This window comes from Salmo salar, chromosome ssa20 (genome assembly GCF_905237065.1).
Source record: "Salmo salar chromosome ssa20, Ssal_v3.1, whole genome shotgun sequence".
In the NCBI taxonomy this organism is placed as follows: domain Eukaryota; kingdom Metazoa; phylum Chordata; class Actinopteri; order Salmoniformes; family Salmonidae; genus Salmo; species Salmo salar.
The window spans coordinates 13380675-13669032 of record NC_059461.1 but is presented as its reverse complement, the minus strand read 5'-3'; the positions used below and the strand labels follow the sequence as shown (position 1 = coordinate 13669032).

The 288358-nt window shown below is 42.5% G+C and overlaps 4 protein-coding genes across 7 annotated transcripts in view; 1 reads left to right on the top strand and 3 right to left on the bottom strand.

The window, feature by feature from the left end:
* Positions 1–54423, bottom strand: part of LOC106580125 (mediator of RNA polymerase II transcription subunit 27) — a 103701-nt gene extending 49278 nt beyond the window's left edge. Inside the window, exons 1-3 of the mRNA XM_014160826.2 lie at positions 54189–54423; positions 41826–41970; positions 5501–5631 (exon numbers count right to left, since the gene is read on the bottom strand). Coding sequence (XP_014016301.1) covers positions 5501–5631; positions 41826–41970; positions 54189–54391 — 479 coding nt within the window. The 5' untranslated portion in view covers positions 54392–54423. The remainder of the gene's footprint in view (positions 1–5500; positions 5632–41825; positions 41971–54188) is intronic.
* A 993-nt stretch (positions 54424–55416) lies between these two features.
* Positions 55417–103103, top strand: LOC106580126 (netrin-G2). 2 transcript variants are annotated; one of them, XM_014160829.2, is made up of 8 exons: positions 55417–56048; positions 56814–57509; positions 63898–64541; positions 83369–83541; positions 84710–84733; positions 99729–99896; positions 101532–101666; positions 102044–103103. In XM_014160829.2, exons 2-8 carry the CDS (start codon positions 57273–57275, stop codon positions 102265–102267), a joined length of 1605 nt encoding a protein of 534 aa, XP_014016304.1. In that variant the 5' UTR covers positions 55417–56048; positions 56814–57272; the 3' UTR covers positions 102268–103103. The 2 variants fall into 2 exon arrangements, with proteins under 2 accessions (XP_014016304.1, XP_045558913.1); XM_045702957.1 differs by lacking the exons at positions 55417–56048; positions 56814–57509; positions 63898–64541; positions 83369–83541; positions 84710–84733 and adding exons at positions 91424–96478; positions 97076–97165; positions 98653–98724.
* Positions 103104–117150: 14047 nt separating this feature from the next.
* LOC106580127 (disabled homolog 2-interacting protein) lies at positions 117151–237738 on the bottom strand. 2 transcript variants are annotated; one of them, XM_014160830.2, is made up of 16 exons: positions 237450–237738; positions 170629–170732; positions 166570–166688; positions 137501–137654; positions 136672–136770; positions 136001–136555; positions 129268–129412; positions 128311–128455; positions 127853–128089; positions 127497–127698; positions 127040–127236; positions 125924–126842; positions 124482–124634; positions 121455–121657; positions 120369–120456; positions 117151–119903 (listed from the first exon to the last, which is right to left on the bottom strand). In XM_014160830.2, the coding sequence occupies exons 1-16, from the start codon at positions 237487–237489 to the stop codon at positions 119736–119738; spliced, it is 3528 nt and encodes a 1175-aa protein (XP_014016305.1). In that variant the 5' UTR covers positions 237490–237738; the 3' UTR covers positions 117151–119735. The 2 variants fall into 2 exon arrangements, with proteins under 2 accessions (XP_014016305.1, XP_014016306.1); XM_014160831.2 differs by lacking the exons at positions 166570–166688; positions 170629–170732; positions 237450–237738 and adding an exon at positions 151050–151786.
* Positions 237739–259394: 21656 nt separating this feature from the next.
* On the bottom strand, positions 259395–288044 carry LOC106580128 (PHD finger protein 19). 2 transcript variants are annotated; one of them, XM_014160834.2, is made up of 15 exons: positions 287811–288044; positions 286569–286786; positions 286221–286302; positions 285595–285690; positions 284241–284335; positions 283831–283979; positions 283550–283645; positions 280844–280912; positions 274661–274781; positions 274478–274545; positions 274050–274196; positions 273802–273868; positions 268334–268419; positions 267338–267433; positions 259395–261644 (listed from the first exon to the last, which is right to left on the bottom strand). In XM_014160834.2, the coding sequence occupies exons 2-15, from the start codon at positions 286749–286751 to the stop codon at positions 261302–261304; spliced, it is 1698 nt and encodes a 565-aa protein (XP_014016309.1). In that variant the 5' UTR covers positions 286752–286786; positions 287811–288044; the 3' UTR covers positions 259395–261301. The 2 variants fall into 2 exon arrangements, with proteins under 2 accessions (XP_014016309.1, XP_045558912.1); XM_045702956.1 differs by having other exon boundaries at positions 286569–286882; positions 287811–288038.
* Positions 288045–288358: the final 314 nt, after the last annotated feature.

Here is a 288358-nt window from a genome sequence, read left to right as displayed (position 1 = left end):
GGTGAAAACCGTCAAAAAGTCTTTGAAAAGTGATCTGCGAGTACCAAGACAAATCGGATCTAGCGCAGTTTCATGACGGCGAATTATAACTAAGAGAGATGACAAACAACAACTGATAGACTGGTATCAGCTTGCCAGAGTGTTTGGGGATGGAGCCTAACATTTCTCTTACACCTGCAAACGTTGCAGTTGATTATGAGGAGTGGTCAGATATTGCCTTGCTTGTGACTGCATGGCTCACTGAGATGAATACTGATAAATCAGAGCCGTCCGACTTGCTGTTCAGTCTAATCAGGGATCACTGATGACTGAAATTTCATCCCCTTCAACTCTGTGTCGCAATGCAGCACCGGAAACAGGATGCCCAGAGCCAAACCAGCGTCTGCATGCCAATGATTATGCCTAAATTGACCAATTCAAACATTTGTGAATTGTTATAGTATAATCTGCACGACAAATATATCGAAATATCACCTGCATTAAAAAAAGAAGTGGAAGGTGTCTGACCGAGTCTGTTATGGAGAATGGGAAAAGCTGCGAGAACCCAAGTTTCATCGTGGAGACAAACGCATTTGGTAGGCCTGGCAGGGTAACTGTTTAATAGAGTAACCAATGATTATGGATGAAGAAAGTCATGAAGATAAAATAAACTTCATTAACATACAAAACAAATAAACTTTTATTATTATTACCCCTTTTTCTCCCCAATTTCGTGGTGTCCAATTGGTAGCTACAGTCTTGTCCCATCGCTACAACGCCCGTACGGACTCAGGAGAGGCGAAGGTCGAGAGCCGTGCGTCCTCCAAAACACAACCCAGCCAAGCCGCACTGCTTCTTGATACAATGCCTGCTTAACCCAGAAGCCAGCTGCACCAATGTGTCGGAGGAAACACCGTACACCTGGCGACCGTGTCAGCCTGCATGTGCCTGGCCCGCCACAGGAGTCACTAGAGTGCGATGGGACAAGGACATCCCGGCCAGCCAAACCCTCCCGTAACCCGGACGACGCTGGACCAAATGTGCGCCGCCCCATGGGTCTCCCGGTCGCGGCCGGTTACGACAGAGCCTGGATTTGAACCAGGATCTCTAGTGGCACAGCTACCTTAGACTACTGCGCCACTAGGGGGGCCAAAAAGAAACCTTTTTAAATCAACTTCGACAAGCTTTACCTAAAAGCAGCAAAAAGTAAACCTGGTTTACATTTAACAGCCGATATAATAAAAGACGAGAGGAGGAAAAACTAGCGAGTTTTAGAATGTTGTGTTGTGGAACGAATAGCTGACTGAAGATGGGATGGCCCGGCATTAAAAAAGATGACAAGTGCGGTTGAGTAATTTTCCACAATAAAATGGACTCTTTACAACGTGATGAAACGTTCCCCATTCAATCCAACGTTTGCAGCAGAGGAGAAGAGACAATGGGGGGCTTTTTCCCCCTTTCTATTAAAAACTATTATAATGGTGACCGTGGTCATACGCCTGACAAATAACCGGAAATTCCATGATGGTCACAGCCCTACCATTTGGAAGTTATCACCCCAGTTACAACGGGATGTTACATTCAGAGACCAATGTGAAAAATGGCTTCTACATGTGTTTGGGAAATGTTCCACCTCCTATGTTAATACAGTGTTAATATGTGAGTGGGGCCTGTGTGTTTGTGTGATGCTTGTGACAGGGCCAGACCTAAGAGAGAAGTGCAGCGGGGATGGCTTTAATCAGGGCGCCAATTTCCCGGCGGCATCGACGGCCCCCCCTTCTGTGGCTGTAATGCCCCCTAAAAAAAGCAGTGCCTTGCGGCCAAAGTGGCCATTGTGCCCTTGGGCTGAATATAATAATCATAATTCACTTCTCCCAGTTGCCATTCGGCGTGCTCCGAAGCAGCTCTCACTCACACGGCTCTCTGAGTATTGAAATTCTTATTAACCAATGCCAGTCACGTGATTGGGTCGTTCTCACAGGCATTGCAGCTCGAAAGTACAAGTGAAGACCGGGCATATCGGGGATGCAAAAGCGCGCGTCCTTCTTATTGAATTCCGAGGCACACATTGAACTGTCCACATTTACTTTTCCTCAGCCGACAAGATGAGTAACAAGCAGTAAAATCACGAGCATATGTCAATCTAATATCTCCCATAGTACAAAAGTTGACCTATTCTATTGGTCAGCTTGTCGTTCTGTGTGAGAAATAAATATTCCTAACAGACTCTGGGACAGTTGTGGGCCGATAGATCCCAAATTCATACAACCACTGCACATATATATATATTTAAAAGCAATGAAGCTGATGCAACAAAATCAGAACGTTTAGCTTAAAATGCTAATAAACTATTATTTATTCACATTATAAGCGCAGTAACGTGCACACGGCAGTAGGCTATACGTGCAAATGTTCCAAAATGCAATTAGCGGGAAAACATCCTCGATTGCAAAAGCGCACTGCAAATGCGAGCGGTTTCATGGGACAGAGGAAAATGTCCTTTAGATATGTAGAAAGAGGGAAGATCTAAAGATGCAACAACTAGAATGGGTTGTTAATATGACTAAGATTGTGACTTTGGCTGCTGGACAACGAAAGAAAGTTGATTTGAAAACTAATACAACATGAGAGAAATACCTTTTTCAGTGGCATATGAGGAAGTGATTATAAAATAACTCAACATTCCTATGGTCGGGAATATGGCTAGGCTACTTTGAAACAAGGTAAGACATTCCTCATAAAATAAAAAAACATCCAGGTTTTAAACAATTATGTTGATGGTTAAATAGTTTAAAAATGATGACTGTGTCCGCTCAAATTGCAATGTGGGTGATGTTGCGGTGCGCAACAAGCACTGTCCTTTCTCTCTTATCGGAACGAACAGTGCCTCAAGTATGTTGACAGAATCAAGCATTTAGGAGCTAATATTAATTATACTACATTATATTTATCAAACATGACTGGCCTTTAGCCTATATACAGTATATGTAATTAAAAGTCTCATTAAACTTTGGCTATAATTTCTGGCGCCTCTCATGTCAGCATCGGTGTGGACATGAGATGATGTAGCCAATACGCATAGTCTATCACCTACACTTTGACATGTAGGCAAATTATTCATGTACATTTACATACGCATACGTTTTAAAATACATTTAATTGGTTATTTTGGTTTAATGGCCTTGGTGCCCTAGCAGATGGCCTTGGCTCTCTGGCAGATTGGGCACCTCTTGAAGGCCAAATGGCCTTGCCCCTAAAATCACAAATTCCAGGCTTGCTCCTAATAGATCTGCTTAGCCTCTCTGCTGATGGGAATGGGCAGGCCCAAGCTGACAACGCCACTTTGAATCGATGCTCCAAGGACAAAGGCCTGTGTCCCCGGAGTGACGAACTGATCATCGTTGGCCAACAGACGACACGCCCAGCATGAGTCACTCCAAAGTGACCTTGCACCGCGCAAAGTTTCCTGGTGACTTTCCAGAAGCACAGGCAATATCACCATATTATTAGTGGTACCCTCACAAAGCAAGAAGGAATTTTATATCAGTTAGTCGGATTAGCTATCAAACTTAGTGGTTAGTTCCACTTTCATCATCAATTTGTCTTGTCTTTGCTTTTAACAATAGAGAGCACAATTGCTCTAATTTAGTCACTGCATCTCTGGATAAACAGAGCAGCAGCTCAAAGAGATGTATGATTAACCTAAATGTATTAACCACTTTGGACAGTAATATTCCTGATATGGGGGCTAGCTGTCTAAGGGAGGTTGGTTTATGCATGACAGGAGTCAGTCAAAACGTGCCAGTTTAGCTGATTACATTCGGCATGACTCCATTTAGAGCAGGGGTCGTCAACCTTTTCTTGCCCAGGGTGAAGCTGGTTGAGAGAATGCCAAGAGTGTGCAAAGCTGTCATCAAGGCAAAGAGTGGCTACTTTGAAGAATCTATCTAAAATCTATTTCGATTTTTTGAACACTTTTTTGGTCACTACATGATTCCATATGTGTTATTTCATAGTTGTGATGTCTTCACTATTATTCGACAATGTAGAAAATGGTAAAGTTAGCAGTCCGATGTCTTCTATTATCTGTTAATCTCTTCAGCATCCAGTCTTAGATCATGACTCCTGCATAACAAACCCTTCCTGTGGCTAGTGTCGGACTAATAGGCTATCAGATTGTATAACCTGGTATCTCCATACCTATACCAAGATCGTTTTCAAGGCTGACAAAGCAGATTCGACTTGAACAATCAAATATGCCAATCTCTAATGGCCTGCCATTGATCTACTCTCCAACAGAAATGTGTCTACTCAGGACTTGACTACTTGGTAGCTAAAGTGTCTGCATAAACCCAATATCATATCATCTATATTCATTTCATACCACAACATTTATTTGTTATACCATAACACTGTGCACTTTCTGGGGCATTTCTGTACATATAGAAGAACGCAGGGTGAAAACAGCTGGCAATGCAGGAGGGTGGATGCAAAAAAAACTTAAAAGCCACCTCGCATGAAGGTTGTGCTGCATAATTCATGCGCTGGGTGCTCCTTTTAGAAACGGCAAATTCATCAGGACAATGACGTTTGACAGAGGAGCCGCTGGTTGGCTTCACCTTGCTCCGCTCTTCACCTCGCTCTCTTCCTGTGCTGTACGGAGCCATTAGAGTTCCCCAAAGCCCAGAGTCACCCCTCCTGCACAACGCAGGAAACCGACCAGTGAGAAGCTGCTCCGGGAAGATTTACAGTGACAGCCGTGCCTTCACTGTTCCCCACTATTGATATTTCCTTTTACATCCGGAGTGCAGACACTTTACTGAGTGACGACGGCCCTACTTCCCATGCCAAAAACGTCTAAAATGCCAGATGGGAAATATGGGGGAAAATGTCACCCAAACCCAGTGAATCTGACATTTTGTGAGGATCTTTCTTTGTAGACAAGGGGTGTGAGGGTGAACAGAAGAGTGCACCAGGTGCCTTTTCCACACATTCTACAAACCTCACCTACTCAAAGGATTTTAAATTATATAAAAGTCGCACAATAACTTGCACTGTAGTAACATTATGAAAAGAGTAGCCCATGTCTTTCAAAAGGCACACTGACAAACGTTTCTGAAAAAAGGTGGGACATTTCAAAGACCAGGGTACAATGCTCAAGGACTATCCATAAGAGCCCAACACACAATGGATTTCAGATTATGTAGCAGCCATGCCAGCTGGGGACCACACTCTTCTCTTTCCTACACCCACTCTTTCATCTTTCATTGGGGATGTCATCCCTCAATCCATCCATCCAGACTTTCTGCATGCCCTTCCCCCACTCTCCTATCGAAGCAAGAGGTCTACGGCCCAAGACAACAAAATAAGACGATGCACCGCTTTATTACCATTATGTGATCCCTCGGGACTGACACCACTAAACTGAAGAAAAACAATTGGAGTGGGATCATTCATCTTTCAGTCACTGCTTTCCCAACTATCAGGGAAATGCGCGAGCAGGAAGAGGAGCTGTACTCACTGTGGTGGCAGAACCAGGGTACTGGGCTGGACTTTGGGTCTTCTCTTGGCTGATGCCCCCATTTGGTTAGCGGAGCGCTTGAGTGACTGCTGGTTGAGAAGACTGGACGCCAAGCCAGCATGGTATTGTAACTAAATGGGGAGAGAAAAGAACAGAAAATTATTTCAAAAACATGCCATGTGTTAGTACAATAACTAGGCCTAAAAGGAAACATTAGGCATTAGTGAAGACAGTATCTCATTGGCTGGAATCAAGCCCACAACTCTGTGGTGTTGCAAGCCCCATGCTCTGACTCACAGAGCCAATTGGAACCACGTGGTAGGCTGTGTGTCTACCATGTGCAGCCTATTAGTGGTGAGAAGGACAGGCCATTTCAGACGACACTATCGCTATTACAGGGTGGAGATCATTCTGCGCCGGCCAGGCAGCTCTAAACCACATCACATCAAGCATACATGGAGAATAGCCAACAGCTGACCTAGTCCGGGTCTGTTTTCGTCACTAAACCTTGAGACACTTAAAACACAGCTCCAAGGCCAACTATGTGACAGTAATGTGACAGGCGTCAGACGAAAGTTAATAAAGGTAGAAATCTGACCTTGAGTTAACTGACACGTGACAACTTGAAAGCTGCACTACCAGTAACACCATATATTATAATTTGTCCTCTGTTCTAGCCTCAGGCAGCCCACACAAAATCGTAACATTCACAAGAAAACATTATTGGCAACAGAGTAGAGGAAAATAAGAAAAAATAAAAGTCTTCAAGTTTAATTGAGACATTGTAGCCGACTGTTTTCCCAAAGCTAAATCGCAAGCCTGACAACACTCTGCTCACTTAAAAGGAGAAAATATTTGGTTTTGTAGCCCAACTATATCCTCCGCTCCTGCCCACTCTACCTCCCCCTCTCCTCCTGTCGTTAGTTTGGGAGCGATGCATGGCAAGTAAAGCAGCTCTCACTTTGATGTGGAAGCGGCAGAAGCCTGTCGGCAGCTCTGCTCCCCGTCTGATGAAACGTTGTGAAAGAGACGGAAGCTATGCAGAAGACACAGGTGTTTCAATCAGCGTCAGTCATACAGCCCAATGACTGGTATCAAATGTGACAGAAAATCCTAAAGGGAATAGAAATCCCTCTATTTGATTTTCAAAATATAAAAACTCAAAAAGTAGCTGTAACATCTGGATTTATAAAACTACCGATATACAAGCCTGATAAGCACATTACTAATTTGATATGAATTTAGTATAATGTATTACCATAATGTTATAAGCATCTATAATAATATTTTATTAGTCAACGTATAAAAAGTTTGAAAATAGCAGATTTGATAAAGCCATACTTATGCTTATGACAAGTTTTAATGTGTCCTGCATCATTATGCAGTATACTGGTATTGCCATAAAGTGTTACCACAAAAGGAGAGTAAGAAACCAAATCAACAACTAGAGGACAACCTAGGACCATTCCCTAGGCTCTCCCCAGCCTGCAGTGCAAACCGGTGGCAGGTCTCATCTGGACTGATTCCGCCAGCCATCCGGTACTTCACTTCTTTGGGGATTCTTCATAGCGCTCATGCACAGACAGAGCACTTAAATTGGGGCTCACATAATCCCGCAGCTCATTAATTGCTATTAAAATATTCCTCCTCTTTAAATAATTAGTCAAGATGTGCGGCTACAGAGCGCCGTTCACTAGGCAAGAGGCAGACTACACAGCGCTCCCTTGCTAAATTTGGCTGACCAAAGCAGCTGTGCTAACAGGGATTTATTTTAATTGACCAAGCCTACTCTTCGTGGCTAATGAGGCTAGTTTGTAAGGCCTGGATCGTGAAGCAGCCCAGTAGTGCTGGACTGGTGCCTAGGGAAGCCCAACCTGAATGCTAAACACACTGGATAGAAATAAATAAACAAAACAACAAAGCTCCAGAGAAGATAGTGTTGCTTTAGGCCTTATGTCCGATGTAGCTGAGTGCTTCCCCTATGTGCATTTAGCAGCACAAACCTACCCATTCAAGGGTTTTTCTTTATTTGTACTATTTTCTACATTATAGAATAATAGTGAAGACATCAAAACTATGAAATAATATACATGGAATCATGTAGTAACCAGAAAAGTGTTAAAACAAATCAAAATATATTTTAGATTCTTCAAAGTAGCCACTCTTTGCCTTGATGACAGCTTTGCACACCCTTGGCATTCTCTCAACCAGCTTCACTTGCAATGCTTTTCCATCAGTCTTGAAAGATTTCCCACATATGCTGAGCACTTGTTGGCTGCTTTTCATTCACTCTGCGGTCCAACTCACCCCAAACCATCTCAATTGGGTTGAGGTCGGGTGATTGTGGAGGCCAGGTCATCTGATGCAGTACTCCATCACTCTCCTTCTTGGTCAAATAGCCCTTACACAGCCTGGAGGTGTGTTGCATCACTGCCCTGTTGAAAAACAAATGATAGTGGGACTAAGTGCAAACCAGATGGGATGGCGTATTGCTGCAGAATGCTGTGTTAGCCATGTTGGGTAAGTGTGCCTTGAATTCTAAATAAATCACAGACAGTGTCACCAGCAAAGCAACCCCACACCAACTCCTCCATGCTTCATGGTAGGAACCACACATGCAGAGATTATCCGCTCACCTACTCTGCGCCACACAAAGGCACGGCCGTCTCAAATTTGGACTCATCAGACCAAAGGACAGATTTCCACCAGTCTAATGTCCATTGCTCATGTTTCTTGGCCCAAGTAAGTCTCTTCCTCTGATTGGTGTCCTTTAGTAGTGGCTCTAACCAGAATAGAAAGAGGAGTGGGAGGCCCCGGTGCACAACTGAGCAAGAGGACAAGTACATTAGAGTGTCTAGTTTGAGAAACAGACGCCTCACAAGTCCTCAACTGGCAGCTTCATTAAATAGTACCCGCAAAACACCAGTCTAGATGTCAACAGTGAAGAGGCGACTCCGGGATGCTGGCTTTCTAGGCAGAGTTCCTCTGTCCAATGTCTGTGTTTGTTTGCCCATCTTCATCTTTTATTTTTATTGGCCAGTCTGAGATATGGCTTTTTCTTTGCAACTCTGCCTAGAAGGCTAGCAACCCGGAGTCGCCTCTTCACTGATGACGTTGAGACTGGTGTTATAGTTCATAAGGAATTCAGTCAATTGAAATACATTAATTAGGCCCTAATCTATGGATTTCACATCACTGGGAATACAGATATGCATTTGTTGGTCACAGATACCTCTACAAGAAAGGTAGGGGCGTGGATCAGAAAACCAGTCAGTACCTGGTGGGACCACCACTTGCCTCATGCAGCGCAACATTTCCTTTGTACAGAGTTTATCGGGCTGTTGATTGTGGCCCGTGGAATGTTGTTCCACTCCTCCTGAATGGCTGCGCAAAGTTTCTGGACATTGGCCGGAACTGGAACACGCTGTCGTACAGGTCGATCGAGAGCATCCCAAACATACTCAATGGGTGATGTATCTGGTGAGTATGCAGGCCATGGAAGAATTGGGACATTTGCAGCTTCCTGGAATTGTTTACAGATCCTTGTGACATGAGGCCGTGCATTATCATGCTGAAACATGAGGTGATGAATGGCATGACAATGGGCCTCAGGATCTCGTCACGGTATCTCTGTGCATTCAAATTGCAATTGTGTTTATTGTCCGTAGCTTATGCCTGCCCATACAATAACCCCACCACGGGGCAATCTGTTCACAACGTTGACATCAGCAAACCACTCGCCCACACAATGCCATACACACTGTCTGCCATCTGCCCGGTACAGTTGAAACTGGGATTCATTCGTGAAGAGCACACTTCTCCAGCGTGCCGTTGGCCATCGAAAGTGAGCATTTGACCACCGACGTTGGATTACGACGCCGAACTGTAGCCAGGTCAAGACCCTGGTGAGGACAACGAGCACACAGATGGTTTTCGACAGTTTGTGCAGACCCACAGTTTCATCAGCTGTCTGGGTGGCGCAGGTGAAGAAGCCGGATGTGGAAGTCCTGGGTTGGTGTGGTTGCATGTGGTCATCTGCCCAGTTGGACGTACTGCCAAATTCTTGCGCACCTGTGTAATGATCATGCTGTTTAATCAGCTTCTTGATATGCCACACCTGTCAAGTCGATGGATTATCTTGGCAAAGGAGAAATGCTCACTAACAGGGATGTAAACAAATTTGTGCACAACATTTCAACAAAATAAGCTTTTTGTGCGTACGGAAAGTTTCTGAGACCCTTTATTTCACCTGATGAAAAATGGGACCAATACATGACATGTTGCATCTATATTTTAAAACTGTAAAATGCTTTAAAACTGTAACATGTTCCATCTGCCCCATAGCTAAATGTGTAGAATTGCAGGAAATTAGTTTTAAAACAGCAAACGTTTGTCTCTGCGGCCAAGAGGGCCTCTAGAAACTACCCAAACCCCCCTCGGCAGCAACATACTGTAAGGCCTACGCAATATTCAATACTACTGGCTCTGATCCCACTTCACAACATTGTTTGGGAATTCTTTCACAGAGGCACAGAAGATAATACTGAATAAAACTGTGAGCATCTTCCAAAGGGGGCAAAAAAAACATGTATTTTTCTCACTGTTTGACAGCCTCTCTTCCCTTTTTTCAGTGAAGTTACATAACAATCCCAAAAGGCTCACGTGGAAGAGAGTGGGAACAGCAGGGGGGCGTGCGAACACAACCTGGCATTATCCCCATTCAGCTCTTACACAAGCTATTGTCTCCTGCTTCCCATTCCATTCAATAAGAGCCAGCTGTTTCCTTGCCTGCCCAGGTCCCCTACCTCCACAACTCCCCCCACACCCAGCATAATGCGACTGGACAGCCAAAGATTTTTAACTATAGGACTAGTGGGAGCATCAAAGTAAGTCTGGAACAAATGTTGATCATGTCAAAATACAAAAAAGAGGGAATTACAGAGGGGCTAGGGCTGGGCGATATGGACAAAATAAAATTTATTTTTATTTTTGGAGGAACGGCGGTATTTCATGGTATTTTATGTTTCGGAATAATATAAGTTCTTAATGTTTTATGAGTAGCACATGACCCTAGGATGGCAACAAATTAATTCTAAGTGGATTTAAATGGGAATTCTCCCTTTTGATTGTTTTGCACTCAACTGACAGTGAAGTAGTCCAATTTTAAGAACTTTTATTTAGCACTGTATCAAAATACCTTTATAGACGGTATTGTAAAAATCCACCATAAAATACAAATATATCTCCCAGCTCTAAGAGGGTTAATTCTGAAGACTGATTATTTATGTTGATTGTAAAACAGATGTTACATACAGCTAATCTGAAAATAGTTGACTTGAGTTAAACTTTTGACTGACAAAAACAGACAATGATAAATAGCTCATCCAATTTCATACATCTTCATGCGTCTCTGTGCAGTCGTAGCCTAGATGCCAGATTAAAGGCCCGATGAAAAACCTCCACCTCTACAATGAGGTCTTCTCACTGTAGTGGTTTACACAACTCATTATTACCTTTCACTTCATCACAGGACAGTGACGGAACAAGCAGAAGTATGATGATAGAGTATGAATACAGTCAGATAAATCAAGCAGGCTTCGTCTTTCATAAGGCTGACATTGGAAATGTCCTTGGTTGTTAGCTTCCAAGAGGCAGCGACAAGGGAGCAGTGAAGGAAGAGGAAATGCAGAAGACAACATGCACCGAGAGAGAGTTGTAGACAGGCAGTTGTACTGCTGTCATAGGTTTCATTCATCTTTAAATATCAGCCACAGGGTTTCAGGTTGAAGGCTTTTTTCTGGGACGTATTTCTCATAAATCAGGGTCATGCGAAACGCAAATAAGATCGGTCATATTCCTCCCAGGAAACTAATTTGGGTTTAAACAAGTTTCTACTGGCTGTGATTGAACAAGGAGACGCAGCGGTGTGACAGGCTCTTATTAAAACACGGCTGCACTAACTGCCAATGACCGCTGCCAGAATGGCTGTAAACACATTTTCCTTTTTAATTTTTTTTTATCATCAAAATGTTTTACTCATAAAAACTGAAATGGAGATTCGTACTTACAGCATAGAGAAATTTTAACAAAGGTAGCACTTGGTTCTCAGAAACAACAGGGCCGTGCAAATTGGTGAGGCAACAGGCATCGGCAAATGCAATTGACAAAGTGTGCTGTGAAAGATTTAAATATTCTTGCTAAAAGAAGATCGACTGAAAATCATCATGTCCACGAGTTCAACGCAACTTGTAGGCTAGTTGTAGGAGTAAAACACATTTAAAATAATAATAAATCCAAGATGAAAAGGTCCTTCTGAAAGCATCAGACATGAGCAGTTACAGATGAATGTGTGGTATTCAGTAAACAAATATTAGGAATCTGTTATCAAAGGTCCCCTGCCGTCCTAAACTTTTTTAATAAGGAATTAGCAGGCGAAAGCAAACACAGGCGACTTGTTCTCTAAGCTTTATAGTCCCTTGTCTGAGAACTAATAAGGGATCCAAGCCAGCAAAGTTCGAACATCAAACATCTTTTCTCTGAGCAGCATATTTTCAAAAGGTCGCTGCTTTTTAAAAGTTGATTCTCCCTCCCCCCTCGCAGTCCAGATCTTTCAAACTGACCAGCCTATTAGTTGGGCCTTTTGCAGCAATCTGCAGACATGTGCTCCATCATTACCGGCAGGGCAGAGCCGTGGTATGTGGAGGCGAGCTTTCTGCTCTCTGATCCTCACATGGGTAAGGGGCTGAGCCCCGCCATTCGTCTGACTTGACAGCCTTGTTCAACAAATGATTAAGACTTACAACCTGCTGATGGAATGTTGGGATTGTGCAGAGAACAAAACAATCAGACTAGTTCACAGAGAAAGATACTGGCATTAGTAATGACATTAGGAGAGAAATATGCTATACACAAGGCAAGTTATTACACAAGGTTTTTTACCACCAGCAAGTGAGGTTGTTAAAAAAAGGCATACTATTACTGCATTCTAGCATTGCTTTCTAATGCATAAAACGATATGTTGAATTGAATTTCAATCCAGCAGTACATAAAAGCAAGATGTGAACCTTTTCACTAATTTAATTAAATGCAAGTGAATGGAATAAAGTCTAGAGAGGGATTTTTTGAGATCGATAACATCAATGTGTAATTTGCTATCGGACCAATTTACAGAAAGGTAGGACTAAGAGGTCAGACACACCAAGAAATATGTCTGCCAGTAGGTACTTAGCACTGTAGGAGGCCAATCCTATGTACCTGCTGCGTACCGACCTGGTACAGATTAACCTTTCTACTTGTAGAATCATAATGCTTGGCAATGGCCAACAACTTGACTTTAAAACAATCAGAGAGCACGAATGTCCACATGGGGGACCTGAAAGGAGTGACAAAAAAAAGAAAAGGAGTACTTTTTCCCTTTTAATCACAATTGTTCTAACTAAAACAATAAAGCTCCATAACAATATTCCATAGCAATATTACATCTAGCTAAGGAGTTGTGCTTGGAAAATTTTTTTTTTGTTAGGCAGTCACACACACACTTCATATGAAACGAATGGGGTGGTAAGTGCAGCACAATGCACACAACACTAAATGCATTTACAAGCTATTTATCTAGCAAGATGAAGAAATAATGTAATTCACTCTCAATTAACCCATTCTGCCAAAGCCAGTTCTCTTGCTAGCTAAAGTTTGGATCACCATTTGCCAGTAGCACAACATAGCTAGCTAGCTCTTCCATTGACTATTGGCAGCTAGCAGGCAGCTGCTTCATAAAAAAATGAATCCATTGTGATTTAATTATAATGTTGCTAGCTACGCTAGTTATCACATAGGCTGTATCACATCCGGCCATGATTGGGAGTCCCATAGGGAGGCGCACAATTGGCCCAGCATCATCCGGGTTTGGCAGGGGTAAGCCGTTATTGTAAATAAGATTTTTTTCTTAACTGACTTGCCTAGTTAAATAAAGGTTAAAAAAAAAATGTGTTGTGGCCATCTGGCTAGTATTAACAAGGGCTTACCACATTCTAGCTAGCTAGCAGCAACATTAGCACAGCATACTAGCTAGTTAGCTAACATTAGCCATCAACAGCAGACACAAGCTAAACAAGCTACTGCCACCTTGTGGTCTGGAGTATTGTGACTGTTGGATCAGTGGTGGATATGTGCTATGTGAACAACAAAAGGTTAACTGCCGACACTCTGGGCAGAGGTGCTAAGTACCTCTCAGCAGTCAGTATCCTTGGTGTGTCTGAGCCCTAATTGTGGCTCCTTAATCTGTGAACTCATTAGCTGTATGGGTTTTTGCTTTTTAAGTGGGGAACGTAGGACTGCCGCTGGCAATGTGACCTTGTCGAGGAAAACAGGGCTGGGAGGGTTGAGGGGAAATGTAGCACTGCAGTCTGCAGGATACAGCTTAGCACTATACATCAGTAGCCTAGCCACATTTAGGATTTAAGCTATTTCAAACTCAGGATGAACAATAATAGTCATTTTACTCCTTCAACGGCAACCGGTTGAGGTACTCTTGGGTAACAGTTTTTTTTGTGCACAAATTAACATGTACGAATAGCGCAACAGATATTAAAAATGTAAAGAAATGTGATTGGGGTATTTAGACGCAAGTAAAGTTGGGCGATATTACGACAGCATTGTCAATCGACGATGATTGACAGCCATCGTCAATGGCGATGACATCATCGATGGTGACGACATCGTAATGTGACAGACGATGGTTTAGCCCAGTGAGCTTCAACCTTTTCTAGCATGAGAGCCATTTTTTTTTTTAATTAAACATATTGCGAGCTATGCATTTTTTTCAAGCTTTCAAATAGGAACATTTTTCTCTTTTCCGCTGCAAAACTTCCCTATGTCCTCAGTGTACAAGAGAAAGTAGTGCAATATGTCAATATTTCGACTCTGTCAATCACCACATTCTTATCGGCAGACTCAACAGCCTTGGTTTCTCAAATGACTGCCTCACCTGGTTCACCAACTACTTCCCAGACAGAGTTCAGTGTGTCAAATCGGAGGGCCTGTTGTCCGGACCTCTGGCAGTCTGTCTCTATGGGGGTGCCACAGGGTTCAATTCTCGGGCCGACTCTTTTCTCTGTATACATCAATGATGTCGCTCTTGCTGCTGGTGATTCTCTGATCCACCATTCTGTATACTTCTGGCCCTTCTTTGGACACTGTGTCAACTAACCCCCAGACGAGCTTCAATGCCATACAACTCTCCTTCCGTGGCCTCCAACTGCTCTTAAATGCAAGTAAAACGAAATGCATGTTCTTCAACCGATCGCTGCCCACACCTGCCCGCCCATCCAGCATCACTACTCTGGACGGTTCTGACTTAGAATATGTGGACAATTACAAATACCTAGGTGTATGGTTAGACTGTAAACTCTCCTTCCAGACTCACATTAAGCATCTCCAATACAAAATTAAATCTAGAATCGGCTTCTTATCTCGCAAACAAAGCATCCTTCACTCATGCTGCCAAACATACCCTCGTAAAACTGACTATGCTACCGACTTCGGCGATGTCATTTACAAAATAGCCTCCAACACTCTACTCAGCAAATTGGATGCAGTCTATCACAGTGCCATCCGTTTTGTCACCAAAGCCCCGTATACTACCCACCACTGCGACCTGTATGCTCTCGTTGGCTGGCCCTCGCTTCATACTCGTCGCCAAACCCACTGGTTCCAGGTCATCTATAAGTCTTTGCTAGGTAAAGCCCCGCCTTATCTCAGTTCACTGGTCACCATAGCAGCACCCACCCGTAGCACGTGCTCCAGCAGGTATATTTCACTGGTGACCCCCAAAGCCAATTCCTCCTTGACCGCCTTTCCTTCCAGGTCTCTCCTGCCAATGACTGGAACGAACTGCAAAAATCACTGAAGCTGGATACTCATTTCTCCCTCACTAACTTCAAGCACCAGCTGTCAGAGCAGCTCACAGATCACTGCACCTGTACATGGCCCATTTGTAAATAGCCCATCCAACTACCTGATCCCCATATTGTTATTTTTTTCCCCTCCTTTGCACCCCAGTATATCTACTTGCACATTCATCATCTGCACATCTATCACTCCAGTGTTTAATTGCTAAATTGTAATTACTTCGCCACTACAACCTATTTATTGCCTTACCTCCCTAATCTTACCTCATTTGCACACACTGTATATCGATTTTTTCCTATTGTGTTATTGACTACGTTTGTTTATTCCATGTGTAACTCTGTGTTGTTGTTTGTGTTGCACTACTTTGCTTTATCTTGGCCAGGTCGCAGTGGTAAATGAGAACTTGTTCTCAACTGGCCTACCTGGTTAAATAAAAGTGAAAAAAAAATATATATATATATTCCTGCTAAAATAATGGCTAATAAAAAAGTTTAAAAAGATTCTCCCAAATTCTATTTTTCTGGTTTTAGATTTTGGGGGTTTCTCACTCTCAAAATTACAATTGTTCATAGAGAAACAACGAAATTGGATGTTCTGAGTCAATGTCAAATGCTTAAATCAAATGTTGGGTGTCTGGAAGAAAAACAAATGTTGATTGTAATTCCTGTTTAATTTCGCTGCTGCTCATTTCATGAAAAAGTTTTCAAATAACAAATAATAAATACAAATGATATACTTAATAATGATATACTTCTGCCAGTTAAGACTACTTTGCAGTTGAAATTTATTTGAGAAAGTTTTAGGGAAAGTATTTCTGTCAACCCACAAGACTGTCATCACTGGCTACTTGTGATGGGCATTCCGAGCCTTTTCTGAGAGCCGGATTATTTGGCCCCGTTCACCTTAAAGAGACATTAATTTAGCTCCCAAACCGGCTCTTTTTTCAGTAATGCTTAAAAAATTGCCTTAAAACCATGAAATTTATATTTTAAACCCGAAAAAGTTATGTACCAATATGTCAGATTGTGAAATATGAGTTCAAATATGACCAAAATATTAGATGGCCTAAACAATGGGCGTGGACCAGAATGAGGCTCTCTCCTCACTATATTGTTCCTGCACTGAGGAATTACCATCTTCAGATAATGTTTTTATTATTTATCTGTCTAATGGTCTGATGGCTACTGGTAGCTCGTAGTCAACCTGTTGGAGACCCCTGGTTTTGCCTTTTTGAACTTGACTGGGGCCGTGCAGTAAAAAATGGGATTCACGCAGCATACAGCAGGGAAGCACAGAGCCCAGAAGTGACATTGAGTAATTTGCCTATTCCAAGTGTCTCCAACACGTCGATCACGAGCTACCAGTAGCTCGCAGCCCACCTATGAGTAGCTCGCCAAACAATTCTGAAAGTACATGCATTTTTCACGTGTTCCACTGCAAAATGTCATAAACAAATCTCACAAGTATCAGACACCGCAAGCTCCCAGGTACTATCTAATCAATGCAATATTGACATGATCCCACCCCTGGTTAGACACTATTGGCTTAAAAAGCCACACCTAAAACAATATCTGCCAATTAATTTCCTGCAATATTGCCCGTTTGTCTGTGTGGTGCGCACGTTTTCCTATCACTCCGTGTGTAGTCAGCTGATGTGATAACCGTCTTGTGAGTTGACAGAAATACCTTCCCCAAAACCTTATCAATGAAATGTTAACTGCAAAGTAGACTTACTGTATTATCATACTGTATTATCATCAGTAAGTACAGTGCATTCAGAAAGTATTCAGACCCCTTTACTTTTTCCACATTTTGTTATGTTTTACAGCATTATTCTAACATGGATTAAAAAAAAGTTCAATCTCAATCTACACACAATACCCCCAAAATGACAAACCAGAAACAGGTTTTTAGAAATGTTTGCAAATTTATAAATAAAAAATACCTTAGTTACATAAGTATTCAGAACCTTTGCTATGAGACTCTAAATTGAGCTCAGGTGCATCCTGTTTCCATTGATGTTTCTACAAATTGGAATCCACCAGTGGCCAATTCAATTGATTGGACATGATTTAGAAAGGCACAAACATATCTATATAAGGTCCCACAGTTGACAGTGCATGTCAGAGAAAAAACCAAGCCATCAGGTCAAAGGAATTGTCTGTAGAGCTCCAAGAAAGGATTGTTTTGAGGCAGAGACCTGAGGAAAGGTAGCAAACTATTTCCGTAGTATTGAAGGTACCCAAGAACATAGTGGCCTCCATTCTTAAATGGAAGAAGTTTGGGACCACCAAGACTCTTCCTAGAGCTGGCCGCCCGGCCAAACTGAGCAATCGGGGGAGAAGGGCCTTGGTCAGGGAGGTCACCAAGAACCCGATGGTGACTCTGACAGAGCTGCAGAGTTCCTCTGTGGAGATGGGAGAACCTTCCAGAAGGACAACCATCTCTGCAGCACTCCACCAATCAGGCCTTTATGGTAGATTGGTCAGACGGAAGCCACTCCTCAGTAAAAGGCACATGACAGGCCGCTTGGAGATTGAACTCTTTGGCCTGAATACCAAGCATGGTGGTGGCAGCATCATGCTGTGGGGAAGTTTTTCAGTGGCAGGGACTGAGAGACTAGTCAGGATCGAGGGAAAGATGAACGAAGCAAAGTACAGAGAGATCCTTGATGAAAACCTGCTCCAGAGCGCTCAGGACCTCAGACTGGGGGCGGTTCACCTTCCAACAGGACAATGATCTTAAGTACACTGCCAAGACAACGCAGGAGTGACAACGGGACAAGTCTCTAAATGTTCTTGAGGGGCCCAGCCAGAGCCCGGACTTAAACCCAATCAAACATCTCTGGAGAGACCTGAAAATAGCTGTGCAGCGACGCCCCCATCCAACCTGAAAGAGCTTGAGAGGATCTGCTGAGGAGAATGAGAGAAACTCCCCAAATACAGGTGTGCCAAGCTTGTAGCGCCATACCCAAGAAGACTCGAGGCTGTAATCGCTGCCAAAGGTGCTTCAAAGTACTGAGTAAAGGGTCTGAATACTTATGTAAATGTGATATTTCAGTTTTGTATTTTTTATACATTTGCAAAAGTTGATAAAAACCTGTTTTTGCTTCATCATTATGGGGTATTGTGTGTAGATTGATGAGGGAAATGTTTTTTATAACACAGCTGTAATATAACAAAATGTGGAAAAAGTCAAGGGGTTCTGAATACTTTCTGAATGTACTGTATATCATCAGTAAGTATATAATCTATTATTTGTTATTTGCAAACTTTGCCATGGAATGAGCAGCAGCAGTACAGACCCATAGGGGCGGCAGGAAGCCTAGTGGTTAGAGCGAAAGGTTGCAAGATCAAATCCCCGAGCTGACAAGGTAAAAATTAGTTGTTCTGCCCCTGAACAAGGCAGTTAACCCACTGTTCCTAGGCTGTCACTGAAAATAAGAATTTGTTCTTAACTGACTTGCCTAGTTAAATAAAGGTAGAAAAATATATATTAAAAAAAAACATCACTAGATGGCACATTCCTCACCTCACCCGAAGCGCAATTATTGGCCCAGATGCGCAATTAAAGGGAAATTACACCCAAAATCAAAATGATTGTTTTCTTCCAGACCTAAAATAATATGTGATTTAAGCATTGATCTGGACTCAGAACACGCAATTGCGTTAAATTACAATTGCTAATAGAGAAAACACGCAATTGCGTTACTTCTCTATAAGCAATTGTAATTTTGGGAGAGAAAAACAAAACCAATCTAAAACCAGGAAAAATGTAACTGACAAAACACAATTTGAGAAAATAAAAAAAACAAATTTTGGGGGAGAAAAAAAATCACAGATTTTATAGGGCCCCCCTTAGAGTTGTTTATTAACCATTATTTTATCAGTTATATTGACAGAAAACATAGTGCACTACTTTGTCTTGTACACAAAGGATCTGGGGAAGAGTTGCAGGGGTGAGGAGAAAAATATGCCTAATTGAAAGCTAGAAGAAAAATGAGTAGCTTGCAACGTTTCATTTTTTTAAAGTAGCTCTCATGCTAGAAAAGGTTGGAGACCCCTGGCCTATTCATATTTAATATGTTACATAGCCTACAGAAGGCAACAGAGGAAGGCCAGACAGAGTGGAGAATTCCACCAAAGCAAAATGTCCAGTCAGATTTTTTTTTCTCTTTCTCTCTGTCGGATGCCTAAACAATTAAAAATAAAATATATTATTTGAATAGGAGAAGGTCATGCATAAAATTATGAAGCGTAGCCTTCAGTCAAGTTCATAGCTTACGAATGGAGAGAGAGAAGTGAATATAAGCAAAAAAAAACTGTTCCTCATCAGACAGTCATTGCTCCATCATGTGCAGACACAGACACACCACATAAACCTGTTCAGCCCTTCCACCAGAAAGGAATATTAGAAAAGATTTTGCCTGCACAGGCTTTCAACCATGTCTTTCATCATGATTCATCCAATTGCATTCGATTCTGCGCTATAGCCAAACTGTCGTTTTAGCCACACACAATTATTTTTGGGGTGGCTTATAGGGGAAATAGCATCGTATATCACAATGTTTTATGTGTACATAATCACAATAGGAAAAAGGTTGACATCGACCCAACCCTATGCTTAAGTTTGTTTTCTGTAAATGTTGTCTGTAAGTTGGGCTAAGCAATTGGCTCATTAAAATATGAAAATGACAAAATCCTCTCAAGATTAAAAAAAGCATATAACAACGTTGCAAACCATCTGAGCTCTACATAATCAGTCTTCCTAAAGCTGTTGTACATAATCACTGGGAATTTAATTGTTGGCACTGATGACACAGCTGGTTAACAAAACCAAACAAACATATCAAGAAGTATGGAGAAAAAAAAACAAGCATCTATTGAGGAAAATCTGAGAAGGACAACAGATAGCTGGAGACCAAATGTTTTGCCATCTGTCTTTGTCTGATTAATACTGTATGCATAACCATGGGGGCGGACAGATGTTATCAGTGAGATTTTTATCCCATTGGATTCTGATGAAGTGAATTAAGAGTTATCCATTAGGAAATTCCCCCTCTGCCCGAAAGTTACATTTTCCTCAACATTCTCTAGCTACAGTATCTTAAATCTCAACTTGAATGCAAACTATGAGATTTGTGACCTAATCATCTTTTGTAGTTGATACTTTCCTGTATATTTTCCACTTTGGCAATGCTGATGGTGTATCGTTTTCCATATAGGGTCTTTACAGGGACAACCCTAATCTCTCGTGACAGACTTTTCATAAAAATGTTAACATTAGTCAGCAACACTTTCTGAATCTGATAGGGGAAAAGTATCTGGTGAAGAAGAGCACAGGGTCACTGATTATTTTGACACAAGATTGATTTACCCTGGTGCATGTCAAATTTCCCCAAAAATGATGTTTCACTGATTCTTCTGACAAATCAAGGTAGTGCTTGAAGTGGAGGGAGGTGGGAATATTAATCAGAATGTTGTAGTGGTTCTGTAGTGGGAATCTGCTGTTTCCGCTAGTTTAGCAGTCAATACTGATGTAGTTAACAAACCAATATAATTTTTTCCCCTGGCATGTAGCCTATGGTCCGGACACTAAAAAGTCTTAAGTCACAAGCATTTTGGATTTTTGTATATATTTTTTTATGATGCATCAGTGTAGGAAAGTGAGCATTTTCACACAGAGACACACTGAGGTCAGAGAAGTTGGCTAATATACAATTCACCTTGCTTAAGCCAAAAAATAACTTGACAAGGCAAAAAGGCTACCAAGTGAGTTACATCGTCACCTTTCATTAGAGCAATTTCAATATATATATTTACTTCTGCTAAACTAAACATAGGCCGCAGGACGAAGTGGACCTTGAGCTTTCTCAAACAGAACACATCTAAGGTTGGGCTATGGTGGTGAGTGACAAGCAGGAGCCGTGGGCTGAACATTTCCCTTAAATGAAATGTTTTACTCATTCTTGCATATATCCTGTCTCGAAATATGGTTGTATTTCAAAACCAAGCTGTATCATTTTATGAGACTTGCTTTACCACTAGCTTGGGTATAGCCTACCATTTGTGCACACATCGCAACTGTGCAAACGTTTGTACTGTGTAGGGTGCAAACTGAGAATAAAGTGGCTCGAATATCTGTATTTGTCTCATGCACTTGGTCTGAGCTTCCAGAACCTCTATTTGCGGAACTGGTAATACTTTCATCGATTGTGTTTACATTAACATAGAGACTGCAGGAAAGGGTCAGCGCTGCAGTCTTGGGCCAAGTGCACAGAGAGCGTCGATACTCCTGCACCAGAGCCCCGGCCCTTCTCTGGGCACCCTCTGTAGGCGTGGGGGAGACAGAGCTAATCCCCCTCTAACTCTGCTTCACCCCAGGGCTGTGGCCTGGGAGTGTGGGAAAACACAACAAGACTGGAGAGAGGGGGAGGTGGGGAAAAGAGAGAGAGAAAGACACCTCCCTCCCTTCATCAACCACTGTGCATCTCTCGCTCTTTTACACACATCATCTTACTTTATGGACCAAAAGACACATACAGTCCTGAATTAAAATGCAACATGAGCACTCACTCGTGGCTTTAAAGTGGCAATCTGCAGATGAAACAATAACATAGCGTTCTCCCTGCCATTGATTCTTTAAAAAGCTGAGGGATGGGGCTGGAGAAATGTAACCACTCAAATTCATAGACAGAACGGTGGATGCAAGGATTGACCATTAGGGATGTAATAATTCACAGATAAACATTTTTTATTTTATTTTTTATTTTTTTAAATCGGGGACCGACGTCTAAGATAGAAGTGCATCGGTACACAGACCCCAAACCGATCCAAATGTAGCGTGCATTGGTCTGAAAATCGATTTAAATGTTACGAATCAACAGTTCACTAACATATTACATTTTTCTAGCTTCCGAAAAGACCTAATCTTTTGTGACAATCGATGAGTCCTCTCCTTCAGCGTCGATCTGCATGTAACGGTGTCAACAGTCATTGATCTTCAAGTCATTTTGCGTGCCGAAAAACCCCAGGCAATCTTAGTAGCCTAGTCAAACCACGCGCTGTGCCCAGCTTTGCGCGCTGACTAACACGATGTAGGTGGCCCGTTCTTGATCTTGCACATCTGCAAGGCACCTTCAGCATTCAAATACTAAAATGGCTTGCGTGATATTAGGCTTCATTAATTGAGTGACATCCTATGTCATTTGCTGTCTTTGCACTGTTGAGAGACAACCTCTCATCTGGCTTATACCTAGATTTGATTTTGATTGTTCAGGTTCACCATCAGCAATAGTTTTGGTAGTTTTGCTTTTAACAATCAGTGTATATGGTCATTTTTAGATATGGGTCTTTCTATAAACTAGGGTACCAGTGAGGATTTCCTACACTGGACAACTTGCTACATCTGTTGATAAATCATTGATAATAAATCAGCCAATTTGTATCATGTAATCGCATTAAGGTATAACGGGGGAACATAGTTATATTCAACAAAATTCTAAAATGTATTTAAAACCTGTTTAACCCTTCGTTGGGGTCTTAATGGATTTGTCCAAAATCGTGACATTAAACATTACTTTTTCCATTTATGGCAGTGTAAGTTGTCATATATTAAGAATGAATCAGTTAAATAAGACATTGACCTTGAATCCTGTAAGAATCCTGTCTCTAGCTGTCGGACAGTGTTTTGGATAGAGATTAGGGCTGTCCCCGACTAAAGAAATCTTTGTCGACCGAAAGTAAGCTTTTCCTTTGACTAATCCATTGGTCGAAATGTTTAAATGTGCATTTTTCCCTATATAGATGCACCCTATGTGTTTTAATAAAATCAACTACAGTACATACATACATACATACATACATACATACAGAACTTGTCTGATGTTTTGTGCACGCTCTTTGATTAAATAATTAAACCACACAAATGACTCAAGTTGGAGCCAGAGATAATGAATCATTTTTTTTTTTTTTAACTGTTTCTGACCCTCCTCTGTCCGCTGCTACTGGCCTTAGCAGATTCTGCGGTTACGCTACCGAAGTTGCTGGTAATAGGCTACACCAAGAGTCGGCAACCTTTTCCATTTGGAGTGCTAATTTATCTTACCATTTCTACTGATCTGCGTACCAGTTATGATTTTCATATGCGCATTTTTGTGAAACAGTTTCATTTAAATTTATAATAATCTTTGTATCTCAAAATCATTGTCATGTGGTTCTAAATTCTAAATGATACAAATCGAAAAGTAATTTATATTGCCAACTATGTAAAAATTATTCTACATAAATCCAACACATAAAAACATTACAGCCTGCAGGTAGAAAACATCCTGATAAAAATAAATATCCTATAAATCACATTGGCTACGCATGGCCTGCCCGCAACGAACTTGAAACATTGTATCAACTATGCCAGCTCGAAGCTCACACTAGCAAAAGATTTCCTCCTGACGTGACGCTTGGCATTCAGGCCAAAGAGTTCAATCTTGGTTTCATTAGACCAGAGAATCTTGAAGGCGTAGGTGCCTTTTGGTCAACTCCAAGTGGCCTGTCATGCGCCTTTTATTGAGGAGTGGCTTCCGTCTGACCAATCTACCATAAAGGCCTGATTGGTGGAGTGCTGCAGAGATGGTTGTCCTTCTGGAAGGTTCTCCCATCTTCACAGAGGAACACTGAAGCTCCGTCAGAGTGACTATCGGGTTCTTGATCAACTCCCTCAACAAGGCCCTTTTCTTACAGGATTCAAGGTCAATTCTTATTTAACTGATTAATGCTTAATATATGATAATGTCAGCGCGAAGCTCGCGCCAGCAAACTTGCAACATTGTAAAAAATATTCTGGGCCCTTAGAGTTTCCTGCGGCAGTGAGTTTGAGCAAGGGATAAGACGTAATCAGGTATTTTATGACGTTTCCACTGGATCAGAGCATTACATTTTTCCCTTTCATGCAGAGTGGCTATCGAAAGGGAGAGGGCTGGAAATATTTTTCAACTACAACTATTGCCAATCTCAATGGATTCTAAAAACAGACTTTGTTTACTTTTTGATTGAGATGTAGAAAACATTACTTTGAAAAGCTCCACAGCTCATTAGTGGTGGTGAGTTAAGACAATCAGAAATACTACATCGGACATCCCCAAATGGGCACATTTATAGGTCTACAATCGCACGCAGGCCAGGTAGCCTAGCAGGCCAGGTAGCCTAGCAGGCCAGGTAGCCTAGCAGGCCAGGTAGCCTAGGCCAACTTCTATATATGTAAGCAGGTGCACATCCTTACTTAACATTGACAGGAGCACTCCAAACAAAATACAATTAATTAATTGACAAAACTCATTAATGGAATGAAATAAACCAAAACTTGTTTTTCTCACAAGTGTAGCATAGGTTGTGAGCACTGCAAACAACATGTCCAATCCGACAATGAGAATGGTAAACGACTGCAATACTAATATATTGAATGCATTAACAGAAATTACCGTAACCAAACAAACATTGTAGATTAGAAATTACGGGAATTAACGATAAATGTACTACTGGTGATACATGTAATGGGGAATTGATAGACACTAACAGTCAAAGGGCAAACAATTCACCCAATGAAGTTATGAAACAATAAATGTGCACGAAATGGTGGGAGACAGCGCATTCTGGAGAGAGAACCTTCAGCATCTTTGGCACACGCCCCTTCTTCTTGAACCGTGGCATCCCCACGGCCTCTTCAATGGATTAGTCCACCGAGATAGGTGCAAATCAGACGTGCCATGAAAAAAATATATATATTAACGCCTGCTAAGATTAATTCATGGATTTATTATGCGTGTCTGTGTCAGCCACAAAGGCAACAGAAAAATCGCCATGCATGCATAGAATTTATTGAGTCAGAAAAGTCCACATTATTCTCACATATTTTAGAATGCAATATCAATTTGAATATCAATGCATCGGAAAAGTAATTTTTTTTTGTATTATTCTTGAAGTGGTAATGGCATACTTTTTGCATGCTTTTATTGGGTGGGTGGGGGGGGGGGGGGTCTATATTAGGCCCTAAATGTACAATTATATAACATTGGAGGTCCTTAAAAATTACAATGAAGTGCTTGAAAACGTCCCAGAAAGTTCGTGGGCAGAACTGATAAAGCATGTGCGAGCAAGGAGGCCTACAAACCTGACTCGGTTACACCAGCTCTGTCAGGAGGAATGGGCCAAAATTCACCAACTTATTGTGGGAAGCTAGTGGAAGGCTACCCAAAACATTTGACCCAAGTTAAACAATTTAAAGGCAATGCTATCAAATTGAGTGTATGTAAACTTCTGACCCACTGGGAATGTGATGGAAGAAATAAAAACTGAAATGAATCATTCTCTCTGCTATTATTCTGACATTTCACATTCTTAAAATAAAGTGGTGATCCTAACTGACCCAAGACAGGGAATTTTTACTCTGATTAAATGAGTTTAAATGTATTTGGCTAAGGTGTATCTAAACTTCCGACTTCCTTTTTCCTCCAAACATAACGATGGTCATTATGGCCAAACAGTTCTATTTTTGTTTCATCAGACCAGAGGACATTTCTCAAAAAAGTACGATCTTTGTCCCCATGTGCAGTTGCAAACCATAGTCTGGCTTTTTTATGGCAGTTTGGAGCAGTGGCTTCTTCCTTGCTGAGCGGCCTTTCAGGTTATGTCGATATAGGACTCGTTTTACTGTGGATATAGATACTTTTGTACCTGTTTCCTCCAGCATCTTCACAAGGTCCTTTGCTGTTGTTCTGGGATTGATTTGCACTTTTCACACCAAAGAACGTTCATCTCTAGGAGACAGAACGCGTCTCCTTCCTGAGCGGTATGACGGCTGCGTGGTCCCATGGTGTTTATACTTGAGTACTATTATTTGTACAGATGTACGTGGTACCTTCAGGCGTTCGAAAATTGCTCTCAAGGATGAACCAGACTTGTGGAGGTCTTGACTGATTTCTTTTGATTTTCCCATGCAAAGAGGCACTGAGTTCGAAGGTAGTCCTTGAAATACATCCACAGATACACCTCCAATTGACTCAAATTATGTAAATTAGCCTATCAGAAGCTTCTAAAGCCATGACATCATTTTCTGGAATTTTCCAAGCTGTTTAAAAGGCACAGTCAACTTAGTGTATGTAAACTTCTGACCCACTGGATTTTGATACAGTTAAGTGAAATAATCTGTCTAAACAATTGTTGGAAAAATTACTTGTGTCATGCACACAGTAGATGTTCTAACCGACTTGCTAAAACTAGTTTAACAAGATATTCATGGAGTGGATGAAAAACAAGTTTTATTAATGACTCCAACCTAAGTGTACGTAAACTTCCGACATCAACTATATAATATATATATATACTGCTCAAAAAAAATAAAGGGAACACTTAAACAACACAATGTAACTCCAAGTCAATCACACTTCTGTGAAATCAAACTGTCCACTTAGGAAGCAACACTGATTGACAATAAATTTCACATGCTGTTGTGCAAATGGAATAGACAACAGGTGGAAATTATAGGCAATTAGCAAGACACCCCCAATAAAGGAGTGGTTCTGCAGGTGGCAACCACAGACCACTTCTCAGTTCCTATGCTTCCTGGCTGATGTTTTGGTCACTTTTGAATGCTGGCGGTGCTTTCACTCTAGTGGTAGCATGAGACGGACTCTACAACCCACACAACTGGCTCAGGTAGTGCAGCTCATCCAGGATGGCACATCAATGCGAGCTGTGGCAAGAAGGTTTGCTGTGTCTGTCAGCGTAGTGTCCAGAGCATGGAGGCGCTACCAGGACACAGGCCAGTACATCAGGAGACATGGAGGAGGCCGTAGGAGGGCAACAACCCAGCAGCAGGACCGCTACCTCCGCCTTTGTGCAAGGAGGAGCAGGAGGAGCACTGCCAGAGCCCTGCAAAATGACCTCCAGCATGCCACAAATGTGCATGTGTCTGCTCAAACGATCAGAAACAGACTCCATGAGGGTGGTATGAGGGCCCGATGTCCACAGGTGGGGGTTGTGCTTACAGCCCAACACCGTGCAGGACGTTTGGCATTTGCCAGAGAACACCAAGATTGGCAAATTCGCCACTGGCGCCCTGTGCTCTTCACAGATGAAAGCAGGTTCATACTGAGCACATGTGACAGACGTGACAGTCTGGAGACGCCGTGGAGAACCTTCTGCTGCCTGCAACATCCTCCAGCATGACCGGTTTGGCGGTGGGTCAGTCATGGTGTGGGGTGGCATTTCTTTGGGGGGCCGCACAGCCCTCCATGTGCTCGCCAGATGTAGCCTGACTGCCATTAGGTACCGAGATGAGATCCTCAGACCCCTTGTGAGACCATATGCTGGTGCGGTTGGCCCTGGGTTCCTCCTAATGCAAGACAATGCTAGACCTCATGTGGCTGGAGTGTGTCAGCAGTTCCTGCAAGAGGAAGGCATTGATGCTATGGACTGGCCCCCCGTTCCCCAGACCTGAATCCAATTGAGCACATCTGGGACATCATGTCTCGCTCCATCCACCAACGCCACGTTGCACCACAGACTGTCCAGGAGTTGGCGGATGCTTTAGTCCAGGTTTGGGAGGAGATCCCTCAGGAGACCATCCTCCACCTCATCAGGAGCATGCCCAGGCGTTGTAGGGAGGTCATACAGGCACGTGGAGGCCACAGACACTACTGAGCCTCATTTTGACTTGTTTTAAGGACATTACATCAAAGTTGGATCAGCCTGTAGTGTGGTTTTCCACTTTAATTTTGAGTGTGACTCCAAATCCAGACCTCCATGGGTTGATAAATTGGATTTCCATTGATTATTTTTGTGTGATTTTGTTGTCAGCACATTGAACTATGTAAAGAAAAAAGTATTTAATAAGATTATTTCATTCATTCAGATCTAGGATGTGTTATTTTAGTGTTCCCTTTATTTTTTGGAGCAGTGTATATATATATAGCCCTCACCCTCCGATCCAACAGGTGCCAGATGTGCTCAATGGGATTGAGATCCAGGCTCTTCGCTGGCCATGGCAGAACACTGACATTCCTGTCTTGCAGGAAATCACGCACAGAACGAGCAGTATGGCTGGCGGCATTGTCATGCTGGAGGGTCATGTCAGCATGAGCCTGCAGGAAGGGTACCACAGGAGGGAGGAGGATGTCTTCCCTGTAACGCACAGTGTTGAGATTGCCTGCAATGACAACAAGCTCAGTCCGATGATGCTGTGACACACTGCCCCAGACCATGACGGACCCTCCAAATCAACCCCGCTCCAGAGTACAGGCCTCGGTGTAATGCTCATTCCTTTGAAGATGAATCCGACCATAAACCGTGGTAAGACAAAACCGCGACTCGTCAGTGAAGAGCACTTCATGCCAGTCCTGTCTGGTCCAGCGATGGTGGGTTTGTGCCTATAGGCAACGTTGTTGCTGGTGATGTCTGGTGAGGACCTGCCTTACAACAGGCCTACAAGCCCTCAGTCCAGCCTCTCTCAGCCAATTGCGGACAGTCTGAGCACTGATGGAGGGATTGTGCGTTCCTGGTGTAACTCGGGCAGTTGTTGTTGCCATCCTGTACCTGTCCCACAGGTGTGATGTTCGGATGTACCGATCCTGTGCAGGTGTTGTTACACATGGTCTGCCACCGCGAGGACGATCAGCTGTCCGTCCTGTCTCCCTGTAGCGTTGTCTTAGGCGTCTCACAGTACGGACATTGCAATTTATTGCCCTGGCCACATCTGCAGTCCTTATGCCTCCTTCCAGCAGTCAGTAGAAAGGCCTCTTTAGTGTCCAAAGTTTTCAGAACTGTGACCTTAATTGCCTACCGTCTGTAAGCTGTTAGTGTCTTAATGAACATGCACTTGTGGAACGGTGGTTAATTATGGTTCATTGAACAAGCATGGGAAACAGTGTTTAAACCCTTTACAATGAAGATCTGTGAAGTTATTTAGATTTTTACTAATTATCTTTGAAAGACAGGGTCGTTTCTTTTTTTGCTGAGTTTATAAGTCAAAAAATGTACACAGCAAATGCTGATTGCCCCTTTAAAGCTGCTATATGTAACATTTTGGGCGATCTGGCCAAATTCATATAGAATGTCACTCTGAAAACAAGTCTAAGAAGCGGTAGATCTGTTCTATGTGTGCCATTTCTATGCTTCCTGTTCTTAAGTTTCGTTTTTGCTGTTTTGTACACCAGCTTCAGAGAGCTGAACATACAATATTTTGGGTTATTGAAAATATATTTTACAGTGGTTTAGATGGTACAATGTATATTTTGTTTTGTCACAAACTGAAATTAGGCCTATTATTAGAATTTTACCACACAGGAAATGGCAGAGCTATTTCTGCATATTGCACCTTTAACAAAGCAAAAAACAAACCATTTCAGTAGCCTAAACGCAGACCCAGAGGCATGACACAATCTAGAAGGAGTATTCAGAAAGTCAAATCCAAAGGAAAACACTAATAACTGACTGCATCTACATCCAAAAAGAAGTTCAACAACATTCGGAGTTCCACATGCACTGGTAACGACAGGAAAGTACTGGTGAAATGAGACAAACTCCCATAAGAAGTGAAACTTCAGAGTGGATTTGGGTGGGTGCCCTGCCCTCTTCCCATGACTGTGAGGGATCAATTTGGCGAGCAAGTCGGATATAGACAGGGTAAAAGACAGCAGAGGTATACAGCCTTAGCCGACTGATCAATAGCCGGAAAACTGGTATTGATCCACTGCTTTTATCCTCCCTTTGGCAAAGAAAGCAACACACTGAAAGGGAGACAGTATTGTGCCTTTTTGATTCATTTAGCAGACATTAACATCTAATCAAGATCGGGTTGTCACGGAACTAAAGAGGCAACAGTTCATTGAATGTGAGTTCAAAGGCTGTTTAACAACCAATAGGACTAGCTAGCAACAATTCTTCAGTATTTTCACAGATGAACACAACGTTTCTTGATAATATTAACAATGAGACTTTCTGGAATGGCATAGGCTACATTAAGCAAAACTTCATATTAGTGATCGCTCACTGCAGCACTGTAATTGCACTCATAGCCATATGCACTAAAATGTCTCAAATGAAAAATTCTTCATAGACACTGCATTAGAAATTTCTAAAATGGATTAAAAAAAAAAAAAAATCCCCTCAATCTACACGCACAATACCCCATAATGAAAAAGTAAATTTGTTGACCCCTACCCAGGTCAACTGCCCTGCACCCCCACAGCAACTCGCCCAAGCATCCCCATTACACCGTCACCCAAATCCAGATAGCTGATGTTCTGAAAGAGCTGCCAAATCTGGACACCTACAAATCAGCTGGGCTAGACAATCTGGACCCTCTCTTTCTAAAATTATCTGCCGAAATTGTGGCAACCCCTATTACTAGCCTGTTCAACCTCTTTCGTATCGTCTGAGATCCCCAAAGATTGGACAGCTGACGCGGTCATCCCCCTCTTCAAAGGGGGAGACACTCTAGACCCAAACTGCTACAAACCTAAATCTATCCAACCCTGCCTTTCTAAGGTCTTCAAAAGCCAAGTAAACAAACAGATCACCGACCATTTCGAATCTCACCGTACCATCTCCCCTATGCAATCTGGTTTCCGAGCTGGTCATAGGTGCACCTCAGCCACGCTCAAGGTCCTAAACAATATCAAAACCGCCATCAATTAGAGACAATACTGTGCAGCCGTATTCATCGACCTAGCCAAGGCTTTCGACTCTGTCAATCACTACATTCTAAATCGGCAGACTCAACAGCCTTGGTTTCTCAAATGACTGCTTTGCCTGGTTCACCAACTACTTCTCTGATAGAGTTCAGTGTATCAAATCGGAGGGCCTGTTGTCCGGACCTCTGGCAGTCTCGATGGGGGTGCCACAGGGTTCAATTCTCAGGCCGACTCTCTTCTCTGTATACATCAATGGATGTCCCTCTTGCTGCTTGTGATTTTCCGATCCACCTCTTAGCAGACGACACCATTCTGTATACTTCTGGCCCTTTTTTGTACACTGTGCTAACTAACCTCCAGACAAGCTTCAATGCCATACAACTCTCCTTCCGTGGCCTCCAACTGCTCTTAAATGTAAGTAAAACTAAATGCATGCTCTTCAACCGATCGCTGCACGTACCTGCCCGCCCATCCAGCATCACTACTCTGGACGGTTCTGACTTAGAATATGTGAACAACTACAAATACCTAGGTGTCTGGTTAGACTGTAAACTCCCCTTCCAGACCCACATTAAGCATCTCCAATCCAAAATGAAATCTAGAATCGGCTTTCTATTTCGCAACAAAGCATCTTTCACTCATGCTGCCAAACATACCCTCGTAAAACGGACTATCCTACCGATCCTCGACTTCGGCGATGTCATTTACAAAACAGCCTCCAACACTCTACTTAAAACCTGTTGGGGATAAGGGGCAGTATTTGCACGGCTGGATAAAAAAACGTACCCGATTTAATCTGGTTACTACTCCTGCCCAGTAACTAGAATATGCATATAATTAGTAGATTTGGATAGAAAACACTCTAAAGTTTCTAAAACTGTTTGAATGGTGTCTGTGAGTATAGCAGAACTCATATGGCAGGCCAAAACCTGAGAAGATTCCATGCAGGAAGTGGAAATCTGATTTGTGGAATCACCTTCAACACTTTGCCTATGAAACACACCGTGAGTTAGGATTCATTTAGCACTTCCTAAGGCTTCCACTTGATGTCAACAGTCTTTACAAAGTGGTTTGAGTCTATGGTAGAAACTGACCGAAAGAGAGGCTTGGAAAGTTGGTCATAGAGGGAGGGCCATTACTACTATGACGCGGGCGCCCATGGGTACCCTCTCATTCCGAAACGTTTAGTAAGACAATGCAATCGTCCGCCTTGAATATTATTGAAGCTCTGGTTGAAAAAGGCCCTAAAGATTTATGTTATACAACGTTTGAACGAACGTAAATATATATTTTTTGCACATTCGTGACGACAAGTCCCGCGCGCTTCAGTACATTATGAGTAGCCTTCGGAACGCGCTAACAAGGAGCTATTGGGACATAAATTAACTTTTTTGAACAAAACTACATTTGTTGTGGACCTGGGATTCCTGGAAGTGCCTTCTGATGAAGATAATCAAAGGTAAGGGAATATTTACAATAGTATATTTGATTTTAGATGGTTCCAAGATGGCGCTAACATGTATCGCCTAGCCTATTTTTCTGAGCATACCACCTCGTTTATTGCAAAGTGTGATTTCCCAGTAAAGTTATTTTTAAATCTGGCAATGCGGTTGCATTCACGAGATGTTAATCTATAATTCTTTGAATGACAATTCTTTGGCAGGGTACTCTCCTAACATAATCTAATGTTTTGCTTTTGCTGTAAAGCCTTTTTGAAATCAGACAACGTGGTTCGATTCAGGAGAGGTCTTTCTATAAAATGGTGTAAAATAGTCATATTTTTGAGAAATTGAAGTTATAGCATTTATGAGGTATTTGTATTTTGCGCGACGCGATTCCACTGGCTGTCGACTAGGGTGGGACACAAGCGTCCCAGGTTCCCAGACAGGTTAACAAATTGGATGCAATCTATCACAGTGCCATCCGTTTTGTCACCAAAGCCCCATATACTACCCACCAATGTGACCTGTACGCTCTCGTTGGCTGGCCCTCGCTTCATACTCGTCGCCAAACCCACAAGCTCCAGGTCATCTATAAGTCTCTGCTAGGTAAAGCCGCGCCTTATCTCAGTTCACTGGTCACAATAGCAGCACCGACCTGCAGCACGAGCTCCAGCAGGTATATTTCACTGGTGAACCCCAAAGCCAATTCCTCTTTGGCCGCCTTTCCTTCCAGTTCTCTGCTGCCAATGACTGGAACGAACTGCAAAAATCACTGAAGCTGAATACTAATTTCTCCCTCACTAACTTCAAGCACCAGCTGTCAGAGCAGCTCACAGATCATTGCACCTGTACATAGCCCACCTGTAAATAGCCCATCCAACTACCTCATCCCCATACCGTATTTATTCATTTTGCTCCTTGGCACCGCAGTATCTCAACTTGCACATTCATCTTCTGCACATCTATCACTCCAGTGTTTAATTGCTATATCGTAATTACCTCACCACTATGGCCTATTTATTGCCTTACCTCCCTTATCTTACCTCATTTGCACACACTGTATATAGACTTCTACTGTATTATTGACTGTATGTTTCTTTATTCCATGTGTAACTCTGTGTTGTTATATGTGTCGAACTGCTTTGCTTGATCTTGCCCAGGTCGCAGTTCTAAATGAGAACTTCTTCTCAACTAGCCTACCTGGTTAAATAAAGGTGAAATAAAAAAAAATCTGAAATGTAAAAAAAATTACAGATATTTATACTTTTTTGGTAAAAAAAAAAATATAATAACATTTACATAAGTATTCAGACCCTTTACTCAGTACTTTGTTGAAGCACCTTTGGCAGTGATTACAGCCTTGAGTCTTCTTCGGTATGACGCTACAAGCTTGGCACACCTGTATTTGGGGAGTTTCTCCCATTCTTGAGATAATCTCAAGCACTGTAAGGTTGGATGGGGAGCGTTCCTGCACAGCTATATTCAGGTCTCTCTAGAGATGTTCGATCGGTTCAAGTCCGGGTTGTGGCTGGGCCACTCAAGGACATTCAGAGACTTGTCCCGAAGCCACTCCTGTGTTGTCTTAGCTGTGTGCTTAGGGTCGTTGACCTGTTGGAAGGTGAACCTTCACCCCACTCTGAGGTCCTGAGTGCTCTGGAGCATTGCTCTCTACTTTGCTCTGTTCATCTTTCCCTTTATCCTGACTAACCTCCCAGTCCCTGCCGCTGAAAAACATCTCCACAGCATGATGCTGCAACCACGCTTCACCGTTGGATGGTGCCAGGTTTCCTCCAGAAGTGACGCTTGGCATTCAGGCCAAAGTTCAATCTTGGTTTTATCAGACCAGAGAATCCTGTTTCTCATGATATGAGAGTCCTTTAGGTGCCTTTTGGCAAACTCCAAGAGAGCTGTCATGTGCCTTTTACTGAGAAGTGGCTTCCGTCTGGCCACTCTACCATAAAGGCCTGATTGGTGGAGTGCTGCAGAGATGGTTGTCCTTCTGGAAGGTTCTCCCATCTCCACAGAATAACTCTGGAGCTCTGTCAGAGTGACCAACGGGTTCTTGGTCACCTCCCTGACCAAGGCCCTTCTACCCAGATTGCACAGCTTGGCAGGGCGGCCCGGTCTAAGAAGTCTTGGTGGTTCTAAACTTCTTCCATTTAAGAAAGATGGAGGTCACTGTTCTTGGTGACCATCAATGCTGCAGAAATGTTTTGGTACCCTTCCCCAGATCTGTTCCTCGACACAATCCTGTCTCAGTGCTCTACGGACAATTCCTTCAACCTCAGGGCTTGGTTTGTTCTCTGACATGAACTGTCAACTGTGGGACCTTATATAGACAAGTGTGTGCATTTCTAAATCATGTCCAATCAATTGAATTTACAACAGGAGGACTCAAATGAAGTTGTAGAAACAACATTTCGAGTCTCATCGCTGGGTCTGAATACTTATGTAGGTATTTCAGTTTGTATTTTTATATAAATAAGTATTGTGTGCAGATTAAATAAATAAAAAATCTATCCATTTTAGATTAAGGCTGTAACGTAACAAAATGTGGAAAAAGTGAAGGGGTCTGAATACATTCCGAATGCACTGTATGTGATTAAATCAATATTACTTTTGTATTTATTATTCATCTTCCTCAATGAAAACAAAAGGAATCACAGTAGCCTATCTATATAAGAGCAATCTCTATAAAAGCAGTAGGAGAATGTCTTGTGTGCAAGGGCAATAATGTTCACTTCGTCCTTTGAAAGACCCCTTCTGAAACCTAAGTGATCAAAGGAAGACAAGGTACCCCATGAAGACATTGAAAATGGGGACAAGATAGTAAAAGCATACATGTGAACCTTGAATAATTTTTATGAGAACCACTTCTAGGGTTGGGCGATGTCAACCTTCGTGCTATCGTGATTATGTACCCATAAAACATTTACGTGATAATGCCCGAGAAGCCGGTGTTTGGAGGATATATTGGCACTGGTGTTGTTAGGCTTGAGACGAAGTCGAGTGCCGGCAAACCGTACCAATATATCCTCCAAACACCAGCTTTGAGGGCATTATCACTTTTATACGATGGGTTACCAACATATTCAAATAATGAATGACATATTTTCATTAAAACACGTTATTTTGATTAATTTATTCATACTATTTCATCCTTCCACAAGATATAGTCCCGGCAAAAATCTAGGGTTGCTACCCAAGCCGGCTGGTGGTTCATTCTATCGGATCGGTTCGGTTGCTAGAGACACGACCCAGTTGTTAAGTCTTTGTTCTGTATCTATGGATGCGACCCAGTTGTTCGTTCTAAATGTTCCATTGGCCATACTGGCTAGCATCTTTCTTATCCCTTATTTGCTAGCTAGCCAACTACGGCTAACTTATAGTCACGTCAAAAAGTGCAGCCAGACTAACAGCAAAGTAGCCGCATTTGCATTTGTTTAAGTTGTTTTCTAGTAACATTTATTTGGATACATCCATAACAGAGCTAATGAGGCGTGATTTCGCCTGGCATAGAAAATGGGCTCACTCGTCAGGACACTGTTATTCAGAGGAACTAGTCAACAACACAGCTAACACAATCATTTCAACCTGAAGCTGGAAAGACTGCAAACTAGCTGCACTTTGTTTAGTTTTACCTTTTTTCAATTGACATTTCTTTGTATAAATCTATAAAAATGCCAGCTGATTCAAGATTTCGACTGGCTGAGAAACGCTGCCTGCCTGCCTGTCTCGTCCCGACACATTCATTAGTATGAGACAGCTGGAGATCGAATATTGAAACAATGTTGCAAATGTCTGTGAGACAGACAGCAATGTTTAAACAAATCTCTGTTGTTGAAAACTAAACATTAGTCTAAAAGAAATCTGAGATAATGTCTCGTTACTTTTTAGTGGAGATCAAGTTTATAAATTGCTTGGCTGGGCTGATGAGACAGTGGATTTCTCAGTCGGATGGAACAGAGCAAATAGGCATTTTAGCCGATGGTAACTTGTGGAATATACACAGTCTGGAATATGGTTTTAACCAAATCAACATTCAGGATTAGACCCACTCGTTGTTTAATGTGATATACGAGGGGGGTTGGCCCACATCTGACTTCATCACTCTTTTGTCACAGAGAATTTTGCTGCTACATCACGAAATTCAAATGAGCCTCCATGCGGGGGCAGTCGAGTCATTAGGACAGGGGTTCCTCCTATCATAATCATTTTCGCTCTCGCTCACTCAAAATGCTAGGTCTAGGTTCTATTACTGCAATTTTCAACTGTACACAAATGTACAATGCCTTCATAAAGTATTCACACCCCTTTACTTATTCCACATTTTGTTGTGTTGCAGCCTGAATTTCAAATTGATAAAATGTGGATTGTTTTGTCACTGGCCTACACACAATACTCCATAATGTCAAAGTGTAAATATGTTTAGGCATTTTTACAAATTAATTAAAAAGAAAAGCTGAAATGTCTCCCCCTTTCAACTCCTTTGTTATAGCAAGCCTAAATAAGTTCAGGAGTAAAAAATGTGCTTAACAAGTCACATAATAAATTGCATGGACTCACTCTGTGTGCTATAATAGTGTTTAACATGATTTTTGAATGACTACTTCATCTCTGTACCCTACACATACAGATAATTGTAAGGTCCACAGTTGAGCAGTGAATTTCAAACACAGATTCAACCACAAAGACCAGGGAAGTTTTTCCAATGCCTCACAATTGGTAGATGGGTAAAAAAAAAAGCAGACATTGAATATCACTTTGAGCATGGTGAAGTTATTATTTACACTTTGGGTGGTGTATCAATACACCTAGTCAGTAGAAAGATACAGCCGTCTTTCCTAACTCAGTTGCCGGAAAAGGAAACCGCTCAGAGATTTCACTATGAGGCCAATAGTGACTTTAAAAAAGTTTGAATTTAATGGCTGCGATAGGAGACTGAGGATGGATCAACAACATCATAGTTACACCGCAATACTAACTTAATTGACAGAGTGAAAATAAAAAAGCCTGTACAGAACAAAAATATTCCAAAACATACATCCTGTTTGCAACAAGGCACTAAAGTAATACTGCAAAAAATGTGGCAAAGCAATACATGTTTTGTGCTGAATACAAAGTATTGGATTTGCCCCAAGCATAACACATTACTGAGTACCACTCTCTATATTTTCAAGCATAGAGGTGGCTGCATCATGTTATGGGTATGCATGTGATTGTTAAGGACTGGGGAGTTTCAGGATAAAAAAAATTACAGAATTGAGCTAAGCACAGGTAAAATCCTAGAGGAAAACCTGGCTCAGTATGCTTTCCACCAGACACTGGGAGATTAATTCACCTTTCAGCAGGACAATAACCTAAAACACAAGGCCAAATATACACTGGAGTTGCTCACCAAGAAGACCGTGAATGTTCCTGAGAGGCCGAGTTACAGTTTTGACTGAAATATGCTTGAAAATATATGGTAAGACCTGAAAATGGTTGTCTAGCAATGATCAACAACCAATTTGACAGAGCCTGAATATTTTTTTTAAGAACAATGGGCAAATGTTGCACAATCCAGGTGTGGAAAGCTCTGAGACTTAACCAGAAAATACCTACAGCTGTAATCGCTGCCAAAGGTGATTCTAACATGTATTGACTCCGGGGGTTGAATACTTATCAAGATAGTTTTATTTTTAGATTTCTTTGACAAATAATTTTTATAATAAAAAAATGTGTGTAGATCGTTGATAGAAAAAATTAAACCCACTTCGTAACAAAATATGTAAAAAGTCATGGGGTGTGAATACTTTGAAGGCACTGTAATTATGGTTTTTGGTGGATTGAAAGCCTGTATTGTGTCACTTTATTATTTAAGCTCATAAAGCTGTCAAGATGTTTATGCATTTGAGCCTAAGATGATTTTGTTGAGCTGAGACACTTTTTTTATGTGTAAATTGTCCGATTACTCTTTTTACTTCTTGTAAAAATTTTAATAAATGCAATTAACTTGTGGGCCTAATGTAGACTCAGGCTGGTCACTAGTTCGCCCAGCAGTCATGATGCTCGGTGCTGGAGCGCGCTGCTTAGACCACTGCGCTCCGGCAGTTCACAATGCTCTAGCAAGCACTAAAAATAATGATGATGATTCATAGGTGTGCCGTTTTTAATTAATTTGTTTTAAGCCTTCCCCAAACCATAGCCCTTATGAATTCAGAATTAATTCCTAAACTTTGAGTTTTTTTCTGTTTTAACCCTGTAACCACATGGAATTAATAGTGCTGAGGGAAAAAAAAAATCTATAGTTACATATCGGGACATTATTTTTGATGATATATCGTATCGTTTTGAGATTATCACAATATAATTTTTGCACTAGTTGGCTGTATCTGTACCAAAACTTTTATTTTTCCTTCATAGCTTGTTCTCTCTTCTTTTTAAATAGGGAGTCCATTTATTTTCAGCAATTTTATTTCCTTGACTGATCAAAACTCGTTTTCTCATGGCTCTCTCGTACCTCTGCAGCAGACATAAGTAAGCAATATTTTTGGAACATCGAATCACAATAAAAATCACAGTATCGAATCGCAATACATATCGTATCGGCACCTAAGTATCGTGACAAGATCGTATCTTAAGGTCCCTGGCAATTCCCAGCCTACTGTTGCCAACCCTTAGTAAACTTTTGGAAAAAATGGTGTTTGACCAGATACAATGCTATTTTATAGTAAAAAAAAAATTCACAACAGAATTTCAGCAAGCTTATAGGGAAGGACATTCAACAAGCACAGCACTTACACAAATGACTGATGATTGGCTGAGAGAAATTGATGAAAAATAACGTGGATAAAGAGTTACCTGTCTAACACATGGAGTGTTCTTTAATGGAAGTCTCTCCAACAAAATCCAGGTAGAATCAGGAATTCCCAAGGGCAGCTGTCTAGGCCCCTTACTTTTTTTCAATCTTTACTGACGACATGCCACTGGCTTTGTGTAAAGCTAGTGTGTCTATGTATGTGGATGACTCAACACTTTACACGTCAGCTACCACAGCAACTGAAATGACTGCAACACTTAACAAAGAGCTGCAGTTAGTTTCAGGATGGGTGGCAAGGAATAAGTTAGTCCTCAATATTTCAAAAACTAAAAGCATTGCATTTGGGAAAAATAATTCAATAAACCTTATACCTCAACAAAATCTGTGGAAATTGAGAACGTTGAGGAGACTAAACTGCTTGGAGTAACCCTGGATTGTAAACTGTCATGGTCAAAACATATTGATACAACAGTAGCTAGGATGCGGAGAAGTCTGTCCATAATAAAGCGCTGCTCTGCATTCTTAACAGCACTATAAACAAGGCAGGTCCTACAGGCCCTAGTTTTGTTGCACCTGGACTACCGTTCAGTCGTTTGGTCAGGTGCCACAAAGAGGGACTTAGGAAAATTGCAATTGGCTCAGAACAGGGCAGCACGGCTGGTCCTTGGATGTACATAGAGAGCTAACATTAATAATATGCATGTCAATCTCTCCTGGCTCAAAGTGGAGGAAAGGTTGACTTCATCACTACTTGTATTTGTGAGAAGTATTGACATGTTGAATGTACCGAGCTCTCTGTTTGAACTACTGACACACAGCTCGGATACCCGTGCATAACCCACAAGACATGCCACCAGAGGTCTCTTCTTAGGCTAATTGAGGCTATTTTGCTGCGCTCAGCTTGCTCCTTGTCTCAACAACTCCAGTCATATGAAACGGCCTTCTCATTTAGGCAACTTAATTCCGTAACTGTAATTTCATTAGAAATCTCCCACTTCACTTGCTACACATGGAGCCTCGGACGGTGGTGCTGCTTTGATTAGAAGTATAATAGTCAAATGTACAGGGTTGCAGGTATAAATACAGGGTCCAGTGAAAATCTTAAGCTCTGAGCTCCAACAATGCAGATCAAAGTGAAATAAAAACAATACATGTAATAAAGAATATAAATAAAACATAAATAAAACATATACACACACTAACACGTTTTACACATGGTGCTCCTGTACCGCGTCTTAGTGATGGAAGCAGGGAGAACAGGCCATGGCTCGGGTGGCTTGGATCCCTGATTATCTTCTTGGCCTTCTTGCGACACCTGGTGTTGTAGGTGTCCTGGACAGCAGTCCGTGTGTACCTAATGGTGCGTTCGGCTGAGCGTGCCACCCTCTAGTGCCTTGCGGTCAGCGGCGGCAGAGTTGCCGTACCAGGCTGCGCTCAATGGTGCTCCTGTAGAACACCGTGAGGGCCCTCTAAGAAAATAGTACTATGACTACGGGCGGGTGAACCGGAGTGGAGAGCTTGAATTTTTTTTTCTCAGCTCCAACTTCAGACAGTTCAGTCAGAAAACACAATATGCCAATTAGAAGCCTATTTTGTGTATTTTAGGGTACTTTTTCATACTAGAATACTTTGACCTCAAATTGCGTGCATGGTACGCTAAATTTGTGCAGGTTGGCAAGTCTGTAAAAGTTTAGGCACAAGCGTGTCAGCTACAGGAGTGGGTGCCATCTGTGTAACAACAGCACAAACCGTCATTCTGTTACCAAACTTTGAATCTGCACTGTTCTTCAAGTAAATGTGTTTTTGTAAAATTTTCTGTGGAAATTGTTAAAAGTAGTCGTTGAGTATAGTGATGGTTTGTTTAACTTAAAATCATTGTTTTTTTGTTTGACATACATTTTTTAAAGTAACAAATCTGAGTCTCCGCATCACTCTGTTATCATGGAATTTCCAATATCCTATATGATGACCTTACAAACAATGGGAGGCGTGGCATCATAGCTTGATACATACAGTATAGGCTAATGTATGTTACCATATACCGTGCATCTGCATTTTATTTCAAATCAATCTTTACCTTACCTGTTATTTAAGACTTCCAGCATATGCTTTAGAAACTGAATCATTTCCATCAGCGCATTGTATTTAGAGAGTTGCGACAATGGGGTAGTCAGAGATGCTGCACTGGGGGCATATTGTTCACGTAACTAATGCAGCCTGTCATTGTAGGTTTTTAGCTGATACACTGGAAGCGTATCCCGGAAGAAACAGAAGCTAAACTTTATCATGTGTTTACCATGAGTCAATTTGGATCAAACAGATAATGTTAACGATGGGAGTGGCTTCACATTGAAATCCAAGGAAATTGTCCACAAGATTCCAATCTTTGACATATGAAACTGCATTGCAGAAAATCCACTATGCCCTAGAATTGAATTCTGCCCTTATAGTATTTTTTCCCTTGTAGCCCAGTAGAAAAGCTTGGCCTACCTTGTTAGACCACTTGTATGCCTGAAGGAGCTGACTGTACAGCGGGGTCTTGTCCTGAACTGGGTCCAGACTCAACAGGCCACTGTTGTGAAGGGGATGACTCTCTGAAGGTCTGCCAACCAGGGTACTGAGGCGTTCCAATTCACTACATAAGTACATAGAATAGCAGCTGTTAGAATAGGCATGTATTTCACTTCAACACAAGGATGGGCAATTTTGATTGGGCTGGGGGCCACAAAAAAATCTGAACTCATTATGGGGGGGCCGCAGTGGATCGCAGGTCTGGGTACCCACATCCATACCCACACATGCAGTCAGAGCCTAGCATTTAGCTACCCCCCATTTTTATTTTTACAGCTAATTTCCTGCTATTCTACACATTTTCCCTTTAGGTGGAGAGAAGTGTTTGCAGTTTATAATATATGTGATTGAGAGTGACTACCCCGTTCGGTATTTCGACCATGATCACTACAAATTTAGATATCCGGCCGTTAGACTTACTAACCAATCTCAGAAATGTGGGCTAATTGAGTGTGTGTGTGGGGTGAGGCTGTCATCCCTGCTTCAAAACATCCGATTTGTTTCTTATTTTGTATTTATCCTTGAACCAGAAAGGTCACATTGCAGATTTCTCTCTTTTACAAGTGAGCCCTGGCCAAGAAAGCAGCATATAGTAAACACAACATAAAACACAACATATTAAACATAACAATGAATGGAAGTTAACAGAGCAAAGCCCATAAGAGAGCTTAAAAGAGCAGGTTTAAAAACACATGCAATTTGTGGTCATCAGGCCTATAATTTGTCATTTAACATTATCAAATCGGATTCAATTAATCTAGTTTCCAAGATGTATTCCAAGACAATGGGGCAGCTGCCCTAAAATGGCCTTATAGACAAACATGTACTATAAGGATGGCAATCCTGCTAACTGATATAAGGTACAGTGATGTTTAAGAGGTCTTGTGTTTGTTACAAATCTAACTACAGCATGGTAGGTGTTTCTAGTGTGTGCAGGTAAAACCATGGGGCATTCATGTAAAGAATATCATCATAGTCCAGCAAAGGCTGCAACATTGTCTTTTCTAGCTTGAAATAAAACCTTACCTAAAGAAAAAGCCCAGATTAAGTTTAAACTTTTTTGTGGGGTTTAAAATACAGAGCTTCATCAAGGTGAAATCCCAAGTACTTGTACGAGGACACCACCTCTATTGGCTTGTTTGAGTGAGTATCTGAGGCAGAGTAGGGGGTTGCTTTGAACAGAAAAAGGTTGTTGGACAACAAACGCTTCCTACAATTTGAGAAATGCCTTAACTAGTGTGGGATCAGTCCTATAGATAGTGTCATCTGCATATACACTGAGTGTACAAAACATTAGGAACATCTGCTCTTTCCATGACATAGGCTGACCAGGTGAAAGCTATGATCCCTTATTGATGTCACTTGTCAAATCCACTTCAAATCAGTGTAGATGAAGTGGAGGAGACAGGTTAAAGAAGGATTTTTATGTCTTCAGAAAATTAAGACATGGACTGTGTATATGTTCCATTCAGAGGGTGAATGAGCAAGACAAAAGTTAAGTGCCTTTGAACGGGGTATGGTCGGTGCCAGGCACACCAGTTTGAGTGTGTCAAGAACTGAAACACTGCTGTGATTTTCACGCCAACAGTTTCCCGTGTGTATCAAGAATGGTCCACCATGCAAAGGGCATCCAGGCAACTTGACACAACTGTGGGAAGCATTGGCGTCAACATATGCCAGCATCCCTGTGGAACGCTTTCGACATTTGTAGATTCCCTACCCTGACGAATTGAGGCTGTTCTGATGGCAAAAGGGGTTGCAACTCAATATTAGGAAGGTGTTCCTAATGCTTGTACACTCAGTGTAGATGTACCTTCTCATTAGCTATTTTTTCACACCAGTCATAAATAATGAACAATAATGGCCCAAGAATAGAACCCTGCGGCACTCAAGTATTTAAAGAAAGCTTGTCAGAAGTCATGCCATCAACCTGTACACACTGTGATCTAACACTAACAAAATCATTAAACCAACAAAAAGCTTTACTTGAAAGGCCTATGTTTGACAAGCTCTGCGTCAATATCTCAGTCTACGGTGTCAAAAGCCTTAGACAAATCAATGAACAAAGCAACACAATGCTGTTTAGAATCAAGTGCTTCCAGTATTAGTGGTCGCCGTAGTAGTGCTGTGTGTTTTTCTAAATCCAGACAAACTTGTTCAGGACATTATTGGTGTATAAAAACTCCTTCAGCTACTCACCAACAAGTCAGGGCTCTGGACTGCAACCATTTAGTCACAATTTGTGACCCTTTGACTTGTCTGTGCGAGTAAAAAAAAATGTAATTGGTCGCATCAGTGCGAGCTGAACATTCATTACATGGTCACCTCACTCAAAAATTTCAAACATCACATTTTTTGCCGGCTAAAACCATGATTTGTTCAATCAGGAAAGTGCATTACCCTCATGATTCCTGTAATGAAAGTGTCTACCCTGACCCTGGGCCTGTTGATGTGATGAGCAAGCCACGCTCTCTCTCTGTCTCCTCAGATGTGCAGTGAGGGATAGAGAAAAAGGCTTCTGATTGTACATTTGCGGGAAATACACACCTTTAGAAGCAACTGATGTTGTTCTCAGCTTTCTGCGGGTAGAACTTGTATTTGTCATCTCTAAATATATTTGATATGGCTTTAAGATACGGAGCGAGCGAAATGTGCAATTGTGTGTCAGCCATTGCGAGTGCATAGGGTAGAAGTCTACAAGTGCAACGTTTTTTTAGGACATGACATTTACTGGTAGATTACGACTAGCATTGGGTATTATATTTTGTGTTAGTGATCTAGCTAATGTGTTCTGAGTTTCACTTCCTCATGTGGTGAAATAGACCAAAAATGTACTAGCATATAATAGTGCACATAAAGATGTAGGCAAATTCATATTTACTAAACAAAATTCAGAAGATTCTGGAGCCCTATTTTAACAGCAAAATATAACAACCTATTGTCAAACCACAATTCACGATAATCACTTGACTTTCTTGCAGTTCAAAATACAGTGCATTCTGAAAGTATTCAGACCCCCTGACTTTTTCCACATTTCTTATGTTATGTGCAGCCCAATTCTAAAAATGATTACATTGTCATTTATAGGGTGTTGAATGTAGATTGATGAGGAGAAAAAAACTTTGCAAAAACAGGTTTTTGTACATTTTGGCAAATGTATACAAATAAAAAAAATGAAATCTCACATTTACACAAGTATTCAGACCCTTTACTCAGTACTCTGTTGAAGCAACTTTGGCATCAATAATCAATAACAGCCTCAAGTCTTCATGGGTATGACGCTACAAGCTTGGCACACCTGTATTTGGGAAGTTTCTCCCATTCTTCTCTGCAAATCCTCTCAAACTCTGTCAGGTTGGATGGGGAGCGTCGCTGCACAGCTATTTTCAGGTCTCTCCAAAGATGTTCGAACGGGTTCAAGTCCGGGCTCTGGCTGGACCACTCAAGTACATTCAGAGACTTGTCCTGAAAGCCACTCCTGCGTTGTCTTGGCTATGTGCTTTGGGTCGTTGTCCTGTTGGAAGTTGAATCGTCGCAGCAGTCTGAGGTCCTGAGTGAACCGGAGCAGGTTTTCATCAAGGATCTCTCTGTACTTTGCTCCGTTCATCTTTCCCTCGATCCTGACTAGTTTCCCAATCCCTGCCGCTGAAAAACATCCCCACAGCATGCTGCCACCACCATGCTTCACCATAGGGAGGTGCCAGGTTTCCTCCAGATGTGACGCTTGGCATTCAGGCCAAAGAGCTCAAGCTTGGTTTCATCCGACCAGAGAATCTTGTTTCTCATGGTCTAAGAGTCTTTAGGTGCCTTCTGGCAAACTCCAAGCGGGCTGTCATGTGCCTTTTACTGAGGAGTGGCTTCCGTCTGGCCACTCTACCATAAAGGCCTGATTGGTGGAGTGCTGCAGAGATGGTTGTCCTTCTGGAAGGTTCTCCCATCTCCACAGAGAAACACTGGAGCTCTGTTAGAGTGACCATCGGGTTCTTGGTCACCTACCTGACCAAGGTGCTTCTCCCCTGACTGCACAGTTTGGCCGGGCGGCCAGCTCTAGGAATAGTCTTGGTGGGTCCAAACGTCTTCCATTTAAGAATGATGGTGGCCACTGTGTTCTTGGGGACCTTCAATGCTGCAGACCTTTTTTGGTACCCTTCCCCAGATCTGTGCCTCAACACAATCCTGTCTCTGAGCTCTACGGACAATTCCTTCGACCTCATGCCTTGGTTTTGCTCTGACATGCACTGTCAACTGTGGGACCTTATATAGACAGGCGTGCGCCTTTGCAAATCATGTCCAATCAATTGAATTTACCACAGGTGGACACCAATCAAATTGTAGAAACATTTCAAGGATGATCAATGGAAACAGGAAGCACCCGAGCTCAATTTCGAGAATCATAGCAAAGGGTCTGAATACTTACGTAAATAAGGTATCTGTTTTTAATACATATGCAAAAAAAATCAATAAAACTGTTTTGGCTATGTCATTCTGCAGTATTGTGTGTAAATTGATGAGGATTTTAGAATAAGGTTGTAACAAAATGTGGAAAAAGTCAAGGGGTCTGAATACTTTCCGAATGCACTGTATCTTCAATCATTCATTCCTGCTTAGACATGCTAGATGAAACATATTTATTGAATAGCCTACCATCTCAGTAGTCTGTTACACAGTCTAAAACACTGTGAATTACTTTATAAAAAGGAGATTCATCTTTTTTTTCTATTACGTGATGCCGTGGAAACAAATTGATGCAACCAAACCATGGGCTGGTGACACCAACTGAAGTGTTTCAAGGACTTTGGCAAGAACAGAAAGTTTGGAAAGGGGACAGTAGTTTAGACTAGAAGGATCCCCATCCTTTAACACTGAGATCTTAAATCATATAAGAACTACTAGACTATCCAAAGAAAATCGTGCACATGGCAAATGCATAATATTTTCAATGAAGAGCCCGTTTCTGCCTTTGTTAGGTAATAAATGATCCTGCATCAGCTACCAGGTTTATGTAACGTCGTTTTGGAGGCGCAAGGGTATGCATCTTTGTTAAGATTTGTGTATGACTAAAGGAATATTAACTGAACAAAAATAAAACGCAACATGCAACAATTTCAAATACTTTACTGAGTTACAGTTCATTAAAGTAAAATCAGTCAATTGAAATTAATTCATTAGGCCCTAATCTATATATGTCACACAATTCAGACATGCATTTGCTGGTCACAGATAGCTCTAAATGAAAGGTAGGGGCGTGGATCAGAAAACCAGTCAGTACCTGGTGGGACCACCATTTACCTCAAGCAGCGCGACATCTCCTTTGCACAGAGATGATCAGGGTGTTGATTGTGGCCTGTGGAATGTTGTCTCACTCCTCAATCGCTGTGCGAAGTTGCTGGATATTGGCGGGAACTGGAACACGCTGTCGTATACGTCGATCGAGAGCATCCCAAACATGCTCAATGGGTGACGTGTCTGAGTATGCAAGCCATGGAAGAACTGGGACATTTTCAGCTTTCAGGAATTGTGTACAGATCCTTGTGACATGGGGCAGTGCATCATCATGCGGAAACATGAGGTGATGGAGGCGAATGAATTGCACGACAATGGGCCTCAGGACCTCGTCACGGTGCATCCAAATTGCCATCAATAAAATGCTATTGTGTTTGTTGTCCATAGCTTATGCCTGCCCATACTATAACCCCACCGCCACCATGGGGGACTCTGTTCACAACGTTGACATAAGCAAACGGCTCGCCCACACGATGCCATACACGCTGTCTGTCATCTGCCGGGTACAGTTGCAACCGCGATTCATCCGTGAAGAGCACACTTCTTCAGCATGCCAATGGCAATCGAAGGTGAGCATTTGCCTACTGAAGTCAGTTACAATGCAAACTGCAGTCAGGTCAAAACCATGGTGAGGATGACGAGCATGCAGATGAGCTTCCCTGAGACGGTTTCTGACAGAATGCGCAGAAATTCTTTAGTTATACAAACCCACAGTTTCATCAACTGTCCGTGTGGCTGGTCTCAGATAATCCCAAAGGTGAAGAAACCGGATGTGGAGGTCCTGGGCTAGTGTGGTTGCACGTGGTCTGCGGTTGTGAGGCCAGTTGGATGTGCCAAATTCTCTAAAACAACGTTGGAGGTGGATTATGGTAGAGAAAATAACATTCAATTCTCTGACAACAGCAGTGGTGGACAGTTAGTATGCCAATTGCACGCTCCCTCAAAACTTGAGATATCTGTGGCATTGTGTTGTATGACAAAACTGCACATTTTAGAGTGGCCTTTTATTGTCCCCAGCACATGATGCACCTGTGTAGGGTTACAAAGGGTTAGAAACTTTCCAGATATTTTCCATGGGAAGTTAAGCCCTTGAATTTTTGTTTGTCCACCCGCCTCTTGAGGATTGACCACAAGCTCTCAATGGGATTAAGGTCTGGGGATTTTCCTGGCCATGGACCCAAAATATCGACGTTTTGTTCCCCGAGCCACTTAGTTATCACTTTTTCCTTATGGCAAGGTGCTCCATCATGCTGGAAAAGGCATTGTTCGTCACCAAACTGTTCCTGGATGGTTGGGAGAAGTTGCTCTCAGAGGATGTGTTGGTACCAATCTTTATTCATGGCTGTGTTCTTAGGCTAAATTGTGAATGAGCCCACTCCCTTGGCTGAGAAGCAACCCCGCACATGAATGGTCTCAGGATGCTTTACTGTTGGCATGACACAGGACTGATGGTAGTGCTCACCTTGTCTTCTCCGGACAAGCTTTTTTCGGGATGCCCCAAACAATCGGAAAGGGGATTCATCAGAGAAAATGACTTTACCCAGTCCTCAGCAGTCCAATCCCTGTACCTTTTGCAGAATATCAGTCTGTCCCTGATGTTTTTCCTGGAGAGAAGTGGCTTCTTTGCTGCCCTTCTTGACACCAGGCCATCCTCCAAAAGTCTTCGCCTCACTGTACGTGCAGATGCACTCACACCTGCCTGCTGCCATTCCTGAGCAAGCTCTGTACTGGTGGTGCCCCGATCCCGCAGCTGAATCAACTTCAGGAGACGGTCCTGGCGCTTGCTGGACTTTCTTGGGTGCCCTGAAGCCATCTTCACAACAATTGAACCGCTCTCCTTGAAGTTCTTGATGATCCGATAAATGGTTGATTTAAGTGCAATCTTACTGGCAGCAATATCCTTGCCTGTGAAGCCCTTTTTGTGCAAAGCAATGATGACGGCACATATTCCCTTGCAGGTAACCATGGTTGACAGAGGAAGAACAATGATTCCAAGCAGCACCCTCCTTTTGAAGCTTCCAGTCTGTTATTCAAACTCAATCAGCATGACAGAGTGATCTCCAGCCTTGTCCTCGTCAACACTCACACCTGTGTTAACGAGAGTATCACTGACATGATGTCAGCTGGTCCTTTTGTGGCAGGGCTGAAATGCAGTGGAAATGTTTTTGGGGGATTCAGTTCATTTGCATGGCAAAGAGGGACTTCGCAATTAATTGCAATTCATCTGATCACTCTTCATAACATTCTGGAGTATATGCAAATTGCCATCATACAAACTGAGGCAGCAGACTTTGTAAAAATGTATATTTGTGTCATTCTCAAAACTTTTGGCCATGATTGTAAAGCTGATTCTCAAGATCTTGCACACTAATGAGATGCTATTGAGCCCACACTACCACACTGTCTGAGCCAAGGACTACATGCTTTCTGGTAAGTTTTGATTACAATACTGGGTGGGGCGAATATATTTTATATGACATACATTTTCTTTGTGTTAACTAGTAAATAGCCTATAGTAAGTAGCCTACAGCAAAGTGTGTTTAAATCATTTCTAACAATTTGTGCTAGTTAGTTTTTGCTACCATGTGGGTTTTAGCTTGCTTGAACCTGCTAAATCAGGAGAGTTAATTCACCTGTTTCCATACATGTTTCATTTTAAAACATTTATCTTACAAAGGAGTTGTTTAATCTAACTGCTTAACTATTTCTCTGTACATGGAATTGTATTTGTTGTTTTTTTTACTCATTTTTTTCTAATCTTTACTGGAAAATACCACAGGCACTATCTGGATGTGTGATAACGTTTCACTGCAGCTAATGTAGAAGGAAAAGCTGTGTACATTTGCAAATACTGTGCCAAATCATGTGAAGAATGAAAACAAGATGCAGAATCATCTGGCCAAGTGCATAAAGTTCCCTCAGAACAAGCAACCTCTGACAAAAGTCCCTCTACTCCTATTCGAGGTGAAAATGATGAATCAGACACCTTATCGATAGCAACAGCTCATGGTCCTCCTGGAATCAGAAGTTTGTGACTCAATAAAGGAACATAGACCAATGCTGATGAATGTTTTTCTCGAGCTGTGTCTGCAACTGGTTCACCTCTGACGCTCACAGACAATGTGTACTGAGCTGAAGGCAGTCATCATTTATCTTGGACCACAGAAGAAATTTGCACTGGTGACAGACAATGCTGTGAACATGAAGGGTGCTTGGTCCAAAGTGGAGGAGTCCTACCCTCACATCACACCCATTGGCTATGCTGCTCATGCATTGAATCTGCTCCTCAAGGACATCATGGCACTGAAAACAATGGATACACTCTACAAGAGAGCCAAGGAAGTGGTTAGGTATGTGAAGGGTCATCAAGTTGTAGCAGCAATCTACCTCACCAAGCAAAGTGAGAAGAATAAGAGCACCACATTGAAGCTGCCCAGCAACACCCATTGGGGTGGTGTTGTCATCATGTTTGACAGTCTCCTGGAGGGAAAGGAGTCTCTCCAAGAAATGGCCATATCACAGTCTGCCGATATAGACAGCCCCATCAAGAGGATCCTCCTGGATGATGTATTTTGGGAGAGAGCGGTAAGCAGCCTGAAACTCCTGAAACCTATAGCAGTAGCCATTGCACGGATTGCGGGAGACAGTGCCATCCTGTCTGATGTTCAGACTCTGCTTGCAGATGTAAGAGAAGTAATCCGTACTGCCCTGCCCACTTCACTGTTGCTCCAAGCAGAGGAAACAGCAGTTCTGAAATACATCAAAAAGCGTGAAGACTTCTGCCTGAAGCCCATACACACCGCAGCGTACATTTTGGACCCCAAGTATGCTGGCAAGAGCATCCTGTCTGGTGCAGAGATCAACAAGGCCTATGGTGTCATCACGACCGTGTCTCGCCGCCTTGGCCTGGATGAGGGCAAAGTTCTTGGCAGTCTGGCGAAATACACTTCCAAGCAAGGGCTTTGGGATGGAAATGCAATATGGCAGTCGTGCCAACATATCTCATCAGCCACCTGGTGGAAGGGACTTAGTGGATCTGAGGCGCTTTCCCCTGTTGCCTCCATCATCCTCCAAATCCCACCAACATCAGCCGCCTCAGAGCGCAACTGGTCCTTGTTTGGGAACACACACACACCAAAGCATGCAACAGGCTGACCAATACAAGGGTTGAAAAATTGGTGGCCATCCGGGCAAATTTGAGGCTTTTTGAGCCTGACAATGAGCCATCCTCAACAACGTTGGAAAGTGACGGTAAAGATGAGGTCTCAGAGTCTGATGTTCAAGAGGTGGACATTGAGGGGGTTCAGGGAGAAGACATGGGAGCCTGAGAGGAAGACAACCAAAGCTTTATTTTGTAGACTAATTTTACAGATGTTGAAAATGTTTTTGGGAGATGCAATGGATCATTGGGGATCATTCAATATTCCCTTTCTTTTGTTGTCCAGTGAAATCATCCCATGTGAAGAGTCAACTCATTTAATTAAAGCTAAATTCGTAACTATATAGTATTTTTTATTTCTATTGGAAGGCTTTAATCATTTGCAATTATGTATACTCATTAAATGTAAAAGGTTTATGTTTCTGTCTCCATATGATATGGTAAATATAGCCAATGCAAAAAACATCTACATGTAAATGGTATTAATATTACATTTGCATATTTTTCTGTTAATTCCCATACATTCCAGTTAATTCCCACCTCTGAATATTCCCCAAAATCTGGAACCCTACACCTGTATAAGGATCATGCTCTTTAATCTGCTTCTTGATACAGTGCCTTGCAAAAGTATTCATCCCCCTTGACGTTTTTCCTATTTTATTGCATTATAACCTGTAATTTAAATTGATATTTATTTGAATTTCATGTAATGGACACACACAAAATTGTCCAAATTGGTGAAGTGAAATAAAAAAATAAAAAATGTTAACAATAATACTAAAAAAAAAAATGGGAAAAGTGGGGCATGCATACGTATTCACGCCCTTTGCTATGAAGCCCCTAAATAAGATCTGGTGCAACCAATTACCTTCAGAAGTCACATTATTTAATTAATTATGTCCACCTGTGTGCAATCTAGGTGTCTATGATCTCAGTATATTTACAGCTGTTCTGAAAGGCCCCAGAGTCTGCAACACCACTAAGCTAGCGGCACCACCAAGCTAGTGGCACCATGAAGACCAAGGAGCTCTCAAAACAGGTCAGCGACAAAGTTGTGGAGAAGTACACATAAGGGTTGGGTTCTAAATAAAATATCAGAAACGTTGAACATCCCACAGAGTACCATTGAATCCATTATTTTAAAAAATTTAAAGAATATGGCACCAAAACAAACCTGCCAAGAGAGGGCCACCCACCAAAACTCATGGACCAGACAAGGAGGGCATTTAATCAGAAGCAACAAAGAGACCAAAGATAACCCTGCAGGAGCTGCAAAGCTCCGCAGCAGAGATTGGAGTATCTGTCCATAGGACCACTTTAAGACATACACTCCACAGAGCTGGGCTTTATGGAAGACTGGCCAGGAAAAAGCCATTGCTTAAAGAAAAAAATAAGCAAACACATTTGGTGTTTGCCAAAAGGCATATGGGAGACTACCCAACCATATGGAAGAAGGTACTCCTGTCAGATGAGACTAAAATTGAGCTTTTTGGACATCAAGGAAAATGCTATGTCTGGCGCAAACCCAACACCTCATCCCCCTGAGAACACCATCCCCACAGTGAAGCATGGTGGTGGCAGCATCATGCTGTGGGGATGTTTTTCCATCGGCAGGGACTGGGAAACTGGTATGGGATGGATGGCGCTAAATACAGGGAAATTCTTGAGGGAAACCTGTTTCAGTCTTCTAGAGATTTGAGACTGGAACAGAGGTTCACCTTCCAGCAGGACAATGACCCTAGATATACTGCTAAAGCAACACCTGAGTGGTTTAAGGGGAAACATTTAAATGGCCTAGTCAAAGCCCAGACCTCAATACAATTGAGAATCTGTGGTATGACTTAAAGATTGCTGTACACCAGCGGAACCCATCAAACTTGAAGGAACTGCAGCAGTTTTGCCTTGAAGAATGGGCAAAAATCCCAGTGGCTAGATGTGCCAAGCTTATAGAGACATACCCCAAGAGACTTGCAGCTGTAATTGCTGCAAAATGTGGCTCTACAAAGTATTGCATTTTGGGGGGTGAATAGTTATGCACGCTCAAGTTCTGTTTTGTCATTTCTTGTTTGTTCCACAAAAAAATATTTTGCATTTCAAAGTGGTAAGCATGTTGTTTAACTCAAATGATACAAACCCCCCCCAAAAAATCTATTTTAATTCCAGCATGTAAGGAAAGAAAATAGGAAAAATGCCAAGGTGGGTGAATACTTAAGCAAGCCACTGTATGCCACACCTGTCAGGTGGATGAATTATCTTGAGAAATGCTAAATAACAGGGATGTAAACAAATTTGTATGCACAATTTGAGAGAAATAAGATTTTTGTGCATATGGAACATTTCTGGGATCTTTTATTTCAGCTCATGAAACATGGGACCAACACTTTTAACATGTTGCGTTTATATTTTTGTTCAGTGTAGAAAAAAACTATTTTGCATCATTGATGCACATTAGACCATTCCTTCTAGAAGTTTAACTTTTGCTTTCACATCAAAGTAATGTGAACTTAGCTAGCTACACGTTTCACCATGTGTAGGCCTAGACTTCAAAATTGAGGTGCCTACAAGAATGTCAGAGTACTGTTTTTTGCTAGCTAACGTTTAGTTGCTATGATATATTTCACTTGCGCGCGTACACATTTTATTTAGCTATGGTCTGTAAGCTAGGCTAACGTTGCACACACACCATTTACACTTCAGCCAAGTCATGGATACTAGCTAGTTGGAAGTAACTTTTTAGTTGGATAACATTCATTCCTCACGCCTATCTAGCACGCTAACTTCTGTGTTTACAGCAAAGATGTACCTAGCTAACGTTAGCACTTAACGTTACAGCTACTCACTTCAAGTCGCGATTCACAGACTGCAGGTTATCTTGAAACTCGGTAATAAAAACCTTTTCGCGTCCTTCGAGGGTTTCTTTGTTTTTCATCCCATCTTTCAGAGAGTCAAAAACCCTTGTTACACTTGAACGAAGTGCCTGAATAGCACTTATTGCTTGAGAAAATGCTTCTAAATTCACACCAACGTTCATTGCGTCCGCCATTTTTTCCACACACTGAGATTAACGTCGCATAAACACCGTCATCGAGATGCAGTGCGTAGCAAGGGAAATGTAGTTCTCTCTTTCCGTGCCTGCTGTCTTCTCATTTGCTTACTGCCAGTATTCATTTCCCATTCAACTACTTTTTAAATAATTTTTAACTACCTTTATATTGCTGTCTACAAACATTGTGCATTGTCCGTGTCTGTCTGTGACAATTTGGCCTCAGATGACCTGTAGAAATGTGTAGGCTGTCTGGCCACGCAGACCCATTGGTCTGCGTGGCCAGGCATCAGGACCATGGACAGCTCAACTTAGTGTTCTTCCATGAGAAGCCCCCATTTGATGCTGTTACTTCAATTACACCCATCCAGAAGTTGCAAATTAAGGGTTTTGGCTGCTTTTTTTTTTAAAATGTGTTTTTACTAATTGGGTATTAAGTAGGCTAATGCAATTGTCAACAATGTAAATGTAAATAGCATAAGTTATAGTTTGCTAAAATTATTCATATAAAAAAATATATAGCCAATTTTATAGGCAATTTATGTTTTGCTCAGAACTTGGGTGGTCAAATAAAATCAACCACGGCCAAATTTGGCCCGTGGTTGATTTTATTTGGCCACCCAGGTTTTCTGACATATATAAATCCTATAAATTAGCTATTTTTTTATATGTATAATTTTCACTGTAAAATCAGCTCAAAGGGATTTTAATTGAGGAAATCCGTTCCCAATTATTCCCACGCATCAATAGAGGCATATGCGATCGTATCCCAATGTAATCAAGGTTTGAAATGATTCTGTTTTTGTCAAATACTATCTGTTTGGGATTCTTGCAGTCAATTTGCAGTGTACAAATTATTTATAACTATGTTCTGGCCTCTGACCATCCGCTTATTAAGAGAAAACGTTACAAAATTGGGGACGCCTGCACTGTGTAGAAGATGAATACGCTATGCTTTAAGAGCCATATAGGAACTTCAAGTTTAACTGTTAAACAGTTTTGTGTTAGCCTATTGCTTAGCGGAAACTAGAGATCCTTATGCCTTGAGTGATTTTTGAGCTGCTCCTTTAAGCAGGACGGGTAGCCCGATCGGCTCATGGGGTGGTTATATTTCTGACCGGTAAAAGTTGCGTAGCTGCTTCACACACACGTAGTTTGCAAATCAGATACTGATAGCTAAATATGGAAACGAAAAGAGAGCAGGAGAACAATGGCAGGAGGGAATTTATGAAATAAGCGAGTGTGTTTATGCATAGGGGAAAGTGAGGTCGAGAGAGAGAGAGAGAGCGAGCGAGAGCGAGCTCTTTCCTTCTGCCCTTGAGCGCCTAGGACAAAACCGAAATCGCAAAAAGTAATGGAACATTAATTGAGGCAGTACCACTTCTGAAAAAGTATTGAAATATAATATATTTCGAACAAGAAGTCAACTATTGTGCGTACGGGATGTATAGGATACCATCCTAACAACGCACTGCTTTCCTCAAAAGTATAAAAACAGAAGGGAAACAAACAGAAGGGGAGAGCATCTCATCTAATCCTCTTACAGAAGGGAATACGGTAACGTTAAGCTTTATTTCAACGACGAACCAATGCTGAGGCTTTAGAATGCAAAGGATGCACCCATGACAGAATGATCATATTTTCCCGGAGCAATTTGGTAAGTGTTCGAGTTCCACCGTGAACATAGAGGATAGTAACTGTTGTAACAGTGCACCTTCAAAATTGTATAGTGAGAGCTTATAATCTTGCAACCAGTGACTTGCCACAGTTATTTCTTATAATCAACCATTATAGCCTACATTTGAAGGCAGCATTAGGCTACACACTTCAGACAATTTCAGAGGTTTGGAAAGAGCATCAACGTCGAGAACATCAGTTGTCCACATTTATAGGACAAGTCAAAACATGATCCAAGTTGATCAAATTTGTTATTTGTATTTGCCAATTGTAGACTACAGCCTAGGTCTGTCACCATCTGCCTGGGAGAAGTTATCGACAGTTATGTTACCTCTGGCAATAGTTGGCAAACCCAAGAGCGCAACAGACATCCGTCTCTGGGGACTAGGGCATATATTTTTTTACTTGCAGTTTTGTTTGGGAAATTCATTAATTAGGGTAGTCTTGTGAATATAGATTGGTTGTGAAAACAAACGTGAAAAGTTAAAATATTATTTATTTTTAAGCTACGGTATAGCCTACCGATATTAATTTTAACAGATTTCAAATGGGTTCAAGTTCCTCTAATGAAAGATATGTTTAACCTAATTGCTAGTTGTAAAACGAAATAAAATAGTCTGTATAGTAGCAGTAGCCTATTAGATATAGTTTTAGTTTGCCTTTTTTGTCTGGAAATGTGAGTGGCAATTTCCCCAAAAAAGTTAAATGTTTAATAAATTATTGTATTTTCTCCTTCTCAATATAGCCAACGATGGAGCATGTAAATACTTCCTTTGACTGACATTCTACACGACAAAATCTCATCTTGAGAGCTTCTGAGTGGACAGCGGGAATATTCTCAATGGTCTACTCATGGACATATCGACTGCTTTTAGCATGGCTTGCCTGGAGTGCCAAAGGGGGTCGATCTGAGAAAGATTAGCATTGTATACATTTCTAATAAAAGTTATTGTAACTATAATTTAAAGTAATACTTTAATTGAATTGTTTTTAACATAAGTTAACAAATACTTCAAAACAGAAGTACGTGTAACTTATTTAGGCAGGCATACATTTGTATACAAAACCAGCAGAGTTGTAAGGCTGTATCCTGCAAGCGTCAGGTGTCTCTCCCAACATGAAAACCAACCGGATTCCAAGCTGATCCTCTCCCTGTGTGGACCGACGGTGGCACCTCTTCCCTCCGGACTCTCGGTCTTGGACCATGGGTGTGGTCTCTACGAGTGCCATGCTCTCACAGGTGCTTTTTCTTTTGCACTTTGTTACTCTGACACTTGGCCAGTATGACATATGCAAGTCGCTGGTTAGTACGGACAATGGACCAACATGGGAGTTTTATGCGTGCCAGCCCAAACCAATGGCTATGAAGGAGTTCATGCAAATTAGGGTGGATCCCCCTGGCATCACTTGCGGCAACCCCCCGGAGAGGTTCTGTACCTTGGTAAGTTTAAGTTTGAATTCAGTTGATGTAACGCCAGCACTAGTTTTATACTTAGATTATTTTTATAGGCCTACACTTTGTTGAAGTTTTGTCTATCAAAGTGATGAAAAACTGACATGGAAGGTTTTCTAGAAATTAGGATATCGTTAGGGTATCTGATCCTAGATATGAGATGAGAAACTTTGATTTCGAACAAGATGGCAGGAATATGTACCTTTTTCTATGAGACAACTCAGGACATAAGAGTTGAAACCTACTTTCAGTAGGCTACTTGTTATTATAGTGAAAATGCAAACAAGACTTCAAGACACAATTACATTTATTTTGGAATCACTGCCCCAATAGATACACTACATGGCCAAAAGTATGTGGATACCTGATCGTCGAACATCTCATTCCAAAATTATAGCCATTAATATGGAGTTGGTCCCTTTGCTGCTGCAACAGCCTCCACTTTTCTGGAAAGGCTTTCCACCAACATTGCTGCGGGGAGTTGCTTCTATTCAGCCACAAGAGCCCCCCGACAGTGAATTGCGCACTGAGATGGCACAGAGCAAATAGGCTTTTCAACGCAATAGTTTTAGCTGGTGGTAATTTGTGGAATAGACATCAGCTAGAATGCGGTTTTATCCAATCAGCATCCAGGATTAGACCCAACCGTTGTATAAACCAACAGAATAGATTAGAACAGAATAGTGCTATAGAATAACTTAAATAATAAAATAAACATACTATTTATATTGTCTATAAATATTAAATATGACTAAATGAAAAAATATAGCAGCAGCAATATTCAATAAAACAAATCATTTTTGCTTAGACCTGCTGTTTTCAGAATGAAACACACTAGGTCCACACTACAGTATATCAGGTTATTTAACCAAGTTAATTTTGTTTGTCTCATAAATATCATTAGATTAGGTTTGTTATTATGTTTGTGCCTCCCTACAGGGACTCACACCTTGAGTGATACCCTTTATTTATAACACTGTTTAACACTCTAGCAATATGAGCGATGCAACACTATGAGCTCATATGAATAGTAACTTTAGGGCTTTAAATGTACATTTATATGTAGTATTTTGTATCCTGTAAAGCTGTTAGCTTGTGTGTCTGTATATATATGGTATGCTCCTGTTTTTTTGGGAGAGGGCTGACATGGGTGAGCTTAATTTCTAAAAGAGAGGCTGACAATGTTGCTGTGGGAATCCAGCCGAGGGCTTGATTGTAAAATAAGCAAATGTATGATTTGTCCAGCTGGGTTGTACATTTGGAACCCATGAAGAGAGGACGATCAAACCATGATCACAAAGCATACCATGTACAATTTTATAGTGTGTTATCTGAAACTCCTGGTTATCAATTGTTATATATCCTTAGACTTGTCAATCACTCACTCTGATTTGAGCATCTGTCTTTGTGGTAAGAGACAAGTCACTTTTAACATCCTAAATATCACCAATGGTAATTATGATCATCACATTGCAACTAAACATGCAGCAATATGTAGCATCTACCTGTGTAATGCCAACCGCAGCTTTTTTGTGCCAGATTACGAACCACACATTGGCTGTGGTAGTGGAGAGGTTAGCATGGATTTTGCCAAATTGAAGCTGGGGATAATTCATGAGAGCTATGATAGCATGAGCCAGGTTGGGACTTTAGCCAGGACATGGGTACCATCCTATCGCTTGCCATGAGTGATACGGGATCTTTGGAGACCACAGGATGTCCGGACAGACAGTCAGGGTTTAAGTCTCGTCTAATGAAAGGCACCCTTTGCAGGGTAGCGTCCTCATCACTTCCCCCCGGGGGAATTTGTTCCCCTTACAACCCTCAACTGGCTCTCCAACATCAATTCCAGCAGCAACTTGATTTTGCCATGCATTCTCCCATCCAAGCCCTGACCAGGTCCAACCCTGCTTAGCTTTAGACGGAAGCCAGGGATGCAGCAGGGTGGTGTGGTTGTTGGCATACTGGTAAGCCTACTACTTCAAGAAATGCTGATCAGCCACAATAGGATTCTTAATGACCATTGACCATTTTAAAGTGAAAGACTTGTTGGCCTCTCTTTGGCCCCAAAGTAGTCTAGTCATGAACATTTTATGAAATGTAAAGTGGCCTCCTGTTGACTGTGCTGTTGAAGAATGAAGACTCAGTGTCGACATGCTTCTATGGCAAGAAGCTCTTTGGTAAATTATCGTTCCTCCAGTGATCTGACCATTCATTTTATGGAAAGGTAAATGTGCCATGAGTGCCCATTACCAAAGCGCTACCCAATACAGCTAGACACAGTCACATATTTAGACTTGCCATAACTCTTACAGTGCAATATGATACAGTGTTCTGAAGCCTATTTTACATCAAATACATGCTTTGTACTTTAGATATTGAAGGAGTGCACTCAATTGACAACATTTTTCATGCTTTCCTTTCGGAAAGCAACATCATTGATTAGAATAAGCCATAACCAGATTGAGTATGCTGGCTTTCGTTGGAAAGCTTTGCGGCTCATGAATGATTTAGAGCACATTTCAGCCACTAGGCCCACAGGAGATGCCGTTGCATTTTTAGTCAGTGCTTTGACCCCCCCCCCGCCATGCATGATGTTAGCTGGTGCTGCGAGGGGAGTGCACTCTGTATGTAGCATCGCTTAATGAGCAGAGGAGGGAAGGAGGGAGGGAGCTAAGCAAAACGACAAATCTCGACCCACTACTGATGTAATTATACACACATTGAAAGACGAAGAGAGGAGCCAGACAGTGTCCATAACTGAAGTGAGGCATCACTGCCACTCTCCATCCTATGAGCTCAAATGATTAATTACAAGTACTCTTTTTCAACAGTAATGGTCGCAACATATTAGATATAATCCTGCCCCACATTGCATTTGCTCATTTTAAAATGCACAAACAGCCGGAACTAAAAACAGCAGTGCAGGTTACAGCACAGCAGGGGAGTGCGCTATAGTAAGGATTTCAATTTGGTACACTATTTGAAGTAGGTTAAAATAAATGTTTAGATTAGATCATGTGAGGATATGTCACCATATTTATCCTACCGGTGTAGAGCTAATGTATTGTCACTAACGTGCAGCTTTGGTCAGTTTTGTCCTGTGTCATTAATTTTACATGAGTCTTGGCAGCTTCAGCCCCCATCCTGTGCTCCCAAAGGGTAGCGATTTCATCCCGTTTCGCTATGCCCACATGCAATAATCTCCATTCGCCTGTTTTCATGTCACTGCAGGTCTTGGAGGATTCTTCAAATTAAGTTGTGCGTATGGTAATCCTCTGTCATCCTTTCAGGGAATTACAATATTTTTCAAAAAAGGTTTTTGATTGATTACATTCTAATTTATGCTGATCTGAACAGCTTTTTATAGTGCTATGAACATAATACAGTGTGAAATGGTGTGTGTGTGTGCGTGCGCGCGCGCGCAGATTAAAAACAGTAGCCAGTGGCCCATGCTGGGACAGGTGAGGGTCTTGTGCGGCCTGTTTTGTCTCTGGTATAATTAGGCTGCTGTTTTCCAGATATTGTATCAGGAGCTTCCTTCACATTAATTAAGTCAAGCGAGGAAACGCTTCTCACCAGTTGAGGGAATAGCAGCTCTAAACACTAGCTTCCTATACAGTACATGGCTCAATGCTCCCCATCTACACCAATGCAGTTGGGCATGTTTGTGGACTGAGGTACCGTTCAAATCTCTGGGCTCAACTGCCTTTCTAGTTTTATCATCCTGGTCCTCTCGTCTCGACTCGTCTCCTCTTACATGACCTCTCCTCTCCATTTTCGCAACACACACTTTCTGTCTCTTCCTCATCCTTACCATCTATTTCGGTCAGTGCAGGTCCACAGATGTCCTTCTGATTGGACTTAACAATGTCAACTGGACTCTGACTCAGTGAATAAACTGGCCAGGTCATCTTCAGGAGAGAGGTCAGTGATCCCCAGCCACTCACAGTCAGGGTGTCTGAACCTCATTGATGAAGCTGCCTTCCTAATGCCATCAAACCACAGCGTAAAGGGGAGATCAGTGGAGGGCTTCCACTCTAGCAGAGAGGAAAAACCCTCTGTCATTGAGGATAGAATGTTGGATTGTCTCATACACACAAGAAACCTATTGTCCAGTGAAAGGGGATCAAAGTTCGTGGTTCTCCTCCAGTGTGTGTGCGAGAGAGAGCGAGAGATCCATTCTGAATTCCCTGCGGCTGTCACTGAGAAGTGGGCAAACAGTCTGCTTAGCACTGGGTTGCTCTTTAACTGTGACAGGAATCCAGTGTGGATAATTGCTGGAGCGGTTTAGTGGTGAAAGCCACCTGGTGTAGCAGTTGAATTGGATTTGTGTGCTCTGCAGGTGGCGGCAAGGATTGTGGGCTAAAGGTAGAAGAAGCTGAGGCTCTGGCTTGAGCACCTGTTGTGTGTGGCTCTCATAACACCATTGACATAAAGGGGAAAGAATGTACAGTACATTACCAAAAGTATGTGGACACCAGTTCATCGAACATCTCATTCCAAAATCATGGGCATTAATATGGAGTTGGTCCCCCCTTTGCTGCTATAACAGCCTCCACTCTTCTGGGAAGGCTTTCCACTAGATGTTAGAACATTGCTGCAGGGACTTGCTTCCATTAAGCCACAAGAGCATTAGTGAGGTCGGGCACTGATGTTGGGCAATTAGGCCTGGCTCGCAGTAGGCGTTCCAATTCATCCCAAAGGTGTTTGATGGGGTTGAGGTCAGGGCTCTGAGCAGGCCAGTCAAGTTTTTCCACACTGATCTCGACAAACCATTTCTGTATGGACCTTGCTTTGTGCATGGGAGCATTGCTATGCTGAAACAAAAAAGGGTCTTCCCCTAACAAACTTGAAAGCACACAATCGTCTACAATGTCATTGTAATGCTGCAGTGTTAAGATTTCCCTCCACTGAAACTAAGGGGCCTAGCCTGAACCATGAAAAACAGCCCCAGACCATTATTCCTCCTCCACCAAACTTTACACCACTCCAGCCAGTGCTTGGCTGCTCAGCCATGTAAACCCATTTCATGAAGCTCCCAACGAACAATTCTTGTGCTAACGTTGCTTCCAGAGGCACTTTGGAACTCAGTAGTGAGTTTTGCAACTGCAGAAAATAAGATTTTTACTCGCTACGCGCTCCAGCACTCGGCGGTCCCGTTCTGTGAGCTTGTGTGGCCTACCACTTCACAGCTGAGCTGTTGCTCCGAGACGTTTCCACTTCACAATAGCAGCACTTACAGTTGACCGGGGCAGCTCTAGCAGGGGAGAAATTTGACGAACTGACTTGTTGGAAAGGTGGCATCCTATTAAGGTGCCACGTTGAAAGTCACTGAGCTCTTTAGTAAGGCCATTCTACTGCCAATAGCCTGCCTGGAGTGCCATTTTTGGAATGTTCTATTGGTTAAATTGCAACAGGCAAGCTCAATCAAGCACAGATACAGTATTTGAGAACATTTCAAATAGTATCTGAACCCAGGCCTGGAAACCGTGTGGGTGAGGATGACTGTTGATGACAAGACTTGGGACAGTTTGCACTTAGGCCGACCAATGTGACACTGGGATTTAGAGGTCAGGGATGACCACATGGTAGGCAACCCCCCATGTTAATCCATTCTGTGTGTAATCCATGTGTGTCAGTAGAGCAGTGTTACAGCTTAAGGGTAAAGTGAAACATCTACGACACTGTTGAAGCTATATAATGTCAGACTATTAGGTATGCAATGCATTTCAGTAGTCTCGCTGATCTTTTTTTGGAGTGATGATGTAATTTGATTCAGTGCAACACTGTAATTTATAATGTGCATTAAATTAGTGCCATTATAACCAGATTATGTGCAATTATTACCCTGTATGTAGGAATTCCCTGATGGCTATTCACCAAACAGAGCTCACAAACTGTTTAATGGGGACATATGGTGAGCATGTTAACATGTTGGGACAAGCACACAGACATGGTCTCAAGGGGACCTGAGGTTGACCAGATTGTTTTGGAAAATCTGTTTCCCGGTTGTTTCATGTTGCTTGGGTGTATTTTTTTGTTGGTGGGGCTAGTAGCCTATATAAGATAATGAGAATGTAACTTTCTTATTTTATCTGACTTGTTTCTCATTTGCAAAGACATGCAACGAACCAAGAAATACTATTAAAAACATCAGTTGTGTAGCCTAATTTGAGTATGTGGGAACCTTTTAGGGAGCCATTCTTATAATTCATATATTCTATGCTGAATATTAACCAAACTCATTCCGTATGAATTTAGAATGTTAACAGATGATGAGCTAGTAAATGTTTTCTATTTTGTAATGGGGAAGGGAGACGAACAGTGTTTTCCAACATTGACCAGTTTTCTTTCCCCCCTCTCCCTCTTTCAGGAGAACCCCTACCTGTGTAGTGACGAGTGTGATGCCTCCAACCCGGACCTGGCTCACCCTCCCCAGCTGATGCAGGATCGTGAGCGCAGCGGCCTCATCACCTACTGGCAGACGGTGACGTGGAGCCGCTACCCGGAGCCCCTGCTGGCCAACATCTCCCTGGCCTGGAACAAGAGCCTGGAGCTGACCGACGACATTCAGGTCACCTTCGAGTATGGCCGCCCCACCATGATGGTGCTGGACAAGTCCCTAGACAAAGGGCGCACCTGGCAGCCCTACCAGTTCTACGCCGACGACTGCATGGATGCCTTCGGCATGCCCGCGAAGCGGGTGCAGGACCTGTCGGCCACCAATGTAACGCGGGTCATCTGCACAGAGCAGTACTCTCGCTGGGTGGGCTCCAAGAACGAGAAGGTGCTGCGCTTCGAGGTGATGGCGCGCTTCACGATCTTCACGGGGCCCAAGCTGCTCAACATGGACAGTCTGTACACACGCATGGAGAGTATGAAGGGCCTGAGGGACTTCTTCACTTTCACCAACCTGAGACTGAGGCTGCTGAGGCCGGCCCTGGGGGGTACCTATGTCCAGAAAGACAACCTCCTCAAATACTTCTACGCCATTTCCAACATAGAGGTACCAGCCAGGTAAATACACATACCTACCTCTCTTTGCCTTATTGGACAATATCTCTTGCAAAGATATTTGAGTCACAGTCTATTTTGTGATCAATTGAGAAAATGCACAGTCCTAATGGTATACTGTACAGTATCTTACTCTGTACACCAGAGGAGGCTGGTGGGATGAGCAATAGGAGGACAGGCTCATTGTAATGGCTGGAATGGAACTAATGGAACAGTATCAAACACATGACTCCATTCCAGTTATTCCATTCCAGTCATCACAATGAGTTTGTCCTCCTATAGCTCCTCCCACCAGCCTCCTCTGCTCTATATTAGTTGGAAAAGAGTGGCCAATATCTTAGCTTCTGATAAGGAGCTGTGTAGGAAGTTGTCTGAAACACAAACTGGTTTGATTCTGTTAAAGGAACGGTCACTCTCTTCCTGCTGACAGTCAATTCTATAGCAATCCAATCTTAGTGCTTAATTCAGTAACCTTTGCAAATATAAATATTGATAAATTAATGAATTAGTCTCTCCTGGCAACATTGCATTGCCCAAACCTCCGGTAATACGAGCCGTCAATCAATAGTTATTCCTGTATGTCAAATAGCAAATTGTTTTTAAAGGGAGTTGGGGATGGGGTTTGGAGGACTTGAGTGGTCAAATGGACACATGGAGATAAGGTAAAGAGCCCATGACTGATGTTCACTGGTTTATAATGATCAGGGAATAGAGGAGAAATGTTAAGCTAATACCTACCGGAAAATTGTTGTTGGATATTTTATCCATCCCTCAGTATTGGGAAGCGCTTGCAGTGTTTGAATGATTGGGATGGGATGGCCTCCCTGATGGCCCGTGTGTGTCTGTGTGTGTCTCAATAAATGGACCGCAAACACCGGGAGAAATGGCCTAGGGCTCTGTAATGACATCAGGCCCATCAGCACAGAGACGGAGCTGCCGCCGTTGCCTCCTCCACCACCTCCCCTGCTCCTCCTCCCATTCCTCCTCCTCCCCCTTTTCTCTCTCCCCCTCCTCCGCCTCTCCACGGCTCATTTCCCCTTGACATGAGGAGCGCAGATAATCAACCGGTGATTAAACCTAATCGGGTAGAGCAACAAAAGCCAAGGCCCCCTAATTGAGTAAGATGCAATGCTACTTGTGAGAGGCAGGCTAAATTGTTTTATAATTTCCTATTTTGATTCAATCTGATTTGAGCCTTGTTTCAGGGATTTTGTTCTGAACTCTTCTGATAATGCTCGGACATTTAGATAATGCTTGTTCACAAAGGCTGCCGTGGTAATTGATATTTCCACTGGATAGCACTCTATTTATAGCCCTATATGGAAGGAATATAGAAAATTCAGAATCCCCAAGGAGGAAGGATGTCCCCAAGGAGGAGCTTGCATGTCCCTTCGCTTGCACAAACTTCTTTGAGAAACACCGGACTAGAGCAAACCAGATGTATCTCTTTGTCCCATTCTGTCCTTGCACCGTTTTTAAAAGGATAGAACAACAAAAACAAAATAAGGAAACCATCCTCAGACCTTCACTCTGGTCACTCTAAGCGTACATGGGATCTTTATTTTCCCATAGGCTGAAATGAATCTGTCAGCTCAAAAAACAAGTTCACCACAGGAGCTCAAGCCTGATGCGGCAGCATCTAAATAATCACTAGCTGGTTTGGATTAAGTTGAGTAGAAGTAGAACATTACAAGTAATGATGGCGTGAAGCCTGTTTGCGTCCAGGAGGCATTTGAAAACCCTCGGTTTGTATTATACAAACACATGTCAAAATGAATGATATTGTTACAATCAGGAAACAATTAAATAAGGGGTGAAAATAGGGTTCTGTCACTGATAGGTGGATTAGGGTGAGAGTGACCCCGGTGCCCATTCTCTTGTTTGGGGATGGAGCCATGTCAGATGTGACGGATGGCTCCAGTTGTTGGGTGTAATATATTGGCATAGCCATTATCCCTCTGACCTCCTCGCCCACCTTCCTCTACTACACAATGATAGGCGACATGTCAAGCTGTCAGGAGAGACCACAGTGTCAGACAGACAGAGGCCCCACTAATGCTGTATTCATTTGCCTGTGGTCCTGTCTCAGCACCCATCACAGTGGGGAAAAGGACCTTGACATGAACAACTGTTTATCACATTGAACCATTTTCCACTAAAGTTTAAGTTTCACTCACCTGTCTCAAGTTAGGGTTCCAGGGGCCAACTTTTTGCTGTTCAATTTCTTCAGAAACCATTGTGAAAATCCTTCCACACAATCTCACAGTCTAACTGAGTGGAACAGGTGATTTCCTTGGCTGGGACTAGGGAGACACGTGGTCAACCTGATTATACAAGTGTGGAGGAATACTTCTGCGTGCTAACATGATTTATTTTTCCACAACAAGGATCCTGTGGGCAGAGCTGACAGTGGCATTTTGGCCTCTCTCCCTTTAACCTCATTCCTATCTGTTTCCTGCCACCACCTCTCTCATTGGAAAACAGCTCCATGTAAAAAAAAAAGTCCAAATTGAATAAAAAAAATGTCAATACAGAAAGATAAGCTCTTACAGAGTAAATGGATTAGTGGGAGAGACAAATAGGACGGGCAGAAAAGTGCTATATTTTCCTCCCGATCTTCCGACATAGTACCACCCACCTTTACACTTGCACCAGCCCACAATGCCGGTTAATTAATAATGCAGTAATATACAAAACACAGACATGACTTTGTTAAATGTGTTCGCAGTAATATACAAAACACAGACATGACTTTGTTAAATGTGTTCGCAGTAATATACAAAACACAGACATGACTTTGTTAAATGTGTTCGCAGTAATATACAAAACACAGACATGACTTTGTTAAATGTGTTCGCCAGTCTTGGAAGAGAGCCTAACATTCAGATCCACACACAGTCCAGTCACCATTGTGTCCAGACAGTTGTCAAACGTTGTCCTCTAAGGCCCGTATACAGTATGGAACTCTGAGTGGCTTCACTCCATTGCTGCACTGTGACTGTGGAGGGATTTGAGTTGTAAAGGAGACTGGGTGGATCAGAGAATCCCAGAGAGCGTCTCCCCCCCTCCAGACGACAGTCTGTCACACCTGACAGTTGCAGCAGTGACCCTCTCAGCCTCAGGGGCCTGTCCAATCACAGATGTGAAAAGTATTATGGGATACATCCTTTCACTGTCATTATGACATGGGGCTGGTCTCTGACACTATCATTCTAACTGCCTATGCCCTTTTTTATTTATTTAACCTTTAATTAACTAGGCAAGTCAGTTAAGAACAAATTCTTATTTACAATGACGGCCTACCCCAGCCAAACCCTAACCCAGACAATGGTGGGCCAATTGTGCACCACCCTATGGGACTCCCAATCACAGCCAGTTGCAATACAGCCTGGAATCGAACCAGGGTCTGTAGTGATGCCTCTAGCACTGAGATGCAGTGCCTTAGACCACTGCGCCACTCGGGATTACCCTTGTAAGGTAATATTTTGAGTGGGTAAAAAGGACACGTGTATCCGGAACTGACTCAACTCACGGCACACTCTGAATAGATCTCTGTAAAGCAAAGAAGAGCAAATTAGATTTAAGATGATGCAATTTCAGTATAATCTCCGCACGACTCTATTGCCTTGGGTAAAGTAAGATTAGGGATGAAGTTAGTGCACTGCTGCTACTGTATATGTCTATACAGTTTTTCTGTAATTTTTTGCTTTGGTCTGCAATTGCTTGTGTATGATGCAGGCTTTGGCCTAGTTTTGGAACAGCTTGTGCTTCTAGAGCGGAGTCATGTGCTGTAGAACAGTAGTATGAGGAAACGCGTTATGAATGTAAGGGTTGCAGGGTGGGGGTAAAGGGCCACTTAAATAACTCACGAGAGTCTTGTGAGTTTGCTTCTAAGCCCTTAAACCATCCCCATCAGAGCTGTCCGTCAAATATCCAGCTATGGGCCTTGGCTATGGTGAGGGCAAGGTAACATGATCAGTGCCGCCTTGTCTGGAGGAAATGGATGCCTGCCCTTTTCTGGTCTTTCTCAAAGTGTTTCGTCAGTTAATGAGTGGATGAGTTCAGGGTTGGGAAGGTTACTTTCTAAATGTAAACCTTTACAGTTACTAGTTACCTGTCCAAAATTGCAATAAGTAACATAATTTTGGATTACCCAAACTCAGTAAAGTAATCTAATCGTACTTTTAGATTACTTTCCCCTTAAAAGGCATTAGAAGAAGACAAAAATGTATGTTACCAATTGAACGACATCTATTGCAGGATAAATCAATGTTAGTTCACAAAACTGGCCATAAATGGATGTTGCATTTTACTTTATGGGTTATGTACATAGCCGCTGGAAGTACAGTAGTTTGGGGGTGGGGATGCTGCGATTTTTGACTGAGGGTGGAAGGTGGGGGGGATGCAGGAAAAAATAATTGCACGCACTGAAGACGTCTATATCAGTCCGCTAATACAAGACTAGTAAAGGCTTTTGTGTTTAATTTTTTATTTTTTTTACTAAATATATTTTGGTATTTACCAGCATTTCTAACTTCAGTCTGATAATTATCTGTACAAAACAGCTCATCTAATAATACTTGTGGAATATAAAATGCTTGCTTGATATATGTTTTCTGTGGGAATCGAACCCACAGCCCTAGCATTGCAAGAGCCATGCTCAGCCAACTGAGCCACATCATCACAAACCACTTGATGTCTCAATGTACTTAATTACTGTATTGTGTGTCGTTTTTCATCATGGTGATGCAAAGTCTACAGGTACAAACCTGGATGACAATGCACTAATGTACGTTTACATTAAGTGGTTTGTAAGGATGGTAAATTAATACTGCACAAAAAGTGGTTGTTTTCCATGTTATTTGATCCAAAAATAATAATAATTTGATGTGGATGTTTTGTGTCTTTGCCCATAACTTTGCACATTGTGATGTAAGTGTTTGAAGACAGGGTTTTGTTCTTTCTGGATTCCATTAGAATGACAATCACAGAGAAAGGGACAGGGCAACAACTCTTACAATTCCAACTATTGAATCCTGCAAGATACTGTTCTTAATTATACACCTACCATGTGGAGATGCTGAAAAATGTTTTTGCCCACGATACGTATATCTATATCAGTCCTCTAATAGTAGTAAAGGACTAGTGCACTACTTTTGTGAAAAATATTTTCAACAAATAATAATAATATATATTTGTATTAATATGTGTCCGACCGCCTCAATTCGGTATTATGTAGCAACATTTGAAATTGTGTTTTTTTATCATTGAATAAAAGTAGAGACTCAGAGCTAGAAAATGGTATATCATACACTGCAGTTGAGGAATAATGGGAAAGTAATTCTGCTTTGAAAGATGGTAAATGTGTAAACCCCACTTTTGAGAAAATGGGCCTTGAATGTTTTGGTACACCTACTGGAGAGCTCTTTGTCTACTCCCATCTCTTTAAGCATTCACATGTGAGGCCATGTGGTAAACACATGCTATATCAAATAAAATCTAGGTTTATTTGTCACATGCATAGGATACATAAGGTGTAAATGGTACAGTGAAGTGGTTACATTATTAGATGACGCTTACTCGACACACTTGTCTAAATGAATGGGTCATGTGAAGGAAATGCTATAACCACCCCCCAGCCACATCTAGCTTAGTGGATGGGTCACTATTGTCCGGCCGAAGTGGAGTCTTTTGTTTAGACATGAAGCTAACTAGTTAAACAATGGACTGGAACAATCCCAACTCATACTACTACCAATACAAACATTGTCATAGCTGTAGTATGAATCTGCAGGTAGCTAAAGCTGACAAACTATGTTCAATGTTAGCTAGCTAACAATAGGCTATAACTAGCAATGTAAATGGATTTCTGATTAGAATAATATCACTACATAGATCATACACGTAACGTTATCGAGCCAGAAAGCTAGCATTTTCTATCTAACTAACAGTACGCTTTAACTTGAAATAAAAATGAGCAACTTTCTGACAAAATGAGTATCTCAAAATGTAGCTGGACTCTTACTCGTATACATGGATGAAAGGACTGTCAACACATACTGAACAGCTCACGTTATTGACAGAAGCATGCTACATGGCAGACCAATCCAAACTCATTTCCCGGCATGCCCAGCCCATTCATTATCTCAGCCAATCATGGCTCGCGGGAAGGTTCCAGTCTTTTTCCGTGGCTAAACCAACTAGGCTCGTAATTTAACAATTCTACACCTATTTATGGATAGAATACACGTTTGTTATTAAGACACATGAAAGTTCACATGTTCCAGAAGGTATTTCTGCCCAAAAATACATTTTGATTAAAAAAAACATGTTTACGTTCAAATGCCACTCTTGTAAAGTAGTGAGGTGTGACATACACCTTTGTCCTGAAACGAGTCACATATTTTTTTATTCACATTTTTCAAGGGGTGCTGCAGCACCCTCGGCACATTTACTTCCCACAACTATGGTTGTATAGGCTTCTAACCCATTTCTTTCCACTTCAATACAGATAAAATGATTAGGCTATATATAAAATAAAAATAAAATTAAGTCTGTCAGATTTCCAGTCATTCCAATTAATGAAATACCCCTTGATCTACAAGAATAGGACTTGGAAATATAGATTAGTCTAAATGTTTTCCCTGAACATAATCCAAAAACGTTGGAATGGCATGCTTTGAGCGCTACCGAAAAGTGCGCCAGGACAATTCACAGTTGAGCTCACTCAATTTAGCTCAACGCTGATTGGCTATTATTTTATACTTTTTTATCAAGGGAGGCCAAATGCTTGCTGGCTTCCTTCCCTTGCATTCAATACTATGGGCGGCAACAATGTCATACTTTTTTTGACCAGACAGCATCAGATCGATGGCCTACACATACAGAGACGAGGGGCGTTGTTTTGCTCCCTCAGATGCTTTCTCCGGTGAGATACGTTCAGCCTCTTGAGAATTGAAGGAAATTCTGAAAAACCGAGAGACAAAAGATACATTATTTTATGTTTCTCTTTTTTTCTTGGATTTCTTTTGGGGGGAAGCCTGGCTTCCCTTGCATCCATGAATACTTGCCACTGAAAATCCCTACTTGTGGTCTTCTTAAATTAAACTAGTTTTTTACATTGTGTGTGGAGCACAATACCACAGAGGAGTTTACAAAGGAGGAACTCCCTCAAACTTGTATTCCATGATTCACATAATTGCTGTGTAGATATCAATAACAGGCATAAGTGATATACATATCGCCAGTAGGCTACACCACTGCTGTCACCCTTATCTCCCAACCAGCTCCAAGCGTTTATTGAAGTTGGTCATATAATCTTCGATGCCGACAGCAGTCGCACCATTGGAAGATGTAGCTTGCGCTTTAGCCTACAAAAAACCTATTCCTGACCTTTTCCACAGTCCATCAAACTTATTTGGTGTGTCATAGTGGTCTCTGGCTTGTGGTCAGAATCTACGTTTTTTAATAATAGGACTAGATCAAATAAAATCAACCCTTAAATGCACTTGAAATAAAGTTTCATTTGATTTAGTCCTATTCTTTAACTTAAATATTTTGTTGAGATGGAGACTTGAATCCAACATATTAATTATTAACTTGAAGATTACATTTGAAATCAACCAAAGCTTGAATCCCTGAGGCCTATATGTATTGTCTATTTTAGTTGAACCTTGGGTTGAATTAAAACAATAGCTGTTGATGACTTTGCAAATGCTATATAGGCCAAATATTGATGATATATGACTTATAAAGAATGGTTACATTTTCATTTGCTCTCTTAAACGTACCCTTTGGAATGAGTTTGATAGCAACCGTGAATCTTTTTAGTTAATAATGATTTCTCAATAATCCTTCTCGCGATAGCATATTGGTAGTAGTCAGTGACAAATATGAAAACTAAGCAAGGCTGGGCTTGGTAAAAAACCTGGATGGGAGACCAAAGGGTAACTGTTGATAGGCCAATTCTCCAGTAGTAGGTGCTACCCAGCCTATTGTTTTGATAGTGGATATAACGTTGAATATCTGACATTGTTTCAAAGGAAAAAATTCAACCTATTATATTCAAGGTTTGTCTATGTTGAAAATTGGTTACCATGATGACATAGTCCTGTGGTTGAAATTTCACCCTCAAAACAACAGTTTACATGATAACATTTTTCAAATCCAATGTACAGTATTGTCCACGTAGATTCCACGTCACAGTACGTTGACAAAATACGTTGAAACAATGTTCATTCAACCAGTTTGTGCCAAGTGGGATCCCCTGCCAAACAATACCTGTATGTTGAAGGTGTCTTTTGAAAAGAGGGAAATTTAACAATGCGTCTTGAGGAAACTGCAAGGCATTACTTAGTTAGTACACATACAGTATGTTTGTGTGAGGGATACTGTCGATAGAGCCAAAACCTAGCTGGCATGATGACACCTGTGCACTAACACACACACACACACACACACACACACACACACACACACACACACACACACACACACACATTTGTACGGAGTGTAGTAACAGTTTGTGGAATTACGTTGACTCAGCACTTGATATTGCCAGTGAACTTTGTTGCTGGTCTTGGTCAGTATTATTTTCTTCATCAAGGCACATGCTCTTCTCATTGATATTTTCCTTAGTATTCTAAACAATGTAGCTATGTGAAATGTATTATGTGCATGTTTTATTATTTCTATGCATAACTTTCATTTTAAATCATTTTAAGGCTTGACTGTCTGGTCCCACTGAATGTATAGTACAGTATATCAGCATAGTAGATGCTGTATGTTCACAAATGCATCTACTTTTCCACCAGTTCTTTTCTCGCTGTGTTCCCCTGTAGGGGAGTAGCCTATTGTATGACTGATGATGCTCTGTCCAGGCTTAGGAGGATAACAGAGTTAACCCGTCCGTGCTTTCTGCGCTGTTGGTCTCAACTTTGCTTTGGGTTGCAGATGAATTATGAAAATAGAAAACCGCTGCTCGCGGTCTGGTACTCCAACACTTACAGGACAACCCTAATGCGGCTAATGAAATTAACATTTCAGGGGGCTGGAATATGAGTAACTATTGCTGTCATCTCAGGAAGTAAGCTCTGTATGAGTGGAGAACAGCACCCTCCCTCCCTCCTTCCTTCCCACCCTCGCTCACAACCTCTCTCCCTCCCTCGCTCCCTCTCCCCAGTCCCCCTGCTCTGCAGTGTTGTCTATTTCTGTAGGATCCTCATTACCCAATGAGATGAAACAGCCCTTTTAAACTGTAAGCTTCTAGTGTGTCAATTTATGAGAAAAATTGTGATCATTTGACTAGCTTTGCATTGTCACTCAGCAGGTTACTGCTAATTTTAGGTCTTTTATCGTTATAGTTTACCGTCAAACTCTGTCCTCCAGGTAGCTTAAGTAAGAGGCAACGCTAAGGGAGGATATCAGGATAAGCACAGTTTTTATTTGTAGGGGGAAATATTTATACATACATTTACAAGGGCCAAATTGAGGGAGTAAAACATAATTTGAAGTGAAGAGCAGTTTGTTTCCCCAATGATGCCAGTATCTTCAAAGTTTACTGGGCGGGCAATTTGTCTCTGAGGAAAGAGCTGGGATATCTGGGTTTTATGCAGCAACGCTTGCGGGGATGTGATATTTGAAAGGCTGCTGAGTGTGGGATCCTCCTTGTATGCTAACAGCACCTCAGGCGTAAATATTGTGGCAGCCTGCATGGATCCCATGCCTCCAGGGTCCCAAACAAAAATGGGGTGTCCTTGCCAGGCAAACAGAATATTTCAGCAGCACGATGTCCCTCATCAAATTTTCATCTGCCCATTTCAATGATGAGGCAGACTAATTTTGGTGCAGCTCCATCACAGTAGGAGAACTGTGGTCAGCTAACCTGTCCATCCATCCTTTAATGAACAAGAGCATATGGTTCATTATCATTACTATCACCCTTAATGCCAGGATGTACTGTATAGCTCAAAGCAGTGATAGGCCACATACTGGACTTTCCAGGGAAGTTATAGCATTGTCATGGAAGTTGTGACCCGGTAAAGCCATCAGCTTCTATCTCAAGGCCATCAGACTGTTAAATAGCCATCACTTGCCGGCTACCACCTGGTTACTCATCCCTGCACCTTAGAGGGTGCTGCCCTATATACATAGACATGGAATCACTGACCACTTTAATAATGGAACACTAGTCACTTTAATAATGTTTACATACTGCTTTACTCATCTCATATGTATATACTGTTTTCTATTCTACTGTATTTTAGGCAATGCCACTCCGACAATGCTCGTCCTAATATTTCTCTTTTTCTTAATTCCATTCTTTTACTTTTAGATTTGTGTGTATTGTTGTGAATTGTTAGATACTACTGCATTTCGCTACACCCTCAATAACATCTGCTGAATATGTGTATGTGACCAGTAAAATGTGGTTTGATTTGACATGCCTGACTCAGGCATAGAGATGTTTTGGGTGTGCTTGTGTCACATAGGCGGCAGGTAGCCTAGTGGTTAAGAGTGTTGAGCTCGTAAATGAAAGGTTGCCGGTTCGAATCTCTGAGCCAACTAGATGAGAAAACTGTTTGCTTAAGCAAGGTACTTAACCCTAATTGCTCCTGTCTGTCGCTCTGGATAAGAGTGTTTTCTAAATTACTTAAATGTAAAATGCGGAGGGGGTTCAGACACTGTGTCAAATCAGAATGATAATAATTCCTTTGTCATATTACTCTTCATTTACTGTAGATAGAAATGGTACAGATTCACATTGTGTTTTTATGGGAGTAGTGCAATGGATCCTGTCCCTAACGGTCCCTGCAGTGGACAGTTGCTCTGCAGGTGCTTTTACAACATTCTGGTCATAATTGGCAGAACCCCACAGAGCCTCAACCCACGGAGCCCACAAATTAATTATGCAAGGCGCCTTTTATATTCCCAGTGTCCTTTAACTATTTTGATGTGCTCAGAGAAATTTAAAGCCAACTCCCTTTCTACAGCTCCACTTTGTCTACACTTCTCACTTACACTAATGTGTCTATGTCTCTGCCTATCTGCATATCCCTTCGGGAAAAGGAGCTGCGCTTTGCATTTGACTTCCACCCTTGTTCGTTGGGAGTGCAGGAGAAGGTGTTTTTTTTCTTTCTTCAGCATCCTGTGTAAATAATTTACAGGAGCTGTCCATGCCAAAGCTTTCAAGGTCATTTGAAATTGGTAGTTAAAGAGCCAGCCGCGTGAAGGGCTGCTGCTCCCCTCATGGGGTAGTGCTCCCCGGGCCGTTCTGGTGCTCACCAACCCTTAAACTGCAAAATCCGGAAAATGTTGAGAAAAGGTCTCCTGTAGCTGTCTCCGAGTTGGTTGGGGATCCAGTGCTCTCGCGGGTATTGGAGGGAAACAGCAGGGTTTTATTTTCTCCTCATATCATAAGTTCCTCAGAGCACAGTGAAAGAGAAAAGAGAGAAATGGCAAAAAGCATGTGAAGCAATGAACTCTGTGACTGCATCTGCTGTCAAGGGGCTAGCAGCATTCTAGAGCTGCAGTACCTCAGAACCCCTATAGGAATGTATAGTAGATATAGGGGAAGGGGCTGTTAGTGAGGTGAAATGGTACCTCCATTGGAGAGCTGTTGTGAAAACCCTGAACAGCTTATCATTAGCAGAGGTCAGAACTCGTCTGGTCCCAGTAACGGATCAGGACCAAACAGAAAAGGATGTTTGAAGCCAATTATACATGTTTGGCTCTTCAAAGCCCATGGAGACAACCTGTACACCTGCAAACCAATATCAGGAGCCATACAATGTTGCTCCTAGACTACCAATACAGGCCTACAGAATGAAGTCATGTTATTTTTTGACCCTCTCAGATTCATTGATCATCCCAATAGTCAGGGAATCTCCACTCTATAACTGCATCATGGTGGTTATGAGCCTAGTTGTCCCAGCTGAGTAGTAGGTCAGAAACGGTAATTGTTTTCTTGGTTGAAAAAATCCTCTCTCTCCAAAGAAGAAGTGAGTCTTAACAGCTGTAATAATGACAGATGTGGCCCCCTCTGTGCAGGAGGGTACCTCGCAGTGCACCATTTGTCCCTGTCTCCTCTCCATCCATTCTTATTTGGGACTAAGCTAGTCATCATGAGTCACTGGCAGTGAGCGCCCGGCAAATGAAAATAAATAGTGGGGGATTCTCACGAGAGAAGTTGAGGAAATAAATAAAGCTCCCATTAGCGGCAGCTCCCAGCTGTAAGTGAGCAGAGCATGCCACTCTCCACCAGCCTTTTATCTGTCTATCCACATTTGTTTAGCGCTTGCTGTTATTTACTCACCTAAATGCTGCATTTCTCATCTCCAGCAGATGCAAGCTTTTTTTGTTTATATCGTCTTGAAAGGGGGGCTGGTGGCTCTGGCTCGCCAACGCTAATAAACATTCAGCTGTTTTATAGGCCGTGATTATGTCATTATATTCGGCGGATTACTTAATACTGACTTAACACGTAACGTCTTCTCCAGTCAACCTGTCCTGTGCGTGGTAATCGTAGTGTGGCCGAGCCATATGTAGAATGTACGGTACTGTTCCTTCTTCCACTCCAGATGGCCGGATGGGGGTTTGATGCTGGCCCAATAGCAGGGCTTGGCTGGCCTGTAACATGAGCTCATGAGCCCAGACAGTGGGGGGGGGGTTTGCCCTGCAGCAACCGGATATAGCTGCCCTGGTTCTGGGAAGGAAGGAGGGCATTTTCCTCCGAGAGCACAGAAGTGAGGCTCCATCCACACTCATAAGGGGGGTGCGGAAATTGACAACGGTGCAATTTCCGCACACTGATTTTTGCTCTTGAGAATCTAACATGGTCTCGGTAATGAATGACTCACTATGGATAGATGGTCTATGAGTGTGTGTGTGGGGGTGCACGTGTGTGTGTCTGACTTTGTGTGTGTCTGACACCCACTGCGTGAAGGCAGGATACTTCCTGAATGTAGAGCGCATTAATATACAGTATATTCTCTTTTCCGCAGCCACCCCCAGGCTGCAGTGACTTATAGGCTTTGAAGGCCTTAAAGGAAAAGAGGAAAACAGTGTTTTTTTTTAAAAGTCAAAGATAGAGCCGCCTTGTCCATACTCTCCTTTACAGTATAACAAATGATTCCTTGGCTCGCTCCCCTTTTTTAATCAAGGGGCTTTACTGTCCACTTTGCACTTTTTGTGAGGCATCAATAATTTAGAATATTCACTGTGATGCATACCAATCTGCCTACTAGCGTGTGTGTGCGCGCATTGCATAGTGTTTCACAGCCCATAACTAAGCACATTTAGAATATGCCAGCAAGCATTTATTCTGCCATCAGACAAGACAGGTCTCTTTTGCATCAGATTTCTTTTGTTTAGAGTGCCCTTTCTCCTGGAAGCGCTACAGTCAGGGATAGGGCTTGGGTAGGGTCTGTGTCATTAAATATGCAACAGTGGCTTTCTTACAGAAATGGGGGACCTGCCAGTGGATGCAAATATCTTGTACATTTAACATGTTCGATGTTCATGCATTATTTGTAAGCATAAATGGTGGAGGAGGATGGAAAATGTTCCTGTGAATGCCGGAAATAGCTCGGGAAGGACTCCTGTATTCGGTTCAGATATCTGTGGTAGCTTCAACATGAAATGTTTTGAGCTGTCTTTGCGAAATAGTTGGCAAGGAAGTTCTATGAGCACGTTAAAGGTCCAATGCAGCCGTTTTCATCTCATTATCAAATCATTTCTGCTTAACAATGCTAGCACAGATTGGAATATGTTCCGTGATTCATCCGATGGCATTGAGGAGTTAACCACATTAGTCACCAGCTTCATTAATAAGTGCATCAACGACATTGTCCGAACTGTGACCGTACGTATATATCCCAACCAGAAGTCATGGATTACAGGCAACATCCGCACTGAGCTAAGGCTAGAGCTGCCAATTTCAAGGAGCGGGACACTAATCCGGATGTTTATTTAAGAAATTGCGCTATGCCCTCCGACGAACCATCAAACAGGCAAAGTGTCAATACATGTCTAAGACCGAATCAAACTATACTGGCTCTGACGCTCGTCAAATGAGGTAGGGCCTGCAAACTATCACAGATTACAAAGGGAAACCCAACCACGAGCTGCCCAGTGAAGCACCAGCTGTTCCGGATGACTGTGTAATCAAGCTCTCCGTAGCCGATATGAGTAAGACCTTTTAAACAGGTTAACATTCACAAGGTCGCAGGGCCAGATGGATTACCAGGACGTGTACTCAGAGCATGCACTGACCAGCTGGCAAGTGTCTTCACTGACGTGTTCAACCTCTCCCTGACCCAGTCTGTAAAACCTACATGTTTCAAGCAGACCACCATAGTCCCTGTGCCCTAGAACGCCAAGGTAACCTGTCTAAATGACTATCGCCCCGTATCACTCACATCTGTAGCCATGAAGTGCTTTGAAAGGCTGGTCATGGCTCACATCAACATTATCATCCCAGACACACTAAACTCACTCCAATTCGCATACCACCCCAACAGATCCACAGATGACGCAATGTCTATTGCACTCCACACTGCCCTTTCCCACCTGGACAAAAGGAACACCTACGTGAGAATGCTGTTTATTGACTACAGCTCAGCGTTCAACACCATAGTGCCCTCAAAGCTCATCACACCACTAAGGAGACTGAACACCTCCTTCTGCAACTGGATCCTGGACTTCCTGACGGGCCACTCCCAGGTGGTGAGGGTAGTCAACAACACATTCACCATGCTAACCCTCAACACGAGGTGCGTGCTGAGTCCCCTCCTGTACTCCCTGTACACCCACGACTGCGTGGCCGCATACGGCTCCACGGTGGTAGGCCTGTTCACCAACAACGATGAGACAACCTATAGGAAGGAGATCATACATAAAACAACCTCTCCCCCAACGTCAGCAAGACAAAGGAGCTGATCGTGGACAACAGGAAACGGAGGGCTGAGCACACCCCCATTCAACGAGACAGGGCTGTAGTTGAGCGGGTTGAGAGCTTCAAGTTCCTTGGTGTCCACATCACTAAGGACCTATCATGGTCCAAACACACCAACACAGTCATGAAAAGGGCACGACAATGCCTCTTCCCCCTCAGGAGGCTGAAAAGATTTGGCGTGGGCCCTCAAATCCTCAAAAAGTTCTATAGTTACACCATTGAGAGCATCTTGACTGGCTGCATCACCGCTTGGTATGGCAACTTCTTGGCATCCGACTGTAAGGCACTACAGAGGGTACTGCATACGGCCCTGGGGCCAAGCTCCCTGCCATCCAGGACCTCTATACCAGGCTGTATCAGAGGAAGGCCCTAAAAATTGTCTAAGACTCCACTCACTCAAGTCATAGACTGCTCTCTCTGCTACCGCACGGCAAGCGGCACTGGAGCGCCATGTCTGGGTCCAGAAGACTCCTGAACAGCTTCTACCCCCAAGCCATAAAACTGCTGAACAGTTAATGGAATGGTTACCTGGACAAAAGGTTAACTTAAATGTTAAAAAAAAACACTATCCTGCACTGGCTCTATGCACACTCACTGGACTCTACCCACACACTCACACATACTACACTGTCACTCTAACACACACATACAGTACACACACACACACACACACACACACACACACACACACACACACACACACACACACACACACACACACACACACACACACACACACACACTTTCACACTCTTTCACACCCTTCACATATGCTGCTGCTACTATGTTTATTATCTATCCTGATTGCCACTTTTTACCCCTGCCTACAGTACATGTACATACAGTGCATTCGGAAAGTATTCAGACCACTTCACCTTTTCCACATTTTGTTACATAACAGCCATATTCTAAAATGGATTTTTCTCATCAATGTACACACAATAAGCCATAATGACAAAACAAAAAAAACATTTTTACAAATGTTTGCAAATGTATTAAAAATAAAAAACAGAAATGCTTTATTTACATAAGTATTCAGACCCTTTGCTATGAGACTTCGAAATTGAGCTCAGGTGCATCCTGTTCCCATTGATCATCCTTGAGATGTTTTTACAACTTGATTGAAGTCTTCCTGTGGTAAATTCAATTGATTGGACATGTTTTGGAAAGGCACTCACCTGTCTTCATAAGGCCCCACAGTTGACAGTATATGTCAGAGTAAAAACCAAGCCATGAGGTCGAAGGAATTGTCCGTAGAGCTCCAAGACCGTATTGTTTCAAGGCACAGATTTGGGGAAAGGTATCAAAAAATTTCTGCAGCATTGAAGGTCCCCATGAACTAAATGTCCTCCATCATTCTTAAATGGAAGGAGTTTGTAACCACCAAGACTCTTCCTAGAGCTGGACAACCATCTCTGCAGCACTCCACCATTCAGGCCTTTATGGTAGAGTGGCCAGATGGAAGCCACTCCTCAGTAAAAGGCACATGACAGCCCGCTTGGAGTATGCCAAAAGCACCTAAAGGACCATGAGAAACAAGATTCTGTGGTCTGATGAAACCAAGATTTTGGCCTGAATGGCAAGTATCTGGAGGAAACCAGGCACCACTCATCACCTGGCCAATACCATCCCTACGGTGAAGCATGGTGGTGGCAGCATCATGCTGTGGGGATGTTTATCAGCGGCAGGGACTTGGAGAATAGTCAGGATCGGGGAAAAGGTGAACGGAGCAAAGTACAGAGAGATCCTTGATAAAAAGCTGCTCCAGAGAGCTCAGGACCTCAGACTGGGGTGAAGGTTCACCTTTCAACAGGACAATGACCTTAAGCACACAGCCAAGTCTCTGAATTTCCTTGAGTGGCCCAGCCAGAGCCCGGACTTGAACCCGATCGAACATCTCTGAAAATAGCTGTGAAGCGACATCCATCCTGACAGAGCTTGAGAGGATCTGCAGAGAACAATGGGAGAAACTCCCCAAATACAGGTGTGCCAAGCTTGTAGCATCATACCCAAGAAGACTCGAGGCTGTAATCGCTGCCAAAGGTGCTTCAACAAAGTACTGCGTAAAGGGTCTGAATACATATGTACATTTCTGTTTTATTTATTTTTAATACATAAAAAAAAATATCTGAAAACGTGTGTGATTTGTCATTATGTGGTACTGTCTGTAGATTGAGGAACCTTTTTAAAAAATATATTTATTTTAGAATAAGGCTGTAACGTAACAAAATGTGGAAAAAGTGAAGGGGTCTTCACTGTATTACCTGAACTACCCTGTACCCCTGCACATTAACCCGGTACTCCTTGTGTATAGTTTTGTTATTTTATTGCGTTACTATTTCCTTATTTTTATTTAGCAATTCTTTCTGACTTTTTAACTCTGGGAAAGGGCTCATAAGTAAGCATTTCACAGTAAAGTCTACTCCTGCATGTGCCAAAATTTGATTTGATGAAGTACATTACTGTGATTGTTTTCAATTAAAAGGGTCACAAAGAAAATCTAGTTTTTGACTGCACTGGACCTTTAAGGAGTGAATAAAATGATATTTGTGCAAAGAGGTTTGGTGGGAGATGATTGCTAACTGCCCAAAGAGTACTGTAATTGATTAATAGTTGGGCTAAAGTGGAGGATCCAGTGATAAGCTGGAGTGCCGTGGGTTTTCCCAGAAGGCACTGAGACGAAGTGGGCCACTGATTAATTTGTCATGAAGAGGTGCTTGATGGGAGTTCTGTCTCCAGGAGCACTGGGATGAAAAAGCCCCGTGATTGTCGCCAAGTTTTTAATTATGGCTTAAAGGTCTTGAGCGGGTGGAAGAAACTCCAACTGTTTCCAAGGGGGCTTTTGAAAACAGACTTAATTAAAGTCAATGGGATTGGAATGAAACTGGGCTCTGTCTGTCAATTATCCTCCTCAGTGTGTTGGGTAGGAAATGAGAGAGCCACATCCTCATATTATCCCCTTTGTATCTATCTTTACCAGGATGAGCATATACCTAACCTTTAAAGTCAATATTGAAGTCAGTGTGATGAGATATTCACTGATTTTAAAACACACCTGAGAAAGTGATAGCCTACTGTACATCGTTATGGTATCAGAGTGTCACTATTTGGATAATTCCCCTTTGATTCAATTGAATTTTCCCTCATAATTGAGAGGATAGGCGAGAAGAAGAGGAGAGGAGACATCCTTTTGGAGATGTGGAGGTCCATTCCATGAATATTTCATGCAAATGTAGGGTGGGTGGCTCACCAGAGTGGAACACAGGGTATTGGAAGTCACTCCCTCATTTGATTAGGGAGATTGTTATTCAAATGTCACCATTTCCATGCTAACTTGCCTGCCACCTCTCTCGCCACCTCAATTCTACCCCCTTGAAAAAATAATTTACATGTACATGGCCAGGTAATTTCTTGAGATCGGGAAGTGTTGGTTGATCTGGGAGTTCACATTTTCTAAATCTATTTATTTGATTCTGTTTCCCTGAAAGATTTGTCTCTTGCCATTTCTAAAACATGCAAATATGTTCTGCAGCTTGTGAATCACGATCTTCAACATTTTATCGCTTGTGCTCGTACTCAGCTTTAACAATGTAATTTAAATCTTACTCTTTCATCTTACTACTGTATTTAAGACCCCTGTTTATCCAGGTAAGCAATTGATCAAATAATATCTTGATCGATAACTACCTGCTCATTTCTACTGTACATAGGGGGCATAAGCATTGATTGGCTTGTCTACAGTAATATCAATTCCCACAAGGTATACATGATCATGCATGATTAGCATAGCAGTTGTTCAAATTCAAGCGAGGCATAACAGTGACATGTTGTGGACTGACATTGATTATACCTCTCTCCCCCACCTAACTTGCCATAGGTGTAAGTGTAACCTCCATGCTGGCCAGTGCACCTTTCGGGAGGGCAGCCTGCAGTGTGACTGTGAACACAATACGACGGGCCAAGACTGCACTCGCTGTGAGAGGGGCTTCAAAGCCAGGTCATGGAAACCTGGATCGTACCTACCCACCCCCAACGGATCCCCCAATATCTGTACGTAACCTCAAATATAGCTACTAGGGATTAACATGGGTAACCGGAATCCCGGGACTGTCCCGTGAACACGCTTCCCATTTCCTGAAAAAAATTCAATGACAAGACCCGGGACATTACGTCTTCCCCCAGTACCGGCACTAATGCACAACATGCGCAGCATCAGATTAGCAAAAACCATTTATAGCACATTATCCAAACAGGTTGTCGCATGGAAGCCTTTAGCCTAGCGCATTTACTTCACACAAAGTCACCATAAATTCAAAGTGCACGCACAATTGACACACGCGACCCGAATGCAGTTAATTAACCCTACAGGAAACCCATACAGTAGGTTTAGTCTGTTAAAGAATGTGTGCCTTTTTTTATTATTATTGTGAATATTCTGACAGTCACAAATGTGATAGGCCTATGCACAATTCACTACATAGGCATCGCTGTCACTGACATTACGTTTGTTAACAATGCAGAGAGGCATGAGGGAAAATTCTATCTTCTCCTGTCCTAGAGCCTAGGCTATTTTCCTATCCAGTCCCAATCCCACTGAAAACCAAAATCCCGACTCCTTCATGCGCTGGGAATCTAAGATAATTACTCTATCATTAGGAAATTTCAGTGTAATTTGCTCTGAAATCTTTACATAGTGGCAAAGCAAAATTGTCACTTCAGATTTTTTTGCGATATTTCGAGGGATAGATATGAATTATTCCCGGTATTGAAACTTGGTAGATTTTCGGGGGAAATATTCATCCCTAATAGCTACTGTATAGACTTCCAACATGATACCATACTGTATCAACCATACTATACCAGGAACATACTAGATGGATTAAGTAATGGTTGAAGAATTTGGGTCATCTGCTCCACACAGCCACAGAGTGGAGCAGCTGAAACTGTCACATTTCAAAGGAAAGATGCCAGTTAGTTTGAGGAATCCTACAGATGTAAACGTATACATATGCAGAAGCACCCTATGCTATACCCACAAATTAAAAGAAGGAATGGGGGGCCTGATGCTTCCAACGGCAGATGTGGCGGCTGATGTGCTTGTATATTAAGCATTGAAAAACCTCCAGCTCTCTTTTTTTCAGATGTATACATAAAAACACTGTAATTCTCCAAAATAAATGAGTAAACCTCTCTCTTTCTCTCTCTCTCTCTCTCTCAGGTGATGCTGCTGGGACTCTTGGCAGTAAGTAAAGTCCTAATCAAACGGGGTAGAGCTTGTTATCACTTATTTTTTTAGTCTCTGTTCATATGCTATCATTCTTTTGTCTTACTTTATAGCACACTATCTAATATAATGTGTCCCTCCCCTCTGATGTTGTGGTGGGTCCCCTTCATTCTAATCACAATGATGCCACTCACAAATTACATTTTTCCACAGTTTTATATCCCTTACTGCTGGTCTATAACTCAAAAGGGGGGAGGGGATTTAAAGTGTGTAGATGAGGGCTAATCCAAGGACATGATGTGAGAGGGACTGTGAGTGTATATACTAGAGTCTCTCATAGGGATTCTTTGCAGATCTATAGGAGATACTGTACTGCTACAGCTGTGGTGAAAAACCATAATGTTTTGGGAGATGGCCGAAGGATGATTTCATGGTATATCCACGATCAGAATTTTCCCATGTTAGTGCATCTGATATCATTTTACTGTTTTTTTTCTCTACCTTCTTGGTGTGGTGCCCTCTCAGCACCCACAATAGTCCAGACCCCGCCAACAACCACACCTGCGATGGCGACCACAACCAAGCCAGCCACAGACCAACTGCCCACAATTACCACTATTATGGCAGGTGGGAAAGCAACTACGGTTGTAGTTTCTGACGGCCAGACAGAGTGCCTGTCTAAAAGGAACACAGGCTGTGTCTGAAATGGCAGCGTATTCCCTATATTCAGTATATTGCCTATATAGTGCACTACTACAGAGCTCTATGGGCCCTGGTCAAAAGTAGTGCACTACATGGAATAAAGTGCAAACGGACGCAGCCATAGTCTGAGGGCTCATCAACCTCCTGCTTCCTATTGACTTTTAAACCAGAATACACTTACTAAAGCAGCACATACAGTAGAATGTGTCCCCGGTGCATTCCTGATGACTAGGAAATGTGTTGTCCTGCACAGCTGAAAGGGAAGGCAATGCTATAATGTTGATGAAGCACAAAGGCAATGGAAGAGAGGAGTTGATGAATCTTTGTCTCTGTTAGCTTGGTCATTTGGCATGTAGTAAAGTGGCTGGTTGAGTATGTGTATTGTATACTGTAGCTCACATCATTTTTTACCAACCGCCTTACAGTTTGTGATGTATTGCATGTTAGAAAGAATATAACATATCTGCATTTGTGTTGTGTTATCAGATAAGTAGCAATATTGTTTTTTGTAGTAAACAGTTGCTTCATGTGTGTGTGTGTGCGTGTGCGTGTGCGTGTGTCTGTGATAGAGACTTTTTGGCAACTAGGTTGTACTTTCACTAGATATCCTTCACTTATTATACTTCCATGGTATCTCCCATAATGTCAGGCTGGACAGAGAGTCTCCCATGGCCCAGTGATTTCTGACCTGTGAGTGGAACCCCCTCATGTCTCTGTCTCTACTGCTGTGACATGACACACTCCTATAGGCTCTGTGAGTGTGTGTTCCCTGTTGGTAGGGACTTCAAAACCTCCATAGTAACAAATGTCATTTTCAAATGCAAATAAAGTGCCCTCAGAAAGTATCACATCCCTTGACATTTTGAACATTCTGTTGTGTTACAGCCTGAAATTGAAATGGATTAAATTGAGATTGTGTGTCACTGGTCTACACACAATACCCCATAATGTCAAAGTGGAATTATGTTTTTAGAATTATTATTATTATTTTTTTTTACAAATGAATTAAAAATGAAAAGCTGAAATGTCTTGAGTCAAATATTCAACCACTTTTATGACAAGCTGAAATAAGTTCAGGAGTAAAAATGTGCTTAACAAATATTAGTGTTCAACATTTTTGTATGACTACCTCATCTCTTATTTTTCAATTTTTTGTTGTAAATTTTACTTATGATCTTAAAAAAACGAAATATACACATGCAAATGACAACATACAGATGCACAGAAACATCCACAACATCACCCCTGCCCAGACCCACCTGCTCACACACCCATCTCCAGTGCCCGTATCATTCTCCACCACATGGCCTCAAACTGCACCCTTTTGTTTCTCTCTGTTGCCCACGCACGTTCAACATTTAGATAATAAAGCATTTGACCTTTCCATTGTGTTAACGATGGAGGATCGGTTGATTTATTGTTTATAAGTATACGTTTTTTCAATATGATTGGCGAGAAAAGTTTTGTCCAACCCATCGGGTATCTCACTGCACTCTCATATGCCATGTCTTTAAATATGAGACAGATGGATTAAAAAGTACATTTACATTGCAATACTTCTCACAGTGAACTTTCTAACTCTGCCCATGACTTTTGGACTTTATAGAATTCCCAGAAGGCATGGATTATTGAGTCATTGTTAGTTTTACACTTAAGACATGACTCTGCCGTTGTGCTGTAGAATTTGGGAATTCTGTCTCATGTAATAAATTCTATACATTAGTTTACAGTGCATTCGGAAAGCATTCAGACCCCTTGACCTTTTCCACATTTTGTTACTTTACAGCCTTATTCTGAAATTGATTAAATATATTTTTTCCTCATTAATCTACACACAATACACCATAATGATGAAGCAAAAACATGTTTTTAGAAATGTTTGCAAATGTATTTAAAAATAAGTCAACTGAAATATAACATTTACATAAGTATTCAGACGCTTTACTCAGTACTTTGTTGAAGCACCTTTGGCAGCGATTACAGCCTCGAGTCTTCTTGAGTATGACGCTACAAGCTTGGCACACCTGTTTTGGGGGATTTTCTCCCATTCTTCTCTGCAGATCCTCTCAAGCTCTGTCAGGTTGGATGGGGAGTGTCGCTGCACAGCTATTTTCAGGTCTCTCATAGATGTTAGATCGGGTTCAAATCCGGGCTCTGTCTGGGCCACTCAAGGACATTCAGAGACTTGTCCTGAAGCCACTCCTGCTTTGTCTTGGCTGTGTGCTTAGGGTTGTTGTCCGGTTGAAAGGTGAACCTTCACCCCAGTCTGAGGTCCTGAGCTCTGGAGCAAGTTTTCATCAAGGATCTCTCTGTACATTGCTCCGTTCATCTTTCCCCTCGATCCTCACTTGTCTCCCAGTCGCTGATGCTGTAAAACATCCCAACAGCATGATGCTGCCACCACCATGCTTCACCGTAGGGATGGTGCCAGGATTCCTCCAGACCTGATGCTTGGCATTCAGGCCAAAGATTATAATTTTTTTCGTCCAGTTGAGGCTCCTCAGAAGAGGAAGGGGAGGACCATCCTCAGTGAATTTCATAAAAAATGTAATTGTAAAAGATTAAAAAATGTATCCTTTTTAGGTAAAACTATACTAAATATATTCACGTCACCAAGTACCTTATTAAAACACTCTATTTTGCAAAGGTGGTCTACAGTAGCCTCAACATCACTCGGGAGGATAGCACCGTGGTGTAGCCGGAGGACAGCTAGCTTCCGTTCACCTCTGGGTACATTGACTTCAATACAAAACCTAGGAGGCTCATGGTTTCCACCCCCACAAATAGACTTACACAGTAATTATAAGAACTTCCGGAGGATGTCCTCCAGTCTATCAGGGCTCCTGCAGCATCAACTGACATGTTGTCCACCCAATCAAAGGATCAGATAATGAATCTAGTACTGAAAGCATAAGCTACAGCTAGAAAGCTCTGCAGTGTATAGAATGTGGTGAGTAGTTGACTCAAAGAGAGAAAGACAATAGTTAAACAGTTTTTAACAAATTAATTTCTTCCGAAATGAAGGCGACGCAAGAGAGAAATAGAAAGAGATTATCATTTTTTTCAGTTTCATCTACTTAGCTAGCAAAGCCTACTGAAACCCTGCTCAAACAGAGGGATGCTATGTTAGCTAACTGGCTATGACTTTTCAACACAACACTGGGTAATAGTAAGCTTTTGGTATCACACATTTGTTGCCACCGGGGCCCACTGGTGTAACTGCTTACTGACTGTACACAGTAACGTTACTGCTTGATTTTTGCGGGTTTACTAACGCGTTAGTTCTATTAGCTATATTGACTATGACGTTACTTTAGCTAATATGGTGACAACACTGTAGGCTGATTGGCTTGGAAAGTGTGTTTTTCGCATGGTCATATACGGCTGATGTGTTGTGCATTGAAGTCCACAAGCGAAGGGAAGAGGTGAGAGGAGGAGAGTGCATGGATGCGAGAAGGAATACAACATGGCTGCTATGAAAGTGAACTATGTTCACAAGTCATCAGGGGTGTATTCATTCCGCCGATTCTGTTGAAGAAAAAAAAAAGAAGTCTTAAACGGAACAAAACCGGGATAAACGTACTTGACCGCCACTGGTTTCATCAGACCAGAGAATCTTGTTTCTCAAGGTCTGAGAGTCCTTTGGAACTCCAAGCGGGCTGTCATGTGCCTTATACTGAGGAGTGGCTTCCGTCTGGCCACTCTGCCATAAAGGCCTGATTGGTGGAGTGCTGCAGAGATGGTTGTGCTTCAGAAAGGTTCTCCCATCTCCACAGAGTAACTCTAGAGCTCTGTCAGAGTGACCAACAAGTTCTTGGTCACGTCCCTGACCAAGGTGCTTCTCCCCCGATTGCTCAGTTTGGCCGGGCGGCCAGCTCTAGGAAGAGTCTGTACCTTGTCAGCTCTGGGATTCGATCTTGCAACCTTTCGGTTACTAGTCCAATGCTCTAACCACTAGACTAGGTATGTATTTATTTTGTTTAGTTTTTTTAATCTGTAAAAATGTCCAGAAACATGTTTTCACTTCGTCATTATGGGGTATTGTGTGTAGCTTGATAAGGAAAATGTTTAATTTAATCAATTTTAGAGGAATCTGGAAAAAGTCAACGGATCTGAATACTTTCCGAATGCACATAACTCTAACTGTTTAAGGCACCATTGGCGTCATGGTGAAATCTCTGAGCGATTTCCTTCCTCTCCAGCAAATTAGTTAGGACGGATGCCTGTATCTTTGTAGTGACTGGGTGTATTGATACACCATCCAAAGTGTGATTCAATAACTTCACCATGCTCAAAAGGATATTCAATGTCTGCTTTATTTATTTTTACCCATCTACCAATAGGTGCCTTTTTTTGCAAAGCATTGGAAAACCTCCCTGGTCTTTGTGGTTGAATCAGTGTTTGAAATTCACTGCTTGACTGAGGGACTTCTCAGATAATTGTATGTGTGGGGTACAGAGATTAGGTAGTCATGGAACTTTAAAAGTTTAATCAAGACATTTGTGATTTGAAATCTTTTGGACATCTGAGCAGTGTTGAAGGAATCCTATTTGAATCAGACAAGGATGTTCATATGATATGTAAGATATACAAAACCTTGCACTGCATAAAACATACATTTTTGTCAACTGTAATTTTGTTAGTTATGTTTCAACATTCCCTCCAACTTGTGCCAATATCAGTTCTCTTTAAGTCTTGTTTCCAAGTAGTTTATCTTTTTTTCTAAGAGATTTTCAGTTGGATAGGGTCTCTGCAAGGTTTTGTATATCTTACCTATCATATGAATATTTTTTTTCTTTCACTTTGTCATTATGGGGTATTGTGTGTAGATGGGTGTAAGGCTTGGGTGTCGTACTGGAGGAATCAAATGCAGGAAGCAGCGATACAGGGTAGTGGCTTTAATAAAGAAAGTGCACTTAAAGAAAGTGATACACTGTTGTCCACAGTGGAACACTACAGGGTCCGTTGTCCATTTCACTGAGATGGGTCTTTATAACGCCAAGGGCTCAGTTACCGTTTTAGTCGGAGATTACCTGGCCAATGCTTAAAATGTTCATGATAGCTTGAACTATTCTAAGCTCATGGGATGAAATTTGTATTTTTTTTTATTTCATCATTGGAAACCTATAGACGTGTCACTAGCCATTTGTCCTGATGAATTATGGAATACTCTCAATATCACTATGTAAGAGGAAAGGTCATGGTTCTTTATGAGCGCCTTCTTCTGATACCTTTCTCTGCGGTGTCACAAGTATCAGAGGGAGATTTGAAAACAGTCATCTACTGAGTACATAGTTATGAATGTGCTCAACATTGATGATAGCGGGTTCTAGGCAGCATCCACTTAATAAGGTGCTTTTCAGTAAAAATAAATAAAAGGTTACATATTTATTCAGCATGCTTGTTCTTTAGACAATTCTCACCTGCTTGTTTGTCAAAATGGCTGCCCAAAGTACCAAGGCAGCCTTTTCTCGACCTGGAGGGCTGATATTTTTATTTTACCAGGCAGGTCAATTAAGAACATATTCAGGAAAAGTTCAGACTTAGATTATAATGAATATGATTATGAACAGGCAATGATTATTAGCTGCCAATGTCCACCCCAAGGCTTCTCTTGGGTTGCATAGACACACACGCACACACACACGCACACACACACGCACACACACACACACACACACACACACACACACACACACACACACACACACACACACACACACACACACACACACACACACACACACACACACACACACACACACACACACACACACACACACACACACACACACCAGTGTAACTCCACCATCAAGAGGCTGAGAGTGCTCTCTGATCTAGATGAACAAGCTATCTCTCAGGGAACAGATCTTCTCTGGGAAACCTTCTCTAAATTGGTTGGCCATTGTGGCAGATGGTAAAGGGGGGGGGGGCATGTCCCAACCTCTGTAACTTCGTGTTACCCCACAGCTGCAGTACATTGTGACTTGCCTCAGTGCTCACCTCTGCTCCACATACGTACATGTGGGTCCAATGTAGCCCAGATAGTTAACCCAAGGTAAATCCACCTCCAGCACTCATAAGGTTTCAACATGGCTACTACCGCACCCTAACAAAGCCATGATGTTCCTTCGGGCACAAAACATTCAGATATGTAAATACAGATAATAAGAAAGCAGAACATGACCAACTTGAATTCCCCACATTGATGCCACAAAAATATGCCTCAGCAAGTGTCCCAAAGTACATGCATAAGCATTTCCTTAATGATATGAGATTGTGTATGTGTGGTACCCAGCGTGTAAAAACCTGTCCCGGCTGATAATTGGGTCTCTTTTTATGTAAAGATTGATTTGGGAGTTTGTCCCTTTGGCCATGCTCTAATGATCAACCACTGGGGAGGGATACAGTCTTAATAAAACATCAGCATGCCAGACAGCAGGAAAGCTCCCACTGTTCCAAGTGCGTCCCACTGAATCCCAATGCACCCATCTGCAGGAGGAGGCCGAGTCGCTCACTACAGGGAGACTCTACACTTAACGCTACACCTGAAGCACGTTGCCGCATAATATTAGTATGATTTAAATATTGGGCATACGGAAGAATGAAAACATGATTTGGTTATTTGGCAAGGGCAAAGACACCTGTATTGTGTGTGTGTGTGTGAGAGAGGTGTGTGTGTGTCGGTGTGTTTACTAGAGTACTTGCTTGTGTGTTTATTAGTGCGTGCATGTTTTTCTGTGTGCCTGTATTTCTGTCTCTCAGCCAATGTACCTTTTTTAGTTAGAAGCTTAGCATTCATTGTTAGAATACTTCAAAACGTCAGACCCTAATGAGATACTGTATGACCCTGATTTATCTTCTGTGCCAAACAGACATCACCACCTTCACTGACATAGTGACAGCTGTGGTGGGTCCCACATCCAGCACAAAGCTCGGTGACTCCCTAACTGACACACCAGGTTGGAAACTAGTGAGATGAATACTAGGCATTAGGCATTTGATAGTAGGTAACGTAGTAGTAGTAGTAGCTGGTATGTGTAAAGTCTGATCACCTCAAACTGTATATCAATGCAAACTCCTTTTATTAGTCTAGGTACTTTTAGTACCCACACTTAGATTAGTCTCAGTGGTTTTGTAGAAAAGACTGTATATACAGCATGTTTGTCTATGATGCTAGATAACATCTGGAGAGCATTGGTGTGTAAATGCAATAATCCTCTCAATTACCTAAATTACCTCATTGCTGGCTCAGTAAATGCTTTCCAACTGCTCCCTCAAGTGCTGCTTCTGGCAACAGATCAAACGTCTGTGCCAGCCACTATACCAGCCACTCTTCCAGCCAGTATGTCAGACACTGTGCCAATCTCTGCCAGTCCCGACCAGACAGACAGTCCATCCTTAACCACAGTGAACTTGCCCCCAATGGAGGTAAATCTCCCCACAACCACAGTGAGAGCGCAGCCGAAAGGTAAGTACCCTGAAACACCAGAGGAATCACTGACCTCTGACCTCTCACCCTTACACTACATGAGCTTTAACACCTCAAATAATACTTTTTTCTCTAAATGTCTTTTGATATGGTTTAGGGATCTAAACGTGTGAATATTGGTTAGACTGTTCTTGAAACACATCCACCTTGGACATATCGATGGTCACATGGATTTTCTGTGACTTAATCATTTAGTACATTTTACAAACGTTTGGGACTATAAGAATAGCAAAGCAAACCTGGGTTATGATACCATAAAACATCATAACTGACTAGCAATTTTACATTGATGTAATAATAGAAATGTTGATCGTTGTGCTTCATCCGTGTCAACTAATGAGAGCAACACAAGACGGGATAGAAATGATGAACTGAGCACAGTGGCGTAGTAGTGTTTGTGATCTTACTCCTACTAAAACACTTTATTTCACAATCTGTGTCTGTAAACCCTCTGTTTTAAACCGTCTTGCCTGTAAGCAAAACTGAGACCAGGGGTTAACAGCAGATTAAACTGTGGTTTAATGGGAACAGTCAAGTGGCGCACTGGGTCTTTGAAACAGACGTGTCAGAGAGACAGGCAGGAGAAACAAAACATCTTCATTGTTTGGCAGAGGAAACCCAAAGAAGCCTGTAGACTGTCATATTTACCCCTATTAACCTCTCCCAGTGTGAATCAGGACTGCCAGAGGCCATAGAGTGCCTTATTCTCCCCAGAGGTTGCACTGGGGTAAAGAGATTAAACATGATTACTGGGCTAAATTAGTCCTGAAGGCAAGGTATGGTATAAGGGCCATGATACTGACCTCTTAACATCTCCATGTGCTAGGCTACTTACACTTTAGGATTCCCTGTCTGGTGCCAGCTACTAGCTTACTAGTGTCCCTCAGTGCCAGGGGGAGTATTAGAACAGAGCCTTGCTGTTGTATTCACTGTACAAATGCTACATTTGTAACCCCCACCTAAAAAGAGACAGTGAACGTGGGAGTGCACAGGGGTGTTTGGAGAGTATGGAATGCATATTTTGAGAGGACCAATGATAAAAGGTTAAGTCATGATATCATTCCATGCTGTGTTTTGGTCTATTGACAGAAACATTTGGCAAAATACAGAAGGTGAGAAGTTGGCCAAGTGTTTTCTACTCTCTTGTTTGGAAGATAAAATACCCAGCAGGCTCACTATCCCTCAGGCTCTGGCAGCATGTTGAGTTCATCCCAGGGCTTTCCAGAACACAGATTAAACTGCCTACTTTGATTCCCTCAGGAATGTTTGATAGGAAAAGGAATGCAACAGAACATTTCATATCACCTGCAATAGAATGGCACCAAAGTGCTTTGTGGCATTTGACTTTTGAATCAAATGGTCATTCTGTTTGTTGCTCTCTTACCACCTTCCTTCTGCCTAGCAAGGGTCTGATGATATCCACTGTTCACAAGGAAAGTGCTGCCACTGGACACAATCAGCAGCCAGGAGCGATAAATCATTAAAAACGCTATCTTTGTGTAGCATCTTTTTCTGGAGCACAGCATCGAGCCAGCAATACTGTGCTGGGGGCCAAAGCTCAAGCCTTTTCTGATCTATTTCTGAATACCAATTGAATGAACAGCTGCTAAATATTTCACAAGCCGGGAGAAGACAGGTCGTGGTAAGGGAGAGCAAATCAGGCAAGTTACAGAGCCTGTGGAGATAGATACAGTAGATAGATACATGAAACCATAACAGGATGGAGGCACGGAGCCGTGTCCTTGAGGAGTAGCCACAGGGCAGATGCAGGGGAAGTGATGATATCTGGGCATGGAGTATCCCATTTCTACTGATACTGACAGAAATAGAGAGAAGTTGAATGCTGTAGATATCACACGACGATGCCAGCGAGCAAACATCAAAATATTATAAATATAACGGTGCAGTGGTTAGTATGCCATCTTAACAACTGATTGGTGTGATTTTTCTGTACACAATTGCAGTTACTCAATCATCTGATGCAGCTGATGCCACATCTGACTCAGTCACACCATCATCTGATGCAACCACTCCAACATCAGTTGGATTTACTCTCACACCTGACAGCACAACGACAACTTCTTACACAGCGACTTCTGTCACCAGTACCACAGCATCTGACACAAGTACTACAGCATCTGACACAAGTACTACTACATCTGAAACAAGTACAACAGCATCTGACACAAGTACTACTACATCTGACACAAGTACTACTACATCTGAAACAAGTACTACTACATCTGAAACAAGTACCACAGCATCTGAAACAAGTACCACAGCATCTGACACAAGTACCACAGCATCTGACACAAGTACTACTACATCTGACACAAGTACTACTACATCTGACACAAGTACTACTACATCTGAAACAAGTACCACAGAATCTGAAACAAGTACCACAGCATCTGACACAAGTACCACCGCATCTGACACAAGTACCACCGCATCTGACACAAGTACCACCGCATCTGACACAAGTACCACAGCATCTGACACAAGTACCACAGCATCTGACACAAGTACCACATTTGATACAAGCTCAAGAACAACTGAGAGAAGTACTACAATATTTGACATTAGTATTACACCTTCTGTCACTAGTACTAACACATTTGACATAAGTACCACAACATCTGACACAAGTACCACAACATCTGACACAACTACCGCAGTATCAGACACAAGTATCACAACATTTTACACAAGTACTACATTTCTAACAGGTACTACAACATCTTACACAAATATTTATTTTGACACAAGTTCTACAACAACTGACACAAGTACTGTATCTGACACAAGTACTACAATATTTGACACAATGACTTCAACATCTGACATATTTACCACAACTTCTGGCACTGTTACTTCAGCATTGGATGTATTCACTTCAGCATCTGGTGTGCCCTTTCTGGCATCGGACACAGTTACTCCAGCATCTGATGGATTTACCTCACCCCCTGATGATACATTTATTCCAGCATCTGAGGGAGAGACACCCGCCTCTGACGTGGCTACTTCAGTATCTGATGGACTGACCTCACGACCTGATGAAGCTCCTTCAACACCTCGAGCAGTTCCTCCACTTCCCGACACGGTTTCCTCAGCACCTGATCCTCTTTCCCCTACACCGGGTGGAGACACCACCCAAGCTCCAGACAAATCTACTCCAGCACCTGACACAGATACCTCAACATCTGATGCTGCTACCCTGGCACCTGATGTAGCTACTACAGCTCCAGGCTCATCTTCAGCAGCTCCTGATCCTGCTACCCCATCTCCTGACACAGGTGATCCAGCTTCTGATGCTGGACCAGCTCCTGATTCAGTTGATCCAGCTCCTAATGTAGGACCAGCTCTTGATTCAGTTGATCCAGCTCCTGATACAGTTGATCCAGCTCCTGATGATGCTGTTGATCCAGCCCCTGATGCAGGACCAGCTCTTGATTCAGTTGATTCAGCTCCTGATTCAGGACCAGCTCCTGATGCTGCCACTCCAATGCCTGATGCTGGGGGCAGTGAGAAAGTGGAAAATAAAGAAGAAAATGTTAAAGAGGAAAAAGGTACACTGTGATATAGCAACAATACCCTCCTATTTTTTTTCATTTACAAGTGTATGCATATTCCATCAGTAAACTATGGTAAAACTGCAATTATTGAAGGAACCATCCCACTGGGCACAGATGTAATTTCAATGTCTAGTTTTGATTTTAAATTTGGTTGAGTCAAATAATGTGAAATCAATAACACATTTCACCATGTCATTGGATTAGATTGAGAGTTGGGTGAAAAAAAGACAATTCCCCCACGTTGATGAGTTTTTGGAAAACCAATCAGTTTTCCATATTGATTCAACAACATGACAGAACATTTTTGGTAAAATTATGTGGAGCCAACGTTGAATTAACCAATTTTTGCCCAGTGGTATATTTAGAATGAACAATGTTATCCTCTAATGTACAGTTGTGTATGCAGTCTATATGCTGCTAATAGGCAGTTGTGTCAGTAAGGTTTTATGAGCTTCACACGAGGTGTTGCCTTATTGTCTCAACCATTTGACGAAGCCATTATCTAAAGGTTCCCTCAACATGAATAAAGAATGAGTAAAAAGTTTGAAGTTGCTTTTTTTCCTGATCTCTCAATCTCTCCGGTGTACACAGTTACCCCCATAACTGAAGCCAAAGGGGAAAGCAAAGAGGAAGAGAAAGAGAAAAAAAAAGATTTTGAAACGAAAGACAATGAGAAAAAAGGTATATTGATTAACAGTAGTCTAGTAGTATTTGTACTGTATGTTGTGTGTGCTACAAAAGATAGTTGTGTCAGATTGAAAAATATTTTAGCATGATCCAACAACTCAACTCTGTTATTGAAGCAGATGGGGATCTGTGAAACTCACTCCTCAGCCTGAAGTGTCTCCACTTGCGCTGCTGAACAGCTAGCTTTTTGATGGCGCGACTAGGTAGACACTTCAGAAGGGGGGGGTCCATGTGTGTTTGCGAGGCAGAGGTCCTGGGTTCAAGCCTTGATATGAGCTGAATTAGGAGGAAGTGGTAGTCGTTAAGCAAGCAGCGGTGCAAATTGACTCAGATCTGCAGTTGCACTCAGCTCAACGCTGGGGTCCCTGTGGAGGGAATTTGGGGGGTGAAGGTAGCAGATGGGGATCTGTGAAACTCCACTCGCGCCGCCGAACAGCTAGCTGGGTAAGACGCTTCAGGAGGGCGGCCATGTTTGTTTGCGAGGCAGAGGTCCCGGGTTCAAGCCTGAATCAGGAGGAAGCGGTACTCGCTAAGCAAGCAGCGTGACGTCCTTTACATTAGCATGTTAATTTGTAGTGGTGTCAGTAACCATTCATGTTGAATTCCCTGAACCAACTCAATGGGGTTGAAGTTGGAGTGTTAGTCACCTGGTTGCTATAGGAAAACATCCCCACTGGGGGTCAGAGTGCAAACAGATAATTGATGGACAAAATGGGAGCGGAAAAGCATTGAGCCATTTTTGGATGAGCCCATGTCCCAGTAGGATACCTGATCCATGGTTTCATGAGGCTATTGACTCAAAGCACCAGGCTGCTGACAAGCATTAGGAGTAGTCTGTGTGTTTGTCGAACCTAGAGAAGCTAATGTATTTTTGCTGTTGACAAGGATCATGTGGTACAGAATATGTCACATAGTATTGTGTGGGTGATTCTGTCACCACTCACACTCCACTCATCAGCTGTAGCTGAACCAGTAATGCAAACTAAACATCTTTGCTATGGACTATGATTCCGATCACTTCAGGGTTGTGTTGATTTGGCACTAAACGGGAGAAAACGGACTGAAGCTCATTTCGTTTTATGTTTAAATTTTAAAATAAAAGAATTGTTACGTTCCCTAATAAACACTACCCAGGTAGGCATTTTATTGCTGGTGAGATGGATTGTCTGATTGGGACTGAGATGTTGTTCTTGTAGAGGAATGAATATCTACACTTTGTGAATGACTAAACGCTGTGGTAATATACAATACAGTGTGTTAATGTGTAGATTTCAATGGTTTATGGAATGTATGAGGTCTTTATCTGTGAATCATGCAAGATGTCTGAGCAGTTGGCACCCTATTGTGTTTCAGGATTCCTTTGGCATCAATTGTATATTTTAATGGCCGTGATATTTCAGACACTGTGTAGTAGAGACTTGTACACATTGGCATGTTAGTATTATCTATAACACAGTTAAATAGATGCTTTATTTCCCAAGCGGTTGTAAAACTGTTGATTCCTGGTGGGTCCAAATACAGCCAGTCTAAGGTTGCATACGTCCAGTTTCAAGGTAAGACATGATTTACCACACTGAACCTTTGAATCTGTTTGGACTAGAGAACTGTGGAAAAATGACCAAAGTTTGTCCAGTCTTTGTCCTTCATTGATTTGTCTTTTTTTCCCCATGCTTTTTTATGTTGCACGTTTTGTTTTTGTTTGCTTCATCAGGTAAGCAACTTATTTCCCCTCCAGTTATAGTATTACTGTCGTTACCTTTTTATTGTGAACTTGTAATGAAATCTCAGAACCTATAGGGTCTGTGTCGCAACGGATTTTATAGTGTCATTTGTGTGGATGACTGTGTTAACTGTGGATTCATTTGTGAGATAGTGACCATTCTTTCAACAATCTGTAGGGTAAGAGGCCCATTCATATTTGATGATCTGTTTTTTCCCTCTGTCCCACTGCTTTACTCTGTGGTACAGCAGGTCTTCATATTGCACCAGCAGCATCTTTTTAAAACAGCGTGTCAATAATGAATCCCCTCTAAACAAAGAGATGTAACATGATGCCTGATTATATAACTAAACTATCAGCTAAATCGTATTGTACATTAGCATTAAAAACTATTTTATTCAGATTCTTGTTGTATGATGGAACAAACTCCTAAAGCATTATAAGCTCCATTATGATATATATGCAACCTTAATTCGGTGTAAATCAATGAATCAATTAAAAAAATATATATAATGCAAACTAAATTGACACTTTGGTATATTTGCTCTACCATTATTATGTTTTATATCCCTTGGTAAATCAATGTGCAGTATTCAGAGGCCTGATTGTTAGCTGGTTGAATACGGCAGATTTGAACTTATTGAGGTCAAGTGATTTCCCATTGGGCCACAAAGTCAGGAACTTGTTTCTGAACTCAGCATACTTCAGGTCTATGGAGCTTGCTATGTCTTGCCTATTTGGCTTTTGTATGATGAGTGAAACAGTTTTGGGGTATACCTAAATCTCTTTGAGTGCTTAGTACCTTGTACTAACCCTACTCTGCTCTTTCCCCGTCAGACTGCGAGTGCTATGGCCACTCGAACCGCTGCAGTTATATTGACTTTATCAACATCGTGACTTGTGTCAGCTGTAAACACAACACTAGGGGGCAGAACTGTCAGCACTGTCGACTGGGATTCTTCCGGAATGTCTCTGCCGAGCTGGACGATGAGAACGTTTGTATAGGTCAGTTAGGATCTCTCCTCACTGTCTCACCACGCAAACTCCACCCTAAACAACTATGAAGAGTTTAACCCGTTTGCCCATCACTGACATGTCCACACATACAGCATTTTACCACTGACTTTCTTCATGTACATTTAAACAATGATATGCACCGTGGGAAATGTTGATGAAGATGTTGATAAAGGCATAACAAGACGGCTTATAATTTTGTATTGCCTTCAATCCCTACTAATTACCTGCAAATCTCTGTGAAATGTCTCCTGTATGACCCGTTGTAGCTCAGTGGGGAGTGAAATAGGATGCATGGGCACCACCAAACACAACTGTAATACATATGACCATACTAACAGCTAAAGAGAATCATAATAGCTAGCTGATCATTTATTTAGAAATGGTTTGAAAACATAAACATTCATACCATAGCAGCCTTTATAAAATGCTAAGGAATTACAATTACACATGCAGGATCTAAATGAAATCAGTCTACAAAGTTTGTAAAGCAGCACATGGAACAATTTACATGAAGGTACCCTTTCTAAAGAGGTCAGTTGTAAGTGTACTTTTACATATCTTCTGCCATATGTATTAGAGTTGTGTTTGCTATTTCACTCCCCACTTATCATTGGGTAAGGTGAAAATAACTGTACACCTAAAGAATACAGCCAGTGCCAAAATTGTATTTAACAATCAACAATTTTAAACAACATGTAACGTTCGGGTGCATTTATAAACTATTTATTTGGACAGCAAGAAAATTACAATTTCAACCACTGAGTTTTAATGGTTTATTACTGATTTTTATATACATTTATAATAAATAGACTTCACTTTTTTAAAACCCATTATTATGTTTACCTTAAAGTAATATCAGAGCCATTCATCAGTGTAGTACCATTTCACTACACAAATACTACTACACATACTATTGCACTACCACAGCACAGTACTGAGCAGGAATGACACAATGGCATACTGACACCTACTGGAGGCTCACTCACACACAACTGGGTCATGTTCATTTGGACATGCAACAGACAATGTTTTGCAACAGAAACAAAAATGAACATTTCTTACTTGGAAAGTTATTATGTTTGGTGCCAAATGAACACAACCGACATACCGGTTTCCGCTTGGGCAAAGCAGATATTTTTCTCAATAATTAAACAATGTCGTCAGCTGAACTCTTAAAACACACATTTTATGACATTTGATCCAAATAAGTTTGTCACAGAATTCAGTGGCAGTGTTATAAGATACAGCTGTGAAGTGGGCCTAAAGTCTTCAGGCAGAAAACAAGACATGTACTAGAGAACATGGCTTGAAGCAGGTATTACAGAGAAATAGTAAAGCAATGCCTCAGGCTGTCATAGTTTCCTCAGGGTGAGAGAGATGCCTTAGGGAACAAGTAAAAACCGACAACGCCTACATTGTTCCTTTAGGTAAAGTGATTAAATGTTCATAGAGTCGTCAGTATCAAACCAATAGCCTACCACTGACCTGTTTATGTTTATGTAGGTACATGTGACCAGGGCTTGTGAAACTACTGTTTCAACTAGATTGATGAGCACTGATCTTAGATGTACTGTATTTCTACCCTCACTAAAGCAGCAATGTGTTGTTAATCCCTTTGTGCAGAGTGTAATTGTAATCAGCTGGGATCCTTCCATGCTCGCTGCAACGACACAGGGTTCTGCCAGTGTAGAGATGGCTCCATTGGGCCGAAGTGTGAGGACTGCCTGCCTGGATACAGCTGGAGACAAGGTTGCTCCCGTAAGTAGGGGTGTGCGTGGGTGTGTGAAGGTGAAGTTAAATGAAAGGTAAAGTTAAGACCAGTAGCCTAAAGTTGAGCAGTTTGCCAATTGAATGGTAATCAATGCACAGTGAGCTCTATGACTCCTTTCAAGGTCATGTAACAATCTGGCAAGCTTTACTGTATAATCAGTCATTCAACAGAAAATGTAAACCGTACAGGTAAGGTCAAAACAGGTGTCTTGTTAATGTATAGTACTCGTTGCAAAAAACCAGCAAACTTTTCTCAGGGTGTCCTGTAATGTTTCTAGGCTTGAGGCATTCAGTGGTCACACTGATCCTATTCACTTTGTTTCCTCCCTCCTTCTTCTCCATCTCCTCCCTGTCTCCTCTCATAGCCAACGTCTGCGATGATGAGTTCCTGCTGTGCCAGAATGGAGGCACCTGCTTCCAGAACCAGAAGTGTCTGTGTCTGCCAGAGTACAAGGGGGTGCTGTGTGAGCAGCTGCTCTGCGAGGGAGAGAGGGGCTGCAGCGGTGCCTCTGCCTCCTATGTCAGCCTGGCCGCCATGCTGAGCTGCCTTCTAGCCAACGCCCTGCTTAGAATAGTCACTGCTTGCTGAGCCACAACCAGGACAGCTGGAGCACACCTGGCTGTAGTATTGGGACCCTCCACCCGCCGCGCTAACCTCAGTCTCACGGTGCTGTTGCATTCTGAAACATTGTTTGCGGGTGCCAAGCCTCTCGTCGCCTCGCCACGATGAAACAAAGAGAGAGTTCCTCTCTGGCTCTCATTCTGAAAGCCAGTGCTGAAAGAACGTATACCAAAAAAACAAAATCACTATCTAAGAAAAGTTTAAAGAGTGAAGAGTATTCTTTATGAAACAGTTTTTTTTTTCTTGTCGTACATCTAAGTTTGTTCTCACTGAAATACTGCACTTAGCCAACTTGTTTTCTGAATGGAGATGGTTGTAATCACTGCTGAGGCCTACTAATGCCAAGTTTCTCTTACTCTCAAATTCACGTTTCCTTACTTTGCTGCATAGCCTATTTGTTTCCTGGCAACCATCATTGAACTGGAAAGAGTGGGGAAATATGAGTAAAACATGTTTTAATCAGAGTTGATGTTTCAGTGGCTTGTGGTGGAGAATCAATTGTTGCATGGAAATCATGAAGCAAAGAGAGGGAGTATGACCTATCCAAATTGAACAAATCTATGTATATTTCAAAGGAAATATATGACTATTGTATATTAACATTGTTTGAATATTTTTGGTAGAAATTGTTATTTTTGTTCTAAGTAAACGTTATCATTCTAAAGAAAATTACCCATGATGAGCTTTTTATTACTGTAAACCTTTCTGAGAATGTGACTGTTAGAAGATGAGGATGATGTTCCTGATTCCGTTGGATAAAGACAGTTGAAGGAATAAAGCGTGAAGGTTTGAAAGTTCAATAATTTGACTCCAGGGTTTTATCGCAACACACACTCTCGCTCTCTCTAACACGTGAATAGAATATTACCGGAAAAACACCTTTATCACTAATCCCTTATCAAACGTCTATAACAAAACATGTACAGTGCAAGAGCTGCATTGATATATTAGTTGATCGTTTTAGCTCACACAACATGAAACTGTGGCATTGATACTACACTATTATGATTTTATACGTATCCTTATACTGTGTATCACAAGCCTGGTATGTAAGTGAAATCAGATCTGGATGTTCGTCATGAAATTCTGTTTTGAAACTGCATATGGAATGTGAAAGCCCATATCCAAAATGAACATCATCCCAGCTCTGGATTTTAGCAGCCAATGATATTAGAGGACAGAGCTGTAGAGCACAATATAGGATTGATACACTACAAATCCTCAACGGAAGAAGAGCACCGCAGTTGGCATTATTTTGTGCTTGTGATTTTCTAAAAACCCATTTTGGTTCTATAAAATGTATATGATAGAGAGCCTACTAATTCAAATGTAAATGTTTTCTCATTAACAGAAACATGACATGTTAGGTCTCAGTTGTGTAAAGTACTTAAGTAAAAATTATTTAAACTGCTACCTAAGTAGTTTTTTTGGGGGGATATATGTAATTTACTTTACTATGACAACTTTTACTGTTACTTCATTACATTCCTAAAGAAAATAACGTACTTTTCCCTGACACCCAAAAGTACTTTTTACATTTTGAATACTTAGCAGAAAAGGAAAATGGCCCAATTCACACACTTATCAAGATAACATCCATGGTCATCCCTACTGCCTCTGATCTGGCAAACTCACTAAACACAAATGCTTCATTTGTAAATTATGTCTGAGTGTTGGAGTGTGCCCTTGGCTATCTGTATTTTTGTTTTATTTGTGTCATCTGTTATGCTTAATATAAGGAATTTAAAATTATTTCTACTTCTACTTTTGATACTTAAGTATATTTTAGCAATTGCATTTACTTTTGATACATAAGTATATTTAAAACCAAATACTTTAAGACTTTTACTTAATTAGTATTTTACTGGGTGACTTTCACTTTTACTTGAGCCATTTTCTATTAAGATATCTTTACTGTTATTCAAGTATGACAATCGGGTACTTTTTCCACCACTGTTAGGTCTTCCCGGTTAGCCATCAGGACTCCAGCTACATTAGTCTTGGGTAAGTGAGCACACTGATCTTGCACTTGAAGGAATAGTGGTCTACTGATACTGAATTATTAGTGGTGAGGGACAACGTTCATTTTAAATTGAATTAATTATGTTTGTTTGGTCGACTTTTAGGTATGGCTGTTAATATTCAGCATGAATAAAGAATTTTGAATTAGAAACACTAACTTCACTGTGTGGGTATGTGGCCAACTCTAAAACAGAGACTGTATCCTCCGCAGGTACAATACTACTCTCTCTTATGGCCTAACAGCATCACTCATCTGAAATCTCTTCAACTACTACAGGGTAAGTGTACACTCATAGTGGACATGCTATTACACCTGAGTGTGGAGTTCCCTTCTCAACTTTCTCTTCCACTAAATGATATGCTTAACATTCAAGCACTATGGCCATCGTTGACTTTTTTCAGAGTGAGGGATCAATCGGTCACTGGGCAAGGAAACAAAATTGATGTCCAAGAAACCTGGAGACAAAGAAAAGTAGAGGTCACGTCTCCTGATGGCTGAGTCATTAGTGGACTCTTATTTTCTGTAATACAACACCTTATTTACATTATTGGAATGCAATCAACCATTTTCTTTTTAGACATGTCTACACAAAGCCCACAATGATGAATCAAAGGTTTTCACTCTGTTTGCAAACATAAAATTATGAATTCCTTAAAACTAATAGAAAAAGAAAAGCAATATGCCAAATGTAAAAGACACTGTTTTCTATGATCATGAATCTCTGTATCTGACTTCCTTTTACAATGCAGGAGAGCAGATGTTCTGACAGTGATGCTGTGGTTGGCACCTATCATCTTGGAGGGCACCTTCAATCCAGACATTAATGACCACCGCTAAACCTCACTATAGCAACTACGGTTTTAGCTGTTGGAAAGTAAAGAGATTGATGAATTCAACAACAAATTATAATGCCTGCTTTTCTTAATGAAACTTCACTTACTGAACACCTCTGATTGGCAGGTACCTTCACTTCCTTGGTACATTTTTGGCAACAGCAGAGCAGAAGTATTTTGTTGGGCTCAGAGTCCACTATTATATCTTCACTGACCAACCCCAGGAGGTTCCACCCTTTGGAAGGTCCCTTACCGTCGTCCTGGTACCCAGGTTTAAGTCTCTCTCTAGAGGATGGAGAGTGTGCAAAGCTGTCATCAAGGCAAAAGGTGGCTACTTTAAAGAATCTAAAATATATTTTGATTTGTTTAACACTTTTTTGGAAAGTACACGATTCCATAGTTTTGATGTCTTCACTATTATTCTACAATGTAGGAAGTAGTTAAAATAAAGAAAAACACTTGAATGAGTAAGTGTGTCCAAACTTTTGACTGGTACTGTATGTATTTTCCGGACTCTGACATTACTCGTTCTATTTCTTAATTTCTTAATTATAAAAAAAAAAAATGTGGGGGGGGGCTTGGGGGTTGTGTGTATTGTTTTTGTATTTTTAGGAGCTAGAAACAAGCATTTCTCTGAACCTGCGATAACTTCTGCAAAATATGTGTACGAGACCCATACAATTTTATTTGAGTTGATTTTGATTGGCTCTTACTCCCTCATTTTTTTTGGTTCAAAGGCACAAAAGGTGACAGGCAGAAATGTAGCTGAATTAATTAATTATAGAATGTCTACATATACCTTTGCATTTTGTTCCACTAAATGTGTTTGTCACATTTTGTTGGTACAGTCAGTGCCATAAAAGTGTAGCTCAGGACTGTACCAGAGCCTACCAATACATCATTGGAGCATACTAGATTCTGTATTGCACTTTTGAGATGTAGCTTTTGTAATCATAAAATCCATGCACCCATTGACCATTCCTGTCACACCCTGATCTGTTTCACCTGTCCTTGTGATTGTCTCCACCCCCTCCAGGTGGCGCTTATTTTCCCCGGTGTATTTATCCCTGTGACATCCGCCAACTTCGGGGTCACCGAAACTCAGAATTACTATTAGAAAAATTGTATTACCTTTGCTGTTCTTCATCAGAATGCACTCCCAGGACTTCTACTTCATCCACAAATGTTGTTTTGGTTCAAAATAATCCATAGTTATGTTCAAATATCCTCTGTTTTGTTCTTGCGTTCAAGACACTATCCGAACGGTGACGCGCGGACGTGTATCGTGACAAAAAAATTCAAAATATTCAATTACCGTACTTCGAAGCATGTCAAACGCTGTTTAAAATCAATTTTTATGCGATTTTTCTCGTAAAATAGCGATAATATTCCGACCGGGAGACGTCTTTTTCGTTCAAAGACTGAAAATGTAAAATGGCCTCTTCATGTGCACGCGCACGCCCGTCTCATTGTTCTCAGATCGACCACTATCCAAATGCGCTACTGTTTTTCAGCCTGGGACTGCAAAGTCATCATTCAACGTTCTGGCGCCTTCTGAGAGCTCTCGCTCCCAATACTTATTTTCCACCATAATTTGCAAATAAATTCATTAAAAATCCTACAATGTGATTTTCTGGATTTTTTTTCTCATTTTGTCTGTCATAGTTGAAGTATACCTATGATGACAATTACAGGCCTCTCTCATCTTTTTAAGTGGGAGAACATGCACAATTGGTGGCTGACTAAATACATTTTTGCCCCACTGTATGTGGTTATCTATAGAATTTCCGGGGTTTTCCCCGCATTCCCAGCATAAGGCGCTAGTAGATTCAGGCGCAGCTGGGAACTTTATTGACCGTTCCTTGGCACATAGATTAGGGATTCCTATTGTTCCCGTTGATGTTCCCTTCCCTGTACATGCCCTAGATAGTCGTCCTTTGGGGTCGGGGCTAATTAGGGAGGTCACAGCTCCCATTGCTATGATAACGCGGGGGGTCATGAGGAGAGTATTAGTCTCTTTCTTATTGACTCTCCTGTGTTTCCTTTTGTGTTGGGTCTTCCCTGGTTGGCCTCTAATGATCCTACTATTTTGTGGCAACAGAGGGCTCTCAAGAGATGGTCCTGTCAGTGTTCAGGGAGGTGTGTAGGTGTTTCCTTAGGTGCCACTACGGTGGAAAGTCCAAACCAGGTTTCCACCATGCACATTCCCCCCGAATATGCCGATTTGGCACTCGCCTTCTGTAAAAGGGAGGCGACTCAATTACCACCCCATCGACCGGGGGATTGTGCGATAAATCTCCTGGTGGGCGCTGCACTTCCCAGGAGTCACGTGTATCCTCTGTCACAGGAGGAGACGGCGGCTATGGAAACATATGTCACCGAATCTCTGGGACAAGGATACATTCGGCCCTCCATTTCACCCGTCTCCTCGAGGTTCTTTTTTTCTGTCAAGAAGGATGGAGGTTTACGCCCGTGCATTGACTATCGAGGTTTGAACCAGATTACGGTAAAATACAGTTACCCGCTGCCTCTCATCGCCAGTATGACAGAGTCATTGCACGGGGCGCGCTTCTTCACAAAATTGGACCTCAGGAGCGCTTACAACCTGGTGCGTATCCGGGGAGGGGATGAGTGGAAGACGGCATTTAGCACCACTTCTGGGCACTATGAGTACCTCGTCATGCCGTATGGGTTAACCTGTTATGGATAGGGGGCAGTATTTTCACGTCCGGATAAAAAACGTACCCGATTTAATCTGATTATTACTCCTGCCCAGAAACTAGAATATGCATATAATTATTAGCTTTGGATAGAAAACACTCCAAAGTTTCTAAAACTGTTTGAATGGTGTCTGTGAGTATAACAGAACTCATTTGGCAGGCCAAAACCTGAGAAGATTCTGTACAGGAAGTACCCTGTCTGACCATTTCTTGGCCTTCTTGATCATCTCTATCCAAAACAGGGGATCTCTGCTGTTACGTGACACTTCCTACGGCTCCCATGGGCTCTCAGAAGGCGGGAAAAAGCTGAATGGTGGCTTTGCAGGCCCTGGCTGAAAAACATTAGCGCGTTTGGATAGTGGTCGGTCAGAGTACTATGAGACTGAGGCGCGTGCACGAGTCGACTCCATGTTTACTTTCTCTCTCTTTGAACGAAAACAACCACTCCCGGTCGGAATATTATCGCTTTTTTACGAGAAAAATGGCATAAAAATAGATTTTAAACAGCGGTTGACATGCTTCGAAGTACGGTAATGGAATATTTAGAATTTTTTTGTCACGAAACGCGTCGGGCGCGTAACCCTTCGTCACCCTTGGATAGTGTCTTGAACGCACGAACAAAACGGCACTTCCTGTACAGAATCTTCTCAGGTTTTGTAGATTATATGACACGTCATAAATACCTGGTAGAAAGTATTGAGGGAGAGAGAACAAAGAGAGACTTGGCCAAACTCCTAATCCCCAAAATGGAAGAATTAAACAATATTTCTACTTTTGAGAATGTGTGAATGGTCTATGGACACTTAAGCGACAGTTATGATTAGTGTGTTTCATTTGGTGATCTCGTGAAGGACAGGAAACACACATAACTGTACCTCTTACAGTGTACATTTCCCAGCTATCAGGTTTACATCTAAATATTGTGAAACGTATGTGATTAACCTCTCTAGGGTAGGGGGCAGTATTTTCACATCCGGATAAAAAACGTACCCGATTTAATCTGGTTACTACTCCTGCCCAGAAACTAGAATATGCATATAATTAGTAGATTTGGATAGAAAACACTCTAACGTTTCTAAAACTGTTTGAATGGTGTCTGTGAGTATAACAGAACTCATATGGCAGGCCAAAACCTGAGAAGATTCCATACAGGAAGTGCCCTGTCTGACAATTTGTTGTCCTTCTGTTGCATCTCTATCGACATTACAGCATCTGTGCTGTAACGTGACACTTTCTAAGGCTTCCTTTGGCTCTCTAAAGCTGCCAGAAAGTGGAATGAGGTGTCTGCTGTCTCTGGGCAAAGTACAGCAGCAGAGTTTGTAAGTGGTCAGCCTGGGGACAGTGAGACTGGAGATGCGTGGTCACGAGAACTCGCCATGTTTTTCTTTCAGTCTTTGAATGAATACAACGTTGCCCAGTTGGAATATTATCGCTATTTTACGAGAAAAATAGCATAAAAATTGATTTTAAACAGCATTTGACATGCTTCTAATATTTTGAATTTTTTTGTCACGAAATGCACTCGTGCGTCACCCTTCGGATAGTGACCTGAACGCACTAACAAAACGGAGGTATTTGGATATAACTATGGATTATTTGGAACCAAAACAACATTTGTGGTTGAAGTAGAAGTCCTGGGAGTGCATTCTGACAAAGAACAGCAAAGGTAATACAATTTTTCTAATAGTAATTCTGAGTTTCGGTGACCCCGAAGTTGGCGGATGTCAAAATAGCTAGCCGTGATGGCCAAGCTATGTACTCAGAATATTGCAAAATGTGCTTTCGCCGAAAAGCTATTTTAAAATCGGACATAGCGATTGCATAAAGGAGTTCTGTATCTATAATTCTTAAAATAATTGTTATGCTTTTTGTGAACGTTTATCGTGAGTAATTTAGTAAGTTCACCGGAAGTGTTCAGTGGGAATGCTAGTCACATGCTAGTCACATGCTAATGTAAAAAGCTGGTTTTTGATATAAATATGAACTTGATTGAACAAAACATGCATGTATTGTATAACATAATGTCCTAGGCGTGTCATCTGATGAAGATCATCAAAGGTTAGTGCTGCATTTAGCTGCGGTTTTGTTTTTTGTGACATTATATGCTAGCTTGAAAAATGGGTGTCTGATTATTTCTGGCTGGGTACTCTGCTGACATAATCTAATGTTTTGCTTTCGCTGTAAAGCCTTTTTGAAATCGGACAGTGTGGTTAGATATAGGAGAGTCTTGTCTTTAAAATGGTGTAAAATAGTCATATGTTTGAAAAATTGAAGTTTTTGTATTTTTGAGGAATTTGTAATTCGCGCCACGCCTATCATTGGATATTGGAGCAGGTGTTCCGCTAGCGGAACGTCTAGATGTAAGAGGTTAATGAATGCTCCATCCGTCTTCCAATCATTTGTGGATGAGATCTTCAGGGACCTGCACGGGCGGGGTGTAGTGGTGTATATAGATGACATTCTAATATACTCCACAGTCTGTCTCCTTCCTAGGGTACCGTTTTTCCGCGTCAGGGGTGGAGATGGAGAATGACCGCATTTCAGCCGTGCGTAATTGGCCAACTCCAACCACGGTAAAGGAGTTGCAGCGGTTTTTAGGGTTTGCCAACTACTACTGGAGGTTTATCCGGGGTTTGGGCAGGTGGCGGCTCCCATTATCTCCTTGCTGAAGGGGGAACCGGTACGACTGCAGTGGTCGGCTGAGGCGGACAGGGCTTTTGGTCACCTGAAGGCTCTGTTTACCACGGCTCCAGTGCTAGCGCATCCTGATCCCTCCTTAGCGTTCATAGTTGAGGTGGACACATCCGAGGCTGGAATAGGGGCTGTGCTATCTCAGCGCTCGGGTACGCCACCAAAACTCCGCCCCTGTACTTTTTTTCTGAAGAAACTCAGTCTGGCGGAGCGAAACTATGATGTGGAGGATAGGGAGTTGTTAGCTGTTGTCGGGGCCCTGAAGGCGTGGAGACATTGGCTTGAGGGGGCTAGACACCCTTTCCTCATTTGGACTGACCACCGAAATCTGGAGTACATTCGGGCAGCGAGGAGACTGAACCCTCGCCAGGCTAGGTGGGCCATGTTTTTCACCCGCTTTGTTTTCACCCTCTCCTACAAACCAGGTTCCCAGAACGTGAAGGCAGACGCACTGTCCCGGCTGTATGATACAGAGGAGCGGTCCACGGAGCCCACTCCCATAATTCCAGCTTCTTGCCTGGTGGCACCGGTGTTATGGGAGGTGGACGCGGACATTGAACGGGCGTCACGTGCAGAGCCCACTCCCCCACAGTGTCCAGTTGGGCGCTTGTACGTTCCGTTTGATGTCCGCGATCGTTTGATCTGTTGGGCTCACACGTCACCCTCCTCTGTCTTGCGGGGAAGTACTGGTGGCCCACGTTAGCTAAGGACGTGAGGGTTTATGTCTCCTCCTGTTCGGTATGCGCACAGTGCAAGGCACCTAGACATCTGCCCAGAGGGAAATTACAACCCCTTCCCGTTCCGCAACGACCGTGGTCACACCTATCGGTGGATTTCGTGACGGATCTTCCCCCGTCGCGGGGTAACACCACGATCCTGGTCGTTGTGGATCGGTTTTCTAAGTCCTGCCATCTCCTTCCTTTGCCCTGTCTCCCTACGGCTCTACAAACTGCGGAGGCCCTGTTCACCCATGTATTCCGGCACTACGGGGTGCCTGAGGACATAGTGTCTGATCGGGGTCCCCAATTTACGTCTAGAATCTGGAGGGCGTTTATGGAACGCCTGGGGGTCTCGGTCAGTCTTACCTCAGGTTTCCACCCCAAGAGCAACGGGCAGGTGGAAAGAGTCAACCAAGAGGTGGATAGGTTTCTGCAGTCCTATTGCCAGGACCGGCAGGGGGAGTGGGCGGCGTTTATCCCCTGGGCGGAGATGGCCCAAAACTCCCTCCGCCACTCTTCTACTAATCTAACCCCTTTTCAGTGTGTGCTGGGTTATCAGCTGGTCCTGGCACCATGGCATCAGAGCCAGATCGAGGCTCCTGCGGTGGATGAATGGTTTCGGCACTCGGAGGAGATATGGAACGCTGCCCATGTACGACTACAACGGGCTATCAGGCTGCAAAAGGCGAGTGCCAACAGCCACCGCAGTGAGGCCCTGGTTTATGCACCGGGGGATCGGGTCTGGCTCTCGACCCGAAACCTGCCCCTTCACCTGCCCTGCCGGAAGCTGGGTCCGCGGTTTGTGGGGCCATTTAAAGTCCTGAGGAGACTGAACAAGGTTTGTTATAGGTTACATGTGTCTCTCCTCAGGCCGGTAGTGGCTGGTCCGCTCCAGCAGTCTGAGGTGCGGGAGGTTCCTCCGCCCCCTCTGGACATCGAGGGGGCCCCAGCACACACAGTACGAGCCATTATGGACTCTAGATGTCGGGCGAGGGGCCTTCAGTACCTCGTAGAGTGGGAGGGGTACGGCCTGGAGGAGCGATGCTGGGTACCGGCGGAGGACATCCTAGACCTGTCGTTACTCCAGGAGTTTCACCGTTTCCGCCCGGATCGCCCTGCGCCCCGTCCCCCGGGTCGCCCCCGAGGCCGGTGTCGGCGCGCTGCTGGAGCCGCGCGTCAAGGGGGGGTACTGTCACGACTTCCGCCGAAGTCGGCCCCTCTCCTTGTTCGGGCGGCGTTCGGCGGTCGACGTCACCGGCTTTCTAGTCACCACCGATCCATGTTTCCCTTTTCGTTTTGTTTTGATTACACACACCTGGTTTCAATTCCCTTATTATGTTCCTTATTTAACCCTCTGGCTTACCTTTCTGTTTTGTCCGTGATTGTTCATTGTCAGTGGTTGTTGGAGGTGTTTCTCCTCACATTGTTGTTTTGCTGTTGGAGCTTTTGCTTGTATTTTTTGAGTAAACTAGACTGTTTTCACTCAAACCTGTGTCCTGCGCCTGACATCTCCAAATCAAAACCGTTACACATTGTAAATAAGAATTTGTTCTTAACTGACTTGCCTAGTTAAATATAAAATAAATAAAATAACTAATAATTTAGCTGACAACGTCTTAACTTTAGATAATTTGTAGTCATTATTATACGAAAACAAACTCACAAGATCATTTTGTACAAGTTAATGGCAATCCAATTACAGAAAATTGCTTACGGTTGTGTGTGACGAAAAAAAGCAGGGCACTGTTGAGAAAAAATTGTGTTTGACCAAATACAATGTTATTTCACTGTAAACAAATTAACAACAGACTTTGAGCATGCTTATAGAGAAGGGCACTCAACATATACTGCACTGACACATATGACTGAACATTGGTTGAAATAAATTGATAATAAGAAGATCGTGGGAGCTGTACTGTTATACACTGCTCAAAAAAATAAAGGGAACACTTAAACAACACAATGTAACTCCAAGTCAATCACACTTCTGTGAAATCAAACTGCCCACTTAGGAAGCAACACTGATTGACAATAAATTTCACATGCTGTTGTGCAAATGGAATAGACAACAGGTGGAAATTATAGGCAATTAGCAAGACACCCCCAATAAAGGAGTGGTTCTGCAGGTGGGGACCACAGACCACTTCTCAGTTCTTATGCTTCCTGGCTGATGTTCTGGTCACTTTTGAATGCTGGCGGTGCTTTCACTCTAGTGGTAGCATGAGACGGAGTCTACAACCCACACAAGTGGCTCAGGTAGTGCAGCTCATCCAGGATGGCACATCAATACGAGCTGTGGCAAGAAGGTTTGCTGTGTCTGTCAGCGTAGTGTCCAGAGCATGGAGGCGCTACCAGGAGACAGGCCAGTACATCAGGAGACGTGGAGGAGGCCGTAGGAGGGCAACAACCCAGCAGCAGGACCGCTACCTCCGCCTTTGAGCAAGGAGGAGCAGGAGAAGCACTGCCAGAGCCCTGCAAAATAACCTCCAGCAGGCCACAAATGTGCATGTGTCTGCTCAAACGGTCAGAAACAGACTCCATGAGGGTGGTATGAGGGCCCGACGTCCACAGGTGGGGGTTGTGCTTACAGCCCAACACCGTGCAGGACGTTTGGCATTTGCCAGAGAACACCAAGATTGGCAAATTCGCCACTGGCGCCCTGTGCTCTTCACAGATGAAAGCAGGTTCACACTGAGCACGTGACAGACGTGACAGAGTCTGGAGACGCCGTGGAGAACATTCTGCTGCCTGCAACATCCTCCAGCATGACTGGTTTGGTGGTGGGTCAGTCATGGTGTGGGGTGGCATTTCTTTGGGGGGGCCGCACAGCCCTCCATGTGCTCGCCAGAGTAGCTTGACTGCCATTAGGTACCGAGATGAGATACACAGACCCCTTGTGAGACCATATGCTGGTGCGGTTGGCCCTGGGTTCCTCCTAATGCAAGACAATGCTAGACCTCATGTGGCTGGAGTGTGTCAGCAGTTCCTGCAAGAGGAAGGCATTGATGCTATGGACTGGCCCGCCCGTTCCCCAGACCTGAATCCAATTGAGCACATCTGGGACATCATGTCTCGCTCCATCCACCAACGCCACGTTGCACCACAGACTGTCCAGGAGTTGGCGGATGCTTTAGTCCAGGTCTGGGAGGAGATCCCTCAGGAGACCATCCGCCACTTCATCAGGAGCATGCCCAGGCGTTGTAGGGAGGTCATACGGGCACGTGGAGGCCACACACACTACTGAGCCTCATTTTGACTTGTTTTAAGGACATTACATCAAAGTTGGATCAGCCTGTAGTGTGGTTTTCCACTTTAATTTTGAGTGTGACTCCAAATCCAGACCTCCATGGGTTGATAAATTGGATTTCCATTGATTATTTTTGTGTGATTTTGTTGTCAGCACATTCAACTATGTAAAGAAAAAAGTATTAAGATTATTTATTTCATTCAGATCTAGGATGTGTTGTTTAAGTGTTCCCTTTATTTTTTTGAGCAGTATATTTCAGTGCATCCTTTGATATTATTGACCATAACCTGTTGTTGAGAAAACTTATGTGTTATAGCTTTTCAACTTCTGCTATATAGTGGATTCAGAGCTGTCTTTGTAATAGAACTCAGAGGTTTATTTAATGGAAGCTTCTCTAATGTCAAACACGTAAAGTGTGGTGTTCCGCAGAGCAGCTCTCTAGGCCCTCTACACTTTTCTATTTTTACCAATCGACTGCCATTGGTATTAAGCAAAACATGTGTGTCCATATATGCATCAGCAACCACAGCTAATAAAGTCACTGAAACCCTTAACAAAGAGTTGCTGTCTGTTTTGGAATGGGTGGTCATTAATAAACTGGTCTTGAACATCTCTAAAATCTAAGAGCATTGTATTTGGTACAAATCATTCCCTGTTCTAGACCTCAGCTGAATCTGGTAATGAGTGGTGTGGCTGTTGAACACATTGAGGAGACTACATTACTTGGTGTTACCTTGTAAACTGTCATGGTCAAAATCTACAGATTCAATGGATGTAAAGATGGGGAGAGGTCTGTCCATAATAAAGAAATGCTCTGCTTTTTTGACACCACACTCCACAAAGCAAGTCCTGCAGGCTCTAGTTATATCTTATCTTGATTAATGTCCCGTCATATGGTCAAGTGCTGGAAAGAAAGACCTAATTAAGCTGCAGCTTGCCCAGAACAGAGCGTCACATGTTGTTCTTCATTGTAATCAGAGAGCTAATATTAACACTACATGTTAATGTTTTTAATGGGGCTCCAAATAATAAATCAAATCAAATCAAAATCAAATGCACGGCCTCATGTCGCAAGGATCTGTACACAACTCCTGGAAGTTTAAAATGTGCCAGTTCTTCCATGGCCTGCATACTCACCAGACAAATGTGGCAAAGAAATGTACTTTATGCCTGAATACATTATGTTTTGGGCAAATCCAACACAACACATCACTGAGTACCACTCTTCATATTTTCAAGCATGGTGGTGGCTACATCATTTTATGGGTATGCTTGTCATCGGCAAGGACTCTGGATTTTTTTTTCAGGAATATAAAAGTATAGAGCTAAGCACAGGCAAAACCCTAGAGGAAAACCTGGTTCAGTCTGCTTTCCAACAGACACTGGGAGACAAATTCACCTTTTAGCAGGACAATGACCTAAAACACAAGACTAAATACACACTGGAGTTGCTTACCGAGACAGCAATGAACAATGCATATATGGACACTGAGTGGCCTAGTTACAGTTTTCACTTAAATTGGCTTCAATATCTATGGCAAGACTTGAAAATGGCTGTTAAGCAATAATCAACAACCAACTCGACAGACTTGATCATTTTTTTAAAGAATAATGTGCAAATATTGTACAATCCAGATGTGCACAGTTCTTAGAGACTTGCCCATAAAGACTAACAGCGGCAATCGCTGCCAAAGGTGATTCTAACATGTATTGGCTCAGGGGTGTGAATACTTATGTAAATTAGATATTTTTGTTTTACTATTTCAATAATTTTGCAAACATTTCCCCCAAAAAATTCACTTTGTCATTATGGGGTATTATGTGCTTTTTTTAAATTTAATACATTTTGAATTCAGGCTGTAACACGACAAAATGTGTAATAAGTCAAGGGGTATGAATACTTTCTGAAGGCACTGTATGAATAGACATAATATATTTAGCCTCTTACCTTTATACAGTATATATTTTTTTTCCTTAGGGAAAATTAACTTCATAGCAAAATAAATCTTACAAGGCAGAAACAAAATATACAAGGCAGAAACACCTACATACTTAACTACAAACTCTCCATATAACACTGATCTTCTCTTAGCAACAATAACTGATGGAGTTATCATTGAAATCCTTGTCCTGAATGTTCAGACTCATTCATATTTTAGACCTTTAAAAGAAGAGTAGGAGCGTTACCAAAGTTGTTTGCTGAGTTACCATGGGGTCTGTGATGTGTACCTCACTTGGATGATGTATTGGTCAACAGCCCACATTCTAGATAGGGTTCAGAGGGTAATCTGTAGTCTACAATGTAAGGACAATAATAGCCACTAAGATGAGCATTTCTCTTTCAGTGTTGGGATATGTGTATTATTTATAGGTCCATCCCAGCGGAAAATAACTGGTTGAAAACACATCATTTGTTTAAATGACGTGATTAGTTTCTGGTTGTAATGACATCATGTCAACCAAGTTTGCCTGCTGCTTGTTTTGTGCATACTAATGATTGAATTACTGTACTTGCTTTGTGATACCACTGGCTGGCGATATTTCTAAAATATTGAATTAATCAATGACAGCATTTGCGATTGTGAGAACAAATACCACATATGAAAACACTACATGGTTAAAATAGCGAAATAAATCTTTAATAAGTCTAGTTGCATTTGTACATAAATTACATACACTTTAGTAGACCTATTCTTGTTACCATTTACACAAATAAAATTATTATTTTAACATTCATACAAAAGTTATGGGTTTGCAGTAACAACATGGCAAAATATTGTTCAGTATTTTATAGAGCAAGGAAAAGAGAATAGTTTTGGTAAGTCACTCTTCTTGCAAAATGGTTGAAAAACCTCCCTAAAAGAACTGGGAGACCATGAAGATGCACAATATTGTGAATTGATCTGTGGTTTCTGGTGCAGTATATACTATTTCCTTTCAATAAAATAACATCATAGCGGGATAGATGCACCTTTGGATTTGAAAGAGAAAATCAATTGAAACCCTCTAAAGACATGTTCTCTTGACTGAGCAGGTTGGGTGCAGTAAGACCACTTGAGGGAAATAGGAGCACATTTCTACCAGAATGCAGACTTTTTCTTTATACCGGCATCTTCAAAACAATCCATCATTCTCTGACAAATACTATTCAGCATGAGGGCATTTTATTCAATCAAAAACAATATAGAAATTCAATAAATAAGGAACTGATATAAACAAACATAATTCATAGCATACCGTACATACAAATTTACATCACTTTTAAAATTTGAAGAGCAGAACATACTTTAAAAATGATCATTCTGTTTAAGCTAAACATTTCCACAGACCAGACACACTGATTCATGTCACTAAGAACCGCTTGAGGTGCTTCTAACTTCATGAAAGCAGACAACTAGTGTTTTCAGAGGAGAATTTTCTTTAGTCAGAATTGAGAAATCAAGCCATTTGTTGAGACCACCTTTAATGGTTGCTAAAATTAGCTGCAACTTAAATAAGACTACACAAAAAGCCTTTGAGTCCACTCCATTTGTATAGCTTTAGTGTTCGATTAAACCTGAATCACGATAGTTCAGTGCTATAGCACAGTTGAAATGCAAAGGTAATTTCCGATTGGGCTGACGTTTGCATTCTTTACCAAGAATGCGGACTCCGTGAACGCTGGAACATTGCCTTTAAATTGAAATCGCGCTATAGCGCTGAACATCCGTGATTCGGATTGAATCGAGCCCTTAATCAACACAAGAGGGAATTGAAACGATCAATGAATCTGGTTTATACCTCAGTTACAGCCTAAAACCCCATATGGATGTTTTGTTCTTTGCTTTGGATAGAAGGTATTCTAAATTAAAGAGTGTTTCTGTTGGTTGAAAGTGCATATTGTAGCTAAGTTCCAGAAGTGCAAGGGTAGAGGAGTGGCCAGGTATTTGAGTTCAGTCTTATTCTGTTCAGCACTGACAAACTGCAAACAATGAAGGACTGGCCCACACACAACCATTTAAATACACAGTAAACTATGTTTATCAATATCATTCATTTAACAGCATCAATAAATTGTTCATTTTTAACAAAAAACACCCACGTATGAAAAGGGAATAATGGCTCAAATGATGTGTGAACTGTCTACACAAGTAGAACCAAAACACTATTAGAACAGCCGAGTTTAATACAAGGAACACTTACTGTACAAATACTATTCCAAACAATCAATAAAAATACCGTGAACATTTTATATACATCTGAGGCATTTAAACCTCTAAATAGACTAATATTTAAGCACATACAAAGTATGCAAAAAATGAAATAGTTGAGCTCTTTCCTTACTATTAGCAATTTAAAACAAAGCAAGCTTGTTGTGTTATCCTGATATGATACATGCAAAAAATTCATTTGAGGTAAGAAAAGTAGGGGATACCTAAAATATACAGGTAGAATACAGAAACACTTGCTATTGGGATGTGTTTTCAGCAAAGCTCTGTTTTTCAAAGCTGGTCAACAGAGGAGGCTTTCACTGATAGAGAGTTGTTCACTTGGCAACATATACTGGATGTATGCTATTGAAGTTTGAAACAAAAACAGTGGGGTAGAAAACAGCCATTGAGTAAAATTGAAGATGCTACAATGTACTATATATACACTTGTGTTGTACTATACTGTTGCCAGACGAAACGGGCTGAGTATGTTAGTACTGTATACTGTAGGTCAGAGGGACATGTAGGGTACAAGTGCGCTCTAAAAATGTGTCGGATCCATAAAGGAGCGTCCTCTTTTAGCAACCTGTGCTATTTCAACGCGGTAACTGAAAATGATACGCGTACATGAGAAATCTCAAACATTTTGAAACTCATAATGGTTCAAATCCCTTCAAAACAGGCTCTTTCCAAGATAACAGTGCAACCTATTCCCATCTTATTTGTTCCAATGTTGTTTAATGTACTGGGATAGAGAGTTTGGGATGTCATGCAGCCAGGTGTTGTTAGACGTTATAACTTTCTCTAAAGTCAATCTGATGAATTCCTTTATATTGTTCAGCAACAGCTTCATAGTCAGTCTACTCCTTATGTCATCATGACCTCATCCATTGAAAATAATGGATTTGTTCAGTATGAACACGTTTCTCCAGAGAGTGACCGGGTGTGGCCATATTCTCATCTCTCCCCTAGCCCAAGTGTTATTGAGTTGGGCGAGGCCCTCTCCCCATCCCTAGCAGTTGCTGCTGTTCCTGAACTCTCCGTTCTCAGTGATCTGGAGTTTGCTGGGGTTGGTGGGGGAGATGCCGTTGCGTGTCTGCATGCTGTAGCGCTCCTTCAGCTGGGTCAGAGCGCTCATCAGGCGGGCGTTGGCCGAGTCCAGAGAGGCGATGCGCTTCTCCTGCAGAGTGAGGAGGAAGGGGGAGGGAGGAAGGAGGACCGAGGGACGAAGAGGAGGGTTAGTATTGTCACACATCCTCAAACAATCCAATGAATCCTTCATCATATTGCTGATAAACTGTAGCTCCTCAGGAGACCAACAGGACCTACTCGAAACAAGTAGCCACTATTGTGAACTGAAAGGGAATGTTTCTCAAGAACAGAGACATATTGTCCACATACAGTCCATACTGTACTTGTTACAGTAATTCCAGTGACTGGTTTGTTTGCAGGGAGCTAGACTTTCATTTTCAATCTGAGGTCGTTGACATTTTCTTAACACCAGAGGGCGCTGTCCTCTTCAAGACCTTAGACTAACAGAGTAAAGCTGTGAATACAGTATTTCAGTAAATACAGTATATTCACAGTTGCGGAACTGTAATTGCTGACACAGCCAATACATCTCTCGTGTACACTAAGCGCTCACCTGGGCTTCAATGATCTTCTGTTTTGAGTCCACTATCGATTGCATATCCGAATGATCTTTCTTCAGTTCCTCCTCAACAGACATCAGCCTGAAACAGTAACAAAGATATGTTTGTACTGGTGGCTGGTGAAAGTTGGAGTTGTTGATTGATTGATCTTTTATTATAGTGATGTTAACATTTTTATATTTAACTTCGATGCATAGCACTGACAAAACAACAAATACGACATTAAAAATAGCTTGTACAAAGTGTACACAAAACCAGGACTAAATTACATAGTTCATAGTGTATTAGTGTAGGCAGAGAACAGTGGAGGCTGGTGAAGGGAGGACAGCTCATTGCAGTGGCTGGAAACGTTCCATTTCTTCCATTACAGCTAGAGCTGGCACAATTACTGTATAACCGTGTAACCACCGATGGTTATGGATGAAGACCATCCCCAAAATAAAATAACCGTCGACAAAAAACGTCTTGTCAATTACCGCCATCAGACTGTGTAGTAGTCACCACTAGCCGGCCGGTACCCTGAACTTTAGTCACTGTTACTAGCCGGCTACCACCTGGTACTCAACCCGGCACCTTAGAGACTACTGCCCTATGTAAATAGTCATTGAACACTAGTCACTTTAATAATGTAAGCATACTGTACTGTTTTACCCACTTCATATGTATATACTGTATTCTAGTCAAGGCCCATCCTATATAACTACAGCTGTACACAGCTTTTCTATTCATATACTTTCCATACTGTCTTTACGCACCATCATATACATATAGATTTATATTCCGGACACTGACATTGCATGTTGTAATATTTCTATATTTTTCAATTCCTTTGTTGATTTTTTCGGGGATTTGCGTATATTGTTTTGTACTGTTAGGTACTACTGCACTGTTGAAGCTAGGAACATAAGCATTTCGCTACACCCCAATCAAAATCAACAAAATATGTGGAAGCAACCAATACAATTTCATTCAAAAGTCCATTACCGTCACCCTAATTACAGCCATTACAACAAGTCAATAAACCCGTCCTCCGATTTGAAGTGACACCAGCCTCCAGTGGTCGGTAGAGGACTCCCCACCTGGTGATGATGCTCTTCATCTGGAGCTCCTTGTCGTCCTGCTGCCGGCGCAGGCGCTCCTCCGTGTCCTCCAGGCGTGCCTGGTACTCCAGCAGCATCGTCTGGGTCTGCTCGTCCTGGCCCTTCAGGTGACACTCATACTCCTCCAACTTCTTGGCTGACATACGCAGCTTGTCCTGCAGGATGGCGATCTCCTGCTGGTACTGGACACAGGACAGAGTCGGCCGTGGCGAGTCAGTACACACATTCGTGAAAGCGAACACACCTGTCAAGCTCAAAGCTGCACCCATTCAGTGGGCTTTGACCCAGTTTGTGGTTCTGTTCAGTATGCTCCTGTTTTTCTTGTAATATAAAATATAATATAAACTGGGTGGTTCGACCCCTGAATGCTGATTGGCTGACAGCAGTGGTATATCAGACCGTACACAACGGATATAGCACCAGATGTATTTTTACTGCTCTAATTTCATTGGTAACCACTTTATAATAGCAATAAGGCACCAAGGGGGTTTGTGATATATGGCCAATATACCACACGGCTTAAGGGCTGTGTCCAGGCACTCCGTGTTGCGTTATGCGTAAGAACAGCTCTTAGCCGTGGTATATTGGCCATATACCAAACTTCCTCGCACCTTATTGCTTAAATATATGCCAGAATATAATAAAAAAAGATGCCATTTAGCGACTTAAAAAAAATGAATGCACGCGTGACTTTATGTATGGGTGGTCCTGGGAATCGAACCCATTATCCTGCCGTTGCAAGCGCCATTCCCTACCTACTGAGCTACAGAGGGCCACTGTACTCAACTGCTGACAGAAGAGTGGTATTACCATCCACCCTTGTCTGTGGACTAACACGTGTAATGTACAGTGTATGCTAATGAAAGCCTGTGGATGACAATTCAGGTTCACAATCAGGTCACACTAAAAGCATTGTATTTGGGACAAATCATTCACTAAAACCTAAACCTCAACTAAATCTTGTAATAAATAATGTGGAAATCGAGAAAGTTGAGGAGACTAAACTGCTTGGAGTAACCCTGGATTGTAAACTGTCTTGGTCAAAACATATTGATACAACAGTAGCTAGGATGGGCAGAAGTCGCGCTGCTCTGCATTCTTAACAACACTATCAACAAGGCAGGTCCTACAGGCCCTAGTTTTGTCGCACCTGGACTACCGTTCAGCCGTGTGGTCAGGTACCACAAAGATGGACTTAGGAAAATTGCAATTGGCTCAGAACAGGGCAGCACGGCTGGCCTTTGGATGTACATAGAGAGCTAACATTAATAATATGCATGTCAATCTCTCCTGGCTCAAAGTGGAGGAGAGACTGACTTCATCACTACTTGTATTTGTGAGAGGTAGTGACATGTTGAATGCACCAAGCTGTCTGTTTGAACTACTGGCACACAGCTCGGACAACCATGCATACTCCACAAGACATGCCACCAGAGGTCTCTTCACAGTCCCCTAGTCCAGAACAGACTATGGGAGGCGCACAGTACTACGTAGAGCCATGACAACATTAAACTCTATTCCACGTCAAGTAACTGATGCCAGCAGTAAAAATGTATTTTTTAAAAAAAGAGAGAAATACACCTTATGGAACAGCGGGGACTGTGAAGCAACACAAACATAGACACATACATACACACACATATACACATAGGTTTTGTAGTAGAGGGCACAGACTTAATATGTTGTAAAATCTGTTATGAATGTATTGTAATGTATTTCAAATGTATAACTGCCTTAATTTTGCTGCCTTGGCAGCAGCTAATGGGGATCCATAATAAATACAAACACAGCTCCTAGTCATGCTGTGAAAAGCCGACTGGGTTCAAAAATGCAGGATCCTGCAAAGCTTTTAGGTACATTTCTGCTGTCTCTAGGAAGTTTTGCAAGCAAGTGAATCCAAAACAAATATAAAATAATACATCCCACAGCAGTAAACAAGCTGCACGATCAACCTCTTAAGTCAAATGGGGATTTAAAATGTAGGGATTTTACTTCAACTTTGAATGACATTCCAGACACTGCCCTTTGCTTAAGGTACTTGGCTACATAAAAACCATATACATTACACTGAACTTGGTCTAAAACCAGAATGACGCCCCATTTTTCAAATATTCTACTTTAGCATTTAGTACTACATTCTGTCTTTTTTTAATACAAACCTATTAAAGAGTACAACTAAGGATTTTATAAAGGGGATTTTATTGGTAGTAATTGACCAACATTTGATTAGTTTGATTCGTTAAGTATCACCACTATCGCTTTAAAAGGACAGTGATTGGTTCTCCCTTTGGCAGACCTAAAATCTTTGAAATAATCACTAAAAAACCCTTGAAAAGAAAAAAAGATGTCTATCTAGGAGTTGAAAAACCATTAATATGTGTATGTGTGTGATGGAAATGTGTCAAGTGTCTTTGGCTTATGAGTGTGCGTGAGTGCAATATGTTGCTGGTGTATAATTCATTGGAGTAGCTTGGAGAATTGGCAGAGGGATGGCACACTCTTGCCTTGTCACCACTGTGGTCTTTTGAGATATGGCCTCTCTTGAGCTGCAGTACGAGCAGTTCAGCCTAACCCCATCTGTCTGCCTACATTTAAACAACGTCAGAATAGAGGCTAATTGAACTCGTATACAAAACTATAAATACACTACCAGTATATATCATGGGGCATCTCTCCGCACACACAGAATCATTTTTCATACCACTTAAGCAGCATTTACCCAACAATATTCACATGAATTCAAATCATGGACAGGCCTGCTAGTAGGGAGAGACACAGTGCCTTTGTTATGCCTTTGCTTTTGGCTCCGCAACACATTCACTTCCTTGTTGGCAATCAATAACAACCCTAGAATCACGTATTAACTGCTCACGTTAATCTTTTAGGACTTTCTGCTCCTCCTCTGAAGTAATAAAGATGATGTCTGTAAGTGGCTGTGCTGAACAATATTGTGATGTGGTGCTGTAGCAGATGCTAGGTTTTTACAAGAGGCTAGACGTTAGTTACCTTTTCAGTTTGAGTGAGCTCCTCTTTGTTTTGAAGGTCTTCCCTGTGCTTGGTATCTGGGTCAACTCCCTCATGGTCTAAATACTGCACATTCATATTCAACAGCCAGGCAGCAGTGCGGTCCAGAGCATTGGGGTTCACAGGGGAGGGGGCCTGGTGGGACGAACACGCACACACATCACGCACACACAAAGCCCTTCTGGTAAGTCATGGAAAAGAAGCCCAGCAGGGTAAATGAATGCTGCACGATGACGATCACAAGCTACAATGAGAAGCCAGTGTCTACAGAGGAGTAGAGGAGAGCCAGTGTCTTCAGCTAGGAGGATTTAGAGGAACAACTGAAGCAAGTGGGAAGGCACAGGGGGGGGGGGATTATTTTGCATTGTCCATCTGGAATTGTCTGTGTCAAGATTATTACAGAATCATGAGAGCTTGGTCTCACGTCTCTAAAACCTTGATAAAGAAGATTTGAATCATTGATTTGTTTAAAAGCAAAATGGTTTCTTTAGTCTGTATGTTAAACCAGTCTTTTCACCTGCCCCCCCCGGTTCATTCTCTTATAACCCCTTCTACTCTGACTGGGACATGGAGACTGCCACACACGTCCACAGGGATCAAGCCCAAAATAGAGTAGGACACTTGTTTTGTTTTAAGCGTAAATATTACCAAGGGGGAGGGGGGGGGGCTGCAGTTGAGTTTAGATGGCAAATGCTTGTTCATTTTATAAGGAGGATTTATTCAGACCATGTACAAAAATGATTTAGTTGAGCGGAACAGGCATTTAATAACCACTCCGGTGTCCACAGTCACACAATTAATTCTGCTTGTCTAGTCTGTTAGCAGGCTCCAGCGCTGAGGCTTGTAGGGTAATGCCTGTGGCTCACTGCCCTGGGTGATTTGCTATTGGCTCAGCAAGGCTGAGTGTTATGATAGCTTATTGAGGCCAGTTGGGCTCTCCATACATACCCTCTCCACCCACCACTGTGACTGTGAGCTGGATACGTCCACTGAGGTCATATCCTGCCTGGCTCATCCCTCTAGGCCACAGATGAAGTTTGGCTGTGTGTATTATTCTGTAGTTCTGCCATTGGTTATTCCTCATCGGAATCTTAATATCTCTCTAGCCAGAGTTTGGATTTATACTCGCTGCAGGTAGGATGTACTCGTGCTGCAGGTCAGAAATAAGATTCTGATGAGGAATAACTCTCCATAACCAATGGATGAAGCCCAGAATAATACACACAGCCAAGCCCCATTAGCTTTGCTAGCCTAACTTCCGTACATGCAATCCAAACTCTGGCTCGATAGATATTAAGTAGTTAGTCAACTAAGAGCTTATCTCTAATAAAAATCAGCAGACACAACGGCTGTCCAGGATAATAGTGAGACCACACACAGCCCCCCCCCCCCACACACACATAGACGTGACATGCTCTACTCACTTTGTGCAGGGTGTGCTGCTTGGTCTCAGGACTGTCCCCTTTGGATGAGGACGACTGCTGTCTCAACCGGGTGCCGCCACTGGGCCCCCAGTCGGGAGATGATGACATCATGCTGCCGCTGGAGGGCCGCGGCCCAGGGTAGGCCGTCTGGAGCATGTTTGGCGGCGTCCTGCCCCTGGTGACGGGCGGAGGGGGCTGGTCTATCCTGCGCTGGGGACCGGAGCTGTTCTGCCGCGGGGGTTCCATGAGGGACAGCTGGCGGCGGGTCGTGAACTCCCCTGAGCGCCGCGCAAACTCCTCACTGCTGCTGCCGCCTCCCCCACTCCCGACTGCCACCCCTTGGGTGAGGAATACCCCCTGGTGCTTGGGGGCATCCTCTGTGTTGTTGCCCTGAGAGCTGTGAGAGCTGTGGCCCTCGGAGCCTGAATCGGCCAGGGGACCCCGTGGGGACATACTCATGGTCATGCCCGTGGCCATCTGGTAAACAGGGTTCTGGAATGAAAGCGGGGCCAGGAGCTGGGAGGGCCTCCCTGGACCCAGGGTGCTACTCTCTGTGCTAGGGTTGGTGGGGGTCTGAACCATTCTCCTGAGGGTGGGTCCGGGGCCGGGGATAATGCCCTGTGGGGTGCGGGCGGCCCAGCCCCCTGGCCCAGGGGCGACGGGGGACTGGCATTCATTGAGGAGCATGTCGCTGGGGGAGGCAGGGCGGGGGCCAGGGGTACTCTCTAGGCTGCGGCTATCTTGCAGGTCCACCATTGACAGACTCTTGCTGCCATTGGGGAGCTGCACCTCAGCCTCGTTGGCCTCCGAGTAACTGGAGCTTCTGGCTGGAGACTGCTGAATGCCAGAGTTCCTTGTCACAAAGAATAGGTCCTTGTTCTCTGGGGTTGGCGACGGTAGCCTCGTAAAATCAACCAACCTGCACCAAGACAACATTGAAAAATTAGATACATTTTGTTTTGACCAGAGACACTGTAAAGATAATGTCCTTGTGGTTCCCAAAAAACTGTTTAAAAAAAATTGCTGATTTGTAAAATCAACATCTATTAAAATAAAAATTGAAAAGCTGTAATCCTCAGATCTCTGCAGGTTGTGTGTCATACGAAGCACAAATACCCAGAAAGCTCGCTGTCCATGACCATCTTGTGGAGAGGCAGGCCGGTGGAGAGGCTGCAGCCTGCCAGGGGGAGGGGAAGGGGGGGAGAGCCCATACGCTCCGTGGGGGTAGACACCTGGACCCCAGACGGGTTGGTCAGTGCTGAGTTCACGTCCCGCAGGATACGTGCCAGTGGACCCAGCTTAGAGGCTGTGCTCTGCAGGGACACAAAATAATGTCAAGTATAGTTCTTTACAATTTCTCCCATGAAATTCCTATGAATTCATTATTTAGTAACATGTCTTTTCACATATAACATCTACATGGTGACAGACTTCTGTCCTAGCAAAATATGCATCTCTATGTCAAGCCCATTGAAAAGGACTGATTTCCGGTAGCTCTGTTCACGGAAAGTAGCAAGTATCGTGAGGTTGCCATTAGAGAGTAAATCAAAGTAGTACGGTGTAATCCTGGTACCTGGTCCAGCTGAGAGACTGCCTCGGCCAGCAGGGAGTGCAGGGTGGAGAGCTCGCGGCCCAGGTCGATGTAACCCTCGAACCCTGCCGTGTTGGAGATGGTCTCTGGGTTGGAGATCTCCAGCAGGAAGCGCTGCATGTTGGTCCACTCGTGCTCCAGGAAGTGGTTCATAAAGGACATGTACTCCTCCTTGTTACCAAACCTGGACAGACAAAGAAACAAAAACCAAAACAGGGGGGAAATGATGCTAATTTCATCAGATAAACACATATACATGTTTATTTTCATGGATGCGCACACGCACACACACTCGTACACACGCAATCGTAAACACACACACACACACACACACTTACTTGGTGAAGTTGGCGAGGTTCTGTGTGACCTTGGCGATGAGCGTGAGGGTTCGCGCAGTGCGGTCGTCTGGGTACTCCTGCATCAGGTTGAAAAGCGACGGGGACATGACGGCCGGACACAGGAAGCGCAGGAACAAGGAGGCGCTGATCAGACGCTCGCTGATGTCCGGCCGGCCCCGACTGCTGCACTCCTGCCTCCACGAGGCAAACACCTCCTTCAGCTCCCGCGGAAAAACACTGGTAGAGACGGAAATGTTACTGCTAAATAAAATACCTTCCTTCCATGAACGCAGTACCACCATGTTGTTTTTGACTTGACCTTTTGCACAATTCACGCTTTCATTATTGATTCGATAATTGTGAAAGCTCTGAAAGATGGACACTTGATAGTAGAATATGGACACTTGATAGTAGAATAGCTACTTGCATTGGCGGAGGGGAGGGGGGGGTGTATTTACCGGTAGGAGTCGATGATCTTGCAGAAGGCCAGCTCACAGCACATCTTCAGGTTGCTCTGGTGCTCAGGGAGGTCTCCTGAGGAACACTTCCCCGGGTCCACCTCACAGTTCTCGTCTGATTCGTACAGGGCTTTGATGAACTCGCCTAGAAGAGGGAGGGAGGGAGCACAGCACACAGGCCTGGGGTCAGCACTATGTCTAGGACTACAATCTACAGTACATATAGGCTTACAGTTATGGAGTGGTTTTAATGGTAAAATAAATTAAATTCCGATTCAATTTCTTTTGGCACTAAAACCCCTCCATATAGAGTACAGTACTGCTAGTTGGAACACACTAATGCCATGCACACTGATAGTAAACCCACTTATTGTACTAAGAAAACTGCTATTTGTTATGAACGTTCATGGACCACTGGATCATTATAATGTGGTGAGTTAAATATCCTGTGACCCATGACAAAACGTGCAAAAATGTTGTATTTGTACATGGCCATAGACATCAGATCAAAGATTTAAATCACGTTTCTTTCTTCTCGCCACCCCGCAGTTAGATTGAGGAATCGTTTTCTCTGCAGAAGTGATTGTCTTTCACCAACGTCTTAAGTTGTGTTAGACGACTAAAGAAAGAGCCCAGAGTTCTCTGACAGGCTTCTTCTATTCCTTTTTCATACATTCATACTTTCAAATCGGGCCAGTCAACCTTCAAGGACAGGCCGCCTTTCTGAATCATTCAACACGGCTTCAAACAAAGTCACTTTACAGAAAAAACGATGAATTATTGATCTGAATAGAATTGAAGATCTACTGTGTGTGGAGAGATACTAACCTGGACGTATGATTCTTAATGTACAACCCATAGGCCTATTCCATGTGTTCATGGCTCCTTCGCTCTCGACTAAAAGCATTTCTCGCTCTACTGTAATGACAGCACTCGCTTGTTTAGGGTGTTACTTACCTAGCGCGTCCTGCAGGTACTTCTGCCCCACCAGTTTAAGGTACTCCTCGATGGCTTTGGTGGCCAGCGTGTTCTCCCTGAAGATCAGGTGTTCGTTCTCCCCACAGCGATCCACTTCTGACATCATCAGGTCAGTCAGGAAGTCCTGAAAAGAAAAACGGAACAGTGAGGCAGTGTTCCAATACTTTGAAAATCCTTCCTTCCCTGTGATCTCACCCCATTGAATAGATGATAGCAATGGATCCACCACAAACAGTGGGGGAAAAAAGTATTTGATCCCCTGCTGATTTTGTACGTTTGCCCACTGACAAAGAAATTATCAGTCTATCATTTTAATGGTAGGTTTATTTGAACAGTGAGAGACAGAATAACAACAAAAGAATCCAGAAAAACACATGTAAAAAATGTTATAAAATGATTTGCATTTTAATGAGGGAAATAAGTATCTGACCCCCTCTCAATCAAAAAGATTTCTGGCTCCCAGGTGTCTTTTATACAGGTAACGAGCTAAGATTAGGAACACACTCTTAAAGGGAGTGCTCCTAACCGCAGCTTGTTACCTGTAAAAAATACACCTGTCCACAGAAACAATCAATCAATCAGATTCCAAACTCTCCACCATGGCCAAGACCAAAGAGCTCTACAATGATGTCAGGGACAAGATTGTAGACCTACACAAGGCTGGAATGGGCTACAAGACCATCGCCAAGCAGCTTGGTGAGAAGGTGACAACATTTGGTGCGATTATTCGCAAATGGAAGAAACACAAAAGAACTGTCAATATCCCTCGGCCTGGGGCTCCATGCAAGATCTCACCTCGTGGGGTTGCAATGATCATGAGAACGGTGAGGAATCAGCCCAGAACTACACGGGAGGATCTTGTCAATGATCTCAAGGCAGCTGGGACCATAGTCACCAAGAAAACAATTGGTAACACACTACGCCATGAAGGACTGAAATCCTGCAGCGCCCGCAAGGTCCCCCTGCTCAAGAATACATATACATGCCCGTCTAAAGTTTGCCAATGAACATCTGAATGATTCAGAGGACAACTGAGTGAAAGTGTTGTGGTCAGATGAGACCAAAATGGAGCTCTTTGGCATCAACTCAACTCGCCGTGTTTGGAGGAGGAAGAATGCTGCCTATGACCCCAAGAACACCATCTCCACCGTCAAACATGGAGGTGGAAACATTATGCTTTGGGGGTGTTTTTCTGCTAAGGGGACAGGACAACTTCACCACATCATTTTACGGGGCCATGTACTGTCAAATCTTAGGTGAGAGCCTCCTTCCCTCAGCCAGGGCATTGAAACTGGGTCGTGGATGGGTATTCCAGCATGACAATGACCCAAAACACACGGCCAAGGCAACAAAGGAGTGGCTCAAGAAGAAGCATATTAAGGTCCTGGAGTGGCCTAGCCAGTCTCCAGACCTTAATCCCATAGAAAATCTGTGGAGGGTGCTGAAGGTTCGAGTTGCCAAATGTCAGCCTCGAAACCTTAATGACTTGGAGAAGATCTGCAAAGAGGAGTGGGTCAAAATCCCTCCTGAGATGTGTGCAAACCTGGTGGCCAACTACAAGAAACGTCTGACCTCTGTGATTGCCAGGGGTTTTGCCACCAAGTACTAAGTCATGTTTTGCAGAGGGGGTCAAATACTTATTTCCCTCATTAAAATGCAAATCATTTTATAACATTTTTGACATGCGTTTTTCTGACTTTTTTTGTTGTTATTCTGTCTCTCACTGTTCAAATAATCCTACCATTAAATTTATAGACTGACCATTTCTTTGTAAGTGGGCAAACGTACAAAATCAGCAGGGGATCAAATACTTTTTTCCCCCACTGTAGCTTTCACAAATCCTATCATGTCACCATAACAATTTCTCCCAAGGAAGAGAGGAAGACAGTATGCATTTGGAAAAGCATTGGAACAGGGCACCGGGTGTCGCCTCGTCCCATGTTCACCTCCCAAGAACTTGCAGACACGACATTGACAACATGATGAGCAGTCAAAGGCTGATCAGCGCCGTATCATGGAACTAGGCAACCAGCACCACTGCTTTACCAAGGTGTGTTATGATCAAATCGTGTTTCTTACATGTGTCGAATACAACAGGTGTAGACCTTACAGTGAAATGCTTACTTAACCAACAATGCAGGTAAGTATTTACTAAAATAAACTGAAGTTAAAAAAAAATTTAATAAGAAAAATAACAAATGTGGTAGTGATCTCTGTAGACAAGTCCTGTGAAGAGACTTACTGTAGATTGGATCATTTGCTTGCAATACACGCTATCAACGTGATCTGAAATGCAGCACGTGTACAGTCTCTACATAAATAAATAACAGTGTACTACTATTGCTGCACAGCCCAGGCCTGATGGTGAGCCTGATATATACTGAAAGCAGTGGGTTTGGAGAGAGAGTCAGTCGCAGGCAGCTCAGACAAAGGTGATGACTCACTCTTCTTACTCTCTTATCGATTCTGGTCTAATGGATCAAGTGGTTCATCCCCCCCTCCCCCACACACACAGTCACTCTCAGGCTGCATCTTTCTTAGCCAGTCACACTCGCTCTCCATGAGCTCCTGTTATCTGCTCCAGCTCCGTCTGACTGCAGTTACTTCTATGGGAGGCCTGTGGGGGTAGGCTAGCGCTAGGCTATGCATGCTAATGAGGTGTCAAAGGGAACGTGCTATCGTCATCTTAAAGTCCGCACCAGAGAGAGGTAGCCATTTCAGCTACTGTATATGCACAGTATGTAGCTACTGTATCAGCCAAATGTAGGCTAGATACCCGAATGCTCCTTGTCAACATATCTGGTGTCCCCCCGCGCCAGATCATTCAACCATTACGCTCTCTGGAGGATGCAGAGGATTATGAATGTATGATGTGCTGTATATCCTGTGCAGGGCAGGCTGCATGGCAGGACAGGAGTCAGAGCACTACCTGCTTGTGTGTTGAATGAGGATTTAAGGGCTTAATACAGCACCCCTCTTAGCCCTCATCACTGATGATGACGCTCATCCGTGGTTAATGTGGATGAGCAGCAAGCCCAACTCGGCGCTGGCTCGGCTCGACTGACAGACAGACAGACAGTCACAGCATATCAGTCACACACACACATACACTATGCTATACCCGTCTCACACTACTGTGATGAGCCATGCCGACATGTGAAAAGGGTTTTGCTGTCCCTACTTATACAGTACCCTCAGACAGAACTGGAGAACGGCTAGGGAAGTCTTAACATGCACTGACTGCACAAACTAACACACCTTACACACTAACAGACTACATGAGGTGGGTTTGTAAATAGATCACATTGAGCAATATTGAGACATATTTTAGATCTCTGAGAAGTTAAGCTAATTGATTGCACCCAAATTGTCAATTTTAACTCATAGAATTCATATAATATTCAATGTAGTACCCAACTTCTTTCTACCAATGAGTGAGACATGAGGAATCCCCAAAAAATGTAAAAAGCCACCCACGACCCACCACCCCAAATCCCACCAAAGCAACCACTATACAGTATCAGTTCACTATGTCTAACAAGTAGTATGGAGTTGCGGCTTGGATTATTGCTTCTTCATACTATGTAATGTATTCCCAGTGAATTTGGTTCTGTTTTTTTTCCCCTGTTCCGAGAAATTAGCGATTGAAGTATGGTGGATGATGTAACAGGCTTTGGTTTTTCTATGTATATTTTGAGGTTGGACGTTAGCATGTGGGATGCACCGATTGGTGTCAACTCGTTAGTCAGTATGTGTTACACCTATGCTGGATTGTCATCTTGATAGTGGGAAGGTGTGTCACCTGTGCAGGCCCAGGTGATATTTAAGAATGGCTGGCCCAGTGCTCCAGTTGTCTTGAGAGATGTGGAGGGTTAACACTTTTAGTTGGCTCTCCCTATTTGAGTAAAAAAAAAAAAAAACACTCCTTTATCTGATCTTCCCTGTTTTCATTTTGCTCCCCTTTATGGTTTGCTTCCTGTCTTCAAGTTTGGTGTGGGTTTAAATTTTGTTTGCCTGTTCTTGACCAAATTTAGTGGGCACTCATGGAGGGTGTCTTTTATGTTCCAGTTGCTGTTGCTAGTCAACTTTCAGTGGACATCCACATGAGGGTCTGTAAAGAACTCCTCCTAAAACCCCACATGTTTAGCGACAATTTGAGCTACAATTTTTGGTTTTCTTGCTGGGGAACGTAACAAAATAAAGTTGCAGGAATGCTAACCTTATTTGCTTCTAACTACAGAAACGATTTCAGACCCAATCTGAGAAGGTGGGTGTCAATCCTCTTGCGCTTTTTGAGGTGGAACAACCCTTTTTTAAATTGAAGCCGACAGCCACAGGCATTTCAATAAAATTAAAGAGATCCATTTGGTGAGAGATCGCCTCTAGACTAGGAGAAACCTCATTGAAAGTGTAGATTCATGGACCTCTATCTATCCATCTATTGGATTAGGGCAGGCTAAACAGTGAAATGAAATGAGAGGGAGGGGGTGTGAGCCACTACGGGGGCAGTGGATAAATGCAAAACAAGGCAAAGTCCCAATTGTTTCTCAGAGCAGAAAGTAGGCTAACAGAGAAAGGTTGTTTAAAATGAAGCTCCATCGCCCTGTTGCTGTTTTTACTAAAACAAGCTGCTGTAGGGCATGGACATTCTCACAGTGTTATTACATAAGCAGGAGCAATGTTTGAGGGTCAAAGTCTAAAAAGACGTTTCTGTGCTGAAACAGCTATCCTCAATGACAACCGATGACCTTGTGCACCAGAACACACACTAGCGTTAGCGTTCTGTCTCACTGCGTGGTTTTACTGCAGGAACTGTGGGGTGGATGGGGCGAAGCAGGAATTAATGAGGACGACAAAGCTAATTATCACAGGGGGCTGACACCGCTTTCCTCCCTGGGAATGGTGAGCGAGAAGACAGCACAGTGGCCGTGTACCAGGTCACAACCACATTCATATGAGATACTGCTACTAGATCACGTTCATGTGGCTCCTACAGTAGTGGAAAAAATACCAAATTGTCATACTTGAGTAGAAGTAAAGATACCGTAACAGAAAATGACTAAAAGTGAAAGTCACCCAGTTAAACACTACTTGAGTAAAAGTCTAAAAGTATTTGATTTTAAATATACTTATGTATCAAAAGTAAAAGTACAAGTATAAATAATTTCAAATATCTTATATTAGGCAAACCAGATGGCACAATTTTCTAGTTAATTTTTATTTTGGATAGTCAGGGGCACACTCCAACACTCAGACAATTTACAAATGAAGCATTTGTGTTTAGTGAGTCTGCCAAATCAGAGGCAGTAGGGATGAGCAGGGATGTTCTCTTGATAAGTACGTATTGCACCATTTTCCTGTCCTGTTGAGCATTCCAAATCTAACTAGTACTTTTAGGTGTAAGGGAAAATGTATGGAGTAAAAAGTACATTATTTTCTTTAGGAATGTAGTGAAGTAAAAGTAGTCAAAATTATTAAGTACAGATACCCCAAAAAACTACTTAAGTAGTACTTTAAATATTTGTACTGAAGTACTTTACACCACTGCTGAGAAGTGAAACACTTCTCCAGGCGTGGTGAGATTTGATGGTCTGCACAGTGTGTAATAAAGATGGAATGTGGATAAAGACTGAATTTGAACATGACGACCTCTCTCTCTCTCTCTCTCTCTCTCTCTCTCTCTCTCTCTCTCTCTCTCTCTCTCTCTCTCTCTCTCTCTCTCTCTCTCTCTCTCTCTCTCTCTCTCTCTCTCTCTCAATCTCCCTTACTATATAGAGAGAGAGAGAGAGAGAGAGAGATATAGTAAGGGAGATTTTGTTGTGTGGAGTTTGGACAGATTTCTCAATTCAATACAGTAGATCAATGTTACTGCTTCAAAAACATCAAAACAATCCCTCAATGGGATATATTGATTCTCTGAATAAGAGAAGGACATTTTACCACATAGCCTAATGTATGGCAAGTGGTCAAAAAAAGGGACTGAATTGAAATGGTCTATGTGATTGTTTCAAATGCAACATTGTGAGGTATTAGCAACAGGTTTGCTTTTTCAGCCATGTCAGTCAGTGTACGCAAATCCTCTCTCAGCTAGTCCTCATTAGAAAGTACTAATACAATATCTTGTCCTCAGTCCCCCAATCACACACTCTAAGCAGGGGTAGTTTCAGTTATTTTTCCACAGCATGTGAAGGCTGGGTCACATTCATTAGGGAACACAATGGAAAACGTTCTAAAGCATTTTGCAATGGAAAACTAAAATGAGCCAGGTAGTCCGTTCCTGCTTCTGTTTGTTTTCTTCCGTTTGACTCCTCATGAACACGACCCTGCTGCCAACCCAAACAGGAAGCATTCACATTCCTCCAGGAGACTGCTTACGGTAAGCATGGGGAAGGAGGACTCCCAAAGACTAGGTTAAGTTACAAAGCCCCTGGTGAAAAAACGAGGCTCACTGGACCTTTAAACCCCTTTACCTTATACAGCTACTGTGTGCAATATGCAGCTGGGATTATGTTGATTGTTGCTTACTTGAGACAACGGTATCACTGATTGTGAGTAATCAAAGCCCTCACAGCTGTAATGATTACAATACGTTTTATTGTGAATATCAATTTGATCTAGGTCGTGTTTATTGTTGACAGTTGGCAATGTGACTATTTTGGACTATCATTTGAAAATGCGTAGAACACAGCCTCTGGAGAGTAGGGTGCCTTACCTTAGCCTTGCCGGTGCTTTGTAGGATGTGCACCAGGGCACTGGCCATCTCCTCCTTGTTCTTCACACTGAGGCCCGGCTCCATGATGGAGCACATCAGCATGTAGTTATTGGTAATGTACTCCGCAAACTCCTTATATGACTCCATAGGCAGGATGCTCATGCTCTGGTACCGCGACTTGAGCCGAATCATAGGTCCGGGAGTTTTCCCTTTGTTCGGGTTGGGCGTGCTCACAGAGTACCACTTCTCCACGAACTGGCGTCCCGTGACGGCGCCGGTGGGAATGTTGACCAGGCCCACATAGCTGTTCTTGTCCTTCTTTTTCTTTTTATCAGTCTCCTTGTACAGGTGGACGGTGACACTTTTGATGGCAGGTAAGTTGTTGAACTCAAAGTGCTCTCCCCAGAACACATTGTCTGTTTTGAGTTTGCAGGTAGTCCGTGCGTAAAGCGTGTCGTCCAGACACAACTCACAGAAGTACTTTTTCTTGGCTGGAAGGTCCTTTGCCTCAATAATCCACATTTTCAGCAGGTTCTCCACACGCCGACTGTTGTCCTGTGAAAAACATCAAACGTGCAACTTCAAACAACAACATTTTTATGGGTGCTCTGACATGTGTTCTACTGTTCTCTTTCCTTCCACAGAGGGCCCACTACTTGTATAGGGTTTACCTTGTTTGGATTTACAGCTCTCCTTAAGTTCTCCATCCATTTGTCCCTCTCGGCAGATGACCGACATGAAAAGCATTTTGTTCCAGTGGAAGTGGTTACCTGTGAAGTATGGCAGACAATTAAGCCCTTCCCTTTATGAAAAAGACCCATATGAAAGCAGGGTTGGGTATCACACACACACACACACACACACACACACACACACACACACACACACACACACACACACACACACACACACACACACACACACACACGCTTCAGCTGGGCTGCAGGGTCTGTGCACAGTGCACACTAAACACTGAGCCTGGACAGCCATTGAAATCCTCTTTCACTTGTCCACGAGAGAAACGCTTGTCCACTCGATCACAGAGCCATGGTCTGTCCAGCTGGCAGCGTGCTTTAGCATAATAGGCAGTAAATCCTTGTGAATTGGGCCCTCTCGGAGCTCACCTCTCTGAGCAAATCCAGAGAGCAGGAGCATGGAGTTGTCAACAGATGGGCCAGACAGACACACAGGCCACTACCAGGCAGGAAGAGGGGAAGGGAGACCCTCCTGGCAGTGGGGACGCTCCCTAGCAGATGTCCAGCCACACACTCACACTACCCAAAGGCACTGGCTGCTTGACAGACATTGAGGGACCGCCCACCTTTTATCACGCATGTTTTCAGACTAAGGTAATGGCGACGAAATAAAGAGATTAGACACAATGCATTATATACGGTGCTTCAGGATACTAAGAGACGCTATTAAAAAGAGTCCACACTTAGCGAGCCTTGAGCTGTGGCAGTCATGAGAGGCAGTGGTGGCGCTGGTGGGAGGGCTCACCTCGAAGCAGTAGTCCTGGCCCAGGATGCTGCTGTGCACCGGTTTGATCAACACCTCGTCCTCCATGCTGAGATCCAAAGCTTCTACTGCACTGCTGGGGCTGAACAACGACTCATGAGACCGTGATTCCTTCAGCCTAGGCATTAGATGGGATCTGGGGGAGAAGAGGAAGAGACGCAGTCAGTCATTCACACAAATACAATATCTCAACATAGGCAACAGTCAACTATGTCCCACACCAAGGGAAGAGGGCTGGGGAAGGCATGTGTTCCAAAAACAGACTGGTGTTATGGGTACGCCCTGTCAGATGCCACTGGCTCTGGCCCTACGGGGTTGGCATGACTGAGATCTCCATTATTTCCCAGCTGGTAGCTCTCCTGCTTGGATGGGCTTTTGATGGTCTGGCAGGTGGGGACACCGCTCCAATAATGCTTTATAGGGCCTCTGGCAAACAGCAGAGCGCAGCTGCAGAGACAAGGAGGTGGCAATCTGACTCGTCACTCAGTCACTAGGCAGGGAAGACTACCATCATGGCCATTAGAGGTCAACAGCAATAACAAAATTCAAGTGATATCAATCGATATCATTAAAGTGAAAGAAGACAAGAAACTAGTACTACCCACAGTAACATATGATAGCTGATACAGATATTCGTGCAACTGTAAGTAACTGTAAGGGTTCATTTTAGTGTTATTGGTTCAATATTTTAGCTGAATGTGAAAAACATGGCATCCGTAAAACAAGTATCACAACCTTCAATCCTCAACTTGATTTACTGACCGAAAAAGACAAAAATAAAATTTTAAGGGGAATGGAAACACTAGGCTTTAGAACGCCAGCTATCTGTAAATCGCCATATTGGCATTGTTGCATCACTGGCAAGTTGTCACAGATAATATAGACAGAAGAAATGTTTGCTCCTATAGTGTATGCTCTTCTTTCTGTTGTTCCATAAGTGGTGTTGGTTAACTCCTGCACATTATATTTCATTTCTAGGAGGGTAAGCAGGGCAATTAAGCACCTGCTGAGCGGCAAAAGGAGAGATAGGCGCTTACTCATCGCTCCCCTGGCTATTCATTGGCTGCATGAATTAAACATGGCTGTACTTCCTGCCTCGGGGATGAGTCGGGAAAAATCCTCGGGTGGGGAGTGAGTCGTCACATTCTCTAGCTCAGCTCATTAGTATGGTGGCGGGGACACAGTGAGGAGCAGTGAGAAATACAGAGAGATACCTGGCAGAGCTGAGAGGTCCAACTAAATTAAACCTTCCTCTCTGAGAAGCTAGATCTCTGGGGGAAAACATTTTGCATGTGGGTAACATTTTAAAATAGAGTCTCTGGGAAGCTCTGGGTGGATTTTGTTCTTGCTGACTGTTTAACAAAATGTGACAGTGTAAAATTGTTTACAATAAGCCTCAATGAAACAAATTGTACTACAGTAATGTACTACAATAATGTTATAATGGCCTTTAAATGAAAATGGGTTTGGTTCCATAATATTAGGGCAGAGTTTCCTAAATCCAGTCTTCGAGGACGTCCAACAGTACACATTTGTGTTGTATCCCCAGCCTCTACTTGTCAATGAATCATCAAGCCCTCAATGAGCTGAATCAGGTGAGTTTGTCCTGGGCTACAACTGAAAATGTGTGCTGTTGTTGCGGGTACTCGAGGACTGGAGTTGGGAACCACTGATATAGGGGATCAATGACGTAAAAGAAATCCTCATATTTCCAGTCAATGACAAACAAGTGTCATGATCACTAGACCAAACTCCAAGGCAGTAGGCTAGCTCGGTAACTCATGCTGCAGTCTGTTAACGCACTGTGCTGACAACTTTGCTGCTTTTTAATTCACTTCCTGAGAGATTCATGAGCGTCTATTGGCAGCTATTCAACTTGCAGTCTGTGGCTCAGCATTTACCCAATGATCTTGTCAATGCCATTGCAGGCCGTTGGGGGCCATGCACACAAACAGCCGATAACAGCCAATTAAATGAGGTCAGACTATCGTTTGTCTCTGCGACGGTGGTCTCTGAATCGAACTTAACATAAAACAAACACTTCTATCTCTTACAGCACAGAATGAAAATATATACGTACAGTAGCCTAAAAGGAGTAATTTATGAATAGAATACTGTATTCTAGTATTTCATGAGGTTATACGTATTGCTATCAACAACAAAAAAATTATTTCAAAAATGATATCCAACTCCACACTGATATTGTTAATGTTTACAAACCCTTAAATGTTTTTTCTGAAAAAACAAAAAAAACAATTGTAACTAATTGTGGACAACATTCAACAAAGGATTAAAGGAAAACTCCACCCAAAAACTATCTTTTTGTAGTTGTTTCATTAGTCCATTGTTGATATAGTCCGAAATGTTTTGCATATCAGCAATGAAGTTTAAGGTATACAGTATAACTTTCAAAATACAGAAATACAACTGGCTGAATTTCTGTATTTTGAAAGTTATACAGTACCAGTCAAAAGTTTGGACACCTGCTCATTCAAGGGTTTTTCTTTATTTTTACTATTTTCTACATTGTAGAATAACAGTGAAGACATAAACAGATATGGAATCATGTAGTAACCAAATAAGTGCTCTTCTGTCCAGTGTCTGTGTTCTTTTGCCCATCTTAATCTTTTCTTTTTATTGCCCAGTCTGAGATATGGCTTTTTCTTTGCAACTCTGCCTAGATGGCTAGCATCCCAGAGTCGCCTCTTCACTGTTGACATTTAGACTGGTGTTTTGCGGGTACTATTTAATGAAGCTGCCAGTTGAGGACTTGTGAGGCGTCTGTTTCTTAAACTATATTATATTTATATATTTTAGTCATTTAGCAGACACTCTTATCCAGAGCGACTTACAGTAGTGAATGCATACATTTCATACATTTTTTTCCCCCGTACTGGTCCCCCGTGGGAATCGAACCCACAACCCTGGCGTTGCAAACACCATGGTCTACCAACTGAGCCACACGGGACAAGTACACGAATGTACTTGTCCTCTTGCTCAGTTGTGCACCGGGGCCTCCCACTCCTCTTTCTATTCTGGTTAGAGCCAGTTTGCGCTGTTCTGTGAAGGGAGTAGTACACAACGTTGCACAAGATCTTTAGTTTCTTGCCAATTTCTCCCATGGAATAGCCTTAATTTCTCAAAACAAGAATAGACTGAAGAGTTTCAGAAGAAAGTGCTTTGTTTCTGGCCATTTTGAGCCTGTAACCAAACCCACAAAAGCTGATGCTCCAGATACTCAACTAGTCTAAAGGCCAGTTTTATTGCTTCTTTAAATCAGGACAACAGTTTTCAGCTGTGCTAACATAATTGCAAAAGGGTTTTCTAATGACCAATTAGCCTTTTAAAATGATAAACTTGGATTAGCTAAGACAACGTGGCATTGGAACACAGGAGTGATGGTTGCTGATAATAGGCCTCTGTACGCCTACAGTATGTAGATATTCCATTAAAAGAAATCAGATACAGTTTCCAGCTACAATAGTCGTTTACAACAATAATTATGTCTACACTGAATATTTGATCAATTTGATGTTATTTTAATGGACAAAGTAATGTGCTTTCAAAAACAAGGACATTTCTAAGTGACCCCAAACTTTTGAACGGTAACACACACACACACACACACACACACACACACACACACACACACACACACACACACACATATATATATATATATATATATATATATATATATATATATATATATAGTGAGTGAAAAAAGTATTTGATCCCCTGCTGATTTTGTACGTTTGCCCACTGACAAAGAAATGATCAGTCTATAATTTTAATGGTAGGTTTATTTCAACAGTGAGAGACAGAATAACAACAGAAATATCCAGAAAAACGCATGTCAAAAATGTTATAAATTGATTTGCATTTTAATGAGGGAAAGATTTCTGGCTCCCTGGTGTCTTTTATACAGGTAACGGGCTGAGATTAGGAGCACAATCTTAAAGGGGGTGCTCCTAACCGCAGCTTGTTACCTGTAAAAAAGACACCTGTCCACAGAAGTAATCAATCAATCAAACTCTCCACCATGGCCAAGACCAAAGAGCTCTCCAAGGATGTCAGGGACAAGATTGTAGACCTACACAAGGCTGGAATGGGCTACAAGACCATCGCCAAGCAGCTTGGTGAGAAGGTGACAACATTTGGTGCAATTATTCGCAAATTAATGAAACACAAAAGAACTGTCAATCTCCCTCAGCCTGTCGCTCCATGCAAGATCTCACCTCGTGGAGTTGCAATGATCATGAGAACAGTGAGGAATCAGCCCAGAACTACACGGGAGGATCTTGTCAATGATCTCAAGGCAGCTGGGACCATAGTCACCAAGAAAACAATTGGTAACACACTATGCCATGAAGGACTGAAATCCTGCAGCGCCCGCAAGGTCCCCCTGCTCAAGAAAGCACATATACATGCCTGTCTGAAGTTTGCCAATGAACATCTGAATGATTCAGAGGACAACTGGGTGAAAGTGTTGTGGTCAGATGAGACCAAAATGGAGCTCTTTGGCATCAACTCAACTCGCTGTGTTTGGAGGAGGAGGAATACTGCCTATGACCTCAAGAACACCATCCCCACCGTCAAACATGGAGGTGGAAACATTATGCTTTGGGGGTGTTTTTCTGCTAAGGGGACAGGACAATGGACGGGGCCATGTACCGTCAAATCTTGGGTGAGAACCTCCTTCCCTCAGCCAGGGCATTGAAAATGGGTCGTGGATAGGTATTCCAGCATGACAATGACCCAAGACACACGGCCAAGGCAACAAAGGTGTGGCTCAAGAAGAAGCACATTAAGGTCCTGGAGTGGCCTAGCCAGTCTCCAGACCTTAATCCCATAGAAAATCTGTGGAGGGAGCTGAAGGTTTGAGTTGCCAAACGTCAGCCTCGAAACCTTAATGACTTGGAGAAGATCTGCAAAGAGGAGTGGGACAAAATCCCTCCTGAGATGTGTGCAAACCTGGTGGCCAACTACAAGAAACGTCTGACCTCTGTGATTGCCAACAAGGGTTTTGCCACCAAGTACTAAGTCATGTTTTGCAGAGGGGTCAAATACTTATTTCCCTCATTAAAATGCAAATCAATTTCTAACATTTTTGACATGCGTTTTTCTGGATTTTTGTTGTTGTTATTCTGTCTCTCACTGTTCAAATAAACCTACTATTAAAATTATAGACTGATCATTTCTTTGTAAGTGGGCAAATGTACAAAATCAGCAGGGGATTAAATACTTTCCCCCCCCACTGTACATACATACATACACACAGTTCAAGTCGGAAGGAAGTTTACACACATTTCGGTTGGAGTCATTAAAAATCGTTTTTTTCAACCACTCCGCAAATTTATTTTCAACAAACTATAGTTTTGGCAAGTCGGTTAGGATATCTACTTTGTGCATGACACAAGTCATTTTTCCAACATTTGTTTACTGACAGATTATGTCAATTATAACTGACTGTATCACAATTCCAGTGGGTCAGAGGTTTACATACACTAATTTGACTGTGCCTTTAAACAGCTTGGAAAAAGAATGTTATGGCTTTAGAAGCTTCTGATAGGCTAATTGACATCATTTGAGTCAATTGGAGGTGTACCTGTGGATGTATTTCAAGGCCCATCTTCAAACTCAATGCCTCTTTGCTTGACATCATAGGAAAATCAAAAGAAATCAGCCAAGACCCCAGAAAAAAAAATTGTAGACCTCCACAAGTCTGGTTCATCCTTCGGAGCAATTTCCAAATGCCTGAAGGTACCACATTCATCTGTACAAACAATACTACGCAAGTATAAACACCATGGGACCACACAGCTGTCATACCACTCAGGAAGGAGACGAGTTCTGTCTCCTAGAGATGAATGTACTTTGGTGCAAAATGTGCAAATCAATCCCAGAACAACAGCAAAGGACCTTGTGAAGATGCTGGAGGAAACCTGTACAAAAGTATCTATATCTACAGTAAAACGAGTCCTATATCGACATAACCAGAAAGGCTGCTCAGCAAGGAAGAAGCCACTGCTCCAAAACCGCCATAAAAAAAGCCAGACTACGGTTTGCAACTGCACATGGGGACAAAGATCATACTTTTTGGGGAAATGTCCTCTGGTCTGATGAAACAAAAATAGAAATGTTTGGCCATAATGACCATCGTTATGTTAGGAAGAAAAAGGGGGAGGCTTGCAAGCCAAACAACACCCACGGGGGACCAGTACGGGAAAAAAATGTATGAATTCACTACTGTAAGTCGCTCTGGATAAGAGCGTCTGCTAAATGACTAAAATGTAAATGTAAATGTAACACCATCCCAACCGTGATGGACAGGGGTGGCAGCATGTTGTGGGGGTGCTTTACTGCAGGAGGGACTGGTGCACTTCACAAAATAGATGGCATGATGAGGATGGAAATTTATGTGGATATATTGAAGCAACATCTCAAGCTTGTGGAAGGCTACCCAGAACGTTTGACCCAAGTTCAACAATTAAGGCAATGCTACCAAATACTAATTGAGTGTATGTAAACTTCTAACCCACTGGTAATGTGATGAAAGAAATAAAAGCTGAAATAAATCACTCTACTATTATTTTGACATTTCACATTATTAAATATTGTACAGAAGATAGCCTTATTTGGTAAAAGACCAAGTCCATATTATGGCATGAACAGCTCAAATAAGCAAAGAGAAATGACAGTCCATCATTACTTTAAGACATGGTCAGTCAATCCGGAAAATGTCAAGAACTTTGAAAGTTTCTTCAAGTGTAGTCGCGAAAACCATCAAGCGCTATGACGAAACTGGCTCTCATAAGGACAGCCATGGGAATGGAAGACCCAGAGTTACCTCTACCACAGAGAATAAGTTCATTAGAGTTACCAGCCTCTGAAATTGCAGCCCAAATAAATGCTTCAGAGTTCAAGTAACAGACACATCAACTGCTTGGAGACAGTGTGAATCAGGCCTTCATGGTCAAATTTCTGCAAAGAAATCACTACTAAAGGACACCAATAAGAAGAAGAGAATTGCTTGGACCAAGAAACACGAGCAATGGACGTCAGACCGGTGGAAATTTGTCCATTGGTCTGTAGTCCAAATTTGAGATTTTTGGTTCCAACCGCCGTGTCTGAAACGGATGATCTCCGCATGTGTATTTCCCACTGTAATGCATGGAGGAGGAGGTGTTATGGTGTGGGTGTGCTTTGCTGGTGATACTGTCAGATTTATTTAGAATTCAAGGTACCGTAAATTCCGGACTATAAGCCGCAACTTTTTCACAGGCTTTGAACCTCGCGGCTTAAACAATGACGCGGCTAATATATGGATTTTTCCCACTTTCAAAATTATTTTCTCCAAAAAAACACATTCTGTGACGTGCTCAGTTTTTTGGCGGCATGAAGCTTTCATTAGACCAATGAAATTGCCGAACGGGTTAAGGTCAAACAACTTTTTTGTTTACTGTTTAGATTAAATCGAGCGCTCTCAAACTTCCCATCATTCTGATTACGGTAGTCATTTTGTCACCCTCATCATGGCAAAGACACGGAGAAATGCATATGATGCAGCTTTTAAGTTGAAGGCGATTGATCTGGCTGCTGCACGGGAGCTTGGTCTTAATGAGTCGATGAAAAGACGTTGGAAACAGCAGCGTGAGGAATTGACTCAGTGCAAAAAGACAACTAAAGCTTACTGTTAATTTTACATTTTTTGTTACAAGCCGTGTTTCGTTAAAGCCTATTTATTTTTGTTACAAGCCTTGTTTCGTTAACCTGTTGGGGATAGGGGGCAGTATTTGCACGGCCGGATAAAAAACGTACCCGATTTAATCTGGTTACTACTCCTGCCCAGTAACTAGAATATGCATATAATTATTGGCTTTGGATAGAAAACACCCTAAAGTTTCTAAAACTGTTTGAATGGTGTCTGTGAGTATAACAGAACTCATATGGCAGGCAAAAACCTGAGAAGATTCCTTACAGGAAGTGGCCTGTCTGACAAGTTCTTGTTCTTCTTGGCTCTGTTTATTGAAGACTGAGGATCTTTGCTGTAACGTGACACTTCCTACGGCTCCCATAGGCTCTCAGAACCCGGGAAAAAGCTGAATGATATCGAGGCTGCCCCTGGCTGAAAAACATTAGCGCGTTTGGATAGTGGCCGGTCAGAGGACCATCAGACTGGGGCTCGTGCACGAGATGTTTTTATTTTCTCTCTCTTTGAACGTAAACACGCTTTCCCGGTCGGAATATTATCGCTTTTTTACGAGAAAAATGGCATAAAAATTGATTTTAAACAGCGGTTGACATGCTTCGAAGTACGGTAATGGAATATTTAGAATTTTTTTGTCACGAAACGCGTCGGGCGCGTGACCCTTATTTACCCTTCAGATAGTGTCTTGAACGCACGAACAAAACGCCGCTATTTGGATATAACGATGGATTATTTGGGACCAAACCAACATTTGTTATTGAAGTAGAAGTCCTGGGAGTGCATTCTGACGAAGAACACCAAAGGTAATCAAACTTTTCTAATAGTAAATCGGAGTTTGGTGAGTGCCAAACTTGGTTGGTGTCAAAATAGCTAGCCTGTGATGGCTGGGCTATCTACTTAGAATATTGCAAAACGTGCTTTCACCGAAAAGCTATTTTAAAATTGGACATATCGAGTGCATAGAGGAGTTCTGTATCTATAATTCTTAAAATAATTGTTATGTTTTTTGTGAACGTTTATCGTGAGTAATTTAGTAAATTCACCGGAAGTGTTCGGTGGGAATGCTAGTCACATGCTAGTCACATGCTAATGTAAAAAGCTGGTTTTTGATATAAATATGAACTTGATTGAACAAAACATGCATGTATTGTATAACATAATGTCCTAGGGGTGTCATCTGATGAAGATCATCAAAGGTTAGTGCTGCATTTAGCTGTGGTTTGGGTTTATGTGACATTATATGCTAGCTTGAAAAATGGGTGTCTGATTATTTCTGGCTGGGTACTCTGCTGACATAATCTAATGTTTTGTTTTCGTTGTAAAGCCTTTTTGAAATCGGACCGTGTGGTTAGATTAACGAGAGTCTTGTCTTTAAAATGGTGTAAAATAGTCATATGTTTGAGAAATTGAAGTAATAGCATTTCTAAGGTATTTAAATATCGCGCTACGGGATTACACTGGCTGTTGAGTAGGTGCAAGCGTCCTACCTAGCCCATAGAGTTTAAAGCCTATTTATTTTTGTTACAAGCCGTGTTTCGTTAAAGCCTGTGTAAAGTTCATTTGTTTCAATGTACCGGTAGGCACCTGCGGCTTATAGACATGTGCGGCTTATTTATGTTCAAAATATATATATATTTTTTTATTCAGTGGGTGCGGCTTATATTCAGGTGCGCTTAATAGTCCGGAAATTACGGTACACTTAACCAGCATGGCTTCCACAGCATTCTGCAGCGATACGCCATCCCATCTGGTTTGCGCTTAGTGGGACTATCATTTGTTTTTCAACAGGACAATGACCCAACACACCTCCAGGCTGTGTAAGAGCTATTTCACCAAGAAGGGGAGTGATGGAGTGCTGCATCAGATGACCTGGCCTCCACAATCCCCCAACCTCAACCCAATTGAGATGGTTTGGGATGTGCAGAATGTGAAAGAAAAGCAGTCAACAAGTGCTCAGCATGTGGGAACTCCTTCAAGACTGTTGTAAAAGCATTCCAGGCAAAGCTGCTTGAGAGAATGCCAAGAGTGTGGACAAAGCTGTCATCAAGGCAAAGGGTGGCTATTTGAAGAATGTAAAATATTAAATATTTTGATTTGTTTAACACTTTTTTGGTTACTACGTGATTCCATATGTGTTATTAAAATAGCTTTGATGTCTTCACTAGTATTCTACAATGTAGAAAATAGTAAAAATAAAGAAAAACCCTTGAATGAGTAGGTGTTCTAAAACTTTTTACCGGTAGTGTATATAACGTTGGGAACAAACAAACTTTGATAACAAAATATGGAAATGTATAGAATCTATCACAGGACATGTTTTGTTGTTGTAAGGGTAATAATATAAGCCAGATAGGCCTATACATTTTCTTTTCTTAAAAAAACCCAAAATAAAATCTAATAATTTTATTTGTCACATACACGTGTTTAGCAGATGTTATTGCGGGTGTAGCGAAATGCTTGTGTTTCTAGATCCAACGGTGCAGTAATATCTAAGAAGTAATATTTAACAATACACACAATCTAATGTAAAGGAATGGAATTAAGAATATATAAATATTAGGAAGAGCAATGTCTAAGCGGCATAGACTAACATAGAATAGAATACAGAATATACATACTATGAGATGTGTAATGCAAAATATGCAAACATTATTAATGGAACACTAGTCACTTTAATAAAGTGGCCAGTGATTTCAAGTCTATGTATATAGGGCAGCAGCCTCTAACGTGCTAGTCATGAATTCAAACTACCACATTAAATGGACAGCACAGCAATTTATGCAGTTGATTTGCTTGTCGTCATCTCTTATACCATGTCCTCCACCATCTGTTGTGCAGTTCCAGTCGGTTAAAGTTAAAACATCAAAAGGCAATACAGGTGTAAAATAAAAAATGTAACAGATTTTGTGCCCATTATCCTATTAATCATTATTCATCGCTGCAGCCATCTACACGTTTTTACCTCAGATATCAGATCACTTAGTGGCTTTTTGATATGAGACTGTGATAAGGGAATTATATGCTTAAAGGTAATGATTAAAATAATGAACCCTGAAACGTAACTATTAATGATTATTAGCTTATGTAGCTTGTATAATGAATGATTAAAGTACTAAACGTAAGTCCAATAAGGTTTGGTAGAGATGTGAGGGATAGAAATGTGTGTGTCTAAGAAAATACGGAGAACAATTCAACTGTGTTTGACCCGACCTGGCTAGAACTCTGAGAAACTTATGATAGGACAGGGAGTCATTTTCAAGGTTCCTCTAATCTCGGGGGAATGGAACGGACAGCGCTGGGTAGTGATAAACAGTGGTGAGAACTCTGGGGAGGGATACAGCCCACCTACTGTTCGTGTGTATGTATGTGCGTAGGATATCTACTGTTTGTGTGGAGGTATGTGTGTAAATAGGGAGTGAGTTATAAAATGAATGTCTTTGTATTATGGACTTCAGAACGTTCTCTGAATAAACTGTACGAACCTTTTGCAGAAGCTGAGTCTTTGACTAATTATTATTAACCCAGTGTCTTACAAACCTTGGGGATTGGTCACAGCTTATTGATTGTTAGTTATTATCATTGGGATTGAAAATTCTCCTGACAGACTGTAAATACTGGCAACTTCCAAAATGCCTCAAACACTCCCTACTAACAGGAAACATGGACCCCAAAGGACCTCTGTTCTGAAAAGGAAACACCCGAGCAAGGATGTCACACAAAACAACAGGCAGAAAGCATGTTTTAGTGTAGGAAAAAGGGAACATGGAGGCCGATTCTTAGAATCCAGATTGCACCAAAACACAGTACGCTAACAATCATACATCAATAACGGCAAAGTCAGAACACAAAAAACGAAAACAGGTTAAACATCGCCAGGGTTTCAAAAGATGCATATACAATGTCTCTAGGGCAATCAAAATATATGTGGGGCAATCACTGTGTCCAATCTAGTTGGGAGACAAATCAATCAAATCAGAGAAGCTTTGTGAGCTATCATGAGCGAGACTGACATTTTCTAAGCTCCTGTGTACTGAAAGGAAAACATTTGCCAAAAGCCTGTATTATTTTATACAATGAGCTTAAACTAATCCTGTTGAGGGTACAAAGATCAAAATCGGTAAATAGATCAATTTCAAAACATCTGGATGCATGTCTCTCAACCGGTTGGCTACATACTCACCTATTTGGATAATGTCATGAGTATTTGGAGTCCAACTATTTTACAATACCAACTACGCATAATGTGTCAGAATGTGCCTTGAAAAACAGAAGCTGTTCCATTTGATGAATGTTTTTATAGCTGAAAGACTTGAGATTACGCAATCTCTGCACTATCGGCATGGATGACCATTGCATTAAACTTGCAAGCCTCTTTCTCAAAGCAGCTTACCGCGGTAATACTCTGGCAAAATAAGTACATTTTGAAAGACCAGGGTGAGAGTGGGCAAAGGTAACCCGCTGTATAACCTACAGTCGCATAACTGCACAGTGCACATAATACTAGTTGCTACATAACAATTTTTGGGTGTCAAGCACAAGAATCATTCATTGGAGCATGCTAAATTGATTACTCAAATGTATGATCCATATTCAAAATATTATCAGTTTAAGTGTTGAATTAATAAACAAATACACACTAAACTGAAGTCTAGCAAACGGAAAGCTGTTCAAAGTGCTGCGACTGGGAAGATACCGTATCGCGCAGGCTTAGAAACGTGATGACATGTTTGCGCCTCCTTTTGACAACTGTTCCAAAGCTAAGAAGACGTCTGACTGCCTCCAAAATGAGCTGTGACAGGAGTTTGGATTTAATGAGCACCAACATGTTAGTCCAGACTCCAGACCCAGAATCCCTCCATCAAAAGCCCTCTCTGTCTAGCGTGTGCGTTTCTGAGACGGGCACGGAACCGTCCGCAGGAATATCGCAATGCCTTTTTATTTTTTTACAAGGCAGTAAAAAAATAAAATAAATGCGATGACGGAAACCATTAAAGCCCTTCATTTCTCACCTTTTCTCCAACCTCACTTTGAGTATTGCAGTCAGAGAAGCTCTGCAGAACTGAGAAAAAACCCCATCTCCAACTCTCTATGATCACACGTGTGCACACTCATGCTAAGTGCTGGACACACACACACACACACACACACACACACACACACACACACACACACACACACACACACACACACACACACACACACACACACACACACACACACACACACACACACACACACACACACACACCAGGGTAGAGCTGGTTGCCACTCCTGTAGTGAATATTTCAGAAGCTTTTAGAACAGTAACATCATATCGGGCGGCTACCTTTCAGAACGCAGATGAAAAGTGATTTTGAGATCCACCTGGTGTCTTTCAGCATACCATGTGTGAACACTGTTTGGAGCCATAGGACATTAGAAACTAAATGGTAATCTGGGAGAGATGTTAAGCGCCGGGTGGAAGGTCGAGGACATTCTTGAGCTGTCATTACAGAGTGAACTACAGAGTTGTGCATCTATTCTGCCACAAAGGAACACTATGCTGCCTGGCTAAACACAAATTAATGTGTCTACTAGGAGCAAATATTGACTGCGACAAGCCATCATTCAACATTTTCATTCTATGAAATAAAAACCAGAACAATCAGGACGACAGCAAGACTACTGCCTTGCATCCAAACACAAGAAACACCCTCAAAGCCTATATAGAAATTCTGAGACATTTGCGTAGAATGCACTGTGTCAAGTGTTCCTAACACACTGAGATGGAGACAGTGCAGTCCATCAGATGGATGATGGAGTCTGAGGCGGAATACTCACCAGACATTCCGTCAGAATCCCCGGGAACAATCTGAGCAAGGAGGAGAAAGAGGTGGTGGATGAGGAAGCCGTCTCAGTGCTCCATTTTCTTCTGTGTGGTGAGAGCGGAGGAAAGCATGGTGGGGCTCATTCAGCCTGCACAGCGTGCTGCTGCTAGCCTATTGCTCTCCTTCCCTCCCAGTCTGTCTGTCTCCTCTGGACCTTTTATTCTAGCCCCGCCGAGAGAGCCACAGCCTGCCCTACTTCCTCCCCCGCTCCTCTCCTTTAAGTGGGCCACTGCTCCCTCTCTCTCCCTCTATCTGGCGGAGGACTGCTCGTGCCCACCGTCTTGTGCTCCCTCTCTCTATCCCCCTCACCCTCTCTTTCGTCTGTCTGTCTGTCTCCGTGTGTGTGCGCGCGCAGCAGAAGCAGGCTGTTTAGTGTGCTGTAACTCTGGTCCCCCCCCCGCTGCAGTGTGTGTGCGCGCGAGTGTGGTCTTTTGTCCTGCTGTCTTTGTGACGGACTGGCCTGCTCCCTACACAGAGATCTGCCTCTGGGGAGTAGCAGTCACTCACTGCAGATCACACAGCTCTCTCTCTCTCCATTTCTCGTTCCACTTTTCATAGAAGCAGCAGCAGGGACAGACCAAAGGTTAGTGGTGCTGCACCACGTACTTAGGGGGTGCAGTACAAGGTGAGGCCATATGGTATGCTGTTTGGTCAATCGGATCGTATGAAGCTGTACTCTGTTCAGAAGAATTCAGTAGCCTTGTTCAGAGTGCAGCACTCAGAACAGTTCAGAGCTCTAGAACAAGGGTAAAGCATAAGTGGTCCTTATCTTCCCTATTGTGTCAAAAGAGTTACATCCATTAAACAGTCACCTCTGAGAATCAAAGACTTTCACTCATGCACAACTTACTGGAGGCACACACACACACACACACACACACACACTTAAGTGTCAGGTTTTTTGTGTTTCTATGACAACACTGCGTCAGGAAAATGGTATCTTTGCTTCCTGGCAACTGACACTGTTCACGGGTAAGTGGGCAATTTTCAGCCTATTTTCTTTTCTACACCTCACAAGATGTTTTTTGTTTCTCCTTTCACACAAATGATTGTGTCTGGAGTCTTACATGGAAGTGAGCGCAGGTTGAGCCACACGACCATGACATATAACTTACGTCACCCACAGAATTTTGGTACCTTGAGGGTATTCTGCTCATCTCCCCATTATTGCATGAGAAGTGAACAATTATCATCTTCGGCATAAAACCGTTGAGTACTCCAGAGGAGGATAATATAGGTTGCTTAGCAGTACTGTATTAAAAGTGGCATAATGGAAAAACAAAGACATCTTAGTAAAGAATAGGAGAGATGGCGAAATCACAGCCCAAAACTTGGACTGTGTCCTACAAAGTGATTTATCTCCTGCTTAAAGGCCCTTTAACAATTAGGGTACCCAATTACAGGCCAGAAACCCACACAGGACAAATAAGTACGTGCGTGTGCAACAATGAACCGCAGCGGTCAAGGATTGAGTTAAGCTCTCATTTAAAACAAATAAATCCGAAGTAACAAGATAGGGACTTTGTGCTGATCAGTGGGATTCACTGCCGTAAACAATATAGCTTACCACTTCCACTGCCTGATCAGATCACTGCTCAGTCAGAACGATGCCCTCTGGTAATAATGTACCAGCATATACTGTAACCTTCCACATCAACAAGATCTGCACCACAACACTCTCCTGACCTGCACCCATGATGTCACTTCCAGTAGCGCTGCCATTTCTGGGCTAGTGCGTCGACAAAAAAGTCTTGCAGCAGACAGAATCTTGTTTTCTGTAGCCATTAGTATCGTATTTTCAACAAACGTGTGCTAAAATGTCAGACACAAAACTGATAGGCAACCCGGTACAGCACCACCAGCGTAATAAACAATGCTGTCCTCCTGGCATGGTGTTTACAGGCTCTCGTAGGCTCCGAATGGCGACAGGACTAGAGCAGGGCTGGATTAGCATGCAGTCTGTCGGTGAGAAGATCTCCGAGTCATTTCCCATGTCAGGCAGTGTTGAGAAGAAACAGAGAGGCATGTCATGATGACAGCCTCTTTCAACCAGAAGCTCCCAACCCCGCCCTCTCCCGGTTGCTCCTGACAGGAGTTAACGTATGGGCCTGCATTATTAAGTTGCTTGGCTCCAAGCCGATTAAGCAAGAGAGCACAGTCATGCCAGGAATATTTGACTGAAAGTCTCGACAAAGGGGTCTGTTCTGATACAAGGACCAATGTGTAATGTCTTCTACAAACCAGCGGTAAGTTACAAGTGCGGTCACTATCGAATGCAATGCATTTGCTGTGTAAAATGAATCTCTAGAAGTGAAAACGTGGAATTTGACCTGCTGTTTGCCAACAGACTGCCCCCTGCTGGGTGGCCTTTTCTTTATCTGAATGAAGGCTCTTGCATGTCTTATCAATCTCTCTGAAAACAAAACCCTCTATATAAAAGGCTAAGCTACATACGGTACTGACATAATAGGTTTCGTCAATGATTTGTGTGCCTCTGTTCCAAGCTGATAATGTGAAATGTCATTACTTTTGAAATAGAAACAAGTAAAAAAAACATGCTGCATTGTATTGTGTGGGTTAAAAATATAAATTGTTAGCTGATGATTGCCTGATAAGCCTAATCTTAGGAAACACACGCTGAAACTGTATTGTTGAGACAAATATGTTTTATAACAGATGCACCACACTGAGTGAAAGGGCATGCATGGAGACATTTCGCAGTTGTTTATTCTCATGGACTAGGCCTAGGCTAAGTCAAACAAGGCCAAGAAATGTGGCCCTGTTCAGAGGTTTGTGGTCCAAGCTGAATTCATGAACAACAGAGGCAATAAGACAAATGAAATAGCACTGAAGCATAACTTACAATTACAGGTTACTAAGCTACTAAAACAGACTAATTTATGAAATAGGCTTTATCGGAATAAATCAATTACATTTTAACAGAAATATGGAAAAGGAGATTTGACATCAGTATTGCAATTAGACAATACAATGAAGACCCAGTCCCTAACGGTAATGTATGGATCCAGTCATGAGGCATTTTATTAGTTATATTATTCAGTAATCAATAGATAGATCTCAATTTTGGAAATGACCATTGAAAAGTGAGAAATCGTACAGATTTAGCCTATAATAATAGGCTACCCTGCAAGATTGGGAATTCCCTCACCTTCCAGAAGGCATGAAATGCCAGCAAGTCATCCAATTAAGCATGAATCTCAGAGACTCAAAAAGGCTGCAGACAGCGAGGCCAAATCCTCATCCGGTAATTATTAGGCGCCACATCCATATCGCTAATCCCTGACTGCCTGGGCTATGCCAGTAAATACCTGAGTGACATTGAAACAGTTAGGATGCATCTGAGAATATACAGTACATTAATCAATAATCTATTCAATGCATTTCCTGGGTAAAGTTACTACTTATTTGGTGACTAAATCACTGGGCTATAATGTTTATACTTAAACCACTACGTCGGGCCCTTCACTGCATGCACATACTCCCATCACGTCCATATTTTAGAACATAGCAGCACCACTGCCCTTTCCTAGTACTCGCAGCTTTGGTCCAGAACCCAGAGGACCTACCCACTGAGCAATCACTGGCTCAACAAGGCCATTAGAAATATAGTATACAGTATCAGCTGGAATGCATGCCTGTGTGACTATTTAATATAAATACATCTTGTTATCAGGCTCTGAACCTGAGACAGCAGCTTGCCATCAAAACATTTCCTCTTGGTCTCCTGAGTGGCGCAGCAGTCTTGAGGCGTCACTACAGACCCGGGTTTGATCCCAGGCTCACAGCCGGCCGTGACCGAGAGACCCATGAGGCGGTGCGCAATTGGCCCAGCGTCGTCTAGGTTAGGGGAGGATTTGGGCAGCTGGGATTTCATTGTCCCATCGCGCTCTAAGGACTCCTTGTGGCGGGCCGGGTGCCTGCAAGCTGACTTCAGTCACCAGCTGTACGATGTTTCCACTCACACATTGGTGTGGCTGGCTTCTGGGTTAAGCGGGCAGTGTGTCAAGAAGCAGTGCGGCTTGGCAGGGTCGTGTTTCGTAGGATGCATGGCTCTGACCTTCGCCTCTCCCGAGTCCGTAGTTGAGTTGCAGCGATGGGACAAGACTAACTACCAATTGCAGAGAAAAAGGGCTAAAAATATATATTTTTTAATAAAATAATAATTATAATAATTTCCTATTTCTCTCCCTTAAAGCCCAAACATAGACACAAGGACTCATGCATCTGAGAAACCTTCCTATCTCCTGGTATTACTCTGTGTTCTGTTCACATGCCTGGCATTGTGTGCGACTGTGATTAAGTAGGCCACTGCCTGTACAGTACTGCCCTGAGCTGGGGTAAAGATATGACCTGGAAACCTTTACTATGGCTAACCAGGCGATGGAAGTGAGACCACTGAAACAGTACAGCCCTGGGTAGGTGCCTCTTCCTCAGTTCACTGTTCTGTGCATCTATCTGAAGAAAGGCCAAGGCGACCCGGGTCAGCAGAACAAATGTCTCAAAGACAAAGGAGGTCCAAACACATGGCCTTAAGTCACAACACAGTGTGTAGCTATGGAATATGGAGAAAGCCCACTATATTAGCGCATCATAAAGGCTTAAAGAACCTTACCTATCACATCTATAAACAGTCAACTTATTAATCATAACCTTGTATCATATCATCATTCTGAACAGTCATAACCTCCTTGCATCTGCAAAAACCCAAGCCTTACATATGATTCAGTACAACACAAATGGCTTAATTATTTATTTACTAGCTAACTAAATGGTAACACAGGATAAACATACAGACTTAATACATAAAAAAACTGGTCCCGAGCGGACTGGCAACAATATGGCTGCTTGTTACAAATTACATGGAGAGGGCGAGAGGGACAGAGACACAAACGTGGTACATTTAAAAATTACTCTCACTTATTAGTACTCCTATACTTTGCACACGAACCGCCACCCGTTTGGAGTAAGATATCATGAATGTATTTACGTGAAAATGCCTTGGTTCGCCGTGTATCTCTCTCGGAACCGGGCCGCCTTGGAAAGGGGGTTGTGCCTTTTAGCGGCACGCTTGTAAGGCTCTGATATGTCCCAAAATGGTTCCACAAGTCTTCTACTGTTGTCCTTTTCTGTAGTTGTCCGGTATCCGGTGACTTGTCGTGTAGTCCTGAACAGAACTACAGAGTTTATTTTCCTTCCATTCGCTCTGGAAGATGCCTCTTTGAAGATAGGCTAGCCAGCCGTGTTGACGGTTTCTAGTTGGGTGATGAGAGTAGAGTACTACGGTGGTTTGAGCAGAGTAGTAGAAAGTTCCCACTTCAATTCGCTTTTCTAGATACTTTACTTAGAACAGCTAATCAGCCGTACCAGTGATTGTCCGGGAGGTGACTTTATCGTCTCTACCTCTTGTTGAGATTCAGAGTTCAAGCCACTTTATACGTGAGCTGCAGCACTACGTCTCTCTGGTCCGATATGTTAATTCTTAACCCATCATTTTATACAGTTTGTTAGAAAGGGGTGGTTCCGTCAGGCTGACACGCTCTCTGACCTCACACTCAGGGCTCACTCAGTTTCTCAAATCATATCCCTCTCTTAACAAAAACACAAATTTTCATATTACATGCACAACGCATAGGATGGACACTTCACACATGTAGTAGGAATACTAAGGTATTTCCTTTAACATTTTTAATGACATCACAAAATAAACTATATGACATTAGTGTTCTATAGATCGCCTCTGACCATTCCCCACGTTCACAATATTGTTCCAGTATTTGCTTTAGAACGTGTTAGAGCTTCGGCAAGAGTCTTCTTTCGGTGAATTTGGAGAGGGGGACCTGAATCTTCTACCTTGATTTACAACAGGGCATGAGTTGTTAACACCCCCCCCCCCCGCGCATGTGAGAGTGGGTCTGGCTAAAGTCAGTTGTTGCAAACCTGATCTGACCTATTTGGATCCTTACAGGCCAGTCATGACACGTAGTAGAACTGAAAAAGTGTTCCTCTCCACTTTCTGGAGGACCAAGTTTTGAAATCAGTGGAATGCCCGGTGGAATTAGAGTATAATAGCTAAGGAGATGGAGACAATTCTGCCTTTTGATTGCGAATATGCACAGGGAGTCGAAAAGAGAACACACAGCAGGCTTTTGTATAAAACTAGTCTCCGGATTACATTTTCAAACTAAGGACAACCATGACATCCGTGACAGAGGGAGAAGCGTCCATCCATGTAAGATAGTCTATCTAGCTACATTTTCAGATATTATACATTTTTAATTTGGTCAGAAAGTCGTTTTCATTTCAAGTTAAAGCGTACTGTAGCTAGCTGGCTTGCTAGCTAATGTTAAGTGTATGATCTGTGTAGTAATATTATTCATATCTCAGAGCCATTTGCATTGCTAGTTAACTTAACATTAGCTAACAAGCTAGAAACGACCCAAAACAATGTTAAGAAAGTTGCTTTTAGTTGCCTGGTTTGCTAGATTGACAAACAAAATACATTTTTAACCAGAGCCATTTGAATTGCTAGCTATAGCCTAATGTTAGCTAGCTTCCTAACATTGAACCTAGTTGGTTAGCTACCTGCAGATTCATGCAGGGTTGTAATATTATGAGTTGGGATTATGGTTCATTGTTTAGCTAGTTAGCTACATGTTTAAACAAAATACCACTGTGCAAGTAACCATTTTACTAGACCTTCTGTATCCTGTGCTTGTCACAAATCTTTGATTTTACATGTGTTTACCAGAGACGCTAATGTGAAGAACATGACTTGCACCAAACGTATAACATTATGCCAACGAGACAGTGTCCAAGTTCTAAAACTCTCCAGTAGAATGCCCTGCTTTTATTTCATCACACTCACAACTGTAAGCTATTTTCTGTAATTGGCTCGCCATTAACTTGTAAATAATGATCTTGTTGTGAGTTTATTTTCCTGTAATATTGAGGACAAATGAGCTAAAACAAAGATGTTGTCAGCTATATGATATGGTCAATATTTGAACTGGCTAGCCAGCTAACTTAACATTAGCTAGAAACTAACAAAAACATTGCTTAGAAAGTTGCTTTTAGTTGCCTGGTTTGCTAGATTGACATATACTAAATGGGTGGGTTTATTGGTGTTAAAATACACTAGTTATGCTATTTTGGACCACCAGGCTGCTGGTTTCATGCAGCCTGTAGTTTTTGTGTTTATAACTTTTCATAACAACAAGTTTGATGTCGGACAACAATAGAATGTTCTGATGTCACTGCGACAACTGTCGATAGACGTAGAATAAACCAGCCTTTAGTCTTTAAATCTTGGTTGTTTAGTACATGGCCTCACATGTGAATCCTTAAAGAAATCGACGGGGCTAAGGCTTAAGAGGGTGTGAACAATGCTGAATGGGTGTAGACAAAGAAGAGCTCTCCAGTAGGTTTACCAAAACATTCAAGGGCCATTTTCTCAAAAGTGAGGTTACAAGTTTATCAACTTTCAAAGCAGAATTACTTTCCCATTGTTCCTCAACTGTAGTGTATGATATACCATTTTCTAGCTCTGAGTGAGTCTCTACTGTTATCCAATGTAAAAAACACAATTTCAAATGTTGCTACATAAGACTGAATCGAGCCGGTCGGTCACATATGTATTGCGACTCAATACTTGTCACGCCCTGACCTGAGAGAGCCTTTTTATGTCTCTATATAGGTTTGGTCAGAGTGGGATTTGGGTGGGCATTCTATGTCTGTATTTCTATATTGGGGATTGCTTTGTTTCGGCCGGGTATGGCTCCCAATCAGGAACATCGTTGTTGCTGATTGGGAGTCATACTTAGGCAGCATGTTTTTCCTTTGGGTTTTGTGGGTAGATGTTTTCTGTTTAGTGTGTTAGGATACCTGACAGGACTGTTTGGCTGTCATCTGTGTTTCTTTGTGAAGTACCTTTTTTCATCTAAAATAAAAGATGAACAAATTCCACGCTGCACCTTGGTCTACTACTTCAGACAGCCGTTACAATACTGCGATTTTATTGCAATTTGATGTTCTAAAGATACTGCTCACTATATGTAGAATGCAGAGAGACGAGAAAGCGTGAGAAAAAGAGTTTATATCAGTTACGGAAATAAAAGTGCTGAAACCATGTTGGCTCACTATTTAAAAAGATGGACAACAAGCTATAGGATGACGTTTTGGCACATGTACAGCCGACTAGCACTAGCTAGTCCTGCTGTACGATACTTGGAGTCAAAGTATCGATACAATATTGTTCAAAATAATACTGTAATATATGTAACTCTATCGATTTCCCCCCTTCACTAACAGATATAGGCTACTTCATTCAATCTCTATATTTGAGGGAAGTCCATGTAATTATAGAAACACAAACGCTCACTCAGTGGGTTGTGTGAACTCATTGAGAGGAGTGGACCTGCCATAGACTGGTGATGATGGCACCACCTCGGTCTGCTATTCTACACTACTAGAGCCAGGAGCTAGGATGCCAGTTCCAAACACACCCACACAAACACACCCTCAAAAGTAACACCCACAATTCAAGCATCTATGGTCCACTGCATCATAGCCTAGTGGTTAGAGCGTTGGGCCAGTAACTGAAAGGTTGCTGGATCAAATCCCTGAGCGGACAAGGTAAAAATCTGTCATTCTGCCCCTGAGCAAGGCAGTTAACCCACTGTTCCCCAGGCAAGACATGTATGTTGATTATGGAAGTCCCCCGCACCTCTCTGATTCAGAGGGGTTGGGTTAAATGCAGAAGACACATTTCAGTTGAAGGCATTCAGTTGTACAACTGACTATGTATCCCTCTTTCCCTTACTCCAGGAGAGTGTACACACTGGGCTCCTGAGTGGCACAGTGGTCTATGGCACTGCATCTTAGTGCTAGAGGTGTCACTACAGACCCTGATTTGATTCCAGGCTGTATCACAACCGGATGTGATTGGGAGTCCCATAGGGTGGCGCACAATTGGCACAGCGTTGTTAGGGCTTGGCCGGGGTAGGCCGTCATTGTAAATAAGAATTTGTTCTTAACGGACTTGCCAAAAAAAAAAAAAAACAAGCATGGCCACTCTAGTGGATGTGTAGATAATAAATCAGGCTCTCCTGCCTTGTGGTTGCCATGAGGAGGATTTGCTCTTCGTCCAGCCCCGGGCTAATGGGCAGGTGTAACGGTGGATGAAATCTCCTGACAGCACAGCACAGCTCAGCCAATCCCTCTCCCACCTCAACAAGAGCCTGTACTGTGTGTGTAGATTAAGAACCATATAAATCCCTGCATGACTCTCTGGATAAGAGTGTCTGCGAAATGAATAAAATGTAAAATGATTCACAGCAACAGTATAGAACAGCCAGCAACCACGATACTGACTGAAGAGTGTCATTCTACCACCCAGTGAGGTGCCACAGCCCCACAGTATGAGAGCTGGAGAGAAGGACTGAAGTTTTTATTTTATACATTTATACAGGTATGTCAATTAAGAACCAATTGTTATTTACAATGACGGCCTATCAAACAAAAATAAACAACAATTACACTATACGTGCAGTATCGATATACACATCAATTACACAATACCTGGAAAACACACAAAACACGAAAAGTAAAACACAATCATATGAAAAAACCACATTCTTCAGTAAAAACGCCCTCTAACATCCGCTTGAATTTCCCCAGAGCAGTGGTTCCCAAGCTTCTTATAGTCCCGTACCACTTCAAACATTCAACCTCCAGCTGCGCACCTACCCCTTCTAGCACCAGGGTCAGCGCACTCTCAAATGTTGTTTTTTGCCATCATTGTAAGCCTGCCACATGTACACTATACGATACATTTATTAAACATAAGAATGAGTGTGAGTTTTTGTCACAACCCGACTCGTGGGAAGTGACAGAGCTCTTATAGGACCAGGTCACAAATAATAATAAATCATTTTGCTCTTTATTTAGCCATCTTACATATAACATCATATTTGTTCATCGAAAATTGTGAATAACTCACCACAGGTTAATGAGAAGGGTGTGCTTGAAAGTATGCACATAACTACACAATGTTGGGTTATATTGGAGAGAGTCTCAGTCTTAAATCATTTTCCACACACAGTCTGTGCCTGTGTTTAGTTTTCATGCTAGTGAGGGCCGAGAATCAACTGTCACATAGGTACGTGGTTGCAAAGGGCATCTTAACAGCACGATTTGCCAAGGCAGGATACTCTGAGCGCAGCCCAATCCAGAAATCTGGGAGTGGCTTCTGATTAAATTCAATTATCACAGAACCTCTTGTTCCAATTTCAATGAGGCTCTCTTTCGAGTTGTGTAGTCCACTTGTGTAGCTAGCAGGACTGACTTTGTGTTAGCTAGCCAACGTTTAATTACTTCTGCGTTATGAAAGAAACTAGACGCGGACACAAATGATCCATTGGTAGTTTGTTGTAACCAAGTATTGGTGCTAACTGTGTGTTATTGGATGCTAGCATGCTAGTTAGCTACGGCGTCATAGGATACGGTGCACTGGGTGGGTTTCACGGAAGAATACTGTACCAAGTTATCTAGCTGAATAAACTAAGTTTGAGCCTATTCCTGGAAACATTGAACCACTGTAGTTTACATCAATTATAATTTCTAAAGTGGAAGTTGGAAAAGTTATATTTGAGTGTTTCAGTGAATGGTTAGTGAGGGATGCCCTGCTCTCTCGCTTCCCCAGTTGTTTAGTTAATTTTCATTCCAATCTCCTTTGCATTAGCGTAGCCTCTCCTGTAGCCTGTCAACTATGTGTCTGTCTATCCCTGTTCTCTCCTCTCTGCACAGGCCACACAAACGCTGCACACTGCATGGCCGCTGCCACTCTAACCTGGTGGTCCCAGCGCGCACAACCCACGTGGAGTTCCAGGTCTCCGGCAGGCTCTGTAACTGCCGGTCTGCGGCCAACAAGGCAGCGTTCATCTCAGCCTATGCTACCCTCCAGTCCCTCGACTTCTTGGCGCTGACGGAAACATGGATTACCACAGAAAACACTGCTACTCCTACTGCTCTCTCCTCGTCTGACCACGTCTTCTCGCATACCCAGAGAGCATCTGGTCAGCGGGGTGGTGGCACTGGAATCCTCATCTCTCCCAAGTGGACATTCTCTCTCTCTCCCCTGACCCATCTGTCTATCTCCTCCTTTGAATTCCATGCTGTCACAGTCACTAGCCCATTCAAGCTTAACATCCTTATCATTTATCGCCCTCCAGGTTCCCTTGGAGAGTTCATCAATGAGCTTGACGCCTTGATAAGTTCCTTTCCTGAGGATGGCTCACCCCTCAAAATTCTGGGTGACTTTAACCTCCCTACGTCTACCTTTGACTCATTTCTCTCTGCCTCCTTCTTTCCATTCCTCTCCTCTTTTGACCTCACCCTCTCACCGTCCCCCCCTACTCACAAGGCAGGCAATATGCTTGACCTCATCTTTACTAGATGCTGTTCTTCTACTAATCTCACTGCAACTCCCCTCCAAGTCTCCGACCACTACCTTGTATCCTTTTCCCTCTCGCTCTCCTCCAACACTACTCACTCTGCCCCTACTCAGATGGTATTGCGCCGTCGCAACCTTCGCTCTCTCTCTCCTGCTACTCTCTCCTCTTCCATCCTATCATGTATTCCCTCTGCTCAATCCTTCTCCAACCAATCTCCTGATTCTGCCTCCTCAACCCTCCTCTCCTCCCTCTCTGCATCCTTTGACTCTCTATGTCCCCTATCCTCCTATTTTGAAAAGAAGGTTGACGACATCCGATCCTCGATTGTTAAGTCAAACGACACCGCTGGTCCTGCTCACATTGCCCTACCCTATGCTTCGACCTCTTTCTCCCCTCTCTCTCCAGATGAAATATTGTGACGGCCGGCCGCCCAACAACCTGCCCGCTTGACCCTATCCCCTCCTCTCTTCTCCAGACCATTTCCAGAGACCTTCTCCCTTACCTCACCTCGCTCATCAACTCATCCTTGACCGCTGGCTACGTCCTTTCCGTCTTCAAGAGAGCGAGAGTTGCACCCCTTCTCAAAAAACCTACACTCGATCCCTCCGATGTCAACAACTACAGACCAGTATCCCTTCTTTCTTTTCTCTCAAACTCTTGAGCGTGCCGTCCTTGGCCAGCTCTCTTGCTATCTCTCTCAGAATGACCTTCTTGATCCAAATCAGTCAGGTTTCAAGACTGGTCATTCAACCGAGACTGCTCTTCTCTGTGTCACGGAGGCTCTCCGCACTGCTAAAGCTAACTCTCTCTCCTCTGCTCTCATCCTTCTTGACCTATCTGCTGCCTTTGATACTGTGAACCATCAGATCCTCCTCTCCACCCTCTCCGAGTTGGGCATCTCCGGCACGGCTCACTCTTGGATTGCGTCCTACCTGACAGGTCGCTCCTACCAGGTGGAGTGGCGAGAATCTGTCTCCGCACCACGTGCTCTCACCACTGGTGTCCCCCAGGGCTCAGTTCTAGGCCCTCTCCTATTCTCGCTATACACCAAGTCACTTGGCGCTGTCATATTCTCACATGGTCTCTCCTATCATTGCTACGCAGACGACACACAATTAATCTTCTCCTTTCCCCCTTCTGATAACCAGGTGGCGAATCGCATCTCTGCATGTCTGGCAGACATATCAGTGTGGATGACGGATCACCACCTCAAGCTGAACCTCGGCAAGACACAACTCCATTGTGTCCTCCTCCCAGAGTGCTAAGAGCCTTGGCGTGACCCTGGACAACACCCTGTCGTTCTCCGCTAACATCAAGGCGGTGACCCGATCCTGTAGGTTCATGCTCTACAACATTCGCAGAGTACGACCCTGCCTTACACAGGAAGCGGCGCAGGTCCTAATCCAGGCACTTGTCATCTCCCGTCTGGATTACTGCAACTCGCTGTTGGCGGGGCTCCCTGCCTGTGCCATTAAATCCCTACAACTCATCCAGAACGCCGCAGCCCGTCTGGTGTTCAACCTTCCCAAGTTCTCTCACGTCACCACGCTCCTCCGCTTCCAGTTGAAGCTCGCATCTGCTACAAGACCATGGTGCTTGCCTACGGAGCTGCGAGGGGAACGGCACCTCCGTACCTTCAGGCTCTGATCAGTCCCTACACCCAAAGAAGGGCACTGCGTTCATCTACCTCTGGCCTGCTCGCCTCCCTACCTCTGCGGAAGCACAGTTCCCGCGCAGCCCAGTCAAAACTGTTCGCTGCTCTGGCACCCCAACGGTGGAACAAGCTCCCTCACGACGCCAGGACAGCGGAGTCAATTACCACCTTCCGGAGACACCTGAAACCCCACCTCTTTAAGGAATACCTGGGATAGGATAAAGTAATCCTTCTAACCCCCCCTACCCTCCCACCTTAGATGTACTAGATGTACTATTGTAAAGTGGTTGTTCCAATGGATATCATAAGGTGAATGCACCAATTTGTAAGTCGCTCTGGATAAGAGCGTCTGCTAAATGATGTAAATGTAATGTTCAGATATCAGTAAGTGGACTGGAGGCAGGGCATGAAAGGGATAACGAATCTAGTTGTTTGTGTCATCTGTTTCGGGAAAGTACCTGCGTAATTGCGCACCCAGCTCACTCAGGTGCTTCGCTATATCACATTGGACATTGTCCGTAAGCTTTAGTTCATTTGCACACAAAAAATCATAAAATGATGGAAAGACCTATGCAGTCAGAGAAGAGCTCCAACTTCTTAATCATAGCCTCAATTTTGCCCCACACATTGAATACAGTTGCGGAGAGTCCCTGTAATCCTAGATTCAGATCATTCAGGCGAGAAAAAACATCATCCAGATAGGCCAGTCGTGTGAGAAACTCATCATCATGCAAGCGGTCAGACAAGTGAAAATGATGGATAGTAAAGAAAACTTTAAGCTTGTCTCTCAATAAAAAAAAAACGCATCAATACTTTGCCCCTTGATAACAAGTGCACTTCTGTATGTTGTAAAAGTGTTACATGGTCGCTGCCCATATCATTGCATAGTGCAGAAAATACATGAGAGTTCAGGGGCCTTGCTAACAATTTTCACTGTAGTGTCCAAAACGTCTTTCAAGCTGTCAGGCATTCCTTTGGCAGCAAGAGCCTCTCGGTGGATGCTGCAGTGTACCCAAGTGGCGTCGGGAGCAACTGCTTGCACGTGCGTTACCACTCCACTATGACTCCCTGTCATGGATTTTGCGCCATCATTACAGATACCAACACATCTTAACCCCCAAAGTCCATTTCACATCACAAAGCTGTCCAGTACTTTAAAAATATCCTCTCCTGTTGTCCTGGTTTCCAGAAGAGGATGTCTTCCTTAATTGACCCCTCATAAACGTAACGGACATATACCAGGAGCTGTGCCAGGCCCGCCACGTCTGTTGACTCACCCAGCTGTAACGCATAGAATTCACTGGCTTGTATGCGAAGCAGTAATTGTTCCAAAACATCTCCTGCCATGTCACTGATACGTTGTGAAACAGTGTTGTTTGATGAAGCCATTGTATGTATAGTTTTTTGGGGTCTTTTCCCCCAGCATTGTCCCAGCCATATCCGCGGCAGCAAGAATAATTAAGTCCTCCACAATAGTATGTGGCTTGCCTGTCCTAGCCACTCGGTAGCTCACCATATAAGACGCTTCTAGCCCCTTCTTTTTAATGGTAACTGTTGCTTTTATACATGTCTTAATTCTGGCTCAAAAAACTCCTGCGGCTTAATTTTCAAATTAGCATGTTTTGTTTCTAAATGTCTGCGCAAGAGTTTCATTGAGTTGTGAGATGGTACTTTCGCACATATAACACACTGTGGCTGAGGAAAGGTACTACTCCCAATATAAGTGAACCACAAAATCAATGTAGTTCTCATCATATTTGCGCCTCTTCGATGGTCCAACGTCCATGTCTGTTGTTCGGTGCTTTCCCGGTTAAGGGGGCAGTAGCTCTTTGGCTGCATCAGATTCACAACTGTCGGTGTCCATGCTAGCTGGGCTAACAACAAATGTAGAATTACTGATGCTAGCATTGGACGTGCTCATGGAAGCAGAACAACTTGTGTTGTCGACAGGTGCAGGTGTTGTACTGCTGGTAGTAGCAGTACTACCAGTAGAGCTGGTATGTGTCTCTATGGACGCAGGCCTTCATTTTTTAACCATTTATCAATTTTCGAGCAAACAGGATGAGCAGCAGCTACGTTTGGCTACATACGGACCGTTAGTGGAATTCCCGCAAGAGAGTAACGGTTAATGTGACTGGATGTTCATTATTTGACTAGGCTACCTGTATTTGGCATTGAGGTGTTATTTCGCTGAACACTAAATGTTTAATTTTATTTTTGACAGTGAAACGAGGCTACTCAGGCGAGAAACAAACCTCACCTAAATGTATAGTTTGTCCCGTTGGAAAATAGTTCTGTGTGTGTGTGTGTGTGTGTGTGTGTGAAGGACTTGTTCAGTTGCATCTCACCTGTCATTGTCTGCAGTTTTGAAGCCCGGCAGGATGTTTCTGAAGCTGCTGTTGCGGTCCAGCTTGGGTTGGCTCTTGGTGCGTTTGATGGAGCCCTTCAGTCTGCGACTCAGGAAACCCTGGACAGGGAGAGAGGGGAGTTGCCGTGGCCCAGGCGGGAGGAGAGAAACCAGAGGGTGAAAATTCACTCAGACTCTCCTTACATTTAAAAAAAATAACAATATAAATGGTGGAGCAACAACAGAAAAATTATATTGATTGAGTGCTCTCCCGCTCTCTGTCTCCTCTCATCCGCAGCATTTGGAGAGAGCAGTGCATTGTTGTGTGGATCTCTCCGACACATCTGCTCGCTGTGCACACACAGCAGAAGCAGCCGTGTTGATGTGCGACTCCCCTAAGTCCCTGTTACCATGGAAACTGTTGGCGGGCGTGGGGAGGAGAAAAAAAAACTGTATTCCACATAAAATGACATGACTGGAGCGGCCGCGAGTTCAGAGGGGAAAGCTGAGCATGTGCTTTTGATAGGCTGCCCTGATTAGAGAGAGATTAAAAAGAGTTGGATTATTTCTAAGAAGACCTAGACCTGTCTGTGTTAGAGTAGTGGTGGGGGAAAAACAAGATACAGCCTCAGCGACAATCATTTGATGAGATAATGATGGTGCTGCAATCCTAAATACTAAGCAAGGCTACTTCCCTGTATAATTAATGAATTGAATGAATTATTATTTGAGCAAATGAATGAACTATACCTGCCATAGAAGAAGACAGTGGGAGGAAAGATGGGAAAAGACTGCATAAGGCTTTGGGTATTAAGGACAAAAAGACATCACCAGTAGTGATGGGGGGGGGGAAAAACGATACAGCTTCATACCGGGACATTATTTTTTTTTTACAATATATCGTATCCTTTTCACAATATCGCAATATGGTTTTTGCGCTAGTTTGGCTGTACCTGCACCAAAACTCTAGTATTTTTCCTTCATAGCTTGTTCTTCATCTTCTTTTTAAACATGGAGCCAATTTGTTTTCAGCACTGTTGTTTTCATGACAAAACAAAACTCATTTTTTCATGGCCTGCTCTTGTCCCTCTGCAGCTAGACATATGGTAAGCAATATTTGGAACATCGAATCGCAATAAATCACAGTGTCGAATCGGAATACATATAGAATTGTGAGAATCGCAATACACATCACATCAGCACACAGCATCGTGATAATATTGTATTGTGAGGTCCCTGGCAATTCCCAGTCTTAATCACCGGACAGGCACCGATAAATAAATCCAAGAACAGCTTTTCACTGGGATTGGTCTCACACTTCCTTTCCTACTGGCTCACACATGAAACAAATGAACAGCTCACAGACATCACACCATAGCTAATGTAGCTGCACTGTGCATGCGGATGTGTGAAATGGACCATTTCCTGAATAATTGTCGACACTAGTCCTAACAGAGTCTGTTTCAAGGAACAACACGAGCCAAAAATAAAACTTTTGCTCAGCCAGAAGAGAAAAATATCCATCTGCAAAATTGCACAAGCCCTGCTCCTAAAAAAAATAAAAGCCTATTTCCTTCTAGAGAGTAGCCTAACCAAGGGTAATTTTAATGTACAGTTTGTTACATTTTACAGCCTACATTATATTTGTGCCATGTGAATTATACCAACTCCGCAATTAATCACGAGCTCCATGCAAACAGAAAGGAAATCGTCAATGTATCCAAGAAATGCGTGACACTGACAACTAAAATGCACAAAAAAGGAGGGAATCATTCATGATATCACATTACAGATGTTGACTATAGCCTAGCACTCGATGACGAGGTGACTTGAGGCTGTACTGGTTGAAGTCGACTCCCATTTCTAAAACGGGAACCTTCAAGCAAATTAGTCCTTCAAAAGACCTTCCAAACATTTCTGCTTCTGGCAAAGAAACCATCCCTTCCAATTATGACAGTCTCTTGGGAGGCATTACTCCTTTCCTGCTGTAATTTGTGGGGAATTTTCTGGGCGCTCTATTCTTAGGCCTTCCCCTCCAATGACATTTGCAGAGTGACTGGGAGGGGAATTATTGATGGGTCTCGACAGGGCTGGAGGAGGGAGAGGTGTTTGATGATGCAGCAGACCCCAGCTCCCCTACAGAGCACCTCTGGCATGGGTAGAGTAGTGTAGGGTAGGGCTGGGTAGGGCAGGCAGGTAGGCACAATGGATGAACAATGATTGGCCTTTGCTTTTCTTTTTTGGGGGGACTGCAGTGCTGCATGTACGTTTGACCACTCCAAAAACAAAACACAAATCAGGAGTTTGGCACACGCCATTGAGTAGTGGTGCTGATCGAGCCAGTAAGTAGACCTAGAAGCAGAACCTCAAATCAAAGACTCACGGCTGTGTTCAAACTACAGTGGAAATTCTCTCTCTTTACAGCTTCAGATTGGTATGAATGAGACTGGTGGGATTTCCTCCTCTCTGTTGGTTTTTCCTGCTGGTTCTCACATGGACCACCTGCTAGGGGTGTTGAGTTCCTCCTGGGGCGCTGGGCCTTGTCCTCACAGCCAGAGGTCCTCATTCCCCCTTTCTCCTGCTCCAACAGGCTCCAGGTCCCCCTCCCACCCACCCAACCACTCTGAGCTCAGCTCATGACGGCCAGCCTCTTGCCCTTCAGTCCCACAGGAAGACACGAGACAATTAGCGGGAGGAGCCACAGTGTGTCAACACCATCCCGTATCATCCTACGGCTTTCATTGTGTGCATCATTTCATTTCAACTTTATCCCATTTGAGAACATCCTGAGAGACACACAGAAGGAGAGAGGAGATGTCTGTACTAACCTATATTTAGGCATTATCCTTAAAGAGAGAGATTGTGAAATGAGAAGCGAGGCACTGCATCACTAATTGTGTCATACACTGAAGGCCTGGATGTCTCTCCTAGAATGCAAAGAGCAAGGGTAATCCGTCACCATGCTCTAATCAGCTAATGAATCCACTGACGTGTCTCAGGTATGACGAACCACACGGAGGGAGGCGCTCAGCAGTAATGTCACCATGGTAACCTGCACGTAGGAGAACTCAGCCAGGATGGCATTGGAGGCACCGGCGACTGAACCACAAGCACAACGACTCAGCTAGGCTATACCGTAGCTAGGCTAGCAACAGTTCTACGCCAGCCTGCCAGGGCTTTGTTTGGCTGGGAATTCGCAGTCCCATCTCTGGTTACACAACAAGTCATTAACAATTGATTAGGCTCTGTGGCAGTGAAGCAAACGAGAATAAGCTGATCAAGATCTCTGTTGTCTCTCCCTCCAGCGTGACCGCTGAGAGTCAAAATGCCATCTGACAACATGGAGCTGGTCCTCTAGCACCACCAGCCTGACCTGAGGGCTCCTCCATCTACCTAGACTCCATTTAAACACAGTCAAGGTTACTGTGCTCGTCTCAATCCAACAGAGGTGAACGACATTACCTCCACCTTACAGTAAAGAAAGGCCACTGATTAGCAGCATGACATTACAAACACAACAGGTGTGTGTGATCACTCAACCTTTTATGTTCACTGTCAGCTCCCATCATCCGCTCTCAGGGGAACACAATTATCTGATCATATTCTGTTGAAATAACAAGGACCTTCCCTAAGGGGGTAAGGCACCGGAGTCTTGCCTCCACCATTAATAGCCAGGAAATAGATTTTCTTGGCTGAAGAAAGATACTGAGACAAGGACCTAACCACACCTGTTGGATTTTAAAACCCAAAGCTGTACATCAAAAGCATTACAAATGTGGAATCGTAGTGGCCTACACTATTTACATGCAGAAGGTTTATACAGAGTAGATGTCAAATATCTCATGCTCCCCACTGACCTCTAGAGGGCATGAGACAAACAATAGTGTAGCTGTGTGTTTGTGACAGACAGACAGACAGACAGACAGACAGACAGACAGACAGACAGACAGACAGACAGACAGACAGACAGACAGACAGACAGACAGACAGACAGACAGACAGACAGACAGACAGACAGCGAGAGATGTAGAGTAGAGTAGGTGCACTGATGAATGCTCACCGTGACTTTGAAGGGGGTGGAGGTGGATGGCTCTATGGAGGGGCACTTGTCCAGAGCGCTGCCCGGCATGCTGCACCTGCGGCCAACCCTCTCAGGAGGGAGCTCTGAGAGAGGAGAGACATCCACATGAAAGTCCTTAGTGCACAATTCAGTCAAATTCCAACGGTAGATATTTGCAGATCTATTATAATCTCAAACAACGTCCATATGATCTTCAGAAAGGAGCGAGCACACAAATTTAAAAAGTTATGCTTTTCTAGTTTGTTGATTTTTCTTTAAAAAAACGGTACAATCTGCAAATTCTTGCTGTTCAATGGTAATTTCAATATATCGCCTATCCATCAATTTTTTAAATAATATAATTTATCCATACGAATCTAATTCTCAATGTCACTCTTGCGTGTATCTTTCCCACACAACCCCTTGGCTTTCTCTGAATGATTTGTGTTTGGGATGCGCTACACGTTCCCCCTGTTTGTCTATGCAGAACGCAACGAGAGAAAGAGAGTTTGCCCAGAAAACAAATGACTGACAGAGTGCAGCCCTCCGTGAGAGACAAAGATCTATGAAATCCATACATGTTCTCTTTCTGTGCAGCAGTATCTGTTCAAAGTTGATAGGCCAAGAGTGAAGTGTCACTCTCATTTCTGCGCCGCTGCCTCTGTTGGAGAGATAAGACTAACAAGACAGCAGACCTCTGAGCTCCCTCATTTATCGCCTCACACTTTCTCATGGAGGAAGCAGGAGATAACAGACAATGGCACCGCATTCAATTACATGATAAACTTAAGATAGTGAAAAACTTCACTTCTGGTTTTTAGAACAAGTTCATCTAATAATGGGTTTCGCTAGGCTAGCTACAATAGCTGATCAACCACAGAAAGGCCAAAGAATAATATCAAAGCACATCAACGCGACAAGATCACTTCAAACAACCAGGAAGGGAACGCTGTCAAAATGGGAACATGATGTGTAGAAAACGTCTGGCTGCAAAAGGTCTGGAGACAGTTTACACTGAGTTTGGCTGTCTCAGGAGATTTCCTCTCAATGCATCCTCCGCTTGGCTTAGTTTCAGAAGGCATCGACAAAAATCTGCCTTGGATTAGCTGACATTTTTTCAAGGGTACAGTAGTCTAAAAGTATTTGCTAAATATTGCCTAAAATATTGCTTCAAATCAATAAAATCACACCATTTTTACTTCGTTCAATTCTAAATTAATTGAAGGTAGGCTTACATAAAATACATTTAATTTAGAAATACTTTCCCCACATTTTGTTACATTACAGCCTTATTCTAAAATTGATTAAATTAACATTTTCCTCATCAAATCTACACATAAATACACCATAATGACAAAGCAAAAACAGGTTCTTAGAATATTTTGGAAATGTATTAAAAATAAAAAATCTTATTTACATAAGTATTCAGAACCTTTGCTATGAGACTCCAAATTGAGCTCAGGTGCATCCTGTTTCCATTGATCATCCTTGAGATGTTTCTACAACTTGATTGGAGTCCACCTGTGGTAAATTAAATTGATTGGACATGATTTGGAAAGGCACACACCTGTCTATATAAGGTCCCACAGTTGACAGTGCATGTCAGAGCAAAAACCAAGCCATGAGATTGAAGAAATTGTTCATAGAGCGCCGAGAAAGTATTATGTCGAGGCACAGGTGTGGGGAAGGGTACCAAAAAATGTCTTCAGCATTGAAGGTCTCCAAGAACAGTGACTTCAATCATTCTTAAATGGAAGAAGTTTGGAACCACCAAGAGTTGGCTGCTGGCCGACCGGCAAAACTGAGCAATCGGGGGAGAAGGGCCTTGGTCAGGGAGGTGACCAAAAACCTGATGGTCACTCTGACGGAGCTCCAGAGTTCCTCTGTGGAGATGGGAAAACCTTCCAGAAGGACAACCAACCATCTCTGTAACACTCCACCAATCAGGCCTTTATGGTAGAGTGGCCAGACGGAAGCCACTCCTCAGTAAAATGCACATGACAGCTTGTTTGGAGTTTGCTAAAAAGGCACCTAAAGGACTCTCAGACCATGAGAAACAAGATTCTCTGGTCTGATGAAACCAAGATTGAACTCCTTGGCCTGAATGCCAAGCTTCACGTCTGGAGGAAACCTGGCACCACCCCTACGGTGAAGCATGGTGGTGGCAGCATCATGCTGTGGGGATGTTTTTCAGGGGCAGGGACTGGGAGACAGGGACTGGGAGACTAGACTAGTAATCCTTCTAACCCCCCCTTAAAGATTTAGATGCACTATTGTAAAGTGGTTGTTCCACTGGATATTATAAGGTGAATGCACCAATTTGTAAGTCGCTCTGGATAAGAGCGTCTGCTAAATGACTTAAATGTAAATGTAAATGTAGTCAGGAGAGAGCAAGATGAATGGAGCAAAGTACAGAGAGATCTTTGATGAAAACCTGTTACAGAGTGCTCCGGACCTCCAGACTGGGGCGAAGGTTCACCTTCCAACAGGACAATGACCCTAGGCCCACAGCCAAGATCACGCAGGAGTGGCTTCGGGACAAGTCTCTAAATGTCCTTGAGTGGCCCAGCCAGAGCCTGGACATAAACCCGATCTAACATCTCTGGAGAGACCTGAAAATAGCTGTTCAGCGACACTTCCCATCCAACCTGACAATGCTTGAGAGGATCTGCAGATAAGAATTGGAGAAACTCCCCAAATACAGGTGTGCCAAGCTTGTAGTGTCATACCCAAGAAGACGCGAGGTTGTAATCTCTGCCAAAGGTGTTTCAACAAGGTACTGAGTAAAGGGTCTGAATACTTATATAAATGTATTTCTTTTTTTTAAATTTGTAATACATTTGTTAATTTCTAAAAACCTGTTTTTGCTTTGGGGTATTGTGTGTAGGTTGATGAAGGGGGAAAAATGAATCAATTTTAGAATGAGGCTGAAACGTAACAAAATGTGGAAAAAGTGAAGAGGTCTGAAAACTTTCCGAATGTACTGTTTATTGTCACACCCAAGACAGTTCTAGTCTTTAAATGCAAATATTTCTAAAGGTAAAGAATGGCTTTAAGTATTGAGACAGTGACATTTCTTGTTGTTTTGGCTATGCACTTTGGATTTAAAATTATAGTGACTATGAGGTTGAAGTGCAGGCTGTCAACTTTAATTTTGGGGTATTTTCATCCATATCGGGTGAACGGTTTAGAAATTACAGCACTTTGAATGGTTTCCAACACTGAATTAATGGTTTATTAAGATTAGTGATTAAGTTAAGGATGCACAAATCCTAAAACCAAGACATGCCTCTCACCATTACAATAACAGGGGAGGTTAGCATTTTTTGGGGGGCATGATATATGTGCGTCTAACTTTGTCACTCATCATTATTCACGATTCATTCAGTACTATCCGTAATCATGGTAGCATCCACATTAATGTAGAAGTATTTAAAAACATATTCAAACCTTATTTACAATAAAAGTGACTCCAAAATGACAATACATTATTTACCATTCATTTCAATTGGGCACAAAATAATCTGAAACACAACCAAAACAAACAGCAAATGCAACTAACAATGTTGTAGTCACAAGTTTGATTTAATCAGTGTGCTAGGAATATGGGACCAAATAATACACTTTTACAGATGCTAAACAACAGGACTGTTTTGCTATCACAGACTGGAACATGTTCCGGGATTCTTCCGATGGCATTGAGGAGTACACCACATCAGTCACTGGCTTTATCAATAAGTGCATCGAGGACGTCGTCCCCACAGTGACTGTACGTACATACCTCAACCAGAAGACATGGATTACAGGCAACATTCACACTCAGCTAATGGGTAGAGCTGACACGTTCAAGGTGCGGGACTCTAACCCGGAAGCTTACAAGAAATCCTGCTATGCCCTGCGACGAATCATCAAACAGGCAAAGCGTCAAAACAGGACTAAGATTGAATCATACTACATCGGCTCCGACGCTCGTCTTATGTGGCAGGGCTTGCAAACTATTACAGACTACAAAGGAAAGCACAGCCGCGAGCTGCCCAGTGACACGAGCCTACCAGATGAGCTAAATCACTTCTATGCTCGCTTTGAGGCAAGCAACACTGAGGTATGCATGAGAGCATCAGCTGTTCCGGACGACTGTGTGATCACGCTCTCCGTAGCCGATGTGAGTAAGACCTTTAAACAGGTCAACATACACAAGGCTGCGGGGCCAGACGGATTACCAGGACGTGTGCTCCGGGCATGTGCTGACCAACTGGCAGGTGTCTTCACTGACATTTTCAACATGTCCCTGATTTAAGTCTGTAATACCAACATGTTTCAAGCAGACCACCATAGTCCCTGTGCCCAAGAACACAAAGGCAACCTGCCTAAATGACTACAGACCCGTAGCACTCACGTCCGTAGCCATGAAATGCTTTGAAAGGCTGGTAATGGCTCACATCAACACCATTATCCCAGAAACCATAGACCCACTCCAATTTGCATACCGCCCAAACAGATCCACAGATGATGCACTCCACACTGCCATTTCCCACCTGGACAAAAGGAACACTTATGTGAGAATGCTATTCATTGACTACAGCTCAGCGTTCATCACCATAGTACCCTCAAAGCTCTTCAGTAAGCTAAGGATCCTGGGACTAAATACCTCCCTCTGCAACTGGATCCTGGACTTCCTGACGGGCCTGCCCCAGGTGGTGAGGGTAGGTAGCAACACATCTGCCACGCTGATCCTCAACACTGGAGCTCCCCAGGGGGGTGTGCTCAGTCCCCTCCTGTACTCCCTGTTCACCCACGACTGCATGGCCAGGCACGACTCCAACATCATCATTAAGTTTGCAGACGACACAACAGTGGTAGGCCTGATCACCGACAACGACGAGACAGCCTATAGGGAGGAGGTCATGAAAATGAAAATGAGGAGGTCAGAGACCTGGCCGGGTGGTGCCAAAATAACAACCTCTCCCTCAACGTAACCAAGACTAAGGAGATGATTGTGGACTACAGGAAAGGGAGGACCGAGCACGCCCCCATTCTCATCGACAGGGCGCTTCAAGTTCCTTGGTGTCCACATCAACAACCAACTAGAATGGTCCAAACACACCAAGACAGTCGTGAAGAGGGCATGACAAAGCCCATTCCCCCTCAGGAAACTAAAAGGATCTGGCATGGGTCCTGAGATCCTCAAAAGGTTCTACAGCTGCAACATCGGGAGCATCCTGACTGGTTGCATCACCGCCTGGTACGGCAATTGCTCGGCCTCTGAACGCAAGGCACTACAGAGGGTAGTGCGTACGGCCCAGTACATCACTGGGGCTAAGCTGGCTGCCATTCAGGACCTCTACACCAGGCGGTGTCAGAGGAAGGCCCTAAAAATTGTCAAAGACTCCAGCCATAGACTATTCTCTCTACGACCGCATGGCAAGCAGTACGGGAGTGCCAAGTCTAGGACAAAAAGGCTTCTCAACAGTTTTTATCCCCAAGCCATAAGACTCCTGAACAGTTAATCAAATGGCTACCCGGACTATTTTCATTGTGTGCCCCCCCCCAACCCCTCTTTTTACACTGCTGCTCTCTGTTTATCGTATATGCATAGTCACTTTAACTATACATTCATGTACATACTACCTCAATTGGGCCGACCAACCAGTGTTCCCGCACATTGGCTAACCGGGCTATCTGCATTGTGTCCCACCCACCACCCACCAACCCCTCTTTTACGCTACTGCTACTCTCTGTTGGTCATATATGCATAGTCACTTTAACCATATCTACATGTACATACTACCTCAATCAGCCTGACTAACCGGTGTCTGTATGTAGCCTCGGTACTTTTATAGCCTCGCTACTGTATATAGCCTGTCTTTTTACTGTTGTTATATTTCTTTACCTACCTATTGTTCACCTAATACCTTTTTTGCACTATTGGTTAGCCTGTAAGTAAGCATTTCACTGTAAGGTGAATACACGTGTTGTATTTGGCGCACGTGACAAATAAACTTTGATTTGATAGACATAAGTGAATTTGTCCCAATACTTTTGGTCCCTAAAATGGGGGGGACTATGTGTACAAAGTGCTGTAATTTCTAAACTGTTAACCCGATATGGATAAAAATACTACAGTTGACAAATCCAAAGTGCTGGAGTACAGAGCCAAAACAAAAATGTGTCACTGTGTCACTGGAGCTTACTGTATGTGTCAAACCCCATATCTTTGTAGACCTCATTCCTGTATACAGTAAGAGATCATTAGCATAGCCATTAAAGGGCAGTAGGCTTAGGCTGAGGCTACTGCACCTGAATTCAGAGACCTCTCCCAGAGAGTGCCCACTTAATTTCAACCTGGAGAATTGGTTTGTTATTTGGTTGATCAGTGAGATTACTACCTATTTTCCCCCACTCAAAAAGACAGCCAAAAGTTTGCTTAATTCGCAATGTGTTATCACTATGCTTTCAACCATCTAAAAGCACAACTAAATTCCAATGGAAAATCAGTGTCAGATTTTCTGTTTAGTGGTCACCTAAATGTGTTATTATCACTGTGCTTTTAACCATTTAAAAGCATAACAAAATTAAAATGGGAATACAATGTCAGATTTGTTTATTTATCATGGTGCTTCATCTAATAATACAACCAAATTACCTGGATTGCAGTTGAGATTACATTTAAATACATAGTGCAAATGATCAATGCCGTTGCAGATTATTATAGCATTTGTGAAGATTTCCACAGAGCTGCAACTTTTGCATGCCATCTTGAACATGCACACTTTCTATGATTGCATAAGACATTTATTGTTACAGTAAGCTAAACATTTGGCCATGATGTGTTACTCATTTTAAGGTTGAATAAATATTGTTACATTAGTTAAGATAGCTTTAACTGTATGTTATTTACTATATTACAAAGCTAATACTAGGTTTGGTTTTATTAGGTTGACAACGCAACTAAATATCAACATTTAAAAGAGATATCTACTGCTTGGATAGTACCATCTAAGACACTGGCTTAATCTTAGCTTTTATTTTTGGTTTAGATGGAGAAGTGAATCCAACATATGTTCAACCTCTCTTTCGTATCATCCAAGATCCCTAAAGATTGGAAAGCTGCTGCGGTCATCCCCCTCTTCAAAGGGGGGTGACACTCTAGACCCAAACTGTTATAGACCTCTATCCATCCTGCCCTGCCTTTCTAAAGTCTTCGAAAGCCAAGTTAACAAACAGATCACTGACCATTTCGAATCCCACCATACCTTCTCCGCTGTGCAATCCGGTTTCCGAGCTGGTCACAGGTGCACTTCAGCCACGCTCAAGGTACTAAACGATATCATAACCGCCATCGATAAAAGACAGTACTGTGCAGCCGTCTTCATCGACCTGGCCAAGGTTTTCGACTTCGTCAATCACTGTATTCTTATCGGCAGACTCAACAGCCTTGGTTTCTCAAATGACTGCCTCGCCTGGTTCACCAACTACTTCTCAGATAGAGTTCAGTGTGTCAAATCGGAGGGCCTGTTGTCCGGACCTCTGGTAGTCTCTATGGGGGTACCACAGGGCTCAATTCTCAGGCCGACTCTTTTCTCTGTATATATCAACGAGGTCGCTCTTGCTGCTGGTGATTCCCTGATCCACCTCTACGCAGACGACACCATTCTGTATACATCTGGCCCTTCTTTGGACACTGTTAAACCTCCAAACGAGCTTCAATGCCATACAAAACTCCTTCCGTGGCCTCCAACTGCTCTTAAAAGCTAGTAAAACTAAATGCATGCTTTTCAACCAATCGCTGCCCGCACCCGCCTGCCCGACTAGCATCACTACTCTGGACGGTTCTGACTTAGAATTTGTGGACAACTACAAATAACTAGGTGTCTGGCTAGACTGTAAACTCTCCTTTCAGACTCATTAAACATCTCCAATCCAAAATTAAATCTAGAATCAGCTTCGTATTTCGCAACAAAGCCTCCTTCACTCATGCTGCCAAACATACCCTCGTAAAACTGACTATCCTACCGATCCTCGACTTCGGCGATGTAATTTACAAAATAGCCTCCAACACTCTACTCAGCAAACTGGATGCAGTCTATCACAGTGCCATCCGTTTTGTCACCAAAGCCCAATATACCACCCACCACTGCAACCTGTATGCTCTCGTCGGCTGGCACTCGCTACATATTTGTCGCCAGACCCACTGGCTCCAGGTCATCTATAAGTCTTTGCTAGGTAAAGTTCTGCCTTATCTCAGCTCACTGGTCACCATAACAACATCCACCCGTAGCACGCGCTCCAGCAGGTATATCTCACCGGTCATCCCCAAAGCCAACACCAACTTTGGCCGCCTTTCCTTACAGTTCTCTGCTGCCAATGACTGGAACGAATTGCAAAAATCACATCTCCCTCACTAACTTTAAGCATCAGCTATCTGAGCAGCTTACCGATCGCTGCAGCTGTACACAGCCCATCTGTAAATAGCCCATCCAACTACCTCATCCCCATATGGTATTGATTTATCTTGCACCTATGCATCCCAGTTTTTCTACTTGCACATCATCATCTGCACATCTATCACTCCAGCGTTTAATTTGCTAAATTGTAATTACTTCGCTACTATGGCCTATTTATTGCCTTACCTCCTCACGCCATTTGCGCACACTGTATATATACACTTTTTCTATTGTGTTATTGACTGTACGTGTGTTGTTTGTGTCGCACTGCTTTGCTTTATCTTGGCCAGGTCGCAGTTGTAAATGAGAACTTGTTCGTAACTGCCCTACCTGGTTAAACAAAGATGAAATAAAAAAATATATAATTTGTTAACAAGTTAATAGGCTATTTACTGTATTGCAAAAGTGATATTGAATATTGTTTGGTTGTCAACAACCAAATATCAACATTTGAAAGACATCGACTTTTCTATATTTCTTAATTCCTTTATTGAAATTTTTGGTATTTGTGTGTATTGTTTTGTATTATTCCACTGTTGAAGCAAGGGACATAAGCATTTCGATACATCTGCAAAACATGCGACCAATAGAAACGTGACTTGATATCTTCTGCTTCAATCTGTGCCACTGAATCTGAATTTCATTCCAGTATGGTCTACAAAATAATAATTGATATGTTGGATTCCCGTCTCCATTTCAACCAAACATCGAAGTTAAAGAATGGGAACAAATCAAACTTTAAATGCACTTTAAATACTGTGATTTGATTTAGTTCTATTCTTAAACTTTTGGTTAAAATGGAGACATCAATCCAAAATATGCATTATTAACTTTAAAATTCCCTTTGCAATCAACCAAAGCTTGAAACCCTAGTTCCTATATGTATTGTCTATTTTTTTTATTAATCCTGAGCTGAATTTAAACAATAGCTGTTGAGGACTTCCCAAATACTATAAAAGGCCTAAATAGCATCATTAAATGATTGAAAAAGTATGGTTACATTTCCTTTGCACTGTGTTAAATCTACTATTTGGAATGACTTTGATAGTAACAGCGAATCTATTAAGTTGAGATTTCTACACAATCATTCTCATGATAGCACATTGGAGATAGTCAGAGACAAATATCAAAGCTGGGCTGGGCTTGGTTAAAACTCTGGATGGGAGACCAAAAGGATAGCTTTTGATCGATCAACTCTCCAGTAGGAGGTGCTGCCCAGCCTATTGTTTTTTTTCTTATAGTGGATATTACCTTGAAGATCTGACGTTGTTTAAAAAGGTACAAATTCAACATATTTCATACAATATTTGTCTATGTTGAACATTGGTTACCATGATGACAATCTTGTGGTTCAAATTTCACAAAACAAGTTAAAAAGTTTTAAATCTAATGGATTTTTCATGTAGAATCCATGTCACAATTTGTTGACAAATTACATTGAAACAATGTTGATTTAACCAATTTGGGCCCAGTGGGTAGGCTCCTCCAGACAATGGAGATATTTCATGCCAGGAGGACAAGCCCCCAATTCAGCTCTGTGACTAGACCATTAACAGGAGACCGCCCCTGACAACAACCGGCAACATGTACCACAAACTTTCCACCTCTCTGCCCATGTTTGCTTAGTGCAAACACAGTGACAGCACTGACAGATAAAGCATACCATACCTACACCATACTGGACATTTCCCACACCTTGTTTACCCTGACACCTCTCGTTTGAACCCCAGTCCACTGTGGCTTTAGTTCAGCTGACCAGCAAGGTTAGCCCTGTCAGTGTGTATGAAATCCACATATTCAATTCAACCATGGTCTAGTAGTATGATCAGCGTGAGGTCTGTCTGTCTGCGTCACAACTTCTTATCTGGGCTCAGTTAACAGTAACACCCAGAGAGCTCCAGCTGCAACAGCAGAGAATCTGCCACTAGAAGAAGCTTAAAGGGATACTTCGGGATTTTGGCAATGAGGCTCTTTATCTATTATTTCCCCAGAGCATGCTAGCATATACCCACAGATTTCTAGTCATTGTGCTAACGCTAGTTAGCATTGGCTCGCGACACTACCTCTAACTTCCTTCATACTGGACACAGAAATAAAAATGGTATCCACTAGTTCATCTGACTCTGAGGAAGCAGATAAAGAGCCTCATTGCCAAAATCCTCAAGTATTCCTTTAAGACCATCATACAGTATGCCTACATAAGTATATACTGAACAAAAATATAAACGCAATATGTAAAGTTTTGGTCCCATGATCCATGAGCTGAAATAAAAGATCCCAGAAATATTCAAAAAGCACAAAAAGCTTATTTCTCTCAAATTTGTTCTCATTCCTGTTAGTGAGCATTTCTCCTTTGCCAAGATAATCCATCCACCTGACAGGCATGGCACATCAAGAAGCTGATTAAACAGCATGATCATTACACAGGTGCACCTTGTACTGGGGACAATAAAATACCACTAAAATGTGCAGTTTTGTCACACAACACAATGCAACAGATGTTGCAAGTTCTGAGGGAGAGTGCAATTGACATGCTGAATACAGGAATGTCCAACAGAGCGGTTGCCAGAGAATTGAATGTTAGAGAAATTAACATAAGCCACCTCCGCAATTTCGTTTTAGAGAATTTGGCAGTACATTCAACCGGCCTCACAACCACAGGCCACGTGTAACCACGCCAGCATAGGAAATCCACATCCTGCTTCTAAACCTTCAGGATAGTCTGAGGAGGGGGAGCGGTACTGAGGAGTATTTCGGTCTGTAATAAAGCCCTTTTGTGGGGAAAAAGTCATTCTGATTAACTGGGCCTGGCTCCCCAGTGGGTGGGCCTATGCCCTCCCAGGCCCACCCATGGTTGCGCCCCTGCCCAGTCATGTGAAATCCATAGATTAGGGTCTAATGAATTTATATAAATTGACTGATTTCCTTCTATGAACTGTAACTCAGTAAAATATTTGAAAATGTTGCATGTTGTGTTTATATTTTTGTTCAGTATTAAATGTCCTAGTTAGTCGATGGCGTACAGGCCGGTGGGAGAGCAACCCCAGACGCAGTGTGAAGAGTCAAACCTGTCTTCATAGGAGAGCTGTTATACGACCTATCAAATTAGAAACAATTTACAGCCTACCGTAGCACACCATTGCATCCATATTTTGTTTAATTCCTTATAGATACATTTTATTACCATGGTGAAAAAATTACTATTTGTATTTTATTTATTTTCCAACAAGACCTGTGAACATGACTGTTGCACACATGGCTGCGGGAAGATGTTTTGGGTTAGGTTAATTCATTTTGTGTCTGAGGGGGAATTTTCCTCTGCTAGAAGTAACAGAAGTAATATTTTATTCTTCCATTTATTCGCGAGTACACACACACAGAAATGTTTACGTATACATTTTAATCATTTAGCAGACGCTCTTTCCCAGAGCGACCTACTAGGAGCAATTTGGGTTAAGTGCCTTGCTCAAGGGCACATCGGCAGATTGTTCACCTAGTCGGCTAGGGATTCAAACTAATGACCTTTCGGTTACTGGCACAACGCGCACACACACAAAACACACACAGTGCACTGTTCCAAAAGAGATCTCTGTTGCAGTGTGTCATACAGCAAAAGCACAATCCTCAAAAGTCTGCTGTCCATTTTCCAAAAGGTTTATATGAATAGAAAGGAATTCTGAGCAGAGCACTTAGACTCAAGTTTAAAGACGACTTTAAGGAGCAACTCCAGGTACAGATCGTAAACAAGGAAACGTGTTTGGAGACTATTAGGTTGTGGTTTTTCATCTCCAACCTGGAAAAAATTACCAGGGGCAAGCTTTAAAGGTCTAGGTAAAGATTGGTCCCCTTTCCCTCTAACCTATACCGGTGTGTAAATTCTTCCATGACCAGGTGAGCCTTGAATGTAGTCCAGAGTGCAAGCCGAAGGCACAGAACATAAGACAACTTCAGACAAACACTATCAAGGCTGTGAGAGTTTATTTCTTCATTTGTTTACTGTGCAGTTACAGCGGTACTTGCTCAACACCATCATCCATCACACCTTCTACTGGGATATTCAGGTGAGACAAAACATATTGAAGTGACAAACAAATAAAAGACCAGAGTGGTCCTACTCCGGGAGCAGCTGTTCTGTCTGAGCAGACGGGTCCGACCTACTAGCCTGTAGTAGGACTTCCTCCCAAAACCTTTGCTACATGTGCCCGACATTTCAACCTCTAACACAGGGTTTCCCAAACTCGGCCCTGATTCAAATAACCAATTCATCATCAAGCTTTGATTATTTGAATCAGCCGTGTAGTGCTAAGGCAGGCTTTCACAACTCCGGCAGATAATGTACTGACTGGCGTGAAGAATTTGGTGTGCTATTGAAAAAACTGGATTAAATTCTGCTAACCTACAAAGCATTACATGGGCTTGCTCCTACCCATCTCTCCGATTTGGTCCTGCCGTACATACCTACATGTATGCTACGGTCACAAGACGCATGCCTCCTTAGTGTCCCTAGAATTTCTAAGCAAACAGCTGGAGGCAGGGTTTTCTCCTATAGAGCTAAATGTTTATGTAATGGTCTGCCTATCTATGTGAGAGACCCAGACTGGGTCTCGACCTTTAAGTATTTACTGAAGACTGATCTCTTCAGTAGGTCCTATGATTGATTGTAGTCTGGCCCAGGGGTGTGAAGGTGAAAGGAAAGGCACTGGAGTAACGAACCGCCCTTGCTATGTCTGCCTGGACGGTTCCCCTCTCTCCACTGGGATTCTCTGCCTCTAACCCTATTACGGGGCCTGAGTCACTGGCTTACTGGTGCTCTTCCATCCCGTCCCCAGGAGGGGTGTGTCACATGAGTGGGTTGAGTCACTGACGTGATCTTCCTGTCTGGGTTTGGGGTTATATCCTGCCTGGTTGGCCCTGTCTGGGGGAATCGTCGGACGGGGCCACAGTGTCTCCCGACCCCTCCTGTCTCAGCCTCCAGTATTTATGCTGCAATAGTTTGTGTCGAGGGGCAGTCTTATGTCTGGAGTATTTCTGCTGTCTTATCCGGTGTCCTGTGTGAATAGAAGTATGCTCCCTCTAATTCTCTCGCTATCCCTCTCCTCCCGGTGGACCTGAGCCCTGGGACCATGCCTCAGAACTACCTGGCCTGATGACTCCTTGCTGTCCGAAGTCCACCTGGTTGTGCTGCTGCTCCAGTTTCAACTGTTCTGCCTGCGGCTATAGAACCCTGACCTGTTCATCGGACGTGCTTCCTTGTCCCGGACCTGCTGTTTTTGACTCTCTCTCTCTACCGCACCTGTCGTCTCTAACTTTGAATGCTTGGCTATGAAGCCAACTGACATTTACTCCTGAGCTGTTGTACCCTCTACAACCACTGATTATTATTATTATTTGACCCTGCTGGTCATCTATGAACGTTTGAACATCTTGGCCATGTACTGTTATAATCTTCACCTGGCACAGCCAGAAGAGGACTGGCCACCCCCCATAGCCTGGTTCCTCTCTAGGTTTCTTCCTAGGTTCCTGCCTTTCTAGGGAGTTTTTCCTAGCGACTGTGCTTATACATCTGCATTGCTTGCTGTTTCGGGTTTTAGGATGTGTTTCTGTATAGCCCTTTGACATTGGCTGATGGAAAAAGGGCTTTATAAATTTGATTGAATTCCTGGTGAGGTTTCTTCTAAATAGGACAAGGTGTTTAAGACTGATTAAAACAACTTCTTTACATGCATGGAACTTTTCCTCCTATGACAGTTCCTTCTTTGCCTTTACTATATCTGCTAACTAAAGCCTGCTCTGTTTTGTGAGTTCAACAAAAATGGCTAAGTTATCTGTTCTAATTTGGTTTCCTCTTCAGACGTAAGAGGTCAAAGTCTGGCCAAATGGTGAGTAAACACTTAATAGTCACAGTACTGCACATTACACCGAAATACCAACAGAGGATACATTTCATTGCAGTCATTGTAAAAGTGATGATCATTTTCCATGGCCTTTGTAATGATCACCTATATCCTGCCTGTTTGGCCCTGTCCGGGGGTATCATCGGATGGGGCCACAGTGTCTTCTGATCCCTCCTGTCTCAGCCTCCAGTATTTATGCTGCAGTAGTTTATGTGTCGGGGGGCTAGGGTCAGTCTGTTACATCTGGAGTATTTCTCTTGTCTTATCCGGTGTCCTGTGTGTATTTAAATATGCTCTCTCTAATTCTCTCTTTCTCTCTTTCTGTCTTTCTCTCGGAGGACCTGAGCCCTAGGACCATGCCTCAGGACTACCTGGTATGATGACTCCTTGCTGTCCCCAGTCCACCTGGCCGTGCTGCTGCTCCAGTTTCAACTGTTCTGCCTGCGGCTATGGAACCCTGACCTGTTCACCGGACGTGCTTGTTGCACCCTCGACAACTACTATGATTATTATTATTTGACCATGCTGGTCATTTATGAACATTTTAACATTTTAACATTTTGACCATGTTCTGTTATAATATCCACCCTGCACAGCCAGAAGAGGACTGGCCACCCCTCATAGCCTGGTTCCTCTCTAGGTTTCTTCCTAGGTTTTTGGCCTTTCTAGGGAGTTTTTCCTAGGGAGTTTTTCCTAGCCACCGTGCTTCTTTCACATGCTTTGCTTGCTGTTTGGGGTTTTAGGCTGGGTTTCTGTACAGCACTTTGAGAATATCAGCTGATGTACGAAGGGCTATATAAAAATACATTTGATTTGATTTTATCTAGCTCATTGCTGTATTATGCTCCAGTGAAGTGTCATTGTTTTTGGTTGTTGTGGGAAGGGAGGGGAGAAACTAATCCCAGTAAAGGAGGTGTGTTATGCTCCTGAGGGGTGGGCCAGGGGTCATTCTTGTGGCCTCTCTACCCCTAGACAGCATGCAAGTGTCAACTCACACCTAAACACAAACAGAGGACATTCAGATATACAAGTACTGAGTGTTTTTTTTTCCAGAGAAGAGCATTACCAGAGGTAGTACGGTTATATGTGTAATGCAACGTTCTGTTTGAGATGTTGACAGAAGGCATGTTACCTGAAGGTTTTTACACGAATTAGTTTAGCTAGCTAGAGCCAGAGAACAAAAGCTGATCTCCACACAAAAGCTAGCTAGATCATATCCAAATGTGAGCTAGCTATCATTAGAAATGTTTACACAAAACATAGCTATGTAGCTAGCTAGCTGGATGAGTCAGCAACAGCTAGCTAGCTACATTAGTTCATAACCAACACCAAACTTTGGGCAAATTGTCACTACCTTACAATGCATGCAATGGGCTTTTGCAACTCTAGCTAGCTAGCAACTCCGTAGTCCAAGCTACGGTAAGAGCTAGCCACATTTCACTGTCAGACAGGACACAACTCAAACTGTAGCTGAGAAAACAAATTGCTAGCTACATGCACCCCCAATGCACATGTAAATAGCGCCTCGGTTGAGAAGTGCACTGCAGTGTGCAAATCAGGCATTTGCCATTTGATCATCTTGATTGTATTTACAGCTCTGACTAGCACATGTGTTGGATATTTGTCAACACCTCTGCTGTGCACTGCCATAATGCCCCCCCCCCCAAACCCGGATTTTACAAATGTATAGGATGTATAACTCGGCAATGCTTTAGGCTAGCAACAAGCTGTAAAAGGCATAAAACAGACATCTCTATTGTACATGATATCATTGTCTTGTCTGAGTTATACAACCTTTAACAGTAAAAAAACAAATAACTTTTCACTATCCATGGTAAATTCCACACATACTTTAATAGTTAGTTCAAACCTGATTTTAGAGATTAGAGGACAACAGCCAGCAGACAAGGGTTTAAACCAGCAACCCTTGCAGTGATGCAAGCACACCACCTGTGCTTAAGGCACAGACCTTTTGGCAGGGACAAATTAAAGGTTACAACAGCACTGCCAATGATAGACTTTTGGTTGCTCCACAAAAAATCTGGCTTTGCATTGTGGAAATGTTGTATAATGCACCTTTAACAGAAAATTACCTTCCGGTGTAAAAACATGGACATTCAAAACCAAAAACAATGTTTTAAGTGAGATTTGATTTGAGTAGTCTGAAGCCTAAAAAGAAAGGAAATTCTCATGAGCACCACAATGCCTACTCCATCCATGATCTACCAAGATTTTCCAGCACACAGCTTTGACCTACTACAGTAGCTATGTTGGTCTATTGTACTTCAAACAATTTGGATGCAGGTTGCTTAGGACTAAAACTTCCTTCAACTAATTCATACTCTTCAGAGGAATAATGGACTTTAGTGTCCTGCTATTAAATTAATGTAGATATACAGTACCAGTCAAAAGTTTGGACACACCTACACACACCTACACATTCAAGGGTTTGTCTTAATTTGTACTATTTTCTACATTGTAGAATAATATTGAAGACATCAAAACTATGAAATAACACATATGGAATCATGTAGTAACCAAAAAAGTGTTAAACAAATCAAAATATATTTTAGGTAGCCACCCTTTGCCTTGATGACAGCTTTGCACACTCTTGGCATTCTCTCAACCAGCAATGCTCTTCCAACAGGCTTGAAGGAGTTCCCACATATGCTGAGCATTTGTTGACTGCTTTTCCTTCACTCTGCAGTCCACTCATCCCAAACCATCTCAATTGGGTTGAGGTCAGTTTATTGTGGAGGCCAGGTCAGCTGACGCAGCACTCCATCACTCTCCTAAGCTGTGTCTACACCCATTCAGGATTGTTCACACCCTCTTAAGCTTTAGCCCCACCCATCTCTAAGGATTCACATGTGAGGCCATGTGCTAAACAGAGTGAGTAAGGTAGTGTAGAAAACAACCAAAGATTTCAAGACTAAAAGTGGTGAAAGTAGTATCAAAAGTAGCCTTTATCTAGTCCTTGGCCTACAGTATATCCTAATCTGATTTTGGTGCAGGTCATGTTGTTCTTCACATTATATCTGGTAAACCCACACTATAACAAATAAATTCTAAGTTTGTCACATGCACAGGATACATAAGGTGTAAACAGTATAGTGAAATTTTTACTGGCATATTTGCATAGTAGCAATATCACAAATAGAAAGTATTCAGATAAATATTGTATCAATATTTTTGAATAATTAGATGATGCTTACCCAGACACACTTGTCTAAATGAATGGGTCATGTGAAAGAAATGCTATAACCCCCAGCCACATCTAGCTTAGTGGATGGGTCACTATTGTCTAGACATGTACACATGTTCATGAAGACAATAAATGACCGTAATCACCCCCAGACACACCTGGCTAACTTGATGGGTCGGGTAATCATCTGGCAAAGTCAAGTCTTTTGTTTAGACCTGTAGCTAGCTAAATAATTAACCTAATGGTGCTTTCACGACAACTGGGAACTCGAAAAAACACGAGGTCAGTGATCTTCAGGTTGGAACGTCGAGGCTCTAGAAAAAGGCCAGAGTTCCCAAGTTGGAATTCCGAGTTGGATGAGCGTTCAAAGCAATTTTTCGGAGTTGGAGCAAATTTCTTTCTAAGTTCCCAGTTATTTTGAACCCAGCAATAATCCAAACCCATACTACTAGCAATACAAAAAAGATTGTCATAGCTAGCCACCATGATTTAATCTAAAGTTAGCTAAACCTAACCAACTAGGTTCAATGTTAGCTAGCCAGCTAACATTAGGCTATAACTAGCAATGCAAATGGATTTCTGAGATAAATAATATTACTACACAGATCAAACACGTAACGTTGGCTAGTTTGCTATCTAGTATAATATCTGAAAATGTAACTAGCTAGACTCTTACTTGTATACTTGGATGAACGCTTCTCCCTCTCGGTCACGGATGCCATGGTTGCCCTTAGTTTGAAATGTATTCCGGAGACAGTTGTTCGATACAACAGCTTCTGTGTTTTATTTTCGACTCCTTCCGCATATTTGCAGTCAAATGCCAGAATTTTCTCCATCTCCTTAGCTATCATACTCTTCTTCCAACGGGAATTCCACTGATTTCAAAACTTGGTCAACATCTTTCGCGACAACACTGTTGATTGACATTCCTTCCCCCATCACTGTCATCAGAAGACTCTACAATGTCTGATTCAATGAACATGTTTTTTACCTAAAATCAGGGATTTCCTCACTGTCTGATTCATTTTCAGAGTCAGAGAGAGTCAGCATGGCTCAATCGTCCTCCAGAAAGTGGAGAGCAGTAGCAACCATTTTGCAGTTCTTCGTGATGTCTTTCAAAAAAGCTGCGGTAGAAAGGTTTACCTACACATACTGAGCAGCTCATGTTATAGACAGAAGCATGCCACATGGCAGACCAATCCGAACTCATCTCTCGGCATGTCCAGCCCATCCATTATCTCAGACAATCATGGCTAGAGGGAAGGTTCTTGTCTTTTCCCGTGGCTAAACCAACTAGGCTAATAATTCAACAATTGTATTCATATTTACCAGAAGGCATTTCTGCCCAAAAACGCATTTGATAAAACATTTATTATTCTCCTGTGATGTAATTATGTGTGACATATGCCTAGTTTCCTGAAATGAGTCACAATTGATCAAACAGGACCATTTTACAAAACAAGTGTCTGAGCTTACGTCAATATTACACAGGTAAGCTAATAAATTACAGAAATCAGGAACGCAGACAGGCTCTATAGACCTCTATATATGAGTGCATGTGTCCAACACACTACCACCTGATGTTATGTTGACCCAAAAAATTTAATATATTATTTTCTCAATGACATGTTTTACTAAAATAAAGGTTTAAAGAAATACAGTCAGACACCACAGTATTACAAGACAAAACAGCTTGCTCAATTAAGCATGATGTTCTTGTAAGTATAAAAGGTAGCGGAATGGGATTAGTGTGGTGTGCGACGAATGCAATACTTTAAACTTGTATGCGGTGCAAATCATATTATTGTGGGAGCACCTGCTCCAAGAATATGAATTAGGCTGTTTAAAAAGGTTTGAATCCTAAGAAACTTGGAGACACATTGTTTTATAATAACAATACACCAACATACCTACTGTAGCAGGTCAAAGCTGTGTGCTGAAAAACCTTGGTAGAGCATGGGTGGAGTAGGCACTGTGGTACTCATGTGAATTTCCTTTATTTCTCGGCTTCAGACCAATGCCTACTTCTCAACTTAAAAACGTAGTCGTTTTGTTATTAATACCATTATGTTGCTGTTAGCAGGAGATGGACAGACTCAGTAGAGGAGTTGTGACTTTCTCTCCCTCTCTCTATTCTTGATTTAATGATTTAAGCAAATGTACTTTGTATGGTGTCCATATTGATCGTGTCCCTGCTTACAAATATCTGGGCATCTGGCTAGGTGAAAAGCTGTCTTTTAAAAAGCATATTGCCGAGTTAGTTAAAAAGCTGAGGAAAAAATGGCCTTCTATAGAAATAGGTCCTGCATCTCTCACTAAATAGTAGAAAGCCAATTATTCAGTCGATGTTCCTTTCGGTCCTAGACTATGGCGACATCAACTACAGTGCCTTCAGAAAGTATTCAGACCCCTTTATTTTTTCCACATTTTGTTACATTACAGCCTTATTCAAAAATGTATTAAATCGTTTTTTCCCCCAAATCAATCTACACCCAATACCCCATAATGACAAAGCAAAAACAGGTTTACAAACTTTGAAATATCACATTTACATAAGTATTCAAATCCTTTAAATCAGTACTTTGTTGAAGCACCTTTGGCATCAATTACAGCCTCAAGTCTTCTTGGGTATGACGCTACAAGCTTGGCACACCTGTATTTGGGGAGTTTCTCCCATTCTTCTCTGCAGATCCTCTCAAGCTCTGCCAGGTTGGATGGGGAGCGTTGCTGCACATCTATTTGCAGGTCTCTCCAGAGATGTTCTATCGGCTTCAAGTCCGGGCTCTGGCTGGGCCACTCAAGGACATTCAGAGACTTGTCTCCAAGACACTTCTGCATTGTCTTGGCTGTGTGCTTAGGGTCGTTGTCCTGTTGGAAGGTGAACATTCGCTCCAGTCTGAGGTCCTGAGTGCTCTGGAGCAGGTTTTCATCAAGGAGCTCTCTGTATTTTGCTCCATTCATCTTTGCCTTTATCCTGACTAGTCTCCCAGTCGCTGCTGCAGAAAAACATCCCCACAACATGATGCTGCCACCACCATGCTTCACCGTAGGTTCCTGGTTCCCTCAAGACGTCATGCTTGGCATTCAGGCCAAAGAGTTCAATCTTGGTTTCATCAGACCAGAGAATCTTGTTTCTCATGATCTTAGAGTCTTTAGGTGTCTTCTGGCAAACTCCAAGCGGGCTGTCATGTGCCTTATACTGAGGAGTGGCTTCCGTCTGGTCACTCTATCATAAAGGCCTGATTGGTGGAGTGCTACAGAGATGGTTGTCCTTCTGGAAGGTTCTCCCATCTCCACAGAGGAACTCTGGAGCTCTGTCAGAGTAACCATTGGGTTCTTGGTCACCTCCTTGACCAAGACCCTTCTTCCCCTGATGGCTCAGTTTGGCCGGGCAGTAAGCTCTATGAAGAGTCTTTGTGGTTCCAAACTTCTTCCATGTAAGAATGATGGAGGCCACTGTGTTCTTGGGGACATTCAATGCTGCCAAAAATGTTTTGGTACCCTTCCCCAGATCTGTGCCTCGACACAATCCTGTCTCGGAGGTCTACTGACAATTCCTTCAACCTCATGGCTTGTTTTTTCTCTGACATGCACTGTCAACTGTGGGACCTTATATAGACAGGTGTGTGCCTTTCCAAATCATGTCCAATCAATTGAATTAACCATCTCTGTAGCACTCCACCAATCAGGCCTCCAAATCATGTCAAATCAATTGAATTACCACAGGGGACTCCAATCAAGTTGTAGAAACATCTCAAGGATGATCAATGGAAACAGGATGCACCTGAGCTCAATTTCGAGTCTCATAGCAAAGGGTCTGAATACTTATGTAAATAAGGTATCTGTTTCTTAATTTGAATCAATTTGCCAACATTTCTAAAAATCTGTTTTCGCTTTGTCATTATCGGTTATGGTGTGTAGATTGCTGATATTTTTATTTTGCTTAATCCATTTTAGAATAAGGCTGTAACGGTCTGAATACTTTCCAAAGGCACTGAATATGAACGCAGCTGCCACGTCATTAAAGCCATTAGATGCAGTTTATCATAGCACTCTGTGCTTTATTAGAGACGACAATTTTAGTACTCATCACTGCAATCTCTACCAGAAAGTTAATTGGCCCTCTGATGTCACGGAGGTTGATACTTTGTTTTCATTCATAAAGGACATTTACAAAAAGTCACACTGTACCTAACAACACCCGGTCTCAGGGATGGCTAACTCTGGAAATGCCTTTGGTCTCTACGGAGTTAAGTAAATAAGCTTTTAGTTTTCTTGCACCTTATTTGTGGAACAATCTTCAAAATTTTCTTAAATGTGATGTTCTGGTGCCTCTAGGGTAATTTAGAAAGCTGATTGAGGACCTTTATGACTGTGTTTCTCTTTCTGCTTGCATTTTGTATTTATATCTTGACGTGTGTATTTTCTATAAGTTATGTAATTCAGGGCTCATCTGTAAAAGAGACTTTAATCTCAGTATGACTCCCTGATAAAAATCAAATAAATTCCTGTTTCTCTCTCATACACTCTCACCAGATGCGCAGAGACTACCAACCTCTCTGTGAACACCCTGGCTCTGCCCAGGAGTAGTTAGACACTGCAAAAACACAGAGCTGGTTTTATCATCAATGACTGATGATACTATTACTGCCCCTGCAGCATTATGCTATGCTCCTGGGCCCGTATTCATAAAGTGTCTCAGAGTAGAAGTGCCTCTCCACCCTCGCCTCTCCACCCTCTCCGAGTTGGGCATCTCCGGCGCGGCTCACTCTTGGAATGCGTCCTACCTGACAGGTCGCTCCTACCAGGTGGCGTGGCGAGAATCCGTCTCCGCACCACGTGCACTCACCACTGGTGTCCCCCAGGGTTCAGTTCTAGGCCCTCTCCTATTCTCGCTATACACCAAGTCACTTGGCGCTGTCATATCCTCACATGGTCTCTCCTATCATTGCTACGCAGACGACACACAATGAATCTTCTCCTTTCCCCCTTCTGATAACCAGGTGGTGAATCGCATCTCTGCATGTCTGGCAGACATATCAGTGTGGATGACGGATCACCACCTCAAGCTGAACCTCGGCAAGACGGAGCTGCTCCTCCTCCTGGGGAAGGACTGCCTGTTCCATGATCTCGCCATCACGGTTGACAACTCCATTGTGTCCTCCTCCCAGAGTGCTAAGAGCCTTGGTGTGACCCTGGACAACACCCTGTTGTTCTCCGCTAACATCAAGGCGGTGACCCGATCCTGTCGGTTCATGCTCTACAACATTCGCAGAGTACGACCCTGCCTCACACAGGAAGCGGCGCAGGTCCTAATCCAGGCACTTGTCATCTCCCGTCTGGATTACTGCAACTCGCTGTTGGCGGGGCTCCCTGCCTGTGCCATTAAACCCCTACAACTCATCCAGAACGCTGCAGCCCGTCTGGTGTTCAACCTTCCCAAGTTCTCTCACGTCACCCCGCTCCTCCGCACACTCCACTGGCTTCCAGTTCAAGCTCGCATCTGCTACAAGACCATGGTGCTTGCCTACGGAGCTGTGAGGGGAACGGCACCTCCGTACCTTCAGCCTCTGATCAGTGCCTACACCCAAAGAAGGGCACTGCGTTCATCCACCTCTGGCCTGCTCGCCTCCCTACCTCTGCGGAAGCACAGGTCCCGCTCAGCCCAGTCAAAACTGTTCACTGCTCTGGCACCCCAATGGTGGAACAAGCTCCCTCACGACGCCAATCACCACCTTCCGGAGACACCTGAAACCCCACCTCTTTAAGGAATACCTGGGATAGGATAAAGTAATCCTTCTACCCCCCCCCCCCCCCCCAAAAGAAAAAAAAGATATAGATGTACTATTGTAAAGTGGTTGTTCCACTGGATATCATAAGGTGAATGCACCAATTTGTAAGTCGCTCTGGATAAGAGCGTCTGCTAAATGACGTAAATGTAAATGCTGATCTAGGATCAGGGCCGTATCCACAAAGCGTCTCTGAGTAGAAAACGTGTTGAGAATAGAGACAATTTACTCCTACACTTATGGGTCAAAATAAAAGTTATGCATGAAGCCTCTATTCATAACCTGGTCTAGAGTCCTACCTAGTCAACAGATATGTAGGACACCTCATGAGAGGTCCTAACCAGTTAAGAGTTACCAGCACGTGTCTTGATAGTGAGTCAGTGGATCCTGCGCCACATGCAATTGCTTCATTTATTGGTTTGATCATATAGGAATATCAAAACAACTACAATGTATACCTACATACATACATTTTGACATTGACTTCACATGATATGCCTAAATACTTTTAACCACTCGGCTAATACATAATCACATTTTTAGCGCAACATCACGTTGTTTAAAAAAACGGCTAAATTGGGCATGCCTATAAGTTGGGCAACTGAAAGCATCTAGGGACTTTAACTTGGTGTTCAGATGAAAATGATAGAAAGGTCTGCAACATTATCGGTAAGTGACTTGATGCTTACTGTGCCAAAGCGATTTGGATTTGTTAAAACGCGACTAACAAGTGTGTTGATATAGCGGTAATATATATTTAAAAAAATGCTTTTAACAGCCATCAGAATTGGTTAAAAAAAGTTATGCATGCCAACATATTAGACTTAAGAGTAGGCAAAGTGAAAATTATATAAAACGTTTTACCATAGCAACATTTGATGTACAGTCAGATTCACTGTGGTTGCCTGAAACATGCTATAGAGTTCACAGCTGCCGATGCCTCATCATGATTGGTTATTCCCCATCATTTCAAATCAAATTGTATTCATCACATGCGCCGAATACAACAGGTGTAGACCTTACAGTGAAATGCTTACTAACGAGCCCCTAAACAACAATGCAGTTTCAAAAAATACCGATAAGAATAAGAGATAAAAGTAACAAGTAATTAAAGAGAAGCAGTGAAATAACAATAGCGAGACAATATACAGGGAGGTACAGATACAGAGTCAATGTGCGGGGGCACCGGTTATTTGAGGTTGTATGTACATGTAGGTAGAGTTATTAAAGTGACTATGCATAGATGACAACAGACAGTAGCAGTGGTGTAAAGAGGTGGTGGGGTGGGGGCACTGCAAATAGTCTGGGTAGCCATTTGACTAGATGTTCAGGAGTCTTATGGCTTGGGGGTAGAAGCTGTTTAGAAGCCTCTTGGACCTAGACTTGTTGCTCCGGTACCACAGAGGGAGGAGTCTATGACTAGGGTGGCTGGAGTCTGACAATTTTTTGGGCCTTCCTTTGACACCGCCTGGTATAGAGGTCCTGGATGGCAGGAAGCTTGGCCCCAGTGATGTACTGGGCCGTTCGCACTAACCTCTCGTGTTTGCGGTCGGAGGCCGAACAGTTGCCATACCAGGCAGTGATGCAACCAGTCAGGATGCTCTTGATGGTGCAGCTGTAGAACCTTTTAAGGATCTGAGGACCCATGCCAAATCTTTTCAGTCTCCTGAGACGGAATAGGTTTTGTCGTGCCCACTTCACGACTGTCTTGGTGTGATTGGACCATGTTAGTTTGTTGGTGATGTGGACACCAAGGACCTTGAAGCTCTCAACCTGCTCCACTACAGCCCCGTTGATGAGAATGGGGGCGTGCTCTGTCCTTTTTTTCCTGAGCTGTAGTCAATGAATAGCATTCTCACATAGGTGTTCCTTTTGTCCAGGTGGGAAAGGGCAGTGTGGAGTGCAATGGAGATTGCATCATCTGTGGATCTGTTAGGGCGGTATGCAAATTGGAGTGGGTCTAGGGTTTCTGGGATGATGGTGTTGATGTGAGCCATGACCAGCCTTTCAAGGTACTTCATGGCTACAGATGTGAGTGCTACGGGTCGTTAGGCAGGTTACTTAAGTGTTCTTGGGCACAGGGACTATGGTGGTCTACATAAAACATGTTGGTATTACATACTCGCACAGGGAGAGGTTGAAAATGTCAGTGAAGATACTTGCTAGTTGGTCAGCGTATGCTTGAAGTACACGTCCTGGTAATCCATCTGGCCCTGCGGCCTTGTGAATGTTGACCTGTTTAAAGGTCTTACATCGGCTGCGGAGAGCGTGATCACACAGTCTTCCGGAACAGCTGGTTTATTCATGTTTTAGTGTTATTTGCCTCGAAGCGAGCATAGAAGTAGTTTAACTCGTCAGGTACACTCGTGTCACTGGGCAGCTTTTGGCTGTGCTTCCCCTTGTAGTATGTAATGGTTTGCAAGCCCGACGCTTGTCGGCTGTGGCAGGAGCCGGTGTAGTACGATTCGATTTTAGTCCTATATTGACGCTTTCCCTGTTTGATGGTTCGTCGGAGGGCATAGCGGGATTTCTTATAAGCTTCCGGGTTAGAGTCCCGCTCCTTGAAAGCAGCAGCTCTAGCCTTTAGCTCAGTGCCTGTAATCCATGGCTTCTGGTTGGGGTATGTACGTACAGTCACTGTGGGTACGACGTCATCGATGCACTTATTGATGCAGCCAATGACTGATGTGGTGTACTCCTCAATGCCATCGGAACATATTCCAGTCTGTGCTAGTAAAACAGTCCTGTAGCTTAGCATCTGCCTCATCTGACCACTTTTTTATTGATCTAGTCACTGTTACTTCCTGCTTTAATTTTTGCTTGTAAGCAGAAATCTGGAGGATATAATTATGGTCAGATTTGCCAAATGGAGGGCGAGGGAGAGCTTTGTATGCGTCTCTGTGTGTGGAATATAGGTGGTCCAAAGTTATTTTTCCTCTGGTTGCACATTTAAAATGCTGATAGAAATTTGATAAAACGGATTTAAGTTTCCCTGCATTAAAGTCCCCGGCTACTAGGAGTACCGCCTCTGGGTGAGCGTGTTCTTGTTTTCTTATTGCGGAATACAGCTCATTCAATTCTGTCTTAGTGCCAGCCTCTGACTGTGGTGGTATGTAAACAGCTACAAAGAATACAGATGAAAACTCTTGGTAGGTAGTGTGGTCTATAGTTTATCATGAGAAACTCTACCTCAGGCGAGCAATAGCTCAAGACTTCCTTAGATATCGTGCACCAGCTGATGTTTACAAACATACATAGACCGCCGCCGCTGTTCTATCCTGCCGGTACATCGTATAACCAGCCAGCTGTATGTTCATGTTGTCGTCGTTCAGCCACGACTCCGTGAAGCATAAGATTTTACAGTTTTTAATGTCCCAAGGTCAATGAGCATCATCACTATATCACTATTCCTTTGTGGTATCAAACTGTCGTGATTAACAGCTGAGAAACTTTTATGAGTTGATTTTACACCTGGCTCAGACTTTGTCTGGGCAGTGTCTCATCATCCTAATACCTACTCTGGGCTGGGAGTTTTTTTTTGTGGTCTTAAAACAGGTCAAAAGGATTCCTAGGACCATTTCCGAGATGCTTTGTGGCTACAGGACAAGGTTCCCCCTCCGCTGGTGTGTGTGTGTGTGTGTGTGTGTGTGTGTGTGTGTGTGTGTGTGTGTGTGTGTAAGTATATATAATAGTTTTAATTATTAGCTAATCTGTTCGTAGATCAGCAGTCCTACTCTGAGACACGTTGTGAATACTGGCCCTGATCTCCTCTGTCTCCCATTCCGGTCCAAGAAAGCCACATCAGTTGAAGTCGGAAGTTTGCATACACCTTAGCCAAATACATTTAAACTCAGTTTTTCACAATTCCTGACATTTAATCCAGGTAATAATTCCCTGTTTTAGGTCAGGTAGGATCACCACTTTATTTTAAGATTGTGAAATGTCAGAATAATAGTTATAATAGATTTATTTCAGCTTGTGTTTCTTTCATCACATTTCCAGTGGGTCAGAAGTTTACATACACTCAATTAGTATTTCGTAGCATTGCCTTTAAATTGTTGAACTTGGGTCAAACGTTTCAGGTAGCCTTCGAAAAGCTTCCCACAATAAGTTGGGTGAATTTTGGCCCATTCCTCTTGACAGAGCTGGTGTAACTGAGTCAGGTTTGTAGGCCTCCTTGCTCGCACACTTTTTCCGTTCTGTCCACAAATTTTCTATAGGATTGTGGTCAGGGCTTTGTAATGGCCACTCCAATACCTTGACTTTGCCACAACTATGGAAGTATGCTGGGGGTCATTGTCCATTTGGAAGACCCATTTGCAACCAAGCTTTAACTTCCTGACTGATGTCTTGAGATGTTGCTTCAATATAATTTTCCTGCATCATGATGCCATCTATTTTGTGAAGTGCACCAGTCCCTCTTGCAGTAAAGCACCCCCACAACATGATGCTGCCACCCCCGTAATTCACAGATAGGATGGTGTTTTTTCGGCTTGGAAGCATCCCCCTTTTTCTTCCAAACATAACAATGGTCATTATGGCCAAACAGTTATGTTTCATCAGACCAGAGGACATTTCTCCAAAAAGTACGATCCTTTGTCCCCATGTGCAGTTGCAAACCGTAGTCTGGCTTTTTAATGGCGGGTTTGGAGCAGTGGCTTCTTAATATCAAGTTCTGGAATTTTCCAAGCTGTTTAAATGCACTGTCAACTTAGTATATCTGGAATTGTGATACAGTGAATTATAAGTGAAATAGTCTGTCTGTAAACAATTGTTGGAAAAATTACTTGGGTCATGCACAAAGTAGATGTCCTAACCGACTTGCCAAAACTATAGTTTGTTAACAAGAAATGTGTGGAGTGGTTGAAAAACGAGTTTTAATGACTCCACCCTAAGTGTATGTAAACTTTTGACTTCAAATGTATGTAAGTACATACGTGGTGGACAGTACAGTAGGCCAGCAGGACAGAGGATAATAGACTGAGTGTAAAAGACTGTTCTTCAGCACGTTGGATGCCGTTATTGGTAAAATGTCAGAACGATTCAGAGAACGCAACAGCCAACTGGTGGAGGCCGTGTGTACACTTGACCCAGAGCTATGACTTTCTAGCTGTGAAAAAGGTGAAACCACTTCTGGAGCTAAACAAAACAGATTTGGTGGAAGCTGAGTTGTGTCGCTCGCCAATTTTTACAGACTGAAATCGCCCACTCTGGTTCTAATGAGGACAAATGGACCGCACTTGGTATCTTGCAACAATTCTCTGGAACTCTCTCCGCTATGCCGACCAGGCTTACTGCACTGAAACATGCAAGAACTCGCTTTCCACTTTGACAAACGTGTTCAGTCAGCACAGAAGAAGCATGTTACACCCGAGGAAAGCTCAACTAATCCAACTGGCATTTGAGGGGGATCTTACAATAACATTTGGGGGAGAATGGAATGATTGATTTTACTCAAGAGGTTCACAGAGCATCAAGGAGGCTGCAACTCTTTTGAAAGGTAAGATTGATAAAAACCAACCAGCTAGATTGAAACAAAATCTTGCTTTAGGGCGCTGTCCATGTTGCTGATAGAGCGCAGAGGAGATTTCATGCCATTGAACCTGTACACATGCTTCCTCAATGCCAGACGTCAGTCGCACACATGCAGTGGTGTCTCTTGCTTCTGTAACTAGCTGTTACGCGGTATGCTTGCTACCCCAGCCTCCACCTGTCTGGGTTTTGTGTTTCTTCCTTCAGGGGATTTGATATAGCTCACTGCCTGTAGTTATATTATCATCTTCATATGACGCTTCACTCTGGCAGTGAGCTACCCTGAAGGAGCAGAGCTCTAACGCCAAGACTATGAATCGTAATCTTTTCTAATAAATGGTTAAACGTATGCGTGGTGTTTCTTTTCTGAATTGGCTTTAATGTTTCGAACCCTCATTCGTTTGAATTGATGCATACATTTTCTATTTCAATATTTTTTACTTTTAACATTCATTTAGGAATTTAGAGTGCTATATAGAACATAGAACAGAACAAGGCTATATCAATAACTACATTTGGACAAAAATGCAGATAGAACCTTATCCCAAGCTCTCGATTTGATGACACTAAATAATTTTGCACTAACCTAATGATGGTGTAGCAGCAAGACGTATTTGTTTTTCTCTTGTGTTTTGTCCCGTATAATATTGCATTTTCTTTTCTCTGTATACATTTCAATCCATTTTTCCATTTTCAAATTAAATATACCTTCCTGCAACCAGCCTCACCCAACGTGGTACGGATCTGCTCTTCTTTTTAGACCTTATAACTGCAACTTATAACTAGCATCACAACTCTGGAGGGTTCTGACTTAGAATATGTGGACAACTATAAATACCTAGGTGTCTGGCTAGACTGTAAACTCTCCTTCCAGTGCCACATTAAACATCTCCATCCAAAGTTAAATCTAGAATCGGATTCCTATTTCGCAAAACAAAGCCTCCTTCACTCATGCTGCCAAACATACCCTCGTAAAACTGAATATCCTACCGATCCTTGACTTCGGCAATGTCATTTACAAAATAGCCTCCAACACTCTACTCAGCAAATTGGATGCAGTCTATCACCGTGCCATCCGTTTTGTCACCATATACTGCCCACCATTGCGACCTGTATGCTTTCGTTGGCTGGTCCTCACTACATATTCGTCGCCAAACCCACTGGCTCCAGGTCATCTATAAGTCTTTGCTAGGTAAAGCTCCACCTTATCTCAGCTCACTGGTCACCATAGCAGCACACGCTCCAGCAGGTATATTTCACTGGTCATCCCCAAAGCCAACACATCCTTTGGCCGCCTTTCCTTACAGTTCTCTGCTGCCAATGACTGGAACGAATTGCAAAAATCACTGAAGTTGGAGACTCATATCTCCCTCACTAACTTCAAGCATCGGCTGTCAGAGCAGCTTACCGATCGCTGCAGCTGTACACAGCCCATCTGTAAATAGCCCATCCAACCAACTACCTACCATGTCCCCATATTTGTTTTGGGATTTTTTTCTGCTCTTTTGCACACCAGTATTTGTACTTGCACATCCTCATCTATCACTCCAGTTTTAATTGCTAAATTGTTATTACTTCGCCCCTATGGCCTATTTATTGCCTTACTTCATTTGCACATGCTGTATACAGATTTTCTATTGTGTTATTGACTGTATGTTTGTTTATCCCATGTGTAACTCTCTGTTTTTGTTGGACTGCTTTGCTTCATCTTGGCCAGGTCGCAGTTGTAAAAGAGAACCTGTTCTCAACTGGCCTACCTGGTTAAATAAAGATGAAATAAAAAAGATACAAAAAATGCATGTTAGGCTTCAACGTAGGCTTGGGCGATATACCTCACATACCATATACCGGGGTATTTGGAAATAGCCACAGGTTGGTTTTTCAATACAATAAATGTGGCTGAATGGAAGCAAGTCCCCGCAGAAATGTTCCAACATCTAGTGGAAAGAATTTCCAGAAGAGTGGAGGCTGTTAAAGCAGCAAAGGGGGACCAACTCCAGATTAATGCCCATGATTTTGGAATGAGATGTTCAATGAGTGGGTGTCCACATACTTTGGGTCATGTAGTGTAGGATAGAGATTTGAAAAACACTCAATGATCTCAGAGTATCTGCTGTTTATTGTGGTATAGCGTGATTATATAACCAGATTTTAATTTTACTCCAATGCAAAACCCCCCCCAAAAATGTAGCCCGCTCACCGATTTTAACTGCCCTCGGGTTTGGTTCAATATCTGTATAGTCTCTTGAAAATCAAATTAATTTGATAAAAGACAACTCGACAGAGGAAAACAAAAGAGTGACAGCATACCATACAGTAACTTGGATTGTGACGGTCATGGAATTTAGGATGATGGTTATTGGTCAGCCAAATGACCGTGGTCACCGTTCATTTGAATAGCAATTATGACATTTTTTTAAAGACAAATGTTCTCCTCTCCTGTGCTCCAGACTGCATGTGCTGCTGCTGCAGGAAGGGGAGTATTGCCTAGGCAATAAAACACTAATTTGCCACAACACCTTGCTTGTTTCAGCAAGGAGCAACAAAGTTTCATCCCGTTATAAATATAACCGCGGAAATGGACTCAACCACACGAATACCCAGCCATCCCATCCTCTCTTTGTTCCCAACCCCCCCCCAAATACCTGATCCTCTTTTCTACATTGGTGAATATTCAATTGGTCCTGGCACAACTGGTGACAGACAGTGGTGGTGATAGAAATCAAATGAAGCTGGTGTTTCAGTACATGTCCCCAAATGTTTCCAAGCAGCGCCCTCCTCTGGATGAGGGGAGAAGTGCTATTGAACTAGTGTGGATAATCAAACGCTCATCCAGGCTCCTAATAAAAAGCACTCCGAAGTGCGCAGTCGTTCACTCCCTCAATCTGTACTAATTTACACCAATCCAAATGCTATTCAAACTATGACGGGGAGTGAGCAAGTGCATACTTTGGGTAAAAGTGTAGAGAACCAGAAACCAGCCCAAAAGTGTTTCATGATGTTATCACTAAATTGCTTTCAAGGAAGTATTAGTGTCACGGTCTTTACATCTTCCAATCATGGAAAACCTTCAAAATTGATTCCAAGTCCATCCAGAGACTAAGACAAATTCCAAAAACAAAAACAGGACTATAATGGAAAAGCTCTATATTTCCATCATCAATATTGCCTCGTATCTTTGAACAGTCTCTGTCTTCATCACAGTAGTAACTACTCAGGAGGACCTCAGCTTGGTTCATTACACATTCAGAGAACAGAGACCCCCCCCCCCCCGTGTGTTAGCGTGGCAGAAGCTATTGTGTACATTAGACAGATCCCAATGAATTATAGGCTGATGTTGAAGACACTGTCTGTTTTATCTCTGGCCCACAGTGGCCTGGACATGAATAAATCTAGACCTAGGGGAGAGAATTGGCAGCACTGTGAAAGCGTGGGTGTGCCAGCTTAAAGACAAGATTCGTAATCTATGCATGAACATGAATTTTGAACGTGAAAACAAAAAGTTCATTTGTGATGTGAATCATAATGACATTGTCATTGCTAATGTTCTGTGCGTCTGCCTTCTAGCATGATAAACCTACAAACTGCCTTTGTGAGCTCACAGAGGCTAGTTTGTATTGAATGGCTTCAATAGTCTTCTTCTAAGAGGCAAGATGACAGACGTAAAATACACCCACATAAAAAGCCATACATCGCAGTGTCAACATAACGAGAATCCAACAATTGCTTATTAACGAAGTAAAACATTCAAAGAAATGGAGAGCTTGGGACTATAAGGCCATATCTGCAAAAAGCTGATTCAGAGATAAATAAAGCAGTGTTTCATTTCTGAATTGGCTTTAATGTTCCCGAACCCTCATTGGTCGGCTAGCAGCGATGTGAACAATACCACCCCCCCCGTTAGGAGGGGAAGGGGGGGGCAGTTTTACAACTTTACAACCACGTCATAAATTCCTTGCAGAGACTCTCTTCTCCCTGACCATGCAATATGGGAGAGAGAGGGTCACAGTAGAACCCTCCCGCCAAATTCTACTACATCACAGAATTTAAGAATTTAACAATATTCTTATTCTGGAGAACGTGGAAACGGTCAGTGGAGAAGCCAGCTATGACCCTGTCCGTTTTCTTTCATGTTTGTGAACTCATGAAAGACAATACAGCCACATTACACTAACTCTGTTTATACAGGTTCCTCAGTTATGAGGCTTGCATCTAATTATTGTATAAAATGAATGAGTAAAGATGAAACTATTTGCGAAATGATGTGATATTTAGTCTTCTAAATGAGAGAATGGTTTTCATAAGTAAACTGATGCTCACTCAGTGGCCACGCCCAAGTGCATAGATATTGGTTGGAAATGATGAACCAACCCCTTTTCTACATTTCTATAAAAGCCCCCGTGATGAAAATTCACCTCAGTTCCAAATAACGGGAGGACTCCACTTAATTTCAACTATACAGGCTAGTTAACGAGAGAGCTTGCTCCACATGTGAAACTCTGAACAATTGATCACTCAAGAAGAAATGAGTCCTAGATTACAGCCTAACAGACTGCAGCTGGAAAGAGAGAAAATCTAGTACGAGAACACTGACCGACCCAGAAAAATCTCAACAGTGAGATGAACCTTTCAGACCACGTGAACCTCTCACACGACAACGGCAACTGGGTAAACCAGAGCCTCACATCACCAGCTCAACTATCGAAGCCAGCTTCACGAAATACAATGCATTACTTTTCCGAATGAGCGATCGTTAGTGGCATATGTGAGAATAGCTTCCCAGGTCCGATAGAGACCCATGTCCCTTAGTCTTCTTTCTAAAACCCCTTTCTCTTCTCTCTGAATCTATTGTGTTATAACCAAGCTGTTTTTGTTTAGTCCACTAGGGACAGTATTTACTGTATAATGTTACTATGTATTGTATATTCTGTAATTGTTCAATTAGTTTGGAAATAAATAATTGAGTCAATTGGTGTATAGATTCATCATATTAGAGGCTGGGTTCGTGAAGATAACCAAGAATTTTACGACGTTCAGCTGAGACTGATGGAAGGTAATAATAATAATAATTCATTAATAGAAGACTAATTGATCACATATTAAAATATTTGAAGAGTTATATTCGGAAAATTACGACTGTAAACCAATATTTTCCGTGGTGCTCTGACTTCCTAGTTATTTAAATTTACATGATTTACTAATCACATAATAATAATTACAGAGAATTGATTTGATAAAATAAGTCTTCACATTTAATGATAAGTCAGAGACACGACAGTGCTATATAGGTAGAGAACATTTAACAGAACTATATAAATAACAAAATGTTGACAAATGCAGATAGAGCCAACTTTATAGTCCCAAACTCTCAATTTGATGATACTAAATAATTGTGACTTTTTTTCCCCATTATGGTGTGCTCTGATGAACACAACCCATGTTTCCAATCCATTGGGACAGGCTACATTCATGCAGCCTTCAATCAATACAGTCATAAATCCTCTTCATCACCACTGAGACAGACTGAGACCGTGTCCGAATACCCATACTTCCATCCTAAATAGTAGGCCGTTTGAGTGTGCAAAAAAATACAGTTTTATAGTATGTGACATGTAACAAACCTAGTATACTTTAAATGCCCGGATGTCATAATCATTTCAGCTTTGACAACAACTGATAATCAGCTGTCAATAATACTGAACAAAAATTTAAACGCAACATGCAACAATTTCGAAGATTTTACTGAGTTACAGTTCATAAGGAAATCAGTCAATTTATATAAATGCATTAGGATATCACATGACTGGGCAGGGGTGCAGCCATGAGTGGGCACAGGCACACCCATTTGGCAGCCAGGCCCAGCCAATCAGAATGAGTTTTGCCCACACAAAGGCTTTATTACAGACATAAATGCTCACTAACAGGAATGTAAACAAATGTGTGAGTACAATGAGAGAAATAAGCTTTTTGTGTATATGAAACATTTCAGGGATTTTTTTATTTCAGCTCATGAAACATGGGACCAAAACTTCACATGCTGCGTTTATATTTATTTTTATTCAGTATAGATATGGGGGTGCACTACCGAAATGAATTAATACTTATGTAAATAACGTATTTATATTTAGTATATTTAATAAATATGCAAAAATGTCTAAACCTGTTTTTGATTTGTCATTATGGGGTATTGTGTGTAGATTGAGGGGGAAAAGGTATAATACATTTAAGAATAAGTCTAACGTAACAAAATGTGGAAAAAGGGAAGGGGACTGAATATTTTCGGAATGCACTATATACCTTCCATAATATTATTAGCCTACCTCTCTCTATTGTTGCTTCATTCTTTCCTTGCATTCAACATCCATCATTCTAATGACATCCTTTAATAATACAGGACTAGAATTAGATGCAGAAGGCTTTCACTTCTCTTCACAAAGATTGAATGGTTATCGGTCTGAATAAATAACTGATATAGCCTACCGCCATCGCATGTTCACTCTTCTTACAAACTACCCGTGAGTTCTATTGGCTGCAGTATTTAACATTCAGCAAACAAGAGCTTGTGTCCCACTTCAAACAGTCTATTGGTATAAGAAATGCTAAAAAAAATTATGTCCAGCAAGCTATTCTAGTTTAGCTTTTCCTACATGAAACTCCAAGAGCTAAGGAGCATTAAACACATTTTTAAAAAAGAGGCCAGAGGAGCACGTGCATCGCGCATAAGCTATAAGTCAGAAGCTTATTAGGCATAACCCATCATTAATTAGCTGTATTACCTGAAAGAGGTAGGCTAGGACATACACATACATATATATCAAACTAGACCAGGATTATCTATTTTGGATGCAATTTGAATGGAGTTCGAGAGAGCGACTGCAAGAGAGTTCTAGCACGTGCACTGATTTAAAGCAACAATATTCGAGTGATAGGCTGTTTTAAAACTCTGCTGCAATTTAAAAAAACATCCTTAAAATAAATTAGATGCACATTCGGTCTTTTTATTGTAGCATAGGCTATTCAAAAGCAAATTTAGGCCTACCTGTCACAAGAAAAAAAGTTACCATGAGATGATAGGTCTACATGCATTGTATACTGAGTGTTGATGAATCATCATGCAGAGTCCGTAGAGAAGCCAGATTGCATATAATTTAACAGGTCAAATCAAAGTTTGTGTCACGTGCGCCGAATACAACAGGTGTAGTAGACCTTATGCTTACTTACAAGCCCTAACCAACAGTGCATTTTTTAAGTAAAAAATAGGTATTAGGTAAACAATAGATAAGTCAATTTTTTTGGGGAATAACAGTGAAAATAACAGTAGCGAGGCTATATACAGGTGGTTCAGGAGTCTTATGGCTTGGGGGTAGAAGCTGTTGAGAAACCTTTTGGTCCTAGACTTTGAGCTCCGGTACCGCTTGCCATGCAGTAGCAGAGAGAACAGTCCATGACTGGGGTGGCTGGGGTCTTTGACAATTTTTAGGGCCTTCCTCTGACACTGCCAGGTGTAGAGGTCCTGGATGGCAGGCAGTTTAGCCCCAGTGATGTACTGGGTCATACGCACTACCCTCTGTAGTGCCTTGCGGTTGGAGGTCGAGCAGTCAGGATGCTCTCGATGTTGCAGCTGTAAAACCTTTTGAGGATCTGAGGACGTATGCCAAATTTTTTCAGTCTCCTGAGGGGGAATATGTTTTGTCGTTCCCTCTTCACGACAGTCTTGGTGTGTTTGGACCATTCTAGTTTGTTGGTGATGTGGACACCAAGGAACTTGAAGCGCTCAACCTGTTTCACTACAGCCCCGTTGATGAGAATGGGGGCATGCTCGGTCCTCCTTTTCCTGTAGTCCACAATCATCTCCTTAGTCTTGGTTACGTTGAGGGAGAGGTTATTATTCTGGCACCACACGGCCAGGTCTCTGACCTCCTCCCTATAGACTGTCTCGTCGTTGACGGTGATCAGGCATACCACTGTTGTGTCGTCTGCAAACTTAATGATGGTGTTGGAGTCGTGCTTGGCCATGCAGTCGTGGGTGAACAGGGAGTACAGGAGGGGACTGAGTATGCACCCCTGGGGAGCTCCAGTGTTGAGGATCAGCATGGCAGATGTGTTGCTACCTACCCTCACCACCTGGGTGCGGCCCGTCAGGAAGTCCAGGATCCAGTTGCAGAGGGAGGTGTTTAGTCCCAGGATGCTTAGCTTAGTGATGAGCTTTGAGGGCACTATGGTGTTGAACGCTGAACTGTAGTCAATGAATAGCATTCTCACGTAGGTGTTCCTTTTGTCCAGGTGGGAAAGGGCAGTGTGGAGTGCAATAGCGATTGCATCATCTGTGGATCTGTTTGAGCGGTATACAAATTGGAGTGGGTCTTGGGTTTCTGGGTTAATGGTGTTAATGTGAGCCATGAACAGCCTTTCAAAGCACTTCAATGGCTACGGATGTGAGTGCTACAGGTCCGTAGTCATTTAGGCGTTCTTGGGTTCCAGTTCCATTTCACACCAGGCTGTTCGTATAAATATATTTGTGCAATTTACCGGTTTCTCGCAGTTACTTATCCTGGGAAAAGGGAAGGGTTTGGGGTGGTAAATCTCGGTAACCAGGTTCCCGCCATTCAACCTTAACGTGAAGGAGTGGCAGCTGTCACCTGGATGGATGAAAAAGAAGTGGGAGGACCTTAAGCAAAAATACACGGTATGCTACTGTACGTTATTTTGATATTTATTGCTGTGCTTGGCTAATAACTTTCTACGTTTCACTGCGAGCAAAAAAAAAAAAAAGTGTTTCCCATGTATTTTCTATGCTTCACCAGAGAAATGTACTACTGTTTACAGGGACTTACATGTGGTGTGCTTGATGCTGAAATATCATATCACAATATTTTAGGTTTAATAAAAAAAGTTCTAAATATGCTTGGAGTATTTCATGACCCTAAGGTGGCAGAATACAGAATATAAATTATCAGTAATATCAAATGGGACTTTATCCATTTATGCTGTTCAATCCATCTCCAATCAAAAACAAAAATCTCAGCATTTTCATCAATTTCTTAATTTCCTGCCCTTTTATTATCGTTTCCACACTCAGCCACACAGCATATTTGCAAAAGATCTAGGCCTAGTTAACTGAAGTGTTGGTATCATGGGAATATTCTAATTCTATAGTTCTAATATAGTGGGCAGCACCTTGAATAAATTGCTGTTTGACATGACAACAAATGAATAAGCCAGGTTAGGAACTAATGTTTCTCTGTTTTTCTAGGTGATCCTAATTGCTACATGACATGTTTTCATACTTCACGTAACTAACTGGCCAACATATTCATGCTTTTGCTATTCCTCTCTTATAAGCATGTTTGTGCAACGGTATCTTATCTAGGCCTACACCAGCACTAGTACCAAGCAGTATTAGCAAACTAGCTATGTTTGATCTGACTCTTAGTAAATTTAGCAAGCTAGCTAGCCAGCTAACTATCGATTAGCATTAGCGGCTAACACAAATTATTTTAGCAACACCTTCATAAGAAAAGACAAACTAGCAAACAGTAGTTTGCAGACAGTAAGATACAAACAAATAGTGTAATTATAGAAAGTTGGTGGAAAGCAGCATGTCACCAACATTGTTGCATCCATCTGACCATGTAGAGTGAACGGCAGAGGAGGAGGAGGGAGGTCTGCGCCCGTGTATTGACTATCGGGGTCTGAATCAGATCACTGAAGTATAGTTACCCGCTACCGCTCATAGGCACAGCGAGAGTCAATGCACGGGGTGCGCTTCTTCACCAAACTAGATCTCAGGAGCGCATACAACCTGGTGCGTATCCGAGAGGGAGACGGCTTTCAGTACCACCTCTAGGCACTATGAGTACCTCGTCATGCCGTACGGGTTGATGAATGCACCATCAGTCTTCCAGGTCTTTGTAGATGAGATTTTCAGGGACCTGCATGGGCAGGGTGTAGTGGTGTATATTGATGACATTTTGATATACTCCGCTACACGCGCTGAGCATGTGTCCCTGGTGCGCAGAGTGCTTGGTCACCTGTTGGAGCATGACCTGTACGTCAAGGCTGAGAAATGCCTGTTCTTCCAACAGTTCGTCTCCTTCCTAGGGTATCGCATTTCCACTTCAGGGGTGGAGATGGAGAGTGACCGCATTGCAGCCGTGCATAATTGGCCGACTCCCACCACGGTAAAGTAGGTGCAGCAGTTCTTAGGGTTTACCAACTACTACTGGAGGTTTATCCGGGGTTTGGTCAGGTAGCGGCTCCCATTACCTCACTACTGAAGGGGGGCCCGGTGCGCTTGCAGTGGTCAGCTGAGGCGGACAGGGCTTTTAGGTCACCTCAGGGCTCTGTTTACCTCGGCTCCCGTGTTGGCCCATCCGGATCCCTCTTTGGCGTTCATAGTGGAGGTGGACGCGTCCGAGGCTGGGATAGGAGCTGTGCGCTCTCAGCGCTCGGGTACGCCACCGAAGCTCTGCCCCTGTGCCTTCTTCTCGAAGAAGCTCAGCCTGGCGGAGCAAACCTATGATGTGGGGGACCGGGAGCTGTTGGCTGCCGTAAAGGCTTTGAAGGCGTGGAGACATTGGCTTGAGGGGGCTAGACACCTTTTTCTCATCTGGACTGACCACAGTAATCTGGAGTACATCCGCGCGGCGAGGAGACTGAACCCTTCGCCAGGCCAGGTGGGCCATGTTTTTCACCCGTTTTGTGTTTACCCTTTCCTACAGACCAGGCTCCCAGAACGTTAAGGCAGACACATTGTCCCGGCTGTATGACACAGAGGAGCGGCCCATGGATCCCACTCCCATACTCCCTGCCTCTTGTCTGGTGGCGCCGGTAGTGTGGGAGCTGGACGCGGACATTGAGCAGGCGTTACGTGCAGAGCCTGCTCCCCTCCAGTATCCAGCTGGGCGTCTGTTCGTTCTGTCCTCAACCGGCTGATCTATTGGGCCCACATGTCACCCTCCTCTGGTCATCCTGGGATTGGTCGGACGGTGCGCTGTCTTAGTGGGAAGTACTGGTGGCCCACTTTGGCCAAGGATGTGAGGGTTTATGTTTCCTCCTGCTCGGTGTGCACCCAGTGTAAGGCCCCTAGGCACCTGCCCAGAGTTAAGTTACAACCCTTACCCGTTCCACAACGGCCGTGGTCGCACCTGTCGGTAGATTTCCTGACCGATCTTCCTCCTTCACAGGGTAACACCACGATCCAGGTCGTTGTGGATCGTTTTTCTAAGTTCTGTCATCTCCTCCCTTTGCCCGGTCTCCCTACGGCCCTACAGACTGAGGAGGCCCTGTTTACACACGTCTTCCGGCACTACGAGGTGCCTGAGAATATAGTGTCTGATCGGGGTCCCCAGTTCACGTCAAGGGTCTGGAGGGCGTTAATGGAACGTCTGGGGGTCTCGGTCAGCCTTTCCTCAGGTTTTCACCCCGAGAGTAACAGGCAGGTGGAGAGAGTTAACCAGGATGTGGGTAGGTTTCTGAGGTCTTATTGCCAGGACCGGCCGGGGGAGTGGGCAGCGTTCGTGCCCTGGGCAGAGATGGCCCAGAACTTGCTCCGCCACTCCTCCACTAACGTCTCTCCCTTCCAGTGTGTATTGGGGTATCAGCCGGTTCTGGCTCCTTGGCATCAGAGTCAGACCGAGGCTCCTGCGGTGGACAACTGGTTCCGGCGCGAGGAGGAAACATGGGACACCGCCCATGTCCACCTTCAGCGCGCCATGCTGCGCAAAAAGGTTGGTGCAGACCATCACCGTAGTGTGGGGGACCGGGTTTGGCTCTCGACCCGAAACCTGCCCCTCCGCCTGCCCTGTCGGAAGTTTGGGCCGCGGTTTGTGGGGCCATTTAAAGTCCTGAGGAGAGTGAACGAGGTTTGTTATAGGTTACAGCTTCCCCCCGATTACCGTATTAACCCCTCGTTCCATGTGTCTCTCCTCAGGCCGGTGGTGGCTGTCCCGCTCCAGGAGTCTGAGGTGCGGGAGGTTCCTCTGCCCCCTCTGGACATCGAGGGGGCCCTGGCGTACTCTGTTCGATCCATACTGGATTCGAGATGTTGGGCGAGGGGCCTTCAGTACCTCGTGGACTGGGAGGGGTATGGTCTGGAGGAGAGATGCTGGGTTGCGGTGGAGGATCCTTCAATGCTGCGAGAGTTCCACTGTCTCCATCCGGATCGCCCTGCGCCTCGCCCTCCGGGTCTTCCCCGAGGTCAGTGTCGACGCGCTGCAGGGGGGGTGGGACTGTACTGTCATGACTTCCGCCGAAGTCGGTCCCTCTCCTTGTTCGGGTGGTGTTCGGCGGTCGACATCACCGACCTTCTAGCCATCGCTGATCCATTTTTCATTTTCCATTGGTTTTGTCTTGTCTTACATCACACCTGGTTCCAATCTCATCAATTACATGTTGTGTATTTAACCCTCTGTTTCCCCTCATGTCCTTGTCGGTGATTATTTGTTTGTTTGTGATGTGCAAGTTATGTTCTGGTTCTGGTTTTCTGAGTTTTGTGAGCACTTATTAAACGACTGTGTTTATACCAAGTTCGTTCTCCTGCGCCTGACTTCCCTGCCACCAGCACGCACCCATTACAGTCAGACCTTTTTGCTCTACTAAACTAAATAAACCTTCTTTGGTATAATCAATCAATTGCACGTTTCATAACAAATCTCAAAGCGCATCAAAGCAAAAAACAAACAAGCAATACATCATCATGAGTGGCCTACAGTGGTTACTCAAAATAAAAGTTTCGAGCTTATGCCACGTGGTAGATTGTGGAAAATTGCGTCACTCTCTCATTGTGCCACACTATTGCAAGGGGGAGTTAGAACACTGCTTCTGCTTTTGGTTACGCTTTTGGTTTCTCTCCCTCGAAAAACATAACGAAAGAATTCTAAAATAACAAAATGTCTTTATTTACCACAGCGTGGAAAGAGTGTTAGCCCCTCTACAGTATATAAAAGTGAGTTTCTGAAACAAGGAATCCTTCTTTGCTGATGAAAGATTCCAGGGAGGTACAGAAGGGGAAAAGGCACATATTTTCAAGACCTGATCTATTTCATTTATTTATGAAAAATGTTCTAGTTTTAGCCAATTTAATATATTTGTTTAGGCTTGGACTATTTAGTTGGCAATTTTGCAGCATAAAGCTATGTGACTCACTCATTCATGACTTTGGATAAACATTTTTAAAAAGTACCAAACATTCTTTCTGATGGTCTTTCATTTTAAAAAGTTGACCAAGTTAATCTGCTCATGTCGTGTGTGTGCGTTCAATTATTTGTGACATTGTGGTTACAATGAAAGTAAAAACATTTAATAACAAAATAAATACATCCCACTCATAATGAATAATCAAGTGTTGATTGTCATGTTTCCTTTTTTTTCCTTTTTGTAAGACTTTTTTTTTGACAATACAAAACATACACGCACACAAACAACTACATCACACCTGCCTGCTCCCACCCCCATCTCCAGTGCCACATTACTCTCCGCCACATGGCCTCAAACTGCACCATTTTGTTTCTCTCTTTCGCCCACACACACTTTCAACATTTGGATAATAAAGCATTTAAAAGGCAGACATTGGTTGATTTCCAGTTAAGAATACGTTTTTTTTCAAGATTATTGACGAGAAAAGTACCATCTAACCCATCCGGTATCTCACTGCACTCTTATATGCATAGACGGATTAAAAGTACATTTCCAGTGTACTACTTCTGACAGCAACTTTCTAACTCCACCCATAACTTTCAGATTTTATAACATTCCCAGAAGGCATGGATTGTTATAACCTAATGAACAACGGACCTGGTAATCTAATTTACTGCAGGCCTATGGGTTTATCCTTTTGAATGAATGATTATATTGAAGATAGAGTTCCGAGAGCCAATCCGATCCGTTGCCCAACAAAATATAAATGTATTTAGCCTGATTGTTCTAATGACTACAGACAGTAGGCTATTATTATTATTTTCCTGCATGAATTAATTTGTCTGCATGTCTATTCAACATTTGGCTAAAAAGAAACCATGCCATGAATTAAGAACAATATATTTTTATTTTCACAATGCGACACATTGACAACTCATATCGCTTTAAAGAGCCTTCTAACATTAGACAACAAATAAATATACTAAAAGAATAACTTGAAAAACAGTCCATTCATCAGTGGATTGAACAGGTGAACAGTAGGCTGTTTGCTTGCCTCCAAGGTCAGTATGGCCTCTTGAAGCGATAGAGGAAATCAACAAGATCCACACATATTCTTTCACAATGGCTGGCCTTATGTTATCTGCAGTTTTGAGCTGCACTGTCCCACTCCGTGGTGGATAGCACCCACTCTTTGTTTATGAAGGCTAATGGGCTGTAAGGCACAAGTATCCTATTTTTCGAAAACCGACAGTCCATACGTCAAGTGTAATTGCGCCATTGTATTTACCCAAGTTCTCTCTCAACTCCGGGACCACCCGCCTGTGGATTTTTTTTTTACCCAATGCAGGACTCTAGTGCGAGAGGAGAGAGACTCTTGGACAGAAACGTTCACACTACATAGTCTAATAACTCGGTTAGGTGTGAAAAATCCCCCAATTTGTGCCACAGTTTAGACTACTGATAGATGCTGCGGTCAGTCAGTTGAGTCCTAATGTAAAGTGTAGCCTAATGATCAAACAGGGAAAACTTACATTTCTAACTCAATATCACAAAACTGTTTTGCCCAAATGAATGCATCAACCCCTACAAATGTAAATGTATTATAATTGAAATGAAATTAGCTGTAGAGAGAGAGACTGCATATGCTAAAGTCAATCAGAAAGAATGTGTCCTTAACTCTGCATTATAATATAACTTATTTTGAACGAAAGCCACAAATGAGTGAGTCACTCAGCCCTATGCTTCTGTTCCTACTTCTGTTGCTTATTTGAGTGGTTGTTTAATATTCTACTGATCCCATGATCACCAAGCCTCATGCAACCACAATATGTCGGATAAAGCAATTTCACAAATCCGTCTGTTTTTAAGCTTTGCAATTTGTTTTCATTAGAACATACTCTCTGGTGTTTTTACTTATCATTTATTTGGTGCTGTCACGCCCTGACCAGGTGAACTCTTCTATTTTGGTCAGGGTGTGGCATTTCTATAGTTTATTTTCTATGTTTTTGGTATAGCCTTGCTTTGGGGCGTATTTCTATGTTGGGTTCTGTCGATTCCCAATCAGAGACAGCTGTCACTAGTTGTTTCTGATTGGGGAATCATATTTAAGTTTCTTTTCCCCCCACGATGTTTGTGGGTTGTTGTCTCTTTTTGTTGGAGCAGTAGCGATACGTTTATTCTCTGTTTTGACCGTGTTATTTCAGTCTGTAATAAATAACATGAGTTCGCTCCCAGCTGCGCCTTGGTCCACTTCTTCCTTCCTGCACGACGATCGTTACAGGTGCGGTTTACACTGTTCCAAAAGGGCGGAAGAATAATATTGTAATCTAACAGCACCTGTTTGTCACGCATCAGTATCTCTTGTGCTTTTGACAATGATTTTACATGAGGCCTAATTCACATGATATGCCTAAAATATTTACAGTACCAGTCAAAAGTTGACACCTACTCATTCCAGGGTTTTTCTTTATTTTCTACATTGTAGAACAATAGTGAAGACATCAAAGTGTTAAACAAATCAAAATATATTTTATATTTGAAATTCTTCAAAGTAGCCACCATTTGCATTCTCTCAACCAGCTTCATGAGGTAGTCACCTGGAATGCATTTCAATTAACAGGTGTGCCTTGTTAAAAAGTTAATTTGTGGAAGTTCTTTCCTTCTTTATTATTATATATTTTTTATTGAATATCCAAAACATACAATATACTTGCATTGAAGCCGCTCAACAACGACACTACACCAGTCATCCAGCAGACTGCCATTCAGAGCGACACAAAGAAGCATCCAGGGCCAACTCCCTGCTCAAGGGCACATCGACAGATCTCCCACAAGGCCAAAGAAAAAACGGGGATGCGAACCCTCCAAGATCCCCCCCACAGTTCCCCATAGCTGTCCCTCAACCATCCGAGACCCCTCCCACAGTAAAACCCCCCCCCCCCCCCCCCAGAAAAAAAGGAAATAATAAAAAATACAATTCATTCCATTCCCCACCCCCAAGAATCCCCCAACGCACCAACCAAGAAAATTAACTCATGAGAAAAAAGACAAAAGAAACAGAAAACAACGCAAAAAAAAGAGGATATCAAGGACAACTAAAATCATAACAGCAAGGCCAACTGTATATGTTTGAGTGCACGTCTGGCACTATTTACATGTCTGTGTATGTGTGTATTTGAATGAGAGTGTGTGTGTATATGCATGTGTACAAACACCTGTACGGCATCAGCCTCAGGCAAACCGGCATTAGCTGTAAAAACACTGCCCCTCAGTGTCATTCAAACTTACTTTTGACCATCATTCTAACTCACCTCCCACTTTTCTCCAATTCCACATCCCAACCCTCAGCCCATTCTTTCCATCTTAATATGTTTGAGCTAATGAGTTGTTTTGTGACAAGGTAGGGGGGTATACAGAAGTCCATATGGCAAGAACAGCTCAAATAAGCAAAGAGAAACGACAGTCCATAATTACTTTAAAGACATGAAGGTCAGTCAATGCGGAAAATTTCAAGAACTGAAAGTTTATTCGAGTGCAGTCACAAAATCCAAGCGCTATGATGAAAGTTGGCTCTCATGAGGACCGCCACAGGAAAGGAAGTCCCAGAGTTACCACTGCTGCAGAGGATAAGTTCATTAGAGTTACCAGCCTCAGAAATTGCAGCCCAAATAAATGCTTCAGAGTTCAAGTAACAGACATCTCAACATCAACTGTTCATAGGAGACCGCGTGAATCAGACCTTCATGGTCGATTTGCTGCAAAGAAAACACTACCAAAGGACATCAATAAGAAGACACTTGCTTGGGCCAAGAAACATGAACAATGGACATTAGACCAGTGGAAATCTTTCCTTTGGTCTGATGAGTCCAAATTTGAGATTTTTGGTTCCAACGACCGTGTGTTTGTGAGACACAGAGCAGGTGAATGGATTATCTCCGCATGTGTGATGCCCACCGTGAAGCATGGAGGAGGAGGAGTGATGGTGCTTTGCTGGTGACAATGTCGGTGATTTATGTAGAATTCAAGGCACCCTTAACCTGCATGGCGACCACAGCATTCTGCAACGATACGCCATCCAAGCTGGTTTGCGCTTAGTGGGACTATCATTTGTTTTCAACAGGACAATGACCCAACACACCTCCAGGTTGTGTAAGGGTTATTTGACCATGGAGAGTGATGGAGTGCTGCATCAGATGACCTGGCCTCCACAATCACTCGACCTCAACCCAATTATGATGGTTTTGGAAGAGTTGGACCACAGAGTGAAGGAAAAGCATCCAACAAGTGCTCAGCATGTGTGGGAACTCCTTCAAGACTGTTGGAAAAGCATTCCAGGTGAAGCTGGTTAAGAGAATGCCAAGCTGTCATCAAGGCAAAGGGTGGTTACTTTGAAGAATATAAAATCCAAAATATATTTTGATTGGTTTAACACTTTTGGTTACAACATGATTCCATATGTGTTATTTCATAGTTCTGATGTCTTCACTGTTATTCTACAATGTAGAAAATATATTTTTTTTACTAAGAAAAACCCTTGAATGAGTAAGGTGTGTCTAAACTTTTGACTGGTACTGCATATCCACTAGGCTAATAAATAATGTTTCCTTTTGATTATTTAATTAACCTATATCATGTTATCCCTTTGGAGCGCATGCAAAAGCGATTTGGAGATGAAGGTGAGTGACAAAATGGATTACAATTAAATTTGAATGAACTGAATGATGAAGAGTGTGATTGAATTAAGAGCAATAGTGTAAGAATTTCTGTTCCTCTATTTCTGTTCGCACACAGTCCATTTTTTATTTTGCTCTTCACTCGCAGTCGCTTAGTAGCCTAGGTCTACTACCGACTGGTCACGTTATACAGCGCCACATTTTCCTAACAGAAACCCAGGTTTTCTTAGGCAATTGTAAAATGCATTTTAGTTTCTTGGAATAAAAACACCATAATTGTAATCAATTTAATTAAGCCAAATTTCGAACAGTATAAACAGCACAACAAATACAATAATAATTTAAAATAAATACCATTTAGTCTGTTTTAACAAAAAAGGTTTTAAAGTCTTTAGTACAGCCAAGATTAAAAACAGTCAAATTCAAATCGCTTTAGCCAACATTAATTATTCGAGGCTACTTTTGCTATTACCTTTTATAACTAAAATGCTTGATTGTATTTAAAGAGTCTAATAAAGCAATTTAATAAACACAATCACAAAACAGAATAGCATGTTTTACAATGTATTTATCCGCGCTATAGTAGTTGGGGCTATGGCTGCGCCATGTCACTGAAATGAACTTGTTAACTTAGCAGATATCACATGCGTATATGCCCCAGCCCTTTACAATATGAATATGATGGAATACAACAGAATATAATAGAAAGGTTATTCTCCCCAAATGGGTATTTGTCATCAGTTGGCATGGAGCTGCAGTTATTCTAGGAAAACATATTTTGAAAGAGAGACCATCTGTAAAAACTGCTGTGGTGTTTAGCAAAACTAGGTTCATTAAAAACCTTGGAATATGCTCTTTTGGAAAGGATATAGCAATAAAAATGTCTGGCCTGCATGGGCCTCTAGGATTATTTGGAAAAGTAAGCAAGCACCAACAAGCTTCACAAAGAAGCCCTCAAAGATGCCCTCTGGTGGTTGAACAAGCATCAATCGCAACAATGGCTGACAGTAAAATACTACGATATCATTCCGCAGCATCTCGCAAGCTGTGCTGTGGTATGAAGCAACTTTTAAATAAGGATCCATTGTACAAGTAGCTATAGTTGGCTTGGTCAATCAATAGAGGCCACTCTGAGTGCATGCATCCTCCAAAAGATGGACAGGGACAGCTTATGGGTTGATCAGAGGAAGGTGATGAGGAAGAAATTAGCCTTTCCAAATGCTAGCTACTTAACTTATGTTAGCCCAAAACAACACCACTCAGTTGCAGTGAAATGTCACTGGGTTGGGCTACAGACAATCCATTCCGGTTCACATGTGAAGGCTTAACTGATGGTGCGTTCAATTCAACTGGGAACTCGGGGTAGAAACGTGTTCCACATTTTTTTTTTAATGTTTGAATGGTCATCCAACTCGGAATTACAAGTCAGAAACTCAGGCATCATCATTGAGCTCAGACTTCTCCGACGTGACAATTTTTCCCAGTCTGAGCTTGTTTTGTTTCCGAATTTTCAGTTGTCTTGAATGCACCAAAAGTAATAGGTTTTGGCCATGGTATAATGCATACTTTTTACTAAACAGTAAGTGCTAAATAGTACAATTAGTACACAGAATGCAGTTTAAGTAAGAAGTAGGCAAGCCAGATTTTGGACACGGCCAATGGTTTTCTGGACTGGGAACAGTGAATAACTTTGAGAATTAGGCCTACTGCCTCAAGGTAGAACTACACTGTGCAGTGTGTTGATGTTTTTATTTACTTTTACTCGAAGACAAGTGAAGTACCAGATTCTTATTAGGCTTCTGACTTCATCAAAACAGAGGATAAATAATGACAACATCACTTCATCTCTGTGCATTATGTTTGCATCAACATCCATGCTTAGTTAAATTCTTTGTGAGATTTCATTGGCGAGTGGGTAACCCGCCTCTACCATCCGTCCTATTGACATACGTGCAATCATTAGAGAATAAACTGGATAAGCTCCGTTCGAGACTATACTACAAAACGGGACAATAAAAACTAATATCACTGAAATTAATACGGAGTAGTGGCTGAACGACGACAAGGATAATATACAGTTGGCTGGGTTTTCTATGCATTGGCAAGCGAGACAGCTACCTCTGATAAGACAAGGGGTAGAGGTCTGTGTCTATTTGTCAATAACAGCTGGTGCGCGAAATCTAATATTAAAGAAGTCTCAAGGTTTTGCTCACCTGAGTATCTCATGATAAGCTGTAGACCACACAATTTACCAAGAGAGTTTTCATCTATATTTTCCGTAGCTGTCTATTGACCACCACAAACAGATGCTGGCACTAAGACCGCACTTAACGAGCTTCATAAGGCCATAAGCAAACAAGAAAATGCTCATCCAGAGGTGGCGTTCCTAGTGGCCGGGGACTTCAATGCAGGAAAACTTAAATCCGTTTTACCTCATTTAATAAAAAAGCAAAAAAGCAAAAAAAACTCTAGACCACCTTTACTCCATACACAGAGACGCGTACAAAGCTCTCCCTCATCCTCCATTTGGCAAATCAGACCATAATTATATCCTCCTGATTCCTGCTAAACAAGGAAAAAAGTACCAGTGACTCGCTCAATACGGTAGTAGTCAGATGACGCAGATGCTAAGCTACAGGACTGTTTTGCTAGCACAGAATATGTTCCGGGATTGAGGAGCACACCACATCAGTCACCGGCTTGGTCAATAAGTGCATCGATGATATCATCCCGTCTGTAGCCGTGAAGTGCTTTGAAAGGCTGGTCATGGCTCACAACACCATCATCCCAGAAACACTAAACCCACTCAAATTCAAATACCGCCCAAACAGATCCACAGACGCAATCTCTATTGCACTCCACTGCCCTTTCACACCTGGACAAAAGGAACACCTGCGTGAGAATGCTGTTCATTGACTATAGCTCAGGGTTCAACACCATAGTGCCCTCAAAGCTCATCACTAAGCTGAGGACCGTGGGACTAAACATCTCCTTCTGAAACTGGATCCTGGACTTCCTGACGGGCCACCCCCGGGTGGTAAGGGTAGGCAACAACATCTGCCAAGCTGATCCTCAACACGGGGCCCCTCAGGGGTGCGTGCTTAGTCCCCTCTTGTACTCCTTGTTCACCCACGACTGCGTGGCCAAGCACGATTCCAACACCATCATTAAGTTTGCCGACGACACAACGGCAGTGGGCCTGATCACCAAAAACGATGAAACAGCCTAAGAGGGCCGAGCATGCCCCCATTCTTATTGACAGGGCTATCATGGAGCAGGTCGAGAGTTCCTTGTTGTCCACATCGCCAAAAAACTATCATGGTCCAAACACACCAAGACAGTCGTGAAGAGGGCACGACAATGCCTATTCCCCCTCAGTAGACTGTTAAATATTGCCAAAAAGACTCCAGCCACCCTAGTCATAGACTGTTATCTCTGCTACCGCACGGCAAGCAGTACCAGAGCGCCAAGTATAGGTCCAAAAGACTTTTAACTTCTTGCGGATTAGTGGGACGCTAGCGAAATTGCAGAGCGACAAATTCAAATTAAATTACTATAAATATTAAACTTTCATGAAATCACAAGTGCAATACATCAAAATAAAGCTTCACTTGTTGTTAATCCACCTGCCGTGTCAGATTTCAAAAAGGCTTTACGGTGAAAGCAAACCATGCGATTATCTGAGGACAGCACCCAGAACACGAATGCATAACAAATCATTTTCAACCAGGGAGTTGCGACACGAAAGTCAGAAATATCGATATAATATATGCCTTACCTTTGAAGATATTCTTCTGTTGGCACTCCAAAAGGTCCCAGTTACATTACAAATGGTCCGTTTGTTCGGTAATGTCCTTCTTTATATCCATAAAAACTCTATATCCATAAAAAAGTTTAGCTGGCGCGCTTCAGTCAATAATCCACTCGGTTTCCCTCCTTCAAAATGCATACAAAATGAATCCCAAACGTTACCAATAAACTTATCCAAACAAGTCAATCAATGTTTATTATCAAACAATAGGTACCCTAATTCGCAAATAAACGATCAAATTTAAGACGGAGAATTGTTAGTCTTTACCGGAGAAAAATACCAAAGAACGCACTCTCATTCACGAGCTTAGAAACACTACAGCCAAAATGGGAGCCACCTAGAAAAACGACAATTTCTGGCTAATTTTTCCAAAAACCAGCCTGAAACTCTTTCTAAAGACTGTTGACATCTAGTGGAAGCCCTAGGAACTGCAATCAGGCACAATTTCGCCCTATTATAAAAGTGGCAGCCATTGAAATCAGTGGTAGGATGAATTTTTTTTGGGGGGGATGGTTTGTCCTCGGGGTTACGCCTGCCATTTCAGTTCTGTTATACTCACATACATTATTTTAACAGTTTTAGAAACTTTAGAGTGTTTTCTATCAAAATCTACCAATTATATGCATATCCTCGCATCTGGGCCTGAGTAGCAGGAAGTTTACTTTGGGCATGCTTTTCATCCGAATGTGAAAATACCGCACCCATCCCAAAGAAGTTAGCAGCTTCTACCCCCAGGCCATAAGACTGCTGAACAGCTAATCAAACTACCCAGATTATTTGCATTGACCCTCCCCTTTTTTTACCCTGCTGCTACTCATTGTTTATTATTTATGCAGTCACTTTACCCCTACCTACATGTACATATTACCTCAATTACCTCGACTAACCTGTACCCCCGCACATTGACTCGGTACCGGTACCCCCTGTATACATAGCCTCGTTATTGTGTTAGTTTATTCAGTAAATCTTTTCTTAACTCTAATTTCTCTTAACTGCATTGTTGATTAAGGGCTTGTAAATAAGCATTTCACGGTAAGGTCTACACCTGCTGTATTCGGCACATGTGACAAATAAAATGTGAAATTCTGAATTTCAAACTAATTTATCTGTTGATTGAATGCCTACGAGTATAATAATCCCCCCCCCCCAAACCAATCCACTAGCAATGTCAGTTGCCAAAACATGATATAATTCCAATCAAGACGACTTGTTTACTTTCCCCTAGTGATTTAAAATACACCCAGTTAATGCATTTGTGTCAGCAAAAGGACAGGGTCCAACAAACACACTGGAATGCTGGATTGTCAGCCTCCAGATCCACTTACTTCCCACAACAATCCGAGCGCACAGATAAAAACAATTAAAATAAGTTTGAGCTGACCCAGTTTCACCCCAGACACAACACATGTCTACATATAGGCCTATACACAGTGTACAAAACATTTTTTTCAAACTTTGCTCTTTCCATGACATAGACTGACCAGGTGAAAGCTATGATTCCTTACTGATGTCACTTGTTAAATCCACTTCAATTAGTGTAGATGAAGGGGTGGAGATGGCTTAAAGAAGGATTTTTAAGCCTTGAGACAATTGAGCCTAGAGCTGTGTTCGAATACCCATGCAAACATACTGTATACTTAATGAGTATATACTACATAGTATCAGTGCATTTTAGTATACTGTAAACGAATGGTATCATTTCAGTTGAGCGTACTAGAGCTTCGCCTGTCTACCGGAAGTTGATGCTAGCTTGTTAGCATAGCACATGACTAGCTAAACATTTAACAATTTCAGTTGTGTTCCTAAATTCTATCTGGAGTGCGCTCTGGGCATTCGTAAATCCAGAGAGTTGTCCGTTCATAAATTCGGAGCATTCAGAGCGCACACTGGACATTTTGGCCGAGGAGTAGGTTTGAGCCGAGCGAGCGTTCAACGGCAGTCAAGCACCCAAGCTAACTGGCTAACGTTAGCTAGCTACTTCCAGACACAAATGAGACTGAGAACCTCACTCTGACCATTTTACTCCCCCTAGCAGAGCTGGTTAGTCTGTGTTCATGTTATCTAGAATGTTGGTGACTGTACCTGTGCTGCTGACAACAATTTAATAATGCTTTTTTTGCCAACGTTTACTGGCCATATTCAACGTGTGTTGAGCATTCATAAATTAATCAGTTATCCTGCGCGAGAGTGCTCTGAAATCAAAGTAGATAGCCAGAATGAACAATGTCCATTGAAACGCACAAAGACTATACCGCTTAGCTAGGAATAATCTAGTCAATAAACGTTGGGTAGTTAGATAGGATATAGTAAATAATACTGCCTGGCAAGTTCGATGTATTAGTAGCCAACTAACGTTAGGTAGCTAACATACCGGTACCTACTGCTGTAATACTATGCGGTTCGCAAGGATAGCGTAGCTAACAAATTGTCAGCCAATATAACGTGTAACGTAACCTATTTGAAAAGTCATTACATTGCATAACATTTTCTTAAAACGTTTCATAATTAGTTAAAGCAATGAATTTGTTTTCCCTTTTCTTCGGACTTTGGCTGCATATTTCCCGCCATTTTCTTCAATTCTGAAAACATTGTGAAGCCACGCCGGTTTTCATAAAAATTGCCTTATGGGCCCTAAAAGCACGGAAATAGTGTCCACTTCATGTATACTTCACATTTTGGTGAATTTAGTATGACATCCGGGAACTTTTGGCATACTAAGTATATCCATATTATGACCAATAAGCAAACTATATAGTCAATTCATTTCACAAATAGTCCGTTATTGCGGTTAGTATGAGTATTCGAACACAGCTATGGATTGTGTGTGCCATTCAGTGGGTGAATTGGCAAGACAAAATATTTAAGTGCCTTTGAACGGGGTATGGTTAGGGCTGTTGCGGCGACTGTTTTACACCGGCAGTCACGAGTCATGACCACAGTAAAATTCCAGGTGACCGTTGAGTCATGGTAATCTCCTTTTATACACTCTAGACATGCTTTGTTAGTACCCAACTTGCTAATGACCATCAGGTCCTAATGGTCTGGTACGCAGGGCTCTATTGTCCCTCTACCCACTCTGACATCAAGGCAAATCAAATACAATAAAGAAAAAATACAAAAATCACACTCATCAAAACAGTACGTGCTTTTAAAACTCACCTCACTGTGATGATCAATTTGAAAAAATAAGTTCAAAAGCAGGTTGAAATTGATTGTAAAACATGGACATTGTGGATGTTGTTGCAAAGCTTATCACAACGAAATGGACAGCGCTTTCTAAGGTGATGATTAATTCAAAACACCCATACACATATTAGAGCTTATACATGCAAGATTTGTTATATTTTTAATAAAGTTATGATTCTGCCTTATAGCCTACCACATATTACGCATGGCAGAAAAACATAACACTAAACTGATTTAAGATGTCTTTGGTACATAATTGGTCTAGCGGCTAGCCTATACTCCAAAATTATAAATAAATTAGAGTAATCATCTTTGAGTGTGGACTGTATTATTATGCATACTGGGTAGACTCATTACCTTATGCTAGGCTCCAAAATGTCTATCCATGAGTCTGGGAGAGAACGTATAGCCCTAGGCGATGCTGTTGGTTCATTGCTTGTGCAGAGTGGCTTACAGGTAGCCTACAATTACAGTGAATTTGTATTTGATTTTGAGTAGGGAAAGTTTTATATTTTCATAATTAATTGGGTGGCACATTACCTTTAGCTATACCGAATATCCACCACCATGCGTTTCCATCTCCTCCTCGCTCTCCCTTATTCCTTTCTTGGGCATGCAGAGAGGCTGGCCGTCAACAGTTTAGTGAAATATGTTTTGTTGCGAAAACATGTTACTATCGACGTTCCCGAACAGATTTCACTTGGTTTCCCAAATTAAGCACTGGGTAGCTGCAGGATCAGGGTTGGAGAGCCCCTGGCATACAGCGTTTCGGTGGAATATCACCTGTCGCCCAGCAAGAGCATGCTCCGCAAACAGTGGTTGATGCATGGAGTGAAATAAGTGTTCTTATATTTATTTCTCAGCTGCTAATATTAAGCACAGCTCAGCTATAAAACTGAAGTAGCCTAGCAGGCTTCACTGAGAAATGGACCGGCAGGAAAGCGCGTGGCCGCCATTTGCTATTCGAGTGCATACAGATGGCATGTCTTTTTCCGCTGTCAATTTGATAATAAATCAAAACAAATTTTACATATTCGCAAAGACAAGATTTAATTGAGAATGGTCTGATGGGTGAAAATATGATTACTTGAGAGAACCTGCCTGCCTGAGGCAAGGAATGCTTTTTTTGCAACTTTCTCAAATCATCAATAGCCTATAGTTGCATCAAGCAGCCCATATATGTTTTGATTTCTAAAACATTCACAACTAAATTTGCCCAATAACTCTAATTGTAGCACATAAGACCTGTTTCAAATGATCAATTTTACGCTCAACATAGCCACTTCATATGTGCACTCGCTTTGGAATGAGGGAAATGTCATTTATATTTTATTCAGCTAAGTTCAATTACATTCTTTATAATATAAAATAATGGCATATCTTGTCAGCTAAATGAACAAGCCTACAGCCTATGGCATGGAGCATAGCCAGAAAATATACAGTAGGCAAACTCATATTCTGTACTTTGGAAATAGATTTTCTTCACACCATAATTTTTCTTTAGACTTGACTAAAATAAATAATGGATTATTGTGAAGGCTGTACATTAAATTGATTTATTATACTTAAAAAAAAAAATGTAGATGTTCCAAAGGTGCACATCAGCGGCTTGTATGCAGCTTGTATGCGTGGACGCCTGGAGATACTAAACGTGTTTATGTTCATTAACGCTCAATTACCGTGAGACCGGCAGTCTTATGCATGACAATAACCAGCTGACAAAAGTGCATGACCACCACAGCCCTAGTAGGTGCCAGGTGCACCGGTTTGTCTCAAGTACTCTAGCGCTGCTGGGTTTTTCACGGTCAACAGTTTCCTGTGTGTACCAAGAATGGTCCACCACTCAAAGGACAACCAGCCAACTGTGGGAAGCATTGGGTTCAACATGGGCCAGCATCCCTGTGGAATGCTTTCGACACCTTGTAGAGTCCATGCTCCGATGAATTGAGGCTGTTCTGTGGGCAAGAGGGGGGGGGAGTAGTGCAACACAATATTAGGAAGTGTTCTTAATGTTTTGTACACTCAGTGTATATGGCCAATAATGCAGTAATAAGCTACTGTGTGTACTGTCTAGTGTTTATACAAAAATACATGTTCATACTCAAAAACAATTTCACAAAAAAAAATAGTTTAAGGAAAAAATAATAATATTTGTAATCTCCCTAACATGCATCCCTGAAAGAATGTTCCAACAACCTCCAGCCCCTAAAAAATCCCTGCCATGCTGCAAGCAGTTTAGAGGACACATGATGCCTTGACAGGGACATCTTTCAGTTGGTCGTTTTTTCCCCCCTTCATAAATGCAATTCATGCCTCTGGAGGGGATGGTAATACAGCTGTAATAGGATCAAACCCCTTTGGAATTGTAGCCCTCTTAAGCATGTCACATACGCTCAGTCACCCACCCCTCAGTCTGGTATGCTCCTTCAAACCTAGTGCTGCTCCCTCCTGCCTGCCCGCTGCTGCCGTGAAAGGCTTCTCTGTGAAAAGCCTGGGGGCCCTGAATGCTCCACAACTCTGCTCTTCCAAAAACAAAACTAATCTCTGGAGTTCGCTCAAATCATTCGTGTTCCAAAAGCTGTCATCGTTTAAAGCGGAGGCCAGGCCAGAAATACAGGCAGAGGTGTTTCATGCCATGCTGCAGAAATTGTCTTAGGAGCAGGAAACAGAAAGATCTGGGTGACCTACTTGAGTCTGCATGCTGTTCCAATCTTTTTAGTAGTTGTGAGTATGGCCAATGTGAGATATTAGCCTGTAAATCATCCAAAATACATGCAGTAGAGATAGACCCTCAGAAAGCCAAACTGTTGGCTTTTAAATCCAAGATGGTTCTACTTGAGACTCTGATCCTCACCATTACAGTGAAGGATATCTTTATACTCAAATCTAATTAGTGATACCAAATTAAGGATTATTCTAAACTCCAGTAATCAGTTTATTACTCCACCTAGCTCTGGCCAACGAAAACCTTGCTAACGCTTCAGTGCAAATTCCAGCTCATTCCTTTTTCTCGTGTTAAAACTTTATTATTATTTTTTTTTACAAAAATTGTTAAAAAAAACTATGAACACCTACAGCACAGCATCCCAAAATCAGAGGACTCCATTTGCCAGGACTAACATTGGGCCTGTCACCTACTGAAGCAGCTAACTTCCCACACCAAGTCAGCCTTTACGGCAAAATCAGAGCCAGACAGAATCTGGCATGCAATCAGTCATTATACACAACATTGCATTAAATGTTCCTATATTTTAATAATAACAATCTTAAAATCTTCAGATTAACATTGATGGTATTCTAGCTACACTCATCACAGATGGTTGTTTAAGGATGAAAAGATAGTCAAAGCCTTCATCTGGATTAGAAATCTTATCATTAGCATGCTGACGGTGTGTCTACATGTAAAGATTAGGGTTGCAACATTTCTGAAACTTTCCACAAATTCCCGAGCATATGATGCAAAACTCGTCATACTGGCTGTATTTCTGCTTGCTTGAACGGCAAATTGCTCAGATACACATGAAAACACCCCAGGAATCAATAGAACATTGCTCAGATGCACAAAAACAATATAACATTAAAAATGGGTGAATTTCCCTTTAACTTATCCTCTAAGCTACATGTCTAGCTTTCTGTTTGAGCACAGAGAAGATTCTAGGAGTGAGTGAGTTTAGTAAAGGAATGGATTATTCTAAAACCCAGGGTGGAAAAAGTTTGCGGAAATAATGCCCTGATGGGAGGATAATAAGCAGTGTTGTGTACTTTCTCTCTGGAGGCGCCTTCTCGAGCAAGTTGGTGGTAAACTGGAAGGGAACTGTTGTTTCTGCAAAGCAGTATGATTCTGAGCCAGTGTACATTGATGAGAGCAGTCAAGAGACACAAAATTCCAACACACAAATTACTAGATAGGGTGTCATGTACATACAGCAACCAACCAAATTTGAAAAACATTTAAGAGAAACGCACTTCAACACAGTACATGAAACAAACAGCAACAACAACAAAAAATCCTCATTCCCCATGGTTTCACTAAAGTTTACGGGCTCTTAGAGCCTTGCCACATTTCTGTGGCTTGTTTCAGAGTATTGAAATGTGACTACTGATGAAGGATTATACAAAACATACTGCAAAGAAGAACTTCACCTTGGTGACTTATGGGTGGTGAAGTCACAACTTGGCATGATCGAAGAGCAACCTGCTGTCATTTCTATACTGGCATTACAATGGCAGTAAACTAGATTTAAAAACAAAGCATTTAGAAGCATTGCTGACTCTGGAGTTTTGTGGTTGGAATGCACAGTACAGTACCTGTGGATTTCACTGCAACGCCTGTCCGTCTTCCACAAAGAACACAAAGCAATGAGAACCTCTCTAGGTTATGGCCTGGGATTTTGTTTTCAAAAGATCACATGTGAGAAAGGTGTATGGATGAAGGAGCACTTCAGAGGACTTTTTCTAATGTCTCACTTCAAAGAAAGAGAGTGACTTCCTCTGAAAGCTGAATAGTAAATTGGAGCAATCCAAAATGTCCCATGCCATTTCCCCTCCTCTCAACTCAGAGGCAGTCACACACCATGACAAAGTCAAGATTGCTTCTCCGAGTTCTGTCCCTCCCTCTTTCAAGTGTAAAGAAAATACAAATAAATTAAACATTTTTCTGTTCAGGAGCTGTTTGGGTACTGGGTTATAGAAATACTCTCTCCCGCTATCTCTCTGTGGCATTCAGGGGAACAAATGCTGCAGAGAGCTACATTCCTGGCTTACAAGAGCCAATCAGTGGGCAGAGTACAGAGTGAGTAGGCCCAAGTTGGCCCTGGACCTGTAGTCCCTCTCTAAAGTAGCAGTTACAACTGAGAAGGCAGTCTTCACAAGCCTTGTGAAATGTGCTTTAAAAAAGGGGCAATATTTGGACTTCTAAATTATTGATACACTATATTACCAAAAGTATGTGGACACCTGCACGAACATCTCATTCCAAAATCATGGGCATTAATATGGAGTTGGTACCTCCTTTACTGCTATAACAGCCTCCACTCTTCTGCAAATGCTTTCCACTAGATGGTGGAACATTGCTGCAGGGACAAGTGAGGCAACAAGAGCATTAGTGAGGTTAGGCACTTATGTTGGGCGATTAGACCTGGCTTGCAGTCGGCGTTCCAATTCATCCCAAAGATTGATGGGGTTGAGGTCAGGGCTCTGTGCAGGCCAGTCAAGTTCTTCCATACGAATCTCGACAAACCATTTCTGTATGGACCTCTTTGTGCACGGGGCATTGTCATGTTGAAACAGAAAAGGGCCTTCCCCATACTGTTTCCACAAAGTTGGAAGCTCAGAACTATCTAGAATGTCATTGTATGCTATAGGATTAAGATTTCCCTTCACTGGAACTAGGGGGCCTAGCCCGAACCATGAAAAACACTCCCAGACCATTATTCCTCCTCCACCAAACTTTACAGTTGGCACTATGCATTGGGGCAGCTAGCGTTCTTCTGGCATCCACCAGACCCAGATTCGTCCATCAGACTGCCAGATGTTGAAGCGTGATTCATCACTTCAGAGAACGTGTTTCCACTGCTCCAGAGTCCCATGGCGGCAAACAGTTTTTGGGCTGACGTTGCTTCCAAAGGCAGTTTGGAACATGGTAGTGAGAATTACAACCGAGGACAGACGATTTTTAGGTGCTACGCGCTTCAGCAGTCGGCGGTCCCGTTCTGCAGTCGGCGGTCCCGCAGTCGGCTGAGCCGTTGTTGCTCTTAGACATTTCTACTTCACAATAACAGCACTTACAGTTGATCGGGGCATCTCTAGCAGGGTAGAAATTTGACGAACTGACTTGTTGGAAAGGTGGCATCCTATGACGGTGCCACGTTGAAAGTCACAGAGCTCTTCACTACTGCCAAAGTTTGTCTATGGAGTTGGCATAGCTGTGTGCCTAATTTTATACACTTGTCAGCAATGGGTGTGGCTGAAATAGTCGAATCCACTAATTTGAAGGACTGTCCACATACTTTTGTTTATATACACAGTATAATGTATGTATAATATAACTTATATATGTTTTACTCCAATGTTGTAAAAAGTACATGTAAACAAACACTGTATACCTTTGTGTATATACATACTTCTGTATACCTAGCTAGCACATAACATTCTGAGAACCATATGTTTGACAGTTTGGTGAAAATGTGGTTGTCATATGGTTATTTTGCATACAACCTTCCCATAACTTTCTAGGAATGGTGCAGGATAGTTTATTGGCTTTGGAAGATTCTCAGCACATTTAAGGAACTTGACAACAACAAAAAATGTGTATTTCTTACTTTAACTGAATGTTTCTTACAAAGTTCTAACATGGTTACATTTGATTTCAATTTTGGCTATGTACTAGTTCAGAGAACATTAAGAAGCAACATTCTTCTGTGGGAATTACAATACTTCAGCATAATGTTTTCTACAGGTTTCCTCTGGGTTCTATTTCAAGGCATGTTCTCAGAACATTAAGAAAATGTTCCATAAAAACCACAAGAAAACTTTAGTAACGTTCAAAGAACCTTCTAAGAATGTTATTTTAAAACATAGATTCCATTCTCAGTGTCAACAAAACTCTATCCTTTATCTTGTTAAGCGTGTTAAGGTGTAAGCTTGGGCAGTATACTATATATATATATATGTATACTGGGGTAAATAGCCACAGAATGTTTTTTCAATACAGTATGGAATTCACAACTAAATGTTTGCCAGCTGGATATGTTATAACTTAACTGTCTAAAATGTGACAAATGCTCTGCAGTTGTGCATTTGGTTTGCTAATTTAGTAGCTAGTCAGCTATCTAGCTAAGTGGTTAGCTTCATCCAAAATCAAGTTTTGCTTGGTAACAGCAAAGAATCCCCTCCTGGATCTAGATACTTGCTGTCTAATATTTGTTTTGTGCGTGCAGCAAACTGTAGCAGTTTTTGATACTTGTATAACTGTTTGAGCTGTGATGTCTGTCCTGAAAATAGTTTAGGTCAGAGACTGTATAAAATGTTCGCAATGCGCTCATTAGCATTTATTTAGCATTCTCTATGGGATTTTAGATCTACTTGTTAGCATTGTTAGCCTTTGGATTACAGAGGCTGTGGGGTTCAAAAACTGCACCCCTTATGTTCAGTGCCAGTATTACATAATATCCCGGTATGGCACAAAGTTGGTGTGAAGGTATGAGAATCAGGATACCGCCCAAGCCTATTTAGGTGTGTTGGCCCGCTAATTGGCCACTCCTGATCCTAATGAGTGTTTCCTTTGAAATGGGGTCTGTTTTTATACACTAAAATGAACAGTTTTGTAGGAGTAAAAAAAAACATGGCTTGCTAGCAGAGGACTAATTCCAAAGACAGAGAACAGAATATCACAGGTTTTAATCTCAATGACGCCATGCCAAAATAAAAAAAATAAATGTGTTTGCATGATTAATGCCTAAGCAAATTAATTTCCATTTGTCCCATCTGTGCTTGGAGTTCAGAACAGCTAAAGGGAAAAGTCAACATTTTTCAACTTCATATTCATCGTCTCTAGCCCCATCTCAACATCAACATGTGAAAATGCTGCGTTTCTATGTTTTCTTATTCATGTGATTTTTACCAATTGTGAGTAGGCATTGCCTACTAATTGGTTGATGATGTCATTGGAAACACTTATCTATCTTTTTTACTACAAAAAATAGAAACGTGCTATTTTCGCCTATGTTGATGTTGGGGTGGTACTGGAGATTTTGTATATGAATTAAACAAAATTGTGATGTTTACCTTTAACCCAAACTAAGATAGCAGGTTTATTAAGTCTTATTGAAACATTCAGTGAAAGTTAAGAAAAACCTACAAATAACCTTTACATTATATTCAAAACTTTCACAACATTTAGGGAATGTTCTCAGAAAATTATTTAATTTCCTTCAAATAACCTATAATTTCCATTCTTAGGACTTTTATAAAACCTCCCAGGAAATAGTTTAGGGAACCTTCCTCAGAACCCCCCTGCAACCTAAAAATGTACATTCCCAGAACTGGAGAAATGTTCACTTCCATTCTCAGAATGTTTAAAAAAGCATTCAGTTTTACCCGTCGGGAAACTTATGGCTTCGTTCCCAGAACCAATGGCAAACCAAAAACATATGTTCCCACAACTTCCAAGGAACCAAATGTGCTAGCCTCAAATATTGGTTAAAATTAAAACTATTGTGATATCATAGATGGTCTGTCCATAGCTCTATGAATTTGAGAGTGGTTATATATTTCTCCAGGCCCACCCCTCTGCGTTTTACCAAAACAGTGACAAAACTTTATTGTTTCAACTGTGGCTTGACACTTTAAAAAGAGGCATAGTCAAATGTATCATTTTTTCACTTACATAAATTGATACTAACAGTATACAGGGCTTTGAAAATATGACCTAGTTTTGGGGAAGTGTTTTTATCCAGTCTCTTGAACAAGGGAGCTTCATGGTCCACAAAGAGGGGTAAAATAATTCTGAATTTTGTAAAATAATATTTGTATTTCTATGCTGTCACTGCAACTGGTATGTCTGAACTTGTACACTGTTTATTGACTGCAAACAGCAACATTTTCATAAATGTTCATATTTTTAATCCCAGCAATCCACTGGGCTTTAAGCAACTATAGGGCATTATACTTCCAGCCCTGGATCTCTTGAAGACAAAAAAGCCCAGTAAAACAAGTATAATGAGTATAAATAGAGGGTGAAAAATGGCTGCGGACTGCATCTCTGGTCTGACACCATCGCCTGGTCTACAGCCCATTGCTATGAGTCTATCTTTGTCTCTCACTGCATGGTGCACTCCAGTCTATTGGCCTAACAAGCTGTGCGAGACAGAACTTCCTGAGTGGAGGACTATAGAAACAGAAGATTGGGCAGAGGATTTATACAGCTGCTCTTTTACAGACAAAGACACTTGTGTGCAGCATGTGAGGTCAGCAAATTGCCCTGACGTATGATGGCTAGCTGAGCCCTTTCCGAAGGAATTCGAACTTCAAATGTCACAAGCCCACATGCTTTTACATGTTTATATGTCAAAGATGGAGCACGTGATCTATAGTAAAAGGATGTTTGTTTATTTTTTTACCCCTCTTCGACAGTCCAACAGGTCAAATATTTCACACCAAGGGCAATATTTTGTCAAACCTTGTAGCCTAATTTAGTCAAACTATGATCTTCATATTTGAGAACTAAAATCAGTTAGTCCGCTCTAATACAACTGAGCTGAAAAGGACCCTTATCATTACTGCAAACATTTCATAGCAATATAAAATCTCTCAAATCATTCCCTTGCCTTCAAGGTGAATTGAAGTTCCAAAGTAAAACCACAGAAGCATATAGCATGAGCAACGACAGCTTAGACTTGTTACTTGATTCAAAGACAAGCAGAAGAATGGACGATAAAAATGAGAAGTGGCAGCCTCATCTTTTCACCTTCATAACATGGGAAGAGCAGATGTCAGCTAGCCTTCATGTAAAACATACTTTCACAACAGTACAGGATAAACCACATGGATTTAGAAACACAAAAAATACCATTGCATAGACTAAAAAGGTTCAAATGTAACATCTGTCAGTTTAAAGCTAGATAAGTAATGCATCTACGCAGTTCAACTCCCACAAAGTTGAGTCAAAAAGAAGTGCACCATTGTTCAGTCAGTCATCCCATTAAATTCAGAGGCAAGCGATTTTCTTTTCAAGAGGGCAAAAATGGACTGGGACACAATAAAATGTCATCCACAATCCTCATCTTTTTTCACACTTTATTTCAGAGCTTGCTGGGATTCACCGGCATTTTTAACTCAAAAAGCATTAGCAAGCCGTACCATGTTTTTTGAGGGCATTGTAATTGATACAATATGCAAATAGACTTCAATTTGGTACAAAAACTATTTGTGTTTTTGGTCACAGAAATAAGGCAGACACTTATGTACACTGGAATAATTGTTCAATCTGGAGGGGGGACTCATCCCGAGCAGACATTTCCTTCCATGTAAGAGGGGATAAAAACTTGTTAACTTGCTTAAAAAAAAAGTTTAAAAATAAACATGGGAGATTTTTGTAAGCCGCCATACAACACATTACAATTTTAGACTTTTTTGATTACGTTTGCAATACGCCTGAGTGGTTAGGTTCTTTGGTTTTCGGCTTGTAAGACATTCTGTAACTAAATGTCAGCAGTGAATATGACAACTTTGGTTACTAGGGAGACATCTAAATGACAAGATGAACAACAGATGGGACCCAAGTGTAATGCCACTGAGGTATGTACATCTGTTCTTTCTCCCCAACAGTACCCTCTGTGGTGCCGGAAACAACCGTATGCATCCTGTTTTCAGGGGAAATTAAAGAGCCTGTGACGCGACTTCCGCTTTTGGACGTTAACAAGGCGACACACCATCTTAACTCCTCCTCCACATTTACTGGATTGGTTCAACTGTGCAGAAGAGAACCTCTCCCAAAAATGTGTTAGGTTTCCCCAACAATAGAGTTAAGATCCAGACCCTCAGCCGCACCATCGAGAGCATCCTGACCGGTTGCATCACCACCTGGTATGGCAACTGCTCAGCATCTGACCGTAAGGTGCTACAGAGGGTAGTGTGTACAGCCCAGTATATCACCAGGGACAAGCTTCCTGCCATCCAGGACCTATATAATAGGTGGGGTCAGAAGAAAGACCCAAAAATTGTCAGACTCCAGTCAACCACGTCATAGACTGATTGGCAAGTGGTACCGGAGCGCCAAGTCTTGGACCAAAAGTCTCCTTAACAGCTTCTACCCCCAAGCCATAAGACTGCTGAACAATTAAATCAAATGGCCACCTGGACTATTTACATTGACACCCCGCCCCCTCCATTTGTTTTGTACACTGCTGCTACTAGCTGTTTATAATCTATGCAGTCACTTCAACCCTATCTACATGTTCAAATTACCTCAACTAACCTGTACCCCAACACATTGACTTGGTACCGGTACTCCCTGTATATAGCCTCGTTATTGTTATTTTATTGTGTTATTCTTTTTTACTTTAGTTAATTTGATAAATACTTTCTTAACTCTTCTTGAACTGCACTGTTGGTTAAGGGCTTGTGAGTAAGCATTTCACGGTAAGGTCTACACTTGTATTGCGCGCATGTGACAAATAAAGTTTGATTTGAGATCATCTCTCAAACTAAAATAACAAATTCATCATAGGCTATTGTAGAGCTGGGCAATATAGACAAATATCGCGATAAATTGCCACGATAACGATAAATAGAACATGTTTATAACGTTAATGTACACCATTTTTTTTATTATCCTTTAATTAAACTACTTCGACTAATGTAATGGTTGTAGCCATCAATTGTACCATTAACAATCACTCATAATATTATTAGCAAACTCATTTCATTTCAAACTTCCCATTTCTGTAGTATAGGCTATTTATCGTAAAGAACGATATCAGTAAAATGCCTGCGATAAGAGATTGGGCATCGATAATTTTCGCTTTATTGTCCCACCTCTTGGCAATCGTCAACTCGTCATTGCAACACAGCAATAAAATGTTGACTCTAAATTCATGCTAAAGCAGATTATGTCAATTTTGATATGTCATCAAGATTATGCTAACTCCTTGTGTTACATCTCGGGCTAATGCAGGCTGTCTGGAGCATGTAATCCCTTACAGTGTTAACAAAACAAATAGTTCTGGATACTTTAGAGAACGATGAGATAGCATTATGTAAAATTGACTGTTGATATCGATATTTCAGCACATCATTCATTCATATTTGAGGAGGAATTTATGATTGTGTTTTTCAGCCATAGTAGCAGTCAAAAAGGCCCGTACCAGTATCTTTCTAGACTGTTCGCAAGGATATTCTAGTACTGACAGTGACTCCTGCAAGTGCTAATAAAATGAATTACTCATCACACCACAACATTACATGCTCATGAAGCTAGAAATGCAAAAATATGCATTCACATTAACCATGGGGCATGTTAAATAGAAACATAGGCTGATGTCTCCCTTGAAATTAATTCAAACGCTAACGTACTAAAGAACAGTATAAGAAAATGTGTTGATCATATCAGGGAACTGGCATGAATTCATTGGCAGTCACAAAAAAAGCTTACCTGGCAGTCATGAACAAAGAGGTGTCTAGATTACATACTGGTGCATCAAGGGTTGTTTAGATCCCAGACAATTTTGCACTGGAGGAAGACCGTCTGAGCATCAGGATGGATTGCTATTCTAACCCATACTAGAGTGTGTACTGTAGATACTAGACAATTACTTCAAATGAGGTGAAGCAGATAGTTGTGGAATTTGGAAAGCTGGGCCAAACAGTGGTTTTGGTATGGTATTCTCGTGACAAATGTTAAAGTGGCACAGAGCCCGGCTAATAAAACGGAATAAATCCAAGTCAGCCAAGTGTGGCTCTGGAAATATTCTAACCTGGACTCATTTTGAAACTAAAGCCACACTTCAAGTTGATCGGTATTTAATACAAAGTAGAATTTAAACTCAACCGTTCATTCAACAGTTGTTCTCCCGAAAATATTAAATACATGTACAAGCTTTCAGGACAAACAATTACGTCTCCGTTCTCAAAAATGTAACGACTCCTACACGTCCTCACACTTGAACCGGTGCAGCGCACTTTGCACAATATTCATGCTCTTCTTTAGAAGACGCATAACCAGATTTGTATGGGTCATTCAGCCCACAGATTACTTGAATTTATTCTGAGACAGAAGAATATTTATATGAATCTCTTGTTGCAGACAGCATTCTAAGCAAAAAGTGTCCACTTACTTTTTGGACTAAAGCATTCATATGGACTAAGAATTCTTCCTAGTAACGTCAAACATCCTCTTGAATGCAGTATTAGTACCCCCCCCCCGGCATCTGCTCTGTCTACTCGAACAAAACATTTGATTCATAGGAATTCCACAAGCAATCTGCATCAACAGCAAACAACCCCACTTCACTAGAGCTCCAATCTGGAACTGAGTGAAAAAGAAGCACAAAGAGAACAGCCGCGAGTCTTGCTGATCTCAAAGCTCCCATTGCCACGGTGACAGAAGCAGACTTCAACAGGTTGTCTGCTTGATTTAACAAGTTGCCCTTACCATTGTAGCTCTCCAGTTCGGCCGCGTTGTCCAACTCCATAACTTCAAAGCACAGAATGAGGCATGTTCCTCTCTACCAGTTGTGTTTGTGTGCGTGCGGATGTAGAATCGAGTGAGGCACAGAAAACGAGCCTCGTCTCCCGCCTACCAGAGTGAATAGCGCTGCCTGGTTTTGCAGGGGCAGCTGTGCTGTGCTACATCTGGCAGCCTTTCCAAGTCTATGATTAAATTGGGCTCAACATAGGGCCTCACTGCCAGCTCTCGCTCCTCAACTCTTAAAGACACAGCACATTTTTTTTATCATCTGCCTTTCACCAGATGGTCACCTAACAAGTTCTGAATCTCTCACTTCAGTTCTCTGAGATCCTGACCAATGGCCATCGACAACCAGATCCTCTACTACATGAACACGTGGTGATGCAGGACCACAGCTAAGGGCGCTACTGAGCAAAAACAAGCAGTAGCAGGCAAATTGATTGATTAGATCAATTCATTTCCATTTTGAGTCCTGTGGTCACGGTTAGCCATTATTACAAGACATTTTGTAATTGACTATTGAGGACAGGAAATAGGCTAGGTTCACCCGTGTCTCAGTAGTAAGAGGTGCTGTAGGAGCAACAGTAGAGTTTACCTCTGGAATACGATTTAAAGAGCGACTGCATCCTAAAAAACAACTAATCCCTTTGAAAATGGCATCGATAGGAGTCTGAAACATGTGTTATAGTGTCAAATTTGACTACAAAGTGTAAATAGAATAATTTGGGTCATAAAGTCAGTCTCATCTAAAACGGAGTTTGAAACCTCAACGCATCACACCTAGTAAATGAACGTTGGGTTTGGATTACAATTATGCTAACAAATCATGCCACCTTTTGACACAACTTTGTGGGAGTTGAACTGCGTAGATGCGTTACTTAGCTTTAAACTGACTGATGAAGATCATTTGTAACCTTTAGTCTATGTAGTTTTTTGTGTTTCTAAATACACTTGGTTTATCCTATACAGTGGCGATTTTAGCATGCAAATCTTGGAAGGGCAAAATAAAAACATTTGGGATGCATGCCAGCAAAGCCATTACACAACACTAAACAATACATGAATTGCACTATAACTGTGACAAACGGTGCCCACAAACTGTTAAGGCCTACATAAAACTGTCCCAACACCTTACCACTGCTACACCTGGCTTTCAGCATAGCCTTGTCTGGCAGCAAAACAGTTCATTCAGCCTCATTTACTGCCGTTTTAAAAACAACATGGCTGACTTGCTTAAACAAATGTGGTTTCTACTGACAATTTGTAACGCCCTGGCCATAGAGAGGGGTTTTTTGTTCTTTATTTTGGTTAGGCCAGGGTGTTACATTGGGTGGGCGTTCTATGTTCTTTTTTTAGGTCTTTTGTATTTCTTTGTTTTGGGCCGTGTGTGACTCCCAATCAGGCACAGCTGAAGTTTGTTGTTGTTGATTGGGAGTCACACATAAGGAGCAGGTTTTTCCTTTGGGTTTTGTGGGGGATTGTTTTCTGTTTTGTTCAGTTGGGACCAGACAGGACTGTTTGCTGTTGTTGCTATCGAGTGTTTTGTTTTGTAGTGGTTCATTTTTATTAAATTTCAAGATGAACACACAACCTCCGCTGCATCTTGGTTTTCTTCCGACGACAGCCGTTACAGAATCCCCCACCAAGAAACGGACCAAGCAGCGGAGGAAGGAGAAGAGCTATCGGGACTCATGGACGTTGAAAAAAATGGAGAGGATCGTTCAGGATTCCTGGAGATGGGAGGAATTGCTCGATGGAGGTGGACCGTGGGCTCAGGCTGGGGAGTATCACCGCCCACAGTGGGAGATTGAGGCGGCGATAGCTGAGAGGCGCTGGTACGAGGCAAGGGAGCGTGACGGACACGAGAGGCAGCCCCCCAAAAACATTTGGGGGGGCACACGGGGAGATTGGCGGAGTCAGGCGGTAGACCTGAGCCAACTCCCCGTGCTTACAGGAGGCAGCGCAGTACTGGTCAGGCACCGTGTTATGCGGTAAAGCGCACGTGTCCCCAGTACGCGTTGATAGCCCGGAGCGCTACATGCCAGCCCCCCGCAAGTGCCATGCGAGAGCAGGCATCGAGCCAGGACGGGTTGTGCCAGCTCAGCGCGTCTGGTCTCCAGTGCGCCTCCTCGGTCCAGGTTATCCTGCGCCGGCGTTGCGCACTGGGTATCCAGGGCGCTGGGAGGGTCCAGTTCGCCCAATGCCTGCTCTCCACCCGTGCCGGGCCAAAGTGGGCATTCAGCCTGGAGTAAGCATGTCGAGCGTCCGTACCAGAACTCCAGTGCTCCCCCACAGCCCGGTTTATCCTGTGCCTCCTCCTCGGACCAGGCCTCCAGTGGGTCTCCCCATCCTGGTCCGTCCTGTGCCTCCTCCCAGGACTAGGCCTCCAGAGTGGCCCGCTTGTCAGGAGCTGCCAGAGTGGCCCGCTTGTCAGGAGCTGCCAGAGTGGCCCGTTTGTCAGGAGCTGCCAGAGTGGCCCGCTTGTCAGGAGCTGCCAGAGTGGCCCGCTTGTCAGGAGCTGCCAGAGTGGCCCGCTTGTCAGGAGCTGCCAGAGTGGCCCGTTTGTCAGGAGCTGCCAGAGTGGCCCGCTTGTCAGGAGCTGCCAGAGTGGCCCGCTTGTCAGGAGCTGCCAGAGTGGCCCGCATGTCAGGAGCTGCCAGAGTGGCCCGCTTGTCAGGAGCTGCCAGAGTGGCCCGCTTGTCAGGAGCTGCCAGAGTGGCCCGCTTGTCAGGAGCTGCCAGAGTGGCCCGCTTGTCAGGAGCTGCCAGAGTGGCCCGCTTGTCAGGAGCTGCCAGAGTGGCCCGCTTGTCCGGAGCTGCCAGAGTGGCCCGCCTGTCCGGAGCTGCCATCGCCGCCCGCCAGCCGGGAGCAGCCATCGCCGCCCGCCAGCCGGGCAAAGTCAGGGTCGCCCACCAGACCTTCGGCGCGGCCAGGTGCGCCACCTAAAAGGGCGACGCCAAGGGTGGGGCAGAGGCCACGTCCCGCACCTGAGCCGCCGCCGTAAGAAGGCCCACCCGGACCCTCCCCTTCAGTGTCAGGTTTTGCGCCCGGAGTCCGCACCTTGGGGGGGGGGGTGGGTACTGTAACGCCCTGGCCATAGAGAGGGGTTTTTTGTTCTTTATTTTGGTTAGGCCAGGGTGTTACATTGGGTGGGCGTTATGTTCTTTTTCTAGGTTTTTTGTATTTCTTTGTTTTGGGCCGTGTGTGACTCCCAATCAGGCACAGCTGAAGTTAAGTTGGGACCAGACAGGACTGTTTGCTGTCGTTGCTATCGAGTATTTTGTTTTGTAGTGGTTCATTTTTATTAAATTTCAAGATGAACACACAACCTCCGCTGCATCTTGGTTTTCTTCCGACGACAGCCGTTACACAATTGAGATGTACAAACCATGGCATAAGGGGACGACAAGCAGATAAGAGACACTCTGTAATTTCGATTAAGACATTAATGAGCACGCAATGACAGACGTAGTCAATATAACTATTTGTTCAGCGATAGAATTCATAACATGGGCCGTTCTTACAGTGTACAGTCGTGGCCAAAATTCTGCTGCCTCAGTTTGTATGATTCTAATTTGAATATATTCTAGAATGTTATTAAGAATGATCAGATTAACTGCAATTAATTGCAAAGTCCCTCTTTGCCATGTAAATGAACTGAATCCCCCAAAAAACATTTCCACTACATTTCAGCCCTGCCACAAAAGGATCAGCTGACATCATGTCAGTGATTCTCTCGTTAACACAGGTGTGAGTGTTGACGAGGACAAGGCTGGAGATCACTCTGTCATGCTGATTGAGTTCGAATAACAGACTGGAAGCTTCAAAAGGAGGGTGGTGCTTGGAATCATTGTTTTTCCTCTGTCAATCATGGTTACCTGCAAGGAAACACGTTCCGTCATCATTGCTTTGCACAAAAAGGGCTTCACAGGCAAGGATATTGCTGCCAGTAAGATTGCACCTAAATCAACCATTTATCGGATCATCAAGAACTTCAAGGAGAGCGGTTCAATTGTTGTGAAGAAGGCTTCAGGGCGCCCAAGAAAGTCAATTTGATCTATAAAGCCCATTTTACATCAGCAGATGTCAAAGTGCTATACAGAAACCCAGCCTAAAACCCCAAACAACAAGCAATGCAGATGTATGGTGGCTCGGAAAAATGCCATAAAAAAGGCAGGAACCTAGGAAGAAACCTAGAGATGAACCAGGCTCTGAAGGGTGGCCAGTCCTCTTCTGGCTGTGCTGGGTGGAGATTACAAGAGTACATGGCTATTTAAGCCCAGATTGTTCTTCAAGATCTTAATACGTTCATAGATGACCAGCAGCGTCAAATATTCATAACAGTGGTTGTAGAGGCTTTTCATAGCCGAGCATTCAAATCAAAGTTTGTCGCGTGCGCCGAATACAACATGTGTAGACCTTACAGTGAAACGCTTACTTACAGGCTCTAACCAATAGTGTAAAAAAGGTGTTAGGTGAACAATAGGTAAGTAAAGAAATAAAACAACAGTAAAGACAGGCTATATACAGTAGCGAGGCTATAAAAGTAGTGAGGCTACATACAGACACCGGTTAGTTGATTGAGGTAGTATGTACATGTAGATATGGTTAAAGTGACTATGCATATATGATGAACAGAGAGTAGCAGTAGCGTAAAAGAGGGGGTGGTGGGTGGCGGGACACAATGCTGATAGCCCGGTTAGCCAATGTGCGGGAGCACTGGTTGGTCGGCCCAATTGAGGTAGTATGTACATGAATGTATAGTTAGTGACTATGCATATATGATAAACAGAGAGTAGCAGCAGCATAAAAAGAGTGGTTGGGGGGGCACACAATGCAAATAGTCCGGGTAGCCATTTGATTACCTGTTCAGGAGTCTAATGGCTTGGGGGTAAAAACTGTTTAGAAGCCTTTTTGTCCTAGACTTGGCACTCTGGTACCACTTGCCATGCGGTAGTGGAGAGAACAGTCTCTGACTGGGATGGCTGGGGTCTTTGAACATTTTTAGGGTCTTCCTCTGACACCGCCTGGTGTAGAGGTCCTGGATGGCAGGCAGCTTAGCCCCAGTGATGTACTGGGCCGTACGCACTACCCTTTGTAGTGCCTTGCGGTCAGAGGCCAAGCAAGATCTAGACAGCAGGTGAGGTAGAGAGAGAGAACGAGAGAGAGTCGAAAACAGCAGGTCTGGGACAAGGTAGCACATCCGGTGAACAGGTCAGGGTTCCCTACTCGCAGACAGAACAGTTGAAACTGGAGCAGCAGCACAACCAGGTGGACTGGGGACAGTTAGGAGTCATCAGGCCAGGTAGTCCTGAGGCATGATCCTATGGCTCAGGTCCTCTGGGAGGGGAGGGAGAGAATTAGAGGGAGCATATTTAAATTCACACACGACACCAGATAAGACAGGAGAATTACACCAGATATAACAGACTGACCCTAACCCCCCGGCACATAGACTATTGCAGCATAGATACTGGAGACTGAGACGGGGACACTGTCTGACGATTCCCCCGGACAGGGCCAACCAGGCTGGATATAACCCCACCCACTTTGCCACACCACTAGAGGAATATCAACAGACTACCAACTTCCTACCCTGAGACAAGGCTGAGTATAGCCCACAAAGAGCTCCTCCACCGCACGAGGGGGCACAAAACCAGACAGGAAAATCACGTCTGTGACTCAACCCACTCAAGTGACTAGTAAGCCAGGGACTCAGTCCCCGTAATAGGGTCAAAGGCAGAGAATCCCAGTGGAGAGAGGGGATTGATAGTGAAACTTCGGTATTGATTGTTATAAGACTTACCTGTTCAAAATGAAACATCACACTTGGTGTAAATAATTTTAGTATGCATTCACCATGGCAAATGAGTGACATTTGTTTTCATTAATGCTATTGAAATTGTAAAATGATTCCAATGTCTTGTACCATATACCTTTTTATGAAATTGTGCACATTGATGGATATTAAATCAACATTAAATGACCGTAATTTAAACTGTACAGCCTACGGACTTTGTTTGATGTCAGTCTTCATTGGAGAGTACCTGTGCTGGCAGGCTTTAATAATAAATTAATGTCAAAATCAATTGTACTAAGTTGTTGTTCTTTTGGTTTGCTGTTACAGTTTATCAAAAGGTGTAAAAAAAAGTAGTTCTCTGACCGGATACTTTTTTACTCTTACTTGAGTAGTTTAAGGCTTATTTTACTTTAGTAAATTACAATCAAAGTAACACTACTTTTACTTAAGTACAGATTTTTAGTACTCTACCCACCTCTGAAAATTATACATAGCTTAACTATAAAAGATGGGCAAGCATCCACACTGCAGGAAAGTTGATCATTCCACAGTAGGCCTACATCTGTCAATCAACTGATAGCACAAAAAATCTAATTGATTTAGCCAGGTAAACACAAACAGTAGATTATCGTTTTTCACACCTTTCATTGGTGATAGGCTAATGGGTAGCCGACAAAATGTAGCTTATAGAAATATAACCAAATAACAAGAGGCCTATTGCAACTATCGATGGCACTAGATTATCGACAACTGAGGTCTCATTAAACCATCAATATGCGCTAAATTCACACGCACAGCTGATCTCAAATGAACCATTATTGGTCACCTCTACCGCTCCCTAAAAGATGATGTTGGTGTTACCTTAGTCAGAGATCTATATATAATGACGAGATGCTCATGTCTCCGCCCTAACAATGGGAGTTGTCCCAAAGGCAGGAAGGCAGCCAACAAGTTTAGGTCTGCATACAGTATTTAGCCATAGAAATGCACTGAGCTTATTTTTGGCGAGAGTGAACCCTCTCACTTCGCATCTTCCTCTCTGCCACATAGTCATGCTTGCAACCAAAGTCTTTAAAGATACAGTCCATTCAGAAAGTATTCAGACCCCTTGACTTTGGCCACATTTTGTTCCGTTACAGCCTTATTTTAAAATAAATTAAATTGTATTTTTTTTCAATCTACAAGCAATACCCCATAATGACAAAGCAAAAATAGGTTTTCAGATTTTTTGCAAATGTATTAAAAATAAAAACCTTAAATATCTATTTACATGAGTATTCAGTACTTTGAAGCACATTTGGCAGTGATTACAGCATTGAGTCTTCTTGGGTATGACGCTACAAGCTTGGCACACCTGCATTTGGGAGTTTCTCCCATTCCTCTCTGCAGATCCTCTCAAGCTCAGTCAGGTTGGATGGGGAGTGTCGCTACACAACTATTTTCAGGTCTCTCCTGGGATGTTCGATCGGGTTCAAGTCAGGGCTTTGGCTGGGCCACTCAAGGACATTCTGAGACTTGTCCCGAAGGCACTCCTGCGTTGTCTTGGCTGTGTGCTTAGGGTCATTGTCCTGTTGGAAGTTGAGCCTTCGCCCCAGTCTGAGGTCCCAAGTGCTCTGGAGCAGGTTTTCACCAAGCATCTCTCTGTACTTTGCTCCGGTCATCTTTCCCTCGATCCTGACTGGTCTTCCTGTACCTGAAACACATCCCCAAAGCTTCACTGTAGGGATAGTGCCTGGTTTCCTCCAGATGCGATGCTTGGCATTCAGGCTAAAGAGCTCAATCTTGGTTTCATCAGACCAGAGAATCTAGTTTCTCATGGTCTGAGAGTCCTTTAGGTGCCTTTCGGCAAACTCCAAGCAGGCTGTCATGTGCCTTTTACTGAGGAGTGGCTTCCGTCTGGCCACTCTACCATAAAGGCCTGATTGGTGGAGTGCTGCAGAGATGGTTGTCCTTCTGGAAACTTCTCCCATCTCCACAGAGGAACTCTTTCAGAGTGACCATCGGGTTCACCTCCCTGACCAAGGCCCTTCTCCCCCGATTGCGCAGCTCTAGGAAGAGTCTTGGTGGTTCTAAACTTATTACACTTAAGAATGATGGAGGCCACTGTGTTCTTGGGGACATTCAATGCTGCAGACATTTTTTGGTACGCTTTCTCAGGATTGTGTCGAGGCACAGATCTGTCTCGGAGCTCTATGGACAATTCCTTCGACCTCATGGCATGGTTTTGCTCTGACATGTACTGTCAACTGTGGGAACTTATATAGACAGGTGTATGTCTTTCCATATCATGTCCAATCAATTTAATTTACCACAGGTGGACTCCAATCAAGTTGTAGAAACATCTCAAGGATGATCAATGGAAACAGGATGCACCTGTGCTTAATTTCGAGTCGCATAGCAAAGGGTCTGAATACTTAAAAAACGGATACCTTATTTATGTATGTTTAATACATTTGCACCAAAAAAATAAACCTGTTTTTGTTTTGTCATTATGGGGTTTTGTGTGTAGTTTGATGAGGGAATTTAAAAAAAATCAATTTTAGAATAAGGCTGTAACGTAACAGAATGTCAAGGGGTCTGAAAACTTTCCGAATGCACTGTATGTTCACCCTCTGGTTCGTATTGACATCGGAACAATTTAGTCCTTTTTGAACAGACTAAGGGCAATTTGTCTATTTTACAAGCATTCTGTACAGTAGAAATAAAGTATTTCCTTGTTTACCACACCAAATCTACTGTGGCAATTTAACTGACACTTTGCATGAATGGAAACCAAGGTTGGTGTAATGTTATTTTATTTTATTTGTTTACTATTTATGTTATCCATAATGGTAATTTCTTATCAAGAAAAATAAGAAATGACCCTGGACTGCCCATATTTGAAAAATATCAAGTCAATCTGGAGATTGCATTATTTGTGCCAGAAGGAATTGAACCCACACCAACATGGTAGGCCTGTATGTGTGCGCTGAAGGCAGTGGCCCTAACCGCTAGACCACCCCAGGCCACGATTAAACTCAATTTTGACAGTTCATTATCTTAGGATACACTAGAAATATACTGCTCAAAAAAATAAAGGGAACACTTAAACAACACATCCTAGATCTGAATGAAATAAATAATCTTATTAAATACTTTTATCTTTACATAGTTGAATGTGCTGACAACAAAATCACACAAAAAGAATCAATGGAAATCCAATTTATCAACCCATGGAGGTCTGGATTTGGAGTCACACTCAAAATTAAAGTGGAAAACCATACTACAGGCTGATCCAACTTTGATGTAATGTCCTTAAAACAAGTCAAAATGAGGCTCAGTAGTGTGTGTGGCCTCCACGCGCCTGTATGACCTCCCTACAACGCCTGGGCATGCTCCTGATGAGGTGGCGGATGGTCTCCTGAGGGATCCCGTCCCAGACCTGGACTAAAGCATCTGCCAACTCCTGGACAGTCTGTGGTGCAACGTGGCATTGGTGGATGGAGCGAGACATGATGTCCCAGATATGCTCAATTGGATTCAGGTCTGGGGAACGGGCGGGCCAGTCCATAGCATCAATGCCTTCCTCTTGCAGGAACTGCTGACACACTCCAGCCACATGAGGTCTAGCATTGTCTTGCATTAGGAGGAACCCAGGACCAACCGCACCAGCATATGGTCTCACAAGGGGTCTGAGGATCTCATCTCGGTACCTAATGGCAGTCAGGCTACCTCTGGCGAGCACATGGAGGGCTCTGTGGCCCCCCAAAGAAATGCCACCCCACACCATGACTGACCCACCGCCAAACCGGTCATGCTGGAGGATGTTGCAGGCAGCAGAACGTTCTCCACGGCGTCTCCAGACTCTGTCACGTCTGTCACGTGCTCAGTGTGAACCTGCTTTCATCTGTGAAGAGCACAGGGCGCCAGTGGCGAATTTGCCAATCTTGGTGTTCTCTGGCAAATGCCAAACGTCCTACACGGTGTTGGGCTGTAAGCACAACCCCCACCTGTGGACGTCGGGCCCTCATACCACCCTCATGGAGTCTGTTTCTGACCGTTTGAGCAGACACATGCACATTTTTGGCCTGCTGGAGGTCATTTTGCAGGGCTCTGGCAGTGCTCCTCCTGCTCCTTCTTGCACAAAGGCGGAGGTAGCGGTCCTGCTGCTGGGTTGTTGCCCTCCTACGGCCTCCTCCACATCTCCTGATGTACTGGCCTGTCTCCTGGTAGCGCCTCCATGCTCTGGACACTACGCTGACAGACACAGCAAACCTTCTTGCCACAGCTCGCATTGATGTGCCATCCTGGATGAGCTGCACTACCTGAGCCACTTGTGTGGGTTGTAGACTCCGTCTCATGCTACCACTAGAGTGAAAGCACCGCCAGCATTCAAAAGTGACCAAAATATCAGCCAGGAAGCATAGGAACTGAGAAGTGGTCTGTGGTCCCCACCTGCAGAACCACTCCTTTATTGGGGGTGTCTTGCTAATTGCCTATAATTTCCACCTGCTGTCTATTCCATTTGCACAACAGCATGTGGAATTTATTGTCAATCAGTGTTGCTTCCTAAGTGGAAAGTTTGATTTCACAGAAGTGTGATTGACTTGGAGTTACATTGTGTTGTTTAAGTGTTCCCTTTATTTTTTTGAGCAGTGTATATGTCGTAGCCTAGTGGAGACCAACAACTAATCTTGTTATTAAGCTATATAAAATGACGGTTGTTGATATGCATGGCTGAATTTCAGATACATTTGAATGTTGAAGTAATAGGACTTAGGCCTATAGCATTTGAGCGAGCGAGAGAAGATTATTGTACGATAGAAAGCCCTGATCCGAATGACTCGACTGCCCCCAAATGGAAAAAAGAGAACTGCTCATTTTTAGACAATCACAAGGCTCATTTTAATTTCCTGATCCATCAGGAAAATCCTCTTTCGAATAACTGCAGCAGACAGCATATGCAGCAACTCTATAGAGATGATGACTTGGAATGATATAAATGTACACAACAACCAAATATTTTATTAAAGTAATGTGAATAAATTATGGTTAGTAAGTTATAAGCAGTAATGGGCAGTCAGTACCATCATAGGACTTTTATTCATAGTTTTTCTGTGTTCTTACAGCATTCAACCCGCATAATGCATTTAATGTAAAAAATAATCGAAACCCGTGATTAAATAATCGAATCCAACCTCAAAAAGCACTAATCGCTCAGCACTAGTATATGGGTTATAAGTAATTTCAATGCACTTTTATGACTCAAAGAAGAGTCTTCAACTATAAAGGAGCATTTTTGAGCCATCCTAGCTGTGCCCTTGAGGAACTAGAGCAGGCACACTTGTAGTTAAGTTTGGAACACAACCCTGCATCCCCACCCTCACACAATTATTGTTCAATCGAGTGCAGGCTCAACTGAATGAACAACAGAGATGGAACGTAATATGCCATTTTATTAAATAGTTTGGGGTATGGCCTCATCTCCGAGGAATGCTCCTCGGAGTCCGATGGTGATGACAAGTAGCCCTTCGCTGGGAAGCTGTCATCGAAAACCCCCCCGCTAGGGGAAAGGAGTAACAATGACCGGCCTTCAGGTTATTACAATGGGTGGTGGTGGGGAGATGGATGGTTGTAGAAAACTGTTGCTGAAAAACAGCAAGTGAGAGAACATGGGTAAGTTGACATATAAATACATCCCAAGATGTACACCCATTGGAGAGAGACAAAAGTGATAATTTAAAGAGTGAGCCCATAGGTTCATATTTTAATTATTTAACTAGGCAAGTCAGTTAAGAACAAATTCTTATTTACAATGACGGCCTACCAGCAAGCGTGCAGAATGTGCATTATTATGCCGCGCTTATATGCTAAAGGTAAATAGGGGAATGACATTCCGCACATGATTAATAGGAAGAGGAGAAGAATGAGACGCTATGCTGATGATACGTTTGTACTAATTTCCGTATAATAGGAAACTATGTTATGCTGGTTGATTAAGTTAAACGACATTCAGACCAGCCTTCCTGATTGAACTTTCGTAAACTACATTTGTTTACGCAATCCTAAAAAGGTTCATTATAAATTGCAATTTGGGTCAGGAGGGCATAATTTGAAAGCTTGTTATATTGCCAACAGGACTAGCTATAAAATATGATATTTCAGTGTTGGGCTTTCACAATGCAATTCAGGGAAAAAGTTCTTAAATTTGGTGCGCATAAAAAGGAGTCATGAGTGCATTCAGGTGTGTGCCGTGGCAAATTTTCTTCACAAAAGACAAACGTCCCAGGGTATGACACCATGTCATCGTGTAACTGTACATCAAACATAGTGATCATAAACGTTGACTAGGGCTGACCCCATTTAGTTGACTGGTCAATTGTTTGGTCGATAGGCTGTTGGTCATCCGAGATTTCTTTAGTCGAGCAATAGCAAAAAAACATTAAATCATGGTGTACAAGACACCTGTCTGATTCGTGCCTGTCTGAGTGGACTAATCCTTTGTGGAGGTCGTGGGGATGGCACAGTCCATCAGTCTAAGACATTTGCTACTGAAATTGTATATGGTTTTATTATGTAAGAACAATGGTGCAACACAAATAAAAATCATACTTTATAACAAATGTGCCGTGTTGAATAGTGGTCGCTGTTCACGGTTCTGAAACACATCAGTGCGCTGTTGAATTGGCGCCTTTTCCTAGACCATGTAGCTATGTGCATAATAACAAGGTTACCCAGCATTGGTGTTGAGAACAATGCGGCGGACGCAGCAGAACAGTCCTTGCCTTAATTGTCTACATCAGTCTCAACGTCAACAGTGAAGAGGCGACTCCGGGATGCTGGCCTTCTAGGCAGAGTTGCAAAGAAAAAGCCACATCTCAGACTGGCCAATAAAAATAAAATATTAAGATGGGCAAAAGAACACAGACACCGAACAGAGGAACTCAAAGTCGCCTTTTCACTGTTGACGTCGAGACTGGTGTTTTGCGGGTACTATTTAATGAAGCTGCCAGTTGATGACTTGTGAGGCGTCTGTTTCTCAGACTAGACACTCTAATATACCTGTCCTCTTGCTCAGTTGTTTAATAGCCTACTGATTCCGTGAGCACCAAACCTCAGTCAACCACAACATGTCGGATAAACAATTTCATGAATTTGGCTGTTTTTAAATCTTTAATCTGTAATAAAGGCTTTACACATCTGCCATTTTCAACCGGTATACGGGTACGAGACGGAGCATTCTTTTCCACTGTTAGGCCTAATCCACACTTTCTTTTTTAAATCTTTTTTTATTATTATCCCCATTCTGACAAACAGCCTTAATTTCACAACCACAAGCAACTTTTTCCAATCGAAGTTTCATTTTCCATTAACCTAAATCTTGGCTAAATTCATTATCAGCGCTATGATTCAAATGCAGAATAAAATATGTTAGCCAACTCCAGTCCTAAGACAAGTTAAAGCCTGCACAAAATATTTACTGGTGTGATATTAAATTAATGATTCCAATATTTACAACGAGTAGCCTAGTTTGCTATGCTTCCAATTGCTGCAGATGAATACTTTCTATTTTCTTCGTCAAAGATGGAGTGAATAGACAAGACTATACATTGCCTTGCAAAAGTATTCATCCTCTTTGGCGGTTTTTCTATTTTGTTGCATTGCAACCTGTAATTTACATTTATTTTTAATTGGGTTTCATGTAATGGACATACACAAAATCTGCCAAATTGGTGAAATGAAAAAGAAAAAAAACTTGTTTCAAAAATGTTAAACAAATTCTAAACGGAAAAGTGGTGCGTGCATATGTATTCACCCCCTTTGCTATGAAGCCCCTAAATAAGATCTGGTGCAACCAATTACCTTCAGAAGTCACATAATTAGTTAAATAAAGTCCACCTGTGTGCAATCTAAGTGTCACATGATCTGTCACATGATCTCAGTATATACACACACACACACACACACCTGTTCTGAAAGGTCCAAGAGTCTGCAACACCACTAAGCAAGGGGCACCACCAAGCAAGTGGCACCATGAAGACCAAGGAGCTCTCCAAACAGGTCAGGGACAAAATTGTGGAGAAGTACAGATCAGGGTTGGGTTATAAAAAAATATCAGAAACTTTGAACATCCCACGGAGCACCATTAAATCCATTAGTAAAAAATTGAAAGAATATGGCACCACAACAAACCTGCCAAAATTCACAGACCAGGCAAGGAGGGCATTAATCAGAGAGGCAACAAAGATAATCCTGAAGGAGCTGCAAAGCTCCACAGCGGAGATTGGAATATCTGTCCATAGGACCACTTTAAGCCGTACACTCCACAGAGCTGGGCTTTACGGAAGAGTGGCCAGAAAAAAAGTCATTGCTTAAAGAAAAAAATAAGCAAACACGTTTGGTGATCGCCAAAAGGCATGTGGGAGACTTCCCAAACATATGAAAGAAGGTACTCTGGTCAGACGAGACTAAAATTGAGCTTTTTGGCCATCAAGGAAAACACTATGTCTGGCGCAAACCCAACACCTCCCATCACCCCGAGAACACCATCCCCACAGTGAAGCATGGTGGTGGCAGCAGCATACTGTGGGGATGTTTTTCATCAGCAGGGACTGGGAAACTGGTGTGAATTGAAGGAATGATGGATGGCGCTAAATACAGGGAAATTCTTGAGGGAAACCTGTTAGTCTTCCAGAGATTTGAGACTGGGACAGAGGTTCACCTTCCAGCATGACAATGACCCTCAGCATAGTGCTAAAGCAACACTCAAGTGGTTTAAGTGGAAATATTTAAATGTTTTGGAATGACCTTGTCAAAGCCCAGACCACAATCCAATTGAGAATCTGTGGTATGACTTAAAGATTGCTGTACACCAGCAGAACCCATCCAACTTGAAGGAAATGGAGCAGTATTGCCTTGAAGAATTGGCAAAAATCCCAGTGGCTAGATGTGCCAAACTTATAGAGACATACCCCAAGAGACTTGCAGCTGTAATTGCTGCAAAGGTGGCTCTACAAAGTATTGACTCAAGTTTTCTGGGTTTTTTTTGTCTTATTTCTTGTTTGTTTCACAATAAAACATATTTTGTATCTTCAAAGTGGTAGGCATGTTGTGTAAATCAAATGATACAAACCCCCCCAAAAATATATTTTAATTCCAGGTTATAAGGCAACAAAATAGGAAAAATTCCAAGGGGGTGAATACTTTCGCAAGCCACTGTATATTTTACTACCACTGTACTCTGTTGTTTGTCAGGGAAGTGTTTCATCCCATAGTATAGTGGAGTGATGTTTACCAGTCTGGTAGGGGAGGAGTTGGTGGGGTTGTACTCATTGTCATCTGTGGCTGTGTGGTCTCCGGGGGTGTGGCTGTCTGTGGGCACAGTCAGGGTGTGACGTAGTAGCCAAACTGTGCACGACTCAGCCCGGCGCTCCTGCAACAGCAGCGGATGGATCTGAGGAGCAACCAGAACAGCAGGGAATGAGGGCAACTTAGGCTACAGTTGCTACTGAACAATGGGACAATTCACTCCAGGAGGGTGGAATTCCACTCTCCTTAAAAAAGTACAAATACAGGCCTAAATGTATTTCCATCTCTTCAATACTCACACCATATATTATTCATTATTTGGACAGGGGTTAAATATCTCATTTGTCAAATAGAAGTAGCTGATAGTTGGTAACTGTGCCGAATTTGGGCTTCAATATGGCAGGCTCAGTGAAAGGCTGGCCGCAGGATATCCAGTTAGTTGATGAGCTCTTAATATCTGCAAAACATGTACAAACTAAGATATTATTACTAACAGTAGTCTATCTGTACGTATAAGCAAATCCCTTTATTGGAATGGATGAAAAATGTGTGCACATAAAAAAATAAATGTCAGCATCCCGGATGGTACAGTGGAAATGTGATCCATGCGAGCTCTGATTAAGGGGCAAACAATACATCCATTTACTTACCCATATGACACAGACAACATCAAGACTAGAGGTCGACCAATTATGATTTTTTTTTTTTCAACGCCGATACCGGTACCGATTATTGGAGGACCCAAAAACCCCGCTACCGATTAATCGGCCGATTTATTTTTTTATATATTTGTAATAATGACAATTACAACAATACTGAATGAAAACTTATTTTAACCTAATATAATACATCAATAAAATCTATTTAGTCTCAAATAAATAATGAAACATGTTCAATTTGGTTTAAATAATGCAAAAACAAAGTGTTGGAGAAGAAAGTATAAGTGCAATATGTGCCATGTAAAAAAGCTAACATTTAAGTTCCTTGCTCAGAAGATATGAAAGCTGGTGGTTCCTTTTAGCATGAGTCTTCAATATTCCCAGGTAAGAAGTTTTAGGTTGTAGTTATTATAGGACTATTTCTCTCTATTCCATTTGTATTTCATATACCTTTGACTATTGGATTTTCTAATAGGTACTTTAGTATTGCCAGCCTAATCTCGGGAGTTGATAGGCTTTAAGTCATAAACAGTGCAATGCTTTAAGCACAGCGAAGAGCTGCTGGCAAATGCAGGAAAGTGCTGTTTGAATGAATGCTTACGAGCCTGCTGCTGCCTACCACCGCTCAGTCAGACTGCTCTATCAAATCATAGACTTAATTATAATAACACACAGAAATACGAGCCTTAGGTCATTAATATGGTCAAATCCGGAAACAATCATTTCGAAAACAAAATGTTTTTTTTTCTTTCAGTGAAATACGGAACCGTTCCGTATTTTATCTAACGGGTGGCATCCCTAAGTCTAAATATTGCTATTACATTGCACAACCTTCAATGTTATGTCATAATTATGGTAAATTCTGGCAAATTAATTACGGTCTTTGTTAAGAAGAAATGGTCTTCACACAGTTCGCAACGAGCCAGGCGGCCCAAACGCAAGAGAAGTGACACAATTTCCATAGTTAAAAGAAATTCATGTTAGCAGGCAATATTAACTAAATATGCAGGTTTAAAAATATATACTTGTGTATTGATTTTAAGAAAGGCATTGACGTTTATGGTTAGGTACACATTGGTGCAACGACAGTGCTTTTTTACACGAATGCGCTTGATAAATCACCCGTTTGGCGAAGTAGGCTGCGATTCAAAGCTAAATTAACAGGCACTGCATCGATTATATGCAACGCAGGACAAGCTAGATAAACTAGTAATATCATCAACCATGTGTAGTTAACTAGTGATTATGTTAAGATTGATTGTTTTTTGTAAGATAAGTTTAATGCTAGCTAGCACCTTACCTTGGCTCCTTGCTGTACTCGCATAACAGGTAGTCAGCCTGCCACGCAGTCTCCTCGTGGAGGGCAATGTAACCGGCCATAATCGGTGTCCAAAAATGCTGATTACCCGATTGTTATGAAAACTTGAAATCAGCTCTAATTAATCGGCCATTCCGTTTAATCGGTCGACCTCTAATCAAGACTCAAGGGGATCCTTCAATAATCCTCCACCTTTCGCAGTAGGACTTTGGGCTCGTTCTTCTGGGCTCATCACTGCTGTGGTACAGAATGGTTAGGTGACTCAAGTCCATCAGGCACAGTAACTTAGCTACTGAGTTTGACTGTTTTCATACTAAAATGAAGTTGATACTGAGGGACTTGAGCACTGTAGGCAGGCAGCATAGACCATGTCATTGCAGGGCAATGCTGTGTTTTCAGTAATCCCCATTTTTGCTGGAGAATAAGGTCACTAAGCAGGGGTCAAATGTCCCTTGCTTGTGACATCCTCTGTTTACAAATTGAAGTTGTCTACTGCTTGAAGATGGATTTTGACTCATTTGACCGTATGATAGGTTACACCAGTATTGTCAGTGTGTACCCATATCAGATTGAAGACATACAAAGTTTGAGTGTTGTAGATGACAAGTTGAGTTTAGTGCTCCTCCAGTTGATTTTTTCTTTTCAATGGTTGCATCACTCGTCTATATTCGGTCAACTACTGTTTTTACAGGACAAAGCTTGTATCCTGCAGCTTAATATCTATATTTTGGTTGCACAACTTGGAAACAAGTAAAGGAAAGAGAAATTAATAAAATGTCTCTAGGTGCTGAGTGTTCTCACCCGTCTTGACTCATGCGCAACTTAGTTATTTTAATAGGTAATGTTAGCTGACTGGCCTTTCATGAATAGAATGACATTTAACATGAATGTCAACAGTTCTAACGTAACTACAAGCTTTTAGCAATTATACAGCAGCCCATTGATTTGAGATGCATCCCTTTTCATCGGTGCTTGAGTTGAGGTTAAATTTGCTAGTTAGTTAGCTAGCTAAAACATTTGCTGTGTTTAATAACGGCTAACGTTACTTACCGCGTACACTCATCCAGCCTTGGAATTGACATAGTGAAAGAAGGGTCACCAAATTCTCATTATTTCGTAGAGCGCACTTTTCACGGGGATAACAAAAATACAGTGGCATCTCCCTCGGCTGTTATTGTTTGAGGTACTTTTACTTTAAGCATTTTTTTCTCTTTTCAGGACCATTATTATGCACGACTTATTCGCCACGAACTCTGCATTTCAGACTCCAAAGTCAAACTCTCGCTGACAGACTATAGGGCCGTGTTTTGACACGCTGACTAGGGCGTATAACGCCTTAATTATATTAAAGAATTAACTGTCTGGCATGGACTTGAGTTTTTAATAAATTACTTTGGAAACTTATGGGACATAGGTGTATTTAACCTTGCTGTAGATGTCTTCAAACATCATTATTATGACTTTCAATCACAACAGATCTGATCAGTCTGTTTCATGCTATTATGCTGCCCTCTAGTGCCAGTGATGTTCAACGTTTAGAGAGCAAAGCTAGAGGTTGAACAATTATTAAAAGGAAAAGACATGGAGTCTTCTCCTGTAACACTTCACACATGCTGCTCTAGAAAACCACCAGGCTTGGTTTTAGTAATGCTAAAGCCTTTTGTGAACAGATGTGGGCATGGTTTTTAGATCATGCACATTTTACATTTCTATTCCTGTGTGAATCGGTTTCTTGGGTACTTTGCCTTTACCATGGAGTTAACTCATATGGCATCTATCCAAGGAGCAAATACACACATCTCAAAATGCTTTTAATTACAATTCAAAATACCAAATAAAGATCCACAAATGACAAATAAAGGATGCACAATACCCGCTGAGAGATGTAATTTCTAACAAGCATAGGAAATAGGGGAAATGTATACAGTAAGTTCTCTATCTACACAGCTCTGGGCATGTTACATGGTAAAACAATGAACAGTTTACCATTGACATGTCACTTCAAGAATCAACCAAAAAATTATATTAAATGGAGACTCCATAGGATAGATATTATGAATCTACTCATGTAAACAGTTTGTTTTAGAGTGAATACAGTCATACTGTAATTTAAAGACATAAGAGCATAAATGGTTGCAAAATGCCAAACGGGAAAAATATTACAATTAGCTTAACTTTTCTTATTAATAATATAGAAGCATATAGCATTTGACTTCTGATCACAAATTTCCATAACCATTAATTAAAACTATTTGTAAATAATATTTGGTTATTTAGTCAAATGAATTGAAAAAAACAATACTTGCATAGTTTAAGATGTCAATAGTGCAATGAAGCAAAGGGGGTTATGCGCATAGAAATGTTAATAGGAAAGCATAATTTATCTTTCATAATGTACTGACTTATTGAATCCTAATCATATTTATTTTCTATATCATGTTCATTGGAAAGAAAATGAAACAGGGAGGGACGACCTGGACTTGTGAAATAAGGCCTAAACACTCATTTTCGGGTTTTTTTTCCACTGAGTGCCCTAAGGAACACGACCCAGGTTTCACTGTCAGTGAAAAATAAATCAACAGTCAGGCACAATATATGTATGTATGTCTTGAGGCAACACAGAAATAACTATGGATGGGAGGAATAGGTAAAGAAATCTTTGGATATTGTAAGAACATAAACCAAGACTACCCCTTGAAGTCCATAATATTCTCATTGTAAGATATTTTTTGACATTTGAAATCTAGAAAGTTACAGTGTCTAAAAGTACTATGTTAAGCTCTCCATCATCTACATTGCATTTCTGGGAAAATACAAGTTTTGCATCTACTTAGCCAAACTACCTATGTCAGCATAAACAGAGCCAAAGGAAAACCAGGACTATACACTATATAAGAGGTGCTTGCAGTGTTTGCCAGTGTTTCCCCTATATTCATTGAGCAGAGGCGGGCTGCCGCTGCTAAATCGTTGCAATCATTCCAAAAAATATGAAATTATACAGTGCATTCAGACCCCTTGATGTTTTCCACATTTTGTTACATTACAGCCTTATTCTAAAATGGATTACATTTTCCACAATCTACACACAATAGCCCATAACAACAAAGCAAAAACACATTTTTTGAAATGTTTGCATATTCATTCAAAATAAAAGCAAGACTATCATAGAATTCAGACCCTTTACTCAGTACTTTGTTGAAGCAAGTTTGGCAGTGATTACAGCCTCAAGTCTTCTTGGGTATGACGCTACAAACTTGGCACACCTGTATTTGGAGAGTTTCTCCCATTCTTATCTGCAGATCCTCCCAAGCTGTGTCAGGTTGGATGGTGAGCTTCGCTGCACAGCTATTTTCAGGTCTCTCCAGAGATGTTTGATCGGGTTCAAGTCCGGGCCACTCAAGAACATTCAGACTTGTCCCGAAGCATCCCCACAGCATTATGCTGCCACCACAATGCTTCAACGTAGGGCTGGTGCCAGGTTTCCTCCAGACGTGAGGCTTGGCATTTAGGCCAAAGAGTTCAATCTTGGTTTCATCTGACCAGAAAATCTTGTTTCTCATGGTCTGAGAATCTTTAGGTGCCTTTTGGCATACTCCAAGCGGGCTGTCATTTGCCTTTTACTGAGGAGTGGCTTCTGTCTGACCACTAAGATAAAGGCCTGATTGGTGGAGTGCTGCAGAGATGGTTGTCCTTCTGGAAGGTTCTCCCATCTCGACAGAGGAGCTCTGGAGCTCTGTCGGAGTGACCACCAGGCCCTTGGTCACCTTCCTGACCAAGGCCCTTATCCCCTGATTGCTCAGCTTGGCAGCCAGCTCTAGGATGAGTCTTGGTGGTTCCAAACTTCTTCCATTTAAGAATGATGGAAGCCACTGTTTTCTTAGAGACCTTCAATGCTGCAGAAATATTTTTGTTCCCTTCCAGAGATCTGTGCCGACACAATCCTGTCTCGGAGCTCTACGGACAATTCCTTTGACCCGATGGCTTGCTTTTTTCCCCCTCTGACATGCACTGTCAGCTGTGGGACCCTATATTAGAGACTTGTATTATTTTCCAAATCTTCTCCAATCAATTGAATTCACCATAGGTGGAGTCCAATCAAGTTGTAGAAACATCTCAAGGATGATCAATGGAATGCACCGGAGCTCAATTTCGAGTCTCACAGCAAAAATGTCTAAAAACCTGTTTCGCTTTGTCATTATGGGGTACTGTGTATAGATTGATGAGGAAAGAATAAGGCTGTAACGTAACAACATGTGGAAAAAGTCATGGGGCCTGAACTCTTTCCGAATGCACTGTATGTACACTACCGTTCAAAAGTTTGGGGTCACTTAGAAATGTCCTTGTTTTTGAAAGAACAGCAATTTTTTTGGTCCATTAAAATAACATACAATTTATCAGAAATACAGTGTAGACATTGTTAATGTTGTAAATGACTATTGTAGCTGGAAACGGCAGATTTATTTTTTATGGAATATCTACATAGGCGTACAGAGGCCCATTATCAGCAACCATCACTCCTGTGTTCCAATGACACATTGTGTTAGCTAATCCAAGTTTGGAATACTCTGGAAACTAAATGTGTCATCAGTTTTTATTTTATAAATGAGCAAATAGGTATAAAAACCTGTCTCTGCTTTGTCATTATGGGGTATTGGGTGTAGATTGATGAGGGGGAAAAAATAATTTCATCAATTTTAGAATAAAGTAAAGTAACAAAATGTGGAAAAGGTCTGAATATTTTCAAAGGCACTGTAGAAAAGATAATGGAGCTATATTTAAAAGATCATCTTTGAAAACCAACAACCACCAAAATAATAACTAGACAGTCAGGGAGAATAAAAAAATATGTCATAGAGCCCCCATTTATTTTGTATGTTTGAGTCATAGCATAAGAACACGGCATGAGCCATGGCAAAAAGTGTAGAATTGCAGAAATTAGCTTTAAAACTGCACATTTTCTCTCAGCCCCATGGCAAAATCTTTACAATTCCGCTAACCTTGCCACCGCTGCGGGAAAAAAAAAATCCTAGGGAAAACGCTGTTTGCTTTGGTCTCTTGTCCCCAAACCATCCTGTAAAACTGACTCTAAACACATTTGAAAATGAAAGGACAAAGTATAAACTGACTGTTTTCTGATAACATTCATAAAAGCATGTGTATTTAATCTAAAACCATTACTCAGCTTTTACACTTGGCAATATAGTACTAGATAAAGCTGATAAACATTTCATTGATTAGTGGAGGCACAACCTCAAAGGTATAACTTGCTACAAGTTACAGTGCCTTCCGAAAGTATTCACACATCTTGTTGTGTGACAGCCTAAATGTTACATGGATTAAATTAAGCATTTTTGTTACTGGCCTACACACAATACCCCATAATGTCAATGTGGAATTATGTTTCTCAAATTGTTTTGTTAAGGACTGGGGGGCTAAGAAACAGAATTGAACTAAAACATCTGCAAAATCCTAGAGGAAAACCTGATTCAGTCTGTTTTCCACCACACACCGTGAGACAAATCTACCTTTCAGCAGGACAATAACCTAAAACACAAGGCCAAATATACACTGGAGTAGTTTTTTGTTGTTGTTGCGCCCAGCCCACCACAGGAGTCAATGTGACAAGGACATCCCTGCCGGCCAAACCCTCCGCTAACCCGGACGACGCTGGGCCAATTGTGCGTCGCCCCATGGGTCTCCCGGACGGGCTGGCTGCGACAGAGCCTGGACTCGAACCCAGAATCTCTAGTGGCACAGCTAGCACTGCGATGCAGTGCCTTAGACCACTGCGCCACTCGGGAGGCCCACTGGAGTAGCTTACCAAGAAGACAGTGAATGTTCCTGAGCCACCAAGATATAGTTTTGATTTAAATCTACTTGAAGATCTATGGCAAGACCTGAAAATGGTTGTCTAGCAATGATCCAACAACCAATTTTACAGAGCTTGAAGAATTTGGAAAATAAAAAAATGGGCAAATGTTGCACAATTCAGGTGTGGAAAGCGCTTAGACCTACCCAGAAAGACTCACAGCTCTAATCGCTGCCAACGGTGCTTCTACAAAGTATTGACTCAGGGCTGTGAATGCTTACGTGAATTAGATATCTGTATTTCATTTTCCCTACATTTGCAAAATGGGGTAGTGTGTGTAGATGGGTGGAAACAATACATTTAATCAATTTTGAATTCAGGCTGTAACCGAACAAAATGTGGAATAAGTCAAGGGGCATGAATACTTTCTGAAGGCACTGTAAATGTGGCTTAGATATGGCATATTGCTGTTATTGTGAAACAATTCTAAACAGAAAGTTTTAAAAAAATACTGTGAAAAACTATTAATAGAGCAGAATATTGTTGAATTTAGGGACACAGAGCCGTTTTAGTAGTGCTCTTCCGACAGTTTTGCTCCAATCCTTTAGAATCAGTGGTATTGTTCTTTCTTGGAACTCTGAGCCAACTCTTTCGTTATCTTTACCATCACAAACCTACTCAAACTAGCATCCGGCACACAGTTTTTCAGGCTTTGTTACAATTCAAGATGCTCAAGAGGACGCTACCAAATTGGTTCAATATACCCAAAATAATATTATATTATACTGAAATAAAGATAGTACTGTAGAGCAAGAGAAAGTAACATGAAAAAAATAAACGAGTACAACCAGGCAGGCCTTGCTAGGCCGATCTTGCCTATTACTCCCCCCTTCCTCTGCGACACCTCCTTACTGCAGCAGCCAGCCAGTCTGGCCGGCTAGGTCAGTAGGGAGTGGTGCCCTCCCACTCCACCAGATACTGCACCTTCCCCTCCGGAGTGACCCGACGGGCCAGCACCTGGTACTTCTCTCCACAGGTGAGCCGCCCCGCCGCCCCAAAGTAGTTGGTGATGGACGACTTGAGGTGGGAGAGGGAGGAGTCATCCTCGCTGATGCTGTCGAAGGTGTGGCTGTCGATCGCGTTGTCCAGCATCGCGGAGGCAGCCTCCTCTCCTGGTAGGCTCAGCTCCATGGGGTTCAGCTCGCTCTCCACCACCTCCTTCTTAGTGGCCAGCACCGTATAGTTAGAGGTGGGCAGCTTCCTCTTACGACTGCCAACATTCTTCCTGCAACAAGTTAGAATAACGGGATCATTAGGGCATGCAGCAAAAAATATTTGGTAACACTTTATTTGGATAATCCATCTGTAGATGCTCTACAGCAGGGTTTCCCAACACTCTACTCGATCCCCCCAGACGTTTCACATTTTTGTTTTAACCCTACACTGGCACACATGATTCAATTAGTCAAAGGATTGATGATTAGTTGACTAATTGAAATTAGGAGTGCCAGTTTAGGGTTAAAACAAAAACTCTGAAACATCGGTACGGGCCTGAGGAGAGTTGGGGAAACCCTGCTCTACAGACTATCAGTAACATTTCAACTAGCTAGCTACTAACCCTGCCCAGGACCGAGTTTGGGAAACCTTGTCTTATTGGACAAGTCCAGTTAGTCCCTCCCTCTTTCAGTCTGTTTTATTCCATTTGATGCCTAATGAATGTAATGACCCTGATATCAGCAACCTATTGAAACAAAAGTAACGACTGTTTCCTGAATTTACTGCTTTTTGATCTTTGCTGTGCCACCAGTCATACCTTTTGTGGAGTCAACAAACACTTTTGTACAACTGGACACCTACTGCGATTGCGTTACTTTTTGGGTCAAGATATGTTTCTTGCCTTGCTGTTAGGAACAGGGCAACATTGAAAGGGGTGATTTTTGGGGTAGTATAAGTGTGGAGATGGAGCAATTGAAGTAGAAATTCCTGGTGTTTGTGACGCCCGCTGTTTGGTGCGACGCAGACCCAGTAGGAAGCATGGTGAAACAGATGAGTTATTGTAGGTCCTCAATTAGTATTTGGTAGCATTGCCTTCAAATTGTTTAACTTGTGTCAAACGTTTCAGATAGCCTTCCACCAGCTTCCCACAATAAGTTGGGTGAATTTTGGCTCATTCCTCCTGGCAGAGCTGGTGTAACTGAGTCAGGTTTGTCGGCTTCCTTGCTCGCACACGCTTTTTCAGTTCTGCCCACACATTATCTATAGCAACAACAAATGAGCTCCTTGAGTGACGGGGTGGGACTAGGTCTGTGTGGAAAGCTGCGTGGAGAGAGAGAAGACTCAAGTAGCGTAGTAAACTATAAAAATGGATGTTACACGGCGTATCACATTTAACAAACCAAACATTCAAATACTGTTATAGAAGGTAAAGTAAAAACCCAAACCGGTCCGTGCATCAATACCGGTATATAGTAAAATATGGTATACCACCCAGCCCTAGATCCCAGTGGGTAGATTTGTGCCAGCACAGAGGGAACAAGTGAGTTTTGCTTCAGTAAGGTTGGCTTCTTAGCAATGGTTATCAAAAGTACCGCAGAAATGGAACGTGAATCACAGAGAATAGATGTGGTGGCAGCTGCAGAGAAGTATTTGGGTATATGAGATTTGACTTCAGAAGAGTTACAGGGTGTGTTGAAGAGCAATGTCCCGTCCTCCCAGGCCCTTGGCATGGTGCAGGAGCAGATGGGGTCAAAGTAGTGGAATGGGGGAGTGGGTTTGTTTTAATGAGTGTAAGTGGCAGCTGCAGAGAACTACCTGGGTGTGCCAGATTTTACTGCAGAAGAGTTAATGGGGTGGTGATTTAAATGTTTATTAAATAGTGGTATATAGGTCTAAGGCTAGTTGGTGGTGCAAGTTTTTCCTTTAAGGAAAAGGAATAATGAAGAGAATGTAATGTAGGTAGGCCGTGACTGGCCTCACACTTTAGTACAGTAGGTGGTGGTGTATGCACCTTTAAGTTGGATGCGATCCGCCAACCCAATCACAAAGAAGAAGACTGCGATTATGAACATGACTTGGATCAGCCTCCAGGGGTAGCTGTGGTCCACTACATGATTTTTCTCTGTCTCATTTTCATGCCCAATAACTGTGATGCTTTTACACTTCCTCCTCAATGCCACACTTAAAGAGTGACTGCCTTTAAAAAGCAATAAATCCCTTTGAAAATGTCTTATATAGCACCCCGTATCTGGTAGTTTCCCCAATTCTTTACACTCTGAAAATATCAAACAAGGAACATCAATACAATGTCATATTTAGCCTCAATTATAAGCCTCAGAGCCTCACATTCTAAATGCTGGGTTGATATCTCGAACATGAACCTTCAAATAATCAAATTGGTGTCACTGGGGGCAACTCTACCACATAAACCAGTCAGCAGATTAACAGTTTCTTACTGCACGTACACACCTGGACACTACTCATCTTCCAGGACTGTGTGTGTGTGTGTGCGCGTGCGTGTGTGCATGCATGTATGTATGTGTAGGCAGAGTACCAGAGGGGAAACAGAAAGGGCAGAGTAACATCATCCTCACAATCAAGGCTCTATTTAAACAAACCTAAAGCAATGGTAAATCCAAGCACTGGAAGTAGCGTTACACAGTTTAAGTCAGAAGTTTACATACACCTTAGGCAGATACATTTAATCTCAGTTTTTCACAATTCCTGACATTTAATCCGAGAAAAATTCCTAGTCTTTGGTCAATTAGGATCACCACTTTATTTTAAGAATGTGAAATGTCAGAATAGTAGAGAGTGATTTATTTCAGCTTTTATTTCTTTCATCACATTCCTAGTGGGTCAGAAGTTTACATACACTAAATTAGTATTTAGTAGCGTTGCCTTCAAATTGTTTAACTTGGGTCAAACGTTTCGGGTAGCCTTCCACAAGTTTCCCACAATAAATTGGGTGAATTGTGGCCCATTCCTCTTGACAGAGCTGGTGTAACTGAGTCAGGTTTGTAGGCCTCCTTGCTCGCACGCGCTTTTTCAGTTCTGCCCACACATTGTCTATGGGATTGAGATCAGGACTTTGTAATGGCCACTCCAATGCCTTGACTTTGTTGTCCTTAAGCCATTTTGCCACAACTTTGGAAGTATGCTTGGGTCATTGTCCATTTGGAAGACCCATTTGCAACCAAGCTTTAACTTCCTGACTGATGTCTTGAGATGTCGCTCAATATATCCACGTAATTTTCCTGCCTCATGATGCCATCTATTTTGTGAAGTGCACCAGTCCCTCCTGCAGCAAAGCACCCCCACAACATAATGCTGCCACCCCCGTGCTTCGCGGTTCGGATGGTGTTCTTCGGCTTGCAAGCCTCCCCCCTTTTCCTCCAAACATAACAATGGTCATTATGGCCAAACAGTTCCATTTTTGTTTCATCAGACCAGAGGACATTTCTCCAAAAAGTACAATCTTTGTCCCCATGTGCAGTTGCAAACCGTAGTCTGGCTTTAATTAATGGTGGGTTTGGAGCAGTGGCTTCTTCCTTGCTGAGCGGCCTTTCAGGTTATGTCGATATAGGACTTGTTTTACTGCGTATATAGATACTTTTGTACCGGTTTCCTCCAGCATCTTCACAAGGTCCTTTGCTGTTGTTCTGGGATTGATTTGCACATTTCGCACCAAAGTACGTTCATCTCTAGGAGACAGAACGTGTCTCCTTCCTGAGCGGTATGACGGTTGCGTGGTCCCATGTTGTTTATACTTGCGTATGATTGTTTGTACAGATGAACGTGGTACCTTCAGGCGTTTGGAAATTGCTCCCAAGGATGAACCAGACTTGTGGAGGTCTCCAATTTTTGTTGGCTGATTTCTTTTGATTTTCCCATGATGTCAAGCAAAAAACACTGAGTTTGAGGGTAGGCCTTGAAATACATCCACAGGTACACCTCCAATTTACTCAAATGATTAGCCTATTAGTCAATTAGCCTATCAGAAGCTTCTGAAGCCATGACATTTTCTGGAATTTTCCGAGCTGTTTAAAGGCACAGTCAACTTAGTGTATGTAACAACAATTGTTGGAAAAATTACTTGTGTCATGCACAAAGTAGATGTCCTAACCAACTTGCCAAAACTATAGTTTGTTAACAAGAAATTTGTGGAGTGGTTGAAAAACGAGTTTTAATGACTCCAACCTAAGTGTATGTAAACTTCCGACTTCAACTGTAGGTCCTGGGGGTGTTTCAGAAATATTTTAGCTATTTTCACAGCCGTAATTATGAATGCAATAGCTGGCGGTGGCCCGAAAGGGCTGGGTTTTGATGAATAAACAAGTTGTAGTTGTGACGAGGGCTTGGCCACTCACTGGCCAATCAACGCAGTCCATAGGCTTAATATTGCCTGCGTTTGTCTCAAGTTCTGTAGGTTATTGTCATCAACTTCAATTCCCGTCCAGGTCCATTGTGGATTGATACTACAATATATTAAATTGCATAGGCTACAGTAATGAGTAATAGCAACAGTATGTTTGAATTTGTAATTGGCTTCAACGAGCCTAGCCTACATATCTTCACGCATCACACTTCTCCTAAAATAACAAAATACTAGGCTCCATAAATTGTATTGTATGTGAGGCATGTTGTCAATAAGCAAAATACAGCCTTGGCCTACCGTTGATACTGCATTATAGGACTGAATCCTTCAATAAGTTTGGATAAGGGAGTCTTTCGTAAAAGGATGAGAGGCGCTCTTTGGAAATGGGGATGGCTACTTTTACGGAAATGCTACTTTGCAAGACCAGGATAAAAAAAGGCAAACCGCATTGTTGTTGAACCATAGGCTTCTTTTGGCTAATAGCCAGAATATAATTATGCACCTTTCTGATGCTGCTTAAACCAGCCTTGATTAAGGGGAGGGTAGGCTATGCTTGGTTTTGAATCAAATTAAACTAAATTATATTTCTAAACCAGATGAATTGGCATAAAAAGGCACATTTCTCCTTCATGCATGGCTGTGTTTCCGCTCTCAAACTCCATGCCATTATAAACTGCATTACCATTAAGACCTGCTTTTTGTGGGTCTTAACTTCCCATTAGCTCTGCATGAAATTAAATATTGCCACCCCTCCCACCTCGGGGCAAGTGAGATGACGATAGACAGGTAAATTACCGAACCTTGCGTTAGGGCCGTAAAATGCCTGTTTTTACATGACGAAATTGCAAACTAACATGCCAGCTGGAAATAGTGCCAGCTGGAAATAGAGCCACAGGAGATGTCAGCAGCTCCACCGGGATGCCAACCAGTAGGATTTTCAGTCATGAAACGAAACACAGTAAAGGCAAAGACGAATGATTATTAATATATATTTTTTAAACCTAGCATAGAGTGTCAATACACTCTGTATGTCAGACTTCAGAGCCCCTCCCTCGTGCGAGGAGCCAGCACTGAGAGTCGCAAAATTAAGCCAGTCAGTTAGGGAGCCCAGAGGTGTTCGCAGATATGGGGAGGGGTGGTGTTTCACAGTGTTCAAATAATGCTGTCATCAGGGGGTTGTGAATGTGTATATAATGAATGTATAGTCACTTCCGTTGCTTAGTTCCAACCAAGTTTAAGCAAATATTCAAGCAAATATTGGAAGATGTACAGGAGCCAACCACATTAAATAATCCAGGACCTCACATCATACTTATTTTTGTGTGCTGTCAAACATGTTTTGGCTCTCCTCAACTCCTCACATAGGACCATGTCCAAGAGCTTGGAAAGCGTGGGAGACAAAATCTCATCTGACAGCCCGGGCTGCAACGGTTCCAGTCGGGGGTCTTATCGATCGGTATGCAACACATTCCATACGGTGGAGCAAAATAAACCAAATAGGACCTCCTCCTAATGCCAACACAATGAACAATTTGCAGAGGTAACCGCGCGTGAGGGAGTTGCCTTTTCTAACAATAAAAGTCTTGGTGACTATCGTACTGTACCTGAAGTCGTAGGAGACACTGGTGGTGGCGGACCCAGAGGTGCTGGCAGCATCTGTGGAGTCCAGGTCAAGACTGAAGGTCCGTCCCGAGCTAGTGCTGAGGAGTAAACAGCGGCAGCTCCGTTCAAACACTGGAAATATGGTGTTCACGTTCAAGTGCTAATCAGAGGATTTTGTGGCCCCAGGACCAGACAGAATAGCCCTAGCCTTTATGGTCCTATTTTGTTGTTTCTAATCCTAACCTCACAAAGGAAAATGTACATTATTACCATGGTCCCTCACCCTGTGACTTGAATTTGCAAGTCACTGTTCTGCGCCCATATAATAAAAGAGCCTGCAAGCTAAAGGTGTGTGTGAGAAAGTACTATATCTAGCTAATGGAAGAAAGTTAATGTAATGCTTCAAAGCTCCCAGACTATTTTAGCTGTTCTCATCCTCCAGCTCAGTTCAGGTGCTATAGAGTTATGACCAAGCCTATTCCACTCCTCACATTCCGACAGTGTTAGTCCAATTTTTGGCGTTGCACCAGTTATTCCCCATCTTTTGATTTTCCTCTAAGAAAGCTTGGTTGATTCTCAACAGTCCCCAAAGTGTTTGCCTTTCTTTTATTATTATGCACTGTATGGGAGATAACCTTTACAGGAAAGCGTAATTAAATCTCTTCGTTCGACACATTGATGAAAATCATCAGAGGGGTGACAAAACAAACACTGCCAGGGATTTTCTTTCAAAGGGAAATGCATGTAAATTAGGTAGATTGTTAGGGCCTTGAAAATTATTGCAGTTAATCGAAGTCAATGTCAAATGTTTGCAGTAGTACAGAGTTCATTGGAAATGAGCATCTAGACAAAAGTGTTCAAAATTACATTCTTAGAGCTGGTTTTCAAGACAGTCCTAGATTTAAAAGAACTTTAAATTGATAAACTCCATTGAACATGCTACTTAATCCAAGCTGAATCTGTCAGGGAAACTGGCCCTTAGTATCCAAACCATTTACCTTTTGAGGCTTTGTAACTCGTCCAATGTGAAGTCAAAGATGTTGGCCATATGATGGTTGGTGCTCCAGGCTGAGGTCAGGTCATTCTACATAACAAATCACACATACGTATTATTATAGTACTCAGCCAGTGTCATAAACAGACAGTCATCAACACCATTGTCTCCATCATCAATCATCATCCTTGTCTTCATCACTACTGTTTAAATGCTACATGCCAGAGATCAACTAGATTCAGCCTGGGGCAATTTTTTTCTTTCTTAAGCGGATGATCAGGGGGCCGAAACATAGTTACTAATAATATTTTTTAAACTACAAATTGACCGCAAGAAACCCAAACAGATATCATATTTGACTAAAACAATAATTTCAAATAGGCTTGGACGGTAAACCGGGGTATTTGGAAAAGTCCATGGGATAGTTTTTCAATACCGTGAATAAAGCCAAAACAAAAACATTTTATTAACTAAATGTATTTAGGGGTAGATCAGCTTTAATATTGCAGATTGATGGAAGCCACAATCTATGTAATTGTCTGTGTCATTTTCAATCTCCCATATATATTTTTTGTATATATATATATATATATATATAGTACCAGTCAAAAGTTTGGACACACCTACTCATTCAAGGGTTTTCCTTTATTTTATATAAGGGCTATTTGACCAAGAAGAAGAGTGATGGAGCGCTGCATCAGATGATCTGGCCTCCACAGTACCCGACCTCAACCCAATTGAGATGGTTTAGGATGGGTTGGACCGCAGAGTGAAGGAAAAGCAGCCAACAAGTGCTCAGCATATGTGGGAACTCATCTCTGAGACCATCCAGTTTTGATTTCTATTTGACATCTATTTTTCAACTGTGTTGTGATGTTTCACAAAACTTCTGAACCTTTATATTGTCATAGTTTCTACAGATTGTAAATTAAAAATACAACATTTTGCTAAGAGTATTATTACAATATTGATCGATTGACTATGATTTTTTTTAAATCACCCAGCAGTGCTATTTGCAGAGATAGAGTCAGGTAAATGTTGCCATTCCTGAACCTGCAACCAAAAACCAGCAATATATGGCCAGTATCAAAATAAAGGATGTAATAATTCTCTATTCACAGCAAAATCTGCAGAGCTGGGATGGTTGTGTCCCCATATACAGTTGAAGTCAGAAGTTTACATACACCATAGCCAAATACATTTAAACTTAGTTTTTCGCAATTCCTGATATTCAATCCCGGTAAAAATTCCCTGTTTTACGTCAGTTAGGATCACCACTTTATTTCAAGAATGTGAAATGTCAGAATAATAGTAGAAAGAATTATTTATTTCAGCTTTTATTTATTTCATCACATTCCCAGTGGGTCAGAAGTTTACATACACTCAATTAGTATTTGGTAGCATTTCCTTCAAATTGTTTAACTTGGGTCAAACGTTTTGGGTAGCCTTCCACAAGCTTCCCACAATCAGTTGGTTGAATTTTGGCCCATTCCTCCTGACAGAGATGGTGTAACTGAGTCAGGTTTGTAGGCATCCTTGCTCGCATCACGCTTTTTCAGTTCTGCCCACAAATTTTCTATGGGATTGAGGTCAGGGCTTTGTGATGGCCACTCCAATACCTTGACTTTGTTGTCCTTAAGCAATTCTGCCACAACCTTGGAAGTATGCTTGTGGTCATTGTTTATTTGGAAGACCCATTTGCGACCAAGCTTTAACTTCCAGACTGATGTCTTGAGATCTTGCTTCAATATATCTTTCCAAAATGTCCTTCCTCATGAAGCCATCTATTTTGTGAAGTGCACCAGTCCCTCCTGCAGCAAAGCACCCCCACAACATGATGCTGCCACCCCCGTGCTTCACGGTTGGGATGGTGTTCTTCAGCCTGCAAGCCTCCCCCTTTTTCCTCCAAACATAATGATGGTCATTATGGCCAAACAGTTCTATTTTTGTTTCATCAGACCAGAGGACATTTCTCCAAAAAGTACAATCTCCGTCCCCATGTACAGTTGCAAACTGTAGTCTGGATTTTTTTATGATGGTTTTGGAGCAGTGGCTTCTTCCTTGCTAAGAGGCCTTTCAGGTTATGTCGATATAGGACTCGTTTTATTGTGGATATTGATACTTTTGTACCTGTTTCCTCCATCATCTTCACAAGGTCCTTTGCTGTTGTTCTGGGATTGATTTGCACTTTTCCCACCAAAGTACGTTCATCTCTAGGAGACAGAATGCGTCTTCTTCCTGAGCGGTATGACGGCTGCGTGGTCCCATGGAGTTTATACTTGCGTACTATTGTTTGTACAGATGAACATGGCACCTTCAGGTGTTTGGAAATTGCTGACAAGGATGAACCAGACTTGTGGAGGTCTACAATTTTGTTTCTGATGTCTTGGCTGATTTATTTTGATTTTCCCATGATGTCAAGCAAAGAGGCACTGAGTTTGAAGGTAGGCCTTGAAATACATCCACGAGTACACCTCCAATTTACTCAAATGATATCAATTAGCCTATGACACCATTTTCTGGAATTTTCCAAGCTGTTTAAAGTCACAGTCAACTTAGTGCATGTAAACTTCTGACCCACTGGAATTGTGATACAGTGAATTGTAAGTTAAATAATCTGTCTGTAAACAATTGTTGCACAATTGTTAAACAACAGATTATGCACAAAGTAGATGTCCTAACCGACTTGTCAAAACTATAGTTTGTTAACAAGAAATTTGTGGAGTGGTTGAAAAACAGGTTTTAATGACTCCAACCTAAGTGTATGTAAACTTCCGACTTCAACTGTATAACATTCTACAGGTTGCAATCCTTTTGTATAATGATTTAAAATTGAAAAACTCAAAGTTTTGAATCCAGCGTTGTTTTGTGTATCAGTTCATAAACCATGTGCCATGGAATCGGTACATCGAAAAATCTCTTCCCAACCTACAGTGCATTCAGAAAGTATTCAGACCCCTTCACTTTTTCCACATTTTGTTACGATACAGCCTTATAATAAAATGGATTAAATAGTCAATATTCACAAAATACCCCATAATAACAAAGCAAAAACAGTTATGTAAATGTGATATTTCATTATTTTTTCCTTAAGTATTCCGACCCTTTACTCAGTACTTTGTTGAAGCACCTTTGACAGCGATTACAGCCTTGAGTCTTCTTGGGTACGACAGTACAAGCTTGGCACACATGTATTTGGGGAGTTTCTCCCATTCTTATCTGCAGATCCTCTCAAGTTCTGTCAGGTTGGATAGGGAGCATTGCTGCACAGCTATTTTCAGGTCTCTCCAGAGATGTTTCAGATAGCCTTGATTGGGTTCAAGTCCGGGCTCTGGCTGGGCCACTCAAGGACATTCAGAGACTTGTTCCAAAGCCACTCCTGTGTTGTCTTGGCTGTATGCTTAGGGTCGTTGTTCTATTGGAAGGTGAACCTTCACCCCAGTCTGAGGTCCTGAGTGCTCTGTAACAGGTTTTCATCAAGGATCTCTCTGTACTTTGCACCGTTCATCTTTCCCTCGATATTGACTTGTCTCCCAGTCCTTGCCACTGAAAAACATCCCCACAGCATGATGCTGCCACTACCATGCTTCACCGTAGGGATGGTGACAGGTTTCCTCAAGACGCTTGGCATTCAGGCCAAAGAGTTAATCTTGGCTTCATCAGACCAGAGAATCTTGATTCGGTGCCTCCAAGCGGGCTGTCATGTGCCTTTTACTGAGGAGTGGCTTCCGTCTGGCCTGATTGGTGGAGTGCTGCAGAGATGTTTGTCCTTCTGGAAGGTTCTCCCATCTCCACAGAGGAACTCTAGAGCTCTGTTAGAGTGACCATCGGGTTCTTGGTCACCTCCCTGAACTAGGCCCTCATCTCCCGATTGTTTAGTTTGGCGGGGCGGCCAGCTCGAGGAAGAGTCTTGGTGGTTCTAAACTTCTTCCATTTAAGAATGATGGAGGCCACTGTGTTCTTGGAGAACTTCAATGCTGCAGACATTTTTTGGTACCTTTCCCCAGATCTGTACACAATCCTGTCTTGCAGCTCTACGGACAATTCCGTCGACCTAAGGGCTTGGTTTTTGCACTGTCAACTGTGGGACATTATATAGACAGGTGTGTGCCTTCCCAAATCATGTCAAATCAATTGAATTAACCACAGGTGGACTCCAATCAAGTTGTAGAAATATCTCAAGGATGATCAATGGAAACAGGATGCACCTGAGCTCAATTTCCAGTCTCATAACAAAGGGTCTGAATACTTACGTAAATAAGGTATGTTTTTTTAGCATTTTGCTCGTAGTTTGTTCTACTTTTGTTACCATTCTGGTAATAGAGGCCCAATGGGTTTTTCTTGTGTTTTTAGCAACCCCCGTGTGCTATGCTGATAATACCAAATCCCAGGATGAGAAAAGGACAGTATGACGATATGAAAATCTGGATACCGCCAAAGCCTAAATTCAAATCTTGTGTACATTTGGAGCTGATATTCTGGTCTTTTTACAGTCTTTTATAGACGGGATGGTTGTATAGCAACAAAACCGATGCGTGCAAAACAGACTGGGTTAGCTTAAGACTGTTGACAACATGTAAACTATATTTTGCCTCCAAATGTTTATTGAAAACAAATACATTTGCACAATGAGCACTTGTTGTCTCTCAAATACATAGTTAACGATGTTGGTTAGCTAGCTAGCGAATGTTTTTCATATTAGCATAGACATGACAGCAATCGATAACAAGATACGAGCTGAAACGAGCCACCTACGCTTCCCCACATGGAATCTTCTTTTATTTGCTGCTAGCCATCGGACTGTTCAGAATCATAACGCACACCTTCCGGCCACATCGATGCGTGCACATGATTTGTGTGACGTGGTCAGCCAACCTGTCTATTTCCAACAATTAAAAATAATAATTGTTTTTTTTGCTCAGAAAACTTGGGGGCCAAATAAAAATCACTTGGCCTGCGGGCTGCCAGTTGGAGAACCCTACTATATGCTTTGTCTATATTTTCCAAATCAGAGCACCTTCCTCCTTCCAGCGTGGCAGTACTGGCTTAATTACTAGGAAATGTCAGAGGTTTGTTGTTTGAGATGAATATGCCTGGGGACCAGACATGCACTGCTCTGTTCAGGGGGATTTGTCAGTAAAATGCCTCAAAGGCCAACTGTAATTCCCTTTTGAGTAGAACTGTGGAGAGAGACAGTGATGAGGGCAATGACACACAAGGTCTTCATGGGACATGGTGGACAGAAGACAGACTTTTAGAAGATGGACAGTGGTCAGAGAGGGAAAGAAAAAAGAAGAGCACAGACAAATGGAGAAGGGAGGGATTCCAGCCACGTTGATAACCATCAGAGATAGGAAAGCGTGAAAGAAGCAGGGGTTTGGATCGTTCAGGGTGGGTGAAACAGCAGAAAGGTGGTTCGATGTGAGGTGTTTTGAGAATGAGGGAGGATCTTGTGACAATCCGAGAACTTACATTGGGAATGGCGTCCTCCAGCAGCCATTTCGACCTTTTCTTCCTCCTCTTCTCTGCCGGGAGAGAGCTAAAGAGACAACTTTCACTTTCTGACCAAACAATATGATTATTGGGTGACAATTTGGCACAGCCTTATAGCATTATTTAACATTGATTAACAATTTCTGACTGAGCCAAGACAGGACTCACTGAAATACACATTTTCCATGAAAACAAAAATATCAGCATATCACAACGCCGTGAAATACCTGTTCCTGTCTGCGCCTTTCTTTCGTCCTCTCCATCCCTCGTTTTGGGCCCTCTCGGGAAAGAGTTTGGAGGGAGGGTTGGGTGGAACGCGGGTCCTCAGGCGGAAGATGCATTTCCTCTTCTTGATCTCCTTCCCACAGAGAAACCTGGAGAAATGCAGAGGGGGTGAGAAGGTCATGGTCTGGTAAAGGAGGTGTGATGTCAACAAATAAACCTTCAGCCAAGTAACATGTCTGTTGTAACAAATACTCTTATCACCCAGAACAAAAAGAAAACAATTTACTGAATGTTGGGGGCCATACTATATAATTGTTAGCTGGACATGAGAATTACATTGGCAGATTCAGTATATGCTATTGATGGGATTTCCAATTAAATAGTAGTTTTATAATGTATGATCTGAATACAACTGAGAGAGATGTCTTACTTGCTCTTGTAGTTGTTCAGAGCATCAAGGAGATATTGACCTCTTTCTGTTGGAGGAGTATTGGAGAGCTGTGGGGAATATCAAAATGTTAGTCTGATGCAATTGGCTTGAGATGGCATTAATCAACTTCCTATCCGGATTCCTACTAAGAATTCAGACAGGATTTCATTTGGTGGTTCTAACCTTGGCCAAATGGAAACGCTCCCAGTTGTTGCTGACAAAGTTAAGGATCTCCTCCAACTCAAAGTACTTCTTCTTACTTTGGACTCCCAGGTTGTAAAGTGCCAAGTGCACCACGTCCACCCTGGATAAGAAACCAGGGACAATCAGTGAGCTCAAAATAGAGATGAAATGAGGGGATAAAAGATACGCATTTTCAACAAAAACCAGTCCCTCCAGGATCCCACAATTGCAATTGTTTTTGCCAAATCAACAATTCCCCACATATTATGCAAGGGCTTGTAATATCTTATGCGACAATATCAACACGCTGTACCGGCAGGATAGAACAGCGGCGTCTGGTAAGATAAGGAGCGGCGGGGACTATGTATTTTTGTAAATAACAGCTGGTGCACGATATCTAAGGAAGTCTCGAGCTATTGCTCGCCTGAGGTAGAGTATCTCATGATAAGCTGTAGACCACACTATCTACCGTAAATTCCGGACTATAAACCGCAACTTTTCCCCACGCTTTGAACCTCGCGGCTTAAACAATGACGCGGCTAATATATGGATTTTTCCCGCTTTCAAATTTGTGGGTCCTAACAGCGTGGAGCATTGTCAAAAAATCCACTATCATCAAGGAGTTTCGAAAGGCTGGACTGCTGCGTGTTGAAGAGGTGCTCAGCGGGGGATTTGCCTCCGGATGAAAGTGACGAAAGCGATAATGAAAACGATCTAATATCGGATGAAGCAATTCTGAGGCTATTCAACTCCGACACCAAAGGAGATGACTTCAGTGGTTTCAGTGCACAGGAGGAGGAAGATAGTGACCAATGACTTTCTTGGTAGGCTACTGTTCACTGCAAATTTTTAATTTTTTGTTACAAGCCGTGTTTCGTTAACGCCTGTGTAAAGTTCATTTGTTTCAATGTTCAAAATAATATATATTTTTTAAATTCAGTGGGTGTGGCTTATATTCAGGTGCGCTCAATAGTCCGGAAATTACGGTACTTAGAAAGTTTTCATCTGTATTTTTCGTAGCTGTTTTCATACCACCAGACTGAGGCACTTAGACAGCATTGAATGAGCTGTTTTCCCGCCATAAGCAAACAAGGAAACGCTCACCCAGAGGCGCCGCTCCTAATAGCCGGGGACATTAATAAAAGGAAACTTAAATCCGTCATACCAAATTTCTATAAGCATGTTAAATGTGCAACCAGAGGAAGAAAAAAAATAAATAAAATAAAAAAAAAATTAAAAAAACTCTGGACCACCTTTACTCCACACACAAAGACACGTACAAAGCTCTCCCTCGCCTTCCATTTGGCAAATCTGCCCATAATTCTATCCTCCTGATTCCTGCTTACAAGCAAATTTTAAAGCAGGAAGCACCAGTGACTCTATGAATAAAAAAGTGGTCAGATGAAGCAGATGCTAAGCTACAGGACTGTTTTAATAGCACAGACTGGAATATGTTCCGGGATTCCTCCGATGGCATTGAGGAGTACACCACATCAGTCAGTGGCTTCATGAATAAGGGCATTGATGACGTCGCCTCCACAGTGACCGTACGTACATACCCCAACCAGAAGCCATGGATTACAGGCAACATCCGCACTGAGCTAAAGGCTAGAACTGCAGCTTTCAAGGAGCGAGACTAACCCGGAAGCATATAAGAAATCCCGCCATGCCCTCCGACGAACCATCAAACAAGCAAAGAGTCAATACAGGACTAAGACCGAATCATTCAACACCGGCTCAGACGCTCGTCAGATGTGGCAAACCATTACTGACTACAAGGGGAAGCACAGCCGAGAGCTGCCCAGTGACACGAGTCTATCAGACAAGCTAAACTACTTGAATGAGAGCAATGAATGAGAGCAACAGCTGTTCCGTGATCATGCTCTCCGCAGTCGATGCGAGTAAGACCTTTAAACAGGTCAACATTCACAAGGCCGCAGGGACAGACGGATTACCAGGATGTGTACTGCAAGCAAGCGCTGACCAACTGGCAAGTGTCTTCACTGACATTTTCAACCTCTCCCTGTCGGAGTCAGTAATAACAACATGTTTTAAGCAGACCCCCATAGTCCCTGTGGCCAAGAAAACTAAGGTAACATGCCTAAATGACTACCGACCCGTCGCACTCATGTCTGTAGCCATGAAGTGCTTTAAAAGGCTGGTCATGGCTCACATCAACACCATTATCCCAGAAACCCTAGACCCACTCCAATTTGCATACCGCCCAAACAGATCCACAGATGATGCAATCTCTGTTGCACTCCACACTGCCCTTTCCCACCAGGACAAAAGGAACACCTATGTGAGAATGCTATTCATTGACTACAGCTCAGCGTTCAACACCATAGTGCCCTTAAAGCTCATCAATAAGCTAAGGACCCTGGGACTAAACACCTCCCTCTGCACCTGGATCCTGGGCTGCCCCCAGGTGGTAAGGGTAGATAGCATATCTGCCACGCTGATCCTTAACACAGGAGCCCCTCAGGGGTGGGTGCTCAGTTCCCTCCTGTACTCCCTGTTCGCCCATGACTGCACTGCCAGGCACGACTCCAACACCATCATTAAGTTAACCGATGACAACAGTGGTATGCCTGATCACCGACAACGACGAGACAGCCTATAGGGAGGAGGTCAGAGACCTGGCCAGGTGGTGCCAGGACAACAACCTCTCCCTCAACATGATCAAGACAAAGGAGATGATTGTGGACTACTGGAAAAAGAGGACCGAGCACGCCCCCATTCTCATCGACGGGGCTGAAGTGGAGCAGGTTGAGAGCTTCAAGTTCCTTGGTGTCCACATCACCAACAAACTAACATGGTCCAAGCACACCAAGACAGTCGTGAAGAGGGCACGACAAAACCTATTCCGCCACAAGAGACTGAAAAGATTTGGCATGGGTCCTCAGATCCTTAAAAAGGTTCTACAGCTGCACCATCGAGAGCATCCTGACTGGTTGCATCACTGCCTGGTATGGCAACCTCTCGGCCTCCGAACGCAAGGCACTACAGAGGGTAGCGCGAACTGCCCAGTACATCACTGGGGCCAAGCTTCCTGCAATCCAGGACCTCTATACCAGGAGGTGTCAGAGGAAGGCCATAAAAATTGTCAAAGACTCCAGACACCCTAGTCATAGACTGTTCTCTCTGCTAAACCACGGCAAGCGGTACCGGAGCGCCAAGTCTAGGTCCAAGAGGCTTCTAAACAGCCTCTACCCCCAAGCCATAAGACTCCTGAACATCTAATCAAATGGCATCCCAGACTATTTGCATTGCCCCCCCCCCTCTTACACTGCTACTCGCTGTTGTTATCATCTATGAATAGTCATTTTGAAAACTCTACCTACATGTACGTATTACCTCAACTAACCAGTGCCCCCACACATTCACTCTGTACCGGTACCCCCCTGTATATAGTCTCGCTATTGTTATTTCACTGCTGCTATTTAATTACTTGCTACTTTTATTTCTTATTCTTATCTGTATTTTTTAAAATGCCTTGTTGGTTAGGGGCTCGTAAGTAAGCATTTCACAAGGTTGTATTCGGCACATGTGACTAATAAAATATGATTTGACCAATCACTGAACTATTTCTGCATAAAACAGTTAAATCATTGCAATATTATTGCATAAAACTGGCCCATCACCGCAATATTATTGCATAAAACTGGCCCATCACCGCAGTACAAAAAAAGGGCTTGCAATTTCAACCAATCTGGACACATTTACCGCATATTAGGGATATGCATCTCTACTTACAAGCACGATTCGATATACATCAAGACACATGGTCTCCGACACGATACAGGAAAGTGTGATTTGATTTGATTAGTGGAACGAATCGATGCGATTCGATGTACTAACAATTGTTGCATGAACACATTCCTTTTCCCTTCTAAATGAATATCTAATACTGATGGACTCAGGAGCTGAGCTGGATCTGTCTGAGCTGACATGTCTATGCTGAGTGGACCTGTGTGTGTATGTCAATTATGTAGTGTGTTAGCTGAGCCATAGGGCAGACTAAGCATCTACCACAATCAGATTAGGGGATTTAAGATTTCACCGCCGTCTCAAAAGCGAATGATTTTGACTGTTTGGAACTTCAGAGTAGAGCTACTCTCTTCTCCCTTTCCGACCAGTGGCTTGCAAAAAGTATTGCTATCCTTGATATAAAAGTACACCTTTACACTGCTCATGTAAAAATAACCAAAGGCAGTGACTGTTTAAATCAGAATTTCCAAAAACATTTTGTATGGTGAACCTGGCAATCGAAAAGCCCCAATTAGCATTTAGATGTGAGTTGTGTCCACTACGGTAGCCTACACAGCGCCACCGGTAAAACACGATTGTTCAGTTTGGCTGGGCGGTCTTGGTGGTTCCAAACTTTTCCCATTTAAGAATGATGGAGGCCACTGTGTTCTTGGGAACGTTCAATGCTGCAGAAATATTTTGGTACCCTTCCATTCAGCCACAAGGGCATTAATGAAGTCGGGCACTAATGTTGGGCAATTAGGCCTGGCTCGCAGTCAGCGTTCAAATTCATCCCAAAGGTGTTCGATGGGGTTGAGGTCAGGGCTCTGTGCAGGCCAGTCAAGTTCTTCCACACCGATCAACAAACAATTTCTGTTATGAACCTCGCTTTGTGCAAGGGGGCATTATTATGCTGAAACAAGAAAGGGCCTTCCCCAAACTGTTGCCACAAAGTTGGAAGCACAGAATCATCTAGAATGTCGTATTAAGAGTTCTCTTCACTGGAACTAAGGGGCCTAGCCCGAACCATGAAAAACAGCCCCAGACCATTAATCCTCCTCCACCAAATTTTACAGTTGGCACTATGCATTTGGGCAGGTAGCGTTCTCCTGGCATCCGCAAAACCCAGATTATTCAGTCGGACTGCTAGATGGTGAAGCGTGATTTATCACTCCAGAGAACGTGTGTCCAATGGCGGCAAGCCTTACACCACTCCAGCCGAAGCTTGGCATTGCACATGGTGATCTTAGGCTTGTGTGCGGCTGCTCGGCCACGGAAACCCATTTCATGAAGCTCCCGAAGAACAGTTAATGTGCTGATGTTGCTTCCAGAGGCAATTTGGAACTCGCTACGTGCTTCAGCACTCTGTCTGGCCTACCACTTTGCGGCTGAGCTGTTGTTGCTCCTAGACGTTTCTACTTCACAATAATAGCACTTACAGTTGACCGGGGCAGCTCTAGCAGGGCATACATTTTATGAACTGACTTGCTGGAAAGGTGGCATCCTATGACAGTGCCACGTTAAAAGTCACTGAGCACTTCAGTATGGGCCATTCTACTGCCAATGTTTGTCTATGGAGATTGGTTGGCGGTGTGCTCAATTTTAAGCACCTGTCAGCAGCAGGTGTGGCTGAAATAGCTGTATCCACTAATTTTAAAGGGTGTCCACCTACTTTTGGCCATGTAGTGTATTTTTGTAATAAGGCAGAAAACAATTATAAGAGTAATAAACATTAGTGAACTGCCGATTCGTAATGTTTGATTTGGTTTTCTTACCGATGCATGCTTCATTTGGATCGGTTTGGGCTCCCGCGGACCGTTGCACTCGCAGCTTACATATTTGAATCGGGACCAATGCATATCGGTGAATCGTTACATCCCTACATAATATGGTTGAATCAAACAAATTGGCCAATATTGCCATGCAAAATCTCAAATATATATATATATATATATATATAAACAAATACAAGTAAATCACAAAATCCCTTGAAGGCCTGAAAATCTAAAGATGAACTGATTGTAATGTATCTAGAGCTGATAGCAATTAATGTGTGCGGAACCCTCACCTGCAGCATTCACAAGTATAAGGTGCATATCAGATAATAAGGTACGAGTATGACCATGTATTTCATCATCTTCATAAATGGAATTCTCAATTATACATCCCTATGGGTTAGGAAATTGGTTTTAGAGAGGTGTTAATCAGAGCTATTGTGCTGCCTGAATCGTTCACAGCACCACTGTGTGTATTAACACCAATACAGTGCAATACTGTACGACTTTATCCCTACGACATTATGCGCACAAGAGCACAATCATTGCACACATTACATACATCCTGCACAATACGACACAAATGCCTTTTGTATTCTTAAAGTACCCCCCTGAGTGAGCCTCAGAGGTAGGTAGGAGAATAATAGTAGCCATTTACCATCGGAGAGCCAGGCGCTTAATGTACTCCAGTCCTTTATTACACACGGAACAGATGAACAAGTAAAACCTGAAAGAGAAAGGAAGAGAGATCAGAGAAGGAGAAAGCACAGGTCACATGCCTCTAGGGGAAATCAAAATCAATATTGGCTCTCGGTTATCTGGCTACACCTTCGACTTCCATGATATGGTCTTCCAAGGCAATAATTATTTCCCGACTTACCAGGATTTGCCCTGACCGTAGGGCTGGGCATTACAGTGCATTCGGAAAGTATTCAGACCGCTTCACTTTTTCCAAATTTTGTTACGTTACAGCCTTATTCTAAAATGGATTAAAATGTAATTTTTTTCCCCTCATGAATCGACACACAATACCCCATAATGACAAAGCAAAAACTGTTTAGACATTTTTAGCTATTTTAAATCAACAAAAAAATGAAATATCAGATTTACATAAGTGTTCAGACCTTTTAGTCAGTACTTTGTTGAAGCACCTTTGGCAGTGATTACAGCCTAAAGTCTTCTTGGGTATGACGCTACAAGCTTGGCACACATGTATTTGGGGAGTTTCTCCCATTCTTCTCTGCAGATCTTCTCAAGCTCTGTCAGGTTGGATGGGGAGCAACACTGCACAGCTATTTTCTGGTCTCTACAGATGTTCGATCGGGTTCAAGTACGGGCTCTGGCTGGGCCACTCAAGGACATTGAGACTTGTCCCCAAGTCACTTCTGAGTCGTCTTGGCTGTGTGCTTAGGGTCGTTGTACTGTTGAATGGTGAACCATCGCCCCAGTCTGAGGTCCTGAGCGCTCTGGGTTTCTGTACAGCACTTTGTGACATCAGCTGAGGTAAGAAGGGCTTTATAAATAAATGTGATTGATTTTCATCAAGGATCTCTCTGTACTTTGCTCCGGTGATTTTCCCCTCGATCGTGACTAGTCTCCCTGCCACTGAAAAGCATCCCCACAGCATGATGCTGCCACCACCATACTTCGCCGTAGAGATGGTATTGGCAAGGTGATGAGCGGTTCCTCCAGATGTGACGCTTGGCATTCAGGCCAAAGAGTTCAATCTTGGCTTCATCAGACCAGATAATCTTGTTTCTCATGATCTGAGTCCTTTAGGTGCATTTTGGCAAACTCCAAGCAGGCTGTCATGTGGCTTTTATTGAGGAGTGGCTTCTGCCAGGCCAGTCTACCACAAAAAGGCCTGATTGGTGGAGTGCTGCAGAGATGGCTGTCCTACTGGAAGGTTCTCCCATCTCCACAGAGGAACTCTGGAGCTCTGTCAGAGTGACCACCGGGTTCTTGATCTCTCCCTGAACAAGGCCCTTATCCCCCCGATTGCTCAGTTTGGCCGGGCGGCCAGCTCTAAGAAGAGTCTTGGTGGTTCCAAACTTCTTCCATGTAAGAATGATGGAGGCCACTGTGTTCTTGGGGACCTTCAATGCTGCAGAAATATTTTGTTACCCTTCCCCAGATCTGTGCCTCGACACAATCCTGTCCCGGAGCTCTACGGACAATTCCTTCAACCTTAGGGCTTGGTTTTTGCTCTGACATGATCTGGCAACTGTGGGACCTTATATAGACAAATGTGTGCCTTTCCAAATCATGTCCAATCAATTGAATTTACCACAGGTGGACTCCAATCAAGTTGTAGAAGCATCAAGGATGATCAATCAAAACAGGATGCACCTGAGCTCAATTTCGAGGCCCATAGCAAAGGGTCTGAATACTTATGTAAATAAGGTATCTGTTTTCATTTTTAATACATTTGCAAAAAACACATTTTCACTTTGTCATTATAGGGTATTGTGTGTAGATTGAGGCAAAACATTTAATACATCTTAGAATAAGACTAACGTTACAACATTTAGAAAAAGTCAAGGGGTCTGAATACTTTCCTAATGCACTGTATATCAATTTGAATAATTATAATTTATGTTATAGCGCGATGTTCCAAATGCCTGTATCACAAGAATCACGTTTTTTGGTTTGTTTTCATGAGCGTTTTATGTCTTTCTGGTCTCGTCTCCTTCGCTCCTTCTGTGCTGTATGATGTTCAAACCGTTTGAGATGGACAGGAGAGTGTATTCATAACAGTTCAACTGTTCTCTTTTTAGCAAGCAAATAGATCCAAGTTGGCTAGACTTTAAATATGAGCTGGCTACTCACTAGCATGTGCCTACTACTAGAAGTTGGTCATTATTAGTGCATGTGCATGATTCTGGTTACATTTTTTTTTTATTATTGCATTTTCATAGACAGACTTGAAAGCCAGATCAGTGATTATTGTAAAAAAGCAGGTTAAACTATTTTAATAAAATAATTATTAGTGGGTTTTATGGTTGTGGAAGGCTTATAGTTAGCCGAGGTAGAATTTTACATGCAGTCTATTGACCTTTACGTGGATGTCGATTAAGGCAGCCCCCCGCACCTCACTGATTCAGAGGGGTTGGGTTAAATACGGAACACACATTTCAGTTGAAGGCATTCAGTTGTACAACTGACTAGGTATCCCCCTTTCCCTTATTGTACAACAAAGCTTATTCAGGGAAAACGTTTAAAAAAAAAAATATCTAAATATACAGTATATCGTAAATCCCCCATGAATTTGAAAAAAATCTAGATATGCTTTTTAGGCCATATCGCCCAGCCCTACCGGACCGTGGGAATAAAACCTCTTTTGTTTGATAACAATGTTACGCACCTATCTCCAAACATCATGGACTCCTGTAGGCACTGGATACAGGCCTCATGGAACCACTGTTGACACCGAAAACACTGCAGCATCTTCAAGTACCACCTGGGTGGAGAGCAGCCATTTAGTGAAAAGTAGTAGTCACTGAATGAGCAACAGAGTGCTAAGAGGCATCTTTCTGAATCAAATACAGCTGCTGTGCCTTCATTGAGTCACAAAATCTGCTAATGGATTTTAAAAGTGTGGATATGTAAATGCTATGCTACAGTGTGTCTAGCCAGCACGCTCACTCTCCAGGCCCTCCACAGTAGCAATAACACTGTTGGTGATTTGTGCGGTGCTGAGAATCCCACTCCAGCTCTTCTGGGTTGTAGGTAAGCACCTGCTTCATGGCCTGCAGTGCTTTTGCTATAGCGCCCTTTTTGAGAGCTCCCCCTTTCTGTGAAGGGAAGAAACAGCCACGTCAACATGATTCGGCAATAGGACAGTGATCTGTAGGACACATCATAGCGAAATGTTTTAGAACAGAAAACAAAAACGTGTTTTCTTATTGGACGTGTTTAGATAGTGCCTCTCCATTTCACTCCTTTTCCAAACGTTTTCTCACTACTGAACAAGACCCTAGATAAACAGTGATATTATACATTATATTAGTCATTTTTGTTTTCAATGAGCAGGTTGTTCTATCAATAATACTCACCCGCACAGCTAAAGCAAAGATGCACCTCCTGCAAAACCATGGTGACAAATCCATTGAGCTCTCCACCTCTGGCAGGTGGCACTGCTGGTGGTAACCTGGGAAAACCAAAAACAAGAGGACCAAGACCGTTTCAGAATAAACCGAGCATTTGGGTTCCTCCCCCGGAACTTCAAAGTGGCGGAGCGGTCTAAGGCACTGCATCTCAGTGCTAGAGGCGTCACTACAGACCCTGGTTCGATTCCAAGCTGTATCACAACTGGCCGTGATTGGGAGTCCCATATGGCGGCGCACAATTGGCCCAGCGTCGTCCGGGTTAGGGTTTGGCCGGGGTAGGCCGTCATTGTAAATAAGAAATTGTTCTTCACTGACTTGCCTAGTTAAATGAAGGTTAAATATTTGAAAAATATCGCTTGCCTTGGATCATCTCAAACCCAATAGAAATAAATGAATGGATTAATGAAAGTGCTACTGCCGGCCGCACTTTCAGCCAATGTGTTATGTTTATCTGAAGGTGGCACCCAACCAACTAGAAGCTTTTAATCCCTTGATCAGCAAATGTTAGGAAGCCAGAAGGAGTGGACTCCGAAAGCAATCAATGGGAGAGTCTCAATTACATACTCCTTGCGTCCTCTCCTCTCCCCTTCTCTAAACCCATTGGATGAGAAAGCCAGAGATCCCTCCCCTCTGACATTCTCCTTTAATGGGTTTTCAGAAGGAGGCGAGGAGAGAAGATGCAATTGAGATTCTCTCAATGACTTTAATTAAGTGCCAAGTAAAAACCAAACCAACGAGACACTTCAGCCTGAAGACAGGACCTGCAAACCGTAGACTACAAATGGGACTGGACTCTGTAAGACAGACATCCATGGAAAGTACTTAGTTTAACGTACACAGGCTTCAGTAAATGATGTTATGAGTCACAGAGGCTTGGTGTGCACTTGCCTTGTCCAACTTGAAAATGTTCAGTTCCACTTTAACTGAACTGTAGAAGATAACTTGATGCAGTTAGGCTACTTTTCATCAAGTTGGACACATTGTCCCCATCTTAAGTTCTGTATGTCATTCCAGTCCATTTACCACAGTTCAATGATACAGTTTATGCTTTTAGAGTTAAATAATTTAAAGAGTTAAACAAAGTTGTGGAAGTAAATATAGAAGCATACAGAACCCTGTATGCAATAAGCAATGCGATCTCCTCCCACTTAACCATGGCTTGTAAAGAACCAACATACTCTTGTAGGCTATATCAGGGCAAGAAAGATGGGTGTAGCCACACCCTCCTTTAAAGGGGAACTTCACCACTTATGTTTTAAAGTTGAAGTGTCAGACTATACATTACTCTACAGTGACTCACCTATTCCACATTTCCCACATATCAGGATCTCATTGTCAGACACCAGCACCATTTCAGAACAAACCGAGCATTTGGGTTCCTCCCCCGGAACTCCAGCTGCATGTTTTGGGAGAGAAGAATAGCATTAGGGTACATTCAATGATGGATGAAGAGCTGGAGTGGGATTCTCAGCTTTCTCATCCTTCAGCTACATGAAACCAACATGTAGACAGAACATGCAAGATATTAAATTAGAAGCAATTGGCAGGGCATTACTGACATAAATCGGCCTTTCAACGAAACGTGACGGTTGAAGAGTTTGAAGGACAGCATCTAAATATATCATTAAGTGGCCTACTACATAGTACAAGTGTCGGCTAGCCAATGAAAAAGTGTTAAGGAATAAAGGCCTAAAACAGCTTCACAAGGTTCCACATCCCGTTAGGATGTTGTGTAATGCTGTTCAAAGTGGATTACGTTACTAATGGCTTTTAGAGCGAGTTTTTGATATGTTGTACCTGTATGGTGTAGATCCATATTATCAGCAGGCATAAATTCATTGAAGATGTAGGGTGTAGTACGTTTGACTAATTAACGTTTTTTATTGAACACTGACAACAACAATATTCTAGTCCCTCTTCACTCACCATGTTGGATGTCTTTCCAGAGAACCCAGAATTTTGAATTATCTTCAAAAGTGACAAAGCAGCTCTGCTTGGAGGTACTCACCTTGAATGGAAAAGTGAAAACAGCCAGTATGAGGAAGGAGGCAAATCGTATACAGCAGCTTTATTATAGTTTTATTCCAATAGTGTATTACAATAGATTTTTCATAAAACACAAATGACAGATGTGGTCCCTGAAAACTACAGAGAAACCATCACATTTTGTGAATAGCGGTATTTGAGTAGTAGATAAAATGAATCCAAACCATTGTGTGGCAGTATACTACAGTATTTGACTGATAAAACATTCCTGTTGTGTTGGGCACTTACTCTCTGGATCTTCCCCAGGTAGTATAGGCCATCAGACCAGCGACACAGGACATACTGGCCCACGGTAAGGCTGCTCTCCAGGTCTGTGAAGCTCCGCTCCCTCTTCTGGGGTAAACGCTTGGCATCCAGCCCCTTCTTCGGCTCCACACTGCAGAAGTCATCTCTGTATGCTGACTCCAACATGCTGCAGCTGGGCTGTCCACACACTACAACACTTCCTATGCGAATCAGGGGGTTACATCGTAATTGTGGTAGACACCGTATGTCCTCCTGATCACAACATTATGGAGGTTTGGTGGTGGTTGAACATTGTCCTGTAATTTTGGGGTTGTTGATTACATGTATGTATTATTACATGCATAGACAGAACCTGTTGTTACAGTGTCATACAAAGTATTTACTGAGATTTACATAGCCTACAAAAACATATTTACGACATATGCCATCATGAAATCCAGCCCTTCAACATATTTGTTTTAACACCCCTCCCCTGTTCTGAGGCTGATGACTCAATCTACTGCGTGTAGATCACAGCACAGCCTACAGGTTTGACTCATCAGCTAACTACAGCCAGCCTGCACATTTGACTTGTACTTGTCAACGCAGTCGCAGATTGCAGCACTTGCTCGAGCCAAACAATTCTGAACAGCATTAAAAAGTAACATGGCTTACAAACTTGTAGTAGTTAGTAGGCTATCAAACTATAGCAACTCTCGAATGTAACTTATATCAAACTGATGATAGACTAGTTGATTGGCTTAGTTAACTTACATCAATAAGATGATGGGCATATCGCCAGCTGAAGCTGTTTAAAGTATTTTCTTCTGCAAATCTGATCGGACACTTTTGCATCTCAACAGGATGTCTTCTAGAGTCATAAAAACTTTGCTGGCTAGTCTAAAATGCTAACTATCAAATGTAGCTAGCTATAGTAGCAATATTGAATATAGCTAGCTTGGTAACTGGTAAAGTAGCTGCTAGTGAAGTTAGCCTGCTAAACTGTGCTGCAACTGTCAAACCAATGCAATGAAACGTATCTGTTGCTTGCCCCTGGGCCCTGGGTATGGTGTATCGCATATGCATTAGGAACATCTATTTTAGCTTGCTAGCTAAATGTAATCTAGAATGAATAACCGAAATATGAGATTTAGCACGTTACATAAAATAATAGTTTGAGACATAAAAATAAGGAGATACAAAAAAAAACGTCAAATGTAGCTGTAATGTATCCAGACTTCTTACCCCCTTGATAAACTTCCAGTCCAGGTTCGATAAAACTCGAAATATTGTTGCTGCTGTTGAGTAAAGTTCCATTAGCGAGGAGTTGTCTCTTCTTGCAAATATGTGTACAGGCGCTAAAGTTCAAACTATGCTAGTCGCCATTTTTTACTTTTTCCCGCGAATCATTTAGGTTTTGCCTTAGCTATGTGATTAACACATCATCACCATACAGGAAGTTCAATGTTTCCTCACAAGGTGCGGAGGAACAGCATTTGTTTTCTTCAAATGAGCCTCTTACGTTTTGCAAATCTCTACATGTCTTTTTTTTTAATTTTCAATCACATATATTTTCACGCACTATTTGTTATTATGATTATTATCAATGATTGTAATACTATCTACCACTACTACTGATTACACAACACTGAACTACCACTAGGCTTTACTACCCTATTCATCATCATCAACATAAGACTAATAATATATTTTTGTAAAGAATTATTATTTTGAAATGCCTGCAACATGTATGTAACATGTTTGGACATTTATGTGAAAGTCATTTGAGAAGT

What these genes read in the sequence shown, in the direction of transcription:
- LOC106580127 (XM_014160830.2), bottom strand. Translation starts at nt 237,489, where the DNA reads ATGGAGTTGGACAACGCGGCCGAACTGGAGAGCTACAATG. An exon ending in AAAGCACCGGCAAGGCTAAG is followed by an intron (nt 129,413 to 136,000) that starts GTAAGGCACCCT and finishes TTTTCTTTTCAG; the next exon opens with GACTTCCTGACTGACCTGAT. An exon ending in ATGAAGAGCATCATCACCAG is followed by an intron (nt 120,457 to 121,454) that starts GTGGGGAGTCCT and finishes TTACTGTTTCAG; the next exon opens with GCTGATGTCTGTTGAGGAGG.
- LOC106580126 (XM_014160829.2), top strand. Translation starts at nt 57,273, where the DNA reads ATGGGTGTGGTCTCTACGAGTGCCATGCTCTCACAGGTGCTTTTTCTT. An exon ending in CGGAGAGGTTCTGTACCTTG is followed by an intron (nt 57,510 to 63,897) that starts GTAAGTTTAAGT and finishes TCCCTCTTTCAG; the next exon opens with GAGAACCCCTACCTGTGTAG. An exon ending in CTGGAGACAAGGTTGCTCCC is followed by an intron (nt 101,667 to 102,043) that starts GTAAGTAGGGGT and finishes CTCCTCTCATAG; the next exon opens with CCAACGTCTGCGATGATGAG.
- LOC106580128 (XM_014160834.2), bottom strand. Translation starts at nt 286,751, where the DNA reads ATGTTGGAGTCAGCATACAGAGATGACTTCTGCAGTGTGGAGCCGAAG. An exon ending in TCTTTGCTTTAGCTGTGCGG is followed by an intron (nt 283,980 to 284,240) that starts GTGAGTATTATT and finishes TTCCCTTCACAG; the next exon opens with AAAGGGGGAGCTCTCAAAAA. An exon ending in TGGAGGACGCCATTCCCAAT is followed by an intron (nt 268,420 to 273,801) that starts GTAAGTTCTCGG and finishes TTTGTTATGTAG; the next exon opens with AATGACCTGACCTCAGCCTG.